Below are 288,358 nucleotides of genomic sequence, written 5' to 3' on the forward strand. Positions count from 1 at the left end.
CTAATTTCTATAGAAAGTTCATTAAAAATTATTCAGTGATCGTTAAACCCCTTACCGACATGACTAGGAAGGGGACGGATTTTTCCAAATGGTCTGACGCCGCTAAAGATGCATTTTCCTCTCTAAAGGAGAGGTTTACCTCGGCACCTGTTCTAATTCAACCTGATGTCTCCCAGCCTTTTATTGTCGAGGTAGATGCGTCAGAGGTGGGAGTGGGAGCTGTATTGTCTCAGGGTCCGTCTCCTGGCAAATGCATCCTTGCGCTTTCTTACTCAAAAAATTATCTTCTGCGGAGACGAATATGATATTGGAAATAGGGAACTGTTGGCGATTAAACTGGCGCTTGAAGAGTGGCGTCACTTCTTAGAGGGAGCAATCCACCCCGTCACGGTGATTACGGATCACAAGAACCTTCTGTACCTAGAATCGCTAAGCGTCTCACCCTAGACAAGCTAGGTGGTCGCTATTCTTTACCAGATTTAACTTTGTAATCACCTATCGTCCTGGGGCAAAAAATACCAAGGCAGACGCATTATCTCGTAGTTTCCCTGGAGGGGGTAATGTTTGTGATCCGGTACCTATTTACAAAGAGGAGTGGTTGTCTCTGCTGTACACTCTGTTCTAGAGGGAAAGGTGTTAGAGGCTCAGGGGGACGCCCCGGCCTCTTGCCCCTCAGAGAAATTGTTTGTACCGGTAAACCTGCGTCTTGAATTATTAAAAGAACATCATAATTCGGCACTTGCTGGACACCGGGTAGTAAAGCAACCTTGGGCTTTTATCTCGTCGTTTTTGGTGGCAAGGTTGCGTCAGGATGTAATGGATTTCGTGTCTACTTGTTCTACTTGTGCACGCGCGAAAGTCTCTCATACACGTCCAGCAGGGTACTTTATTGCCACCTTTTCATCCCCAATAGGCATGGACACATCTGTCAATGGATTTCATCACTGACTTACCGTTGTCGCCGGTAAAACAGTTATCCTTGGTAGTAGTAGAAGGTTTAGCAAAATGGTACACTTTATTGCGCTACCCGCACTTCCTAATGCTAAAACTCTCGCTCAGGTAGTTTACAGTGAAATCGTGAAGCTTCACGGGGTCCTTCGATGTGGTTTCGGACTCGGGGAACCCCCAGTTATTTCTAAGTTTTGGAAAGCTTTTTGTTCCCGTTTGGGGGTTCACTTGTCTTTTCCTCAGCTTCTCCATCCTCAGTCGAATGGACAGACTGAGCGTACCAACCAAACTAGAAACAATATTTAAGGTGTTTTGTGTCTGAAAACCAAGGTTGTGGTCTCATATTTACGTTAGCTGAGTTTGCATAAATAATCATTATCAGGAGTCCACTGGCCAAGTCACCATTCCTTGGTGCATCGGTTTTCATCCCCAATTTTGTACTTTCAAAGAGGGGGGTCTTCTGGGGTTCCCGAAGAGGAAAGGTTTTCTTCATCTCTTTCATCGGTATGGCAGAAGGTGCAAGTTAACTTGAAAAAGATGAGTGGTAAATACTAAATGCATGGCCGATAAGAAACGGTCGCAGGTCCGCGACCTAGGAGTGAATGACTATGTGTGGTTGTCTACTAGGAATATTAAGTTGAAGGTTCACTTCTTGGAAACTGGCTCCCTAGGTTCTTTGGTCCCTATAAAATAGTAGCGTCATTAAACCTGTGGCTTTTCGCCTGGAGCTACCTCAGACTTTTAAGATCCATACGTCTTCCATAAATCGTTACTCAAGAAGTATGTTCCACCTCTAGAACCATCGCCGCTGCACCTCCTCCTGTCAATTGTAGACTGGTAATCTGGAGTTTCAAATCGCCAGAATTGTTGATTCTCGTCGGGTACGCCGCTCTCTTCAGTATCTGGTGCATTGGAGGGGTTCACGGTCCGAGGAAAGGATGTGGGTTCCAGCGTCCGAGGTTAAAGCCAACAGGTTAATTCAGACTTTCCATGCCTCTCATCCGGAGAGACCTGGTTCTGAGTGTCCGGAGGCCCCTCGTGAAAGGGGGGGTACTGTCACGAGGGTATCAAGAGCCACGTCTGACTCCGTTATACCCGGGGTCAGGAAGTCGCAGCGGGTGGCTGCGCGCTCTATATCTAAAGATCACGGTGTTTCTTAGTGATTGTTTTCTGTGTTTGCCTTGCTATTCTTTTTGTCTCTCTCAGGGATCCGTAGCTTCTCCTCCTCAGCTGTTTCTTGTCTGCCACTCTCTACCTCCTTATATTCTCCCCTCACACTTCTCTAGTTGCCAGTTATAGAGCTTCCTGCCTGGACATCTATACTGACCCACTGGAGTGGTTAATCCTGGTTGTCGTTCCTGAGTGCTACCCTCCGGATCCCTGTTGGGCTTATTGTTGTCTCCTGTTGTCGGCCATCTGGGAATATATGTGTTGAGTCTGTGTTGTCTGTCCTCCCCTTGGTGTTTTCCCTTAGAGTTAGTGGTGCGGACTAGTGTTCCCATCGCCCTGTTCACTACCTAGGGCTCAGCTCAGGGAAAGCCAGGGCTTTAGGCACGTGATCGGCGTACGGGTGAGGAACCCGTCTAGGGACGTCAGGGCAGCCAGGTGCCAGCCGCCATGTGAGTCAGGGGTCACCATCTTCCCTCTCACTTGGGCAGGGCCTTCCTTGTTCCCTCCCTCTGTGTCACGTATGTGATAGCCACGCCGACCGTGTTAATACCTTAGCACTTGTGGGCATAGGTGTCCACTGTTTGGTTAAAACTTTAACTTTAACTAGCCTAGTGGTAGACTTTGGTGATGGGTGCCTGGGCCATAGTCCCTCACTTTAGCAGTGTCTTTAATGCAGTTTTCAGATGTTCACTCTTCTGTCTTGTCTCTTAGCTATTTTCATGAGGCTAACTTGAGTTGGTCTCTCTGGATTCACTCTACACTGTGCTTTCTTTCCCTTCAGTAGCTCAACAGCAACTCCCCCTCCTGACAGGAAGCAGGACCATCTCACTCCTACCAAGAGGGGAGGAACAGGGGGATTAGACCTTGTTCCTGCCAGCATACCTTTTACTGGTACTTACGGCCCAAAAATAACATATACAATTAAACATCAATTGCAGATACCCCAGGTCTAGAGTACTGCATATACAGGTGAAACTCGAAAATTAGGAATATCGTACAAAGTTCATTTATTTCAAGTAATGCAACTTAAAAGGTGAAACCTCAACATATGTGATAGACTCATTACATGCAAGCGAGATATTTCAAGACTCTTATTTGTTATAATTTGGATGATTAGGGCTTACAGTTTATGAAACCCCAAAGTCACAATTTGAGGTACCCTTTGCTCAGGGGATATGGATTAATTAGCTGACTAGAGTGTGAACTTTGAGCCCTCAGAATATTGAACCCTTTTCACAAAATTCTAATCTTAAACTTCATTAATACAATTCCTTTTAATTTGCATTACTGAAATAAATGGACTTTTGCACGATATTCTAATTTTTCGAGTTTCACCTGTATACAAGAAAACAGTACAATGGCTCACTGACATAGCTGCCATGAAACCTTGGGGTTTTGCAGTTTTAATCCCACCAGATTTCAGAAGGTTTGCAGATTCTCTTCAGGCCTGCTTGGACTTCCTCTGGGTTCTCTGGTCTTGTTGAAAAAATTTAAAAATATTTTTTTCCATGACAATAGACTAATCATGTGTCTTACAACTCTTGCAGCAGAGGATGGGAGCAGTGGCAGATGAGGGTAGTCTTTCAAAGTGGCTAACTCCTCTCCGTTTAGTGCTCCCTAGGCTATGCATGCAGTGTAAGGAAGGCACACCCTCTCTTCTCTCAGGGCACACCCTGGTGTTTGGGCTCCTGTCTGGTATTAAGTGGGATTCCCTTGATGTTAGTTGGATTGGTGAACGGGAGCTAGGCCGATACAAGGGCCAGTGAAAGGATGGTGTAGTCAATGACCAGACCCATTTGATTGCAATAATCAAAGTATCTCTTTACTGAATACATAATGGGAGTAGTAGTTCATATAGTAGCAATAGGTACAGTTCTGAGTATATGACAAAGTAGGCATATCTCAATAGTTGTGTATAGGCAGTAGCAATGATGGTAGTAATCCTCCCTGAGTCTCAGTCTAAATTTACTTTGGAATTCCATTAACTCTTTCTGCAGTTCCTAGTTGCAGAGTGTATATTTTAGATCTGGATGGCCAGTCCGTTTCAAAGAGTGGTGGGCTCCAAAGCAATAGACTCTTTCCACAAGCAGTAAAGTCTTATTGCCGTAAACATGAGGTACCTTTCTGTCTGAATCCTGCACAACCTAATGGTTTTAGACCTTCTATGAATGTCTGTTCTTTTTGCCTCAGAAGTAGCCTCTCAGTTATTTTGTTCTCTGGCAGCTTTTCAATCTCAGGAAAGGTGTTTCCTGAAAGAGGCTTCTCTTTTGGCTTACTTTGCAGGAGCTCACACATGCAGGTCTCACCTCTTGATTTGCTCAGCTAAGACTTATACAAGGGGATGCTGAGAAGTTCCTGGCTTTGCGCCCTTCCAGTTGCAATTAAAAAATGAATGCGGTACCATTGAAAGCTTGATATCTTGTTATGTAGCTATGCAAATATCAGATGTTTACGATCGTTATAACAATTTTTTAATTTCAGGTAGAACCTGGGATGGCAGAGGCACAAGGAAGTTTCATGTCTGTGAAGCTACAGGCCGTCATGAAGTTTTAATTTCTCCAGGGAAAGTAAAGGACATTCACACTGAGATGTCACAAACACTAGAGGAGAAGTGTCCTTCCTGCAGCACTGTCAAAACCTGGGTTTCTCGTTTCAAGACTGGGCATTTCACCATTAAAGATGAACCCCACAGTGGGTACTTCACAGCCTCAACAGACCCGGCAACAAGCGATGCTGTCCATAACCTGATTCTTGAGGACCGGCGAATATCTGCCAAAAAGATAGCCCAGATACTGCACATCTTCCGTGAGCATATTGGTTTCATTACTACTAATGTCCTAGACATGAGCAAGCTTTCAGCGAAGTGGGTGCCGAAATGTTTGAACAGTGAACAGAAGGAGGCACGAGTTGAGGCATCCACCAGAGCTGGGTTTGTTGAGGTTGTGGGGTGTACAGTGCTGTAGGAAGGACACTTCTCCCCTAGTGTCTGTGACATCTCAGTGTGAATGTCCTTTGCAGACTTTCCCTGGAGAAACAAAAACTTTATGACGGCCCATAACTCCACAGACGTGAAACTTCCTTGTTCTTCTGCCATCTCAGGTTCTACCTGAAATTAAAAATAGTTATAGCAATCGTAAACATCTAATAAGCTTTCATATGGTACCAAATTCATTTTTCAATTCCAAGTGGAAGGGGGCAAAGCCAGGAACCTCATACTAGCCCAGAGGCTAGCATAACCTCATACTAGCCCAGAGGCAGGATCAGCCCATCACCCTGGAATGTAGGACAAGACTGACAGAGTTAACTGATGTCCATACACAACCATTCAGATACACCGTGCGTAAAGAAATAATTGCTTTTAACATTAAATGAACATTTTACTCTTGAAAAACAACCTTTAGCAGTGATCTGCTGGGTTACTGCAGATGTATTACTTCTTAGGTAGATTATCTCTGATACGATGACGTACCATGGCACTGTTTGGTGGTACTGAGAGTGCTTACTCTATGTTTTGCCTTTGATGCTCTATGCATATTCTCTGTGCAATGTTGCTTAATATGAAAGTGCTTTATAGGTAATGGAAATAAATCTATTCCAATGTACTCCTTTGCAATTCTGAGTAACTCAGAATTAAACAATTATTGTTGATTTATTGCCCAACTCCCTTGTGACTAATGACCATCCATCTTTGTTGACCTACAAGTCCAAGTCTGGTGACCTTAAATTTCACAATAGTTGCCATGCTCAGGTGGTTTTGCACTTACCTGTTGTATGTTCTCAGCATTGACAAAAAGCTGCAGTTAAAGTGTAACTGTCATTTCTTATACTGAAACAGCTTCCAACTTACCTCTAAGCTTACTACTCTGGCCCTTGCCTTACTAAATTTTCCCTCCTTGTCTGTTTCCCTGCCTATCTGACTTGATGCCAGTACTAACATCTATGGTTTTTTAATGATGAATAATTGAATGTAAAGGAGTTTTCCCATGATTGATGAAAAACAATAAATTCAGACATTATTTGTATATCACTTTTTTTTTAGTAAGTTAGAAATAATCCTGTACCTCTCAAAAGGTCACTTAAATTCCTCTGCTAGGTTTATTTACAGCTTTAGCTCTCTCCCGATTAAAGCTCAGGGGAGCTTCTCTTTCTCAATGGTTGCTTCCTTTCTCAGGAGGTGTCTCTTTATTTCTGCTGCAGCTCTCAATCTGCAGCTGTCACAGTTTCTAATAGATAGAGATGGCTGATGGTAATTGAAGGATGGAACTGAGCATGTTCGTCCCACTTCAGCGATGTTACGAGTTGGACAGAAAAATAATGAAAAGAACAAACAGCAGGTGAGTTATACGATATATTTTATTGTTTAAGTTTAATTCACACGAGTATTCAGACCCTTTTTCTGGATTGAAACATGTAGACTTTTTGTGGGACAACCACTTTAACCCCTTGCCCACTGTTGCTGTATATGTATGACAGAAAATCAGGTCTGTAATCTGTAGACGACTGGGTGATTTTCTGTTTTTTCACTCCCCCATTCCAGAGTCATAACTTTTACATTTTTTCATTCACGTGGCCTTATCATGGCATATTTGTGCAGGGCAAGTTGTACTCTCTCATGGCACCATTTACGGTTGCGTACAATGTAGTGGGAAATCGGGAAGAAAAATCCAGATGGGGTGGATTTGGAAAAAAAATAAGCAATTTTGCCACTTTTTTTCCCACTGCTTTTGCTATGTGGTAAAATTGACCTGTTACCTTAATTCTCCAGCTCAGTATGATTAAATGTTATCACACTTTTTATAATTATTTCCATATTCTGGACCCCTATAACTTTTTTGTAGTAAGCGTATGAGCTATATTAGGGCTCATTTTTGTGGGGCGATCTCTTCATTTCAGTGATATCATTTGAAGTGTGTGACTTTTTGATCACTTTTTATATAAAAAAAAAATTTCTGTTGCACTATTTGCCATATGGGATTAATATTGTTCTATTTTAATAGTATTGGCATTTTTGGATGCTGTGATGCCCATGATGTTTATTGTTTTTATTGGTTAAGTATTTTTATATTTTTTAAAACATTTTGGGGTGACTATAACTGGCAATCATTAGATTTCTCATTGTGTTCATTGGTGGCTATATAGCCATCATTGAACACTTCATTTTCAATAATAACAATACAGTGCTGCCACCTAGTGGCCTGTATTGGTATATTCCGCTAATAGCTGCTGAAGGCCTCGGGTTATTAGAACAGTGTAACAGGTTCCCCAATCTCAGTGGGGGAACGCTGTTACGTGAGAGGTAAAATGTATGCGATCAGCCTTATGTGATGCAGGTCTCTGCTGTTTGAAACAGCAGAAACCCGGCGGCTATCGTGGCCATTGAACACATGAGCGGTTGTAATGTTTAAAAAGACACAACTTCCACAGTACATGTGTGGCAGAGGTCACAAACGGGTTAAACATAGCGACCACATGGACAATTGACCACGGCACCTGAAACAGATTTTCCCCGGGAGTGCTGCATTTCTGGGCTTCCACAGCTTCTCCCGTGTGGAGAGCAGGGAAGCTGTTACTGCTATATAAAAGCCTTGGTCTCTTTGAAAAAAAAAATAGGCTTTTATAGCTGTAGTTCCTTTGGAGACCTTCATGTGATAGGCTCCATACGAACAGGAAATCTGCATGCATTGCAATGGTAATGCCCAAAAATGAAAACATCATAGGTGTGATGATGGTGGTGTATTAATATAGTAAACAATAGCAGCACAGCGCCATGATGTTTCGCACAACACAACACACGCCCATCTAAATTTAGCTGCAATTTCAGGGACAGGGATGTTCACTTGCCCCTTGGGAGTTTTAATCTGTTTCTAATCTACAAATTTTCTGTTAGAAATAACTGAAATGGCACCAGACTGGCAGCCATTTCAGTAAGAGTTTTGTTACCTAGGCAACCTGTCAGAGTCTGTGTGAGCTGGATGCAGGAAGCCATTTTGAAGTTCAGTTGAGAGAGAGCAGCAGAAGAGAGAGCTGTGTGGTAACAGCTCTGACAGGATACCAAATGTGTGCAGGACTCTCGACATAACCTAAGAGCCTAGATAATACTCATGTATGAAAGGTATTTTTTCAATGTTAACCACTTCCCGCAACTGTAACGCCGAAAGGCGTCATTGCGGGCGGCTCCCCCAGGCTACGCTAACGCCAATAGGCGTCATCTCGCGTGAGCCGAGATTTCCTGTGGAACGCGCGCACACAGGCTGCGCGCGCTCACAGACGGAAGGTAAGAGAGTTGATCTCCAGCCTGCCAGCGGCGATCGTTCGCTGGCAGCTGGAGATGTGTTTTTTTTAACCCCTAACAGGTATATTAGACGCTGTTTTGATAACAGCGTCTAATATACCTGCTACTGGTCCTCTGGTGGTCCCCTTTGTTTGGATCGACCACCAGAGGGACACAGGTAGCTCAGTAAAGTAGCACCAAGCACCACTACACTACAACTACACCCCCCCCCCGTCACTTATAACCCCTTATTAGCCTTGATCACCCCTGATCACCCCATATAGACTCCCTGATCACCCCCCTGTCATTGATCACCCCCCTGTCATTGATCACCCCCCTGTAAAGCTCCATTCAGACGTCCGCATGATTTTTACGGATGCACTGATAGATGGATCGGATCCGCAAAACGCATCCGGACGTCTGAATGAAGCTTTACAGGGGGGTAATCAATGACAGGGGCATGATCAATGACTGTGGTGATCACCCCATATAGACTCCCTGATCACCCCCCTGTAAAGCTCCATTCAGATGTCCGCATGATTTTTACGGATGCACTGATAGATGGATCGGATCCGCAAAACGCATCCGGACGTCTGAATGAAGCCTTACAGGGGCATGATCAATGATTGTGGTGATCACCCATATAGACTCCCTGATCACCCCCCTGTCATGATCACCCCCCTGTAAAGCTCCATTCAGATGTCCGCATGATTTTTACGGATGCACTGATAGATGGATCGGATCCGCAAACGCATACGGACGTCTGAATGAAGCCTTACAGGGGCATGATCAATGACTGTGGTGATCACCCCCCTGTCATTGATTACCCCCTGTAAAGCTCCATTCAGATGTCCGCATGATTTTTACGGATGCACTGATAGATGGATCGGATCCGCAAAACGCATCCGGACGTCTGAATGAAGCCTTACAGGGGCATGATCAATGACTGTGGTGATCACCCCCCCTGTCATTGATTACCCCCCTGTAAAGCTCCATTCAGATGTCCGCATGATTTTTACGGATGCACTGATAGATGGATCGGATCCGCAAAACGCATCCGGACGTCTGAATGAGCCTTACAGGGGCATGATCAATGACTGTGGTTATCACCCCATATAGACTCCCTGATCACCCCCCTGTCATTGATTACACCCCTGTCATTGATCACCCCCCTGTAAAGCTCCATTCAGATGTCCGCATGATTTTTACGGATCCACTGATAGATGGATCGGATCCGCAAAACGCATCCGGACGTCTGAATGAAGCCTTACAGGGGCGTGATCAATGACTGTGGTGATCACCCCATATAGACTCCCTGATCACCCCCCTGTCATTGATTACCCCCCTGTCATTGATTACCCCCCTGTAAAGCTCCATTCAGACGTCCGCATGATTTTTACGGATCCACTGATAGATGGATCGGATCCGCAAAACGCATCCGGACGTCTGAATGAAGCCTTACAGGGGCATGATCAATGACTGTGGTGATCACCCCATATAGACTCCCTGATCACCCCCCTGTCATTGATTACCCCCCTGTAAAGCTCCATTCAGATGTCCGCATGATTTTTACGGATGCACTGATAGATGGATCGGATCCGCAAAACGCATACGGACGTCTGAATGAAGCCTTACACGGGCGTGATCAATGACTGTGGTTATCACCCCATATAGACTCTCTGATCACCCCCCTGTCATTGATCACCCCCTGTCATTGATCACCCCCCTGTCATTGATCACCCCCCCTGTCATTGATCACCCCTCTGTAAGGCTCCATTCAGACATTTTTTTGGCCCAAGTTAGCGGAATATGAGACTTTGTTTTCTTACAAAGTCTCATATTCCACTAACTTGTGTCAAAAATAAAATCTCACATGAAACTCACCATACCCCTCACGAAACCAAATGCGTAAATTTTTTTAGACAATTTATATTCCAGACTTCTTCTCACGCTTTAGGGCCCTAGAATGCCAGGGCAGTATAAATACCCCACATGTGACCCCATTTCGGAAAGAAGACACCCCCAGGTATTTTCCGTGAGGGGCATATTGAGTCCATGAAAGATTGAAATTTTTGTCCCAAGTTAGCGGAACGGGGAGACTTTGTGAGAAAAAATTAAAAATATCAATTTTCCGCTAACTTGTGCCAAAAAAAAAAAAATTCTATGAACTCGCCAGTCCCCTCATGAATACCTTGGGGTGTCTTCTTTCCAAAATGGGGTCACATGTGGGGTATTTATACTGCCCTGGCATTCTAGGGCCCCAAAGCGTGAGAAGAAGCCTGGTATCCAAATGTCTCAAAATGCCCTCCTAAAAGGAATTTGGGCACCTTTGCGCATCTAGGCTGCAATAAAGTGTCACACATCTGGTATCGCCGTATTCAGGAGAAGTTGGGGAATGTGTTTTGGGGTGTCATTTTACATATACCCTACTGGGTGAGATAAATATCTTGGTCAAATGCCAACTTTGTATAAAAAAATGGTAAAAGTTGTCTTATGCCAAGATATTTCTCTCACCCAGCAAGGGTATATGTAAAATGACACCCCAAAACACATTCCCCAACTTCTCCTGAATACGGCGATACCACATGTGTGACACTTTTTTGCAGCCTAGGTGGGCAAAGGGGCCCATATTCCAAAGAGCACCTTTAGGATTTCACAGGTCATTTACTACTTACCACACATTAGGGGCCCCTGGAAAATGCCAGGGCAGTATAACTACCCCACAAGTGACCCCATTTTGGAAAGAAGACACCCAAGGTATTCCGTGAGGGGCATGGCAAGTTCCTAGAATTTTTTATTTTTTGTCCACAAGTTAGTGGAAAATGCTGATTTTTTTTTTTTTTTTTTTCATACAAAGTCTCATATTCCACTAACTTGTGACAAAAAATAAAAAACTTCCATTGAACTCACTATGCCCATCAGCGAATACCTTGGGGTCTCTTCTTTCCAAAATGGGGTCACTTGTGGGGTAGTTATACTGGCTCCTGGCATTCTAGGGGCCCAAATGTGTGGTAAGGAGTTTGAAATCAAATTCTGTAAAAAATGACCTGTGAAATCGAAAGGTGCTCTTTGGAATATGGGCCCCTTTGCCCACCTAGGCTGCAAAAAAGTGTCACACATCTGGTATCCCCATACTCAGGAGAAGGTGGGGAATGTGTTTTGGGGTGTCATTTTACATATACCCATGCTGGGTGAGATAAATATCTTATATTTTTTTATACAAAGTTGGCATTTGACCAAGATATTTATCTCACCCAGCATGGGTATATGTAAAATGACACCCCAAAACACATTCCTCAACTTCTCCTGAGTACGTAGATACCAGATGTGTGACACTTTTTTTGCAGCCTAGGTGGGCAAAGGGGCCCACATTCCAAAAGCACCTTTCGGATTTCACTGGTCATTTTATTACAGAATTTGATTTCAAACTCCTTACCACACATTTGGGCCCCTAGATGCCAGGGCAGTATAACTACCCCACAAGTGACCCCATTTTGAAAGAAGAGACCCCAAGGTATTTCGTGATGGGCATAGTGAGTTCATAGAACTTTTTATTTTTTGTCACAAGTTAGTGGAATATGAGACTTTGTAGGAAAAAAAATAAAATAAAAAAAAATCATCATTTCGCCTAACTTGTGAGCAAAAAATAAAAAGTTCTATTGAACTCACTATGCCCATCAGCGAATACCTTCGGGTGTGTACTTTCCGAAATGGGGTCATTTGTGGGGTGTTTGTACTGTCTGGGCATTGTAGAACCTCAGGAAACATGACAGGGCTCAGTAAAGTCAGAGCTGCTTCAAAAAGCGGGAAATTCACATTTTTGTACCATAGTTTGTAAACGCTATAACTTTTACCCAAACCATTTTTTTTTTTTACCCAAACATTTTTTTTTTATCAAAGACATGTAGAACTATAAACTTAGAGCAAAATTTCTATATGGATCTCGTTTTTTTTGCAAAATTTTACAACTGAAAGTGAAAAATGTCATTTTTTTGCAAAAAAATCGTTAAATTTCGATTAATAACAAAAAAAGTAAAAATGTCAGCAGCAATGAAATACCACCAAATGAAAGCTCTATTAGTGAGAAGAAAAGGAGGTAAAATTCATTTGGGTGGTAAGTTGCATGACCGAGCAATAAACGGTGAAAGTAGTGTAGTGCCGATTTGTAAAAAAGGGCCTGGTCTTTAGGGGGGTATAAACCTGTGGTCCTTAAGTGGTTAAACCCCTTTTGTTTACATTTCATGCCCTATGTCTTGTTTACTATTTTTACTGTAAATCTTTGAAAACACATCATGTTTTGACTGACTTTGTTCCATTAACCGCTTAAGGATGCAGGGCGTATCAGTACGCCCTATTTCCCGAGTCCTTAAGGACTCAGGGCGTACCGGTACGTCCTAACTTGAAATCGGCATTCCGTCGCCCCAGGGGTTAATCGGAACGGGATTTCGGCTGAAATCATTCAGCCGGCATCCCGTAACAATGCAGAGGGGGGGTCATTTGACCCCCCCGCATCGACGATCGCAGAAAACCGCAGGTCAATTCAGACCTGCGGTTTTCTGCGTTTCCGGTCCATTCGGGTGTCCTGTGACCCGATGAACCGGAAAAAGACTGTGATCGGTGGCGTAATTATACACCACCTATCGCAGTCCGAGGATTTGAAGAGGCGGTGCTGGCCCTGGTGCTGATGCCTGCTGTCCAGGGTGCTGATTGGTGCAGGGGAGAGAGGCGCGAGATTCAAACTTCCTGCGCTCCTCTCTCCCCTCCTCTTGCTGTCCAGCACCCTGACCGTGCAGCACCGTCCAGAACCAGCTCCTGTGTCCCCCTAATCGGCATCCATCACCCTCCTGCACCCATCGCCACTCAGGTAGGTTAGGGTCAGTGAGGGAGAGGCACCGTTAGGCAGGGAAAGAAGAGAAAAGTTAGTTAGGAAAAAAAAATATATATATTTTTTATTTCCAAACTTTCTTTGATCCATCCATCAGACCCCAGATCCCCCCTGCCACTTGCCCCCCCCCCCCACCAGACCCCCCCAACAGTTCGTCGCTCAAAACCCAGGCTCATTTTTGGCTAGACCCGGTGGCTGGACGCCGGTCAGTGCAGCCGAGATGAGGACATTTGGGGCCTCGTGCTGCATATGGGTCTAGTCCAAAAACCCAGTGTCAGGCAATACTGGAGTGGGTACGTCCTATACCAGACCCCACTGTACAGTATGGTCATGACACGTCCCCGGTTTGAGGCCATCCGGAAATGTCTGCATTATTCCGATAATGCAGCATGTCCACCCCAAGGTGATCCTGCTTATGGCCGGCTGTATAAGATACGGCGGGTCATCGATCACTTTGGGGCCACATTTCAGCAGGCCTACGTACCTGGAAGGGAGGTCGCGGTTGATGAGTCTCTCGTTGCGTTCAAGGGGAGACTCAGTTTCCGCCAATATATTCCCACAAAGCGGGCGAGGTATGGCGTGAAGCTATACAAAATTTGTGAGAGTACCTCAGGGTACACTTACAAATTTTGTGTGTACGAGGGGCGAGATTCCCGGATTCAACCCCCAGAATGTCCCCCCACTCTGGGTGTTACCGGGAAACTCGTGTGGGACCTTATGTACCCACTGCTGGATAACGGTTACCACTTGTACGTGGACAACTTTTATACCAGCATTCTCTTGTTCAGGTCCCTTGCCGCCAGATCCACGTTCGCTTGTGGGACCGTGCGGAAAGATCAACGCGGCCTCCCTGCCTACCCCCTCCAGGTACCTATCCCCAGGGGTGAGACCCGTGCACTTACCAGTGGAAACCTGTTGCTGGTCAGGTATAAGGACAAGAGGGATGTCCTTATGCTGTCCACAATCCACGGTAACAGCACCACCCCTGTCCCTGTGCGAGGTACCGCGGCAACGGTCCTCAAGCCCGATTGTATCGTCGACTACAATCGGTATATGGGAGGAGTTGATCTCTCTGATCAAGTCCTCGCGCCATATAACGCCATGCGCAAAACCCGGGCATGGTACAAAAAAGTTGCGGTCTACTTGGTGCAGGTTGCCATGTACAACTCTTTTGTACTATCCCGAAGCGCTGGCAGCACAGGGATATTCCTCCAATTCTATGAGGCAGTCCTCAAGGACCTGATCTTTTCGGACCGGGAAAGAGCAGGCCGGAGTACCTCGGGAATTGGAGGCGCCCGGATCGTCCCTGGCCAACACTTTCCAGGTGTGGTCCCCCATACTGGAAAGAAGGGACGAACCCAAAAAAAGTGCAGAGTGTGTCGCAGGAGGGGGATACGGAAGGACACCACCACTCAGTGCGACACTTGCCCCGATCATCCGGGCCTCTGCGTTATCGATTGCTTCAGGGAGTATCACACTTCCATGGAGTACAAAATTTTTATAATCCCCAACAGTCCACTAGAGAACATAAAAAACTATAGCTCTCAGACTTTGGAGACACGGAAACATTTTTTTTTTCCCCAAAAAATATTAGTTTTAGTGCAGGCATCCTCAAACTGCGGCCCTCCAGATGTTGTAAAACTATAACTCCCAGCATGCCCAGACAACCTACAGCCATCAGCAGGGCATGGTGGGAATTGTAGTTTTACAACATCTGGAGGGCCGCAGTTTTTAGGATGCCTGCTTAGTGCCTCCAAAGTCTGAGAACCATACATATTGGGCATCGTCGCGTGCGTAAAAGTCGTCGCTATAAAAATAACTTTTGCCCAAACGGTGTTAAAAATATAAAATAAAAACGGTGCCAAAACACCCATTTTTGGGCAAAATTTCCATTTGAATCCTTTTTGCCGGTAATAATGCAAGGGTTAACAGCCAAACAAAACTCAATATTTATGGCCCTGATTCTGTAGTTTGCAGAAACACCCCATATGTGGTCGTAAATGGCTATATAGCCGCACGGCAGGGTATAGAACGAAGGGAACTCCATATTGTTTCTAGAAGGCAGATTTTGATGGACAGTTTTTTTTTTTGACACCATGTCCCATTAGAATCCCCCCCTGATGTAGCCTAGACTAGAAACTCCAAAAAAGTGACCCCATCTAAGAAACTACACCCCTCAAGGTATTCAAAAGTTACTTTACAAACTATGTTAACCCTTTAGGTGTTCCACAAAACTAAATAGCGAATGTAGAAACAATTTTAGAATTTTTTTTTTGTTACATTGGCTCAAAAAAGAGTAATATAGAGCAACCAAAAATCACATTTACCCCTAAAATAGTCCCAAAACAACAACCACCTTATTCCGTAGTTTCCTAGATGGGGTCACTTTTGTAGAGTTTCTACTCTAGGGGTGCATCAGGGGGCTTGAAAAGGTACATGGTGTAAATAAACCAGTCCAGCAAAATCTGCACTCCAAAAACCATATGACGTTCCCCTTCTTCTATGTCCTGCCGTTTAGCCAAATAGTAGTTTACGACCACATATGGGGAGTTTCTGCAAACTACAGAATCGGGGCAACCCATTTTGAGTTTTGTTTGGCAGTTAACCCTTGTTTTACTCCTGGAAAAAATTGATTATATTGGAAAATTTTCCAAAAAATAGAAATTTCAAAATTGTTTCTCCATCTGCCATTAACTCTTGTGGAACACCTAAAGGGTTAACAAAGTTTGTAAACCCAGTTTTGAATACCTTGAGGGGTGTACTTTCTTAGATGGAGGCACTTTTTTGAAATTTCTATTCTAGGGGTGCAACAGGAGGCTTCAAATGGGACATGGTATAGACAAAACCAGTCCTGCAAAATCTGCCTTCCAAAACCCATATGGTGTTCCCCTCCTTCTATGTGCTCCCGTTTGGCCAAACAGTAGTTTACGACCACATATGGGGTGTTTCTGCAAACTACATAATCGGGGCAACCCATTTTTAGTTTTGTTTGGCAGTTAACCCTTGTTTTACTCCTGGAAAAAATTTATTATATTGGAAGATTTTCCAAAAAATAGAAATTTCAAAATTGTTTCTCCATCTGCCATTAACTCTTGTGGAAGACCTAAAGGGTTAATAAAGTTTAAGAAAACAGTTTTGAATACCTTGAGGGGTGTAGTTTCTATAATGGGGTCATTTTTGGGAGGTTTCTATTATGTAAGCCTCACAATATGACTTCAAACCTTAACTGGTCCATAAAAAGTGGGATTTTGAAGATTTCTGAAAATATCAAAATTTGCTTCTAAACTTCTAAGCCTTGTAACATCCCCAAAAAATAAAATATCATTCCCAAAATGCTACAAACATGAAGTAGACATATGGGGAATGTAAAGTCATCACAATTTTTGGGGGTATTACTATGTATTACAGAGGTAGAGAAACTAAAACTTTGAAATTTGCTAATTTTTCAAAATTTTCGGTAAAAAATTTATTTTTTTATGCAAAAAAATTTACTTTTTTGACCAAATTTTAGCAGTGTCATGAAGTACAATATGTGACGAAAAACAATCTCAGAACGGCCTGGGTAAGTCAAAGTGTTTTAAAGTTATGAGCACTTAAAGTGACACTGGTCAGATTTGCAAAAAATGGCCAAGTCCTTAAGGTGAAATAGGGCTGAGTCCTTAAGGGGTTAAAAAGATCTATTTATTTTTAATTGTCTGTTTCCTTTCGCTCTGAAATATTAACAGCTTGAGAATCCAAGTTCCTTCAGGAGAGAATTGGTATATTCCAGTGTTATGGTATAGATTTAATTGTATGATGATTGTACATGTATGGGGACTGTCCAATCAGATGTGGGTCATCTGAGAGAAGATTATTGTGTCCAGGAAAATACAAATAGGTCTTTTGGTATAGCACCCAAGTGTTACAGTGCAATAGGTCATAGGCGATCGATAAGATATCGATCGGCAGGGATCAAGTTGATGCTTAATTGACGGTAGATTGGCAATTACAGCATCAAAATCCCTTATCCTCAGGTTTAGTGTGGTTCTCTTTACGAACCTGGTGGCAGCAAATTTAGGGAGTGGGGAGTTAATGCTTTGATTAATTCTCGGCACCCATATATTGTCATGGCCGTGTTACGCGGACAGGCTCTTTCCGGCAGGCGCCTGTGTTACCAGTAGCCGCGGTTCGTGACAATAGGCATCACCAAAATGCCTACACTATCAAAATCTAAACATATTTATCCTGTACAGTGAACATTGTAATGAAAAAAATTTTTTTTTTTTTTTGTTCGCTTCACCTAACCAAATTTTTTTTTATAAAAAGTGAATTGAAAAGTTATGTATACTCCATGGTATTAATAAAAACTACGGATTGCCCTGCAAAAAACCCCCAAAAAAACCTCACACAGCTCTGTAGATGTAACATAAGTTATGGGAGTCAGAAAATAAAGATGAAAAGAATTTTTTTTTTTTCCAAAACAAGTGCAAAAGAATATCTATATAAATGTGGTATTGTTGTAATCATACTGACCTGGAGAATGAAGTTAAGAGGTCAGTTTTATTTCTCTAATTACCCCCTATTTGGGATTTTTTTAAGCTTCCCACTACATTGTATGCAATACTAAATGGTCTAAAATAAATAAGTGGTGTGGGGGGTTTGCTCTAGTAGACGCAGTATAGAGGCAAGGAACCCGGTTGTAAATCAAACTTCAGTGTTTTATTCAATAACAAATTAATGTTCACCTGGAATCCTAGGTGTCGGTTCCCACCTGGCCAGGGGCGTACACAAAAATCATTGGGCCCCATAGCAAGAATCAGAATTGGGCCCCCTAACTCCGCCCATTACCCACCCCTGGCCCTGGCTCCTACGCTGCCACACCCATTTGCTAATAAGTAAAGAAATACAATGTATAAATAACCTTTTAAAACTGTTACGGATAAATCATATTTTTTTTTTATAGAGGGAACTGCATTCCTCCGCCTTCACTCACAGGTGCCGCGATCAGCATTGATCGTGGCACCTGGGGGCTTAAATGATGGGGGCTGTGCACTGTCCAGAGACATTTACATCCTATGTGACTGATATCAGCCGCTCCTCTTATAACGCCCCAGTGCTGATATAACTTCCAGAGACATTACATCCTATGTGACTGATATCAGCCGCTCCTCTTATAACACTCCAGTGCTGATATAACCTCCAGAGACATTACATGATATGTGACTGATATCAGCCGCTCCTCTTATAACGCTCCAACGCTGATATAACTTCCAGAGACATTACATCCTATGTGACTGATATCAGCCGCTCCTCTTATAACGCTCCAGCACTGATATAACCTCCAGAGACATTTACATCCTATGTGACTGATATCAGCCGCTCCTCTTATAACGCTCCAGTGCTGATATAACTTCCAGAGACATTACATCCTATGTGACTGATATCAGCCGCTCCTCTTATAACGCTCCAGTGCTGATATAACCTCCAAAAACAATACATCATACATAGGGGGATGAGGGCTGGTAAAATTTGAAATGCCACTGGCCACTGATGTGGGGGGGGGAGTCACTGGGAGACATAACTTCTTGCTCTGCATGAAGTATAGGTGAGATAGTCAGTGGGCAGAGGTCTGTGAGGGGGTGGAACAACAGGGACACAAGATGTGCAGGAGCAGCAGTTTCTGGACTCTAGCTCCCCTCCCACAGTAACTTACCCCATTACTGCTGTGTAGGAGGACCAGTGAGGGACTGGACTTTATACTGGAGGCACAGTCACACAGGAGGTCAGAAGGGTCAGGGTCTCCATTATCTCCTGCTGCTGCCTCGGCTCCTCTGGCTCTGCCCCCTCCTCACACATGAAGGAATATCGCACTGCAGAGAGGAGAGGGGGGGCTGTCTGCTCATGTCAGGCTGGTGAAGTTTACTTTGGAGAAAGGAACAAGCCTTGCAAGGTACTGTGCTGTCCCTTTCACCAAAGTAAAACTAAATGCAGTCCAGCAGCAGAGAAGAGAGGGTGGTGGTAGCTGGGAGCCAGCCCTTGCTTTCATGCACTCCGGGCCCCCCTCCCACAGGCCCCATAGCAGCTGCGTGGTCTGCTTATATTTGCAGTACACCACTGCACCCAGCTGATCAGCAAAACATAACAGTCTTGGTGCTTGTTCACACACAGCAAAAAAACTAAACAATGTTCACCTGGAATTCTAGGTGTCAGTTCACACCCGGCTGAATTTTCAGCCACAGAAAAGTTCACTGGCAGGCAGCCTGCATGCCTGTTTGAAACCTTCAGCCTAGAGGACTCCACAGCTTCACTGTCAGATAGAGGTAGATCCACGCCACCTGATAGTGCTGACTGCTTTATAAGCCTGCAAGACCCAGCCTGGAAGGTGGGGAGTAGTCACCCACCCAGCACTTTTGACTACTCCCAATAAAAGCCGCTCGGATCAGCTTTACAGCCATATGGAATGAGCAGGACACTGGGTCAGTGGGTCAGCTATGCAGTGGGTCAGGATATATGTGTAGTAGTACGTGACGCCAATTGCAGCTTGCGCAGGTACTGTAGCAGGGCCCTTTAAGATGGTATAGCTCACGTACCAGGTGAGGAATGCCAGAGGGGGATAATGTCTCTGTATAGCAGATATGGTAGTGTCAACGGTGTCTCCTACCTTGGTACGGCTGGACTCCTGAATCCTGGCTCACTTGCAATAAATTTGAGTGTGGTCAGTGGGAGTAATTGAGGAATAATTGAGATCCAGACAGGTAATAGGATCCAACTTGTCTTTACTTAGTGGTTGGCAGCTTTGATCCATACAGTTACATCAATAGTCTGGGGTCCCAGCAGGTATTGGCAATATGTGGCAGGAATTTATATATTTTCTGCTTCTTATACATATGCCTAGTAGATTTGGCAGGTATCTATCTTCTGCTCTGTCTGTAGTCTGCTTAGTTTCGGCCTGACTAGCTGAGGAGGTACTTAGCTTCTCTTGGTCTTTGGATCTGTACTCACAGGACTGCTCGCAGGGTATGATGTCTTCTTCCTGGAGATCTTTAGTTCTGTAGATGGCTGCTTTCTTGTCAACCAGCTGAGTTAGATGACTGGGCCTCAGCCAAGGCTTGGATCCTAGGTTGGGATCCCTGTTTCTGGGAGCTCCTACCAGCACAGCCTTCCCCAAGGAGGGGGCTGGTACACACTAACTAGAACTTTCCTTCCTCCCCATGAGGCAGGATGTGGGAACATTCCACTCCTCCTCAAAGAGGGGGGAGCTAGGTTGGAATGAACTATTCCAAACTAGCAATACTAAACTGGCTAAGATCCTGTTACATACTGCTGCCACCTGCTGGTGCACATTGAAATTACAGAAAATATATAATACAGACCTGGAAATACATATCATGGCAATGCACAGTTAGATTACACTAGATGGAAATACACATATACACCTGACATTATTGTAGCAGGGATACAGAAGTTTAGTGACATACTTCAGGATGTTACACATACTAAACAGCTGAAGTGTCCGACTGCAATCTGCAATAAGGACACTTGAGAAAAACCGTCTCTTACCTCACCGAGGCCAGGAACCTCGGTGACACATACCGACCATCAATAACGGTCCCTTGTTACTTCCTACAGTGGCTACACCACATTTTGCTACAGCATAAATTTTCCAAGCTCTCTGACTAAACTCCAGTACCAAGGAGCAAAAAATAGTAAATATCTAAATTATTAGAGCTAGCGCTCAAGGCTAAAATAATTAGATAAGAAGAATCTGATAATTATATTTTAATAAAATACAAACACCAGGGTAATAAATAAAAACAATATAATACATCCTAACTGCAATTCATAAGCATAAGACAATGGACTTTCTGTACTAACTGGGCTTGTGAATAAGGCCTCATGCACACGACCGTTGTGTGTTTTGCGGTCCACAAATCACGGATCCGCAAAACACGGATGGCGTCCGTGTGCGTTCCGCAATTTGCGGAACGGCACGGACAGTCTTTAATATAACTGCCTATTCTTGTCCACAAAGTGCGGACAAGAATAGGATAGGCTATATTTTTTTGCGGACCACGGGACGGAGCAACGGATGCGGACAGCAAACAGAGTGCTGTTCGCATCTTTTGCGGCCGCATTGAAGTGAATGGGTCCGCATCCGAGCCGCCAAAACTGCGGCTCGGATGTAGACCAAAACAACGGCCGTGTGCATGAGGCCTAAGTGGAGTTTAAAGAACCAGAGTTTAAGACAAGGAGCAAGAAACTTTGATAAATTTTCCTTGTGGCACGGGTCTAAATCTAAATTCATATTTACTGTTTTCTTTCTTTACTGTTCATCCCCATTTAAACATGTGTTCCATGGACCATGGGCTCATGCACACAAACGTATTTTCTTTTCGTTACTCCCTGTGCATTCCGTTTCCGTATGTCCGTATTTCCATTCCGCAAAAATTAAAACATGTCCTAATATTGTCCGCATTACGGACAAGGATAGTACAGTTCTATGAAGCGCCAGCTGTTCCGTAAAATACAGGATGCACACGGACGTCATCCGTATTTTTGTCGGATCCGTTTTTTGCAAGAGGTCTAAAGCACATCTTTAATGGTTTTGCCTTGTGCCCTGAACGAGCCCAGTAACCTCTTTTTTTAAGTATGTGAGTGCGCTTTGTGTTACCGTGTGTCTGCTATTCGTGTGGCTAGTGCCTCTGTGAGCCAGCTTTCGAGTTCGGTGCTGTGTTTTCTATGTATGAAATACGGTAGTTTCGGAGGTGATTGTAACTAAGAGCCTGTCAGCATATACGGTAATACTGCCCATGGTACGAGTAGCATGAATTTCTTGACAGATTCCCTTTAATTTACATTTTTTGCATTGTCTAAATACCGAATTTTTGCACTTGAGGTGTTTCTTACTTTATCTTAGCTATTGTCTATGAACACTGCAGGCTAACCTATTCTAGACCGAGCATTGTGTTAATGATTTCATTTATGCAAACTTTCACATCACAATTAAAAAAGGCCATGTTTTCATGGACCGTGGCTTATAAATATGTATCAACATGGGGAAGTAAAAGGAGAGCAGACTGGTATAATGCAATGTATCTATAGAATCTCTGTTAAGTAAGAACTGGCTTCGGAATTTGATGCAGACTGAAGCAAACAGAATAATAGAGTTCGACATGCATCAGGGAGCCTGCATTCAGCTCATCCAAAGTGCTATTCTACTCGCTCTGCAGAACAGAAAACTCTTCCGCCTTGCATGTTTTTATATATATATATTTATTGTACTAAAGTCTATGTATTGCTGATATGAACTTGTAAAATGATTGATGACACCAACATTTTACCAACAGATTTATTCATGAGAGGAACTGAATGTGCATTTCAAAAAGTACAACTCAAAGCTAAATTGAAGTATCATTTCATTTACATAAGCAATAATAAAAAAAAAGCAAGTTCGAATCTCTAAAATAGTGATGTTCCCAGAAACTCATGGAATATGAAAAGGAACAAGAAAATACAAAAGAAACGGATATAAAAAGGAATGTTAGAATCAAATGAAAGGGAAACAAAGTTGCAGTAATAGCATGTGAGGTAACTTGGAAAGCATGAGGAATTTTAAGTGCACGTGTCACTTTCCAAAGCACCACGACATTGTGAAATCTAAACATAGAAATACACACTTCAATGAAATAGCCATTTACCTATGGAAAAAAATCCAGAGAATCATTGTCTAACTCCACAAGGGTTGAATATGGCATTACTAATAAAATAATATTCACAAAACAGCAAATTACAGCCGAGCTTGTCAAGAACCATTAATGCTGCTCAATGGGGGGAATGTAATAATATTCAATTGTGAGGATAACATTTTGCCAAGCATTGTTATTAGTTCTGAAACATGTCACTGGTGGCTGTTAAAAGAACAAGACGCTTATACCATTCAAATACAGGAAATAAAATGCTGTAGGTTCTATTAGGCTATTGCACTGTTAGGAAAATATTTACTTTATTTATTTACTTTACACACTTATATGGCATCGCTATATTCCGCAGCACTTTACAGACATTAGCCTCAATGGGTCTCACAATCTAAGTTCCCTATTAGTATCTCTTTAGAGTGTGGGAGGAAACCAAAATATCTGGAGGAAACCCACGCAAACACGGGGAGAACATACAAACTCCATGCAGATGTTGTTCTTGGTCAGATTTGAACCTAGGACCCTGTTGCAAATATTGATATTAATTTGGGTCCAGCTCTTCCCCCTCCCTGGTGAGTCCTGTGTAGTGTTGAGCGTAAATATTTGAATAGCGAATATTAATCGCGAATATCGCAACTTTGCTAATTCGCGAATATTTCGAATATAGTGCTATATATTCGCTATATCGAATATTCGTCATTTTTTTACATCTGAAAACATGATTCCTCCCTGTTTATTTCTTGTGGGTCAATGAGTCATTGGCCCACAAGCAACTTAAGCAGGAAGGAATCATGTTTTCATATGGAAAAAAAATGACGATTATTCTAAAAAACTAATGTATAGCAATATAGTGAATATATTCGTTATTTAGAATATTCACATTTTTTTTCCCAATCTGTACAGTTGTTTCGCATACTCCTCCCCGACAAGCGTCCCCGTCACCATGGGAACACCTGTGGGTTAGAGAATACCATCGGATCTGAGTTTTCCCTGAGATCGTGAAAACTCAGATCCGATGGTATTTTCTAACCCACAAGCGTTCCCATGGTGACGGGGACGCTTGTCTGGGAGAAGTATGCCAAAGTGGAATAACAGTACACATTGAAAAAAAAGACGAATATTCTAAATAACGAATATATTCGCTATATTGCTATAACTTCGTTTTTTTGAATATCTGTCATATTCGCTATAGTGCTATAACTTTGTTTTTTAGAATATTCGTCATATTCTAAGACAAGAATATATATCAATATAGTGAATATTCGTAAAATACACATATAGACTTCAATTTAGCTAATATAGTGCTATAGTATTTTTTTTTATAGTGTAAATTTTTTCCAAATCTGAAGTTCAGAAGAGACAAAACAAATTAGACTATAAAAAAAAGATTATAGCACTATATTAGCTAACTTGCAGTCTATATCTATATTTTGCGAATATTCACTATATTGCTATAACTTTGTTTTTTAGAATATTCGTCATATTCTAAAATAAGAATATGTAGCAATATTGCGAGTATTCGTAAAATGCAAATATCAGCCAATACCCATAGCCAACCAACAGGAAAGTTGTTTTATACAGTTAAAAAAAAGAAAAAAAAGAGCAATACGCGAATAATGAAATTGCATATTATTTGCAATAAATTTAATAATGCTGAATATTCGATATCGACGAAAATAAGACGAATATTCAATAGAAGATTCGCAAAATATTGCAAAATCGAATATGGCACCTCCCGCTCATCACTAGTCCTGTGTATTTGTTTGTGTATGCACATCTGTGTCTGGTCATCTAGGGCCTTTGAAGTTGTCTTCTAGCTAGTCATACCTCAGCAAGGCCAGATAACACAGGGCTGGCATCATAAAACTCAAGAATCTAGCTATACTCAGATCCTCCACAGTGACATCCGAGGATGAGGGGATCAATATAGAAACAGAACGTTCATAAGTTATGGAAAACCAGGACTGGGTGGCATTTCTTGGGGCTCACAGAAGTAGTGAAGATTTGTCCTGGTTTTCTGCTTGCCCAGTGTAAGGTTTCTGGTTTATTTACTTTTATTTTAGAAACTGTTGTGCATTGTATTTCTGTATGTATTTTGTTAAAATTTTTTTGGAAAAAAAAAATAAATAAAAAAAAAAATATATATATATATATAAGCATTGTGACTCTTTTCATCATATTAAGTTCTGTCTTGTGTTCTTGAACAAATCTACATGCTAAGCTCAAAGCATATAAGGTTACCTATTTAGATAACAGTTTGGAAGAAATTGTAATATTTAGGCATCCTGTAAGAGTGTGAGCTCTTGAAACAAACCTTAGTGGTGGCAGTGTTGAGGTATTACTGGGGAATAGTAATAATTATATAAATCAGTTGTTTTTGTATTGGCTGCCCAGCCAAACCCACACATCACGTGAACTCCAGTGAGGGTGATTGTGACAAATTGGTGGCAAGCGGTGGGATATTTTCATTCAAGAACGTAAGTGGATAAAGTCTATGATTTTCGGTAGGAGGGCTACAGAGTAATCCACCAACAACAGAATTCAGTTGTTATAATATTTTTAAATATACAGTGCAAACAGTTTCCCACGCTACCCTATTCTCATTTTTCGTTTCCAATTTTTTTATTTTTGCATGACATGTATGAGGATGGCCGCCTCAGCATATAATCATTATACAAAGGACGTACTTGCTGCACAATGTGAGGAAAGAGGAATCTCAATCATTGGCAAGAACAAGGAGCAGCTAATTGAAGCCCTTTTGCAGGAAGATCAGGACCAAGAAAGAATTGTGTGCCAGGTTAGTCACAGTCCAGTTTCAGAGACTGGTCTGGCTGTGGAAGTTGCATCAGGAGCTAGGCAATTATCTGAGGATTCTAACAGCTAATGTACGGAGAGTGCTATAGATACTTTTCTTGTCCCTGTGGATCTGGATACAAAGCAGAAGTTTAGGCTACTTTAACACTAGTGTTTTTGCTGAATCCAGCAGGGCTCAGCACAAAATGCTTCCGTTACTGATAATGCAATCATCTGGATCCGTTCTAAACTCCATTGAAAGTCAATGGGGGACGGATTAATTTTCTATTGTGTCCGATTGTGTCAGAGTTAAACCGATCCGTCCCCATTGACTTGCATTGTGGATCATGACGGATCCGTTTTGCTCTGCATCTCATAAAGGAAAGAAAACCACAGCTTGCTGTGGTTTGCTCTCTGGTATGGGAACACAACCAAATGGAAAGGAATGCTTTTTGGAGCATTCCATTCTGTTCAGTTACATTTTGTCCCTATCTCCTATGACGGATCTCAATACCGGAAAATAGAAATCCTAGTGTGAAAGAAGCCTTATACAACAATACCAGGAGACAGAAGCTGCAGAACACCAAGCTGAGCGAGAAGATTGCAATGCTAAAAGGATGTATCGGCTGGAGCTTGCTAAACACACAACCAGAGACCTTTAGTGTGCTGCTCCTAGTCACCTCTATGTGCATCAGCAACCAACGAGAGGAGGAGCATACACAGCTATATTTACCTCCTTAATCAGGGTCGCCTGTTAGATGGGTGGGACAAAAGTGCACATGAATGCTACTCCCAGAATAGAAGCGCATTCACACCTGAAGGTGCCACTCCTTCAAGACAAATCAAAAAAATTTAGCAGGATGTTTTGTATCTTTTTTCTGTGATTTTTTTGATTTGTCTTGAAGGAGTGGAGCCTTCAGGTCTGAATGCGCTTCTATCCTAATAGTAACATTCATGTGCACTTTTGCCCCACCTATATAACAGGCGACCTTGAATAAGGAGGTATATGTAGCGGTGTGTGCGTCTCCTCTCATTGGTTTCCGATGCACACAGAGGTAACTAGGAGCAGAACACAATATGTGCAGGGTCTGCTCTCCTCAATATAGATGCCCAACTGCATAGGTAGGTTTAGCGTAGGACCTGCCTGACCTGAGACCACCATGGCGCTGGGTAGGTGGGCACAGATGTGTTTTTTTTTTTTTTATATTGACAATTTTTATTGTTTCGTATTTATCATAGCAAGGTACAAGCTTGAAGACAAATTGTAACAACAATGCAAGTGACATAAAAGAAGGCAGCAAAGACATTCGAAAAATTGTCACAGGTTCAAGTAACTGGCGGGCGATAAGGCCCAACATTGACAGGTATTAGCTATTATTAGGCATAGGTAAGATTCTGGTTAAACAAAATGTCGGGGATATTAGAGCTTATTTCCTGATAAGAAAGGAAGGGACCGCTCGGGGTCACCAGGGTTTACTAACAGAATATGAACAGGTGATCCTCTTCAAATGGGTACATATTGGTATAGGTTGTTATACAAATCCTCTATATTTTTTCCATGGTGACCATGTTTTCAGAAAAGAAGGTCTAGAATGTGATTCCCAATGGGAGATTTCCTTCAGCCTATATATCTGATCTACTTTATTGATCCAATAATCAATACAGGGGATGTCAGAAGACAGCCAGTGCGTTGGTAGGAGTAGTCTAGCAGCTGCCAGTAGGAGTGAGAAGAGGGATGATTTGTGTGGTCCTATACTATCCATCTCCAGGGATATCAGAGGTAGCTCAGGTGAACAGGGGAGAGATGTCTGACATATCTGGTTGCAAAGCTGAAGTATCTTGTGCCACCAAGGCTTAATTAGGTCACAAGACCACCAGATGTGCATGAACGTACCTTTCGATACGTGACATCTCCAGCAAACATCAGAGGCTGTTGAGCTGTACAAACATGTTTTATCTGGGGTCTTGTACCAACGCATAAGAATTTTGTAGCTATTCTCTTGTATGCGTATACACCTGGATAACTTGTGAGGAGAAATTAAAAGTTTGGTGACCTCTTGGGGTGACAGACTACGTTGTAAGTCTCTTTCCCAAAGGCCCACAATTGCAGGTTTAGGGAGGGAGGAGGGAGACTTCAGGTGTTTATATATTTTAGAAATAGTTTTGGATGGATATACCTTACTGCCCAGCATTACCTCAAACCAGCTGGATTCCCTTGTTTGGGAGACATTTTTTGCCCATAGAAGAGCCTCTGTCTTGAGGAAGTGCTGTAGGATAGGGTTGTGAATCTGTGTATCTAGTAACGTGCATATTTCAGAGTCAGAGTGAACACAACCCTCCTTATCAAGTAGTTGTGAGGTGGCAATCTCTGAAGATCTTAAGGTAACTGGGCAGCTCTCTCTTAGTTCCTTAGGCGCCAAATCAATGATGTCTTTAATAAGCAAAAGGGGGGAAGGAAGTGTAGGACCTTTAGGGCTGGATGCGAACCACCTCCAAACCTTTAGGGTGTTGCGAGTGAGAGGATTGGTTATCAAGCCAAGTGGTGGAAGCGGCTTATTAGCAAGTATAAGAGCCCGAATAGGGGATGGGAGTAATGCATTCTCTAATTTGGGCCAGAATTTGTGAGCCGGTTCTCTGATCAAATCTATAGCTCTGGAGAGTTGGATTGCATTCATATAGGTCTCAGGGTCGGGGAGACCAATACCACCTGTTGCTCTAGACTTGGTTGGCGTGTCAAAGGAGATGCGGGGGCTTTTGCCTTGCCAAATAAACTTGCGAATAGTTTTATTCAGAGAGGCAAAATATGATTTAGGTATTTCAATAGGGAGAACTTGCATCAGGTAGGTGAGTTTCGCATGATCAGGGACATAAAAATGTTCTTTCTACCAAACCACAAGAGATATTTAGAGTCTAGGGAGTCCATCTGGGCCTGCATAGATGCTAAGAGGGGATTGTAATTTAGTCGGAATAGGTCAGGTAGATGGGGGGATATTTTGACCCCTAAATAGGTTAATTGTTGGGTTTGCCAATTAAATGGGGAATTTGCTTGAAGAGAGGAGATGCTAGCAGAAGAGAGGCCTATATGAAGCACCTGGGACTTGGAGGGGTTAATCTTAAAATTTGAAAGGGAACCAAAAAGACTAAGTGTTGATAGGATCTTGGGCATGGATTAATGTGGGTTGGTGGTGATGATTAATAAGTCATCAGCAAATGCTGCTAACTTAAATTCCTGTGCTCCAACTTTCAGACCTCCAATATCACCACTTTGTCTAAGGGCTTGCAGGAGGGATTCCATCACTAGTACGAATAAAAGGGGTGAAAGGGGGCACCCTTGTCTCGTCCCATTTCTAATGGAAAAACAGGAGGATAGTAATCCATTGACCGACACGGACGCCGAGGAGCACGTGTACATTGCAAATACTGCGTTGATATATGGTTCTGGGAATTGAAATTTTGACAGAGTCAATCTGATATATGTCCAATCCACCCTGTCAAATGCTTTCTCGGCGTCCGTGCCAATCAGGACCAAGGGAGTGTGTTTATGAGAGGCATAGTACAAGGAGTCTAATATTTTTGTGGTATTATCCTTCCCCTCTCTCCCTTTTACGAAACCTACCTGGTCCGGATGGATTAGTTCAGATAAGAAGCTCTGTAACCTAGTAGCTAACATCTTGGCTATAAGTTTAAGGTCTACATTAAGTAGGGAAATTGGGCGATAGTTGGAGCACAATGTGGGGTCTTTAACTTCTTTGGGTATTATTGTTATAGTGTCTTTAGTCATATCGGGTAAAAGTGGGAGGTTGGACATAGCCAAATTACAGACAGGAAGCAGATAGGGTAGGAGTGTGTTTTTGAAGGTTAAGAAGTAAGATATGGGGAGACCGTCTGGACCAGGGCATTTACCTCTGGGGGTAGATTTAATGGCAGCTTCTAGTTCCGGGACAGTGAAAGGTTTGGCTAAGGACACCCGTTGTATTAAAGTTAAGGCTGGGAGGTCAAGTGTGTCTAGAAAGGAGTTAATGTTGGTTTCTCTACACAAAGAAGGATTAGGAAGGTCAGGGACTGGAAGGTTGTAGAGAGAATTATAAAATAACCTGAATTGATCAGCTATATCCTCAGCCTTGAACAGTAGGGTACCCTGATGAGACCTAAGAGATTGAACATAGCGGGAGTTTCTTCTCTGCTTAATGCGATTCATCACGTATTTAGAGGCTTTATTGCCGTGGGCAAAAATTTTCTGCTGAACAGACAAGAAAAACTTGGCTGAGCGTTCATTTAAAAAAAAAAATTAATTGAGCTCTGAGGGAAGAAAGTTCCGCTAGTTGTAGATCCTTCAGGGATTGTTTATGAGCATTCTCTGCCAAGTGGATTTTTGACAGCAAATCACTGAGTTTTTTCTCTGATTCTCTCTTCAGAAAGGAGCAGAGACCAATCAACCTGCCTCTAATGTATGCTTTATGAGCGTCCCAGAGGACTTGGGGGGATATCTCAGAGGTATTATTTATTAGAAAATATTCCTCAAGGTAAGAGGATATGAGAGCAGTATGTTTTGCGTTGTTTAGTAGGGATTCGTTAAACCTCCAGTTGGTTTGTCTATTAGTTTTTTGGTCTTAACGTATTTCACAGTAAATCGGGGCATGGTCGGACAGGGTAATATTTCCAATTCTTGGGAATGAGCAGAATTGCAGTTTTTCTTTCGGGATTAAAATATAATCAATTCTACTGTATGAATTATTAGCAGGGGAATAGAAGGAGTAGTCAATTGTTTCAGGATTGTGGCAGCGCCAAATATCTAAAACTCCCAGGTTATGTAATTTCGTATGCAACAATCTGAGAGTTTTCGCCGAGGCTGGGGATTTTTTGGAAGAGGTGTCTATTGAGGGTTTCAAAGCTATATTGAAGTCACCTGCCACAGTCAGAAAACCTTCCCTATGTTTCTCTATCAGAGAAAGGACTGGGGTGAGCCAGCCGTTTTGATCTACATTTGGGGCGTATATATTTGCAAAAGTAAACATGGATTGTCCCACTTGGCCAATGAGGATTAAGTATCGACCCTCCGGGTCTTGAACGTGAGATTTATATTGAAAAGGAAGCCCCCTACAAAAACCAATGCTGACTCCCCTCGAGGCCGCACCCCCAGCACCACAATGGTACCAGCTAGGAAATTTAGAGTGAGAAAGGTTGGGGTAATTCCCATGTTTGAAGTGCGTCTCCTGCAAGAAGACCACTGAGCATTTCTCTCTGTGCAAGAGAGAGAAAATCTGGGATCTCTTAGAAGGGGATCTCAGTCCCTTAACATTGTATGAAGCTAATTTAAAATCTGTCATGTCTCTTCAGAGAGAGGGGAAGTTGCAAAGGGTCTAAGTGGTGTAGTAAAGGAAATCTGACCAACCAGCAGCAAGGAGTCGGGGGAATCCCAATTTGCGCGCTCTGAATCTGTGAGGACATCTGTTTACCCATTTGAGAGAGTATTAAAGTAATCTCAGAATACCTGTCAAAATAATAACAATATGGAACATAAAATAAAACAGTGAATAATGACAAAAGATGAGTAAATATCATCCAAACGAGGTAAGTCATATCAATTGTGCCTTTCTGATTAGGCAGCATGTAGGGGGGGAAAGGGTATAATCAGTGCTTTAAGTGGGCCAAAAGAGGTGCCGGTACTCTATTAGGCGCCGGTGCTCCCCCCCCCCAATACTGAATTAATGTGTGTGTGTGTGTGATGAGGGGGGGGTCTGATGTGCAGGGGGGTACTGGTTCAGAGAGGAACGAATGTGCGGTGGTGGGGGGGGGGGTCCTGGTACATAGAGGAACTAATATATATATGTGTGTGATGGGGGGGTCTGATGTGCAGGGGGCCCCTGCACATCAGACCCCCCCATCACACACATATATATTAGTTCCTCTATGTACCAGTACAGTACCCCCCCCACCACCGCACATTCGTTCCTCTCTGAACCAGTACCCCCCTGCACATCAGACCCCCCCTCATCACACACACACACACATTAATTCCTCTCTGTACCAGTACCCCCCTGCCAGGGGGGTACTGGTACAGAGAGGAATTAATGTGTGTGTGTGTGTGATGAGGGGGGGGTCTGATGTGCAGGGGGGTACTGGTTCAGAGAGGAACGAATGTGCGGTGGTGGCGGGGGGGGGGGGTACTGGTACATAGAGGAACTAATATATATGTGTGTGATGGGGGGTCTGATGTGCAGAGGGGTACTGGTACAGAGAGGCACTAATGTGTGGTGGTGGTGGGGGGGGGGTACTGGTAAAGAGAGGAACTAATGTGTGTGATGAGGGGGGGGGTCTGATGTGCAGGGGGGTACTGGTACAGAGAGGAACGAATGTGCGGTGGTGGGGGGGGGGTCCTGGTACATAGAGGAACTAATATATATGTGTGTGATGGGGGGGTCTGATGTGCAGGGGCCCCCTACACATCAGACCCACCCATCAGACACATATATATTAGTTCCTCTATGTACCAGTACCCCCCCCCCCCACCGCACATTCGTTCCTCTCTGTACCAGTACCCCCCTGCACATCAGACCCCCCCCCCCCCCTCATCACACATTAATTCCTCTCTGTACCAGTACCCCCCTGCCAGGGGGGGGGGGGGGTACTGGTACAGAGAGGAACTAATGTGTGTGGGGGGAGGGGGGGTGCCTGTCACTCACCAGTACTCTTCAGAAGTTGGATTCCAAAGCAAAGTCGATGTTCTTTGCTGCACCGTCCGACTCCTGACTCCAAGGAGAACCAGTCACTGGTCGCCGCACTGATCGCTCCACACAGGCGCGCGGGAAGGAGTTGACGTCACCTAACGTGAGGTCAACTCCCTGCCTGCGCCAGCCTGAGCCGTACTCTGCAACGACCCGCCCCCCTCCACTAGCTGCCCAGCCAACGACATTAGGGAGGAGATACTGCCAGCTCTCCGCTGCGCTCCGGTACCGGAAACCCACGTACTGGGCGCACGGAGAGGTGCTGGTACTCTCCAGGGCAATTTTTGGAAGTGGCGGTACTGAGTACCGCCGCGTTCCGGCCCACTTCAAGCACTGGGTATAATACCCAGAAGCATTACCCTCTGTAATGCCACTTATACTGGAAAATTTAGACTCAGGTAGTATTAGTGGAAGAATCAGGGAGTCTGCAAGGTTATAAAGGGAACCCTTATAATTTTTGTCCTGCGTGAAACAAGCAAGGGACAATTGAAGGGGGGGAAGGGCCAGTTTACACCAATTGGTGGAGAGGATAGTGCGGAGTGTTAAAAGATATAGGTGAGCGAGATTAGGTGTCTCACACGGCCTCATAGGTATGGGAGGGTACATTTATACGTGAGGTAGCTTGATGTTGGTAATTAGCAACGTGACTGGCCTAACCTTAAAACAGATGGGAAACTCAGGGGAGAGATCCCTACTGTCTCGACGTCTAATACTGGGCAGAGAGCAAAGCATGACTTGAGGAAATGAAAAACGTAAGCCGGGCTCTCTACTCAGTATATAGGAAGTCGCCACATAGTAAGCAGTGTAACAGTAACTTAGAATTAGTACGTCCCATACGATGCTGTTGATAGTCCACCTAATCTAGAAGAGGAGAAAGCATAACAGACTACTTATCCACCATGGTCAGACGTTTGGGGGTGGAGAAGGAGTTCTCCCTTCTGCTTCTTTGGGGCTTTGGGGTACTTAGAGGTTCCCAAGGGGTCACCGTAGGGAGGTTAGGTAAGGAGCTCAAGTTCTGGACCATGTCCCAGTTCTCAATGGGCAGTGGGGAAAGCAGAATGAGGTCATAAGCTTTATCCAGATCTGCAAAAGATGAAATGTGGATACGTTGACCATCATGCAGGAAAGATAAGCCAAATGGGAATGTCCACCTGTAAATAATTCTGTGCTGTCGCAGCCATTCGGTGAGAGGTCTCAGGGCTTTACGCTTTTTAAGAGTTGACTGCGCCAAGTCCTGGAAAATGGCGATATTGTTTTCCTCCCAATCCACGGTATTAGAATTTCTGGCGTTTGCCAGTATGGCTTCTTTTACAGGGAAGTGCAGGAATTTGCAAATTACGTCCCTGGGGGGCTCATTTGCTTGCGGTTTAGGTCTAAGAGCTCTATGGGCCCGTTCAATCAGGACCTCATGCGCAGAGTCAGGGCCTAGAATTTTCAGGCATATCTGGATTACTGTTTCTGGGATGTCCATGGCTGAGACAGTTTCAGGAATGCCTCTAAAACGCAAATTATTGCGCCTGCTCCTGTTCTCTTGGTCCTCCATGGCAGTGTATAGAGAGTTATCATGGCATTGAGCAAGAGACAGGCTAGATGACACTGGTGCTGCAGGGTCGCGGCCTGGGTTTCCTCTAAAACCTCCACCCTCCGGCCTATGTGTTTAACATCCTCTTTTATTGAGGAGATGTCCAGGCTAAGGGGGCCCAGGGCTTCTGCAAGAGCCTCCTTTAGGAAAGCTCTGGATATGGGCAAACAGTCCGTCTCACTGGGATCATCCCCTACCTTGTCACCGCCGGTTGCTGCTGATAGCTTGTGTGCTGAGCGTGGTGTGCCAGGCGCCATCTTGGATTCTCGGCTCACTGCCACAGGAGCTGCTTTTTTAATAAATCTCTCCATCTCCCCAGCTTGACTTTGGGAGCGATTGTTACCCAGTTGTTCTGTGGGCTTCTGGCCCCCGATTTTGACCATTTTAGAGACCAGTAGGCTTATAATAAGGTGCTGTGAGGGTTATGCAGGCAGGAGAGCAGCTCTTCACACGTCCATCCGGCTCAAGCGCAGGCTCCGCCCCCCGGCACAGATGTGTTTTGATCTAATGGTTTTATCATTAGAGTGAGGACTTAATCCATGTATTATGTATTATGTTTGCATCTATTTCTTTAGTGCATTATTTTACATGACTTTATAAATTTAGCTACAGTATGCACATCCATTTATTTACTATCATATCGTGCAGGATGTTTTGTATATTTTTTTCCAGGATTTTTCCACCTAAACCCCATTAAATGACCGCTGGGCCATTTTTTACATTGCCTCATTTGCTAAAAGTTTTTCCTTTAAAGGGTAGAGTCCTGACCAAGTTTTCACGTCTAGTAGAAGGGGGGATGATCCCAACTAGGCCCCCTCTTGCCCTGGGCCCCATAGCAGTCCCTTAAAATAATAAAAGTCAAATTAAAACCATATAAAACGGCATAAAAGACCATCAGCAACAGTCATGCGTCACTCCATATCCCTATTGTTAAAGTGCATGTTGGCATAATAAGGTCCACTACAATATTAATACAGTCAATGGTTATAAGGATATAGATGAAGTATGGCGATATTACGTTACACCATATATGTTAAATCAAATATACAGCTGGGTCCACCCAGTGATATTCAGCGGTATTGTTCGACATATTCCATGTAGGTTACTCAAATTATGGTTAATATCAATGTCCTTATGTGGATTTTGACACAAATTAATTAGTTGTTCAGAACTCCCTATTTTACCAGCTCACATTATGTATTTTTACATATATTTAGCGCTTTCATTGGAGTCCGTTTTAAATGTGCACAAAATTCTTTGCAGGTGTAATGTCTATGATTGGCGTTCTTCCTTTACAGAAAAATCACTGGTTATTGGTATTTGGTAAGTGTTAAAGAGAATAAGATAAATTGTTACATTACCAATCTTTATATGTGCCAGAGGAAGCTCAATATTCGGAGCGTAGGTAGACCGCAGCCCCTTTGATGTCTGTATTGGTTGCTCTGGCCTCTGTGTCCCACGTGGAAAAAGTATGTAAAAAGACATAATTTGAGCAGGTAAAATAAGGAGTTCTGAACAACCAATTTATTTGTGTCAAGATCCACATAAGGACATTTATTTTAACCATAATTTGAGTAACCTAAATGGAACATACACCAAAACATTCAGATACAACTGTTAGAATGACACCAGACAAGAATGTGGAAAGGAATGACATGAGTAATAATAAGTATCACATACCAACTACCAATATATATGAGGCACTATCAACACCCCTTTTTTAGACCAGACCCCACCACATCACAGACCAAGAACAAGACACATACACTGACAATCCCCAGAAAGGAGATATATACGAGGACACAACCACAATCACACGAATACAACTTGAGACAGAGGTATCACAACCACAAGGACAAGACAGAGGACAATTGGACGCCAGACCACAGATACAAGCATCCTCGTCAGGAAAAATCACACAACACAATGACGTCCAACAACGCATGACCACATATAAAAAGACACGAAGGGGAGGACGCACAAGGAAGGGATACTCTCAGACAATACAGAGCACGACCATAGAAGAAAACACTATAGTTAATCTTAGGAAAACACCACTTACTCCAGCACAGATTAGTCTTCTGAACAAAGGATAAAAATTTTCACCCACAAACAAGTTAAATTCACTATGTATACTGGTGTAGAGAAATTTGTGAGGAAAATATGTTTAAAAAAATATTACATGAAGAACCCAATATTGTTAGAAAATAAAAATCTACCATATATGAACATACAGATTTAAAAGTAAAATGTAAACAATATTCCAAACAGGAGATAGGGCATGAAAAAGCCACATTTTGACGTAACACCGAATTGGATATAAGGAAATAGAAAATAAGTCAATGTTTGATAACTTGACGAAACAGGAGAGGGAGGCTATCAAGCAGCTACAATCTCAGCACAATATTATTAGCAAGCCAGCAGACAAGAGGGGGGAAATTGTGATATTAAAGTCTGACCAATATGATGGGGATTGTTGACGGCAACTATTCGACCCATGTACATATACAAGATTAAAAAATGACCCCTCTCTAAAATACCAGAGTGAGCTGGTGAAATACTGCGATACGAGACGCGATAGGGGAATTCTTCTCAAACGTGAATACAAATACATAACTCGATCACCAAAGCGATTACATGTTTTCTACTATATCCCTAAAATGGAAAGGCATTATACTGAACCACCAGGGAGGCCTATAATATCTGGCATAGGCTCAATATCCTCAAATTTGTCAGAATAGATAGATTGATTATTACAACCCACAGTTAAACAGATTCTTTCTTATATAAAAGATTCTACAGATATAATAATCACTCTGGAGAAATTAGAAGTCCAAGATAATTGGATACTCGGCACTATGGATGTTAACTCACTGTATATAATTATCGATTGCAATCAAGGAATACAAGCTTTGAATAGACAATTACAACTTAATAGCTCATTAAAACAGGAACAGATTAACTTCATCTTAGAGGGTGTTAGATATATTCTAATGCATAATTATTTTACATATGAGTCAGAATTTTACCTACAAGATAGAGGCACGGCCATGGGTACCAGATTCACCCCCAGCTATGCCAATTTATTTTTGGCTCAGTGGGAGGCAGACACCATCAACCCACTGCTGGGGACGAGTCTGGTACTATGGCGCCGTTATATAGATGATATATTTATCTGGCAAAATACAGAAGACCTCCTGAATGTTATTTTATTACAGATCAATAACAATAAAAGAAACTTGAAGTTCACCACTAATGTAAGCAAGTTAGAGATATAATTCTTAGATTTAACGGTCAAAAATACTGAACATAGTTGTCATCTTCCAAGGTGGTTATTCCTACGAGTCAATTTAGATGACTTAAACGTAATTGTACATTTTGAAAACAAAGCTAATCAATTAAGACAACAGTTTTCAAATAAGCAATATCCAGACAAAGTAATAGAAACATCATTGAATAAAGTAAGAAATATGAATAGGGAGACTTTTTTTATGACCAATAAAAAGGAAACGAATGAAGACGAAAATTTACGTATGATACTACCTTTTAATTCACAACACTGGACAGTTGAAACAATTAGCAGAAAACACTGGCATCAACTATTGAGAGACAAAATAGTGGGGTCTATACTACCCACTACCCCCTTAATTACATACACCAAAGCACCCAACTTAGGTCTAAAAGTTGCTCCATCAATTAAAAATAGGAGAATAGATACGAAGACAAATTGGCTATTTACAAAAGGTTTTCACCGTTGTTGAAGATACAACTGTAAAATAACTCAATTCCCTAAAAAACGGTACAAGTACATTCAACCCCAAACTCATTTTGCCATAGTATTAAAGATAGCTTAACCTGCGATATGACAGATGTGATATATATCCTAGAGTGTCCATATCAAAAACAATACGTAGGGAGAACCAAGAGAACATTAAAACAGAGGGTGTCGGAACACATAACACATATTAAAAATGGATTTGAGAACCACTCTGTTTCACAACACTTGAAAACATACCATACTAAAGATCCGTCTAAACTTACCTTTATAGCCTTGGAGAAAATTAGGAGATCATGGAGAGGAGGTAATTACGTTGCCAACATGTCCAGAGCTGAGTCGCAATATTTTTTTTGAGATTGACACAATAATTGCCGCTGGCCTGAATGCTGAGATAGAGCTGTTTGGTTTCCTGTAGTGTTGGGGTGGATGCTGATCGGGGACAGGACATCGAGGTCCAGCTGTCTACCAGCACCTCAATCTCTCCTCCCTGACTAGCTCCCGCCCCTATGTTCTTCTTTCCTCGTTCAACTTATCGCCTATGAAGATTTGAAAATTTGAAGAATAGAACAAATGACACATGTGCAGTCTATAGAAATGAAAGAAAGGGTTAAATAAAACATATGCACAACCACAAAATAAAATATGGGTAATGTAAATAGGATATAATTAGTGACATATATCTATATTCTACACAGTGTAGGGATACAATGACAGGATACCTTCCATATTGTCTCTTCATATGAAATAGAAGAGTAGACATCTATTAAATCAATTAATATATCTGAAGATGGTTAATTATTGCTATTTAAGCCAAATTACCACTGTTAGCAATTTGTATCTAAGATAATATGAGGGTAATATATTTATTTATGGAATTTGGATATTTATTATAACTTGCAATCAAATATACATGTTAAAACGGAAAAAAAAAAACAGAAACACAACTTTATACAGATTATCTATGAATAAGTTGGCAGATGACATACACATAAGTCTTTAATTTGAGCAATATGTGTCCCTCTACAAGGAGAAATTATAAGAGGAGATGAGGATATCTGTAACTTGGACCAGATCAATTCCATATATTGGTATTGATTTTGATAAACTGACAAGCACTTCCTTCTTGATTGATGAACTACCTTTAAAAGGATCCATTACAGCATATATAGTAACATAGTAACATAGTGTATATGGCCGAAAAAAGACATTTGTCCATCCAGTTCAGCCTGTTATCCTGCAAGTTGATCCAGAGGAAGGCAAAAAAAAAAACTGTGAGGTAGAAGCCAACTTTCCCCACTTAAGGGGGGAAAAATTCCTTCCCGACTCCAATCAGGCAATCAGAATAACTCCCTGGATCAACGACCCCTCTCTAGTAGCTATAGCCTGTAATATTATTACACTCCAGAAATACATCCAGGCACCTCTTGAATTCCTTTATTGTACTCACCATCACCACCTCCTCAGGCAGAGAGTTCCATAGTCTCACTGCTCTTACCGTAAAGAATCCTCTTCTATGTTTGTGTACAAACCTTCTTTCCTCCAGACGCAGAGGATGTCCCCTCGTCACAGTTACAGTCCTGCGGATAAATAGATGATGGGATAGATCTCTGTACTGACCCCTGATATATTTATACATAGCAATTAGATCTCCCCTCAGTCGTCTTTTTTCTAAAGTGAATAACCCTAATTTTGATAATCTTTCAGGGTACTATAGTTTCCCCATTCCAGTTATTACTTTAGTTGCCCTCCTCTGGACCTTCTCCAGCTCTGCTATGTCTGCCTTGTTCACAGGAGCCCAGAACTGTACACAGTACTCCATGTGTGGTTTGACTAGTGATTTGTAAAGTGGTAGGACTATGTTCTCATCACGGGCATCTATGCCCCTTTTGATGCAACCCATTATCTTATTTGCAGCAGCTGCCTGACACTGGTTTTTACTGCTTAGTTTGCTGTTTATTAAAACTGTCTACCACTGATGAAGGAGCACAAGGCTCCGAAACACATCTGGTCTTGAGAGGCAGACAGTACATGCAAGATTGGTACCATTAAAACACGCTGGACTTAATGTAATTACATTTACCCATTGCGAATAGGAGCGCTCTGGTACTCTAAGCGACTGGCAACAGAGAGCTGAAAGGGCCGGCATCCCGAGAACACGTGGGACGCCGAGGCCAGCACAAACAATACAGACATCAAAGGGGCTGCGGTCTACCTACCCTCCGAATATAGAGCTTCCTCTGACACATATAAAGATTGGTAATGTAACAATTTATCTTATTTTATTTAACACTTACCAAATACCAATAACCAGTGATTGTTCTGTAGAGGAAGAACGACGATCATAGACATTATACCTGCAAAGAATTGGACTCCAAAGAAAGCACTAAATATATGTAAAAAGACATAATTTGAGCTGGTAAAATTAGGAGTTCTGAACAACCAATTCATATGTGTCAAGATCCACATAAGGACATTGATATTAACCATAATTTGAGTAACCTACATGGAATACGCCGAATAACACCGCTTAATATCACTGGGTGGACCCAGCTGTATATTTGATTTAACATATATGGTGTAACGTAATATTGCCATACTTCATCTATATCCTTATAAGCACTGACAGTATTAATACAAAAAGGATATGGAGTGACGCATTCCGCTTTTTAGAATTAACTATATATAGCTTGCCTGGGGAGGAGAAGGAGTCAGACCCTTTACTGGACTTAGCCTCTTCGGCTAGAAAAGGGGGTCCTTAGAAGATGCCTACATTAGTAAAGACTTGTCTGAAGAACAAGTGCTTTTTTCCAACATGTGCACTAAAATGTTGTAAAGTGCAGTTTTACTGGATTGATATGAAAAGAACCTGAAAAGATTCAGGTTTGTCTGCCATCTGAAAAAGTTCAGACTGAACCCAGTTTGATATGAACTGGTTTGCTCATCTTTACAATACACCTATGTCTCTGCCACCTGCTGCTAGTATCCCTGACTCTTCCCTCCTTGTTTATAATAGTACATTATGATGTCTTATTAGACAGAGCAACCAGTCAATCCACTGTGGTGATGTCGATGGCAATATGGCAACAGGAAGGATTTTGAGTGATACTTCACATACTTGAAAGTGTTCTTAAAACCTTCAGTATTGGTGAGATCTGGGAGGTGAAAGCTGCAGGCTGTAGATGCCCCTAGGAAATTTTCCCTTTTGCCTTTCCCAGAATATGACCATAAGTCTGGGTGCACATATTATTTGTTAGTTGTCTCCGGAGATTATATATTTGTTTGGGCACTTTAATGCACAGGTCCTGCTCCATAGACTAATAGCACAGGACAGAAAAACCTACCATGCAGCTTTTTTTGTCTGGAGCTATTTGACATCTGGCAACACAACTGATGTGCTGGATTATTATTAGTTCTGGTTTCCTTTTCCCTATGACGTTTCTGTACCATGTCGGAGGGAACCTGAGCCAAATCGCTGGATATACAGTACAGAACAAAAGTTTGGACACACCTTCTCATTCAAAGAGTTTTCTTTATTTTCATGACTATGAAAATTGTAGATTCACTCTGAAGGCATCAAAACTATGAATTAACACATGTGTAATTATATACATAACAAACAAATGTGAAACAACTGAAAATGTGTCATATTCTAGGTTCTTCAAAGTAGCCACCTTTTGCTTTGATTACTGCTTTGCACACTCATGGCATTCTCTTGATGAGCTTCAAGAGGTAGTCCCCTGAAATGGTTTTCACTTCACAGGTGTGCCCTGTCAGGTTTAATAAGTGGGATTTCTTGCCTTATAAATGGGGTTGGGACCATCAGTTGCGTTGAGGAGAAGTCAGGTGGATACACAGCTGATAGTCCTACTGAATAGACTGTTAGAATTTGTATTATGGCAAGAAAAAAGCAGCTAAGTAAAGAAAAACGAGTGCCCATCATTACTTTAAAAAATGAAGGTCAGTCAGTCAGCCGAAAAATTGGGAAAACTTTGAAAGTAAGGGCTATTTGACCATGAAGGAGAGTGATGGGGTGCTGCGCCAGATAACCTGGCCTCCACAGTCACCGGACCTGAACCCAATCGAGATGGTTTGGGGTGAGCTGGACTGCAGAGTGAAGGCAAAAGGGCCAACAAGTGCTAAGCATCTCTGGGAACTCCTTCAAGACTGTTGGAAGACCATTTCAGGGGACTACCTCTTGAAGCTCATCAAGAGAATGCCAAGAGTGTGCAAAGCAGTAATCAAAGCAAAAGGTGGCTACTTTGAAGAACCTAGAATATGACATATTTTCAGTTGTTTCACACTTGTTTGTTATGTATATAATTCCACATGTGTTAATTCATAGTTTTGATGCCTTCATAGTCATGAAAATAAAGAAAACTCTTTGAATGAGAAGGTGTGTCCAACTTTTGGTCTGTACTGTATGTGATGGGGCGCTAATAATCAGCACAGTCCAAGTTCACTGGATAGGTGATAATTCTTATGTACTTGTTTTTTTTCTATAGCCCTTACTGAGTTCTATGCAGTGGCAGCATGTATGCATGATCCCCACTTCATACAAACTGTTCCTCACTGCTCATCTTGAAATTACTGGGGTTCCCCATACTAGCGTTCAGCTGGGGTACCAGCAGTTGGATCCTCAATTATTTAACACATATCGGTTTAATTCAAAGTGTGTCATATGTATAACATACGACACACATAAGTCCATCACGTTCATGGCGGAGCCGGCATTAATATGGCTTTAGTGCGCCCACTGGCACGCCGTCTATTTGACAACAAGGCCCAGCCCCAGGGTGGAGAGAACCCCCGCAGGCCAATGGGTAAGGAAGGAGGCGGGCATTGTCCAGATACTGCTCTCCTTACATACATGGTCCCACACAATACAGGGAAATCCCCAAGAGGACGTGATGATGTCAAAGGTAAACAATGGACTCCAAGCGGTTGAAAAACCTATATAGGGAGAATCAGCACACAGTAAATTAAGGTGTTGAATGAACACAATCAGGCAACAGGGTGTAGGCGGGGGGGGGGGGGGGGGGGGGGTTCTGGACACAACAGTGGATATAAACCAAAGTTCCTCAAGTGAATAAACATTAATGGGGTTATTTATCAGACTGGTGTAAAGTAGAACTGGCTTAGTTGCCCATAGTACCCATATTCCACCTTTCATTTTTGACAGCTCCTTTGGAAAATGAAAGGTGGAATCTGATTGGTTGCTATGGGCAACTAAGCCAGTTCTACTTTACACCAGTTTGACAAACGACCCCATAAGTCCTCTTTCAGCCAAAGAGAGACAATGTAAAAATCACATATTGCAATGGTGGAGGGAAGGTGGATTAAACTTCCCCCATAAGTAATAATCTGCTATATGCTATGTGCTGTCCATAAAACATGGAGCAACCAAAAAATGAAACAAAAAACAAATCTGATCATTAAAGAGATAGTCTCACTTTAACAAATATCATTTATTGTGTAGACAAAATTAATACAATGCACTAATGTATTGTGATTGTCCATATTGACTCCTTTGTAGGAAAAAGTGCCGGCCTCTCTAGTGGCTGGGACCGTGGGAGTGCGCATAGGCCAGCACTTTTTCCTATGGCTTGCAAGCATGACCACCGCTTCTGGATTGCAGGGTGGTTGTAAGTATGGAAACAAGCAGTATATAATGTGATGAAAAAATGAATCAAGCCAGCAAAGAAAGCAATATGGGCAATCACAATACATTAGTAAGTGCCTTGTATTAACCTTTTCTACATGATAAAGGTCCAGGGCCATCTTTAATATTGATTGGACCCTGGGCAAGAATTTACTTGGGCCCCCTCCCCCGAAGCAATATTTTTTTTGCCATATAACCAAAAATATCTTGAAAGAAATCAAAGTTAATGTTTTTAAAAAAGTAACGTTTATTTTAAATTCAACCTTTGCTCAGGGGGCCCTCATGGTGTGGTGTGGACTGGTCATTTTTACTTAGGAATATAGCTTAACCGTTTATGTGCAAAAGAGAAAAAACGAAGTCACTAAGTCAGCTCCAATCAGATATCTGCACATAGACCAAGACTCTTGGTCTATGTGCAGATATCTGATTGGAGCTGACTTCTTATTTTCTCTTTTGCACATAAATGGTTAAACTATATTCCTTAGTAAAAATGACCAGTCCACACCACACCACGAGGGCCCCCCTGAGCAAAGATTAGTAAATGTGGTCGGGTGGCCCCAGGCCACAGTTCAGCAGCAGACAGAGAGAACCCAACCCCTTATGTATCCTGGGGCCGTCTCTATAATAATCCCCCACTAATTTATGAATGGGGTTAATTAATAATTCGGTGACTTGTCTAAATTTCTAATCTAAAATAAAGTCAATGTAAAGGTCACTTGCTGGTTAGACAACCCCTTTCAGACCCTCAGTGTGTGTCATGCCCAACTTGAAGATCCATTGAGTCTCCATCTAGAGGGCCAATCTCTCAAAGTTGCCTCCACATGAAGAATGTTTCACTAATTCAATACCCTGGAAGAAAAGAAGCCTGACATGGGAATGGCGTTCCTTGCCATGGTGCACAATGGAGGTGTCATTATCATTGCGGATATCACTTAGATGTTCACCAATGAATTGGCAAAATTCACAGACGGTTTTGCCAATGTATTAAGGACCAAACGCATATGTGATTAAATATATCAAACCCGTGGTCTTACAATTGATGAAGGAGCATAGGTAAATAACCTTTCATGACACAGAACACATGTATGTCTTCTCCATCCAAATATGGTTGCATGCCACATTTATAATTGCCAACCGTGGCATTGGTCAGTCAAGTGTAGGGAGCAGAAGCCTGAAATAGACTGTGGGACAGTCTATCTTTCAAATTCCATCCACGTTGGTAAGTTATCAATGGAGATTGTCCCATCAAGTGTCCAATCTCTGGACCAGGCTGCAATATGCTGCAGTGTTGGGACAGTATAATATGTCCCTGAATTCCCATACGCGGCATTGTAGGTGTCCACAATCCGTGCAACGTAATTCTCAACAATTTTAGGCCCTGGATTAATGAGGCTGTCCAGGTTGATACTGAACGAGAGCTGGTGCGCATGTTTAAGGAAGCACTCACACAAAAAATGTTTTACTCTTACCTGTTAGGATTAGAACAAAGTGAATGGGACAGTTTGTAATTACATCTGCTTCCGCTAGACCTTTCCTAAGGGCCACAGGATGTCAACTGTCCAATCTAAGCAAATTGTTGGTGGAATTGAGTTTTAGAAAAATATTGATGACACTTCTACCATCCGCCTCTTTTTGAATCATGAGGTCCAAGAATGTGATCTGGTTTTCATGAGTCTTTAAGAGATGAGCGAATCGAAGTTGACAAAGTTGAATTTGATCCGAATTTCAGGAAAAATTGGATTTGTCCCGAAATCACATTTCCTTGCGCTTCGTGGTAACTGTGACACATACTGCACCTCGCGGCCCTGCCTGACGTCAACTACGTCAAGCTCACGAGATATGGTTTAGTCACTGGTTTCAAAGACATGACGTTACGCCATCCCTGGGAGCACGTCAGGTCAGCTTCATACAGTTTACACATATGCCTCCTGCCCACGCAGGCACAGAGAGGCAGGGGGGTGAGAGACGGTGGTCTACGCGGCCTTTGGCGTAGCTCCACACTCGCTCACAACCATGACAAGCTGAGAGAGCCTTTTCACTGCTCCAGTGAAACAGAGCTTTCTCAACCTGGTAGACTGCCACCAGTTCCTCGATTGATATTAGTGATGAGCGACAGTGGCAAAATTTGCATTCGCGATATATCACAAATAATTTGTAGAATATTCGTGATATATTCGTGAATTTGAATATTGGTTATATTCGACTTCCCGATTTTTACCCAAAAATCGGGAATATAATGATCGAGTGAGTGCACAAATTTTTATTTTTCGTAATACAAACAACACAGTTTGTATGGTAAGAGTAGATATTACTGATTGGTGCACTAAGTATTCTTGTTACTTCACAGCACTATGTGTGTAGCATGTATGCATGGACAACAGATAAATATCTCTCACATGCACATAGCACATCCATTTTCCTGCCACTCAATATACCACACACTATATACCATACACACACAATATATATGGTATATAGTGTGTGGTATAGGAAGGGGCCAGGAAAGGACCCCGAAACGCGTTTGGTTTCTGTACACCTCAAACATCAGCTGATGAATACCTATGAGACCCCAACATCCCTATAACTGGATTTTTAACTTTGTCGGAACTACCACTTCTGCCAATCTGGAGGGAACACCTTGTTAACCATTAACCAGGTCAAGACTTGCAAACACCGGTGAATATTGCCAGGAGTCCCTTTATGTCGGGAACCGCATGAACATTTGAATCACCCCAAGCAAGCGTCTGGAACCAGGTACCGCCGGATCTGATAAAGTGAGCGACGTGGGACGCCACGGTTATACTCACATCAGACGGCAAAATTAACAGGTGTAATACATCGACTGCATACTTATCTGGTCTCTCTGATTGAACTGAGCTTGAATAAGTGAACAAATTCCTTTCGAATATAGACATATCTATTCCTTCTGATTATTGAATACTTCATCTGGCACATTTCTCATTGAATTCAATAGTGATCTATCGAATATTTATTGAATATTTATCGAATATCTATCGAATATTTCAACTATGTATATTTTTATCCATCGATAATATTTGCCCTTTTACATCTTTTTACATATACATTATAAACTTTTCTGTTTCTATTTTATTGCATATATATTAGGTGTATTTATAGACTTTGTCCTTCTACATTTGAACCTATAGCCCTATTATTATCATATTTATTATATATCTTTTTTATCTTATTTAGGTGACACATTAATATTGTATTTTAGATTTTATTGATTTAGAATTAATATAGGGCTATTAACCATTAAATATTATTGCCACTACTTGTTTTTAGTCTCTATTTGGTCCAGCTGGTGAGTGCTCAGTCTTCCTATATTTTCTACATTTATTCCTATTTATGACTGGGTGAGTCATTCCAGACTTAGCAGCACCCATTCCACAACTACATACAGAGTGAGCCACCATATCCTTATCACAATATATAGATTATATTTTATGTCCATGAGCTTTCTTTGCCTGAATGTAAGTATTTGCTGGTTCTTTTAGAATTACCCAGGGTGCACCACGGGAAGGCGAACCAGCAGTACACCCCATACCGTACTGTCAATTAACTAGACAGGTACATCTCTGCTTAGCTGGCCAATATGCTGGTGTGGACTATGACAGGACCCAACATAACACCATCCAATAACCCCTTATCTAATTTCTGAACTGTTGCTTGGTTTCCCTAAACATGAATAACCCAACCACAATACCCTATAGGGCACCTTCCTAACAAATCCCATGTTACCTCATCCTACCTTGTAACTTAGGCTAGTTTTACTTATGTGTAACACTCGTTTTGGCATGTTGTTTAACACCAAAATGAGGCAAATACACCATGTAGATAATCATAATCCCATGCAGATCCCTCCATATAGGAATTTCTTGATCTTTACCTTTGTTATGATTTATGAGTTGTTTGTCTAAATTCTTAACATTCTATGATTACAGGGGTTCCCGTTCCATCGGTCAGACACCGAAGACTCCAAAAGGATCTTAACGTGGTGGAGGTCTCCACGGATGAGGAGGAGCCGGAGGAGCAGGCGGAGGAAGAGCAGCCCGGACCCTCCAATAATGTAGCGGCCCCTTCCCAACCTGATGTGGGCGAAATCTCGGAGGTAGAGGCAGAGCAGCCAGGACCCTCCAATAATGTATCGGTCCCTCCCCCACCTGATGTGGGTGAAATGTTGGAGGTAGAGTCTGAGCAGCCCGGACCCTCCCAGCCACAGGATTCCCTTCCCCCACCTCCAGAAGAGGAGGAGGATGTCTACACCCCCCACCAGGAGGGTAAATATGTGCACACATCAATATAATTTGGTATACATAACATATTCATAAACATCCCACAATCCCCCCACCACCCTGCATCTCCGGAGCTGCAATGCACATGTGTAAGGAATCCGAACAATAGCAGCCCTTAGTTAACATGTCTGCCTGTTTAGCTGAGCAGCCTTTGCACCCCAGTTCCCAAGCGATTATGCCTGGGGGCCGGGTGTTTGTTGGTCTGTAATAGTACGTCCCTGTGCGTCAAGTCACAGCCCGCTGCGGCGTACTATTATGGGCCGGTCGTGAATTGTTTAAAAGTGCCACCAATGAGGGGACAACAGAAACTACATTACTAGAAAACAACAAAACTGCAACTAAGGTCTCATGCACACAGATGCAGCGTGACCACCTTAAAAACATGAAGGAAGTGGACAAGCTGCTAATGAGGGTTAACAGGAAGGATAAGCACCAGAATAAAATGCACCTTCAAGGGATGAAGGAAATAGGGGAGTGTAAAGGGGGAATATTAATTACCAATATTTATGCAAATATCAATAATTAATATTCATAAATAGGAGGATCCGTTACCGATGACTCTGCCAATTTATACCTTTAAATTAATAACACACTATTCCTTTGCTTCATACTACCCACTAAACTAGCTGCAAGCGCCAAACTGAGCTAGCTACCGCTAATAATCACACGTTACACAGTAGGTATAATACAAATAATACAAGATATTTATTATCACCTACAGTACACAATACACAATACGGCACTAGAATTACAGCACTAAATACACTGTTCAATCCCAAGTTCCACCCACAAACTAACTAATACACACACACATACACACAATAGCAGCCCACCCCACCTGGCTCTAAACAATCCCTATGAACGAATGGTTAACGGTGGCGCTGCAAGGGTAAATGCAGGCCACAGACACAGGGTTACAGGGGTACAGCAGGGGTTAACACAGAATAGGGAGCATGGATGCTCCTGCAGGGTTAGGGTAGGGGATAGGTGGTCAAAGGGGTAAAAGTGGGAATATGGGCAGGTAGGAATTATAGGGAAATATGGGCAGGTAATATGAGGGTTAAATATGGGTAAGTAATATGAAGGTTAAATATGGGTAAGTTGGTGGGATAGTGGTCGTTGGTGGGATAGTGGTAGGGGAATAGTTGGTGGGATAGGGTATGGATAGGGCATCAATACTCAGCCCTCAAGGGGTTAATTGCTCGTTGTCCAGGGGATGCTTGTCGTTCTGGGGATGATTCAACTCCCCCAGTGAGCGCTGCCTGCGCTCTCCGTCCTCTGCTGGGGGGTAGGGTGTCTTCTTCCTCAGTGCAGGGCCTGCCGGACATTTATATCCGGCGGCCCGCACTGCCGCACCGTCCACACGGTAGCACGGGCGCGCGCCACCGTCAGGGACACGTGGGCCGGCGCAGTGAGATGACGTCACTGCACCAGCCCGTGCGTCCCTGCACGAGCGCATCGGGGCCGCGCCACTTGTTTGACAGGCGGGAGAAGCCTTTGATCTCCCGCCTGTAGCACTTTGCATTCTGGGCAGCGCTATAGTAATCGCGCTGCCGGAATGTGCTGGAGATAATTAAAACAAAGGACTCAGATTCGGTTGAATCTGAGTTCTTTGTAGCCATCAGGATGACCGGACCCTTGTCCGGTCATTCTGATGCAATCAACCAGATTGCATCAGTGTGAATGCTTGGGGCACATTCACACTGATGTACCTGATTTCAGGTCAATTTGGGGACATATAAAGGGGCCTATGGAGGGGAATATACGATTTTTATGGGGAGCATATACTAACTATAAGGGGATACATATAAGGGGGCACATATATATATAAAAGGGACATATAAGGGGGCACATATTCCCCACAGGGGCCACAATGAGCCCCTGTGGAATACTAAGGGCAGATGTGCGCAGATGTTGGGCACATCTGCACACATCATCCTATCATGTGCCCATTATGTATGCATATATAATATACATGCAGGCACGTGTTCACATACATATACATATATATATATATGCATATATCTCAACCCTTCCTCAACAGGGAGCTACTTGCCAAACTTAAAACTTAAAAAGTTGCCGTAGATGCCTTTTCTTTAATTATGTTAATAAATAGTTTTTGAAGTGTTATAACGCATGCTTTAATTTTTTTTTATAATGTTATGTTATGTTATAATGTAATTTTAACTAATAACTTAGTTGTAAGGCCCCTTTAGTCCAGGGTCAAACTCATCTGGATCAGGACAGACAGCAGTAGGTAAATGGTAACACTGTCGTATAAGGCCGACACATAACTCAGCAGTTACGTATATGATTTACCGCATTTCTGATTAAATGAAATTTATCACATCGCACAAACTGGAGTTTATTGACATAACTCAGCAGTGTCATGACGTACAGAAGCAGGTATTTGTAACGGTGAAGTATAAAGCCCACACATAATTCCTCAGGGTCAGGACAGACAGCAGCAGAAGGTAGATGATAACGGTCGAGTATAAGGCCTACACATAGCTCGGCATAACTCAGCAGGACAGGCAAGCAGCATCAGGTTCTAAGTGTGCACTGTGCAGCAGTAATGTGTTCCCAGCATGTTGTAACAGTGTGCAGCAGGAATGCGTTAACATGCCCCAAAAAAAGCACTATTTTACATAGTAATTTTTTTTTTTACATTATTTTTACTTATTGAAACCACACAAAAAATTTGTACTAAATTAACTAGACACGCTGCCTGCATCAGTCTGCTATCAGTTTCCATATCGAGCACATCGAGTCTGTGGAAGAACTCTACGGTAGGGCAGACAGCCACACCGTGTGCTGATTCCTCCAAGCCAGAGGACAGTAGGAGTGGTGGTGTTTTACAGCGGCTCTCTCATCCTCCTTTTGTCTGTGAGGAGGAATGGGTACCGCCGCTCTCCCCACCCATACACGATCAGCACCACACACACTGTGCTCCGGCCAACGGCAGGACCCATCTGTCCTGTGCCCATCTGAGCACAGAAGGCATTAATGAGCCAGCTTGCCTCGGCCAGGGTGTGGAAGTGTCCCCTGCTCAGCCGCCGAGATTTTCACCTTCCCATCCGTGAAGACTCAGTCGCGGTCCCAGGATGCTCGCGAGGTCTTCGGCGGCTGCCTCCAGTGCGCAGCCCAGATCATCGATCGCAGGTCAGGTTGCAGAATAAGCATTTAGATCTGAGGGCAGACTGCACAATGAAGGGGCACCTACACTGTTATTCTGCAGAGCGAAGTTTGGAGTCTGTTCTGAAGGCACCATGTGTTCTGGAGTTACATAGAACTGCCGGTAAAATGCCCCCACATAACGAATGTAGCTGTGCTTCATTTTGGTTGACTTGAAATCTAATAATTTTTTTTTACAAAGCACACATCATTGTGATCTGTACTGTGTAAAAAAAAAATATATATATATTCAATGAATTTTTACAGTACACACGCGGACACTGATCCCTCCCTCCTGAATTGGTCATTATGGTTGATCTGTGGTTGATCTTCATTGTGCAACTGGGGGAGGAGGAAGTCTTGACCTTGCTCAGCCAATCACTGTCCACAACGCTAAACAGCTTTAGTCAGTGATTAGCTGAACCAGCATTTCCAGCCTTTTTCCTTGTTTCAAGCCAGGCCATGACTGTAGAGCATTATGGAGCAGCAGAATATGAGTATGGCAGCGAAGGAAGGAACTATGAGGTGAATAACACTTATATCTTATTTTTATATATACAGTCATACCCTATTTTTTGCCCTATAAGAGTTTTAGCTTGTGGGCAAATTTGTAGAAGATAGTATATTCTACATATTCGCCCCCAAGCTAAAAGTAGGGATGGATCAGTGTCCGGCGCTAAATTACTATATATTAGTTTTTTAGAATATTCGTAATATTCTATAAAAAATAATATATACCAATATAGCGAATATTCTAAAAAACTAATATAGATCAAAATAGCTAATATAGTGCTATATTTGTTTTTTAGAATAGTCGTCATTTTATTTCCATCTGAACATAAATAATTCATCCCAGCTTCTTGCTTGTGGGCCAATGAGTCATTGGCCCACAAGCAAGAAGCAGGAAGGAATCATGTTCATATGGAAAAAAATGACGAATATTAATCATTACGAATATACAGCAGTATATTCTAAATATTCGCAAATTCTCGAAGTGCCAATATTCGAGATTAAAATTTGTAATTTGAATATTCCCGCTCAACACTATTTGCTATAAGCCCGGTCCGCTAATGGGATTATATAGGGTGAGAAACCAACCCGCAGTAGCGTATAACTATGCCGAAACACAGACGTGGGAATTCGTGGACCGAGATACAAGGACAGCACAAGATTTAATTATATATTTAATTGCCGTAAGGGCGCACTAGACAATACACGATACACACAGAGAATATATACAGTGGATGTCCAAATACAGGTGGTATTAAACAATAGAGTTAAACAGAGCAACGGTCAGTTACCAGATGGATGAGTCGTCCTTTGGGTTATGATGAGTTCTGGGTTGCTGTAATGCTTGGCTGTAGTCACATGGGGCAGTGATGTCAGCAGTTTGTCCACGGTCCCTCCAAACACATTACTCGATGTGACTCCCTTTAGAGAAAGACGCCGGCCTCTAGCCTGCATGGACCTTTTCACCTGTATTCGGTCGCTCCCCTCCATCCCTTTGGGAGGAGTTCCCCCTCCCTTCGGGAGGAGTTCCCCCTCCCTTCGTTGTCCTGGCAGCCAAAAGCACAAAACCCGTTAGGGCCCATAGCTCCAGACCAGAAGGTCACAGGGAGATGGTTCTGGGACCAATGGATCCGCCTGGGTTCCAGCTACAGGTGGAGACCAAACATGGTGCCGTTATTAGGTTTCTGCTGGGAGATCTCTGTATCTCCCCTTCCTGGAATCCTACCACCAAACTATGACCAGGGGCATGTCCATCTGGGTCCCTGTGTCACAGTTATATAACTGGTTTATGCCTGTGATGGACGGGCAATTCATAATTCCTTATGAACCCCCAGGTTCTGTGATGTCTGATGGATTTCAGTGATCTGGTTAATAGCTGCGACCCCCTACAGGGGTTTTCCTGTAGGATGAGTTGGCCTCTGTGCTGGCTGAGTGAGGTGTGAATTTGTACACATGTGGCCTGCTTGAAGCCAGAACCCCTGCATAGTTCACCCCCTCTGCTATCTGACAGTAAATGGCTGGAATTAGATCATAATTCCACATTCCTCACAGTAACGAATCTCATTTTTTCTAAAATGGCTGCTGCACATGTTACAAAGTGAAAGTAAGAAGCCCGGGAACGAGGGAGCACCGACAAAGCCAATCAGCAGATAGCCAGCCCCTATGATGTCACAGCCCTATAAAAAGCCTCCTCATGCCCGATCTCCTCCATTTTACAGTGAACTTAGTGCAGGGAGAGATGTTACAGACACTAGGGACAGTGTTGAGGAAAGCCTTTATTCCAAAAAACAAACGATTGAGCTGTTCAGGGAAAGATTATTCATAATGTAGGGAAAGGATAGGGATGCATTATTCTCACTGTAAGGAAAGAGCAGGGACCAATAGGGGAGTGTAAAGCCTGGGTAATAGGAGCTATTCTATTACACCTTGCTGCACTAATTGGGGTTACTAAAAGTAATCTATTACTACAGATTGTAGGTTGTTTTAAACAGTAATTGCAGTAATCCTACCATCTGGTATTGGGTTGAAAGTGCTGTCTGATACAACCAGTTTTGGGGTGTATTAGTTGATATCTAACTACTTGCATTCATCTTTGCTTCTGTACTGAAAGTGCGGTCTGATACAACCAGTTTTGGGGTGTATTTATTTTAAATATATAAAAGTATGTCCATTCATCCTTGCATTTGGGGTGAATTTGCAGCCTGATGCAAACAGTTTAGGGGTGTGTTTATTTCATATAAAAAAGTAATTCCATTCATCCTTGCTTTTGGGGTGAATTTGCGGCTTGATACTGTTTTGGGGTGTGCTTATTTCATGTATAAAAAAACTTCCATTCACTATTGCTTCTGCACTGAAAGTGCTGTCTGATACAACCAGTTTTGGGGTGCATTTAGTTGATGTATAAGTACATCCATATCTCCTTCATTCTGGGATGAATTTGTGTTCTGATACAAACAGTTTTGGGGTGTATTTAGTGTATATATAAGTACTGGCGGTATGGCATGCTGCATGGGTGAAGAAAGCACGCTCCTCGGGCTTAAGAAAAAATAAAAAAAATACTAGAGGTGATCATACCATAAATGCCAAGAACAGATAACCCGAAAAGGGTTAGCCGCCGAGGCTGCCATTTGCTGAAGCAGAACACTTCTCTACACACTTTTAGGGTGGTCAAATTCTTTTACGTTTAATTTGATGCCTCAGTCAGTAGTTGGGGAGTTGGTGTGAAATAGTGGCCTTATACTACACAGTCTAGGGTGAGTTCACACTTCAGTTCTATCATCAGTTATTACTATAATTTTTTAAGAGCCAAAACTCGGAGATAAGGTGTAATGGAAAGATCTGCACCTGTTCTGTGTTTTTGACCCAAACCTGGTTTGACACTATACATTTTATGGTGTTCAAATTATTTTACACTTAAAGAGGACCTTTCATTACAATAAAAAATTGAAACTAAGTATGCTGACATGGAGAACGGTGCCCAGGGATCTCGCTGCACTTACTATTATACCTGGGCGCCACTCTGTTCTCCGGTATAGGCTCCGGTATCTTCAGATTTTCGGCTCAACTGGGAGGAGCCTGCTCTTGTTCTCCTGGGCGTCTCCTTCTCCCAGGCTGGAGTGCTGGCCAATCGCAGCACTCAGCTCATAGCCTGAGAGTTTTTTTTCTCCCATGCTATGAGCTGAGTGCTGCGATTGGTCAGCACTCCAGCCTGGGAGAAGGAGACGCCCAGGAGAACAAGAGCAGGCTCCTCCCAGTTGAGCCGAAAATCTGAAGATACCGGAGCCTATATCGGGAGAACGGAGCAGCGCCCAGGGATAATAGTAAGTGCAGGGAGATCCCTGGGCGCCGCTCTCCATGTCAGCATACTTAGTTTAGATTTTTTATTGTAATGGTCCTCTTTAATTCGATGCATCAATCAGTAGTTGCGGAGTTGGTGTGAAATTACTGGCTGCTACTATTGCTCTTTTACCCTTGCAGTTAATGTTACAGTACAGTATGGCTGACAGATGAGGAGAAGAGAACCACTGCTTCCTCCGGTAAGCTGGCAAGTAGCGATAATGATAGTCACATGGGAGCTGGTGTTGCGGGTGGTCAGGCACATGGCCCTGTGACTGGTGAGGATGACATCAGTGACGTGCAGACAGTGGTGGACGATGACGTGGCCGATCGCATTTGGGGGCTGGGTAAGGAGGGGGTTTCATCATTATCATCAGGAGAAGTGGGTGGCAGCTTGCAAGTGAGGCAATGGCTGAGCCATCAGGGTGGTAGCGTGGCAGTGAGTCAGCAGGATGGCAGCAGTGGGAGGTCGGGAGCCAAACGTGCCCAGGGAAGACCGCCTACCTTTCTGGAAATAAGTAGCGGTGCATGGGTTCACGGAGGCAGCGGGAGCAGACACTCAACACGGAGAGGTGGGGGGTAAATGCCATACTCGGCAGTGTGGAAATTTTTCATCAAGCTGCCAGGGAACGATCAGCATGGCCCACTCAATGACTGGGCCATTGTGTTGGAGACTCATGCGATTCCTAATGTGATTCCCACCCTCACCACTCTGTGACTGGGCCACTGTGTTGACGACTCTTGTGATTCATCATGCAATTCCCACCCTCACCACTCTGTGACTGGGCCACTGTGTTGATGACTCATGCGATTCTTACCCTCATCACTCTGTTACTGTGTTGACTCCTCATGAGATTACCAACCTCACCACTCTGGGACTGAGCCACTGTGTTGACTCTTCATGCCGTTGCCACATCACCCCTGTAACGATGAGTTCAAAGTTATTAAGTCAGTTTTGACCCCGTAACTGACCAAATAAGTGAAGTGTGAAGTGATTCTAAGAGTGACACCTGTCATCTCCGTATCATACTGACTCACAGTACTGTTTCAATAACACAGCAGACTCCCTATGCATGTTTCTGCAATGCACAGTGTTCTGCACTACTATGCAGGCTCTCAGCAGCCAAATAGCTGTTTTTTAACAAGATTAGTCATGAATAATTTCGGATCAAATCAAATCTTTTTGGGAAATTCAGCAAACCGTCAAATCTAATTTTTGAGAAATTCACTCATCTCTAATCCTTACCCCCTCCCAAAATATGGTAACATCATCAATGAAACGCAACCAAAGTTTAATGGGTGAGGCCAGTGAGTTAATTTCCTCTCGAAAATCTCTTTCCCACCAGCACAGGCAGAGGTTGTCACAAGATGGGGAGCATGGAATTCCCATTGACACCCTCTGAGTTGGTGGAAAATCTGACAAAAACAAAAATATTATACTTGAGAATAAAGCTCAGATGGGACAGCATAAATCAATTATGGGTCAAAATATTCACCTCTATGTTGTAAAAATAATTAAATCTTTCACACCCTTTATCATGTGGAATGGAGTTATACAACGCTTCCACACCCAAACTAGCGAGAAGTGTGTCTTCCTCCATGTACAGGCCATCAAGACACTTCCATGGAGCCTCAATGTTATCTGTGAGGCTGCCCGACCCAGATGCGATCGGTCATCCCTTCAACTGATCTAACAGCTTATGAACTTTTGGCAGGCTGTAAAAGCATGGCAATTGTGGATGCAAGAGGAGAAGAAAGTCATATTATTTTAACTGATTAACCCATGCTTGAGTGCATTATCAAGAATGCATCTTAGTTCCCTCTGATGGAAGGAGGTGGGATTAGTAGACAGGGTACTATAACATGCTTTATTCCCCAGAATGCGACTACACATCTACACATACTGCACTTGGTCCATGATGACAATATTTCCTGCCTCTCTGTTCCTTATCAGAGGGTTTAATTGCTCAATCACCACCCTCAGGAAGGTGTCAACGGGAGTTTTGTCTCTTAGGGTGGGAACATATCCACAGAGAGGAAAACGGTCCTGTCTCTCTCCTTCCTTTAAAAGTTCAACAAGGTTCCTTACATCAGGGAGATCCTCTGGATTAATCCCTAATTAAGCGCATTGCCTTTTGTCATATGTCAGAAAGAATGTTTTCTATTTGACCTTTCACACAAGATATGCAGGCCTATAACCCATTCAAACAAATTAAATGTATTATTATAATCTAGATTATACATTTCTACTAAATCTATTACATTTCTTCTAAATCTGGTGTCAGGTACCAGCAGGATAGCACTAGAATTTATCTGTTAATTGGATGCGGTGTCCCACCTATGTGTAAATCTAAATTAAAGTTTTGGGTTGGCACTAAAGAGAGTCCCTTTTTGAGAATATTGGTTTCAGCAGTGCTCAATGGCCTCTGTGACAGAGTTATGATCTGCAAGTCGTAACTGTGTGAATTTTCCTTGTGGGAACTCACTGCTGGTCTCACCTGTCTGGGAGTTAATACTCTGAGATCGGTTGCATGCCTTTGCTCTAGTTTCTGTACATTTGTTTGCGCTGCTGCTCCGGATGACAAATGATCATTAATGTAGAAATGCGTTGAGCATTAACTGACAGGTAGCTATTACAGAGCAATTATTAGCATTGATAGAAAGGCAGAATTTTACTGAGCTCTGATTATAGGCAGTAACAGGCCGCAGTCAACAGAGCGTACACTAGCACTGATAGACTGGTAGTTATCCCAGAGCTCCACTGCAGGATAATGGGGTTCAGTGGTGGAGAGTACCAGGTCTAGAGGTTTACTCTAACTGGGTTTCTTATTCCGAATGGGTAATGCCTGTATTGCAATTTCAGGGTCATAAATACTTATTCATACCACTGACGCCTGTTCTATAACCATTGCTGTCAGCAGTCGCCAATAACACACCCCAATAGCTATGGTACTTGACAGGTCTGGTTGAGTGCAGTTATATAGGACATTATGCAGACTCAGAGCATTTTTAGGGACAGTCACAGGCATTATAATTATTTCACATTTTGTACATGTGAACCCCTGTCCTGTTTTAGGAGAGGAATGTGCCCCTGGGGTATCATCCATTGCCTTCACTCTCAGAATTGACATATCAATCACAGGGAGAGTTCCATGGATAGGGGTCCCCTACGGTTCCTAGTCAGATCTTTTCGGGGTTTCTGTCTAATTGCCATTGGGCTTCATTCCACATTTTATTTTATTTTTAACATTTGAGTTGTTTCAATAGAAGTTTTTTTGTTTTCAACTTGAAAACAAAAATGTTTCTATAGATAGTGACTGATTAAGCATCATGTACATGCTTAGAAACATTTAATGTTTAAATCCCTGCATCCAGAATGACCACCCTGTTTAAGTAATTTTTTACTATCGACCGACAATGTGCTATTTTCTATATGAGATGAGACTCATGTCTTGGTTTTCTTGATTGAGTTTGACATTATCCTCAAATTACTCTGAGATACATTATCGAGTTCATAGTCTGTCGCTTCCTGCCAGCTGATATTCCACTCATCACATCAGGACACTTCTGCATAACATTTATTCCTGTGCCAACACACAGTATCATATGACTGGCATGGTCACTGCTTCTGACATCATCATGCCTATCTTCAGAAAGGTTCTGTAGTTACGTTGTTTAGATCATAAACTTGTTTCTCATTTTGAGTCTGAATGCTCCATGTACACGTAACCTTATGTGCAACTACTATTTAAAATTTGCCCACCTACATGTGGAGTTGTGTGCAACTTAAATCAACAATATAGGATAATTATTTTAGCGTATGAGGCATTTTTACGTCTTTAGTGAATGTGATCATTAGGGGCAGAGGATGTGGCAGTGGTTCAGTTTACATTCTGTGTCTGAAGCTGCTCTTAGGCTACTTTCACACTTGAGTTTTTGCCTGATCCGGCAGGGATCAGCAAAAATGCTTCCGTTTTTTATAACACAATCGGCTGCATCCTTTATAAACAGATCCGGTTGTATAATCTTTAAAATAGCAATGATGGATCCGGGATTAAAACCATTGCAAGTCAATAGATGCTGGATCCGTTTTCCATTGTGTCCGCTTGCAGCGGTTTACTGGTTGGCATGGGAACGCAACCAAATGGAACGGAATGCATTCTGGTTAAGTTTTGTCCCCATTGACAACGAATGAGGACAAAATGGAAGTGTTTTACTCCAGTATTGAGATCCTCTTCCGGATCTCAACACCAGAAATGTAAAACGCAAATGTGAAAGTAGCCTAAGAAGCTCATTCATAGCTGAAACAATACATATATAATATATAGTACAACGTGGAAATATGTCTATTAGATGGCTACAAAGCTTTTAAAGCTTTTCTGCCCCAATGTAAAATCTTCTATTCTCCTCATGTTTCTGGATAGTCCGTAAAATTAGGAGCCTTTTTTCTAGTGTCCGTAAAAAAGAATTAGTTGTGTCCTCAATTTTTTATTTTTTTAGAGGCTGGTGGTACTTGAGCAGGTCACTTTGATTGTAATTCTCAGTATTTTAAAGCTCACAGTAGGGGCTCATGCAAACAATCGTATGTATTATGCGGTCCCCAAAACATGGATCTGCAAAAAATATGGATGACATCTGTGTACATCCTGTATTTAGCGGAATGGAACAGCTGGCCCTTAATAGAACAGTCCTATCTATTGTATGTAATGCGGACAATAATAGGACATTGTCACGGGGTTCCGAAGGTGCACTCGGTCCCCCATTGCCCGCAGAACTGTTGCTTAGCTTTTGGAATGAGGTTCTGTGTTTGACCTCATTCCCAGGGCGGCTTTACTAGCTGGGCGGCTCCTTGCTCCTAAGTCTGCCTTGAGCGCCGAGCTGATCACTCGGTGCTCGACTGGTTGGTCTGTCGGTCATGTGACGCTGGCCACGTCACATGACCCTCACTCCCCACTATAAATACAGGCAGCCTGCTGGCTACAGGTTGCCTGTTCATTTCTAGGTTCCTGGTATTTGTTGGACTGCTGAATACTTACCTGATCCTGTTCCTTGACCATCCTTTTGCCTGATCCTCCTGTACTGCGCATCCGTCCTGGTATTGTGACCTCGGCTCCCACCTGACTACTCTCTTAGGACTCCTCTTGTACTTCTCTGCTCTCCTGGTATTTATGACCCCGGCTTCTCCTGACAATTCTCTGCTTGCTCCATTTGTACTTTGCAGCTTTCCTGGTATTGACTCGGTCCGTTCACGTCCTGTTGTTTGTCTGTCTGTCATCCCTGCACTTACTCCAAGTTAGGGATTGCCGTCCAGTTGTCCCCTGTCATTAGGACTCGCGAGGCAAGTAGGCAGGGCCAGGGGTAAGGGTGGAGCGCAGTGGTCACTTCCCTCCCCCCTGTGTGTGTGTGTATGCGACCGTTACAGATTAACAGGCCCAATAACCACTGTATTATGAATCCTCTGGTGACCCTGACTGACTATGTCTCTAATCTGACGCAGATGGTGCAGGAGTTAGGGGAAAAACTCAGCTCTTTTGAGTTAGGGCAAGGCTCTTCCACTCCTCAGGCCTCCAGTCCGCATTTTGAGCCCCAGATTAAGCTCCCAGAAACCTTTTCTGGAGACCGGAAGAAGTTTCTCTCTTTTAAGGAGAGTTGCAAACTTTACTTCCGTTTGCGCCCCGTGTCCTCTGGCCCCGAGAGTCAACGCGTGGGCATTATCATTTCCCGATTACAGGGTGATCCCCAGGACTGGGCGTTCTCTTTACCTGCTGGCGCCAGTTGTTTATATTCTGTGGAGGGGTTCTTTCAGGCCCTAGGTACCCTCTATGATGAACCAGACAGGGCTCTAGTAGCCGAGACGGCTCTAAAGGCACTGGTTCAGGGCAATTTACCAGCGGAGGATTATTGCACCCAATTCAGAAGGTGGTGTGTCCCCTCAGGATGGAACGAACCAGCCCTGAAGAGTCAGTTCAGGTCAGGTCTGTCTGATAAATTAAAGGATCTTCTGGTCAGTTATCAACTTCCAGAGACCTTAGAGGAGATGATGACCTTTGTTGTCCGACTAGACCGACGGGTTAGAGAGAGACGACAGGAACAACAGTTCTCTTCCCAGATGGTGGTCCAGCCAGAGGCCTATCCCAGAGACAATGCTGAGGTCTCCACCGAGGAACCCATGCAGGTTGGCATGACCCGAGGGAATCTTCGCCGCAGACGCGGAGAATGCTTTTACTGTGGAGATTCTGACCATTGGATCAACCAGTGTCCTAAGAAGGTCCTCTCTGTCAAGTCTCCTAAGGCAAGGCAACCTAAAGACCAGGTACACCCTGAATTTTCTAAATGTAAGCTTTCGGTACCCATTACTATTTCTCTGGGAGTAGATAAATGGGCGGGTAAGGCCTTTATTGATTCTGGCTCAGCGGCTAGCTTTATTGACTCTGAGTATGCTGTTAGATTGGGTATTCCTATGTTTGCCTTACCAACTCCTATCCATGTCATGGCTATTGATGCTACTCCTCTTATTGGTGGTACGGTGAGCTTATGTACCTTGGAGATTTCTCTAACCGTGGGTGTGTGCCACTCAGAGAGATGTTCGCTTCTAGTCCTGGAGAACCTACCTGCTGAGGTGGTACTAGGGTTGCCTTGGCTCAGACTACATAACCCCACTATAGATTGGTCCAATGGGGAGTTGGTGAGATGGGGGCCTAAGTGTGACTCGTGCCTGTCCGTGGTACAGGCTGGGGTCTCAGTAAAGTCTGATACTTTACCCTCTGTTGTTAGAGAATATTCTGATGTATTCTCATCACCAACCCCAGAGGTTCTACCCCCCCATAGACCTTATGATTGTACCATAGAGCTAGTAGAGGGGGCCAAGTTTCCTAAAGGACAAATTTATAATCTTTCTATGCCCGAACGCAAGGCCATGGAAGATTATATTAAGGAGAGCCTTGGTAAAGGGCATATTAGACCTTCTGTCTCTCCTATGGGGGCGGGGTTTTTCTTCGTTAAGAAAAAAGATGGTGGTCTTAGGCCATGTATCGATTACCGGAGATTAAATAAAATCACTGTCCAGAATAGATACTCCCTCCCATTGATTCCGGATTTATTTAACCAGGTCCTGGGGGCAACCTGGTTTTCCAAAATTGACCTGAAAGGGGCATACAATCTAATCCGAATCAAGGAGGGAGACGAATGGAAGACGGCGTTCAATACGCCGGTAGGACACTTTGAATATCAGGTGATGCCTTTTGGACTCAGCAATGCTCCAGCTGTGTTCCAAAACTTCATGAATGACATTCTTAGGGAATTCTTAGGTAAATTTGTTATTGTCTATCTTGACGACATTTTGATATTCTCTCCTGACTTCGAATCCCATGTGTCTCATGTTAGACAAGTATTAGAGGTGTTGAGGGAGAATCAGCTATCCGCTAAACAAGAGAAATGTGTCTTTGGTGTGCAGGAGATTCTGTTTCTAGGGCATGTTCTGACTCCTCACGCCTTCAAGATGGATCCTGGTAAGGTACTAGCAATTAAGGAATGGGTAAGACCTTCATCCTTAAAAGCCTTACAACGGTTCTTAGGTTTCGCCAATTACTATCGTAAATTTATTATGAATTTTTCCGTAAATGCTAAACCGTTGACCGACCTTACTAAGAAAGGGGCGGATTTGGAGAATTGGTCTACTGAGGCCATTTCTTCATTTGAAAAATTAAAAAAGGCATTCAGTAGCGCTCCCATTCTGATACAGCCTGATCAGGAGAAACCTTTTATTGTGGAGGTGGATGCGTCCGAGGACGGCGCAGGAGCAGTCCTTTCACAAGGTCCTGCCAGCCTCACTAATCTGAGACCATGTGCCTTCTTCTCCAGGAAATTCTCTCCCACGGAGAGAAACTACGACATAGGGAATAGGGAGCTGCTGGCCATTAAATGGGCATTTGAGGAGTGGATGCATTTCCTGGAGGGGGCAAGGCATTGTGTAACTGTTGTCACTGACCATAAAAACCTTATGTTTCTCGAGTCTGCTAAGAGGTTGAATCCCCGTCAAGCCAGATGGGCTCTGTTTTTTACTCGTTTTGATTTTTACATCACGTTCAGGCCGGGAAGTAAAAATGTGAAGGCGGACGCATTATCTCGGAGCTTCCAGGCTTTTCAACCTACTGAGGTACCACCTGAATCCATCCTACCAGCAAAAATCTTCTTAGCAGCTCTTACCCAGGATATCTCGGCTCGCATTAGGTCGGAACAACATCTGGCACCGGTATCCACCCCAACAGATAAGTTGTTTGTTTCCGTACAATTTCGTCTCCAGCTGTTGGGTGAGTGTCACGATTCTGCCTTTTGTGGACATCCGGGTGTTGAGGGCACTAAGGATCTGGTTTCTAGATCTTATTGGTGGCCCACTCTAACTAGGGATGTCAAGTCCTATGTGTCAGCCTGTGAGGTTTGTGCCAGGTCCAAGACACCTAGGACTCGCCCTGCTGGTAACCTACGACCCCTACCCATTCCCAGTAGACCCTGGTCCCATATCTCGATGGACTTTATAACTGACCTACCGCTGGCGGAGGGTAAGACTGTAGTGTGGGTAGTGGTGGATAGGTTTAGCAAGATGGTCCATTTCATTCCCCTGTCTAAACTCCCGAATGCCAAAACCCTGGCGTCTATTTTTGTGAAAGAAATTGTTCGATTGCATGGTATCCCGGAAAATATTGTTTCGGACAGGGGTGTGCAGTTTGTGTCCAAATTCTGGAGGGCCTTCTGTCAAAGATGTAAAATTTCGTTGTCTTTTTCTTCCGCCTACCATCCTGAGAGTAATGGGCAGACTGAACGCCTTAATCAGTCTGTGGAACAATTCCTGAGGTTGTATGTTGCTGATGACCAGCAATTATGGGTCAAATTCCTTCCGTTGGCTGAATTTGCTCTGAATAACCGTGTCAATTCTTCTGCTGGGGTCTCCCCTTTCTTTTGTAACCATGGTTTTCATCCCCGTTTTCATTCTGGGTCGTCCGTCTCCTCCTCTAACCCTGAAGCTGATAAACTCTCCTCCGAACTGTGCACAGTTTGGGCCCGGGTTCAATCGAACCTAGAAAAGGCTCAATGTTCTAAAAAACTCAAGGCCGATAGGAGACGTTCAAGGGGGGTAAACTTTCAGGTTGGGGATAAAGTATGGTTGTCCTCCAAGAATCTATCTCTCAAGGTAACTTCTAAAAAATTTGCTCCTCGTTTTATTGGACCATATAAGATCACGGAAGTGATTAACCCGGTATCTTTTAGGTTGGAGCTGCCTGAGTCATTCCACATTCATAATGTGTTCCATAAATCTCTGCTTAAAAAATATTTTGAACCGGTAGTACCATCAAAAGCCTCGCCTCCGCCAGTTCTTGTTAATGATGCTGTCGAGTATGTGGTGTCTAAAATAGTGGATGTCAGGAAGGTGCGTAATTCCTTGCAGTACCTGATTCACTGGAAGGGGTATGGACCTGAAGAGAGATCTTGGGTACCTGCCAGGGAGGTTCATGCTCCTAGACTTGTTCGTAAATTTCATTTAGAACACCCTGAAAAGCCATCGCCTGAAGTCTTGGGTCCGGTGGCCCCTCGTAAAAGGGGGGGTACTGTCACGGGGTTCCGAAGGTGCACTCGGTCCCCCATTGCACGCAGAACTGTTGCTTAGCTTTTGGAATGAGGTTCTGTGTTTGACCTCATTCCCAGGGCGGCTTTACTAGCTGGGTGGCTCCTTGCTCCTAAGTCTGCCTTGAGCGCCGAGCTGATCACTCGGTGCTCGACTGGTTGGTCTGTCGGTCATGTGACGCTGGCCACGTCACATGACCCTCACTCCCCACTATAAATACAGGCAGCCTGCTGGCTACAGGTTGCCTGTTCATTTCTAGGTTCCTGGTATTTGTTGGACTGCTGAATACTTACCTGATCCTGTTCCTTGACCATCCTTTTGCCTGATCCTCCTGTACTGCGCATCCGTCCTGGTATTGTGACCTCGGCTCCCACCTGACTACTCTCTTAGGACTCCTCTTGTACTTCTCTGCTCTCCTGGTATTTATGACCCCGGCTTCTCCTGACAATTCTCTGCTTGCTCCATTTGTACTTTGCAGCTTTCCTGGTATTGACTCGGTCCGTTCACGTCCTGTTGTTTGTCTGTCTGTCATCCCTGCACTTACTCCAAGTTAGGGATTGCCGTCCAGTTGTCCCCTGTCATTAGGACTCGCGAGGCAAGTAGGCAGGGCCAGGGGTAAGGGTGGAGCGCAGTGGTCACTTCCCTCCCCCCTGTGTGTGTGTACGCGACCGTTACAGACATGTTCTATTTTTATTTTTTTGCGGAACAGACTTACAGAAATGGAATGCACACAGAGTAACTTCCGGGATTTTTTGCGGACCCATTGAAATGAATAGTTCCGCATATGGTCCGCAAAAAACCCCGAACAGACACAGAAAGAAAATACGTTTCTGTGCATGAGCCCTAAATTCTGGTAATGTGTTCAGTATTAATATCTGATCTATAGACATATATTACTTATATTCTTTATGGTTCATTATAGTTTTTCAATTTGACCGTAATAAATGGTGGATGTCTGATTTTTTTGTATAAATTGTCCAGAAAAAACATAAAAATTTAGGTTAGCAACGCTGATAGTACCATGTGCCCAGGAGAGTAACTATAGGGAAAGCAGGGGAAACAGCTTCTATAGGGCCCAAGCTCAGAAGGGGTCCACCCAGGAGAAGGACTAAAAGATTGTATTGTCAGGACCCCCTCAACAGTATTATACAATGACATTATATATATAGTGACATGACCATGCCTGGTCTGAAAGAGTAATCTTGAATAGGCACAGGAGTGAGGATTGCACTGGAGGAGGGGGTTGCAAAAGGGTTGTGAAGAAGTTGCTAGGGGGCATTCAAAAATTTGATGTGGGGACCAGTCAGTTCTGGTTACACCACTGCGTGTGCCATTTATAAATCTTCATGAGACTTTTGCCCCCGTGGAATTGAATTAGAAAACCATGGGCATCTGAAGTACTTACATTGTTTAAACATGTTGACATACAATGTATACGTAAACATATACTTATATTTCTTTTTAAATTCTTTAATAAATAGAATATGATCAGTAAATAATTACACCAATTGCTGGAACCTGTAAAATTTTCTCTTTAACTCACCTCACCTGACATGTCTGCTTTAGTAACTACTTGCATTTCCCATGTAGTAACATTATTTTCTGGATCATCTATTCTTATGACTCTATGTTGTGTTGTCCCTTTATTATTCCTGCTAGAAGTTATGAATTCATTAGCAGCAGTTTGCAATGAAGGTTCAACTGGCTGTTACCAGTTTGAGGTGTGACCTTGCACAGTCTGGCAGTATCCCTCAGTGTTGGCTGTATCAGACTGTACAGGGCATATCCTCAACTGTTAACACCCACCAGGGTCTTCACTGTAAACTGCTTGCAGTTCATTCATAAACATTAGAATGACAAAACATAGTCATGAGAATAGATGCTCCAGAATTGTTTTTTCACAGGGAATGCAAATACCTACTAAAACAGACATGCCAAGAATAGTGACAGGTCCTCTTTAAGTTAAAGGGGTTTTCTGAGATTTTTTTTACTGATGACCTATCCTTTAGATAGTTCATCATTATCTTATCGGTGGGGATCTGACACCCGGGACCCCTGCAGATCAGCTGTTTGAGAAGGCAGTGGCTCTTCTGTGAGCACTGTGGCCTTCTCTCAGCTTTTCCTAGGCTGAGTGACATCACGTTCATTGATCACGTGGCCTAGGAGTATCTCAGTCCCATTCAAGTGAAATGGGTTGAGTGCAATACCAAGCACAACCACTATACAATGTACGGTGCTGTGTTTGGTAAGCTGCGCTCAAAGGTGTGCCACTGCCTTCTCAAAACAACTGATCGCAGGTTGAACTGAGTGTCGGACCCTCACTAATCAGATACTGATGACCTATCCAGAGGATAGATCATCAGTAAAAAAAAATCTCGGAAGACCCTTTTAACCTTTTGCACTGTATATGACGTCATTGTCTGTAGCTAGGCATGGAACAAACAGTAATGTTTTTTGCACAATATTCACTCACTTTTTTTCAGTTTCTTTTCAACTATATATATTTTATAGCTGCAACAGGCAAACCCTCCATACCTCATCTCTCATCCCGAAATGTGTTCTCATTCAGGTAGAGTTTAAGTGACTGTCAAATCCCCCGCTTGGTATGGCTCTATCACCTATGGTTCCTGGCTCTGTTATCAGTCCCAATTGTTTCCACGTTCAAGTTTGGAAACATGCCACAAGTCTGGGGCCCCATCTTCCAGGAACATCAATGCCTCCCCCATGATGGCCCTATTAATATATTACATTTTGTCATATTTTGTCATGAGGCTCTATACTTACAGTATTCTGTGAAAAACATAGTAAAGAAAGAACTTTCTATTAATTTACTCCAATGATGACAGTCTTTGCCAGAATGAAAGAAAAATCAATCTACTAATGAAAGGTTGATAATTAGCCAAATAAATTCAGACAAGGTGATGATGGCTATTAATGGATTGATACTCCATTTAAAATAGAACGGCGTGCATTTTTCATATCGCAAAACCTCTTCTAAGAACTACTGTATGCATCACCTTACATGTATTAGTAATATATGCAAATACATTCCACAGCTAAATTAATACATGTTTAGCACCTACTAAAAATATTCATTAATAGCATGGACGGCTAAAAGGGAATTGAAGATGGCAGATATAAAGAAATGTACAAAACATAAATTTCTTCTGTGAACTGCTGAAAGGACGGAGATACAGAAGAGATGAAATGTAAAAGATTAAAAACAACAGTAAATAAAAGTTTCTTTAATGGCTACAAAACATGAAAGCCTGTTCCTGGTTTACATTGAATAATTGTTACCATATGTCAGTGTGCTTGGTTCGTAAACTTCACACAAAAGCTCTAAGGTCTTGTGCACACCGCAAAGACATTTGCTCAGTGGTAGTATGAAGACATATGGGGTCCCTGTGGATAACTCATTTTCTCCTTGTGCCATTGTATGGTGGGTCCTACAATGCTGCATTGCAAAGTTATTCTCCCCTCATATCGATAGTTTTTTTAATGCTCCCCGTTCTCATTGGTGGCAGTGGAAGCTCAGGGGGAAGAGACAGGTACGGAGAGGGAGACGAGAATACTTACCCTCCGATCCTCCCTGCATCCAAGGTATCCTTTTAATCAGCTTCATCAACCCTACCAGGCTATATGCCTTGATGTATAGGGTTGACCCTAGGAACAGAGACATTTTAAGTTTGACACGTGTGCTATAGATAAACCTCCATGACATCCCTCCATATTAAATTGGTATGGTATTGCAGGACCTAATAGATGACTTATTATGCCTCTATAAAACTGGTAGATAGAGTAGAGCAGCATACATTGTATGCATGAGGTCTTATGAGAATAACACAGTTCTTTTATCAAGGGAAGAGATAAAATGGATTTATAGATGGGTTGATGTTACTTAAATCAACCCAATGTGTCTATTTGGATTTGAAACCTTTAGATCTTACCTTAGCCATCAGGTGAGCATAAAGAATACGTAGGAGACCTAGTAACTTATTGCCAAAATGCCATTTCTCAATAATACAATAAAGGAATTCAAATGTGAGTCAAAAGCTTTAAGCATAGTTTTACATACTTTTCCATCCCAGTTTGATTTTATGACCAAGTCTAAGCATTTGATCTAGGAAGTGTATGCCTTGTGCAAAGCTGTCTTCCTCTGAGCGAATATGTTCTGCTACAAAATCATTGCAGATAGCTAAGGTTTTGGTGAATAGTTTTATATGTGTATTAATTAAGGATATTGGTCTGTAGGTGAGATGAGCAAATCAGTTCGTAATGAACTGGGTTCATTACAAACCTCCCAAAATTTTATCCGGCAGACAAACCCAAAGTTTTTCAGGTTTGCTTTGGACGAATCCAGTAAAATGGTGCACAAAATGATCCTAGGGACAGTGTACAGTCAAAATCAAGCTTCTATTCTAGTGTTAGAGACAGTGAAGGGAAAGACTAGAAAGAAGAAGAGTTGTGTAGAACAGGAAAAATCAAAAAAAGCTGCTAGCCAGGGACTGAGAAGTGAGGAGCTGAAGCTTGGTGTGCCTGGCAGAGGCTTCTAGATGCAATTACTGCATTATAACACAGCTGCAGCTGCTGCAGAGCCCCAAACTCAGCTACCTGCAAGAACCTTTTTTTTTTTTTTTTTGCCATTTTAACAGAAATACTGTATTTTTTTGTGTGGGAAAGAAGCTCAAAACTGTACAACACATCCATAGAATAGATAACATTTGAAATCTCAGTGAAAACACCTGAAATATAAACAAAATCTGTGTCAGGGGATTAGTAGTAGTAGTAGTAGTTGTAGTAGTAGTAGTAGTAGTAGTAGTAGTAGTAGTAGTAGTAGTAGTAGTAGTAGTAGTAGTAGTAGTTGTAGTAGTAGTAGTAGTAGTAGTACTAGTAGTAGGCGGCAGTTGTCCCTGGCTTCGGAAAGGCGCAACATTATCATTGAGGAGAAAGATGATGAGATGGTGGATTGGATAGCTCACTCCTTCTCTCAGTCGCAGCAGGATGATATGGATGTGACTTCTGATTCTGACACTGTGCCGTGGAGCCAGAGGTCACAGTGTCTACACCGCCTCAGCAGGGAGCATGTGTTGTTTTGAGGTCAGGCAATGGCAGCTCATCCGAGACACTTGTCGGCTGCTGAAGCCCTTTGAAGAGACCAAAAGTTTGTGAGCAGGGACAACTGCGGCATGAACGATTTTATAACCCTCATATATATCTTAGAACAGATGCTCACCCTCATGCCACAGGGAGAAACATGCTTGGGGACCCACAAGGAGAAACTCCCATGGTGGAGGAGGAGGACGAGGCGCTCCTACTGAAGAAGAGGAGGATTAGGGGGTGGAGAAGCAAGAGGATGACGATGGCATTGGCTCCTCGGGCATACAGGCCAGAATAGCAACCTGTATGCTTGGTTGCTTATGCAGTGACAGGTGAATAATTGCGATCATGCAGTCTGATGATTACTGGAGAGCCATGATTTTAGACCCACAATATCAAAGCAAAATGGGGGAATGTTTTCCTCCCTGCAAAATGGAGAACAAATTACATTATTACTGGAAAACACTGTGTACACAGATTGCCACAGCTTTCGGTGAGCAGATGCCTGCCGCCAGTGTGTCTGAAAGGGAGGCCACTCTCCACTCTCTGCAAAGTCAACCACCTCCTGCCACCCAAGCAGCATAAGCCACAGCAGCAGTTGCAGCCATTTCAGTCTCTTCAACATGATGGAGCACATTTTTTCATGTGCCCCGCCAGGCTGAGGCAAATCAGCAAGTGGAGACTTCCAACCTCAAACCACAGGTTCAGGCATATCTACACTCTGGCCTGTCTCCGGCACATACCCAGTTCCCTGACCCCATGGATTTCTGTCCAGGCAGACTGGAACAGTGGCCCGAACTAGCACAGCCTCCAGTGTCATCTCAAAGAGGTTTTTTTTTTAGCACTGTAGGGGGCATGGTGATACTGAAACTGACCAAGTTGTCCCCCACCAGTGTCCATAACATCACTTTTATCAAATGAACCAAGACTGGATTTGGGAGGATTTTCACACTTCTCCGGCTGAAGCCCATGAATAGATATGCCCTTGCTGACAGTGCCACATTTTGCCACTGTTGCTGTCTGCCTGCCTGCCTTCCTGCCAATCATCATTTTCCTATTGGCGGCTACTGCATCCACCATGCCACTGTCGCCATCATGTCAATGCTGCTGCCTGCCTACCATCATGTTCCATGAAGCTGCTGCTGCCTGTGTCATGATGCTGCCTGCTGGTCAACATGTACCATATGGCTGCTGCTGCCACCACTGCCTCAGCTGCCACTCCTCTCTGCTAATACCCTACTTCCACCACTATTAAGGTAACTCATCTGCCACTACTAACACTACTACTACTACTACCATTACTACTACTACCCATAGACAGCCAATCTACTGCCTTGTATATTCCATGCTATGCTGTTTTTGCTTCCTCCACTAATACCCTACCCATTCCACAACCACATTGTGCTGCTGCTGCTCCCAATTAAAAGGGAGAATTTCTCAAAGTTCATTCACAATGAGCCACTTCTTTTATCAACACTTGCGCGTGTCATATGGGCAGGCATTTTGACCCTGTCAAGGCATAATTTTAGACACTTGGTCCCCCAACAATCCACATTTGTTTTTTCCATAACTCTGTGTGTGTTTAAACACCATCTGCCCCGATAAGGGACAATCTTTGGAAGCTTTGGAATATGAAAAAGCATGAGACGTGTTAACACCGTCAAATGTGTGTTTACGCATAGCTATTGACGCTGCAATTTAGGACAAGTCCCAAACTAGGGGACTACACTTTCCTTTCCCTTCTGTAAAAATATACACTTTCCTATCCTTTCTCTATTATTCTCTCCATGCAATCTTTGCTTTACACAATGCCACTGCTTTCCCAGCTTCTTCCCCTTCTCACATAATCTGACCATTATTCACATGCTTCAACCTTCAACTGATGTGCTGCTTCTACTCTTCCTTTGGAACTCTTTCCATCTTTCCAGATTTAAACAACCATCTTTTAGCAAACCTGCTCATCAAAAAATTCTTAATGCCCCTCCTTCACACTGTCTCTTTAAGTTATTCCCTGGAGAGGCACAGGGGCACAGTAAGGAGGCGAAGCAATTGTCCCATAATCATCAGAATTCAAAGTTATCATGTCTAAGCTTCCATAGCTCTCAGATGAATCGTCAGGTTAAGTATTCATAGTTTGCATTGAGATATATATCTATCTATCTATATATATATATATATATATATATATATATATATATATATTCCTGTCCTGTAGCTTCTCCATGATTCACATTCAGTATACAGGTTGTAATTACAGTTGGGTTTTGATGATAACATCTTCTTCCTGACCTTACTGCCAATTTAATCAGAAATAACAAATTTAGATTTGCCACAATTATCTCAATCCTTTTGCAAAGATAACATCAACCACCAACCCATCATTTTATTTAACTAAACCAGTTAACTGGGTTTACCCAATATAGCAAATCAGTCAAGTCGGTGGGCAATTCTTCATTAGAATTAGTAGCTCTATAAATCTCCCTTAACTTCTTTTTTAGCATGTTCCATATCAGCAGCCACCCAAACCATACCATCCTCATCATGGCATGTGCATCAAACATTTATTATTCTTTGTTTCTCTTTCCCAACAAGATCTATTTCGGTACCAGCTGTAATGGAACACCTTTTTTTTTTCTCAGACTCAAGCCTCAGGGATGATTAGCTAAGGTGCAGACTCCTGAGTGGTGAGGTGGTAGCCATCCATATGCATCTGTTTCACATACTATATATACATTATGGTGTAAATGACATTTCCTGATTGTTTGATGTTCCTTTTAAGTTGGTTGCTACTCTTTCAGTATACTATAAACCAGCCAGCTATTAAATCTGTTTAAGACACTGTTAGTGAAATTGGGACACAATTTACAACATAATGGACATAATGGGGTAAAAAGGGTGATGCTCAAACTCTACTCAATGATTCAATCCTGATTAAACAATATCCACGTGAGTCCAGACCACCTTTCCTGACCCTCTGGCAGTGTGGATGGGGTGTGGATTATTTGCTAATTCTGTAGTCTCTCTTATTATTCTGCAAATATCGTATGTTAAAAGCATTAAGTATATTATCAATGTACAGTCGTGGCCAAAAGTTTTGAGAATTACATAAATATTGGAAATTGGAAAAGTTGCTGCTTAAGTTTTTATAATAGCAATTTGCATATACTCCAGAATGTTATGAAGAGTGATCAGATGAATTGCATAGTCCTTCTTTGCCATTAAAATTAACTTAATCCCAAAAAAAACTTTCCACTGCATTTCATTGCTGTCATTAAAGGACCTGCTGAGATCATTTCGTCTTGTTAACTCAGGTGAGAATGTTGACGAGCACAAGGCTGGAGATCATTATGTCAGGCTGATTGGGTTAAAATGGCAGACTTGACATGTTAAAAGGAGGGTGATGCTTGAAATCATTGTTCTTCCATTGTTAACCATGGTGACCTGCAAACAAACGCGTGCAGCCATCATTGCGTTGCATAAAAATGGCTTCACGGGCAAGGATATTGTGGCTACTAAGATTGCACCTCAATTAACAATTTATAGGATCATCAAGAACTTCAAGGAAAGAGGTTCAATTCTTGTTAAGAAGGCATTAGGGCGTCCAAGAAAGTCCAGCAAGCGCCAGGATTGTCTCCTAAAGAGGATTCAGCTGCGGGATCAGAGTGCCACCAGTGCAGAGCTTGCTCAGGAATGGCAGCAGGCAGGTGTGATCACATCTGCACGCACAGTGAGGCGAAGACTTTTGGAAGATGGCCTGGTGTCAAGAAGGGCAGCAAAGAAGCCACTTCTCTCCAAAAAAACATCAGGGACAGATTGATCTTCTGCAGAAAGTATGGTGAATGGACTGCTGAGGACTGGGGCAAAGTCATATTCTCCAATGAAGCCTCTTTCCGATTGTTTGGGGCATCTGGAAAAAGGCTTGTCCGGAGAAGAAAAGGTGAGCGCTACCATCAGTCCTGTGTCATGCCAACAGTAAAGCATCCTGAGACCATTCATGTGTGGGGTTGCTTCTCATCCAAGGGAGTGGGCTCACTCATAATTTTGCCCCAAAACACAGCCATGAATAAAGAATGGTACCAAAACACCATCCAACAGCAACTTCTTCCAACAATCCAACAACAGTTTGGTGAAGAACAATGCATTTTTCAGCACGATGGAGCACCGTGCCATAAGGCAAAAGTGATAACTAAGTGGCTCGGGGACCAAAACGTTGACATTTTGGGTCCATGGCCTGGAAACTCCCCAGATCTTAATCCCATTGAGAACTTGTGGTCAATCCTCAAGAGGCGGGTGGACAAACAAAAACCCACTAATTCTGACAAACTCCAAGAAGTGATTATGAAAGAATGGGTTGCTATCAGTCAGGAATTGGCCCAGAAGTTGATTGAGAGCATGCCCAGTCGAATTGCAGAGGTCCTGAAAAAGAAGGGCCAACACTGCAAATACTGACTCTTTGCATAAATGTCATGTAATTGTCGATAAAAGCCTTTGAAACGTATGAAGTGCGTGTAATTATATTTCACTACATCACAGAAACAACTGAAACAAAGATCTAAAAGCAGCTTAGCAGCAAACTTTGTGAAAACTAATATTTGTGTCATTCTCAAAACTTTTGGCCACGACTGTATATATGTTTGGCTTCACCAATGTTCGAATGGTTAACACAGCACTCAGTAGGGACCATCAAATCTGGTATCCAGACTTTTTCTTATATGAACTAGGTACTAGTCTTTGAGTCCAGATCTGGAAGGGAATCACAGACATGTTTATGTTCAATAGTCAGCTAACTTGTAAGGGCTCCCATATAAGTTCAATCTTTCCACCACTTTAGGAATGATGAGGAGTGTAAAAAGGCTTGTTCTACACCCAGTATTTATCTATTTACTACCTCAGCCAGTATTTTATTTTTACTCTTGCTTTTACTACAGGCCAGGTATTCCCTAAAAATAGATCAACATAGACAAGGACATATTCATACTGCCCCACCTTTGGAAACCTAATATAGTCCATCTGGACAAACCTGGTGGCAGCGTTGCTAGACCATGGGATTCCCACTGCATTCTCTCTCGACACATACATGTCACGGTGCGGTGTGGGGTAAAATTCCACACCAAACACCGATAGGCAGCGGAATATAAACGAGGCCTGAAAACTGGGGGAAGGGAGCTGGTCACCTCCTAGAGCAACCCAAATGCAAGTCCTGTCTAACTATATGTATGAACAGTCCTCGATGGTAGGGAAGTTCATACACTGGAACCTAGGGCCCTAACTCACCCTGTAGAACCCTGGTAATAGTGTCAGAAGAATGAACCAGAATCTCCCTCAGGCCTAGAATCAAAGTAAAGAGGAAGACAAATCTTACTGTCATGTTCTAGCGCGGGTCCACCTGATCCCTAGAACATCCAACAAGTGTTCAGTGATGTTCAAGTAGGAGTCCACCTGACCCCTAGAACATCCTACAATGAAAGTATAACACCAAAACACACAGAGATGACAGTGAGTAGCAAACTGGAACGGCAGGTAAGAAACCAGTGGCAAGAACTACCACTGAACCAAGAGCACCGATATACTAGGCCACTTACCTGCCGTGACTCCTGGAAGAGACACCAGCAGTCCAAACAACGACTGGAACCCATGCATATGTACTGGAACCCAAACACCATACAGGACACAGTACAAACACAGAACCCAGCACATCAGTAACTGCCTGGACCCCCATGCGGAGAGGATGCATGGTGGCCTCAGGCAGAGCTGCACACTGACTCGTTTTTCCCCCTCCGGGGAAACCAAGAGCCCACTCACCAAAGGCGCAGACAAGGGAAATGTCTAGCATCCATGCAGGACTATACACACAAGAAACATAGCAGACATGAAACAACAACTAGACATATAACACCAACCCATAACATAAACCATACCACACATAGAAACAGAGTAGGAAGGGAAGGTGACATCAATGTCTCACTAGGTGACCCTCAAGAACTTGGCAGATGGAACACCCAGGACAGGAGCATAGCTCCAGCACCAAGCAAAGGCTGGTGGACAACTAACTCTCTTGGCCCTCAGCAACAGGATAAATAGCACCTAGTGACCACACCCAGTAAACTACACGTTGCCCAAGGCAAACATGTCACAGAAAACAACACTGAGACCGTGACACAGCCGTGACAATACATCAACCCATGTGCTGAATTCATCATCAACAGGCAGAGTGCACATGAAAAGACATAATTTTACTTACCCTCCAGAGATTGTCTTCACTTATTGCTTTTTACTTTGGAGGTCTTCTGGCCCTGGGTTGGCCGAGTCATGTAAACCTTAAGTTGGCTTCAGGTAATGGCTGGAGGTCTGCGGTTATAGCAGTTTAATCTACCAACCTGTTGTCTCTTTCCTCTGGATAGCATCAGGGCATTAAACAACTCTCACACACACTCTTCATGGGTTTCCCATGGATCCAACAAAACCTCTGCTCCTCTGCTCCCCCAGATTGGACCATAATCATGGAAGATACCAAAGGCGCACCTGAAATCTATATGAATATTAGTTATCTTACCCACAACCATCTTACAAGCCTCAGTGAGAGTCTTTAGCTCTATCTCCTGCACTGATATTACAGAAGGGAGTGGTTCTTGCTTGACAACATCAGTTTGGGTACTGAGAGCAAATCCTGTGCTGTGTGATCTGGGCTTGTGATGTCAGGAACCGTCTATACCATCTGTAAAAGAAACCGAAATATTTTATAAAGTTATCAATTAGATCTGAATGTACTTGCTCCGTAGTTTGTATGACATCTAAACAATCGTGAACCTTTATGTAGTTTGGTAACCCAACCTCCTATCAAAATGCAGAAAATCTTCTGTAGACTCAAAGTGCTCTATCCCCTCTAGATCTTTGTGTCCATGGCCCATGTGACTGTCATAAAGCAATTCTCTCAATGCTTTTCAAATGCTGTTAAGTACTTTCTCAAGCAAGTCAGCCGCCCCATCATGTTCAGAATATAAAACAAAACAATCAGAAAATCTGAAAATAAAAACAGGTAAGATCAGATCTATTATCTAGTTTTCACTGGCAGATAAAATCTTTGGTGACACAGTTACTTCAGCCATTTCATTTTTGAATTAACCACATACTATTTGATGATTTGGTTTGCAGACCTCTATATAAACACAATTGTCTGAATACAATATTAAAAACTTTTTTTTTAAAACAAACCAATCTTATTGTTCTCACTTGGCAATATTTTACCTTACACGCATATGCAACTTCTTGAAATTAAATAATCCAATTTCATTTTTTTTCCCTTTCACCAACTCTAGTGACATATGATGCTATCCGTGTTTGGCGAGGAACAAAAGAGGCTGTCATTGTATAATATATGCTTCTCTTCTAAGTCTCAAAATCTATGTCATTGTCACCACACCCTCGCAAAATGTAACTTCTCCTTTCTCATCAGTTCTAACTAGATGTCTTAGCATGCAACATATAACATATAACAATACAATCACAAGACAAGACAAGCACCCATCACACATTTTTCACACACAAACAAATATGCACTGGAGCTCCAATAAAAAAAAAAAAAAAGTTTATGCATGACTCCAAATTGTATTTTGTGCAGATCTGTTGCATATGTTGGGGTCTCTATCTTCACTCCTGAAAAAAAAGATTATTTACAATCCCCACCAAGAATTTGGGAAGAGAACAGGCCTTCTTGACGTCCATTAAATTGGCTGTAAAATAAAATTCACTAAACCTTTAGTTTGCAAAAATGAAAAATAATGTGCACACAAAACCAAATGTAGCAATGAGCTCATCTTTTACCAATTTTAGCTCAATTCCAAAGTTTTACATTTAAATCCCATCATTACCAACATGCTGCATGTATCAAAAACTTTAACTTTTAACTTTAAGTACTTACATTCTTCTTCATAAAGGAAACATAGTCAGCACATATTACATACATTCCTCATTTACAACACACATCTATAACCTCAGAGACAGAAGACAAGCATGTTCATTTATATCATCAAAAGTCTAAAAACGTCACTTTATCACTGTCTATAACTTTAGTTTCAAAGTATTTTATTGGTAATACCATCATGAATATCAAAAAAGCATACAAACAATGGCATTGACGTAACAGTATCGAGAAATCCAAATAAGATGTAAAAGTACCATAGCATCTATCCAAGACACGATACATTACTTATTATAGGAAAGACAATAAAACAATAAAAAAGGAAATGGGTTAAATAAAAGTAGGGATAAATTAAAATAAAATAAAATAATAGAGCTCGAACCTATGAAGATCATACCTAGGAATCAAGATATACCATTTTGGTGCCAAAGCATATAAAGGCCTACATACTGCTCAGAGTACAGAGACAAACAAGACATGTGCCCTGAGTTTTGTAATCAGTATTGAGCCAGGTTATACTGTAGTGTCATTGAATGCGGTGAGGACATCCAGGGATCCCACAGCTTCTCGAAGGCCTCGTATGTGTCTTGGCGAATGGCGTTTAATCTTTCATAAAGAAAAATTTTGTTACACTGTCTATAACTTTAAAGGTGTTTGTGGTAAAAAAAAAATCACAGAATGCACTGATAAATCACCAATGGCAGCAGTACACACTGGCACATCTACTTTTGAACACTGGGGTATATGTGAGACAGGAATCTATCTAAATACTGCATTACAGCTCACAGTATCTGCAGTATGTTCTTGGGGGAGATAGCATTAACTACATCTGCCAAAACAATATCTGGAACACGGACTACTGCAACTCTACATTAACAAATAATGTGAATATACTTTCCTTTTTTAATCTGATGGGGGGGGGGGGGGCAAGGTCTATAAACCTTCTATCCAATAAACCTTCCATCTGGGGGGGGGGGTAGCTTCTATCGTTGCACTAAAGCAGAAGGTGTTGGGGGATGCATCACTTACATACAGAATAAGCAACTTTAAAACACAATTTTTTGGTAAATCGATGACTTGAGACACTGGGGACCCCGCAAGACTGCAATGCTGGTGGCCCCATGTTTAGTACTGTATGTGCTTATAAAAACCCTGGATGCTGTTGGGATCAGTCTCATCGAGCAGCAGTCTATTCTTCCTCTTTTTTTCAAACTCATAATAATAAACGCTTTCCTTTCCCTTCTGTAAAAATATACACTTTCCTATCCTTACTTCAGCTTTCTTCATCATTCTCTCCATGCAATCTTTGCTTTTCGCACTGCCACTGCTTTCCCAGCCTCTTCTCCTAATCACGTACTCTGACTATTATTCACATGCTTCAACCTTCAACTGATGTGCTGCTTCTACTCTTCCTGTGGAACTCTTTCCAGATTTAAACAACCATCTTTTAGCATATCTGCTCAACTAAAAATTCTCAGTGCCCCTCCTCTACACTGTCTCTGATATCCACTGCAGTCACCTCACTCCTTGAGGGGTGCCCCTTGACTGCCTGGTTCCCATTGAAGAAGAGTGGATCCGTCCCTTCTTCCACCGCATGCGAAACCCGATTATTCGCGTCCTGCTGTTTGCTTGCACTACCAAGTTTACACTAACTAGCCCCAGCTGCTTGCACTACGAAGCGTACACCGACTGGGCACAAACCTTCCCACACTACGAAGTATACACAGGTTGAGCTCCTTGGGTACTGACCGGCCAACCTAAATAATCAAACAGCCAGCCAGACAGGTTGCTGGTGAAACGATTCTCTGCCGGGCAGAGCTCAACGAGCCAATTTTATTAGATGTACATTGTGGATATAGCCACCCCCTTAAGCCAATAATTTTAATATGTACAATCACAAGAATTTATTAAAACAACTAATCAGAAATATGACAGGCATTACTCATGTATATCATGGACCTGGGTCATCTATCTGCAAAAGTCCCCCTGTCTGTATATATCACATTCTGCCAAGCAGTTCCTTACTTGTGATGCCAACTTCCTTTAACAAATCAAGTGACTATATGGTGACTCATATTTCTCAATCATAGGTTTTAGGCATAAAATTCAGAAAATTGAGATTTGACAATTTAAGTACAATTAGCACCATTCATGTTCATTAACCACTTAATTTATTTCACACTATGTATGTCAGTGTCACTCATACATCATTTACTATTGCTGTCATTGCATTGAAGAGCTTAGAGGAGTGGGAGAAAAATAAAAAAATCATACAAAATGATTTTTTTTTCTAAACATAGGAGACTAGATGGTGTTATATACCAAGTTCCAGGGCTATTGGAGCCAATTTGTTTCAGCCTGAATCAACTCAGGTCCAAACTAAACTTTTTTTAAATTCAGCGAATCAAAACTGAACCGAATCTTGATAGGAACTCTCATCTTTATTCTGTAGTTATGGCAGTTGTTATGGTCCTTGCTAGAGTTTGATAATGTTTTACAAATGCCACAGAGAGCTTCTGAGGCAATGGACACTGTCTTAAAGGGGTTGTCCGGGATCAAACTTATTTTTTTTAAAACATCTTACTCCCTTTTTTTATTTTTATTAATTATCTTTATTATTATATCAAAACAGATTACAGTAAGCAAAAAATTTGAGCACACACTCCGCATATTTAATATTTTTTTTTACCCTTATCCCTGTTAATAAAGGAAAAGTACATATCTGAGGAATTAGCAGTAGCAGCCTCCAGCAGTGAACAACTCATCCAGGAAGAAGTATAAACCGCAAAGTGAGGCAGTATGAGAGGGAATATAAAGGGAGACAATTAGTGTAAATAGGTGACAGCTGGGAGAAGGAAAGGAGATGACAAAGTGAAACCAAAACAAAGAACCTCATGCAAGATGTAGAGAAGAACGTCTAACAGACCTTCTCACAGAACTGGCGGTGACATCATGGTTAGCTAAGAATTTAGCAAACAATAAACCTTTACAAGGCGAATTGTGAAGAGTTGAGTGAATTTTATCCAGACATAAATAAAAATTTCACCCTTAGAATCAATGTGTCCTCCACATAGGGAATGAGATATTTTGGGGCCATAGAGGTAGCAAAATGTGTTTCTTTTAAAAGTATTATGTATATACACTCACCTAAAGAATTATTAGGAACACCTGTTCTATTTCTCATTAATGCAATTATCTAGTCAACCAATCACATGGCAGTTGCTTCAATGCATTTAGGGGTGTTATCCTGGTCAAGACAATCTCCTGAACTCCAAACTGAATGTCAGAATGGGAAAGAAAGGTGATTTAAGCAATTTTGAGCGTGGCATGGTTGTTGGTGCCAGATGGGCCGGTCTGAGTATTTCACAATCTGCTCAGTTACAGGGATTTTCACGCACAACCATTTCTAGGGTTTACAAAGAATGGTGTGAAAAGGGAAAAACATCCAGTATGCGGCAGTCCTGTGGGCAAAAATGCCTTGTGGATGCTAGAGGTCAGAGAAGAATGGGCCGACTGATTCAAGCTGATAGAAGAGCAACGTTGACTGAAATAACCACTTGTTACAACCGAGGTATGCAGCAAAGCATTTGTGAAGCCACAACACGCACAACCTTGAGGCGGATGGGCTACAACAGCAGAAGACCCCAACGGGTACCACTCATCTCCACTACAAATAGGAAAAAGGCTACAATTTGCACAAGCTCCCCAAAATTGGACTGTTGAAGACTGGAAAAATGTTGCCTGGTCTGATGAGTCTCGATTTCTGTTGAGACATTCAAATGGTAGAGTCCGAATTTGGCGTAAACAAAATGCGAACATGTATCCACCATGCCTTGTTACCACTGTGCAGGGTGGTGGTGTAATGGTGTGGGGGATGTTTTCTGGGCACACTTTAGGCCCCTTAGTGCCAATTGGGCATTGTTTAAATGCCACGGGCTACCTGAGCATTGTTTCTGACCATGTCCATCCCTTCATGACCACCATGTACCCATCCTCTGATGGCTACTTCCAGCAGGATATTGCACCATGTCACAAAGCTCGAATCATTTCAAATTGGTTTCTTGAACATGACAATGAGTTCACTGTACTAAAATGGCCCCCACAGTCACCAGATCTCAACCCAATAGAGCATCTTTGGGATGTGGTGGAACGGGAGCTTTGTGCCCTGGATGTGCATCCCTCAAATCTCCATCAACTGCAAGATGCTATCCTATCAATATGGGCCAACATTTCTAAAGAATGCTATCAGCACCTTGTGGAATCAATGCCACGTAGAATTAAGGCAGTTCTGAAGGCAAAAGGGAGTCCAACACCGTATTAGTATGGTGTTCCTAATAACTCTTTAGGTGAGTGTATGTGATGAGTGGTAAATAGTGATGAGAAAATTTCCAGAAATTCGATTCAGATTTTCTTTGGTTGAATTGGTTGGCCATTCAATTTTGGGTCTGAATAAATACAACCTGAATCAAAAGAATTGTACTGAAAAAAGTTTTCTAAATCTTTACAAATGGATCTGTTTGTGGTAACTTGTGAATTTCAAACCCCATGCAAAAAAAAATAAAAAATAAATGCAAATGAAACCATCATTATACAATGTGTGGGGATTCGCTCTGGTAGTTAGGACTAGCGGATGCAGTATAGAGGCAAAATACACAGTTCTTGAATTAAACAGCGGTGTTTATTCACACATTGGTGTATAACAAAATGCAGATAAGGTGTATCACAAAACGCAGGTGGCTTGTTGTTTGTTCACACACAAGGAAAGTCCATAAACAATAAAAGTCACCTTTTCTCCTGGGTGTTAATTTACACCCAGTTAGCAGTTCAGCCTCATCAAGTCCATAGGCGGCCTGTTCGCCTTTAGAGGGGCCCGGCTCGGCCCGGCTCAAACCTCAAATCCCAACACAGCCCTCAGTTCACAGCACACAGACTCCTGAGCTCCACTGTCAGAGGGAGGTAAATCCACCACACCTGGCAGTGCTGGATGGTTTTTATGCCTAGCAAAACCCGGCCTGGAACATGGGAGTAGTCACCAACCGAACACTTTGACTACTCCCAATAAGAGCCATCCCGGATCAGCTATGACAGCCATGCTAAATCTCAAGGTGTCAATTAGCAATAGCTGCTGCTAACACGTAAAATACCGGCTCTTACTTCACCGAGGCCAGGAACCTCAGTGACACATACCTTCCATCCACGATGATTCCAGGTACCTTCTTACAAATGCTAAACATTTTCAGTTGACTTTTACAATGTGTAGTCACAATGAACAGAACATAACATACATAAAATGAATGGAATAATTTTGACTGTCAATATACAAAATAAGTATTTAATAACAGTCAGTAGATAAAACAGTTACCTATTGTTATTTACATAGAATAGAGTAGAAAAGAGTTTATTCTGAACAAATAACATAATATTTTTATGATTTTTTTTTTTCATTGCTAATCTTCTATGTTGTAGCTGTCCATAAAATTGAGCATGCAGTACAATTGACCTCAGGACACGTGAGTCAGAAGTAAGATCATTATTTTTTTTTTCAGGTTGGTGGCATTATCGTAAAGCATCATATTTCAATTTGCATATAGATATAATGTGCATAACAAGTTGAGCAACTTTGCACATAAATTAAAGGGCATCTGTCAGCAGTTTTGTACCTATGAAACTGGCTGACCTGTTGCATGTGCGCTTGGCAGCTGAAGGCATCTATGTTCCCATCTTCATGTCTACATTGCTGAGAAAAAAAGTTTTAATATATGCAAATAAGCCACTAGGAGCAATGGGGCATTGCCATAACACCTAGAGGCTCTGCTCTTTTTGCAACTGCTGCACCCTCTTGACTCTGATTGACAGGGCCAGAAAAGTGTGATGACATTATACTATATACTGCCTGGCCCTATCAATCAAAGTGGAGAATGGAATGTGAATATGGGACCAATACAGATGCCAGTTCACATGAAACAGGTCAGCCAGTTTCATAGGCACAAATCTGCTGACAGATGCCCTTTAATATACCTATCTTGGTTTGATCTTAAGATCATACGTTTTATAGCTCATTCCTATTCACAGCTTCAGGGCTTGCTTGTTGACTTTAAATCTGGTAAGTATTGTTTTTTCATTATGTCCTGTATGATAATCTGATCTGTAAGTAAAACAACTTCTCTCAGCATGCTTTGCAGCAGATTGTAATGTAACAGTTTAGCTCAGCTATGAGAGACGTGCCTGTGTACAAACTATTGACAATATGCAATCACAACCAGTAGAATTGTGAATATAATTTGGGCCATTACCTGGTATCAGTACAACTAAAGGAATCAAATATATTTACAAAGTTACTGGTTACATAGAGTATATCTTCAGTATAGAATTTATATATGTTCTTTCATATGTGCTACCTTTTATCAACCTACTGTAAGTCAGCCTCTTTGTTCCCTACATATGATTTAGCACTATTTCTTCTATTGGACCTTACCCTGTGTTCTATTTGGCAGCAGATATTACATGTGATAGCATTCTTGTGATACACAAGAAAAAGTGTTTTTCTGCATTTCAACCCATTTGTAACAACTGCTTTTCGTTATATTGAGATACGAAACATGATTATATATACAGTATATGTTTATTTTCTTTCAGATTGTTTTTGTATGTGTTATGTGAATGGTACATAAATATTTAGATCCAAAAAAATAATCACATTGATCACTACATGCGGTGTCATGGCAAATGTCCAGAACTAAACGTGGTTGTGAAGATTATTATTATTATTATTATATGCCTGGTATAAATAGTATGTGTGCGGAATATTGTAGTCCAGGCAAAACCTCTCAAGGTTTCTGGGAAAGATATGTAAATTAGCTTTCCTAAACCTGATGTGATCTGATGCTGGCAGATGCAAGATGTGGTAATTTTCATACAGTGGCATGCTAAGGAAGGGGAGGGGCGGCAGTCCACACCGGGAGCCAATTCTCAGGGGGGTGCAAGAGCCTAGAAGTAAAGAGCGCTTCCATCAATACAGATGGAAGCGCCCATTGCTGGAGTGCTGGGGGCTGCGATACTGTTACTCAGCTTCCCGTGCTCCATCTCTCCCGGACTGAATGGTGAAGCAGGAAGACTTCTCCCTGCTCCTCCATTCAGCCTGGCCTGTGTGGAAGGAGCCTGCAGCCCAGGCATCTGCCTGTGCTCCTCTCACACAGTGCTGCAGAGCAAAGCTGGGTGTGAGCTTCAGTAACGGGACAAGGTGAGTAGTTGCTGTGTTTTTGTTTTGCAATTTTTTTTAACACAGAGGGGGCACAGAGGGCTTTACTACTGTGAAGAGGGAACATTAGGCATTTCTTCTATGGACAGGGCATAGAGGGCATTACTACTACAAAGGGAACACATAGTGCATTACTACTACAAAGGGGCACAGAGGGCATTACTACTATTAAGGGTGCACAATAGGCATTACTACTGTAGATGGGGCACAATGGGCATTACTACTGTGGAGGTAGCACAATGGGCATTACTACTGTGGAGGGGCACAATAGACATTATTTCTATGAATGGGACACAATCTGCATTATTACTGCAAGGGGACATAATGGGCATTATTACCGCGAAGGGGGCACAATGGGCATTACTACTGTGAAGGGGCACAATGGGCATTACTACTCGGAAGGGGGCACAATGGGCATTACTACAATAAAGGGGACACAATGGGAATTACTATTATGAAGGAAGCACAATGGACATTATTACTATGAAGGGGGCACAGAGTGAATTACTACTATAAAGGGGCACAATGGACATTAATACTATGAAGGGAGCACAATGGGCATTACTATTATGAAGGGGGCACAATGGGCATTATTACCATGAAGGGGGGGACACAGGGAATTACTACTATGAAGGGGGCACAGAGGGCATTACTACTATGAAGTGGGCACAATGGGCATTACTACTATGAACGGGGCACAATAGGCATTACTACTATGAAAGGGGCACAGAGGAGGCATTACAACGGTGAGGGGAGCGCAAACAGTTTATTACTACTGTGAAAGGGGCACAGAGAGGGCAAAACTACTGTGAGAGGGGCACAATGAAGAGATAAGTACTTTAATGGGGCCCAATGTGGGCATAACTACTGTGAAATATGTACACAGAGTATAATTAATGTGAGGGGGCACGGTGTGGGCATGATTACAGTGAGTGGGAACAATATGGGCATAACTACTGTGAGGGGGCACATATCTGGACAAAACTACTGTGAGGTACAATTTTTTTTAAAGTATTGTGGGGAGTGCCAGATAAAGGACCCGCCCCGGTTGCCAAACACTCTAGGCACGCCACTGTTTTCATATATTTTCCCCAGAAACCTAGAAAGAGCGTTAAATAGAACCTCAATCAAGTCCTCTCAGGCAGCCAAGCAAATTTACTTTACTCAGCTCTGTTAAAGGGTAGTTACCAGGAAAGCGCTGGGTTTCTGTTAAGAAACACTCTGTTTCTTTTCTTTTAGAATGGAGACTAGCTTGTGTGTTTTGTTTCCAGAGAAGCACTAAGCAAGGACACAAGCACAGCAATAGATAAAAATAAAAATAAATCTCATTATGAAAAAGTACTGATTGAACAGTTTGAGGCTATCGCTTGGGGACATCTTTTGAAAAAACACTTATTAAACAGTTTGAGTCTCCTAACAACAGGGAAAATTCTTATAATGAAGAGTACTGATTGAACAGTTTGAGGCTATTAACAGGGAAAAATCGTATTAAGATAAAGCACTGATTAAACAGTTTGAGGCTACCACCAGGGGGAAGTCTTATTATTACCAGCGCAATGAAGAGAGGGGCACAATCCTTTCTTCACCTCGAGGCACATTTTGTTGTTGGTTTGGAGAGTCCTTGCCTAGTGACTGTTGGGGTGCCCTTGATGTTGGTTCATTTTGGGGTTCCATTGAGATGTGGTGCCATACAATCCTGTGGCAATGCAGGCAGTGTTAAAATGAAATAATAAGGCCAGGTTTAGGTAAAAACAAGTCCACTGAACTTTACTGAAGCAAGAATAAGCACTATCTTGCACACTATAGGAAGGTGCCGGCCTCTATGGTGGCCAAGACTGTGGTAGTGCTCATAGACCAGCACTTTTTCCTATAGTGTGCAAGCACGGCCACTGTTGCTGGGAGCTTGAAACTCATATTCTCACTAGTACAGTGAAGTCCAAAACTAATATTTATATGTAACCTTTACTGGCTTTCTGTCCATGCAGTGTCCATTTGTAATGGCCCTCAATCTTCTGCAATATCTTTTCTCCTCCTCAGAGTATGGCTCTTGTTCAAATCTCACAGAGATGGAGCATCTCATTCTGCTTAAAATGAAATGGCCTTTATTAAATTAACCATGTACATATTAACTTAAACCTTCATAACCATGAATACTGAAACCAACGACTCAAGACTCAATAACCATTTCATACTGATACTGTAAATAATAAATAAAAATGATACAAAACCTGATCACAGCCATAAGCTCGAGCTCAATTCTACAACTTCAAAAAATAAGGCAAATACCACAGCTTAAAATAAAAAGGCTGCGACTAAAACATAGTAAAGCAAGTAAACAAATAATCTAAAAGATGAACAAAAAAGGGGGAAAGGGTGTTGAAGACATCCAGATGACCGCAGGAGTGATGAGGCAAGTCCAGCGCTGCTGAGCCACATTATATCCCCAAAACTTTACCCACGAACCAAAACCATTAACCAATAACCAAATTATTAAAATGTATTAGGGTTAAAACCAGATGGGCTGAACATGGATGGATGAATCAAACATCGGATTATTACCATATGGGACAGGAGTCTGAAAATTAGCTGCCATATAATATGGTGGCCAAACAAGGGCTGATGATGGTATGAGGTTTGTCTGGTTAGTTGGGGGCACAATCTACTATTATACCCACTTCTCCAACCCAAGTGCTCTCCTGCCCTACAGGTGGGAACCCTTCTTCTGCCATCTGCTTTTCTTCCTTTTCTACATCATCTAATATCTAAGTGAATATGTCATAAGGACCATCCAGCTCCAGCTCTCTCTGCATCTTGCTGACTTTTCTAGGACATGGAGACCAAGAAGGATGATTTGGAAGAAGTAAGGCCAGCAAAAGATCAGGTGGGCATCATTAAGACCTGGCCCTCTTAAGGGTTGCAGACTAGATTGTATAGGCTGGCATGCTGGCAGTGGAATAATAAAGGCTTTCATTTTGTTGGTATTAATAATTACATATTATTATTTATTTAAAAGCCCCATTAATTCTATGGCACTGTGCCTCAAGAGGGGTTTACATAAACATAATATAAAAAAAAATACAATAAACAGAAAGATATTAACTGCTCATGTAGGAATAAGTAAATGTAGGAATAAATAAAGCTGCTCTAAAATACATTTTTCACTAACTAAACCTATTAACTAGAGATGAACGAAGTTTTGAAAAATTCAATTCGGCTGATTAGCCTGTTCGGATTTTTTTTTATTTGTTCTGAATTAATTTGTCACAAATAAATCTGGTATACCCAGTCCACTCTGCTTAATCATAGTCTTCCCACTTGGTGGCCCAATCTCAGTGTGAAGGCTTGGAAGTTAAACTGCAGGGAGAGTGCAGGGAGAGTGCAGGGAGAGTGTATCACCGTGCACATCAGTGTGCAGTGCAACAACATTCATAGCTAATCTATTCTTTTAGGCACCATCCAAAATACGGTCCAGAAAAGCATTCTTCTGTCCAGTAATAATATTAATTAATGGGTCGATCAGTTGCCATTTTTTACTTCCATTTGATGGCTCCAGCGGTTCCGTTATTTTTTTTTGTTCTGCTCCTATAACAGAGGAGAATGGAAACTGAAGTGCTGGTGTGAATCTGGCCCTAGCTGTAATTACTGTGTCGTCACTATTACAGGCAGATCTAATTTATCACCGTGTACCAGGGTTGTTAACCAGAATTTTTCTTTCTTTCTGGCCAATTTATCTCAAAACTAGAGTTGAGCGAACACCTGGATGTTCGGGTTCGAGAAGTTCGGCCGAACTTCCCGTAAATGTTTCGGGTTCGGGATCCGAACCCGAAACGAACTTCGTCCCGAACCCGAACCCCATTGAAGTCAATGGGGACCCGAACTTTTGGGCACTAAAAAGGCTGTAAAACAGCCCAGGAAAGAGCTAGAGGGCTGCAAAAGGCAGCAACATGTAGGTAAATCCCCTGCAAACAAATGTGGATAGGAAAATGAATTAAAATTAAAATTAAAAAAATAAAAATGAACCAATATCAATTGGACAGAGGTCCCATAGCAGAGAATCTGGCTTCACGTCAGCAGAGAATCAGTCTCTTCATGCCATAGCAAAGAATCTGGCTTCATGTCAGCAGAGAATCAGTCTCTTCATGCCATAGCAGAGAATCTGGCTTCATGTCAGCGCAGAATCAGTCTTCATGTCATAGCAGAGAATCAGGCTTCACGTCACCCACCACTGGAACAGGCCACTGTCACACATTTAGGCCCCGGCACCCAGACAGAGGAGAGCGGTCCCGTAACAGAGAATCTGGCCTTATGTCAGCGCAGAATCTGTCTTCATGTCATAGCAGAGAATCAGGCTTCACGTCACCCACCACTGGAACAGGCTACTGTCACACATTTAGGCCCAGGCACCCAGGCAGAGGAGAGAGGTCCCGTAACAGAGAATCTGGCCTTATGTCAGCGCAGAATCTGTATTCATGTCATAGCAGAGAATCAGGCTTCACGTCACCCACCACTGGAACAGGCCACTGTCACACATTTAGGCCCCGGCACCCAGACAGAGGAGAGCGGTCCCGTAACAGAGAATCTGGCCTTATGTCAGCGCAGAATCTGTATTCATGTCATAGCAGAGAATCAGGCTTCACGTCACCCACCACTGGAACAGGCCACTGTCACACATTTAGGCCCCGGCACCCAGACAGAGGAGAGCGGTCCCGTAACAGAGAATCTGGCTTTATGTCAGCGCAGAATCTGTATTCATGTCATAGCAGAGAATCAGGCTTCACGTCAGCCACCACTGGAACAGGCCACTGTCACACATTTAGGCCCCGGCACCCAGGCAGAGGAGAGCGGTCCCGTAACAGAGAATCTGGCCTTATGTCAGCGCAGAATCTGTCTTCATGTCATAGCAGAGAATCAGGCTTCACGTCACCCACCACTGGAACAGGCCACTGTCACACATTTAGGCCCAGGCACCCAGTCAGAGGAGAGAGGTCCCGTAACAGAGGATCTGGCCTTATGTCAGCGCAGAATCTGTCTTCATGTCATAGCAGAGAATCAGGCTTCACGTCACCCACCACTGGAACAGGCCACTGTCACACATTTAGGCCCAGGCACCCAGGCAGAGGAGAGCGGTCCCGTAACAGAGAATCTGGCCTTATGTCAGCGCAGAATCTGTCTTCATGTCATAGCAGAGAATCAGGCTTCACGTCACCCACCACTGGAACAGGCCACTGTCACACATTTAGGCCCAGGCACCCAGGCAGAGGAGAGAGGTCCCGTAACAGAGAATCTGGCCTTATGTCAGCGCAGAATCTGTCTTCATGTCATAGCAGAGAATCAGGCTTCACGTCACCCACCACTGGAACAGGCCACTGTCACACATTTAGGCCCCGGCACCCAGACAGAGGAGAGCGGTCCCGTAACAGAGAATCTGGCCTTATGTCAGCGCAGAATCTGTATTCATGTCATATCAGAGAATCAGGCTTCACGTCACCCACCACTGGAACAGGCCACTGTCACACATTTAGGCCCAGGCACCCAGGCAGACGAAGAGAGGTCCCGTAACAGAGAATCTGGCCTTATGTCAGCGCAGAATCTGTATTCATGTCATAGCAGAGAATCAGGCTTCACGTCAGCCACCACTGGAACAGGCCACTGTCACACATTTAGGCCCAGGCACCCAGGCAGAGGAGAGCGGTCCCGTAACAGAGAATCTGGCCTTATGTCAGCGCAGAATCTGTCTTCATGTCATAGCAGAGAATCAGGCTTCACGTCACCCACCACTGGAACAGGCCACTGTCACACATTTAGGCCCAGGCACCCAGGCCGAGGAGAGAGGTCCCGTAACAGAGAATCTGGCCTTATGTCAGCGCAGAATCTGTCTTCATGTCATAGCAGAGAATCAGGCTTCACGACACCCACCACTGGAACAGGCCACTGTCACACATTTAGGCCCAGGCACCCAGGCAGAGGAGAGCGGTCCCGTAACAGAGAATCTGGCCTTATGTCAGCGCAGAATCTGTATTCATGTCATAGCAGAGAATCAGGCTTCACGTCACCCACCACTGGAACAGGCCACTGTCACACATTTAGGCCCAGGCACCCAGGCAGACGAAGAGAGGTCCCGTAACAGAGAATCTGGCCTTATGTCAGCGCAGAATCTGTATTCATGTCATAGCAGAGAATCAGGCTTCACGTCACCCACCACTGGAACAGGCCACTGTCACACATTTAGGCCCCGGCACCCAGACAGAGGAGAGCGGTCGCGTAACAGAGAATCTGGCCTTATGTCAGCGCAGAATCTGTATTCATGTCATAGCAGAGAATCAGGCTTCACGTCACCCACCACTGGAACAGGCCACTGTCACACATTTAGGCCCCGGCAAGCAGACAGAGGAGAGGTTCATTCAACTTTGGGTTGCCCCGCAATATAATGGTAAAATGAAATTAAAAATAGTATTGAATGAGGAAGTGCCCTGGAGTAGAAGAATATATTGTTAAGGGGAGGTAGTTAATATCTAATCTGCACAAGGGATGGACAGGTCCTGTGGGATCCATGCCTGGTTCATTTTTATGAACGTCAGCTTGACCACATTGGCTGTAGACAGGCGGCTGCGTTTGTCTGTAATGACGCCCCCTGCCGTGCTGAATACACGTTCAGACAAAACGCTGGCCGCCGGGCAGGCCAGCACCTCCAAGGCATAAAAGGCTAGCTCTGGCCACGTGGACAATTTGGAGACCCAGAAGTTGAATGGGGCCGAACCATCAGTCAGTACGTGGAGGGGTGTGCACAGGTACTGTTCCACCATGTTAGTGAAATGTTGCCTCCTGCTAACATCAGGTATCAGGTGGTGGTGCACTTAGCTGTGGCGTGTTGACAAAACTTTTCCACATCTCTGCCATGCTAACCCTGCCCTCAGAGGAGCTGGGCGTGACACAGCTGCGTTGGCGACCTCTTGCTCCTCCTCTGCCTTCGCCTTGGGCTTCCACTGGTTCCCCTGTGACATTTGGGAATGCTCTCAGTAGCGCGTCTACCAACCTGCGCTTGTACTCGCGCATCTTCCTATCACGCTCCAGTGTAGGAAGTAAGGTGGGCACATTGTCTTTGTACCGGGGATCCAGCAGGGTGGCAACCCAGTAGTCCGCACACGTTAAAATGTGGGCAACTCTGCTGTCGTTGCGCAGGCACTGCAGCATGTAGTCGCTCATGTGTGCCAGGCTGCCCAGAGGTAAGGACAAGCTGTCCTCTGTGGGAGGCGTATCGTCATCGTCCTGTGTTTCCCCCCAGCCACGCACCAGTGATGGGCCCGAGCTGCTTTGGGTGCCACCCCGCTGTGAACATGCTTCATCCTCATCCTCCTCCACCTCCTCCTCATCCTCGTCCTCCTCGTCCTACAGTAGTGGGCCCTGTCTGGCCACATTTGTACCTGGCCTCTGGTGTTGCAAAAAACCTCCCTCTGAGTCACTTCGAAGAGACTGGCCTGAAAGTGCTAAAAATGACCCCTCTTCCTCCTCTTCCTCCTGGGCCACCTCCTCTTCCATCATCGCCCTAAGTGTTTTCTCAAGGAGACATAGAAGTGGTATTGTAACGCTGATAACGGCGTCATCGCCACTGGCCATGTTGGTGGAGTACTCGAAACAGCGCAACAGGGCACACAGGTCTCGCATGGAGGCCCAGTCATTGGTGGTGAAGTGGGTCTGATCCGCAGTGCGACTGGCCCGTGCGTGCTGCAGCTGAAACTCCACTATGGCCTGCTGCTGCACGCACAGTCTGTCCAGCATATGCAAGGTGGAGTTCCACCTGGTGGGCACGTCGCATATGAGGCGGTGAGCGGGAAGGCCGAAGTTACGCTGTAGCGCAGACAGGCGAGCAGCGGCAGGGTGTGAACGCCGGAAGCGCGAACAGACGGCCCGCACTTTATGCAGCAGCTCTGACATGTCGGGGTAGTTGCGAATGAACTTCTGCACCACCAAATTCAGCACATGCGCCAGGCAAGGGATGTGCGTCAAACCGGCTAGTCCCAGAGCTGCAACGAGATTTCGCCCATTATCGCACACCACCAGGCCGGGCTTGAGGCTCACTGGCAGCAACCACTCGTCGGTCTGTTGTTCTATACCCCGCCACAACTCCTGTGCGGTGTGGGGCCTGTCCCCCAAACATATGAGTTTCAGAATGGCCTGCTGACGTTAACCCCGTGCTGTGCTGAAGTTGGTGGTGAAGGTGTGTGGCTGACTGGATGAGCAGGTGGAAGAAGAGGAGGAGAAAGCTGAGTAGGAGGAGGAGGAGACAGGAGGCAAAGAATGTTGCCCTGCGATCCTTGGCGGCGGAAGGACGTGCGCCAAATAGCTCTCCGCCTGGGGCCCAGCCGCCACTACATTTACCCAGTGTGCAGTTAGGGAGATATAGCGTCCCTGGCCGTGCTTACTGGTCCACGTATCTGTGGTTAGGTGGACCTTGCCACAGATGGCGTTGCGCAGTGCACACTTGATTTTATCGGACACTTTTTTGTGCAGGGAAGGCACGGCTCTCTTGGAGAAGTAGTGGCGGCTGGGAACAACATTCTGTGGGACAGCAAGTGACATGAGCTGTTTGAAGCTGTGTGTGTCCACCAGCCTAAATGACAGCATTTCATAGGCCAGTAGTTTAGAAATGCTGGCATTCAGGGCCAGGGATCGAGGGTGGCTAGGTGAGAATTTACGCTTTCTCTCAAATGTTTGTGAGATGGAGAGCTGAACGCTGCCGTGTGACATAGTTGAGATGCTTGGTGACGCAGGTGGTGGTGTTGGTGGTACATCCCATGTTTGCTGGGCGGCAGGTGCCAACGTTCCTCCAGAGGCGGAGGAAGAGGCCGAGGCGGCGGCAGCAGCAGCAGAAGAGGCCGAGGCGGCAGCAGCAGAAGAGGTAGCAGGGGGAGCCTGAGTGACTTCCTTGTTTTTAAGGTGTTTACTCCACTGCAGTTCATGCTTTGCATGCAGGTGCCTGGTCATGCAGGTTGTGCTAAGGTTCAGAACGTTAATGCCTCGCTTCAGGCTCTGATGGCACAGCGTGCAAACCACTCGGGTCTTGTCGTCAGCACATTGTTTGAAGAAGTGCCATGCCAGGGAACTCCTTGAAGCTGCCTTTGGGGTGCTCGGTCCCAGATGGCGGCGGTCAGTAGCAGGCGGAGTCTCTTGGCGGCGGGTGTTCTGATTTTGCCCACTGCTCCCTCTTTTGCTACGCTGTTGGCTCGGTCTCACCACTGCCTCTTCCTCCGAACTGTGAAAGTCAGTGGCACGACCTTCATTCCATGTGGGGTCTAGGACCTCATCGTCCCCTGCATCGTCTTCCACCCAGTCTTGATCCCTGACCTCCTGTTCAGTCTGCACACTGCAGAAAGACGCAGCAGTTGGCACCTGTGTTTCGTCATCATCAGAGACGTGCTGAGGTGGTATTCCCATGTCCTCATCATCAGGAAAAATAAGTGGTTGTGCGTTAGTGCATTCTATCTCTTCCACCCCTTGGGAAGGGCTAGGTGGATGCCCTTGGGAAACCCTGGCAGCAGAGTCTTCAAACAGCATAAGAGACTGCTGCATAACTTGAGGCTCAGACAGTTTCCCTGATATGCATGGGGGTGATGTGACAGACCGATGGGCTTGGTTTTCATGCGCCATCTGTGCGCTTTCTGCAGAAGACTGGGTGGGAGATAATGTGAACGTGCTGGATCCACTGTCGGCCACCCAATTGACTAATGCCTGTACCTGCTCAGGCCTTACCATCCTTAGAACGGCATTGGGCCCCACCAAATATCGCTGTAAATTCTGCTGGCTACTGGGACCTGAGGTAGTTGGTTCACTAGGATGTGTGGCTGTGGCAGAACGGCCACGTCCTCTCCCAGCACCAGAAGGTCCACTAACACCACCACGACCATGTCCACGTCCGCGTCCCTTATTAGATGTTTTCCTCATTGTTCCCGTTCACCACAATTTTGAGAATGGCAAATTTGGGAATGCTTTTTCAACCCAGAACAAAAAGTGTGCTTTTACGGTCACTACAAATAACTTGACCAGCTAAAACTGTGCAGATTTGGTTGAATAGAGATGTGAGACCTGTTTTTTTTTTGCGCTGTGTGACAGTTATAGGTTTAATCACAGAATGACACTTCTATCAGCACGCTAGCGTGTGTCTTAGGTTTTTCTGAATGACACTATCAATAACTTCAATGTAAGATTTTCTTTTTGGGATAGATTTCAAGTAGGCCTCAAATACCACAAACTAGTTATTTTCAGAATGGCAAATTTGGGAATGCTTTTTCAACCCAGAACAAAAAGTCTGCTTTTACGGTCACTACAAATAACTTGACCAGCTAAAACTGTGCAGATTTAGTTGAATAGAGATGTGAGGCCTGTTTTTTTTTTGCGCTGTGTGACAGTTATAGGTTTAATCACAGAATGACACTTCTATCAGCACGCTAGCGTGTGTCTTAGGTTTTTCTGAATGACACTATCAATAACTTCAATATAAGATTTTCTTTTTGGGATAGATTTCAAGTAGGCCTCAAATACCACAAACTAGTTATTTTCAGAATGGCAAATTTGGGAATGCTTTTTCAACCCAGAACAAAAAGTCTGCTTTTACGGTCACTACAAATAACTTGACCAGCTAAAACTGTGCAAAAAATAACCAGACTGTTGATGGTTAAATGCACTTCGGTGACACAGGCTCAGCCTGCAGCTGATGTAGGATATAGCACAAAATAACCACACTATCGATGGTTAAATACACTTGGTGATAGCTCGTGCTGGCGCACCACAAGTCACAAAATGGCCGCCAATCATCACAGAAAAAAAGTGATCTGAAAACGCTCTGGGCAGCCTCAAAAAAGTGAGCAAGTCAATAATAGCACTTCAATGATCCACAGCTGCAGATCGATCACAGAATGAAGTCTTTTGGAGGAGTTAATCTGCCTAATCTCGCCCTAACGTCGCAGCTGCAACCTCTCCCTATACTGATCATAGCAGAGTGACGTGCGGCGCTACGTGACTCCAGCTTAAATAGAGGCTGGGTCACATGGTGCACTGGCCAATCACAGCCATGCCAATAGTAGGCATGGCTGTGATGGCCTCTTGGGCCAAGTAGTATCACGCTTGTTGATTGGCTGCTTTGCAGCCTTTCAAAAAGCGCCAAGAAAGTTCGGGTTCGCTCATCCCTACTCAAAACAGCTAACATTTTTTACAGACAAAGTGGAAAACCAAAATGACTGATAAAGATTATTTATAAGTAATACATGTCTATATCTCAATATACTGAGTAAGAACACCTCATTACCAGCATTTCATGTGAGCTGTAAAATAACTACAACCAAAATAATCTAGTCAAGTACCCCCAGCCTAAAATGAAAAATAACGGACATATCTATCTTTTTTTCATGGGCACAGGAAAAAAATGTGTCTATTTTTACAAACTGTCCAGAACTTTCTGGATGGTTGGCAACTCTGCTATTTCAATAATTGTGCAGTGCACCAAGATTCAAGTAGTCAGCAGCAGTGGCAATAACAGTGTGCACCAAGATTCATAGCTAATCCCTTCTGTTAAACAGAAAGAAATGCATAAAGCACCCTTCGGTAAAGCAAAAAAAAAAAAAAAGGTGCATGCCCCTGCAGGAGCTGTGTCTAAATGACTACTGATGAGTGGCATAGGCAATATTCGTTTTCGTGATATTTTGCGAATTTTTCGCATAATATTCGCAATAAATTATCAAATTCTAGAATTCGTGATCTCGTCATTATTTTTGCGACATTTCTGGCGCAATACATGCAACTTCACAGGGCTTCACATAACTACCAAAATGTTCGCCAATGCGACTTAGAATTGCAAAATGGTGACAAGACTTTGCAGTCTTGTCGCCATTTGCCCCTAGACCCTCCACTGTTCTGCCTCTTTAAGAAGAAGAAGCTTTCATCCAGCAGACACACGCTGCAGATCTCTGCTGGATGAAGATCCGCCCTCACACTACACGGCATAGAGGGTGGCCGTGACTTGGGTTCCCGCGTCTTGGGCTCCTGTCTACAAGGATTCTGTTTCCTGCTTGCCAGTTTAATTTACATAGGTATTGCACTAAGACAAACTGTCTTTTTAGTATACCCTCCCTTTGGCCCCATCAGCTAACTTTATGGCTGTCACCTCCAGCGCTTGACTGCTATTCCCCCATGTTTTTATATCCTTATCTCAGCTGTCTCTGAGTCCTATGGACGCAGAGACAGCTGATAGTAATGGTGAAGCATGGAAGCAGTCTGCTTCCCTTTCCACCAGTTACCACAACCAGCGATCCCCAGCAGCAGCGCAATGTAGAGTCAGACATCGCGCTGCTGGCCTGTGTAGCAGGAAGGGTATGGCTGGGAATCAGCTGTGAGCTCGTCCTCCTACACAGAAGCCCCATGTGTAACTGTACACCGCGCTGCTGCTGGAGCTGGGATCGTGAGGAACTAGGTGAGTATTTTTAGTTATTTTTTTTAACTTCCTTTGAGAGGACACATGACTGCATAAATAGTATATAGGGGGCACCTGGCTGCAGAAATAGTATAGTAACCTACAGGTTTGAATCAAAGGAAAGAACTTATGTACTTCTATCAGTGACCAAATCAAATATAATCTGTGGACAGTGATGAATTACAGCTAAGTTCAACACCATTGTATATTTGTGGACCAAGTTGTATTTATCTTAATTTCAATTTTGTAAATGTGATGTATGTCTTTATTCACATTGTGCATTTTTTTGTTTGTTTGTTTTAAATATGGTGATGGTGAGTACAATAAATGAATTCAAGAGGGGCCTGGATGTATTTCTGGAGTGTAATAATATTACAGGATATAGCTACTAGAGAGGGGTCGTTGAACCAGGGAGATATTCTGATTGCCTGATTGGAGTCGGGAAGGAATTTTTTCCCCCTTAAATGGGGAAAATTGGCTTCTATCTCACCGTTTTTTTTTTTTGCCTTCCTCTGGATCAACTTGCAGGATGACAGGCTGAACTGGATGGACAAATGTCTTTTTTCAGCCTTATATACTATGTTACTATGTTACTTATATGTTGCTCTATTCAGAGCAATAATATGGGTCATGGGTGTGTTTTGGCAACAAATGTGAATATGTGTTTTTCTAACAGGTGGTTTGATGGAGGAGGGATGATTTTGATCGTACCGTCTCCACCCCCCTACTTCCTGGGTGGGGTTGGGGTTATTGGTGGGACTTTAAATCATCTCCCTATTCCAACATAAATCTGAGTTACGATTAAGGACATTGTGTTCGAAAGGCGTAAACTACCGCACGTTGTAAGGATTTGTCTGTATATGGATATATGTTACTTTAATAAAGAGGAATATCTAACTGAAAAAAACTACTGGGCCGGAAACCTTTCTTTCTGATATATAGGGGGGCACCTGGCTGCAGAAATAGTATATGGTGGGGCACCTGGCTGCAGAAATAGTATATAGGGGGCACCTGGCTGCATAAATAGTATATAGGGGGCACATGGCTGCATAAATAGTATATAGGGGGCACATGGCTGCATAAATAGCATATAGGGGAACCTGGCTGCATAAATATTATATAAGTGGCACCTGGTTGCATAAATAGTATATAGGGGGCACCTGGCTGCAGAAATAGTATATAGGGGGGGGGCACCTGGCTGCAGAAAAAGTATATAGGGGGCACCTGGCTGCATAAATAGTATATAGGGGGCACATGGCTGCATAAATAGCATATAGGGGAACCTGGCTGCATAAATAGTATATAAGTGGCACCTGGTTGCATAAATAGTATATAGGGGGCACCTGGCTGCATAAATAGTATATAGGGGCACCTGGCTGCATAACTAGTATATAGGAGCACCTGGCTGAATAACTATTATATATAGGGGGCATAAAAACATATAGGGTGGCACCTGGCTGCATAACTATTTTCGCCGTCTCCATAGAAAATGAATGTAGGGCAGCTGTGCATGCGCAGTGTGCCCTCCTTCACCTTCAGGGCTCGGTTCTCGATATGCCCCTAGCGATATGCCCCCATTGTCTGCAATGAGACAACCCCTTTAAGTGATTGGCCTTTTAAGGATTGCAGTGGGGATACTTTATTTTAACCCATTCTGTGTCACATATAGAACAATACTGGTTTGAAACCCCCTTAAAAAATTAACTCCTTAAAGGGTTTGTATACACTAATTTCTGAGAATGGCAGGACCTTTGTTGGTGATCCTACTTACCTGATTCCCAGTGCTGGGTCATGGCTCCTTTGCTCCCCAGCCCCCATTTCTTGTCTTGAGTTCCTTCATTGAAATGTCCTGTTTGATGCCGTTACAGCCAATAACTGATCACTGATTCCCTTGCATTATGTTAAATGGTCTTGTGATGTAAGGGAAGCAGGTCTCCACTGTGGCCAGTGATTGGCTACAGCGGCATTAAGATAAAAGTTTTCATGGAGAAACCCAAGACAAGCAGCGGAGGCCTGGAAGCGAATGAGCCAAGGCCCAGCACCTAGGGATCAAGGAAGCATGATCAGCAACGTGAATCTGACTAGTCTGATAGGTCATAGAAATTAGTGCACAACGCCTTTAACTGTGTGGGCTGTAGCCTAGGAAACCTCATGCTCCTAAGCATCCCAGTTTTTTTTTCTATTTTATTGGAACACTACAGTAGCCATGTGGGTGAATGTAGGTGGGGACTTTAATGGAGGAACAGTGAGGGGGTGTAATGAAGGACGGTGAGCCTCAAGATTGAAGGGGTTAGAAGAGAGGAGAGACAAATGGTCAACTACACAAGGTAAGACATGTCTTTTTAAAAAAAAAATATACCGTAATTATATGTATTTTAAATTTAGCGACTAAAAATTTTATTTGGCTCCTAAATTTTTCAGGTTAGGAATCAATGGCTCCTTGATATTTTTTTTTTTAGTCTGGAGCACTCCTTCACATTTTATCAGGTCTGAGATATCTAGATATTACTGATTGGTGCACTAAGTTTTGTTGTGACATCACAGCACTATGTCTGTAGCATGTATGTATGGACAGCAGAGAAACAGTAATTACTATCACACTACCTAACACCCTGCACTGGAACCTATCAGCTACACTATATCGCTATCTAACCTACAGTGACTATCTCTCACTAAATATCTATATTATATACAGGTGAAACTCGAAAAATTTTAATATCGTGCAAAAGTCCATTTATTTCAGTAATGCAAATTAAAAGGAATTGCATTAATGCAGCTTAAAATTATAATTTAATGAAAAGGTTCAATATTCTAGGCTCAAAGTGTCACACTCTAGTCAGCTCATTAATCCATACCTCCTGAGCAAAGGGTACCTCAAAATTGTCCTTTTGGGGTTTCATAAGCTGTAAAACAGTCATCCAAATTATAACAAATAAAGGCTTGAAATATCTTGCTTTGCATGTAATGAGTCTATCTCATATGTTAGTTTCACCTTTTAAGTTGCATTACTGAAATAAATGAACTTTCCACGATATTCACATTTTTCGAGTTTCACCTGTATATGAGCTAACTAACTAAAATAATAAAAACATTACTCAACTCATCCACTTGATCACGCAGCTGGGATCCTCTTCTTTGTTCTTCTTGAAGGACCTGCAAAAGGACCTTTGCTGACGTCATCGCACTCACCACGTGGTGAGTGCAATGAAATCAATGAAGGTCCTTTTGCAGGTCCTTCAAGAACAAAGAAAAGGATCCCGGCTGCGTGATCAAGTGGATGAGGTGAGTAATGTTTTTATAATTTTTTAACCCTCAATTGACATTGGACTATGCATTCTGTATTAAAGAATGCTATTATTTTCCATCATAACCATGTTATAATGGAAAATAATGAAGTAAATGGGGTACTGGGTCGCTCATCCCTCGTCTCTTTAGCAACCATGCGTGAAAATGGCACCGCATCTGCACTTGCTTGCGGATGCAATGCGATTTTCAAGCAGCCGCATTAATTTCTATGGGGCCTGCGTTGCGTGAAAAACACAGAATAAAGAACATGCTGCGATTTTCACTCAACGCACAAGTGATGCGTGAAAAACATCGCTCATGTATACAGCACCATTGAAATGAATGGGTCAGGATTCAGTGCGGGTGCAATGCGTTTACCTCACGCATTGCACCCGCGCAGAATAGTCGCTCGTGTGAAAGGGGCCTTACGGTGTCTGCAGTGTGGCACTGTATCCCCAAAAATGAATTTCAGAAGTAATGCTGCATAGCGACAATTGCACCCCCCAAAATAAACAGCATTCCTGAAAAGGAATAGTGGAAAGTACCCCTTATTCCCCCTTAATAAGTAACAGTAATGCCTCATTATGTCCTCCTAATCGGTGGTAAAAAAAAAAAAAAAACTTCACCTCATCCATTTGTTCTCAGAGAGGTCCTGGTGGCCATCTTGACTGAAGAAACCGCAAAAAAACTTGCGCAGTGACATGATGATGTCACCCGTCACCGCACATGAGATTTCACGTGTTTTCTTAAAAAAAGATGGTGGCAATGGCCTCTCCGTGAGCAAATGGATGAGGTGTGTATTTTTATTTATTTATTTACCGCCATTTCAGGAAAAAATTGATTTGTTACCATGAAGCACAAGGAAATTTGGCGTCATGGCAAATCGCTGCCCACTGCACCCCCACTAGCTATGCTTCTCATTGGGGGAGACATTTTCTTGGCAATCTGTCAGTTATAGCCTGAAACAGCTTCCCACTGTTTACAATGCATTGCATACCACTGCAAAGAAAATGTAAAATATATACATCAAACTTCATCAAACTTTATCAAAGTATAAATAGACTTCTTGTTAGGCTACATGCACACGAACGTTGTTTTTTTCCGTGCCCGTCCAGTTTTTTTTTGCGGATAAGATGCGGACCCGTTCACTTCAATGGGTCAGCAAAAAAATGTGGACAGCACAGCGTGTGCTATTCGCATCCGTTTGTCCGTTCTGTTGCCCCGCAAAAAAAATAAAACATGTCCATTCTAGGCATTGTTACAATGGATCCGCAAAGAAAAAAACTGGATGGCATACGGATCGCGTGCATGTAGCCTTAAAATAATGTTTTTGGCAAGGCTTCTGATTGCACGGGCTTGGTTCTAAGTTAATGCTCCAAGTATGAATACATGGGTAAATCTAGTTAATAAGTTTAAAAGGTATGAAAACATTTTATATAAACAAAGAAATTCTCAAGATAAATGGGTTAGGCTATGGGGATGGAATTCTTAATCTTCCTTGCCTCAACTTTCTTACTATATTTGTGGTCAAGGCTACGGCCGAGCTCGTGCCTGAACGTGCCGAACCTGACAGAGGAAAACCACCATGCCTACCTGATATGGCTGGAGAGGTGCCCTTAGCCATGCCGCGGGTAAGCCTAAAAGGGGGCATACCCTGATGATAATAAAGAGAAAAGGGGAGGGTGGGTGGGGCACCAGAAACGCACGCAAATGGGGAGAGGGCATGCCTCCTTTTAAGGGAGCCTACGCCCCTCCCACAAATGCAGGCTGACATGTCAGCCTTAACCTACTTGTGGTCAAGGCTACGGCCGAGCTCGTGCCTGAACGTGCCGAACCTGACAGAGGAAAACCACCATGCCTACCTGATATGGCTGGAGAGGTGCCCTTAGCCATGCCGCGGGTAAGCCTAAAAGGGGGCAAAAAGACAAACAGGTAGAGAGGGAAATCTTTATTGGCAGTGAACCGAATTACAAAACCAACTTGTGGAAAGCCTGGGATATCTCGACCTGGGGGTTAGGTATGTATCGTGTGAAGCAGGAGGAGCGCCAGCGACCCATTTTGCGGATGATGTGGCCGGGGACGTTGTGTTGTGAAGCTGCGGATGCAGCTCCAATGCGGAATGAGTGCCCTGAAATGGCCTTGGGGTCGAAACCCCAACCCGTAGCCAGAGTGCGGACGTGTGAGATGAATTGCGAAGCGGTGAGGGCTGTGGCCTGGAACGGGAGCAATGGTTGGTCAGGGGCGGAGTCCCCCAGAGCCGACAGCAGAGGCTTGAATACCTGGACCGGGCACCATGCGTTGGCAGAAGGGAAGAAATCCACCTCCACTGGTGGACCTACCTGCGAGGTTTTGGAAGTAAGGAGGTGCAGGGAGAAATGGTCGTGGTGCCAGACTGGTCGTGCTGCCCTTGGACCTAGCTGAAGTGCGGATGACTTCGCCAGGTCTTAAGAACCCATAGAAACTAAGGTACATGGCAGCCTTGATGACTATGCTGGGAAGGAGCCCAAAAGGAAGACTATCTAGGGAGGTTGAAAGTTTCCTAAATAGTTTCCCCGATACGGGCTGCCTGCTCGGGGTGGCTGTGATACTACTTTTCTGAACCCCCCTAAGGGTTGCCCTGACTGCTTGGGATAGAAAAACTGACCTGCTTTCGGGGTCTTCCAACATGGAAAAATGTTGGACTCCGGCCAAATACACTTTAATGGTGCTGAAGGACAGCTTGAGATCGAAATGACAGAAGGCTATGAAAGCTGTGATGTACGTGGTTTTGTTGGTGTCACGACTTGGGTGTAGGCCCCTGAACCTGTTGAAGGTGTTCCAGGCGGTCCTGTAGTTCCTGGCAGTGTTGTGAGACAAAGACTTCTGCATCAATGTTTTTGCTGAATTAATGAAAAGGTTTAATCCAACACTAGCAATTGGTACATCGGAGGAGGAAGCCCCACACGGTCTGCCGCTGGCATGACCTGGAAGAAAGTTTCGTAATTAAAACGAGATAGGGCATCTGCGGCCACATTGTGAACCCCCTGGATGTGCTTGCCTGTTACGTGGAAATTGTGCACCAGCGAGAGCCAGACCAGCCTGCGGACAAATGACATGATCTGGAGTGACTGAGACCTGCCCTTGGTGATGATGTCCACCACTGTTTGATTGTCAGTGATGAACGCCACCGAAGAGTTGGCCCACTGGCTGCCCCAGACCTGGGCAGCTGCCACAACTGGGTAGAATTCCAGCAAAGGGGATGACTGCAAGGCGCCTCTGGCTGTTGATACCTCGGGTGGCCAAGGGCCCGCGAACCATTGGTTCCCACAGATCGCCGCGAACCCCCCGGAGGCGGCGGCGTCCGAGAAAATCAAGGTGGACTCTGGCCCTAGCCGAGGAACAAACAACGAGACTCCGTTCCAAGAGGCCAGGAAGTTCTCCCCTATGGACAAGTCGGCCATGGCTTGTGCGTCTAAGGTGACGAGGCTGTCCTGCTCTGGGGCTGAGGGGAGCAATTGGAGAAGCCTGGACATGAAGGCCCTGCCCTGGGGCATGACTTTGGTGGCAAAGTTGAGCATGCCTAAAAGGGACTGCAGCTCGACCTTGGTGCAGGTCCTGCAGCCCGCCGCAGTTGAAATGGCTGCCTTGATCTTTGCCAATTTCTCGGCTGGAAGCCTGGCCTCCATCTTCCCTGTATCTAGCGTTATGCCTAGGAAGGTGATTACCGTGGCGGGTCCTTCGGTTTTTGCAGCTGCCACCGGAACATTAAGTCGGCCGAACATGTGCAGCAGAGCCTGGAGTTTGCAAGGCTGGCGGTCTGGGCTTTCAATGATGAGAAAATCATCCAAGTAGTGGATGGTCATAGGGCAATCACAGTGGTTGACCAGGATCCAATGCAATGCCTGAGCGAACTGGTCGAACAGCCAGGGACTGCTCTTGGACCCGAACGTCAGGCGATTGGCAAAGAAGTACTGATCTTGCCACTTGATGCCGTTGAACCCCCAGAGCCGTGGATGAATAGGCAGCAGCTTGAAGGCGTCGGCGATATCTGCCTTTGCCAACCACGCCCCCCGACCTACCTGGAGGATCAGCTGTATGGCTTCGTCTATGGTGGCGTAGCTCATGGAGAACTCCTCAGAAGGCACTAAGGAGTTAAGACTGGGTACACTGGAGCCGTGAGGCGCCGACAAGTCATAGATTAAACGTGCTTTATTTGTGAACTGCTTGGTCACAATACCAATAGGGTTGATCCTCCAGAGGTCGAATGGAATGAAGGGGAAGGGGCCGATGAGAAACCCCTTCTCCAACTCTGATTTGATCAGAGTCCCCACCGGCTCAGGGTCCCTGCTCGCTGACAGTAGATTGGGCCCTTCCCAGGAAGTTTGTGGGAGAGCTACTAGCCCCGTGTGGAACCCGGTGGTGAACCCGGAGACCAGGAACTGCACCCAATGCGGCCTATGGTGCTCGCGCAAAAGGGACTCTAACAAGACCACGTTGACCCCGCTTAGTCAGGATGGCCTTGTTCTTTGAGGACACGCCGTCTGCGGGTGAGCCCTGAAACAGCCTGTGCAGACGTGGAGAGCCCTGCACTTGTTGTAATAACAAGCCTCCTGATTAAAATTATTGCAAACCTGGCTGTTGCCCAGGAAAACTATTGGCCGGCCTAACTTATCCGTGGTAGCGCCAGGTCGTGGGAGGGGCCCGGAGCTACTACGGAGGGATCTGCCCTGGGATGTGGAGGGACCTGAGTTGGGGCACCAGTCCGATGAGTGAGTAATGGACTGGCATGACGTACATGCCGGTGCCCTGAGGCACGCGAAATGTCGGCAAAAGAGCTCCATGTCCATTACCACCCAGTTCGTGAGGTGCTGGAATTGGACCAGCGAGGCGGCGGCTTTAGCTGAGAACGAACGATGGTAATCGTAAAAAGCCTGCCCACCGTACTTGTGGCCCAACTCCGTGACCCTGTATAAGTAAGTGTCCAACTCTTCCCGCCTCTCAGGGTGGACGGAGCAGATGACATCTCTGTATAAGCTAAACGCCAGGACAACTCCATGGGGGTTAGCTTCCTGTTGAGGCGGGGGTCCCTCGCTTTGAGGACGATGGACATGTCGCCGCAAGCAATGGTCTTGCTCTCCACTGTGTCATGGGTTGCTATCAAAATAGACGCCAGGTTGACGTCCTTGCCCTCTAAAATGTCCTTTTTGATGTTGCTGGGGATGAAATGGGCCGGAGCTACCTCGGGTGCGCAAAGAACCCTACCTGGGGGAACCAACCCTGCCACGGGGGCCACCGGCAATGGAGAGGCGACCCGCTCGGATGACAGTCCCTGGTGAGACTCAACTTCCAGGAGTCTGGACTGCACGTCTGAGACTGAGGAGGCAATAGTGTTCATCATAGCGTGTAGTTGTGTCAGAGACACTTGCATAGTGGACATGGAGACTTGCTCCAAGTCCTGGGCTGCTGGCTCCACCGTGAGTAGCCTGAATAGTTCGGCTTTCCGGGCGGAAGCGGGGTGTTGGATCCCTCTTCTGTTAAGCTCCGCAATTAACTTGGCGATCGTCCAACTCCTCAGTGATGAGGAGCAGGGCCGCTCGGATGCGGGTGTCTGCGGGATGGACAGAGCTTCCTCGATATTGGAAATCTGCGACATATCGTGGCTGTGAGGTGATAAACAAAAAATTAACATCTGAGCTGGAGACCCCAAGTGACAGAACGACGACACCCGAGCCGTGAATGGTGATGAAGAGCGAACTTGGGGCGGGCGAGTGCCTAGAGCTATGAAGGGGGTACTACTGTGGAAGACCTTACCAACCTGAAAGTGAAAACAAGACGTAAGCGCTACGAGGACGTGGCCATTGACAGAGGAGTAAACACATGGAAAAAACACCAAACCTGGGGTCGTACCGTAGAAAATAATATCGATCGAACCTGAAAAAACAATGATAGCGACAAAGAATAGTGATTAACCGCATGAACCTGACCTGTAACCGGTAATGGAAAACGTAAAAACCGGCAGCGTGACGGGGAATAAAAACATGGGAGAAACGTAAGCCTGACGACGTGACAGGCAACAGACGGGGTACAGTAGATACGTAAGCCTGAAGCGTAACAGGCAACAATTGGAAAAACGTAAGCCTGAATCGTGACAGGCAGCAGGACATATATTGAAACGTGAACCGGAGAGGAACCGGCAAGAGAAAAAAGGAAAAACGTAAGCCCGCAGACGTGGCGGGCAACAGACATGAAATAACGGAAAATGTGAGCCAGGAAAGTGACTGACGCTAGACAGAGAAAAACGTAAGCCTGGAACGTAACAGGCAGTAGACATATTATAACAGAAACGTGAGCCAGAAACGTAACTGGCGACAGAAAGAACACAACAAGTGAGCCTGCAAACGGAAAAACAGACAGCAAACATGAGAATAAGCCCCTTTTTTTTTTTTTATTGTTCCTGACCCCGGCTCTGACGAAACTGAAACGTGAGCCTGAAGCGCGACCGGGAACCGGTATGGTATGAGAGAAAAACGTAAGCCCGTAGCGCCAAGGGCAATGAGATGACAAGAAATACGTAAACCTTACACAAAATAGGCCCCAAACATGGCGGAGCATGATATGACATAGAACCAATAAGTAATTACCGAACAATGTCCGTAGATGCGGCAGAGCAGAATGGCGGTGTTCGCAGCGGGTGGAATTTGTAGAGAACTTTGGCAGACGATGGATGTCAAGCACGGCAGAGTAACCAGAGTCTGCAACAATAACCAGTAGCGTGAGGGGGGCGGGGGGGGGGGGGGGGGGGGGTGGCACCTGCTACGCCATAGTACGACCCTGAACCAGGGAACTGCGTGTCCCTGTGACTGATGAGACTGTGTTTGTGGGAGCTGAGGTGCGAGGTAGCGGACCGTTGCCGTGGGGTGTGGAGGGTTGACTGGTCTGCTGTTTAGCAAGACAGGGGGGGGGGGGGCACGTGGGAGCCAGCGGAGTGCCATGACCCTGGCAAGCAGATGTGATATGTGTGAGCTGGCGAGGGCCTATGATGGGGCTTATGGTGTAGAACCAGTGTGTGTAACCTTTTTTTTTTTTTTTTTTTTAAATAACTTTATTGCTGGCGAACAGCAGCCGGCGCCGGCCAGTGGCTGCGTGTGAAAGAAGCGGCACCCCTGGGTCTAGACGGACCCGCCCGTGGGGTGAGCGCCAGGACCAGCCAGACGAGGGGGGTTGAGCTGCTGTGGCGGCCGGAGCCAGGACGGGAGCCCGACAGCAGAGGCCGGCCGGGACGCAAGATCCGTAGCCATGGCAACGGAAGCGCTGCCGGCGTCCCGCGAGATCTGCTCAGGGCGGCACCTGAGCAAGGACGAGCCGGGCGTGCGAACCGGGATGCTAGGTGAGTGGCGAGTGGAGCGGACCGGACCTGGGGGGGGGGGGATGATGGACACGCCGGAGAGGGGTGCGGCGGAGCCTGAAACTTACCCCGACAGCCGACCGGAAAGCGATGGAGGGGAACTTACCTGCACAGCAGTACAGCAGGACGGGGCGTTACGTCAGGCGGGAAAAGGCACCAGAAACGCACGCAAATGGGGAGAGGGCATGCCTCCTTTTAAGGGAGCCTACGCCCCTCCCACAAATGCAGGCTGACATGTCAGCCTTAACCTACTAGTTCCGTCTTTTTTGTTGTTGTTGTTGGAGGAGAGGGGAGATGCATCGAAAAAGGGGTGGGAGTTTTAGGAGTGAATTGGGGGGTTGAGAAAATGGAAATTAAAACTGTAATGTTTTATTTTGTATGGAAATATTATTGTTCAATAAAAAGAAAAAATGTGTCAAGAAAAAAAAAAGGGCAGCACGGTGATATGCATTGTTTTGCACTGCTGGGATCCTAGGTTCAAATCCAACAAAGGACAACATCTGCATGGCATTTGTATGTTCTCCCCGTGTTTGTGTGGGTTTTCTTCCGGGAACTCTGTTTTTCTCCTACACACCAAAGACATACTTATAGCGTCATGATGATGTCTGCAAAACGCTGTAGAATATATCAGTGTTATATAAGTGAATAAAATAAAAATAAATAATTAAAAACCTATTTTTTATTTCAGATGCATTGTATGGGTGCAGAAGTTCATGTATTTGTAATTAGCAAGTTTTCAAAAGAGGGAAAAGAACATACTGTAAGAATGCAACCATTGAAATCAATGAATTTCCACGCAGAGCCATATCAGACATAGATATTAACTTTAGGTACTGTAATACCAGGTGTCTAGAGCTGATATTATCCTCAATGAGTTAAAGACTATAGATGTCTTTGAACTTTTTTATTTATTTATTTTTTCATTCTACTTATTTTGGGCAATTATATTTTTTTCAATTGGTCTTTATTATAAATTTTCAGCCACTTTCCAAGTATAACACTGTAATTGGTGTATTTGCAAAGCAGCAAATTCTGTGTTTACATTGAATCCCATCATCTGAAGGATCATGTGAATCCCTTAGGGTACTTTCACACTAGCGTTAGTGTGATCCGGCAGGCTGTTCCGTCAGCGGAGCTGCCTGCCGGATCTGTCGATCAGTGTGACAACTGACAGCATTTGTAGACGGATCCGGGTGCGGATCCGTCTACAAATGCATTGCAAGAACGGATCCATCTCTCCGCTTGTTATGCGGATGGACTGATCTGCCTTGCAGTCTTTTTTACAGTTTTCCCGGTCTGCGCATGCGCAGACCGTAAGGACGGATCCGTCCTTCAGTTGTTTTGCAATGCCGGATCCAGCACTAATGCAAGTCAAAGGGAATTAATCCGGCATTCCGGCGACTGATCAGGCATTTTGGATGGACATAATACCTAATTGCACAGTCCCTGCTGCCCTGTGATCTGTGCACACAGCATCAGGGATGTTACTATGGCAGCCGGGGCTTCAGTAGCATCCTGGCTGCCATGGTAACCGATCGGAGCCCCAGGCGTACACTGCTGGGGCTCCGATCAGAATCTGCCACTGCCAACAATGAGGGGGAGGGGAGAGGAGACATCAGCTTCTCTAGTGGGCGTTCCTTCTCCCTGGCTGTAGCGCTGTCCAATCGCAGCGCAGGGAGAAGGAACGCCCACTAGAGAAGCTGATGTCTCCTCCCCATTGCTCCGATAGTAATTGGCATATGGAGCAGGAGAGGAGACAGTAATGGGGGCACAAATGGCGAACGGAGCGGTGCCCAGGAATAATAGTAAGTGCTGGGACATCGCTGGGCACCGCTCTGTGTAGGAAAATTCCTATCATTGGTGGCGCAGTGCACCCGCCCCTCCTCCACCCCTCTCTCCGTTCATTGGTGGCAGCGTCAGCAGCACAGGGGGGAGGGAGAGACTGCTTCCTTCTCCCCTGTGCTGCTGAGGGAACATGAGCACGCTGACAGCAGCACGCTCATGTTCTGTGATACTAGACTGCGCAGCAGCGCAGCCCAGTATCAAAAAAATGGAAATCCTGGTATTGTATCGATACCGGGACAAAAGTATTGATTGGGTATCGAAATTTCAATACCCGCAACAACCCTAGACCCCAGCCGATCTGATATTGATGACCTATCCTGAGGATAGATCATCAATAAATATAACTTGGACAACCACTTTAATGAGTTGTCAAGAGTTCAAAGAACAGGGCTACAGACTAAGCAGGCAGCTACGCAGCCAATAAAAGTGTGGGGAAGAACTGGCATGTTGGTTACTGGCATTACAGTGATTGGCTGGCTGTAGCGCGTCATCGGGTGCTATATAGCACCCGATGACAAGTGGTTCAGCTCAGTCTTAGTCAGGGCGAGCTGCAGCAGAAGGGACAGATAGTGTAGGGATAGGAATATATTTTTTTTCTTTTTTAGGCAGGGTTTAGTGTTGAAAGGTGTTAGAGACCCAAAAGTCCTTTTAAGGACTATATTTATATCTGGCTGCAATATTTATTATTAGTGCAACCTGCGTTAAATTGCGTGTAATTGTTTGGCCGCTGCTGACAATGACAAAAAATCTGCTACATCTGTTGTGTTACATTTGCGCATCCTAAATATCTGTGACATTCAGCGCAATTGTTTGGCCACTGCTGACAGTGACATTACCTGTACTACATCTCCTGTATAACGTTTGCGCATCCTAAATATCTGTGACATTCAGTGCAATTTTTTTGCTGCTGGTGACTGCGACTTTACCTGAGCTATATCTCCTGTATAAAGTTTGCGCATCCTAAATATCTGTGACATTCAATGTATTTTTTTCTTAGCCGCTGTTGACAACGACATTACCTGAGCTACATCTCCTGTATAATGTTTGTGCATCCTAAATATCTGTGACATTCAGTGTAATTTTTTCTTAGCCGCTGTTGACAGCGACATTACTTGCGCTGCATCTCCTGTATAACGTGTGTGCATCCTAAATATCTGTGACATTCACAGTTTTGTAATTTATTTGCGCATATGTAACATCCCAGAGTTATGTTACGAAACTCTTTTACCCCGCTACAACCTGTTAAGTGTATTTGTACTGTCATCTTGTGTAATTTCACATAATTCTCTCACAAATGTGCATTGGAATCCTTGTTAAATATACTTTGCTGTAATTTTCATGTTCACCAGCAGGTGATTAGCAGGGCCTTAGAGACAGTTTAGTATTTCTAGACTGGAATAGTTTATTCCAGTTTAGTCCCCCCCCCCCCCTCTTTGAGCAGAGTGGGCTCGCCCATGTCCTGCCTCATGGGTAGGAAAGGAAGTTAGAGTTAATGTGCCAGCCACCCCTGCTAGGGGAAGGCTGTGCTGGTAGGAGCTCCCAGTTATAGGGATCCCAAGCCAGGATCGTGTCTCGGCTAAGACCAAAGATCTTCATTCCCAGTCTGAGCCCTTCCGCCTCAGCTGGTGAGAAGCAAGCAGCCATCTCCAGAACTCCAGGAAAAACCATACCCTTTGAGCTAACTGTGAGTACCATCCAGAGACCAGGAGAAGCCAAATTCCTCCTCAGCTAGTCAGTCCCATACACAGCAGAAGATAGAGCAGAAGATAGTAATTCCTGCCATATTACAGAGCCACAAGCAGACGACTTATCCTGCAAGAGAGCTCCAGGCACATGATAGAAGCAGAAGACAGATTCCTGCCATACCTTGACAATACCTGCTGGGACCAAAGACACTCATTTATTGCAAGTGAGCCAGGATCCAGGAGTCCAGCAGTACCAAGGTAGGAGACACCATTGACACTATACCTACTACAACACAGAGACATTACCAAACTCTGGCATTCTGATTAGCATAGCATTGGAAATATAGTATACCTTTGTACTTTATTTTATTTGTAGAGTGCTGTTGCACTATGTGTTTGATATGTATTTTCAGCCATAGCAACGTGCACCTGCACATTGGATTGTGCTGACCCTCCCCCCCTTTTTTGGTTTTGTAGTTTGTATGGGAGTTGTGGCTGACTCCTATTGGGTCGTGCACTCCTGTAGCCTGTGTTGCTTCATGGGCTGATTTTAATTAGCATGAGTACTTAGTTGGCTCAGCATGCATGCTGGTATTTATAGTCCCTGGATTTAATGGAGGCCATTTTGGCACCATAATGAACCAAAAGGGTTCCAGCATGCATGTGGGTCCTGCACTTCTTGAATTTCAAGGTCGCTGTTATGACACCCAACAGGTGAGCTTTAGTGTTAGGACCCGTCTGATTAGAGATCACCTTGGTGTGCGGCAGACGGGCTCAAATAATTTTGTACAAAAAGTATTTGCAAAGCATCTCTAAGTTATTAGCATAGCATTGGCAATATAATATACTTTATTTGGTTTGTAGAGTGCTGCTGCACTATGTGTTTGATATGTATTTTCAGCCATAGCAACGTGCACCTGCACATTGGGATGTGCTGACCCTCCCCCCCTTTTTTTATTTTGGCATTCTGACCTGGTACGTGAGTTACAACACCTTAAATGGCCCTGAGACTGTACCCTGCGCACGCTGCAATTGGCATCACAAATAAAAACTATTAACTATTACCTACACCTGACCCACTCATTGCATATTATAGCGTCAGTGTGCATACCCCAATCCGGCTTACTGCACATAGACTTTCAAAATCTGAACTTCTGCACGTGTGACATACTTGCAAGCATGTATACCATATAATATGCTCAAGGCGAGCAGTAAGGGACAGGGAAGTGGCCGTGCTGCTGATGGTGCACACAGAGGCCGTGGCCCTAGGCACAGTGAAACTGTGCCTGCTGCCAGAGCACAAGAAACACACTCATCCACAATACCAAGCTTCATGTCCCAGTTTGCAGGGTGGCGCAGGACACCACTCTCGAAGTCACACCAGTGCGACCAAGTGGTGGGTTGGATTGCAGCATATAATGCTTCCAGTCAGTTAGGCACCACCCTGCCTTCCACAAAGTCCAACCTCAGTAGCCAAGAGTCTGGTCACCCTGATCCTCCTTCCTCCCACCTTGGAGAGTCTTGGCAAACAAGTGATCCCACACTCGTATTTTCCAAGGAGCTAATTTCATCACCATTTCTTGATTTGGGTCTCTCGCCAAGCCCGCTTGAAGAGGGACGTGAGGAGATCTTGTGCACTGATTCATAAACTCTTGAGCATCCACAGTCAGAAGAAGATGATGGTGGGAACGGCAATTAGTGTCTCAAGAGGTTGATGATGAGGATGAGACACAGTTGTCAATAACTAACTGAGGTTCTTGTTAGGTCAAGAAGTCAGAAGGATGACCAGAGTGAGGAAATAGAAGAGGAGGTGGTGAACGATGAAATCAATGACCGAACCTGCGAAGGTGGCAAGTCGAGCGAGGACAGCAGTACAGAGGGGCAGGTATCCGCAGCACCACAACAGGCTGGAAAAGGCAGTGGGATGGCAAAAGGGAGAAGGCAGCCCACACCAAACAGGCCCACAACTGTTCCCCTGGAGCACCCCCTTGGGGCAATCTCCCGCCCTGTAACTGGACCATCGCAAGCACCATCAGCTAGTGCATCCACTTATTTGTCCAAGCGCAGCATACAGATGTCCATACCCCAGACCTTTGAACGAAATCACAAATACTTAGCCACCCACCCACAGACCATAGCACTAAATGCGCACCTTTCCAAATTGCACATGTTGGCCAGGCTTTGTGATCAGCAGAGGGCAGTAGTGGAATGCCAGCTGCAACATGGTCATCACCTTTCCAGTCAGCTTCCGCTCTCCACATGCAACGAGTGGGCATTGATGTCTGACCTCTGTGAGGTTTTATGCAACTTTGAGGAATCAACAAAGATGGTGAGTGGCGATGCCGCTATTATCAGCGTAACCATCCCACTTCTGTTTCTACTGAAACGCTCTCTGCTCACAATGAAGGCAGACGTATTGCATGTGGAGGTGGAAATGGGGGAAGACAGCGCACAGGGTGATAGCCAGACCACCCTCAGTTCGTCTTCTCAGCGCAAATTGGATGATGAGGAGGAGGAGCAGAAGATGGTTGCCTCCACTACAGAGGGTAGTACCCATAGCAGGTTTATTCCATATGTTCTGCGTGGATGGGCTGAAGAGAAAGAAGAGGATGAGGAGATTGAGAGTCATCTTCCTGATGAGGACAGCGAAGTCTTGTCTGTTGGGACTCTGGCACACATGGCTGACTTTGTTAGGCTGCCTGTTCCGTGACCCTCGCGTTATATGCATTTTGGCCAACACCGATTACTGGTTGTTCACCCTTCTCGACCCCCGCTACAAAGAGAACTTCTTATCTCTCATTCCTGTGGTGGAGAGGACTAGCAAAATGGTGCAATACCAGAAGGTCCTTGTGGAAAAATTGCTCCAAAAATTTCCAGCTGACAACACTGACTGCATAGTACGTAGTTCCTTGGGCAACCGAGGAGGGGAGACGAGGGGAACACACAGCAATTCCAACAGAGGCAGGGCAACCCTCTCCAAGGCCTGGGACAGTTTCATGACACCCCACCAGCACCCTAACCCTGATACGCAGCCTAATGTCACAAGGAGGAAAAAGTTTTGGAAGATGGTGAAGGAGTACGTAGCAAACCGTGTCAGTGTCCTCAGTGATCCCTCTCTTCCTTACAACTATTTGGTATCCAAGCTGGACATGTGGCACAAACTGGCGCTCTACATTTCCTTGTAATTTTTGGCTTTATGAGTGTAGGAGTCCCACTACCTGAACAATTGTACCACAATGTGAATTAGGCCCTCCTTTATGTGATATACAGGCTGTATCGGAGTGCTTCTTGTAATTTTTAGCAGCACTTGCATTTTATATACAAGTAAATATACAGGAAAGAATGTTTCCTAACAATTTTTCCTCTAAAATCGATTTTATCTTCGGTTTGGTTCGTATTATTGTCAGTCTGTAAAAGTGGAGTACTACTCGGACAACATCGTTCCCAGCAGCGACCTGGAAGTCTAAGATGCATCCAGACATGCCCCGCATGCCAAACCATTTCAGTGGTGTTTCCATCAATTTCTAACCTTTTCCTGTGAACCAGACACCCACCCCTCTTCAGAGCAGGGGGTGCCTGGTTTAATGCTTGGGTTCCCCCATTGACTTCCATTGTGCTCTGGTGCTCTGTATAGCACCCGAGCATCCCAAAGTGTTCTACTCGAGCACCCGAGCACTGTGGTGCTCGATCAACACTAATAAAGACCAATTGAAAAAAAAAATTTGATCTCAAAATGAGTAGAATGCACTAATAAAAAAATGCCCCCAAAGATTTTTTTTTAGCTTTTAACCCCTTGAAGGCCAGCGCCGTACATGTACAGCACAATCGGACGTGACTTAACGCTTAGCACTATACATGTACGGCTATCAATGACCCCTTCTGTATGAAAACACCGATGCCGGCACATTAACCCTTGATGTGCCGCGGTCAGTGCTGACCACAACACTTGCAATGTCCTTGTGGGGATCGGAACTTCCATCGGGTCCCCTTGCTGCTGTGACCCAATGGCAAGGAAGGCAACCCGATGCCTTACTTATGCATCGTGGCTGCGTTTCGGGAGAGCCTGTAGTCTGTAATACACTTACATCCAATGTATGACAATACAGAAGTATTGTGAGGCATTGTAAAGGGGATTTGATCACCAAAAGTTGAAGTCCCAGGGTGGGACAAAAAAAAAAGTGTAAAAAAAAAAAGTTCAAAAATAAAGTTTTACAAAAAGAATTTACGTTTCAAGTAAAAAAAAAAGTGTCCTTTTCCCAAAATAAAGTAAAAAAAATGTAAAAATATAGGGAAAAAGATAAAAGTAGACATATTAGGTATCGCCGCGTCCGTATCCATTGGCTCTATAAAAATATCACATGACCTAACCCCTCAGGTGAACACCTTCAAAAACCATTTTTTGGTCACCTTACATCATTAAAAAGTGCAACAACAAGTGATCAAAAAGGTGTATGTGCCACAAAATAGACCCAATCTAACCGTCACCTCAGCCTGCAAAAAATGAGCCCCTACCTAAAACAATTGCCCAAAAAAAAAAAAAAAAAAATATGGATCTCAGACTATGGAGACACTAAAACATGATTTTTTATGTTTACATATTAGGTATCGGCACGTCTGTAACAACCTGCTCTATAAAAATACCACATGACCTAACCCCTCAGTTAAACACCGTAAAAAAGATAAAATAAAAACAGTGTTACAAATCAATTTTTTTGTCAACTTACATCACAAAAAGTGTAATAGCAAGCGATCAAAAAGTCATACGCACCCTAAAATCGTACCAATCAAGCCGTCATCTCATCCTGCAAAAATTATACCCTATCTAAGACAATCATCCAAAAAATAAAAAAAACTATGGATATCAGACTATGGAGACACTAAAACATGATTTTTTTTTTTTTTTACAAAAATGATATTGTTGTGTAAACCTTAAATAAATTTTAAAAAGTATACATATTAGGTATTGACACGTCCATAACAACCTGCTCTATAAAAATACTACATGAACTAACCCCTCAGGTGAACACTGTCAAAAAAAATGAAATAAAAACTATGCTGAAATTTTTTTTCTTGTCACCTTGCATCACTAAAAGTGCAACAACAAGCAATCAAAAAGTCATATTTCCCCCAAAATAGTACCAATCTAGCCATCACCTCATCCCGAAAAAATTTATATGCTACCTAAGACAATTTCCCAAAAAATAAAAAAATATGGCTCTCAATATAGAAACACTAAAACATGATTTTTTTTGTTTAAAAAATGCTGTTATTGTGTAAAACTTAAATAAATAAAAAAGTATACATATTAGGTATTGCCGTGTCCATAAGAACCTGCTATATAAAAATATCACATGAACTAACCCCTCAGATGAACACCGTAAAAAAAAAAAAAACGGTGTCAAAAAAGCCATTTTTTGTCACCTTGCATCACATTGGCATTTTCGCATCCGTAACAACCTGATCTATAAAATTACCACATGATCTAACCTGTGAGAGGAACATTGTAAATAGCAAAAAATAAAAACGGTGCCAAAACAGCAATTTTTTGTTACCTTGCCTCACAAAAAGTGTAATATAGAGCAACCAAAAATCACATGTACCCTAAAATAGTACCAAAAAATTGCCACCTTATCTCTTAGTTTCCAAAAGGGGGTAATTTTTCTGGAGTTTCTACTCTAGGGGTGCATCAGGGGGGCTTCAAATGGGACATGGTGTAAAAAAAACAGTCCAGCAAAATCTGCCTTCCAAAATCCATATGGCGTTCCTTTCCTTCTGCGCCCTGCCATGTGCCTGTAGAGCAGTTTACAACCACATATGGGGTGTTTCTGTAAACTACAGAATCAGGGCAATAAATATTGAGTTTTAAAAAAGTGTATTTAGTGGCTCTCTTGTTCAGACCCTCTGGATTGTGGTGCTCTATCCTAGGCGTAACCCCTCACCTGGTGTGAAAAACAGTAAGATATGTATTAAGGCATTTGCCTGGATTTGTGGGAGGGGCTGAGGTCCGCCTCCAGCCTATTTAGGGCACCCCCCTTACCTGGCTCCTGCACCGTCTGAGGTCTGAGCTTTGAGAGAGGAAGTCGCTTGTGGAGTTTCTGGAGAATTACCTGCGAGCCGCTGAATTTCTGAAAGCTTTTCGTCGCCGTCTGTTTCTGCATTTGGAGCATTGCTGTTCTTTTCCCAGCTTCACTCGGTTCACTGTGGTCGCGTTTGCCCGTTAAACTGTGAGTCATTCATACGGTACAGCCGGGGCCTCACGGTTGCCCCTGTACCGGTTCATTTCATCAAACGCGCACCAATGTCACAGATTTTTCATACAAGTCACCAGTATTCATTTCTGTCACGCCTGTTCATGCACAATTTGTTCACAACTGTACCACCATACCGGTCAACAGCTCTGCAGCAGGTGGCCAATGGTTCCTGGGTTAATCCCCCATTTCTGTTTGTTCATCTCATACACGCTGCACCAATGTCACGGCTTTCTCGCATCAATCACCGGCATCTCATTTCTCTCATGTCTATTCTGGCGTCTTCCCACAGTACCAACACTCCGGTCAGCACCCTGGTGGTTCCGGGCTCATTCCCCATTTCTGGGTTAGTTCATATCACCCCACATCATCCACATTCATGCCCCCCCCCTCCTCATGTTCATGTGCACGGCTACAGGTGCCAGCTGCGGTGCACCCGGTACACCCTCCATTCATGTCCGCCTCCACTGGGCATACCGCTGCCACAAGCATCCCCTCCCCACCGCCTCCTGCCTGTTCCGCCGCTCCTCCTGCCGCGCGGCAGATGGCGCCCGGCCGCGTCCCGGTGCCTGGTCTGCGCATGCGCGGCGATTTGTCGGCGCATGCGCGGTGTCCCGGCGGCCGTTTGCGCCGCATCTGATGCGAGGGGCCACCGTCGGGCGGTCCGGCTTGGCTGGTCGGCGGAGCTCCGGGAGCGCCGGTCACACAGCAGGCCCCTCCTGCACAGGCTGCAGGGGGGTGCTTCCAGCATGCCCCACTAAAGCACCCTGCAGTTAAACATCACCCCAGCAGCCCCACACAAAAAAAGGAAAAAAAAAAAAGGGGGGGAAGAGATATCAACTGGTTGCTAATAAAGAAAAAAAAGAAAAATAAAAAAAAGGGCGGGAAGAGATATCAACTGTTGCTAATAAAGAAAAAAAAAGGCGGGAAGAGATATCAACTGGTTGCTAATAAAGAAAAAAAAAAAAAAGAAAAAAAAAGGCGGGAAGAGATATCAACTGGTTGCTAATAAAGAAAAAAAAAAAAAAAAAAAGAGACACAAACCAATACATACCATTGATTGCAAACCGCACGTTCCCACTTGTGCATAGGCATGCGCACGCGCTGGTCTCTTTTCACACCAGGCGCAAACTGTCATTTCATTAACAACCGTCATGATCCTCCAGGTCATGCATATGTACCATATACATTTCACATTTCATCACACTATTTTATGTCTAACCCTCCCCCTTTTTCAGGCGGTCAAACTATATTGTATTTGGCACTACCGTGTATCCGGAGAATTTTTCTTACTACCAGGTACGTTCACCTGCTCATTAACAAAGTCTTCCTTACATTTCGGATGGTCCCGTTAGGGTCAGCGTGCTGGCTTAGGGGCACCATCATCCCACTAGTTACCCCCTTCTTGGCTTTGCCAGCAGTTAGTGGTCCCGCGAGGCCGACACCCCGCCTCAAACGTACAGAGGCAACCGCCCAACGCGCCACCTCGTTAGTAAGCCGCCTCGCGTGTTGCTTAGAGAGGGCCTCACCTGTCACTCCCTTCCCCTAGTCCTGTCTTACAGTCACTGAGAGGCCAACGCTCCTGCCACTACCACGAGTGGCCTTATTAACCCCTCGCGCCAAATCATAGGTAGAGCCTCTCAAGCCGCTTGGCAAATTAGCAGGGCCTCATCTGTCACCATGCAAGTGTAATTTTTTCGCCGTACGGCCTAGCTAGCTGCCAGCACGATCCCGTGTGTCCTCAAGCTAATCAACTATTCTATTTTAGTATGTCTCTGGATGGGTTAGAAAACTTCTCCCTGCCTGGCACCCCTGCTAGATCCGTCACTGCTACCCTGGGAGACGATCTAGCCAGTCCAGCATCCATCCGGTCCTGGACAATTCCGCGCATCACGGCGGAGTTGAGGAAACGGCATGTTCCCTTCCCCGCCACGGCAAGGAAAGCGGAACTGTTCCGGCTGCTGCGCGCATCAACCGATAATAGGGATGCGGGGGAAGGACCCAGCCAGTCCGGCACCGGGGACATCCATGCCATGCTGGCCTCTCTGATGACATCCATGTCGACAGTCAACGCCAGGTTGGAGAGGCTAGAATCGGTCACCACTAACCCTTTCCTTGGCAGGGTCCGCCACCGGCGGCATCACCGGCACCGGCTGGATTACCGGTGATCACGCCGTCCGTTAGCGTGGAGGACCAGGAAGTCAGCCCAGCGCATATGATACCAGAGCACTTAAAACGGGATATCCTGGAAGGTAAGGATGTAAACCTGGCCTCTCTTCTGATTGCCTCCCAGGATGTGGTCGAGAACACGACTTATGCTATGACGAGGTTTCAGTTGTGGTCAAGTCCAGGGATGCCCGGCTCAATAGGAAATTGACCATTCCGAATTCGTTTTGGCTTTCGGAATTTATAGAGAGGTCATCTGTGCGGGTCTGCCCCAACAGAAGGGAGGAATTTGACCTCTACATGCACAAACTGGTGGACCTGGGCAACAAATACGGAGGATCAGCATTTTACGACTATCACAGGTCTTTTTCGGCGAAAGTGGCGAGGGCTTTCTCCCAGTACGGAGTCCGCTCCAACTGGGCGAGGATCGACACGGTCATATTCTGTCGCCACTTCGCAGGCCTTAGGACCCCAGCCTGTCGCACTGCTCCTCCACGGCCCACACCACCAATTTCTGCCCGAACACATCGGACAGACAGGCCCTCTCACAAGCAGCTGGTCCCTCCGGGTCCCGGAAAGGTTGGGCCGGGACAAGCTGGGTCGGCCGATCAAATTTCTAGGCAAATCCATGATTTGCAATAATTTCAATGAGGGGGTCCTGTAATTACAGCGGGTGCAAGTTGTTACATATATGCACCAAATGTTTCCGGGCGCATGCCAAATCCATGTGTCCAAATAAAATGTTTGCAAAACCGTATTTAACACTATCAACATGCCAGTTTTTACTGCGTTCATGTCACAACACCCATCCAGGCATCTCTCAGATTTCCTCGTTTCGGGGTTGACAGAAGGCTTCCACACGGGCATCCTGTATATGCCAACTGGCACCCTGGAATTCCCAATCTTTTATCCGCTCTACACAACCCCACCGCCATTGACGCCCTCATAGCCCAAGAAGTAACAGAGGGCTTTGTGCTAGGTCCTTTCAAAACTCCCCCATTCGCCACATGGCGCACCAACCCCATTGGCATCGTCACTGGAAAATCTTCCCAGAAACAGAGGCTCATCATCGACCTATCGGCGCCTCACGGGTCAGGCAACCCCAGTCTCAACTCCCTCATTCCCTCGGAGGAATTCTCTCTGCAATACACCACCATAGATCACGCCATCACAGCCATCATACAAGCAGGGTGGGGGCATGGCTCAGCAAAACCGACATCACCAACGCCTTCAAATTGCTACCGATTCACCCTACACTGTGGCACCTGCACGGCATCAAGTGGTCCGGGGATTATTATTTTTTCTCGCCGGTTGACCTTCGGGTCCAAAAGTAGCCGGCCATCTTCGACATATTTGCAGAAGCATTAATGCTGGTTGCTTTGAATGTAGCAAGGTGCCCGTTGGTATTACATTACCTTGATGATTTCCTATTGGTGGAAGAAAACACTTCCCCCCCTTCCAGCCTCAGAGCCACCATCGAGCTGTTCAAGGAACTGGGGGTACCCCTCTCCACCAAGAAGACAGAGGGGCCGGACACGATCATCACCTTCCTGGGTATCCAGTTGGATTCAGCCTCAATGCAAGCCAGTTTGCCATCCGGAAGATCCAGGATATTCTCACCCACATAGACGGCTATCTTCAAACTCGGCACCTGCAAACCGCAAAGAACTACAGTCCCTGCTGGGCTCCCTGAACTTTGCCATGCGCATCATACCCCAGGGTCGCTCATTCATATCACGACTTCTGCACCTCTTCCCCTTGTTCCTACACGACTCGCACAGATTGTCCCTGGATGCCCACGCTGCGGCAGATCTGGGCATGTGGAGGAGATTTCTGTCCACCTGGAATGGCAGGAGCTTGTTTCTCCTCAGCTGTCGGACTCTTCCCCCTCTATCTGGTCAGATGCGGCATCTACCACAGGCTTTGCGGCCATATTTGGGAACGATTGGCTGTGGGGCAGCTGGCCTCCTGCTGTCCAGGGTCTGGAAGGATTGTCCACTACCTCAGCGCTGTTTGAGATCTATCCCATCGTAGCGGCTGCCGTGGCGTGGGGTCATTTATGGGCAAACATGTCGGTCCGGTGCTACTCAGACAACCAAGCAACCTGCCAGATCATCAACAAAGGTCATTCTAAATCCCTCACAATCATGAGGTTCATGCGAAGACTTACTTGGCTGGACGCCTGCAATAATTTCTTCTTGCATTGTTTCCATGTCCCGGGGTGTGCAATTCGGCAGCTGACAATTTGTCTCGCTTCAAATTTCAGGCATTTCATCAGGCTCTCCCATCAGCATCACCCACGGCCTCCAGCACCCCGTCATTTCAACAACTCATTCTGGACTAGAGGTCATCATGCGGCATAGCCAGTCTTTGTCCCACTTAGCGCTGTCAGTCAATACACATAGAACGTACAACAGAGCATTCACACTATTCAACAGGTTCCTGTTGGAACACAACACACGCACCCTTTCGTCATGACGTCTCTTTTGGGGTTGCTTCTTCTTGCCACCTCAAACTCAAAATGTCATACAACACCATCAAACTATATCTTACTGGCATTCAACATCATATGCTAATCTTGCATCCCAACAACATCAGCTTCATGGCCTCACACCAAATCAAAACAATACTCAGAGGCATTCAGAAGACGGAACCCGCACGTCCAGGCCCAGAGCTGCCCATCAACAGTCATGTCTTCAAAGCATTATCCACTTGCTGGACGCCACGCCTTTTGATACAGATACCAACGCCGTCATCAAAACTGCAATTTACTTAGCCTTCTACGGGTTCCTGAGGCCCGGTGAATTCACTACAACCTCCACGTCCCAAACCTCACCTTGTCTTCTTGTCTCCCACCTGTCGAAACACCTGGATCACTACATCCTGACCATACCTCACTCCAAGAGTAGTCAGCATTCACGCCGTCAACATCTCATATTACCCCACGCACAACAAATGGTGTCCAGGTCAGGGTTCTGGACACCTACAGTCAGCTTCACAAGTTTCTACCCTCTCAACCGCTACTTCAACTTCATGGGTCGTACTCACCACTACCACCTTCATGATCCATGTCAGGTCATTTCTCACCCAACTGGGCCTCAACGCAGCCACTACTCAGGGCACTCCTTTCTCATCGGAGCTGCATCCACGGCCTCCAGTGCCAACATCCCTACTCATGTCATCAAGAAATTGGGGGCGCTTGAAGTCATCCGCTTGCGCACGATACATTCCCAATCCAGCGCAAGAGTTGAGAGTGGCTTTCCAAAGCATGACGGGTTGAGCTATTCATGTATTTATTGGCTACAAATAAACGGGTTTATTTCCATTTTTGCCCTCTTCTTTCTTAGGCCTACCTCATCCTCGGTTCGGCACACCACAACCGACTGCATTTCTTTCCCTGCATTCCAGGGCTCTTCACTGTACTACCGTAAGCACCTAACACAATATTAAGGCATTTGCCTGGATTTGTGGGAGGGGCTGAGGTCCGCCTCCAGCCTATTTAGGGCACCCCCCTTACCTGGCTCCTGCACCGTCTGAGGTCTGAGCTTTGTCCCTCCCACCACTCCACTCATTTACAACTCATTTCTTTTATGTCTTTTCCTTGGGTGGGCCCTCTTCTTTCTTAGGCCTACCTCATCCTCGGTTTCGGCACACCACAACCGACTGCATTTCTTTCCCTGCATTCCAGGGCACTTCACTGTACTACCGTAAGCACCTAACACAAATATATATATATATATATATATATAGATGGCACACACTGTATCTGGACTGTATTGACAAAGGATTAAAATATATTTATTAAGAAAATATTTTTAAATAATCATATAGGAAGGGATGATTCTATAGATCAATACCCAACATTAGTTGATAAAAATAGTGATAGTATATCGAGATCAGACAATGGGTATTGAAGATAGATTGGATGGAGAGTGTCAAAAACTCTTAGGATAATCAATGTCTGCTCTCGATAATATCAATATCGCAAATAGATATAAAATAGCATGTAAGTGGGAGTACAATATCAAAATGATAGTGAGAGTATACTTCTTAGTTGTTAATCCTCATTTGGTGCAGGTATGGAGAAAATAAAAATGTTAAAAATTGTTAAAAATAATTGAAAATAATTGTTCTTCAGGTTGTAGCAGTGTCTCTACTTATAGTAAGGCCTCATGCGGAACGGGCGCCGCAATATAAATGCCTATTCTTGTCCGCAAAGCGGACAAGAATAGGACATGTTATATTTTTTTAGCGGGGGGCATGGAACAGAGCCACGAATGCGGACAGCACACGGAGTGCTGTCCGCATCTTTTGCGGCCCCATTGAAATGAATGGGTCCGCATCCGAGCCACCAAAACGGCGGCTTGGATGCGGACCCAAACAACGGTCGTGTGCATGAGGCCTAAAGGTGAATAATGTCCCAGATGGTTGATGGTTAAGGCTACTTTCACACTGGCGTTTTGGATTCCGTTTCAGGGCTCTCACAAGTGGTCCAAAATGTATCAGTTTTGCCCTTATGCATTCTGAATGGATAAGTATCCGTTCAGAAAGCATTAGTTTGCCTCCTTTCCGCCTCCATTCCGCTCTGGACGCGGACACCAAAACGCTGCTTGTAACGTTTTGATGTCCACCTGATGATGCGGATGTTCACTGACACAATGCAAAACGGATCCGCCCCCCATTGACTTTCAATGATGTTCAAGGCGGATCCGTTTGGCCAATGTTAAAGATAATACAAACGGATCTGTTTTGAACGGATGCATGCGGTTGTATTATCGGTGAGGATCCGTATGTGCAGAGCCATGACGGATCTGCACCAAACGCGAGTGTGAAAGTAGCCTAATAATTAAATCATATGGAGACATCAGTATCATGATTTGTAGTCAGGTCATATTAGAAACATTGTATTCATCACAAAAAGTCCTCTATGTGATTAGGTCTCCTATATCCCCGCAGCAAATCCGACTGCCGTTGCAATAAAGTCAGACCAATAGTTTACAATGGGTCTCCTCTTTGGCTCAAAGAATGTCCCTTCATAGGGTAGCGCATGCTTTTGGTGGAATGTACAGCCAGGCATCTCGCTTACACACCTCTCTCTCCGATCCTAGTTGCGAGTTTCCAGCCGCTCTGTTGGCGTCTCACGTGACTGTCCCACGTGGTTAGTCACGCTGCTACTATCCAGCCGTTGACATTATATGCTTGTGGTTCAGAGTAGATGGAGGCGGTGGGAGGAGGGAGGATGTCTTGATAGTTCGAGCTGAAATTGATTACAGCTAATATATATCCCTTTAAGGTATCAATGATTAGTCTGCTGGATCATGATCTATTTTTCTTTAGATATTGATTTAAGAAACGCTCCTTCTTCAGTGAGTACGAACAGTAACTGAGCTAAATGAATTTATATAGGCTCCTCTATTAGTGAGGAGGAGGAGGAGGAGTATCTAAGTGTTTTGATACAGGCAATTGATAATAGCTGGTCTGGATTCCAGCTCAATATGTTCGCTAGAGAACAGAGATCAAAAAAATTGAGGTCAATGAAAAAAGCATTTAGAAATAAAAACAATTTAAAAAGATGGGTGCAATAAGAGCAAAAGTAGGATTAATGATAAAATTCGCAATAGTCGCACAAAAGCACAGTTGCGTTTTCTATGCGGTTTACATGCGTTTTTTGTATAAAGAAGGAAAAAATGAAAAAAAAAAAAATTTATATTTCTATTCCTTTATAGAGTATGTCATTGGAGATCAAACATGATGTTATCTAGTATCATTTCAGTATATATTATCTTTGTGATACATATATCGCAAGATTCTTTTGCTTTCTTCATTTCAACTTGGTTTTGTGCTTAAGGGATATACACTCACCTAAAGAATTATTAGGAACACCTGTTCTATTTCTCAATAATGCGATTATCTAGTCAACCAATCACATGGCAGTTGCTTCAATGCATGTAGGGTTGTGGTCCTGGTCAAGACAATCTCCTGAACTCCAAACTGAATGTCAGAATGGGAAAGAAAGCAATTTTGAGCGTGGCATGGTTGTTGGTGCCAGACGGGCCGGTCTGAGTATTTCACAATCTGCTCAGTTACTGGAATTTTCACGCACAACCATTTCTAGGGTTTACAAAGAATGGTGTGAAAAGGGAAAAACATCCAGTATGCAGCAGTCCTGTGGGCGAAAATGCCTTGTTGATGCTAGAGGTCAGAGGAGAATGGGCCGACTGATTCAAGCTGATAGAAGAGCAACGTTGACTGAAATAACCACTCGTTACAACCGAGGTATGCAGCAAAGTATTTGTGAAGCCACAACACGCACAACCTTGAGGCGGATGGGCTACAACAGCAGAAGACCCCACAGGGTACCACTCATCTCCACTACAAATAGGAAAAAGAGGCTACAATTTGCACGAGCTCACCAAAATCGGACTGTTGAAGACTTGAAAAATGGTTTCTTGAACACGACAATGAGTTCACTGTACTAAAATGGCCCCCACAGTCACCAGATCTCAACCCAATAGAGCATCTTTGGGATGTGGTGGAGCGGCAGATTCGTGCCCTGAATGTGCATCCCTCAAATCTCCATCAACTGCAAGATGCTATCCTATCAATATGGGCCAACATTTCTAAAGAATGCTATCAGCACCTTGTTGAATCAATGCCACGTAGAATTAAGGCAGTTCTGAAGGCAAAAGGTGGTCCAACACCGTATTAGTATGGTGTTCCTAATAATTCTTTAGGTGAGTGTATGTGTGTGTGAAGGAAGGAAGTGAGAATGAGGATGGGGGATGGGTACCCTTCAGGGAGGAAAGATCGAGGTGCTGGTAAACAGCCAGACGTCGATGTTCCGTCCCCAAAAGGGCACCCACCCCTGGTCTATAGGAACCCAAAAAGTTCCATTTCAGCGTTAGAGGCCTGAAGAATAATAGTGTTGAACTTGAAAATTCTTCTGGATTCGACTTTGGACATGTTTATAATGTGGTTACCGCCTCTCCACTGTCTTTAAAATGTTTAGAGACCGTGTGTAGATCATAACCTTTCTTAATATTGGAGATATGTTTGGCTATCCTCTTTTTATTTATTTTTTTAATATTTTTATTATTTTTGGTTTTAAACATGGATAGGATCATTACATACTGTTGGTGAAGGACACGTCTGTGTGTCACACATTTCACCTTACCATGGATTTTGTGACAAATACATTACAGAGAAATAACAGAGACATAAACATGTGGATTACAGAGCTATACAACACATTTATCTACTGTATGTGGGTTGAGGTAGTCAACAAATCAACAGAGCAACAGGTACAGGATCAGTGAGGTAGTGATCTAAAGTCCCGCCAAGGTTTCCATAATAAATTGAAACTACGGTAGGATCGGTTTTCCCACGCAGACATTTCTTCGAACCTGCAAATGGAGTCAATTTTGTTAAGCCAATATTCGGTAGGGGGAAGGTCATGTGACAACCAGTGTCTGGGCAACAGTAAACGGGCTGCTGATAGTAATTTTTTGAACAACTTTAGTGTCGGAGGACCAGGTATGTGGGCTTGTAGACCCAAGAGAGCTAATTTAGGGCAGAGAGCGATGGATGTATTGCAGATTAAATTGGAATTTTTAAATATATTGGACCACCACACCGTAACTAGTGGGCATGTCCACCAAATATGGTAGAACGTCCCCTTCCCAGTATCACATCTCCAGCATATGTCAGATCCAGAAGAAGAAAAACGACAAGTTATTTCTGGAGTTCTATACCATCTGGTAAGGATTTTGTATCCATTTTCCTGAATTCTGACGCATCTGGAAGAAGAGTGAGGCTCTACAAAGAGGCGAGTTCGATCGCCCACCGTGAATGGGGAACCCAGGTCTTTCTCCCAAGAGCCTATAAAGGATGGTTTTGGCAAGTTGGCAGGGTATGTGAGTTTCCTATAGTTGAGAGAAATAAGTTTCCGGGGGGGAATTAGGCTCTCAAACCACGTTAGAGGTCTGAGCAGATCACCAAAACTAATATAGATTTGGATAGAACCGGCACTCAAAACAATTGGAATAAGCGTGGAAGTAAATTAAAATTATTTATTAAACAGTAAGCATTAGTTATGCTATATTCTGTGTACATCAGAGTAAAAATTCATAAAAATGACATAAAAAACATATAAAACATAAAAATATATATACCAAATATATATCTCCAATATAGAGGGGTCTCAAATGCTGGGCACAGCAGACTGCATCCGTGTCCCTCCCAGTTGGGTAGGGCTATTAGATCGCAGGCGTCTATGCCAAAGCAGAATATTTGAGATATACACCGTGGTACATAGCATAAAATACTATATTTGAGGGGATTCAATGGCAGGTATCCCACATAATCCTAATTGCATAAATTGCTCCAACGTGTAGGGTAGGGAATCTAAGATAGTCAGATGTGGTCTATATTTTGGACCATGAATGGATCGTCCAGCACCTGTAACAGTCTCAGATTCAAAGTCACTTGTCCAGCACGTCTGTAATCACAGTGCCTTGCTGTCTCTCATGCAGAGAATCGGTGTAGTTCCTCTGAACTAAGTGTTACTCACTGTGTCTCCGTATAGGATCACTCAATTGGATCTGCGGCGGAGTTTTCTACCGTGGCGTCCCACGCTTCAGCTTTTTCTCCGCTATGTTTGTGTTGGATCCGTTAGTAGTAGGATCCGTCTCTACTCTCGGCGAGAGACCTGTGTTGGACCTGTGTTAGCTATTTCAGCTGTTACACTTCAGTGAGTCTTACAACACTTGCAGATCTTCTATAGGTGGATGTATTCTCTCCGTCCTTTTAGTACATGGCCATGTACTGCTGAGATGATTCTTTCACAGGTAATACGCCCTGGGCGTATTACCTGTGAAAGAATCATCTCAGCAGTACATGGCCATGTACTAAAAGGACGGAGAGAATACATCCACCTATAGAAGATCTGCAAGTGTTGTAAGACTCACTGAAGTGTAACAGCTGAAATAGCTAACACAGGTCCAACACAGGTCTCTCGCGAGAGTAGAGACGGGATCCTACTACTAACCGGATCCAACACAAACATAGCGGAGAAAAAGCTGAAGCGTGGGACGCCACGGTAGAAACTCCGCCGCAGATCCAATTGAGTGATCCTATACGGAGACACAGTGAGTAACACTTAGTTCAGAGGAACTACACCGATTCTCTGCATGAGAGACAGCACAGGCACTGTGATTACAGACGTGCTGGACAAGTGACTTTGAATCTGAGACTGTTACAGGTGCTGGACGATCCATTCATGGTCCAAAATATAGACCACATCTGACTATCTTAGATTCCCTACCCTACACGTTGGAGCAATTTATGCAATTAGGATTATGTGGGATACCTGCCATTGAATCCCCTCAAATATAGTATTTTATGCTATGTACCACGGTGTATATCTCAAATATTCTGCTTTGGCATAGACGCCTGCGATCTAATAGCCCTACCCAACTGGGAGGGACACGGATGCAGTCTGCTGTGCCCAGCATTTGAGACCCCTCTATATTGGAGATATATATTTGGTATATATATTTTTATGTTTATATGTTTTTTTATGTCATTTTTATGAATTTTTACTCTGATGTACACAGAATATAGCATAACTAATGCTTACTGTTTAATAAATAATTTTAATTTACTTCCACGCTTATTCCAATTGTTTTGAGTGCCGGTTCTATCCAAATCTATATCTATCTACCAGAACTAAGGGGTGTTTTTTGAACCTGTGCACCTGTCGTGACAAATCAGAGTGAGCCACCTGCTTAGCATTTTCTGTATACCAAAACTAATATGTTTGGAGATAAAGGAACGGAGAAACGCTATAAAGAATATGGGGGGAGTAGTGATGTTGAGAAGGCTTAAGAATCATGTTGGTCTTTCACGTTGCCATCTTCCTTGAAAAGGGACCTCACCGGGGTTGTGGAGTTCCTAATCAAGAGTGGGAGGCTTTGTAGTAGTTCTTTAGGGCCAATCCCAAAAGGTCTCTCACCTGGATAATGGTGGAGGGTAAGGGGCTATCTCTTTTGAGAGTTCTTTTGGTCCGTCCTATATACTGTTTTTTTGCATGGACATGTCACGAGGGTGTCAAGAGCCACGTCTGACTCCGTTATATACCCGGGGTCAGGAAGTCGCAGCGGGTGGCTGCGCGTTCGATGTACAGACAGTGCTGTTTCGTAATGGTAGCTTTCTGGGTTTGCCTTGCAATCCTTTTTGGCTCACTCAGGGATCCGTAGCTTCTCCTCCTCACTTGTTTCTTGTCCAGCAATCCCAACCTCCTTATATTCCCATCTCCCACTTCTCTGGTTGCCAGATATAGAGCTTCTGCCTGGACTTCTATACTGACCCACTGGAGCTGAGTAGCTGAGATCCCTGGTTGTTGTTCCAGAGTGTTACCCTCCGGATCCCTGTTGGGCCTTGGTGGTCTGCTGTTGTCGCCCACCTGGGATTATATGTTTGTCTGTATTGTCTGTCCTCTCCTTGGTGTTTTCCTCTTAGTGTCAGTGGTGCGAACTAGTGATCCCACCGCCCTGTTCACTACACAGGGCTCATCTTAGGGAAAGCCAGGGTTTAGGCACGTGATCGGCGTACGGGTGAGGAACCCATCTAGGGACGTCAGGGCAGTCAGGTGCCAGCCGCAAGGTGAGTCAGGGGTCACCACCTTTCCCTCTCCCTTGGACAGGGCCTTCCCATTTCCCTCCCTTTGTGTGACGCCGGTCATTACAGGACATTCCAAAAGATACATAACGTCCGAAGAGTCACATGTTAGGTGTTCTTTAATCTGGAGAGAAAAGGTATTATGTGGTGACCTTATTATTGTAGTTTTTTTAGGGAAATTTATAGTTCTACACTCCTACACCTATAGAAACCTTTTAAAGTTAGCCAGCTTGTTTGGTTTTAAATAAGGCTTGTTTTTTATTGATGGAGCAATTTTTATGCCTAAATTTGGGGTCTAGTATATTTTATTAGTGGATTAGTAGGTAGATACAGACCTATTACTTTATCATTCATAAGGTGGTGCAATGTTTAAGGATGATTTTGTTTACTCTTTTATATTGGGTGTTAAATGGTAATTATTACGCATTTTTCCATCTTTTTTGGTATATTGAAGTTTGTTTGGCTGTTAAACCCTTGCTTGTTAGAGGGTAAAAAATATCAAAATGGAAAATCTGCCAAAAAAGTGAAATTCTGAAATGTAATCTCCATTTTCCATAAATTCATGTGGAACATCTAAAGGGTTAACAAAGTTTGTAAAATCAGTTTTGAATACCTTGAGGGGTGTAGTTTCTAAAATTAGGTCACTTTTTTAAATTTCTACTCTAGGGGGTGCATCAGGGGGTCTTAAAATGTGACATGGCAGCTTAAAATTATCCCAGTGAAATCTGCCTTCCAAAAACCACGTGGTGATCCTTTCCTTCTGCGCTCTGCCGTGTGTCTGTACAGCAGTTTACGACCACATATTGGGTGTTTCTGTAAACTACAGAATTAGGGCAATAAATATTGAGTTTTGTTTGGATGTTAACCCTTGCTTTGTTACAGGAAAAAATATGATCAAAATGGAAAATCTGCCAAAAAAGTGAAATTCTGAAATTGAATCTCCATTTTCCATTAATTATTGTGGAACAACTAAAGGGTTAAAGGATAACTGTCACATTTAGACCCTAATTTCAATTTTCATATATGTAGTTACTAATAACATGATATTCCAGAATCAGTTACTATTAGACTGACTTACCCCATATTTAATAAGATTCAGCCCTTAGCAACCAGTCTGCATAAAACTGCAATTTCACTATTCAGTTAAGATGGCCGCCACTGCCCTCACCCTGAGGCTAATCCCGCCTGCCCTCACTAGCCAGTAACAATAGTCCCCCCAAAAGTGTCAGTAACCAGAGCCCTCCCCCCTAAAGGGTTTTATCTCCTGCAGCACAAAGGGGTCTCTTACCACATGTTGCTTTCATTATACACTGAGCAGATGGCAGATCTTCCTTCCCTGGTCTGTGCTGCTTCAACTCTGCATTCTCCAGCTCTGGTGAGTGAGGGAGCGTCTGCCAGTGCAGGGACAGGGAGAAGTGCACACAGCCAGGCACTTTTATCAGCTGCTTGGGAGGACCTGGCTTTAATCATTTACTTACAGTCCCTGGCTGTCAGTAATGTGACCTTGCACGCTGCGACGGACCATGCCTAGCAACCCTATTTTAAGCACAGGTAAAAATAGGCAGTACAGGGAACAAAAATGTGGAATTAAGGGGTAATTGAATACACAGTGAAAAGTTTAAATAGGGCCACCAAGGTGATATTAATCACCACAATCCAATACTCCAAAAAAATAATAATACAACAGTTATCCTTTAACATCGATTTTAAAGGAAAAATTGTTAGGACTCCTACACGCATAAAGCCTATGCACTGAGTGAAAGGACTGCCCAAAATTACAAGGAATCGGCACTCCAATACACCCTTTATTACGCATAAAGAAGAGCATCATACACACCCTTGAAAAATTATGATTGATGGCCTGCGGGACCCTCAAAAACATTAGGAGCGAGGCCTGCTGACGAGCTGACCTCTAATAAATTTTGTGGGCGGGACCTGCTGCCGAGCTGACCATCTAAAATATGTTGTGGACAAGGGCCTGCTGCCAAGCTGACCATCTAATAAATTTGTGGGCGAGTGCCTTCTGCCGAGCTGACCATCTAATAAATTGTGGGCGAGTGCCTGCTGCCAAGCTGACCATCTAAAGAAAATTGTGGGCGAAGGCCTGGTGCTGAGCAGACCATCTAATAAATTTTGTGGTGAGTGCCTGCTGCTGCGAGCTGACCATCTAATAAATTTTGTGGGCCATGGCCTGCTGCCGAGCTGACCATCTAAAAAAAAATGTGGGCCAGTGCATGCTGCTGAGGCTGAGCATCTAATAAATTTGTGGCCGACTGCCTGCTGCCAAGCTGATCATCTAAAAAAAATTGTGGGCGAGGGCCTGCTGCCGAGCTGACCATCTAAAACATATGGTGGGCGAGGGCCTGCTGCCGAGGTGACCATCTAAAAAATTTTGTGGGCGAGGGCAGACTGCTGAGCTTTTATTTGGTGGAGTAGAGAAGTCAGGAGCAATCCAGGCCTTGTTTATTTTTATAAGAGTCAACCGGTCAGCATTTTCAGTTGACAGGCGGATGCGCTTATCTGTTATTATGTCCACAGCAGCACTAAATACACGCTCTGACAAAACGGTGGGGCAGGCCAGCACCTCAAAGGCGTAGAGCGCCAGTTCGTGCCACGTGTCCAGCTTGAACACCCAATAGTTGTGAGGCACTAGTGTTGAGCACGAATATTCGAAAAGCAAATTTTTATCTCTAATATCGCCAATTCGAGAATTTGCGAATATTTTACAATATAGTGCAATATATTCGTTATATCGAATATTCGTCATTTTTTCCATCTGAACACATGATTCCTCCGCTTCTTGCTTGTGGGCCAATGACGTCATTGGCCCACAAGCAAGAAGCAGGGATGAATCATGTGTTCAGATGGAAAAAATGACGAATATTCGATATAACAAATATACAGTATATCACTATATTCTCTATATATTGCTATATATTCGTTTTTGACCCACTCCTGTATTGAGTGCGTAATATTCGTATATAATGCTATCATTACTTTGTCGATTGCCGATTTGTGGAAGACAGGGTGGTGCTTAACTGACTGGAAGCATTATCTGCTGCAATCCAACCGACCACCTGGTCGCACTGGTCTGACTGCGAGAGTGGTATCCTGCGCTGCCCTGCAAATTGGGCCATGAATCTAGGTATTGTGGTTGAGTGTGTTTCTTGTGCTTTGGCAGCAGGCACAGTTTCATATCACAGCGCGCCCATGGCCACAGCCTCTGCGTGCGGCCATCAGCAGCACGGCCACTTCTCCCGTCGCTTGCTGCTCGCCTTGCGCATATTGAATGGTATATATGCGTGCAAGTATGTTCACACGTACAGTGTGCAGGTTTGTATGTGTATGAGCATATAAATTCACAGAATGTCACAGATATTTAGGAATGCGCACATGTTAAACAGGAGGTATAGCACAAGTAATTTCTCTGTCACCACCGGCTAATAAAAAAATTACACTGAATGAATGTTACTGATATTTAGGATGGGCAAACGTTATACAGGAGATGTGGCGCAGGTAATGTAACTGTCCGCAGCAGACACCGTCTACAGAAAAGGTACACTGGATGCCACAGATATTTTTAGGGTGTGCACACGTTACACAGGAGATGATACAGGAAATGTAGCGCAGGTAATGTCACTGCCACCAGCAGCAAAAAAATTTGACTTAATGTCACTGATATTTCGTATACGCAAACGTTATACAGGAGATGCACCGCAGGTACTGTAACTGTCCGCTGCGGACACCGTCTAAAGAAAAAGTATACTGCATGTCACAGATATTTTTAGGCTGCGCACACTTTACACAGGAGATGTAGCGCAGATAATGTTGCTGTCACCACTGAATGTCACTGATATTTCGGATGCGCTAACGTTATACAGGAGATGTAGCGCAGGTAATGTCGCTGCCACTAGCAGCAAATAAATTAGACTGAATGTCACTGATATTTCGGATATGCAAATGTTATACAGGAGATGTAGAGCAGGTAATGTAACTGTCCGCAGCGGACACTGTCTACAGAAAAAGTACACTGGATGTCACAGATATTTTTAGGCTGCGCACACGTTACACAGGAGATGATACAGGAGATGTAGAGCAGGTAATGTAACTGTCCGCAGCGGACACCATCTACAGAAAAAGTACACTAGATGTCACAGATATTTTTAGGCTGCGCACACGTTAGACAGGAGATGTAGCGCAGATAATGTCGCTGACTGCAGCGGCCAAACAATTGCAAGCTATTTAGTGCAGGTAGCGCTAAAAATATATATTGCTGCCAGATACAACTATAGTCCTCTAAAGGACTTTTGGGTCTATGACAAGTATAAAAACTAAAATATTGCTATTTCAATCCCTAAACTATCTCTCCCTTCTGCTCCCCAGCTCTCCCTGACTAATACTGAGCCACACACGTGTCATCGGGTGCTATATAGCACCCGATGACGCGTTGTGGCCAGCCAATCACTGTAATGCCAGCAGCCAACATGGCTACAGCATTACAGTGAATGGCAGTACTTACCTGCACGTTTATTGACTGCTTAGCAGCCAACAAACGTGCGGGGAGGAGACTCTAGCATCGCACTCGAGCACACGCGGTATTTAAGGGTTAAATACTACATTTTATCAACTGCAAAATATATTATTTATGGCACCCTACCTTAGAAAGATCACTCAAAATCCAAGACTCTACCGTAAATGGAATCATTACAGTCAGTCAATCAGTTTTTGAGTAATATATATTATGTATTGCCCCCCAATATTCTTTTAGTTCTATACAAGTCCAAAACATATGTAAATGATCAGTCTCAGGTGAGTCACACCATGGACAGTTAGAAGTGTTTCTCAAACCCCGTTTATTAAGCCATAGGGGTGTAACATAAATTCTGTGTCGAATATGAAATTGAATCAATATACAGTCCTGATCAAAAGTTTAAGACCACTTGAAAAATGGCAAAAAATCATATTTTACATTGTTGGATCTTAACAAGGTTCCAAGTAGAGCTTCAACATGCACCAAGAAGAAATGAGAGTGAGACAAAACATTTTTTGAGCATTCAATTAATTGAAAATAACGATTAAACTGAAACAGGCTGTTTTTCAGCTGATCCAAATTTTAGGACCACATGCCTTTAAAAGGCCAAATCTGTGCAAAGATGTGGATTCATTGTCATTTTCTGTCAGGTAGTCACACGTTATGATGGCAAAGGCAAAAAAACTCTCCCTTTTTGAACGTGGTCGGGTTGTTGAACTGCATAAGCAGGGTCTCTCACAGCGCGCCATCACTGCTGAGGTAGGACACAGTAAGACAGTCATTTGGAATTTCTTAAATCCTGAGGGTTATGGAACAAAAAAGTCAAGTGGAAGACCCCAAAAAATTTCATCAGCACTGAGCCGAAGGATCCAATTGGCTTTCCATCAAGACATTGGACGATACTCGACCCAAATTAAGGCCCTTACTGGTGCTGACTGCAGCCCCATAACCATCAGACGGCATCTGAGACTGAAGGGCTTCAAAAACAGAAAACGTCTTCAAAGACCTCATCTCTTTGAACGCCACAGAACTGCTCCAAACGAGCAGTTCTGTGGCATTCAAAGAGATGAGGTCTTTGAAGACGTTATTTGTTTTTGAAGCCCTTCAGTCTCAGATGCCGTCTGACTTTGCAAGAGAGCACCAAACATTGGGCATTCAAAGGTGGAAGAAAGTTTTATTCTCTGATGAGAAAAAATTTAACCTTGATGATCCTGATGGTTTCCAACGTTACTGGCATGACAAGCAGATCCCACCTGAGATGTTTTCTACGCGCCACAGTGGAGGGGGTGCCATAATGGTCTGAGGTGCTTTTTCCTTCAGTAGAACAATGGAGCTTCAGGAAGTGCAGGGGCGTCAAACGGCCGCTGGCTATGTCCAGATGTTGCAGAGAGCATTCCTCATGACTGAGGGCCCTCGTCTGTGTGGTAACGACTGGGTTTTTCAACAGGACAACACTACAGTACACAATGCCTGCAGGACAAGGGACTTCTTCCAGGAGAATAACATCACTCTTTTGGCCCATCCTGCGTGTTCCCCTGATCTAAATCCAATTGAGAACCTTTGGGGATGGATGGCAAGGGAAGTTTACAAAAATAGACAACAGTTCCAGACAGTAGATGGCCTTTGTGCGGCCGTCTTCACCACTTGGAGAAATGTTCCCACTCACCTCATGGAAACGCTTGCATCAAGCATGCCGAAACAAATTTTTGAAGTGATCAACAATAACGGCGGAGCTACTCATTACTGAGTTCATGTTTGGAAGTTGGATTTCTGTTTTGAGGGGGTTTAGTTTTTTTTTGGAGGTGTGGTCCTAAACTTTTGATCAGCTGAAAAACAGCCTGTTTTAGTTTATTCGTTGTTTTCATTAAATTAAATGCTCAAAAAATGTTTTGTCTCACTCCCATTTCTTCTTGTTGCATGTTGAAGCTCTACTTGGAACCTTGTTAAGATCCAGCCATGCTAAATATGATTTTTTACCATTTTTTAAGTGGTCTTAAACTTTCGATCAGGACTGTATGATTAACATTGTGAGAAACTAATCCCACATTCACCAATATTTTATCCCAATCATCCAACTGAATCATTGAGCAGTCCCTTGTCCAGGCCTTTTGCCCAGGAGAATACCCATTAGTAAATTGTGCTTTGAGTAAGTGTTTATAACATTGAGAAATCTTAACCTTCTGCTGGCTTGACTATTAAACCATGCAAATATGTGGAATTGTCTATATAAAAAAGAGATTTATCTTTTATACTAATTACTGCCTAACTTAACTGAAAATAACGAAACCAAGATAAATTAGATGTATTTTCTCTTTGTGCTAACTCCAAAATTAAAAAATATATGCCCATTCCCAGCCACCTGTGCCAAGTAACAAATATTATTCTTTTACTAATACTGATCCCCTACCAATTTGTCTAGGGCATGTAAAAAAAAGTTATACCAAAGGGTCGTACAACAGAGGGATCCCTTTATTCCCAACCAGTCTCTAATAGAACTCCAGGACTTAGTAAGTTACTTTGCAGCAATTCTATATTCCTGTTGGGGATTAATTAATTGGCTGGATTCCAATAGGGCAAATATATTATCATATGGAGAATTCTTCACCAAAGTTCTACAAAGTGGGCTCTCCTCCCATTCATTATACAGCCATAACTGTGATTCTATAAAACAGGGCTGGCCAACCTGCGGCTCTCCAGCTGTTGCAAAACTACAACTCTCAGCATGCCCACACAGCCTACAACTATCAGCCTACAGCAGGGCATGGGTGAAATTGTAGTTTTACAACACCTGGAGAGTCACAGGTTGGCCAGCCCTGCTATAAAATAACCCTTGAAACAGGGAAGGTTTAATCCTCCCCGTTCCAACGGTTTATGAAAATGCTCCAATTTAAGCCTAACTCGCTTTCTCCTCCTAAGTAGATCATTAATGATTCTCTCAGTCAATTTAAAAAATGTATCATCAATCCACACTAGGGAGTACCTGAGGATATACAGTAGTTGGGGCAAAATCACCATCTTCACCAACGACACTCTGTAGGCTCTGGATAATGGGAGTCAGAGCCATGTCTTTACCTTGGATCTCGATTTAGCTATCAATGGGATAAAATTAAGCTGTAAGAAATCGTCAATATTAGAGGAGATAGTAATCCGCAATTATCCAAGTGAATCGGAGATCCTCAAATTAGTAAGCAGCTCCTCAGCAAAAGGTTCTGATCTATCAAAAGGCAGAAGAATAGTTTTAGACCAGTTAAAGGGGTATTCCCATCTTAATGATCACTGTTAAATCTGTTAATGATTTAACAGTGATCATTTTTCTAAATATACTTTATTAACTAATTCCCACCCCTTAGAAGAAAATGAACATATACTTACCTGACTGTTGTCTTCCGTCTCCCCTCGTTACGGCCACCGCTCTTCTCCGGAATCACGGTGGCCACGCTTGCGCAGACAACTTCTTCTTTTCTCCCAGCCGCGCGCAGTCCCGAAAGCGCACCCCGAGGCCGCGCATGTGCTATGGTGATTTCTTTCTGGCCAGGGTGCATGCGCAGCGGCGTGCGAGCCGGGAGAAGACTTCAATCAAGATGTAGCCTGCCCCCTGCCGAAACCAGGAAGTGGACAGCGCGCCAGGAGCAGGTAAGTATGAAACAGCGTGATGGGAATACCCCTTTAATATAAGACCTGAAACTTCACCAAAAGAGTTAACAACTCGAATAACCCTCAAAAGTGTAGTATTAGTATGTCGTATATAAAATAGGACATCATCGGCATATAACGAAATACGATCATCTGTTCCCAATGTACCGAACCCTTTAATCCCGGGATCCTGCCTAACCCTAATAGCAAGGGTCTCAATATAAAAATCAAATAACAGTGGAGAGAGTGGACATTGTTGATGAGTACCTCTCTCTAAGGAAATACACCTTGTAAGAATCTTATTAATATTTAACAGTGCCTTGGGGGATTTGTATAAAAGCCTAACCATATTTATAAACTTAATACTAAATCCCATCTTCTCTAATACCCTCCAGAGGAATCTCCACTCCCCCATGTCAAAGGCCTTAGAAGCATCCAAGGACAGGATGGAGCGAGAGACCCCCCTGGAGGACTGAATATTAGCAAAAAGGCGATGCAAATTATAATGAGTACCCTTATTAGGAATAAACCAATTTTGGTCAGGATGTATAATAGATGTAATGACTTTAGACAACCTGGTAGTAAGAATCCTAGAGAAAAGCTTAGCATCTGTATTTAATAAAGAGAGCTGCCTATATGAACCCATATCTAAAGGATCTTTGCAGTTTTTTTTAGTATTAATACTATTACCGCCTCTGTCATGGATTCTGGAAGACTACCTTCCTTTATTGTCTCTATAAATATCTTCAGGAGACGGCAAAGAGCAACCTCCCTATACTTACGATAAAATTCATATGGGAGTCCATCAGATCCTGGAGAAGAGTTTCCTGTACAAGTTTTCAAAGCGGCCTCTAACTCTTGCAAGGAAAGGTCCGCATCAAGGGATTCTCTTTGAATATCTGTAAGGACTGGAAACGAAATCCAGATATGAATCAATCGCTTCATCTGAAACAGTATTTCTGATTTATCTCCAAAGTATTTTACAAATGCCTCTTTAATACATTCCTGATTTTGAATTATTATGTCTTCAGAGGTGAGAATACTAACTATCTCTTTTTTTGGGTTCTGATTGGAAATCACCCTGGCTAACATTTTCCCTGGGCGACCTGATTAAAAAAAATAATACTTTTGTCACCTAAAAAAAAAGCCTTTTCTGGGCCTCATCAAGAAGAAAGTCAGAAAAAGCCTGACTTGTCCTCTGTATATTTTCCCTAGTTAGTTCTGTATTTTTACTGGAAAATTCATCCATACTAGCTGCTGCTGCTTCTTGCAGAACTCTCTTTCCTAGCACAGCTATTTCTTAGGTTAGAGATGTTGCTAATAAACACCCCCCTCATAGAGACCTTAAATGCATCCCATACCCAATAGATCCTTGCTGAATTATAATTGGTATCCCAAAAAACATCTATCTCCTGTTTAATCAATTCATGGTTATCCATTATGAGGATCCAATGAGGATTTATTCTAAATGGGGGTCTAACACTATATTTATCATCCATCATGCATATCTCGATGGAGAGAGGTACATTGTTGGATAGAGACCTGGCCTCATATTTCATACACTTTATATATTTCAGATAATTTTATTTATCAAGGCCAGATCTATCCTAGACATTGACCTTTCAAATTTACTAACACAAGAATATGCTAGTTTCCCCTTCCCTATATATCCCCATATAGCCACAAAACCAGATTCCAGAGGAGACCCTTGGGGCGAACTATACGTGTCTGTCTCCATAGAAACCCTATCCTTTTCTGGGTCGATAACACAATTAAAATCCCCTGTCACAATGACAGGGCATTCAGGCAACTGGTCCATAAAAGATAGTAAACTATTGAGTACATGAAGAGAAATAGGGGGAGGAATGTAAATATGGGCCAAAATACATAATTTCCCAGATAACTTCCCATAAAGAAAAAAAATCTCCCCTGCTTATCGGTGGAGGAGGCCCAGCAAACAAAATCAATCCCTTTATGAATTAATACTGTTACTCCTCTTGAATAGCTGGTAAAATTGAAATGGTAAGTTTGCGCAGCCCATCCCCCACCAAGTCAAGGAATCTTACCCTCAGTAAAGTGGGTCTCCAGTAAACTAACAATCGCTGGAAGATGTCTCCGAACCTGATCACAAACTGCCTGTCTTTTTAATTTATCCCCTAAACCCCGGACATTCCAGATTAGGATTCTAACCAACATCAATCAAAGAAGAAAAGAAAAAAAAGAAAGAAAGGAAAAAACAGCTCCCACCTCTTCCCCTCACAATTTGGAAAACACATTGCAACCCACCCCAAAAACTACATAGCTCCCTAAAACCCCACTCTTGATCCGCCACTATATTAGGACAGGTCTCTCAACTGAGACCACCTCTCCTCAATCCCACCCGCCACAATGAAAAAGCTGAAGAAAAAAAGAATCAGATGTTATTCTGATTAAGCCATTCTACCACAAGTTCAGGAGTATCAAAAAAATAAGTCCCACTATTAAAGATAATCCGCAATTTAGCTGGATAGACAATTGAATATTTGATGTTTTTTTCACAAAGTCGTCTCTTGACCTTGATGTAAGTACGTCTCTTTTCTTGAGTGTCCTTAGAAAAGTCAGGAAAAAAGGATAGGCTATTTCCATTATATAGAATAAGGGGGTACTCCCTTGCCCTTCTCAAAATCATATCCCTGTCACGTGAAACAAGAATCTTCGCCAGAAGTGTCCGCGGGTGCCTTCCAGAAGTTGTTTACCTCCTAGACCCGATGGGCCCTTTCCACTAAAATAATGGAGAATGCTCCTTTCCAACCTCTCCAAAATTAAATTATGTATTATATGAGCAGGATTATCTCTTTCAATGCCCTCTGGCAGGCCCACAGTTTTGACACTACATCGCCAGGTCGACCATCTTAACCATGGGGATTTCCATTTTAAGAACTTTAATTTCATTCTAGGAGCTCCACATTTTTTTCTATGGTAGTTACTCTGTCCCCTATTTTGGAGACATCGTCACTTATCAGAGCCACATCGGTCTGGATTGCCCCAAGTTGATTTGAGATGTCTTTTATTAATTCTCAATTTTTTTTAGGCGCCCCCCAAGATTTTATTCAGGGGTGAGGATTCATCTTTGGACAGAACATTTAGATAATCTCTCTCCGCCACCACCTCCTGGATGTAATGATCCAATACTTTTTCCATTCTACAAAGAAAAATCGGATCCAGCTTCCTGTAAAAAAGCTTTATTTCCTTATAGTAAAATCTCCAGACATCAAATACAAAAACTTCGTCTACGCGTCTTCCATTCTAGATTAATTTTTTTTTCTACATCCAAATCATACGACCCTTTTTGTCCCGCTCTTCTAGTTACAACCTTTGGGGACTTCAGGAAATGTTCAATTTTGGCTGATTCTACCAGCTTCTGGCCTACTTTGGCAGATGTATGCTCAGTAGAACGCCTATTTTAGGTTACCATGATAAGAGGGGTATACAAAGTGAAATAACACAATAACACACCGCAGGAGAACCAAGCTAAACATAGGGCTTGTGTATAGTCATTTACTAAGAAAAGAGTTTTGAACATAAAACTGTAGATTTTTTTAAATGAAGGCTATATAGTGTATGAAATCAGATAAATATTTATGTTCGATATATTTGTGCTATACAATTGTCTCATGCAGCTACCATTGTCTCCTTTTCCAATCTGATTGGTTCATTTAGAAGTATTGGGGTCACTGATAGAGATATGTGGCGAGGATTCAACTGTATATTTTCTGTTTTATCTCAGACTCACTACAAACCTATGCTTTATGCTATACATATTTCTGTTGTATGTTGCAATCCAGGCCAACTCATGACATAATGCATGCCTATGTTTTATCAGATTTATTATAATCTGTTGCATATTTGAATATAAAAGGCAACAATCCAATTGTCTTTGTCTATTGTCTTTGTGTATAAAATAAAAATAAAAAATAATAAAGAGATTTTATGAGATGCTAAACTTATACTGGTAGATTTTAAAATATTTTTGATTTATTCTTGTTTTGAGAAAATGGATTCAAAATGTGCATCAGATCATGGGGTAATATGATACTTGATTCAGTTCATTCATGAAGCATTATGCCTAGTTTTATTATTATGTCGTTTTATTTTATATTTTACTATGCTTATATAGTTGTAGTTTTATGTACTGTTTTGGGACTAAACTCCTATGCAGTTATGAATAAGGACATAACTACCAAAGAGCCAATACATACACTACTAGTGTCCCTTGAATAAAGAGGTCAAGATCTGTTTAGTTATATTCCCTATACGGCCTCATGCACATAACCGTGTCCGTATTTTGTCCGCAAACCATATACATACTTTCTGTGTGCATTCAGCATTTTTTCTCACTCCCATAAATAGAAATAGCTATTCTGGTCCACAATAAGGACCAGAATAGGACATGTCCTATAATTGCAGATGTGAATAGCACACAAATGACATCTTTGTGCAGCCTGTTTATTTTGTCGACCCATAGAAATGAATGGGTCCCTGTGCTATCTGTAAAAAAATGTGGATTGGACACGGATGCAAAATGCGGTCGTTTGTGTGAGGCCTTTTAGGTTAATAAATAACCAAGACTTCTCTCTAGAAAAACTGTATTGGGGGAGTCAGAACCAGCCCTAAAGTCAAGTCAGGCACATTGAGGTGCAACAAATGACATGTCCTTCTGCCCTTGGTGTTAAAATATGGGACTATAATGGGAAGACCAGTTTGATATTTCTTGTGGGACCCCTCTGTTTTTTGTATGTTGCTGGCCTTATACTGTAAATTAATTAGAATAGTGAATTAAACATTTTTTTTTTATATTTTTACTATTTAAAGTATTATCATTATATGTTGTTTTACTGGTTTTAATGTTCATAACTTTCTACTTATAAAATAGTTTACATTTTTTAGTGTTACTATTTTCAATGAGTAGGTGGTGTAATAAATAAACTGCTGAAGAGTTTAAAACAGTTCATTCTGCTCTTTTTATCTCACTTAGTGTTTATCATCTGTATTATGTCACTGTAAAAAATGTACAGCTTTTTTTTTAATTCATTTTCTTTGCCAAGTTGGTGGAAACCTGGAAATCCCTGCCAGCATTCCAGATCATGTGCTTCTTTTTATCTACAGCCAACACTTCTCCAACTGACCATTCACACATGAGAAAATTGGCATAACTCTAGGGCATCTGCAATCCAGAACTTTATTGAGTTTGGCTGGTTAATTTATTCTTACAATACAAACCAGAATAACTGCTGAAAGACAACAAAAATAATGAAATATCATACTCATTTTATATAGTAGCTATTGCAGTCATATTATTGTTATCAGTATGAAATGATAAAAATATGCTTTTCTATTTTTGCCTTCTCTTCTCTTTCCTTTCATTTTTGTATGTCATTGTGGCCATGTCAGTAGCAATAGATGTATTCGGTACAAAATGGCTCTCATAGTCAATCATATAATGAAAGTGTTGTGTGGTCAGCACAAAATGGCTCTCACATGCATAAAAACGTTGGCAGTGAGAAATGAAGGCCTCTTTTACACAGGCGTCGCGTGTGAGGGCTGGACAAGATTTTGGTGAGTTGCGAGAAAATGCACGATTTTTCCGCGCAAGTGCAAAGCGTTTTAATGCATTTTGCACGCGCATGAGAAAAATCGGTATGTTTGGTACATAGAAGTTCGGGTTTGTACCAAGTTCGTCAGTGTTGTGTAGATTTTATTATTTTCCCTTATAACATGGTTATAAGGGAAAATAATAGCATTCTTAATACAGAATGCTTACAAAAATGTCCATTGAGGGGTTAAAAATAATAAATAAATTTAACTCACCCCATCCAGTTGATCGCGTAGTGGATCTCCTCTTCTTTCTACTTTCTTCAGGACCTGGCTAAAGGACCTTTGATGATGTCACTGCGCTCATCACCATGGTGATGGACCATGTGATGGACCATGTGATGAGCGCAGTGACGTCTTCAAAGGTCCTTTAGCCGGGTCCTGAAGAAAGTAGAAAGAAGAGGAGTATTGTATGTATTATGAAGGCTATTATTTTCCTTTATAACTATGTTATAAGGGAAAATAATAAAGATCAGGTCCCCATCCCGATTTTCCCTTAAAACCTTGCCTGAAAATCGCACCGCATCCACACTTGCTTGCGGATGCTTGTGATTTTCACACAGCCCCATTCACTTCTATGGGGCCTGCGTTGCATGAAAAACGCACAATATAGAGCTTGCTGCGATTTTCAAGCAACGCATAAGTGATGCGTGAAAATCACTGCTCATGTACACAGCCCCATTGAAGTGAATGGGTCCGGATTCAGTGCGGGTGCAATGCGTTCACCTCATGCATTGCACCCGCGCGGAATTCTCGCCTGTGTGAAAGGGGCCTAAAGTAGTATCTTGTTATTCTTGACCCACTCAGAAATGACAAAGACATCAAGATATACAGGTGAAACTAAAAATTTGAATATTGTGCAAAGTTCATTTATTTCAGTAATGCAACTTAAAAGGTGAAACTAACATATGATATAGACTCACTACATGCAAAGTGAGATATTTCAAGCCTTTATTTGTTATAATTTGGATGATTATGGCTTATAGATTTGGATGATTATGGCTCATAGCTTATGAAACCCGAAAGTCACAATTTTGAGGTACCCTTTGCTCAGGGGGTATAGAATAATTAGCTGACTAGAGTGTGATACTTTAAGCCTAGAATATTGAACCTTTTCACAAAATTCTAATTTTAAGCTGAATTAATGCAATTCCTTTTAATTTGCATTAGTGAAATAAATGGACTTTTGCACAATATTCGAATTTTTCGAGTTTCACCTGTATCCCACTGGTCAAGCATTTAGAAAGCTCATCTATCAACATGGAGCTAGATTTATAAGAGACCCAAAGAACCACTTAAAAGTGTACCTCAAGCATTTCTCAAGCATATTTTTATGTTTTTGACAGTTTCTTTTTAAATTATGAGGCTTATTTTTTCGTAAGAATTTGGCTTTCAGGGTACAGCCCAGTTAACCTGAAAAACTGCAGCACATGAATTGAGCTGCAGTGCGGATTTAAAATCTGCAGCATGTCAATTTATGCTGCAGATTACTGCCTTGGAATTCGACAAAATCTGCAAGAAATGTGCATGTAAATCTGTGATGGATTCTTGCAGCTCCAAATAATGTCCCTTGTTGATTTACCCTTAAAGGGGTTGCCTCTCTTCAGCAAGTGGCATATATTATGTAGAGGAAGTTAATACAAGGCATTTACTAATGTATTGTGATTGTCCATATTACTTCCTTTGCTGGCTGGATTCATTTTCCCATCACATTACATACTGCTCGTTTCCATGGTTACGACCACCCTGAAATCCAGCAGTGGTGGTCGTGTTTGTACTCTATAGGAAAAAGCACAGACCTCTCTGGTGGGACTGCACATGGGCTAGTGCTTTTTCCTATATTGTGCAACACGGTCACTGCTGATGGATTGCAGGGTGGTCTAAACCATGGAAACAATCAGTATGTAATGTGATGGGAAAATGAATCCAGCCAGCAAAGGAAGTAATATGGACAATCACAATACAGCCCACCAAATCTAACCTTCACCTCATCCCGTAATTGTAATTTTCCCCAAATAAAGTAAAAAAGAAAATTGTAGACATATTACATATTAGGTATCGCCGTGTCCGTATCGACCGGCTCTATAAACATATCACATGACCTAACCCCTCAGATGAACAACATAAAAAATAAAAACTGTGCTAAATAAACAATTTTTTTATCACCTTACATCACTAAAAGTACAACAGCAAGCGTATGCCCACCAAAATAGTACCAATCTAATCGTCACCTCATCCCGCAAAAAATGAGCCCCTACCTGAGACAAGCGCACAAAAAATAAAAAAAACTATGGCTCAGAATATGGAGACACTAAAACATCATTTTTTTTGTTTTAAAATAGCTCTTATTGTGTAAAACTTACATAAATAAAAAAATATATATACATATTAGGTATCGCCGTGTCCATATCGACCGGCTCTATAAAAATATCACATGACCTAACCCCTCAGATGAACACCGTAAAAAATAAAAACTGTGATAAATTAACAATTTTTTGTCACCTTACATCACAAAAAGTGTAATAGCAAGCGATCAAAAAGTCAGATGCACCCCAAAATAGTGCCAATCAAACAGTCATCTCATCCCGCAAAAATCATACCCTACCCAAGATAAATGCCCAAAAACTGAAAAAACAATGGATCTCAGACTATGGAAACACTAAAACATGATTTTTTTTTGTTTAAAAAATGAAATCATTGTGTAAAACTTACATAAATAAAAGTATACATATTAGGTATCGCCGCATCCGTAACAACCTGCTCTATAAAAATACCAGATGATCTAACCTGTCAGATGAATGTTGTAAATAACAAAAAAAAACTGTGCCAAAACAGCTATTTCTTGTTACCTTGCCTCACAAAAAGTGTAATATAGAGCAACCAAAAATCATATGTACCCTAAAATAGTACCAACAAAACTTCCACCCTATCCCGCAGTTTCTAAAGGGGTGCATCTGCCTTCCAAAAACCGTATGGCATTCCTTTCCTTCTGCGCCCTGCCGTGTGTCCGTACAGCAGTTTACGACCACATATGGGGTGTTTCTGTAAACTACAGAATCAGGGTCATAAATATTGAGTTTTGTTTGGCTGTTAACCCTTGCTTTGTAACTGGAAAAAGGGTTAACGACGTTTGTAAAATCAGTTTTGAATACCTTAAGGGGTGTAGTTTCTTAGATGGGGTCACTTTTATGGAGTTTCTACTCTAGGGGTGCAGAGGGGGGGGCTTCAAATGGGACATGGTGTCAAAAAAACCAGTCCAGCAAAATCTGCCTTCCAAAAACCGTATGACATTCCTTTATTTCTGCGCCCTGCCGTGTGCCCTTACAGCAGTTTATGACCACATATGGGGTGTTTCTGTAAACTACCGAATCAGGGCCATAAATATTGAGTTTTGTTTGGCTGTTAACCCTTGCTTTGTAACTGGAAAAAAATATTAAAATGGAAAATCTGCCAAAAAAGTGAAATTTTGAAATTGTATCTCTATTCTCCATTAATTCCTGTGGAACACCTAAAAGGTTAACAAAGTTTGTAAAATCAGTTTTGAATATCTTGAGGTGTGTAGTTTATAGAATGGGGTCATTTTTGGGTGGTTTCTATTATGTAAGTCTCACAAAGTGACTTCAGACCTGAACTGGTCCTGAAAAAGTTGGTTTTTGAAAATTTCTGCGAAATTTCAAGATTTACTTCTAAACTTCTAAGCCTTCTAACGTCCCCCAAAAATAAAATGTCATTCCCAAAATGATCCTAACATGAAGTAGATATATGGGGAATGTAAAGTAATAACTATTTTTGTAGGTATAACTATGCATTATAGAAGTAGAGAAATTGAAACTTGGAAATTTGCTAATTTTTCAACATTTTGAGCAAATTTGGTATTTTTTTATAAATAAAAATGATTTTTTTTTTTACTCCATTTCACCAGTGTCATAAAAGTACATAAAAACGATCTCAGAATGGCCTGGATAAGTCAAAGCGTTTTAAAGTTATCACCACTTAAAGTGACACTGGTCAGAATTGCAAAAAATGGCCTGGTCCTTAAGGTGAAATAAGGCTGTGTCCTTAAGGAGTTAAAAGGCATCTACAGCAGATTTGTTCCTATGAAACAATCTAACCTGTTGCATGTGCACTTGGCAGCTGAAGGCATATTCGTTGGTCCCATTGTTCATGTTTGCCTGCATTGCTGAGAAAAAGTTTCATAAATGAAAATGAGGCTTTAGGAGCAACAGGGGCGTTGTCATTACACCTACAGTCAGCTCTCAAGTGTCACTTCTTCAATCCAATAATGCTCAGTAGCCCAAGTAGTTTGCAAACATGGATCCTAAATTGCCATTTTTCAACTTAAGGACCAGGCCATTTTTTGCAAATCTGACATGTGTCACTTTATGTGGTGATAACTTTAAAAAGCTTTTACTTATCCAAACCCTTCTGAGATTGTTTTTTTGTCACATATTGTACATCATGACAGTGGTAAATTTGAGTCAAAATATTTCATTTTTATTTACAAAAAATAAATAATTTACCAAGAATTTGGAAAAATTCACAATTTTCAAAATTTATATTTCTCTGCTTTTAACCACCTCAGCTCCCCTAGCTTAAACCCCCTTAATGACCAGACCACTTTTTACAATTCTGCACTACACTACTTTCACGGTTTATTGCTCGGTCATACAACTTACCACCCAAATGAATTTTACCTCCTTTTCTTCTCACTAATAGAGCTTTCATTTGGTGGTATTTCTTTGCTGCTGACATTTTTACTTTTTTTGATATTAATCAAAATTTACCGAAATTTTTGCAAAAAAATGACATTTTTCACTTTCTGTTGTAAAATTTTTCAAATAAAACTACATTTCTATATACATTTTTCTCAAAATTTATTGTTCTACATGTCTTTGATAAAAAAAATATGCAATAAGTGTATATTTATTGGTTTGGGTAAAAGTTATAGCATTTACAATCTATGGTGCAAAAAAAATTATTTACGCACTTTGACTTTCTGAGCACCTGTCATGTTTCCTGAGGTTCTACAATGCCCAGACAGTAGAAACACCCCACAAATGACCCCATTTCAGAAAGTAGACACCCTAAGGTATTCGCTGATGGGCATAGGGAGTTCATGGAAGTTTTTTATTTTTTGTCACAAGTTAGCGGAAAAATCTATATATATTCTTTTTTCTTACAAAGTCTCATATTCCACTAACTTGTGACAAAAAATAAAATTTTACATGAACTCGCCATGCCCCTCACAAAATATCTTGGGGTGTATTCTTTCCAAAATGGGGTCACTTGTGGGGTATTTATACTGCCCTGGCATTTTAGGGGACCTAAAGCGTGAGAAGTAGTTTGCAGCCTAGGTGCACAAAGGGGCCCAAATTCCAATGAGTATCTTTAGGATTTCACAGGGCATTTTTTACGCATTTGGATTCCAAACTACTTCTCACGCTTTAGGGTCCCTAAAATGCCAGGGCAGTATAAATACTCCACAAGTGACCCCATTTTGGAAAGAAGACACCCCAAGGTATTCCGTGAGGGGCATGGCGAGTTCCTAAAATCATTTTTTTTTTGGCACAAGTTTGCGGAAAATGATTATTTTTTTTTATTTTTCTTACAAAGTCTCATATTCCACTAACTTGTGACAAAAAATAAAATTTCACATGAACTCTCCATGCCCCTCACGAAATACCTTGGGATGTCTTCTTTCCAAAATGGGGTCACGTGTGGGGTATTTATACTGCCCTGGCATTTTAGGGGACCTAAAGCAGTAGAAGTAGTTTGGAATCCAAATGCGTAAAAAATGCCCTGTGAAATCCTAAAGATACTCATTGGAATTTGGGCCCCTTTGCGCACCTAGGCTGCAAAAAAGTGTCACACATGTGGTATCGCTGTACTCAGGATAAGTAAGGCAATGTGTTTTGGGGTGTATTTTTACATATACCCATGCTGGGTGAGATAAATATCTCTGTAAAAGACAACTTTTCCCATTTTTTTATACAAAGTTGTCATTTTACAGAGATATTTCTCTCACCCAGCATGGGTATATGTAAAAATACACCCCAAAACACATTGCCCTACTTCTCCTGAGTACTGCGATACCACATGTGTGACACTTTTTTGCAGCCTAGGTGCGCTAAAGGGGCCGAAATTCCAATGAGTACCTTTTTAGGTGGGCATTTTTAGACATTTGGATTCCAGACTTCTTCTCACTCTTCAGGGCCCCTAAAATGCCAGGGCAGTATAAATACCCCACATGTGACCCCATTTTGGAAAGAAGACACCCCAAGGTATTCCGTGAGGGGCATGGCGAGTTCATAGAAGATTTTTTTTTTTGGCACAAGTTAGCGGAAATTGTCTCCCTTTCCCTTCCGCTAATGTGTGACAAAAAGTTCAATCTTTCATGGACTCAATATGCCCTCAGCGAATACCTTGGGGTATCTTCTTTCCAAAATGGGGTCATTTGTGGGGTGTTTGTACTGCCCTGGCATTTGAGGGTCTCCGCAATCATTATATGTATGGCCAGCATTAGGAGTTTCTGCTATTCTCCTTAGGCATCATGCACATGACCGTTGTTTGGGTCCGCATCCGGATGCGGACCCGTTCATTTCAATGGGTCTGCAAAAGATGGCATTTATATTGCCGGCGCCCGTTCCGTTCCGCAAATTGCGGAAGTCAACACGGGCGACTTCCGCTTTTTGCGTATCCGCGGTTTGCGGACTGCAAAAAACAACACGGTCGTGTGCATGAGGCCTTATATTGAGCATACGGGTAATGAGATTTTTTTTTTTTCGTTCAGCCTCTGGGCTGAAAGAAAAAATGAACGGCACAGATTTCTTCATTCGCATCGATCAATGTGGATGAAAACATGTATGCCAAAAAATGTGCAAAAAAATATAAAATAAACGATCGCTAATAAAGATCCAAAAAGCTCAAAAGTGATCTTCATAGCGCCGCAGCGATTTTACGGTGTTTTTGCAGTGATAAGAAAAAAAACATTTCTGTCACTGCGGTGGGGTGGACTGAACGCAAGTGTATGCACAGGATCAGGCCTGATCGGGCGAACACTGCGTTTTTTGTAGAGCCTAAGGTGACCCTAATGTACTGATATAGATCTGATTGCGATCAGTCTTGATCACTTACAGATACTATATAGTACTAGTGCTGATTAGCGACAGCGATGACGCTAATCAGCGACTAACCAGTGACTGCGGTGCGGTGGGCGCTAACTACCTAACAAGCGGCTAACTAACTGGTGGTGATAAGGTACCCTTAGGCCCCATTCACACGTCCGTAATTCTGTTCCGCATTTTGCGGAACGGAATTGCGGACCCATTCATTTCTATGGGGACAGACTTTGTCCCGCTCAGATCCGGAATTGCGGATCTGCACTTCCGCACTTCCGTTCCGCAAAAATATAGAACATGTCCTATTCTTGTCCGCGGACAAGAAAAGGCATTTTCTATATAGTTCTGGCAATGTGCGGATCCGCAAAATGCGGAAAGCACATTGCCGATGTCCGTGTTTTGCGGATCTGCGGATCCGTGGATCCACAGATCGGCAAAACACATACGGACGTCTGAATGGAGCCTTAGACGGGGGTGATCAATGACAGGGGGGTGATCAGGGAGTCTATATGGGGTGATCAGGGGTTAATAAGGGGTTAATAAGTGACAGGGGGGGTGTAGTGTAGTGTGGTGATTGGTGCTACTTACAGAGATGCCTGTGTCCTCTGGTGTCGATCCAAGCAAAAGGGACCACCAGAGGACCAGGTAGCAGGTATATCAGACGCTGTTAACAAAACAGCGTCTGATATACCTTTTTGGGGTTAAAAAAAAAAATCGCATCTACAGCCTGCCAGCGAATGATCGCCGCTGGCAGGCTGTAGATCAACTCGTTTACCTCCCGATCCTGTGAACGCGTAATCTCGTGTCTCACTAGATGACGCGCCGATGCGTCAAGGAGGAATAACCCGGCCGCCCGCAGGACGCATCACTGCGTTAGGCGGTCGGGAGCTGGTTAAAACAGATAGTGATACCTCCTAAAATAGTTATTACTTTACATTTCCCATTTACTTTACAAAAATTTAAAGTTTAGAATCAAATTTTGGATTTTTTTCGGAAAATTTCCAAAACCCACTTTTTAACCCCTTAAGGACTCGGCCCTATTTCACCTTCTGGACTTGGCCATTTTTTGCAAATCTGACCAGTGTCACTTTAAGTGCTGATAACTTTTAAACGCGTTGACTTATCCAGACCATTCTGAGATTGTTTATTCGTCACATATTGTACTTCATGACACTGGTAAAATGAAGTAAAAAAAAAAACATTTTTATTTATTAAAAAAATACCAAATTTACTAAAAATTGGTAAAGAATTGCAAATTTCTAAGTTTCAATTTCTCTACTTCTATAATACATAGTAATACCTCCAAAAATAGTTATTACTTTACATTCCCCATATGTCTACTTCATGTTTGGATCATTTTGGGAATGATATTTTATTTTTTGGGGATGTTACAAGGCTTAGAAGTTTAGAAGCAAATCACTTTGCGAAGTCACTTTGCAAGGCTTACATAATAGAAACCACCCAAAAATGACTCCATTCTAGAAACTACACCCCTCAAGGTATTCAAAACTGATTTACAAACTTTGTTAACCCTTTAGGAATTAGAATTAATGGAAACTAGAGATACAATTTCAAAATTTCACTTTTTTGGCAGATTTTCCATTTTAATATTTTTTTTACTTTTAAGGTTAACAGTCAAGTTATAAGAGCTTCTAAAGCACAGGCAGAAGAGAAATTAGCTCAGTCAGGGAAAAAAGGCGATAAGGCATTCTTCAGATACATAAATGAAAAAAGGAAACTAAAACAAGGAATTACCAAATTAAAAACTAAAGAAGGAAGGTATATGGAAGAAGATAAAGAACTAGCTGACTGCCTCAATGAATACTTCTGTTCAGTTTTTACAAAGGAAAATGAAGGAGAAGGACCTCAGTTGGGAAAGAAGACTAATGAATCTTTTAACGCATGTGTCTTTACAGAGGAAGAGGTTCTAAGTCAACTGTCTAAAATTAATACAAATAAGTCACAGGGGCCTGATGGGATACACCCAAAGCTATTAAAAGAGCTCAGCGGTGAACTAGCAAAACCATTAACAGATTTATTTAACCAATCACTGGCAACAGGAGTCGTCCCAGAAGATTGGAAATTAGCAAATGTTGTGCCCATTCACAAGAAAGGTAGTAGGGAGGAATCGGGCAACTATAGGCCAGTAAGCCTGACATCAATAGTGGGGAAATTAATGGAAACCATACTTAAGGAGAGGATTGTGGAACATCTAAAATCCCATGGATTGAAAGATGAAAAACAGCATAGGTTTACTTCAGGGAGATCATGTCAAACTAATCTTATTGATTTTTTTGATTGGGTGACTAAAATAATAGATGGAGGAGGTGCAGTAGACATCGCTTATCTAGACTTTAGTAAGGCTTTTGATACTGTCCCACATAGAAGGCTTATCAATAAAGTGCAGTCATTGGGCTTGGACTCCCATATTGTTGAATGGATTAGGTAGTGGCTGAGGGACAGGCAACAGAGGGTTGTAGTCAATGGAGTATATTCAGACCAAGGTCTTGTTACCAGTGGGGTACCTCAGGGATCTGTTCTGGGACCCATATTGTTTAATATCTTTGTCAGCGAAATTGCAGAAGGCCTCAATGGTAAGGTGTGTCTTTTTGCTGATGACACAAAGATTTGTAACAGGGTTAATGTTCCTGGAGGAATACACCAAATGGAAAAGGACTTAGGAAAACTAGAGGAATGGTCAAAAATCTGGCAACTAAAATTTAATGTTGATAAGTGCAAGATAATGCACCTGGGACGTAAAAACCCAAGAGCAGAATATAAAATCAGTGATACAGTCCTAACCTCAGTATCTGAGGAAAGGGATCTAGGGATGATTATTTCAGAAGACTTAAAGGTAGGCAGACAATGTCACAGAGCAGCAGGAAAGGCTAGCAGAATGCTTGGGTGTATAGCAAGAGGAATTACCAGTAGAAAGAGGGAGGTGCTCATGCCGCTCTACAGAGCACTAGTGAGACCTCATTTGGAGTATTGTGCTCAGTACTGGAGACCTTATCTCCAGAAGGATATTGATACTTTGGAGAGAGTTCAGAGAAGAGCTACTAAACTGGTACATGGATTGCAGGATAAAACTTACCAGGAAAGATTAAAGGACCTTAACATGTATAGCTTGGAAGAAAGACGAGACAGAGTGGATATGATAGAAACTTTTAAATACACAGAGGGAATCAACAAGGTAAAAGAGGAAAGAATATTTAAAAGAAGAAAAACTGCTACAAGAGGACATAGTTTTAAATTAGAGGGGCAAAAGTTTAAAAGTAATATCAGGAAGTATTACTTTACTGAGAGAGTAGTGGATGCATGGAATAGCCTTCCTGCAGAAGTGGCAGCTGCAAATACAGTGGAGGAGTTTAAGCATGCATGGGATAGGCATAAGGCCATCCTTCATATAAGATAAAGCCAGGGGCTATCCATAGTATTTAGTATATTGGGCAGACTAGATGGGCCAAATGGTTCTTATCTGCCGACACATTCTATGTTTCTATGTTTCAAACAAAACTCAATATTTATGGCCCTGATTCTGTAGTTTACAGAAACACCCCATATGTGGTTGTAAACTACTGTACGGGCACACGGCAGGGCGCTGAAGGAAAGGAATGCCATACGGTTTTTGGAAGGCAGATTTTGCTGGACTGGTTTTTTGGACACCATGTCCCATTTGAAGCCCCCCCTGATGCAACCCTAGAGTAGAAACTCCATAAAAGTGACCCATCTAAGAAACTACACCCCTCAAGGTATTCAAAACAGATTTTACAAACATCGTTAACCCTTTAGGTGTTCCACAAGAGTTATTGGCAAATGGAGATGAAATTTCAGAATTTCAATTTTTTTGCAAATTTTCCATTTTAATCCATTTTTCCCAGTAACAAAGCAAGGGTTAACAGCCAAACAAAACTCAATATTTATGGCCTTGATTCAGAAATTTACAGAAACACCCCATATGTTGTCGTAAACAGCTGTACGGGCACACGGCAGGGCGCAGAAGGAAAGGAATGCCATACGGTTTTTGGAAGGCAGATTTTGCTGGACTGTTTTTTTTGACACCATGTCCCATTTGAAGCCCCCCTGATGCACCCCTAGAGTAGAAACTCCAAAAAAGTGGCCCCATTTTAGAAACTACGGGATAGGGTGGCAGTATTGTTTGTACTAGTTTAGGGTTCATATAATTTTTGGTTGCTCTATATTACACTTTTTGTGAGGCAAGATAACAAGAAATAGCTGTTTTGGCAACATTTTTATTTTTTGTTATTTACAACATTCATCTGACAGGTTAGATTATGTGATATCAGTGCTGACCGTTGCATATGAGGGGTTAATCCACTGGCATCAGCGTTATCACCGATGCTGGTGGATGCAGCTGTTACTGACAGCTGGATCCGTGCTGCTGATCGCTGCACCGCACATAGGGGGGAGGAAAGACCGCAGGACGAGAATGCTTGTCCTGGTGCTCAAAGTACCAGCCATTTAGGACAAGCATTTTCTTCCTGGGTCCTTAATGTGTTAAAAAAACTAAAAACATACAGTAGTTATTTTATGTTACATTGGTTCTTTACGGATAGTCTGATTAGGACAATAGCGCATCCATTCTCTACTACAAGTGGAATTGGTCATCACATCCCAAGTGTAAGGTGGCAAACAATGTCCACACAAGATTTTTGCACAAAATTGGGCTATGAGCCAGACTTTCAGCTACAGGTGGTCCATTGACATCACACCATTGCTTTCAAAGGCTATCATGGTACATAGCAAGACATGGTGCAATGGAGGTCTGTTCTCACAAGGGAACATCAAACAAATTTCAGTTGGGAGCGAAGAGGCCGCTGCAGCCATCTTGATTGAAGATCCTGCACAAAATCTTGTGCGCAATGATGTATAACATCACCACGCTGGCCAGCATGATGACGTCATTACGTACCTTTTCGTGGGGGATCTTCAATCAAGATGGTTGCTGTGGCCTCTTCACGCTCAAATTGATAAGGTGAGTATTAGGCCTCCTGCACACGGCCATATGGCTTTTTCAGTGTTTTGCGGTCCGTTTTTCACGGATACGTTGTTCCGTTTTTTGTTTCCGTTGTGTTTCCATTTCTGTTCCGTTTTTCTGTTCCGTTTTTCCATATGGCCTATACAGTATACAGTAATTACATAAATAAAATTGGCTGGGCATAACATTTTCAATAGATGGTTCCGCAAAAAACGGAACGGAAACGGAAGACATACAGATGCATTTCCGGAAAAATGGAAATACGGAAACGGAATGCATACGGAGTATATTCCGTTTTTTTTTTGCGGAACCATTGAAATGATTGGTTCCATATACGGAACGTATACGGAACGCAAATAACGGCCAGTAAACGGGGGGGGGAACGGTTGTGGTCAGGAGGCCTTATTATTATTTTTAACTGATTCATTTCAGAAAACCCGCAATTTTAATCTCAGATGCTGCAATCAACAATGAACACAGCATCTGTGGGGTTCAATGATGGGGGGCCGCACAATTGCAATTCCCCGTCATTGAGCCTGCTACTTGAAGTGATTCGTCACAAAACGAATTTCTTTGTGAAATTCGGTGAAGCAACCAAATTGAAATTTTGTAAACTTCGCTCAACACTAGTAGCCGGTCCGTACTCTTACATTTAGATACACTAACAGCTCAGCATTATATTAATTTGGTCAAGTTGAATAGATGTCCTTAAAGGGGTTGTCTGCTTTTTTATATTGCTGCTCAGGATAGGTCATCAATAGAGATGAGCAAATCGAAGCTGACAAAGTGGAATTCGATCTGAGTTTCAGGAATTATTCGATTTGCACCGAATCTGAATTTACTGACGCTTTGTAGTAACGAATCACATTTTTTCCAAAAATGTCTGCTGCACGTTACGACATGGAGCAAGGAACTCTGGGAATGAGGGATCACCCACAATCCACAATGCCATGCATGCAGCCAATCAGCAGCCAGCCAGCCCTATGTTGTCACAGCCTTTAAATAACCTCAGCCATCTTGGATTCAGCCATTTTCCAGAGTACTTAGTGCAGGGAGAGACGTTAGCAGGCGCTAGGGACAGTGCTAGGAAAGACTTGAAAACGTATATATTTTGCTCAATAGAAGTTCAAGGAAAGAACATTAGAAGTAAAGACATAGGATAGGGAGGAATTAATCTACAGTATTGAAGCAGAACAGTGTTTAATAGGGGTGTTTACAGCCTGGGTAATAGGAACAATCCTATTACACTTTGCTGCACTGACTGGGGATCCAAATTGCCATTATACTGCTGCTCATTTCAGGTTTAAAATACCTCTGTAATTCCAGCAAACTGTTCTTGTTATTGGAGTCTTATTAGCCCTTGTACAGTGCAGTTATATACAGTGGATATAAAAAGTCTACACATCCCTATTAGAATGTCAGGTTTCTGTGCTGTATAAAAAAGAGACAAAGATAAATCATTTCAGAACTTTTTCGACCTTTAATGTGACCTATAAACTGTACAACTCAATTGAAAAACAAACTGAAATCTTTTAGGTAGAGGGAAGAAAAAATACAAAAATAAAATAATATGGTTGCATAAGTGTGCACACCCTTGAACTAATACTTTGTCAAAGAACCTTTTGATTTTTTTTTTACAGCACTCAATTTTTTGGGGTATGAGTCTATCAGCATGGCACATTTTGACTTGGCAAGATTCGCCCACTTTTTGCAAAAAAACTCCAAATCTGTCAGATTGCGAGGGCATCTCCTGTGCACAGCCCTCTTCAGATCACCCCACAGATTTTCAATCGGATTCAGGTCTGGGCTCTGGCCGGGCCATTCCAAAACTCTAATCTTCTTCTGGTGAAGCCATTCCTTTCTTGATTTTGATGTATGCTTTGGGGCGTTGCTTTTCCTCTTCATGTTCAGCTTACTAGCAGAAGCCTGAAGGTTTTGTGCCAATATTGACTGGTATTTGGAACTGTTCATAATTCCCTCTAGCTTAACTAAGGCCCCAGTTCCAACTGAAGAAAAACAGCCCCAAAGCATTATGCTGCCACCACCATGCTTCACTGTGGGTATGGTGTTCTCTTGGTGATGTGCAGTGTTGTTTTTGTGCCAAATGTATCTTTTGTAATTATGGCCAAAAAGTTCAACCTTGGTTTCATCAGACCATAACACCTTTTCCCACATGCTTTTGGGAGACTTCAGATCTGTTTTTGCAAAATGTAGCCTGGCTTGGATGTTTTTCTTCGTAAGTAAAGGCTTTCGTCTTGCCACTCTATCCCATTGCCCAGACATATGAAGAATACGGGATATTGTTGTCACATGTACCACACAGCCAGTACTTGCCAGATATTCCTGCAGCTCCTTTAATGTTGCTGTAGGCCTCTTGGTAGCCAAAAGCAGGAGTGGGTACAAAACACAGAAGACATACAAATATTTCATTCACGTGTCATCTCTGTTTTTGATCCACTCCTGTTGTTTTGGGCATTAGCAATACTGATGGATTACTGACCAAATGCTGAAAGAGTGAAGGCGGATGCTCAACTGACAGGATCAGTTTTTTGGGGTTTATTGTTCTGACGGATCGAGGAAGGGCAAAATAATCAGTGAAGTCAACACAAACTTACTGCTGACACCCTCTCCACTCTGTCAGGGGGGCTCTACTTGTATAAGCGTTTAATAGAACAGGTTCTGTAGACATTTATGTTGAATCAGCTGCCGATGGTGTAAAAGGAGTGTGCTTGTTTTTTAAGCTAACAATCGACCTAAAAGGCTGAGTTCATACTTGAGTTATTTGGTCAGTTTTGGCCCTGTGACTGCTCAAATACGTGAAGTGTGCAGTGTTCTAAGAGGATCCCATGTCATCTGCATGTCATACTGACTCACAGTATTATTTCACTACCAAAGCAGACTCCCTATGTGTGTTACTGCAAGGCATAGTGTTCTTCACCACTATACAGGCTCTCTACAGACAGTTTTTTAAAGCGATTTGCCGCAAATAAATTGGCAAACCGGACAAATGTAATTTTTTTTTTTTTCATTCGCTCATCTCTAGTCATCAATATTAGATTGGAGGGTGGATAAATGCTGGCATCCCCGCCAAACTATTTGAGGAGATTGCAGCACTCATATGAGCACTGCCTTCTCTTCATTGTTTCTCTGCTCATTGTCGACACCCCAGTGGTGAAGAGTGTAATTACAACTCTGCCATCCCCATTCGCTTCTATGGGACGGCTCCTTCCTATTTACTTGAACAGGAAGGAGTCGTCCAATTGAAGTGAATGGGCTGGCGTAGTTATAATTACCTGGAAATGTAGAGATATGGTCCCGCTAACAGCTGGCAACGTAATCAGTCCACTTCAACCCAAATTCTAGGTGTGTTCTCACCCACAGTTAGCTATAGGAATCAATGCCGGATCCAATGAGTGAAAGTATCTAAGTTTCTATGAATAGGACTGTTATGGTTAAAATGCGTCAGACTGCTGTGACTTTGTGTGCTTGTTAATATGAAGTTGGAATAAAGAAACTTTTACTTTCACTCGCTGTATCTGACATTGGGTAATTGAAATTACACCTGCTCGCCGCTGCAAGGTTGGTGGTGAGCTGGTAAACAGAGATGTAAAGAGAGCTATTATGGTGCGGCCATTTTTTCAAGAAGGTTCCAGAAGCCATTTTTCAACAGGAAAACACAATGCTACCATGGTCTGCAGTGTCTCTGAACTTTTCAGATTAGTGGGGGTCTGACACCTCCTGCTCTGGTCCAACAGTTTAATGTGCGCTGTGGCCTTCCGCAGCTTACCAAACATAGTGCTGTCTATTGGATAGCGGCCATGCTTGATACTGCAGCTCAGCTCCTATCACTTGAATGGGACTGAGCTGCACCTGGGCCACATGACCACTGAGCGTGATGTCGCTGGACTAGAAAGAGGCCGCAGCATTCCCCGGCGTGACGCGGCCTCTTCAGCTGATCTGCTGGGTGTTGAACTCCCTCCAATCTGATAATGATGACTACAAGGGAATTGTGTGATGTGGACAGATGTGGCAAAAAAGTTACTTTGTCCATTCACCACAAAACAAAAAAGAACAGAGTCTGTTTAAAATCACTTGCATAATGAATTTCACATACCAAGAGATTATAGACTTTCTTCACGACTTCACTGTGGTGTCAATTTATGACAGCAGTGACAAAGTAACTGGATATTAGAAGGTTGTCCATTGCACAATTTATTTTTACAAAAGTATACAAAAATCTGTAACTATTAAAAATAACTTGATACTAAAGTAAAAGATTAAGTCTTGCATAAAACCTAAAAAAATAAAAACAAAATCCAAGCACCAAAAAATTAATAAGGTATTAAACCTTGATGGTCACTGATATGTTCTACATTAGATTTCCTCCATAAAACTGAAAGGGGGTTGAAATTATTGGAATTTGGATCCTTACTTCAGTCTTCATTATCTTATATGGGTGGAATGAGGCTCTATAATAGGAAATTTGCTAAATTGGTTATTTCTACTGCGGAGAAACACATTCTTTACAATAAATTGGCAGCAAAAAACGACAAAGTATTCTCAATATTGTGAACTGATGGGTTAAGAAGCCTTCGACATACGTAATAACGAGGATGATGATGAAGATAATAATAATAATAATAACAATAATGGTTATAGCAATGATAGTGATAATAAGTTACAACTGAACCAATATATGAATTAAACTTTCTAAAACTGAAATAACCTAAATGAACATTGCTGGCCATCTGGCCATCTGGTCAATTAGGTGCAGTTCTTAACAGCACATGTTGCTGTGCAGAGCAGCTGTTTGATGATGTGTGCAGCTATGAGGCCAGTACACTGCTCTGTGTTCTGATTTGCATAACAATATGTGCTGGAACAGAATTAAGAAAAAACTGGAGAACTGTTTGAAAGAAATTTTATTTTTTTCAGTTTTATATTTTTTTTTTTTTTTTTTTTGGTGAAATAATGTTTTGAGGTTCAGGGCATTAATGGTATCATGTAATCATAGTAATAACAAAGTCCTCTTTCATAATGCCTCTATAATACATAGTGAATTGGTGGACTATTCTAAGAAACAATACTTGAAGGCTCTGTTATCAAACACTTGTGACTGCACAGCACTATCGCTGGATATGTCATCTCCTCCATTGTATTTTAGTAATATCTACCCTTATGCTTAATCACATGTAGCATACTTTCTGACTCTGGGAAAGACCAAGCATACCAGCTGTAAGAAGTCATATCAGTACATGGAGCCAGTCTCCCAGCATACATTGTTTAGATAAAAATAATTTACTGCTGCTGCTCCAGTTCTGAAGCTACCTGAGTTACAGCCTATATTTTAGTCCACAGCATTATTACTATTCTGCAGGCTTTGGAGCAGAACACTCCCAAAAGTATTTGCTTGCTTAATGTCTAAAAGATGTTAAAGGAAGAAGTTTTGATTAGCATGTATTGAAATGCATTGCAGAGGGGATCAGACCCCCAAAAGCTGAAGTCCCACAGTGAAAAAAAAGAAAAGAAAAGGAAAGTAAAAAATATTTCAAGTTAAAAAAAATGTCCCTTTCCCATAATAAACACATATAAGAGTGGGTTCTCATTAGCTTCCCTAATTCCGTTACAGAGTTATAAAGGAATATAACAGAATTTAAAGACGGAATGCAAAATGGAAGTCTTTAACCGCCTCACGTCCGCCCATAGGATATAAACGTCCTATGGGTGGACGTCTATTTCTGACAGCACGTTTTAAAACGTCCTGTCAGAAATAGCAGCTGCACGCTAATCGTGCAGCTGCTGATCGGGTTGCCCGCTGTCAGTGACAGCAGGGCAACCCTAAGACAAGGCAGGGACAGTGCCCAGGTGTCCCTGCCTTCACGATCGCTGCAGACACAGCGCTCACCGAGCGCTGTGTCTGCAGAGCAGGAAGCGCTGTGCGCTTCCTGTTCCGGCCCGGCGGTCATGTGACCGCCGTGACCGGAGTGTGCAGGAGCTGTGTGAGGTCTCTCAGAGACCTCGATCAGCCCTGCTGTGAGGCTGTACAGCGCAGGATTGCTGCTGTACAGCCTCTATAGGGGTGCATTTGTCCTGTAACTGGGGCTACTATCTCAGCCCCAGTTACAGGAGAAATCAACTGTGAAAAAAAAAAGAAAAAGTGAAGCAAATGTCCCCCAGAGGTCTTGTATGACCTTATGGGGGACGAAAAGTGTAAAAAAAAATAAAAAAAATAAAGGGTTGAAAAAATAAAATAAAATAAAGTTTCACATGTAAAAAAAAAAAAAGTTCCCAAGTTAGGAATAAAAAAAAAAAAATTAAAATAGAAAAAATAAAGTAAAATAGACATATTTAGTATTGCCGCGTCCGTAAAAACCAGCTCTATAAAAATATCACATGACCTAACCCCTCAGATGAACACCGTAAAAAATAAATTAAAAAAACTGTGTCAAAACAAGCAATTTGCATCACAAAAGGTGCAACACCAAGTGATGAAAAACGCGTATGTCCCACAAAATAGTACCAATAAAACCGTCACCTCATCCCGCAAAAAATGAGCCCCTACATAATAAAATCTCTCAAAAAATAAAAAAACTATAGCTCTTAGAACATGGAGACACTAAAACATAATTTTTTTGGTTTCAAAAATGCTATTATTGTGTTAAAGTGAAACAAATAAAAAAAAGTATACATATTAGGTATTGCCGCGTCCGTAAAAACCAGCTCTATAAAAATATCACATGACCTAACCCCTCGGGTGAACACCGTAAAAAAAAAAAAAAAAAAACTGTGTCAAAACAAGCAATTTTTGTCACCTTGCATCACAAAAGGTGCAACACCAAGTGATCAAAAACGCGTATGTCCCACAAAATGGTACCAATAAAACCGTCACCTCATCCCGCAAAAAATGAGCCCCTACATAAGAAAATCTCTCAAAAAATAAAAAAACTATAGCTCTCAGAACATGGACACATTAAAACATAATTTTTTGGTTTCAAAAATGCTATTATTGTGTAAAACTTTAATAAATGAGAAAAAGTATACATATTAGGTATCGCCACGTCCGTAACAATCTGCTCTATAAAAATGTCACTTGACTGAACCCCTAAGGTGAACGCTGTAAAAATAAATAAATAGAAACTGTGCTAAAACAACCAATTTTTTGGTCACCTTGCCCCATAAAGTGTTATATTGAATGATCAAAAAATCATATGTACCCAAAAATAGTACTAATAAAACTGGCACCTTATCCCCTTGTTTCCAAAATGGGGTCATTTCTTGGGAGTTTCTACTGTAAGGGTGCATCAGGGGGCTTCAAATGGGACATGGCATCTAAAAACCATGTGGAGTTCCTTTCCTTCTGCGCCCTGCCGTGTGCCCATACAGCAGTTTACGACCACATGTGGGGTGTTTCTGTAAACCGCAGAATCTGGGTAATAAATATTGAGTTTTGTTTGGCTGTTAACCATCGATGTGTTAGAGAAAAAAATTGATTAAAATGGAAAATCTGCCAAAAAAGTGAAATTTAAAAATTTGATCTCCATTTTCCTTTAATTCTTGTGGAACGCCTAAAGGGTTAACAAAGTTTGTAAAATCGGTTTTGAATACCTTGAGGGGTGTAGTTTCTACAATGGGGTCATTTATAGGGGTATCCACTATGTAGGCCCCACAAAGTGACTTCAGACCTGAACTGGTCCTTATAAAGTGGGTTTTGGCAATTTTCTTAAAAATTTGAAGAATTGCTTCTAAACTTCTAAGCCTTCTAACGTCCTAAAAAAATAAAATGACATTTCCAAAATGATGCCAACATAAAGTAGACATATGGGGAATGTTAAATAATAAATATTTTATGAGGTATCACTTTCTGTTTTAAAAGCAGAGAAATTGAAATTTAGAAAATTGCGATTTTTTAAAATTTTTGGGTAAATTTGGGATTTTTTCATAAATAAAGGTGAAATATTTTGACTCAAATTTATGACTATCATGAAGTACAATGTGTCACGAGAAAACAATCTCTGAATGACTTGGATAAATAAAGGCGTTCCAAAGTTATTACCACATAAAGTGAGATATGTCCGTTTTGCAAAATTTGGCCTGGTCAGGAAGGGGGCAAAGGGCCCAGATGGGAAGTGGTTAAGAGGCATTCCATTTTGGCTGTCCTAATACATTTCTATTGGCCCAAAAATAACAGTTCTGTTTTGTTCTGATATGCATGACGGAAAAAAAGTTTTGTCAACTTGTACCCCAAAATAGAACCAATGATAAAGCTCCTTTAAGAGAAAAATAAAATGTGTGGTTGTTAGAAAATGGCTGTAGTGGTCTCCAGAGGCTGATCAATAGCAACATGGCTCCCGTAAACCATTCCATCAAAATCTACCCTCCAAAAACCATATGGCGCTCCTTCTCTTTTCTAATCCCTCCCGTGTGCCCAAACAGCAATTTACTGCTACATATGGTGTGTTGCCATGTTCAGGAGAAAATGCTTAACAAAATTTCTGGTGCTTTTTCTCCTGTGACTTCAAAACTCAATTGGTCCTTAAAAAGTAAATTTTGGAAATTTCCTTCAAAATGTAAAAATTTGCTTCTAAAAATATAAGCCTTCTAATGTCCTAAGAAAATAAAATCACATTTGCAAAATGCACCGTTAAGTAAACATATAGGGCATCATTTATCAAACTGGTGTAAAGTAAAACTGGCTTAGGCTACTTTCACACTCTCGTTTTGGGCGGATCCATCATGGATCTGCAAAAACGGATCCATAACAATATTACAACCGCATGCATCCGTTCAGAACGGATCCGTATTATCTTTAACATAGCCAAGTCGGATCCGTCATGAACTCCATTGAAAGTCAATGGGAGACGGATCCGTTTTCTATTGTGCCAGAGAAAACGGATCCGTCCCCATTGACTTACATTGTGTGCCAGGACGGATCCGTTTGGCTCAGTTTCGATCAAGCGGACAGCAAAACGCTGTAGGCAGCGTTTTGGTGTCCACCTCCAGAGCGGAATAGAGACGGAACAGAGGCAAACTGATTCATTCTGAGCAGATCCTTTTCCATACAGAATGCATTAGGGCAAAACTGATCTGTTTTGGGCCGCTTGTGAGAAACAGAAAGCCAAAACATGAGTGCGAATGTAGCCTTAGTTGCCCATGGCAACCAATCAAATTCCACCTTTCATTTTGGACAGCTCCTTTGGAAAATGAAAGGTGGAATCTGATTGGTTGTTATGGGCAACTAAGCCAGTTTTACTTTACACCAGTTTGATAAATGACCCCCATAGTGAATGTTAATTAATAATTACTTTATGACGTATCACTATCCATTTTAAAAGCTGAGAAATTCAAATTTAGAAAGTGAATTGTTCCAAATTTTCTGTAAATTTGGGATTTTTTTTATAAATAAAGGTAAAACATATCAACTCAACTTTACCTTTAACATAAAGTGCATTGTCTCATTGGAAAACGGTCTCAGAATGGCTTGGATAAGTAAAAGCATTCCAAAGTTATCACCACATAAAGTAACAAATGTCAGATTTGCAAAAATAGGCTTTGTCAGGAAAGTGAAAAATGGCTGTGTCCTGAAGGGGTTAATTCTAGGAGCGCCAGGTACATTTTCACCTAGCCGCCGACCATAGGTACCCTAATGGAATTGAGGATGGCAATACAGTTGAATACAGCAGCAGGGGCACCAGTATTTTTTGTTGCACTGTGGTATTTGGTTCTGCTGAGGCAATATATGGTGCTGCTCTATGGTAATTGGTTCTGCTGAGGCAATATATGGTGCTGCTCTCTGGTATTTGGTTCTGCTGAGGCAATATATGGTGCTGCTCTATGGTAATTGGTTCTGTGGAGGCAGTATATGGTGCTGCTCTGTGGTAATTGGTTCTGCTGAGGCAATATATTGTGCTGCTCTGTGGTAATTGGTTCTGCTGAGGCAATATATTGTGCTGCTCTCTGGTATTTGGTTCTGCTGAGGCAATATATGGTGCAGCTCTGTGGTAATTGGTTCTGCTGAGGCAGTATATTGTTCTGCTCTGTGGTATTTGGTTCTGCTGAGGCAGTATATGGTGCTGCTCTGTGGTAATTGGTTCTGCTGAGGCAGTATATTGTTCTGTACTGTGGTATTTGGTTCTGCTGAGGCAGTATATTGTTCTGTACTGTGGTATTTGGTTCTGCTGAGGCAGTATATTGTTCTGTACTGTGGTATTTGGTTCTGCTGAGGCAGTATATTGTTCCGCTCTGTGGTCATTGGTTCTGCTGAGGCAGTATATTGTTCTGCTCTGTGGTATTTGGTTCTGCTGAGGCAGTATATTGTTCTGCTCTGTGGTAATTGGTTCTACTGAGGCAGTATATTGTCCTGCACTGTGGTATTTGGTTCTGCTGAGGCAGTATATGGTGCTGCTCTGTGGTAATTGGTTCTGCTGAGGCAGTATATTGTTCTGTACTGTGGTATTTGGTTCTGCTGAGGCAGTATATTGTGCTGCTCTGTGGTATTTGGTTCTGCTGAGGCAGTATATGGTGCTGCTCTGTGGTATTTGGTTCTGCTGAGGCAGTATATTGTTCTGTACTGTGGTATTTGGTTCTGCTGAGGCAGTATATTGTTCTGTACTGTGGTATTTGGTTCTGCTGAGGCAGTATATGGTGCTGCTCTGTGGTATTTGGTTCTGCTGAGGCAGTATATTGTTCTGTACTGTGGTATTTGGTTCTGCTGAGGCAGTATATTGTGCTGCTCTGTGGTAGCAGGTGCCACTTAGAAACAAACCCGAGTTCAGGAAATGTTTTTTTTACAGTATAAATCAATTTCTGAAGTTATCATGCAAAAGTCTCGCAAGACTTTGCGAAGTAATAAATTTGGCTCATCGGAGACAATACATTCTAATACTTTACGGAGAGCTCACTCCGTACAGTATTGAAACAAAGTTTTATGCGACTGGACTTTGGATGTTTCACCCGAAGTCAATTCGCTCATCCCTAGTTGTCAGCCATTCCAGCGACACCGACCTATTGTGGTAAGTACAGAGTAGGGTTGTAGTTACTGGTGTGTAAAGATGTGTGTGCCGCCTCTAGCAAGGAACTGGCACTCCTGGTGTATTCTTCTATTGCCACTAAATCTGATTACTTTTTTCTACAGAATTATTTGGATTATATTTTTGGTTTACTAACAGGCTTGTCCATCTTATTAAATAAACATGCCTAACTTTCTATAGAATTTAACCCTTTGGACAGCATGGCAAGCAGAACGTTAGCACACCCTGCTGTACATTTATGACATGGCTTGAAACTGTCACTGTTAGGCTACTTTCACACTAGCGTTCTGCTGTCCGCTCGTGAGCTCCGTTTGAAGGGGCTCACGAGCGGAGCAGAACGCTTCCGTCCAGCCCTGATGCAGTCTGAATGGATGCGGATCCGCTCAGACTGCATCAGTCTGGCGGCGTTCAGCCTCCGCTCCGCTCGCCTCCGCACGGCCAGGCGGACAGCTGAACGCTGCTTGCAGCGTTCGGGTGTCCGCCTGGCCGTGCGGAGGCGAGCGGATCCGTCCACACTTACAATGTAAGTCAATGGGGACGGATCCGCTTGAAGATGACACAATGTGGCTCAATCTTCAAGCGGATCCGTTCCCCATTGACTTTCAATGTAAAGTCTGAACGGATCCGCTCAGGCTACTTTCACACTTAGAAAATTTTCTAAGTTTTAATGCAGACGGATCCGTTCTGAACGGATGCGAACGTCTGCATTATCGGAGCGGATCCGTCTGATGAAACATCAGACGGATCCGCTCCGAACGCTAGTGTGAAAGTAGCCTTAATAGTGACAAATGACAATCCAGTGGTGGGTGCTGTCTTGAACAGCAAACCATCACTGCTAACTGCCATGAAATCAGTCGCAGTGGTCCTGTACTGGCGATCCCATTCATAGCTGAATGAACAACAGTAGGTATGTAACAGAAAAGAGGACGGTTGTATTCTGAGCCACCTAATTTCTGTGTGAGGTGATTAAAAGGTGAAGATGTGCTGTGGCCATTGTAGTTAAGAAAAATAATTTGTGCCTCCGTTCACCCCTTGATCTCTCCTGACCTCCCCGCAGGCTGCAGGGTGATCATCAGCTCCTTGATTCAGCCTTTCAGCCTGTGTCTTTGAGCTTACTAGCCATTTTGTGTGGGCTAATTAGGACCATGTGATGATCTGGGATCATGTTTGATCCCTTTATCCCTTTTCCTGTTCATTATTTCTGCATAAAAAAAAAGAAAGAAGGAAAAAAAAATAATTATATATATATATATATATATATACAGTGGGGGAAATAATTATTTGACCCCTCACTGATTTTGTAAGTTTGTCCAATGACAAAGAAATGAAAAGTCTCAGAACAGTATCATTTCAATGGTAGGTTTATTGTAACAGTGGCAGATAGCACATCAAAAGGAAAATCGAAAAAATAACTTTAAATAAAAGATAGCAACTGATTTGCATTTCATTGAGTGAAATAAGTATTTGAACCCTCTAACAAAAAAAGACTTAATACTTGGTGGAAAAACCCTTGTTTGCAAGCACAGAGGTCAAACGTTTCTTGTAATTGATGACCAAGTTTGCGCACATTTTAGGAGGAATGTTGGTCCACTCCTCTTTGCAGATCATCTCTAAATCCCTAAGGTTTCGAGGCTGTCTCTGTGCAACTCTGAGCTTGAGCTCCCTCCATAGGTTTTCGATTGGATTAAGGTCCGGAGACTGACTAGGCCACTCCATGACCTTAATGTGCTTCTTCTTGAGCCACTCCTTTGTTGCCTTTGCTGTATGTTTTGGGTCATTGTCGTGCTGGAACACCCATCCACGACCCATTTTCAGTTTCCTGGCAGAGGGAAGGAGGTTGTCGCTCAGGATTTCACGATACATGGCTCCGTCCATTTTCCCGTTTATGCGAATAAGTTGTCCTGTGCCCTTAGCAGAAAAACACCCCCAAAGCAAAATGTTTCCACCCCCATGCTTGACGGTGGGGACGGTGTTTTGGGGGTCATAGGCAGCATTTTTCTTCCTCCAAACACAGCGAGTTGAGTTAATGCCAAAGAGCTCTATTTTGGTCTCATCAGACCACAGCACCTTCTCCCAGTCACTCTCTGAATCATTCAGGTGTTCATTGGCAAACTTCAGACGGGCCTGCACATGTGCCTTCCTGAGCAGGGGGACCTTGCGAGCCCTGCAGGATTTTAATCCATTGCGGTGTAATGTGTTTCCAATGGTTTTCTTGGTGACTGTGGTCCCTGCTAATTTGAGGTCATTAACTAACTCCTCCCGTGTAGTTCTAGGATGCTTTTTCACCTTTCTCAGAACCATTGACACCCCACGAGGTGAGATCTTGCGTGGAGCCCCAGAGCGAGGTCGATTGATGGTCATTTTGTGCTCCTTCCATTTTCGAACAATCGCACCAACAGTTGTCACCTTCTCTCCCAGCTTCTTGCTAATGGTTTTGTAGCCCATTCCAGCCTTGTGCAGGTCTACAATTTTGTCTCTGACATCCTTGGACAGCTCTTTGGTCTTTCCCATGTTGGAGAGTTTGGAGTCTGCTTGATTGATTCTGTGGACAGGTGTCTTTTATACAGGTGACTAGTTAAGACAGGTGTCCTTAATGAGGGTGACTAATTGAGTAGAAGTGTCTAACCACTCTGTGGGAGCCAGAACTCTTAATGGTTGGTAGGGGTTCAAATACTTATTTCACTCAATGAAATGCAAATCAGTTGCTATCTTTTATTTAAAGTTATTTTTTCGATTTTCCTTTTGATGTGCTATCTGCCACTGTTACAATAAACCTACCATTGAAATGATACTGTTCTGAGACTTTTCATTTCTTTGTCATTGGACAAACTTACAAAATCAGTGAGGGGTCAAATAATTATTTCCCCCACTGTATATACACAGTGGGATGCGAAAGTTTGCGCAACCTTGTTAATCGTAATGATTTTCCTGTATAAATCGTTGGTTGTTACAATAAAAATGTCAGTTAAATATATCATATAGGAGACACACACAGTGATATTTGAGAAGTGAAATTAAGTTTATTGGATTTACAGAAAGTGTGCTATAATTGTTTAAACAAAATTAGGCAGGTGGATAAATTTGGGCACTGTTGTCATTTTATTGATTCCAAAACCTTTAGAACTAATTATTGGAACTCAAATTGGCTTGGTAAGCTCAGTGACCCCTGACCTACATACACAGGTGAATCCAATTATGAGAAAGAGTATTTAAGGGGGTCAATTGTAAGTTTCCCTCCTCTTTTAATTTTCTCTGAAGAGTAGCAACATGGGGGTCTCAAAACAACTCTCAAATGACCTGAAGACAAAGATTGTTCACCATCATGGTTTAGGGGAAGGATACAGAAAGTGGTCTCAGAGATTTCAGCTGTCTGTTTCCACAGTTGGGAACATATTGAGGAAATGGAAGACCACAAGCTCAGTTCAAATTAAGGCTCGAAGTGGCAGACCAAGAAAAATCTCACCTTTCGTCGCTTCTGTCTATCCGAGAACAGCCAGAGTCAACCCACAGACCAGCACCAAAGACCTACAACATCATCTTGCTGCAGATGGAGTCACTGTGCATCGTTCAACCATTCAGCGCACTTTACACAAGGAGATGCTGTATGAGAGAGTGATGCAGAGGAAGCCTTTTCTCCACCCACAGCACAAATATTGGGCTTGAGGTGGGCTAAAGCACATTTGGACAAGCCAGCTTCATTTTGGAATAAGGTGCTGAGGACTGATGAAACTAAAATTGAGTTATTTGGCCATAGCAAGGGGCGTTATGCATGGAGGAAAAAGAACACAGCATTTCAAGAAAAACACCTGCTGCCTACAGTAAAATATGGTGGTGGTTCCATCATGCTGTGGGGCTGTGTGGCCAGTGCAGGGACTGGGAATCTTGTCAAAGTTGAGGGACGCATGGATTCCACTCAGTATCAGCAGATTCTGGAGACCAATATCCAGGAATCAGTGACAAAGCTGAAGCTGCGCCGGGTCAGGATCTTTCAACAAGACAACGACCCTAAACACTGCTCAAAATCTACTAAGGCATTTATGCAGAGGAACAAGTACAACGTTCTGGAATGGCCATCTCAGTCCCCAGACCTGAATATAATTGAAAATCTGTGGTGTGACTTAAAGAGAGCTGTTCATGCTCGGAAGCCATCAAACCTGAATGAACTAAAGATGTTTTGTAAAGAGGAATGGTCCAAAATACCTTCAACCAGAATCCAGACTCTCATTGGAACATACAGGAAGCGTTTAGAGGCTGAAATTTCTGCAAAAGGAGGATCTACTAAATATTGATTTAATTTATTTTTTGTGGTGCCTAAATGTATGCACCTGCCTAATTTTGTTTAAACAATTATAGCACACTTTCTTTAAATCCAATAAACTTAATTTCACTTCTCAAATATCACTGTGTGTGTCTCCTATATGATATATTTAACTGACATTTTTTATCGTAACAATCAACGATTTATACAGGAAAATCATGACGATTAACAAGGTTGCCCAAACTTTTGCATCCCACTGTATATAGTAATAGACTTATATATACACTCACCTAAAGAATTATTAAGAACACCATACTAATACGGTGTTGGACCCCCTTTTGCCTTCAGAACTGCCTTAATTCTACGTGGCATTGATTCAACAAGGTGCTGATAGCATTCTTTAGAAATGTTGGCCCATATTGATAGGATAGCATCTTGCAGTTGATGGAGATTTGAGGGATGCACATCCAGGGCACGAAGCTGGCGTTCCACCACATCCCAAAGATGCTCTATTGGGTTGAGATCTGGTAACTGTGGGGGCTAATTTAGTACAGTGAACTCATTGTCATGTTCAAGAAACCAATTTGAAATAATTCGAGCTTTGTGACATGGTGCATTATCCTGCTGGAAGTAGCCATCAGAGGATGGATACATGTTCTCATTCTGTTTACGCCAAATTCGGACTCTACCATTTGAATGTCTCAACAGAAATCGAGACTCATCAGACCAGGCAACATTTTTACAGTCTTCAACAGTCCAATTTTGGTGAGCTCGTGCAAATTGTAGCCTCTTTTTCCTATTTGTAGTGGAGATGAGTGGTACCCGGTGGGGTCTTCTGCTGTTGTAGCCCATCCGCCTCAAGGTTGTGCGTGTTGTGGCTTCACAAATGCTTTGCTGCATACCTCAGTTGTAACGAGTGGTTATTTCAGTCAACGTTGCTCTTCTATCAGCTTGAATCAGTCGGCCCATTCTCCTCTGACCTCTAGCATCCACAAGGCATTTTTGCCCACAGGACTGCCGCATACTGGATGTTTTTCCCTTTTCACACCATTCTTTGTAAACCCTAGAAATGGTTGTGCGTGAAAATCCCAGTAACTGAGCAGATTGTGAAATACTCAGACCGGCCCGTCTGGCACCAACAACCATGCCACGCTCAAAATTGCTTAAATCACCTTTCTTTCCCATTCTGACATTTAGTTTGGAGTTCAGGAGATTGTCTTGACCAGGACCACCCCCCTAAATGCATTGAAGCAACTGCCATGTGATTGGTTGTCTAGATAATTGCATTAATGAGAAATAGAACAGGTGTTCCTAATAATTCTTTAGGTGAGTGTATATAGTAATAGGCTATTAAGCATCTACTGTTTTATTTTTTTATTTAAAGTCTTTTTTTTTGCTTTTCAAGACAATAACAGACTGACAATACAAGGCTCAGAACTAAAGTCACTCACACTAATAATGCATGGCAACAGCAAATTTTTTTTCGACGAGGGCAAAGTATTTCTCATAATATACGTCAGTAATATCTGTGTCCAGCGTTTGATAGGAGGAATCTTAGGAGGTTTCCAGTTATGACCAGCGGGTGAGAACCTGCTGTCCCACATGACCAACTCCCTCTGAGGGTGATGTCTGAGCACACCCTTCAATACCCCTTGTCACACGATACTGTCACGACTGTGACTGATCCAGACAGGTCTGGGAGGAGAAGGTCGCAGCGACTTGCTACTCGCGATAGCTTGTGAGTTTGCTCCGTGGTTCAGGGTATGTCATCTGGGTTTTGCCTTGTGAACCTTTTTGTCCTGACTGGGAGTTTGTAGGCATCCTTCTCAGGTGAGTCCTGTCTGCCACTCCCAGCTACTATATTAGTTTCACTTTCACTTGCAGTCATTGCCAGATATAGTCCTTACTTCCAGTGCTACTCTGACCTTGGAAGGAGATCGTTTGATGGTGTTGCTGTGGAGCTCTTGTCCGGCGTGGACTGTCGTGTTTGGGATCACCTTCTCTGCTCGTGACTGGATAAGTCTATCTCTGCTGTTGTTTGTTTGTTGCTGTCTTCCCCTGTTGTTTTCCTAGACATGAGTGATGGTGACTAGCGCTCCCATCGGCCTTTCCCCAGTCCAGTCTTGTTAGGGCGACTGAGGGTTTAGGCATCCTGCTCGCCGCACGGGTTCACACCCCGTCTAGGGTATCAGGGCAGACAGGTGCCAGCTTAGGGTTAGTCAAGGGTGGCCATTCTATTTCCCATCCGTAGATAAGGGTCCCCCTTCCCCTCCGTCTGGTGCGACACGACTGCTGCTGGAATAGCGGTCGTGACAGATACCTCTGACAGTGAGGAGAGACTTTGTCGTGGGGTGTACTAGGTGCTACCTCAGAGAGGAATTGAAACTCTGGACTGACCTCCAGGTGACACGATACACCCAGTGGTTGCTGGGAGGCCAGAGGCTGATCAGACAGAAGTGTAATCAGGGTATGAAGGCAGAAGTCAGGGCAGGCAGCAATCAGGCAAAATCCGTAAAACGTAATCCAAAGTCCTGAACACATAATGACAAGATACAGCAGAACACCTTAGCTCAAACAGGAAACTAGATTAGCTAGGAACCTAATTGCTCAGGCACCTTCCAGTTGAAGGAGGCTCCTTTAAATATACATTGCAGACCAGTCATAGGCTGGGGAAGATAGAGGGCATGCTGCCTCACAAAAGGAGGAGAGACACACCCGTGCTAAAAACAATACAGGACAAGCTCCGCTCAGAGCTGGAAGGAGGATTAAGCTGTACCTGTGACAGCAAGGAGGGAAGCGCCTAAACGGGGCGTGTACAACAGTTAAGCTACCTGCTGCCTACACTTGTAATCACGCCGCGCAGCAGCAGTAGTAATTAAAGGAGCCTAACGCCCATGACTACGTGTAGCGGTGGCAGTGCAGGCACAGAGCGCTGGGCTAACAACTGTATTTTATAGCGCGCACAATATTTACCTGGTGTGTCACTTTTTTTTTTGCTTAATTGGTGCATCACATTTTTTGGTGTGTCTAATTGGTGCATTGCAAAGCTAATTAACATATTATATATTTTAGAGCGCACACATTACCTAAGTAGTGGATCACTATTTTGTGCATTATTAGTGCGTCACATTATTTTATTGTGCCTAGTTGCCTTGTCACAAAGCTAGTTGGCATATACTGTATTTTATAGAGGAAGTGCCTTCCACAAGGATGAGTGGGCCTAGAGAATGCCATGTAAACATTCCCTAGACTGTAACGCTGCCACCACCAGCTTGTATTCTTTCACAATAGCTGCACAATGTTTCTCACCTGACTCACCAAGATCCATCAGTTTGATAAAGCAGAAAATATGACTCATTGGAGAAGTCAACCCCTTGCAAATCAGTGGAGATCCCATTGAAGCCTTTTCTGCATATGTAACTTCATTAGCAGAGGTGCAGTGACTGATCTGTCTGCTTTGGAGTCCCATACGCAGTAGGGTTCGCTGAATTATTGTTTTAGATAGGGATGAGCAAATCGATTTTGGATGAAACATCTGAAGTCAATTTGCATAAAACTTTGTTCTAATACTGTACAGAGCAGGAGCTCCTGCTCCGTACAGTATTAGAACAAAGTTTTATGCTAAAGTCGATTCGCTCATCCCTAGTTTTAGACACACGTCTGGTAGTCCCGTGGTTAATTTTGGCAGTGAGATGCTCCACTCTAACGTGTCGGTCCACCCCCCCCATATTTGTCACCAATGTTCACCTCTTATATCAATGGCACGTGGTGCTCTCAAGTTCCTTCACTGCTTATTCGCAATGGTGCCATTTCTCCACTACTGCCACCCTTGCTCCGAAAGCAAACAATCATCCCTTTTTGCAGCTCTGATAAAGCAACCCTTTTACTCATGACAGCAATGAGGGATATGCGCAATGACAACCTATCATACTCTTTATATACCCACCAAGCCAGCTCTCGAACGTCACTTCCTTCATTAGTTACACAAAGTGCTGCCAATGTCAAAAGTAAAAAGTGGTCATAATAATGTGACTTGACCGTATATATGAGATTAGTCAAAATGCTAAGTATTCAGGACTAGTGGAGCAGTGACATATCACACTCCAGTGCCCCCTATAGCCTTAACATGGCAACAGCAGCACCCCCGTCCAGATCCGAGGAACCACTACTGAAAACATTAAGCCGGGTTGTGGAAGTGGATCGTTTAGATCAGGTCCTGCAAGTGTACAGTGGGAAGCACAAAAAAGGACCTGTAAAAATCTTGCTAAAAATTATAAATAGCCGTCAGGGAGATCCAGCATGGCCAGACCCCCTGTCTGCTTCCTAAATGATCTGGCAGAGCACACATTAAGCGCTTTTCCCGATCAGTAAGAGCTGTGTATCTGGATCAGTGGCAGCAGGATAGCGCATGGGGAGGAAGGACCTACAGCTGTACTGAAAGGAAATGAAAACCCCAAGTACAGCTTATGGACCTTTGATGATGTCATCAATGGGAGGGTCCAGAACAGAAAAACTATACAGCCGACACTAGTGCAGGGACATGTGAGTTTTTATTAAAGATGATAAGTGTCTATGTGTGTGTGTGTGTGTGTGTGCATGTAACAGAACTGTATGGGTGTAACAGAGCTACATGGGTGTAGCAAGCTGTGTGGGTGCAGCAGAGCTATATGGATGTAGCAAAGCTGTATGTGTGTGTAGCAGAGCGGTATGTTTGTATTGTACAGCTGTCTGTGTAGCAGAGCTTTGTATGTAGAAGGCTGTTACTGTGAGAAGTTGAGCTGTAAGTGTGTATGGCAATACTGTGTGTGTATAGTAGAGCTGTGTGTGTACCAGAACTGTGTGTGTGTGTGTTGCAGACAAATAAATAAAAATAATCTAGCAGAACAAGAAGCATGGCAAGATACAACAGAGCAATGACAGGAGACACCTTTTTTGAATGGTACTTTTAATGCTGGTTGTTACAATGGTCAGCAGATAACACACTAAGACCTCTTGCACACGAGCGTGCCGTGTTTTGCGGTCCGCAAATTGCGGGTCCGCAAAACACGGATGCCGCCCATGTGCCTTCCATAATTTGCGGACGGGAACAGACGGCCCATTATAGAAATGCCTATTCTTGTCCGCAAAATGGACAAGAATAGGACATGATCTATAATTTTTGCGGGGCCACGGAACGAAGCAACGGATGCGTACAGCACACGGAGTGCCGACCGCATCTTTTGCAGGCCCATTGAAGTGAATGGGTCCGCCCCCGAGCCACAAAAAATGCGTCTCGGATGAGGAACCAAACCATGGTCGTGTGCAAGAGGCCTAAGGGTAACAGGAGCTGACCAAAACTATTCCCCCCCACCTCTACACTACACCCTAAAGTTATTGACCTTGAGCCTGCCACTTCAGTAAACCACATTCCCTTCAAAGAGGACCTAGAAAATATTTTTTCTAATTTTCTCTTGTCTTAACCTAGGATGTGTCTTATAGTCAGTACATCTTATAAAGCGAAAAATATGGTAAGTTTTTTGTCCAAACTGCACATTTTTTCATGAATTTGTTTGCCAAATTAATTGGTACTGTATGCCACAATTTTCAGTACTAAATTGGTGTGCCACAAAAATTTTACCAATTTGTATGCTGAACATTTTATGAAGTTGTAATGACCGGCGACACGCAAAGGGAGGGAAATGGGAAGGCCCTGTCCAAGGGAGAGGGAAAGGTGGTGACCCCTGACTCACCTTGAGGCTAGCACCTGACTGCCCTGACGTCCCTAGACGGGTTCCTCACCCGTACGCCGATCACGTGCCTAAACCCTGGCTTTCCCTAAGATGAGCCCTATGTAGTGAACGGGGCGGTGGGATCACTAGTCCGCACCACTGACACTAAAAGGAAAACACCAAGGAGAGGACAGACAACAAAGACAAAACATATAATCCCAGGTGGGTGACAACAGCAGACCACCAAGGCCCAACAGGGATCCGGGGGGTAATGTTCTGGAACAACAACCAGGGAACACAGCTACACAGCTCCATTGGGTCAGTATAGAAGTCCAGGCAGGAAGCTCTATATCTGGCAACCAGAGAAGTGAGAGATGGGAATATAAGGAGGCTGGGATTGCTGGACAAGAAACAGCTGAGGAGGAGAAGCTACAGATCCCTGAGTGAGCCAAAAAGGATTGCAAGGCAAACCCAGAAAGCTACCATTAAGAAACCGCACTGTCTTTAGACATAGAACGCGCAGCCACCCGCTGCGACTTCCTGACCCCGGGTATAACGGAGTCAGACGTGGCTCTTGACACGCTCGTGACAGTACCCCCCCCTTCCACGAGGGGCCTCCGGACACTCAGGACTAGGTCTCTCAGGATGAGAGGCATGAAAAACCCGAACTAACCTGTCGGCGTTTACCTCAGACGCTGGAACCCACATTCTTTCCTCGGGACCGTAACCCCTCCAATGCACCAGATATTGAAGAGAGCGGCGGACCCGACGAGAATCAACAATTTTGGATATTTGAAACTCTAGATTACCATCCACAACAACAGGAGGGGGTGGCAGCGGTGACGGTTCTAGAGGTGGAACATACTTTTTGAGTAACGACTTATGGAAGACGTTATGAATTTTAAAAGTCTGAGGTAGCTCCAGGCGAAAAGCCACGGGGTTAATGATGGCTACTATTTTGTAAGGACCAATAAACCTAGGACCCAGTTTCCAAGAGGGAACCTTTAACTTAATATTCCTAGTAGATAACCACACAGTCATTCACTCCTAGGTCCGGACCTGGCGACCGTTTTTTATCAGCCATGCATTTATATTTACCTCGCATATTTTTCAAATTAGCTTGCACTTTCTGCCATACAGATAAAAGAGAAGACGAAAACCGTTCCTCTTCGGGAACCCCAGAAGACTCCCCCTCTTTGAAAGTACAGAATTGGGGATGAAAACCATATGCACCAAGAAATGGTGACTTGCCAGTAGATTCCTGACGGCGATTATTTATGGAAAACTCGGCTAACGGTAAATATGATGACCACACCTCTTGGTTTTCAGACTCAAAACATCTTAGATATGTCTCAAGGTTTTGGTTGGTATGCTCAGTCTGTCCATTCGACTGAGGATGGAAAGCTGAGGAAAAGGACAAGTGTACCCCCAAACGGGAACAAAAAGCTTTCCAAAATTTAGAAATAAACTGGGTTCCCCGATCCGAAACAACATCGGAAGGGACCCCGTAAAGCTTCACGATTTCACTGATGAATACCTGAGCAAGAGTCTTAGCATTAGGTAGTGCGGGTAACGCAATGAAGTGTACAATTTTGCTAAACCTGTCCACTACTACCAAGATAACTGTTTTACCCGCAGACAAAGGCAAGTCAGTGATAAAATCCATTGACAGGGCCAGATATAATGTAATGACCGGCTACACGCAAAGGGAGGGAAATGGGAAGGCCCTGTCCAAGAGAGAGGGAAAGGTGGTGACCCCTGACTCACCTTGAGGCTGGCACCTGACTGCCCTGACGTCCCTAGACGGGTTCCTCACCCGTACGTCGATCACGTGCCTAAACCCTGGCTTTCCCTAAGATGAGCCCTATGTAGTGAACATAGGGCTTTCCCTAAGATGAGCCCTATGTGGGATCACTAGTCCGCACCACTGACACTAAAAGGAAAACACCAAGGAAAGGACAGACAACACAGACAAAACATATAATCCCAGGTGGGCGACAACAGCAGACCACCAAGGCCCAACAGGGATCCGGAGGGTAATGTTCTGGAACAACAACCAGGGAACACAGCTACACAGCTCCAGTGGGTCAGTATAGAAGTCCAGGCAGGAAGCTCTATATCTGGCAACCAGAGACGTGAGAGATGGGAATATAAGGAGGTTGGAATTGCTGGACAAGAAACAGCTGAGGAGGAGAAGCTACAGATCCCTGAGTGAGCCAAAAAGGATTGCAAGGCAAACCCAGAAAGCTACCATTAAGAAACCGCACTGTCTTTAGACATAGAACGCGCAGCCACCCGCTGCGACTTCCTGACCCCGGGTATAACGGAGTCAAACGTGGCTCTTGACACCCTCGTGACAGAACTACTTTGACCACCAAAAATTGTATGAAGTAAAATAAGTACCATGGGGGACATTTATTAAGTCCCTCTCAAGATGCTCCAAAGTAATGTAGAGATTGGTGCTTCATCTGGCAGGCCATGTGACAGGCTTAACTCTACGTCAGCCCTCCTTTCTGGTGTAGATTTAAAGGAGTTATCTAGTTCTAAAAATGCCCCCCACAATGCCCAGGCCCCTCCTATAGATCATACTTATCTTGATTCCTGCGCGGCACTCGCTCCATCTCCTCGTCGTGCGGATCAAAACATCCTGCTGCCCCGCTGTGATCCCCCAAAGTTTTGGCACCATATACAGTACAGACCAAAAGTTTGGACAGACATTCTCATTTAAGAGTTTTCTTTATTTTCATGACTATGAAGGCATCAAAACTATGAATTAATACATGTGGAATTATATACATAACAAACAAGTGTGAAACAACTGAAAATATGTCATATTCTAGGTTCTTCAAAGTAGCCACCTTTTGCTTTGATTACTGCTTTGCACACTCTTGGCATTCTCTTGATGAGCTTAAAGAGGTAGTCCCCTGAAATGGTCTTCCAACAGTCTTGAAAGAGTTCCCAGAGATGCTTAGCACTTGTTGGCCCTTTTGCCTTCACTCTGCGGTCCAGCTCACCCCAAACCATCTTGATTGGGTTCAGGTCCGGTGACTGTGGAGGCCAGGTCATCTGGCGCAGCACCCCATCACTCTCCTTCATGGTCAAATAGCCCTTACTTTCAAAGTTTTCCCAATTTTTCGGCTGACTGACTGACCTTCATTTCTTAAAGTAATGATGGCCACTCGTTTTTCTTTACTTAGCTGTTTTTTTCTTGCCATAATACAAATTCTAACTGTCTATTCAGTAGGACTATCAGCTGTGTATCCACCTGACTTCTCCTCAACGCAACTGATGGTCCCAACCCCATTTATAAGGCAAGAAATCCCACTTATTAAACCTGACAGGGCACACCTGTGAAGTGAAAACCATTTCAGGGGACTACCTCTTGAAGCTCATCAAGAGAATGCCAAGAGTGTGCAAAGCAGTAATCAAAGCAAAAGGTGACTACTTTGAAGAACCTAGAATATGACATATTTTCAGTTGTTTCACACTTGTTTGTTATGTATATAATTCCACATGTGTTAATTCATAGTTTTGATGCCTTCAGTGTGAATCTACAATTTTCATAGTCATGAAAATAAAGAAAACTCTTTGAATGAGAAGGTGTGTCCAAACTTTTGGTCTGTACTGTATGTTAATGCTGAGCATCGGAAAAGGGTGGAGGAGACATCAGCTTTTCTTAGTGGATGATATCCATCTCCCTGGCTGTGACACTGTCCAATGTCAGGGGACCGCTTCACAGCCAGGGGGAAGGAGAGTAAGCAACTACTATACATACTAGGAGCCGGACCGCAGGGGAAACACGTGAGGCTATGGTGGGCCGATGGGGGTAGTAGTTGTTTGTACTCACGGTTAGCAGAGCCTCCCCTGGCCAGCAGTGCAGTGGATTTGAATACAGCACTAAATCCTCCGGGGCACTCTCTATTGCAGGGAACACCAGCCAGATGGAAGTTGAGGTGCCCTTGATGGTATAGGTGTTTAAGGTGCTTTGGTGGCTGGGCCCCTGTGTTCGTGACGCCAGCACTGTAAGGTACAAATGTTGAGTGTAGTAGTAGAAATGATGATGAGTCGGTTGTAATCAAACAGTTGAACATTTACTGAATCAATTGTCTTCAGGTAGTCAATACAGATACAGTTCATTTGTTTTGGCATGAGAGATGACTCAGAAATAGGTTCAATATTATTCCTTTCATCAGGTTTAGGCAATTGTCAGTTGTGGAGTTCTCTTTAAGGCTGACACTTTAGAGGCAAGACTTCTGTAATTATTATAAGTCCAAAGTATAGCACTCTGGTACTAAATATGCTTTCTACTTATCTTGAGCTATCCAATAAGAGCGTTCTCCCTTGTGGCAGGCATAAGTCTTCTGCTACATTATTTGCAGGATGCTCTCCTTAAGGATTCAGGTTTTTAGGATTCCACTATATCCCGGAAGGCTTCTAGTGAATAAGGACCATACTGCGCACTAATTATCCATTCGTGTCCTGACACTCGAAAGTTACTCTCAGGCACTTGTGCTTGTGAATAGTGATGGACGAACATCGGCTGGGACAATTCGCGAAAGGGATCAAAATGTTCGCGAACTGCAAGTTCGCGGTGGGCCCCATTCACTTTAATGGCAGGCGAACCTGAAAAACCTTCAGGTCATTATTGCAGCCACCAAATACTTACAAGAAGTGCACAAATCATCCCACAACATGGACAGTGACATACCAGAGGGGGATCAATGGCAAAAATTCTCACCAAAATATGTATTTTAATCAGGGGCCATTTTTATGCGTCTTAAAGGGAAACTGTCAAAAATGTGGCCTGCTGGAGCCTAGAAAAATTTTATTTTAGACCACGGGAGTACAGGCCCCAAAAATTAGACATTTACCTGAGAGAAAACATCAAGTAATTATGTGACTGGAGGTATATTAGACGGTCATTGGATATCAATTTTACTTTAGGCCAATACAAGAAGATGTCAAATACATATGTTTAAAAGAACAAAAAATATAAAATTGGATTAAAAACATGGCTAACGAAATCCCCCCTCTTAAAAAAACCCCAAATGAAAATAGTTAAAATTCAATAAAATGTGGTCGTCAACAAGTGTTGATTTCCTCCGAGGTCCCAAACATTTGGCATTCACCGGACAGAAAAGAACAAATAATTATGTGGCCGGTATATTAGACAGTCAATGGATATCAATTGTACTGCAGGCCAGTGGACTACAGGCCCCAAAAATTATTCATTCACAGTACAGAGAAGCACAATTGATAATCTGGCTGGAGGTAAATTAGGCGGTCACCGTAAAACAATTTTACTGTTTGCCAGTTAGATTACACGCCCCAAAAATTAGGCATTCTCCGTACATAAATGATCAAGTGATTATGTGGCTGGAGGTATATTAGACGACCATTCAAAATCAATTTTACTGCAGGCCAGTGTAGTGCAGGCCCCAAACATTAGGCATTCACCGGACAGAAAAGAACAAGTAATTGTGTGGCTGGAGGTATATTAGACAGTCATTAGATATCAATTTTACTGCATGCCAGCACAAATAGATGTCAAATACATATGTTTAAAAGAACAAAAAATATAAAATTGGATTAAAAACATGGCTAACGAAATCCCCACTCTTGAAAAAAAAAACAAATTATAATAGTTGAAATTCAATAAAACGTGGTCGTCACAGGTGTTGAATTCCTCTGAGATCCATGCCTCATTCATTTTTAGAAATGTGAGGTAGTCCACACTGTCGTGAGCTAGGCAAGTGCGCTTATCGGTCACGATCCCCCTTGCTGTGCTGAACTTACTTTCAGACAAGACACTCGACGAGGGGAAAGCCAACAGTTCCATGGCAAATTGTGCCAGCTCTGGCCACAGGTCAAGCCTGCACACCCATTAGTCCAGGGGTTCCTCGCTTCTCAGAGTAGTCAGACACCTGTCGGTCTAGGCGTTCCCTGAGGCTGGATCCGTAGGGCGGCTGTCGATGGGTTGGCTGCAAGAATGATCTCATATCCGAAGTGACCAACACATCTTCAAACCGCCCTCTTCTTGCATGCGCTCTTGGATTGGTACTTGCAACTGTTTATCTGTGGGTGGAAATTCCTCTGCCAGGGCCCACAACAGCAGAATGCAGCATCTCTCGCAGCAATGCCTGGAAATACTGCATTCTGACAGCCCTCTGTGATGCTGGTAACATGTCCTCCATTTTGTGTTTGTACCGGGGATCTAAGTAGGATGCCACCCAGTACTGGTACTTTCCCTTTATGCTTTTTATACGGGGGTCCCTCTTCAAACACTGGAGCATGAAGGCCCCCATTTGCACTAAATTGTAAGCGGTGGAGCAGCCTGGCTCCTGCTCATCACCCAGGAGAATGTCGTCCTCGGTCTCCTCCCCCCCCCCATCCACGGACAACACCAGAGATCCCAGAAAAGTTTAAATCCTACTCTTCTTGCTCCTCATCCCCCCAGGCACCATCCTCCTCTGACTCCTCTTCAGACACCTGCTGACTAGAGATGTCCCGAATAGTTCCCGGCGAACATAGCTTGTTCGCGTTCGCCGCGGCGGGCGAACATATGCGATGTTCGGTCCGCCCCCTATACATCATAATTGAGTAAACTTTAACCCTCTACCTCACAGTCAGCAGACACATTCCAGCCAATCAGCAGCAGACCCTCCCTCCCAGACCCTCCCACCTCCTGAACAGCATCCATTTTAGATTCATTTGGAAGCTGCATTCTTAGTGAGAGGAGGGACAGTGTAGCTGCTGCTGATTTAATAGGGAAATCGATAGCTAGGCAAGTGTATTCAGTGTCCACTGCAGTCCTGAAGGACTCATCTGATCTCTGCTGTAAGGACAGCACCCCAAAAAGCCCTTTTTAGGGCTAGAACATCAGTCTGCTTTTTATTTATATTTTTTTTGTGTAATCAAATTGCAGCTGCCTGCCTGCCAGCGTGTGTGTCAGGCTCACAGCCCTGCAAGTGCATAGTGTCACCAGCGCAACTCATATCTGGTGTCACATTTGATTACATTTAAAGAAAAACAACAATTTTGACTGAATAAATAGCAGTCAGTTACACACATGTATTTGTGTGTTTAAGGCCCAGTGCAGTGCATAGTGTCACTTCAGCGCCATTCATATCTGGTGTCACATTCGATTCAATTTAAAGAAAAACAACAATTTTGGCTGAATAAATACAGTAGCAGTCAGTTACACACGTGTTTGTGTGTTTAAGGCCCAGTGCAGTGCATAGTGTCACTTCAGCGTCATTCATATCTGGTGTCACATTCGATTCCATTTAAATAAAAAAAACTATTTTGACTGAATAAATAGGAGTCAGTTACACACGTGTTTGTGTGTTTAAGGCCCAGTGCAGTGCATAGTGTCACTTCAGCGCAACTCATATCTTGTGTCACAGTAGCTTGCACGCATAGTACAACTTAACTAATCTAAAAAAAATGACAGGCAGAGGCAGGCCACCCCGCAGGGGCCGTTGTGGTCGTGGCGCTGTGATTCCCTTTGGCCCTAGAATAATGCCCAGTGTTCAGAGGCCACATACCCTGAACTTGAAAAGTTCTGATGACATAGTTGACTGGCTAACACAGGACACCCAATCTTCTACAGCTTCCGCTCGGAACCTTTATGCACCATCCTCCTCCAGCTCAGCTTTGGGCACCTCTCAAGTTACCACTCGCCCGCCTGCCGCCACCACCAACACTAGCACCACAGCCGCTTCACTTGATCTGTCAGAGGAGTTATTTACACATCAGTTGGAAGAAATGAGTGATGCGCAACCATTATTGCCAGAGGATGTAGATAACAGGGATATGTCTCAGTCAGGCAGCATTACACACATGGACGTACGGTGTGATGATGATGATGTTGTACCCGCTGCTGCTTCCTTTGCTGAGTTGTCAGATACAAGTGAAGCAGTTGATGATGACGATGTGTCCGTGGATGTCACGTGGGTGCCCGCTCGAAGAGAAAAAGAACAGGGGGAAAGTTCTGATGGGGAGACAGAGAGGAGGAGGAGACGAGTTGGAAGCAGGGGGAGGTCGTCGCAAGGAGCTAGTGGCACAGTCAGACAGCATGCATCGACACCCGGGGTCAGCCAGACAGCACGCCAATCAACGCATGCTGTTGCCTCCACCAGAATGCAGTCATTGCAGAGCTCAGCAGTGTGGTATTTTTTTTGTGTGTCTGCCTCTGACTCAATACGATTTGCAACCTGTGCCAAAAGAAACTGAGTCGTGGGAAGTCCAACACCCACCTAGGTACAACTGCTTTGCGAAGGCACATGATCGCACATCACAAACGCCTATGGGATCAACACATGAGTACAAGCAGCACACAAACTCAAAGCCGCCATCCTCCTCCGGGTCCAGCATCTTCAGCCACGTCAACCACTGCTGTCCTCCTTGCCCCCTCTCAACCATCCGCCACTCCGTCTCTCGCCTTGAGCAGTTCCTGCTCATCTGCCCACAGTCAGGTGTCTGTCAAAGACATGTTTGAGCGTAAGAAGCCAATGTCACAAAGTCACCCCCTTGCCCGGCGTCTGACAGCTGGCTTGTCTGAACTCTTAGCCCGCCAGCTTGTACCATACAAGCTGGTGGAGTCTGAGGCGTTCCAAAAATTTGTAGCTATTGGGACACCGCAGTGGAAGGTACCCGGCCGAAATTTCTTTGCACAAAAGGCAATCCCCAACCTGTACTCGATTGTGCAAAAGGAAGTAATGGCATGTCTGGCACACAGTGTTGGGGCAAGGGTCCATTTGACAACTGATACCTGGTCTGCAAAGCACGGTCAGGGCAGGTATATCACCTACACTGCGCATTGGGTAAACCTGCTGATGGCTGCCAAGCATGGAATGCGTGGCTCTGCAGAGGAGTTGATAACACCGCCATGACTTGCAGGCAGGCCTGCTGCCACCTCCTCTACTTCTCCTACTCCATCCTCTACCATAACCTCCTCGGCTGAGTCCTCTTTTGCTGCTGTGTCTTGCTCCACATCAACGGCACCCCCCCAGCTCCCCAGGGGCTATTCCGCATCCCGGATACGGCAGTGTCACGACGTCTTGGGGTTGATTTGCCTGAAAGCAGAGAGTCACACCGGACCAGCACTCCTGTCCGCCCTGAATGCACAGGTAAATCAGTGGCTGACTCCGCACCAACTGGAGATCGGCAAAGTGGTGTGTGACAACAGAAGCAATTTGTTGGCGGCATTGAATTTGGGCAAGTTGACACATGTGCCGTGCATGGCACATGTGTGTAATCTGATCGTACAACGCTTTGTGCATAAGTACCCAGGCTTACAGGACATCCTGAAGCAGGCCAGAAAGGTGTGTGGCCATTTTAGGCGTTCCTACACAGCCATGGCGCACTTTTCAGATATCCAGCGGCGAAACAACATGCCAGTGAGGCGCTTGATTTGCGACAGCCCGACACGTTGGAATTCAACACTCCTAATGTTCGATCGCCTGCTCCAACAAGAAAAAGCAGTCAACGAGTATTTGTATGACCGGGGTGCTAGGACAGCCTCTGCGGAGCTGGGAATTTTTTTGCCACGTTACTTGACGCTCATGCACAATGCCTGTAGGCTCATGCGTCCTTTTGATCAATCATACCATTTGTTTTCTTCCTGGAGCGTGCCCTGCAAAGAGTTCTGGATCAGGCCGTAGATGAGCGTGAAGAGGAAGAGGAAGGTTTGTGGTCACCATCACCACCAGAAACAGCCTTATCAGCATCGCTTGCTGGACCTGCGGCAACGCTGGAAGAGGATTGTGAGGAAGAGGAGTCAGAGGAGGAATGTGGCTTTGAGGAGGAGGAGGAAGACCAACCACAACAGGCATCCCAGGGTGCTCGCTGTCACCTATCTGGTACCCGTGGTGTTGTACGTGGCTGGGGGAAAGAACATACCTTCATTGAGATCACTGAGGACGAGGAACGGGACATGAGTAGCTCGGCATCCAACCTTGTGCAAATGGGGTCTTTCATGCTGTCATGCCTGTTGAGGGACCCTCGTATAAAAAGGCTGAAGGAGAACGACCTGTACTGGGTGTCCACGCTACTAGACCCCCGGTATAAGCAGAAAGTGCCTGAAATGTTACCGAGTTACCGCAAGTCGGAAAGGATGCAGCAGTTCCAAAATAAATTAAAAAGTATGCTTTACACAGCGTATAAGGGTGATGTCACAGCACAACGGGAATCTAACAGGGGAAGAGGTGAAAGTAATCCTCCTCCTCCCACGACCACGCCGTCAAGGACAGGACGCTTTACAGATGTGTTGTTGATGGAGGACATGCAGAGCTTTTTAAGTCCTACGCATCGCCACAGCCCTTTGGGGTCCACCCTCAGAGAACGACTCGACCGACAGGTAGCAGACTACCTCGCCTTAACTGCAGATATCGACACTCTGAGGAGCGATGAACCCCTTGAATACTAGGTGTGCAGGCTTGACCTGTGGCCTGAGCTATCCCAATTTGCGATAGAACTTCTGGCCTGCCCCGCTTCAAGTGTCCTGTCAGAAAGGACCTTCAGTGCAGCAGGAGGTATTGTCACTGAGAAGAGAAGTCAGCTAAGTCAAAAAAGTCTAGATTACCTCACCTTTATTAAGATGAATGAGGGATGGATCCCGAAGGGACTGACAGTGGGCGATACATTCGACTAAAAAAGGCCTGATGAAATGAGCTGCCTTGGGCTAAAAATGCTCCACACGCTGCTGTATTTTATCTCTGAATGCCGGATGACTTGCGTGACTTATCCGCCACCAACTAGGGTTCAAGCCGCAATGTTTTAGGGCACTTTCTGCCTGGGAAACAAACATAAATTTTTCTTGCCACTGCTACAGCAGCAGCTGCAACAATACCTAATTTTTCCGGCCTGTGTACATGCCTAATTGTTCTGGCCTCTGGTGCTGCACTGTGGCTTCAAAAACCAACCAAAAAAAAAGGCACATAGATGTGTCAATTCCCCTTCGTGATCGTTACCTTGTCGTGGTGAAGGGGCTTGCGTATCACAATGAAGAGACTACTTCTATGAGTGTGTTGGCAATGGCAATGTTGGCACACTAGATGATAAGGTCGTTGCTTCATTGTGAACAGACCAAAAGCGATCGGCTGGATAATTTTGCATAGAAAAAACATTAATTTTCTTTGTGATCATCTAAGGTGATCATTAAAGCCTACTAGGCTAACAATGGGCCCACACTGAAGAACAATTGTTTTCTGGGTCACTTAACTGTCACTGAACTACCTCAGCACGACCATAGGCTTTGAAAAACCCCCGTCACCTGCAATCTCTCAAACGTGCGCACGAGCACAGTCATCACTACACCAAGATTGACGCATAGAGGAATAAAATTTATGTCTTGAGTGTGTCAACTATTGACAACTCTTTGCGGTTGTCTAAAATCTCTTCCATACACGTCCCCTGATAGGGGACGTAACAGGGATTAAACTGATAAGAATAGAACAACATAACACACCACAACTATCTGGCGGCACATTAGATTGCACGCGCAGTGCCCCAAATTTGAAGTAGGAGGACCGACCAAGCATCTTTTTCCATCTCCCCATTCCTAAAATCGATGCCATATACACGTCTCCTGATAGGGGACGTAGCAGGGATTAAACTGATAGGAATAGAACAACATAACACACCACAACTATCTGGCGGCACATTAGATTGCACGCGCAGTGCCCCAAATTTGAAGTAGGAGGACCGACAAAGCATCTTTTTCCATCTCCCCGTTCCTAAAATCGATGCCATATACACGTCCTCTGATAGGGGACGTAACAGGGATTAAACTGATAGGAATAGTACTACTTAACACACCTTATAATAACGCAAAGAGAGGCAACGCAGAGAGAGGAGTCTGAAGAAGAGGAGTCAGAGGTGGAAGGTGGCTTTGAGGAGCTGGAAGACCAACCACAGCAGGCGTCCCAGGTGGCTTGTTGTCACCTTTCGGGGACCCTTGGTGTTGTACGTGGCTGGGTGGAGGAAGAGACCTTCAATGACATCAGTGAGGGCAAGGAATGGGACATGGCTAGGTTGGTATCCAACCTTGTGCAAATGGGGAGTTTGCGGTTGTGCAAATAGACTGTTTGCGGTGCGTTAAACGGGGAGTTTGGTCTGTCACTGTGAAGCGGGCATAACCCTTACACGACCTGATCGATACAGCATCATACCTGATGTTTTAAAGCACGTTATTCCAAACAATTTAGGAATGTTAGGTGATTTATGCCCTTTATGGATTAAAACCCGACTCAGCGTCAACTACGTCATTTTCCATGGGAGTTTTGCCATGGATCCCCCTCCGGCATGCCACAGTCCAGGTGTTAGTCCCCTTGAAACAACTTTTCCATCACTATTGTGGCCAGAAAGAGTCCCTGTGGGTTTTAAAATTCGCCTGCACATTGAAGTCAATGGCGGTTCGCCCGTTCGTGAACATTTGTGAAAATTAGCATTCACCGTTCGCAAACGGAAAATTTTATGTTCGCGACATCTCTACTGCTGACTTATCTTAGATGGAGTAGCCCCCCTGGGAATTCATTTAGCATTGTGACTTTCTCATCTTCTTGCTCCTGCTCCTCGATGGCTTGATCAATGACACGACACAATGCACACTCCAGAAAGAAGGCGTAAGGTACGATGTCACTGATGGTGCCCTGACTGCGACTGACCAGTTTGGTGATCTCATCAAATGGCCGCAGAAGTCTGCATGTGTTGAGCATGAGCAGCCACTGGCGCGGTGAAAAAAAAACAAGCTCCCTAGAACCTGTCCTGCCGTAGAGTTTGTACAGGTAGTCGTTATCGGCACATTGCTGCTGGAGCAGCCTATCAAGCATGTACAAGGTGGAGTTCCAGCATGGAGTTCCACAAGTGGTGTCGCCGCTGAACGCCAGCAAAGCGAGCCATGGTCGTGTAAGATCTTCCAAAATGGCCAGAGGTTTTCCTGGCCTGCCACAAAACATCCTGGACCGCAGGGTATTTGGCAACGAATCGCTCCACGACTAAGTTCAGGACGTTTGCCATGAACATTTCAGCGTGCTCAGCAGATTGGCACTGTTGTCGCACACCACTTTACCAACTGTCAAATTGAGTGGAGTTAGCCACTGATCGGCCTGTGACCGTAGAGCTTAAAGCAGTGCAGGACCGGTGTGGCTCTTGGCTTCCAGGCACAACAGCCACAACACATCATGGCAACGTCTCACCTGGTACGTCAAATAGGTTCTGGGGAGCTTGGGGGGTGCAGCGGAAGAGGCGGTAGCAGCGAAAAAGGAGGAGTCAGCCGAGGAGGAGACGGAGGATGGAGTAGGAGGAGGAGAAGAAGAGGCAGGCCTGCATGCAATCTGTGGCGGTAACACCAAATCCACACAGGTGCCACGGGTTACATGCTTGACTGCCATCAGAAGGTTTACCCAGTGGGCAGTAAAAGTTATGTACCTTCCCAGCCCATGTTTGTTAGTCCACATGTCTATGGTTAGATGTATCTTGGCACTGACACTGTGTGCCAGAGATACATTCACTTGCCGCTGAACATGGCCATATAGCTCTGGGAGAAATATTTCCTTCCGGGGACCTTCCATTGAGGTGTGCCAATGGCCTCAAATTTATATGGCAGTATTTGGCAGGCTAGCAATTCCGACAAGCCAGCGGTCAGCCGTTGGGCAAGATGATTATCCGGCGTCATTTTTTTATGCTTGAACATTTGGGCCACGGAAGCCTGCCTTGTGCCAGATGAATGCAACGACGGCACGGTGGAAGGTGGAGTGGAGGACAAATGGGAGGAGAAGGAGAAGAGGCAGGACGTGGAGCACCAAGAGTGTGGCTTTGTGGGTTCTGACAGAGTTGCTCCTACTGGGCTTGGTGATAGAAGGCCAGGTCCCTTCTTAAGGCAGTTGTCCCTAGGTGAGTGTTGGGCTTTCTGCAACTTAGACAGCACAGGCTGCAGATGGCAAAACTATTATCAGTAGATGACAAGTTAAAAAATGCACACGCTGCAGCGCCATGTGCCTGTTCACTGCGAGTTCTGCCTGCTTCTCCTTCTCCTCCCTATCTGCTGCTCCTTCTCTCCCTCTGAACTCCCCTCCTCTTCCTCTCTTGTGGGCACCCATGTGACGTCTATCGACACATCATCATCGTCACCTTCACCACCACTGATATTAGAGATCTTGGAATAGGCAGCAACAGTGGGGACCACCCTCATTGGGCTGATCTGGTCGTCAGACCGCTGGGTGGCGGCGGTTGCTACATCCTCTTCCTGAACTGATGCTAAGAATGGCTGCGCATAGGTAAGGTCTGTGTCACGACCGCTACCCCAGCAGCAGTCGTGTCGCACCAGACGGAGGGGAAGGGGGACCCTTATCTACGGATGGGAATAGTATGGCCACCCCTGACTAACCCTAAGCTGGCACCTGTCTGCCCTGATACCCTAGACGGGGTGTGAACCCGTGCGGCGAGCAGGATGCCTAAACCCTCAGTCACCCTAACCAGCCTAGAGTGGGGAAAGGCCGATGGGAGCACTAGTCACCATCACTCATGTCTAGGAGAACAGCAGGGGAAGACAGCAACAAACAAACTATATCAGAGATAGACTTATCCAGTCACGAGCAGAGAAGGCGATCCCAATCACGACAGTCCACGCCGGACAAGAGCTCCACAGCAACACCATCAAACGATCTCCTTCAAAGGTCAGAATAGAACTGAAAGTAAGGACTATATCTGGCAATGACTGCAAGTGAAAGTGAAACTAATATAGTAGCTGGGAGTGGCAAACAGGACTCACCTGAGAAGGATGCCTACAAACTCCCAGTCAGGACAAAAAGGTTCACAAGGCAAAACCCAGATGACATACCCTGAACCACGGAGCAAACTCACAAGCTATCGCGAGTAGCAAGTCGCTGCGACCTTCTCCTCCCAGACCTGTCTGGATCAGTCACAGTCGTGACAGTACCCCCCTTTCTACGAGGGGCCCCTGGACACTCAAGACCAGGCCTCTCCGGATGGGAGCTATGAAAAGCCCGAATGAGTCTGTCCGCTTTTATCTCTGATGCTGGAACCCACATTCTCTCTTCGGAACCATAACCTTTCCAGTGCACCAGGTACTGAAGAGAGCGGCGAACATATCGTGAATCAACAATCTTTTCTACCTGAAACTCAAGACTGCCATCAACAACCACCGGTGGAGGCGGTAGTGGCAATGGTTCAGGAGGTTCTACATATCTCTTAAGCAGAGATCTGTGGAAGACATTATGGATCCTTAGAGTCTGAGGTAGCTCCAGACGAAAAGCCACCGGGTTAATGATCTTAATTACCCTATAAGGACCAATAAATCTCGGACCTAATTTCCACGAGGGAACCTTCAACTTGATATTTCTGGTAGACAACCACACCAAGTCATTCACCCCAAGGTCCGGACCTTCAGAGCGCTTCCTATCAGCCGCACGTTTGTATCTACCACCAATTCTCTTCAAACTTTCTTGCACACTCTGCCACACTGAAGAAAGTGAAGACGTAAATCGTTCCTCCTCGGGAATCCCAGACGGCCCCCCCTCACTAAACGTACAAAACTGAGGATGGAAACCATACGCACCAAAAAATGGTGACTTATCGGTGGATTCTTGACGACGATTATTAATGGCAAACTCGGCTAACGGTAAATAAGATGACCATTCCTCCTGATTTTCGGAAACAAAGCATCTCAAATATGTCTCTAGGTTTTGATTGGTACGTTCAGTCTGACTGTTGGACTGTGGATGGAAAGATGAAGAAAACGACAGATGAACCCCTAAACGAGAACAAAAAGCTTTCCAAAATTTAGAAACAAATTGGGTACCACGATCCGAAACAATATCGGAAGGGACCCCGTGAAGCTTCACGATGTGGTCAATATAAACCTGAGCCAGGGTGTTAGCATTAGGCAATGCGGCAAGAGCAATAAAGTGCACCATTTTACTGAATCTGTCAACAACTACAAGAATAACAGTCTTCCCCGCTGATACTGGTAGATCCGTAATGAAATCCATTGACAGGTGCGTCCAAGGCCTGTTGGGGATGGCCAGAGGTAAAAGACGCCCTGCCGGACGAGTATGATCTACCTTAGAACGAGCACAGGTAGCACATGCAGACACAAAATTCAACACCTCCTGGCGCCATTTAGGCCACCAGAACCGACGAGACACTAACTCAGAGGTTGCCCTACTACCTGGGTGTCCTGCCAGTGTGGAGTTATGGTGTTCTTTTAGTATCTCCAGTCGTAAATTTTCTGGCACAAACAGTTTACCCGAGGGGCAGGAGGCCGGGGCGTCCCCCTGAGCTTCCAACACCCTCCCCTCCAAACCTGAGTGTAATGCAGAGACCACCACCCCCTTTTGCAAAATGGGCTCTGGTACCTCAACATCACCCCCTCCAGGAAAACTTCGAGACAATGCATCCGCCTTAGTATTTTTTGCCCCCGGGCGATAGGTTATTACAAAATTAAACCTAGTAAAAAATAACGACCACCGAGCCTGTCTAGGGGTGAGACGTTTAGCAGACTCCAGATATAATAAGTTTTTGTGATCAGTAATCACTGTGACGGGATGAACCGCCCCCTCCAAAAAATGACGCCACTCCTCAAAAGCCAACTTAATAGCCAAAAGTTCCCTGTTGCCAATATCATAGTTCCTTTCTGCAGTAGACCATTTCTTCGAAAAGAAAGCACACGGACGCCATTCACCAGGGGACGGGCCCTGAGATAGTACAGCTCCCACCCCCACCTCTGATGCGTCAACCTCTACAATAAAAGGAAGCGAGACATCTGGCTGTACCAGGTACGAGAATAGGGGCCGAGGTGAATCTCTCCTTCAGAGATGCAAATTGGATCCCTTTCAGGTCATGTCCGTCAGTGGTTTGACCACCAAGGAATAGTTTTTTATAAACTTTCTATAAAAATTGGCAAACCCCAGGAAGCGTTGCAATGCCTTCAGGTTCTCAGGCAGATCCCAGTCTATAATCGCCCGGACTTTCTCTGGATCCATGCGGAAACCTAAATCTGACAACACATACCCCAGAAATGGCAGTTCTTTTACGGCGAACACACATTTTTCTAACTTAGCAAACAATTTGTTGGCCCTTAATATCTGCAGCACTTGTCTCACATGGATCTTATGTGTATCCAGATCCGGGGAATAGACCAGGATGTCATCAAGATATATCACAACAAATCTCCCGATAAGGTGACTAAAAATATCGTTGACAAAATGTTGGAATACCGCAGGCGCATTAGTAAGACCAAATGGCATGACCAGATTTTCATAATGCCCTTCCGGAGTATTAAAAGCCGTCTTCCACTCATCCCCCTCTTTGATGCGAACCAGGTTATAGGCTCCTCTGAGATCCATTTTGGAGAACCATTTAGCACCAGCAACCTGATTAAAGAGGTCGGGAATGAGAGGAAGAGGATAGGGATCTCGGATAGTTATCCGGTTTAATTCCCGGAAATCCAGGCAAGGACGTAGGCCCCCATCTTTCTTTTTAACGAAAAAGAACCCTGCAGCCACAGGTGAAGAAGAGGGTCTGATGTGTCCCTTAGCCAAACTCTCCGAAATATAATCTTTCATAGCCTTCCTCTCCGGGCCGGAAAGATTGTATAACCGGGTTTTAGGTAGTTTGGCCCCAGGTAGTAGATTAATCGGGCAATCATATGGACGATGAGGTGGTAACCCCTGACAACCCTTCTCAGAGAACACATCCATAAAATCTGACAGAAAGGCATGTAAAGATGTTACAGAGAGTGTACATCTTACAGATCTCAGTCTTATTGCCCGCCTCAACGGTAGCGGACAACAAAAACTGAGACATGCGTATGGAAGAAACGAATACGCCCAGACTGTTATCCTCCGCACAATCTGGGGACTCTAGTTTTCCGGCGGCTCCTTTGTTTGTGGTCTCTTGGGTTCTGAGGGACAAACCTTTACAAATGACCCCTCCCCCCACAACGAAAACAAACCTCTGACCTACAGCGGAACTTAGGAGGATTCACCTGTCTAGTGGCGCCCCCTATTTGCATTGGTTCGACTGGATCATAACAAACCGATCCCTGCCCTATAGAGGCCTCCGTAAAATTTAATAGTCTCTCCCTGAGTCGTCTGTCGATTCTTATGGACAGAGACATAGCAGCCTCCAGAGACCCAGGGACCTCGTATACCGCCAGCGCGTCTTTTAATTTTTCAGACAACCTCTGGCAGAACTGACTCCTAAGGGCCTAGTCGTTCCATAACGTATCAGTAGCCCACCTACGGAATTCGGAACAATATAGTTCAGCAGACCGGTTCTCTTGCCGAAGTCTACGTAGCTTAGACTCAGCCAGTGAGACCCTGTCTGGGTCATCATATACGAGACCCAGGGCTTCAAAAAACTCCTCCACCGATCGTAAGGCCAGAGAGACTGATTGTAGGGAGAAAGCCCAAGCCTGCGGATCTCCTTGCAGGAGAGAAATTACAATGCCCACCCGTTGTTCCTCACCGCCGGAGGATCTAGGGCGTAACCTGAAGAACAATTTGCAAGCTTCTCTGAAGGTTACAAATTGGTCTCTCCCTCCTGAGAACCTATCAGGTAAAGCCACTTTTGGCTCAGGAGTACCTTGGTTTCCCGTAGCAACGGTGCCGCAGCACTGTTGCTTTTACTCCTACCACTTCAAGGGATAATCCCTGTAATTGTTTCGCCAAAACCGTAACCGGATCCATAGTGGAACAGAAAAATACAAAGCAAAACAGCAAGCAAAAAAAAAAAAAGAAATGTCACTTTTTTTTTTTTAAAAGGCCAGATATACTGTCACGACCGCTACCCCAGCAGCAGTCGTGTCGCACCAGATGGAGGGGAAGGGGGACCCTTATCTACGGATGGGAATAGTATGGCCACCCCTGACTAACCCTAAGCTGGCACCTGTCTGCCCTGATACCCTAGACGGGGTGTGAACCCGTGCGGCGAGCAGGATGCCTAAACCCTCAGTCACCCTAACCAGCCTAGAGTGGGGAAAGGCCGATGGGAGCACTAGTCACCATCACTCATGTCTAGGAGAACAGCAGGGGAAGACAGCAACAAACAAACTATATCAGAGATAGACTTATCCAGTCATGAGCAGAGAAGGCGATCCCAATCTCAACAGTCCACGCCGGACAAGAGCTCCACAGCAACACCATCAAACGATCTCCTTCAAAGGTCAGAATAGAACTGGAAGTAAGGACTATATCTGGCAATGACTGCAAGTGAAAGTGAAACTAATATAGTAGCTGGGAGTGGCAGACAGGACTCACCTGAGAAGGAGGCCTACAAACTCCCAGTCAGGACAAAAAGGTTCACAAGGCAAAACCCAGATGACATACACTGAACCACGGAGCAAACTCACAAGCTATCGCGAGTAGCAAGTCGCTGCGACCTTCTCCTCCCAGACCTGTCTGGATCAGTCACAGTCGTGACAGTCTGGGAATTGATGGGAAAAGTGGAGGGGCTATGGTGGAGGTGGTGGTGGTTGTGTCTTTGGGGGTGCACACAGCAGAGAGTAAGGAGGGTGCAGAAGCAGAAGGCTGAGTGAGCCACTCAACCAACTCTGGTGCGTCATTTGACGTAATCGCATTCACCTTCTCCAGCTTCCCACTTAGGCTCGGCCTGGTGCACCTGCCCGACCCCTACCACCTCCTCCAAATGGCCGGCCTCTTCCTCTGCCTGTCATTTTCAAAATGACCCTGTGACAAAGTCCCTATAGAAGAGCAGTATTTGTGGAAGCAGGTATATAGAACCCCTTAATGATTATTTGCTGGAAGCCGATATATCAAACCCCTTAATCAGTTTTTTGGGGGGCAACTGCTATATCAAAACAGTTGAAATTATTTGTACCAATAGCGTTTGTCCCTCTGTATAGCTGGGATATCTCAGCAGAACTGCACACAACTCCTGAAAATTACAAATGTACTATATGGAAATTATATTATAGGTATATCACACCCCTGCCTTAATCAGTTTTTTGGGGGGGCAACTGGTATATCGCACCAGTTGAAATTATTTGTTCACATAGCGTTTGTGATCATCTAAGGTGATCATTAAAGCCTACTAGGCCAACAATGGGCCCACACTGCAGAGCAATTGTTTTCTGGGTCACTTAACTGTCACTGAACTACCTCAGCACGACCATAGGCTCTGAAAAACCCCCATCACCTGCAATCTCCCAAACGTGCGCACGAGCACAGTCATCACTACACCAAGATTGACGCATAGAGGAATAAAATTTATGTCATGAGTGTATCAACTATTGACAACTCTTTGCGGTTGTCTAAAATCTCTTCCATACACGTCCCCTGATAGGGGACGTAACAGGGATTAAACTGATAAGAATAGAACAACATAACACACCACAACTATCTGGCGGCACATTAGATTGCACGCGCAGTGCCCCAAATTTGAAGTAGGAGGACCGACCAAGCATCTTTTTCCATCTCCCCGTTCCTAAAATCGATGCCATATACACGTCCTCTGATATGGGACGTAACAGGGATTAAACTGATAGGAATAGTACTACTTAACACACCTTATAATAACGCAAAGAGAGGCAACGCAGAGAGAGGAGTCTGAAGAAGAGGAGTCAGAGGTGGAAGGTGGCTTTGAGGAGGTGGAAGACCAACCACAGCAGGCGTCCCAGGGGGCTTGTTGTCACCTTTCGGGGACCCTTGGTGTTGTACGTGGCTGGGTGGAGGAAGAGACCTTCAATGACATCTCGGAATAGGCAGCAACAGTGGGGACCACCCTCATTGGGCTGATCTGGTCGTCAGACCGCTGGGTGGCGGCGGTTGCTACATCCTCTTCCTGAACTGATGCCAAGAATGGCTGCGCATGGGTAAGGTCTGGGAATTGATGGGAAAATAATTCCTCTGACTCGAGTGGAGGGGCTATGGTGGAGGTGGTGGTGGTTGTGTCTTTGGGGGTGCACACAGCAGAGAGTGAGGAGGGTGCAGAAGCAGAAGGCTGAGTGAGCCACTCAACCAACTCTGGTGCGTCATTTGACGTAATCGCATTCACCTTCTCCAGCTTCCCACTTAGGCTCGGCCTGGTGCACCTGCCCGACCCCTACCACCTCCTCCAAATGGCCGGCCTCTTCCTCTGCCTGTCATTTTCAAAATGACCCTGTGACAAAGTCCCTATAGAAGAGCAGTATTTGTGGAAGCAGGTATATAGAACCCCTTAATGATTATTTGCTGGAAGCCGATATATCAAACCCCTTAATCAGTTTTTTGGGGGGCAACTGCTATATCAAAACAGTTGAAATTATTTGTACCAATAGCTTTTGTCCCTCTGTATAGCTGGGATATCTCAGCAGAACTGCACACAACTCCTGAAAATTTCAAATGTACTATATGGAAATTATATTATAGGTATATCACACCCCTGCCTTAATCTTTTTTTTGGGGGGGCAACTGGTATATCGCACCAGTTGAAATTATTTGTTCAAATAGCGTTTGTCCCTCTGTATAGCTGCGGTATCACAGCAAAACCGCACACAACTCCTGCAAATTACAAATGCACTGTACGGAAAGTATATTCTAGGTATATCCCACCCTTGCCTCAATCAGTTTTTTTGGGGGCAACTAGTATATCACACCAGTTGAAATTATTTGCTCAAATAGCGTTTGTCACTCTGTGTAGCTGGGGTATCTCAGCAGAACCGCACACAACTTACAAATGTTCTATATGGAAATTATATTATAGGTATATCACACCCCTTCCTCAATCAGCTTTTTTGGGGAGCAACTGGTATATCACACCAGTTGCAATGAGTTATTCCAATAGATTTTGTCCCTCTGTATAGCTGCAGTATCTCAGCAGAACCTTACACAACTGCTGCACAATACAAATGCACTATAATATACTTTCTATGTTAGAAAGTACACTGCTCAAAAAAATAAAGGGAACACTTAAACAACACAATGTAACTCAAAGTTAATCACACTTCTGTGAAATCAAACTGTCCACTTAGGAAGCAACACTGCGTGACAATCAATTTTACATGCTGTTGTGCAAATGGGATAGACAACAGGTGGAAATTATAGGCAATTGGCAAGACACCCCCAATAAAGGAGTGGTTCTGCAGGTGGTGAACACAGACTACTTCTCAGTTCCTATGCTTCCTCGCTGATGTTTTGGTCACTTTTGAATGCTGGCAGTGCTTTCACTCTAGTGGTAGCATGAGACGGAATCTACAACCCACACAAGTGGCTCAGGTAGTGCAGATTATCCAGGATGGCACATCAATGCGAGCTGTGGCAAGAAGGTTTGCTGTGTCTGTCAGCGTAGTGTCCAGAGCATGGAGGCGCTACCAGGAGACAGGCCAGTACATCAGGAGACGTGGAGGAGGCCGTAGGAGGGCAACAACCCAGCAGCAGGACCGCTACCTCCGCCTTTGTGCAAAGAGGAACAGGAGGAGCACTGCCAGAGCCCTGCAAAATGACCTCCAGCAGGCCACAAATGTACATGTGTCTGCTCAAACGGTCAGAAACAGACTCCATGAGGGTGATATGAGGGCCTGACGTCCACAGGTGGGGGTTGTGCTTACAGCCCAACACCGTGCATGATGTTTGGCATTTGCCAGAGAACACCAAGATTGGCAAATTCGCCACTGGCGCCCTGTGCTCTTCACAGATGAAAGCAGGTTCACACTGAGCACATGTGACAGACGTGACAGAGTCTTGAAAAGCCGTGGAGAATGTTCTGCTGCCTGCAACATCCTCCAGCATGACCGGTTTGGCATTGGGTCAGTAATGGTGTGGGGTGGCATTTCTTTGGAGGGCAGCACAGCCCTCCATGTGCTCGCCAGAGGTAGCCTGACTGCCATTAGGTACCGAGATGAGATCCTCAGACCCCTTGTGAGACCATATGCTGGTGCGGTTGGCCCTGGGTTCCTCCTAATGCAAGACAATGCTAGACCTCATGTGGCTGGAGTGTGTCAGCAGTTCCTGCAAGACGAAGGCATTGATGCTATGGACTGGCCCGCCCGTTCCCCAGACCTGAATCCAATTGAGCACATCTGGGACATCATGTCTCGCTCTATCCACCAACAGACTGCACCACACACTGTCCAGGAGTTGGCAGATGCTTTAGTCCAGGTCTGGGAGGAGATCCCTCAGGAGACCGTCCGCCACCTCATCAGGAGCATGCACAGGCGTTGTAGGGAGGTCATACAGGCACGTGGAGGCCACACACACTACTGAGCCTCATTTTGACTTGTTTTAAGGACATTACATCAAAGTTGGATCAGCCTGTAGTGTGTTTTTCCACTTTAATTTTGAGTGTGACTCCAAATCCAGACCTCCATGGGTTGAAAAATTTGATTTCCATTTAAAAAAAATTGTGTGATTTTGTTGTCAGCACATTCAACTATGTAAAGAACAAAGTATTTCAGAAGAATATTTAATTAACTCAGATCTAGGATGTGTTATTTTTGTGTTCCCTTTATTTTTTTGAGCAGTGTATAATATAAGTATATCACACCCCTCAGTATGTCACACCTATCGATTTCACAGCTATACCAATCCTTGAAAGGACTTTTTTGGACCTATTAGCTAGCGTTTGGTGTCTCTATACTCTCTAATATTCTGTCCCTGCTCCATATAGCAACCTCTCCCTACACTGGCAAAAGACTGAATGTAAAATGGCGCCAGATTGGGTTTATTTATAGGGTAAGGGGTGTGTCCATGTGTTGAAACGTCTCAATTGGCTCTCCTGTCCCACCTGAAGGATGTGTCATGGGTCAAAGTTCAGCGCTATGCAAGAAAATATGGCGCGTGTGAATATCGCCATATGTTCACATGTTCGACGAATTGCGAACGAGCAAAGTTCGCCTCAAAACCGCAAGGCCATCTCTACTTGTGAAGTTCATAGGCTGTATTTAGCTCTAACCCTTTACTAGACTTGCTTAATATATAGACTTGGACTTTCTGTCCAGTGCTGAGCTGCTGTAACTACTTGGTCTGTCATCTCCAGGCTTTATCAGGTCCCGGAAGAAAGCACTTGCAGCTACATCGTGGATAAGGTCTGTTTCTCTCCTCCATACACTTGCAGTGTCCCTTTTACACACATATGTGGGCCGCTGCATACTCTCTTACATAGCCTGTTCTTGGGAGATTTACCAAATGTTATGAGAACAACTAACCTTCTCCCTGGCTGTCACGAGGTCTCGGAACCTCAAGCAGGCTCCAATAGGTATCACTGGAATATTCCAATACAAGACAGTTGGTGGCAGCACTCTATTGAAATACAGTGAATGGACTGTTCTATGATGGATATACACTCACCTAAAGAATTATTAGGAACACCATACTAATACGGTGTTGGACCCCCTTTTGCCTTCAGAACTGCCTTAATTCTACTTGGCATTGATTCAACAAGGTGCTGATAGCATTCTTTAGAAATGTTGGCCCATATTGATAGGATAGCATCTTGCAGTTGATGGAGATTTGAGGGATGCACATCCAGGGCACGAAGCTCCCGTTCCACCACATCCCAAAGATGCTCTATTGGGTTGAGATCTGGTGACTGTGGGGGCCATTTTAGTACAGTGAACTCATTGTCATGTTCAAGAAACCAATTTGAAATAATTCAAGCTTTGTGACATGGTGCATTATCCTGCTGGAAGTAGCCATCAGAGGATGGATACATGTTCTCATTCTGTTTACGCCAAATTCGGACTCTACCATTTGAATGTCTCAACAGAAATCGAGACTCATCAGACCAGGCAACATTTTTCCAGTCTTCAACAGTCCAATTTTGGTGAGCTCGTGCAAATTGTAGCCTCTTTTTCCTATTTGTAGTGGAGATGAGTGGTACCCGGTGGGGACTTCTGCTGTTGTAGCCCATCCGCCTCAAGGTTGTGCGTGTTGTGGCTTCACAAATGCTTTGCTGCATACCTCAGTTGTAACGAGTGGTTATTCCAGTCAACGTTGCTCTTCTATCAGCTTGAATCAGTCGGCCCATTCTCCTCTGACCTCTAGCATCCACAAGGCATTTTTGCCCACAGGACTGCTGCATACTGGATGTTTTTCCCTTTTCACACCATTCTTTGTAAACCCTAGAAATGGTTGTGCGTGAAAATCCCAGTAACTGAGCAGATTGTGAAATACTCAGTCCGGCCCGTCTGGCACCAACAACCATGCCACGCTCAAAATTGCTTAAATCACCTTTCTTTCCCATTCTGACATTCAGTTTGGAGTTCAGGAGATTGTCTTGACCAGGACCACATCCCTAAATGCATTGAAGCAACTGTCATGTGATTGGTTGACTCGTCAATTGCATTAATGAGAAATAGAACAGGTGTTCCTAATAATTCTTTAGGTGAGCGTATACCCATCACGGAACACAATCTAATAATAGGGTGATTTAAAAAGATGTAAAACATTTTTAAAAAAAGTTTTTGAAAATATATATTTTTTAAATAATATAAAAGTTCAAATCACCCCCTTTCCCCAAATTACAAATAATTTGCCAATTCACCATTTTTGGGTCACGTTACCTCCCCCAATTTTATTAAAATGTCACGCACACTTGTGGTATCACTGGAAAATACAGCTCACTCTTCAAAAGATGAGCCCTCATATAGCTCCATACACATAACTATAAAAATGTAATAGGGGAATATGGCAATTATTTTATTTTTTTTTCTTCAGTATTAAAGCCCAAGAAAAACAATACAAGTACGCTACCTTTGTAATTGTACTGACTTAGAGAATGAAGGTACCATGTCAATTTGACCATGTAGGGAATGCCTAAAAAAAAACAAAAACATAAAACTGTGGCAAAATTGCATTCTCTTTTCAACTACACCCCATTTGGAATTTTTTCCAGCTCGGCACTACATCATATGCAATCTTAAATAGTACCATTAGCAAGCACAACTTGTCCCGCAAAAAAAAAAAAGCCTTCATAAGGCTATGTGAATGGAAAAATAAAATGTTATGGCTCTGGGAAGGCAGGGAGTGAAAAACAAAAATGAAAAAATGTAAAATTTCAAGATACTCTAAGGCCTCTTTCACACGGGCGTTGCGGGAAAATGTGCGGGTGCGTTGCGGGAACACCCGCGATTTTTCCGCGCGAGTGCAAAACATTGTAATGCATTTTGCACTCGCGTGAGAAAAATCACGCATGTTTGGTACCCAAACCCGAACTTCTTCACAGAAGTTCGGGCTTGGGTTAGGTGTTGTGTAGATGTTATTATTTTCCCTTATAACATGGTTATAAGGTAAAATAATAGCATTCTGAATACAGAATGCTTAGTAGGTGATCAATTGAGGGTTAAAAAAAATAAATAAAAATTAACTCACCTTCTCCTCTTGTTCGCTTAGTTCCCAGTCTCTTCTTTACTTCTTTAATGATGAGCTGTGGGCTAAAGGACCTTTGGTGACGTCAGATCACATGCTCCATCACCGTGGTGATGGACCATGTGATTGGAGCATGTGATCTGACGGCACCACAGGTCCTAGCCGATAGTTCATCTTTTAAGAAGTAAAGAAGAGACCGGGAACTACGCGAACAAGAGGAGAAGGTGAGTTAATTTTTTTAAATTTTTTTTAACCCTCAATTGATCACCTACTAAGCATTCTGTATTCAGGATGCTATTATTTTCCCTTATAACCATGTTATAAGGGAAAATAATACAGTGAATAGACGGTCACCTAGCAACCATTCGTGAAAATCGCACCGCATCTGCACTTGCTTGCGGATGCTTGCGATTTTCACGCAACCCCATTCACTTCTATGGGGCCTGCGTTGCGTGAAAAACGCAGAATATAGAGCATGCTGCGATTTTCACGCAACGCACAAGTGAATGGAAATGAATGGGTCGGTATTCAGTGCGGGTGCAATGCGTTCAACTCACGCATCGCATCCGCACGGAATACTCGCCCGTGTGAAAGGGGCCTAAGGGTTAAACGTTTCTACTGCAGTTACAGTATGTATTAACATATGTAATAGAAGGCATTACAGATATCCAGATTTTTTTCTTGTTAACAGGAGAAACTCTTACTTGCATAACGTACAATGGGATTTTAGAAACACTATCCATTATGCACATGCAATAATGCTCTAGAAGTAATTTTCAGTTTATTTTCTTTGTTTTGCTCTTAACACAATATAGCTGAACGTAAATGGAAATAAATATTTCATGTGAATAGAAAACTATGAATGTATTTAGCAGTTTTGCATACGCTAGAAACATGTTTCATATTTTCGGCTTCTCCATAAAAAGAGCTTGTTCCGAATGAATCCATTCTAAAGTCTTCATATAGCATTCAGCTTCTGCTCATCTGTCAGCTAGTGTGCCTATCAGGTCATTAAAACCAGTGTGTGGGCAATGAAATCGATAATATAGATGTTTGAGTAGAAGCCTCCTTAAAAGACCTTTTTTATTGGAGTGCCATTTGGCAGACTGCATGCATTATACCAGACCTTGTAATGAATTATCCCAGCCTATATCTATCCCATACGATATAAAAATGTAGGGGGTAATTTATGAAGCTGAAATACACCTATATTAGGCATAGAAGAAGAAGAAGAAGAAGGTCTAAATGTAAGATAGCTCGGAAGCTGTCTTACATTTAGAATCAGTGGTGGATCTGCTGAAGTTATAAAGATGCCTGCGTCTCTTCATACCTCCAATGGATGCACCGCCATGCTTAGGAGTTTATTAAGACCGGCGTCTAAAATGCTGGTCTTAATAAATGTGCCCCTCAGTGTGCTGCGTCTGTTATACGCTTGCCTGCATTCATGATCTTTGTGTCTTTATTCCCCATTCGTGTATACAGTATGCAAATAGCCAGCTATTTTTCTTGTGAAAATATTCCTTCTAGAGCAAAAATCTAGAATAAAAATAAAAGAAAAAAAAACCTACATATGGCTCATTAAATGCAACACATTACACAGAAAAAAATATTTACACTACTACTATTGAAAGTATAGTTTAAATGAAAGAAATGCTAAAATTGCATCCTCTGGGGCTATGCATGCATTTTGTTAGTATGCTGAAAATGTTATATATAAATGGCATACATATTTATGCACTGCTCTTAACATTTATCATAGAGGTTGTTAGCATTTTGTAGCACATTGAAGATGTACAGGCTTGTATTCAGAGTAAGGATAAGCAAATTCATTCTAAACTAACAGGATTCTTTCCGAACTTCAAAAGAATTCATCTGTCAAACGAATGCGTAGCTTTTGCAACTTGCTTCGTAAGAATAGAGTAAAAACGGTGCCCATCACCATTCTACTGTTAATATTGCTAGGGGAAACCACTAGGGAGGAATAATATGGAGGATCCCATGATACTGGGAGGAATTAGAGATGAGGCATGCCCTTACTGGCTCAGAAGCAAAAAGATCAGTCAGGGCAGTAGGTGCGGAGTTGCCTATCCTCAACCAGCAGAAATGCCAAAGTGTGTTCAGCTTCTGACCAGGAATGAGTGTTTTTGGCAGTGCCTGCCATGAAAGCAATTACAGAGTATACAGAGTCACAAGCAACTATTATAATGTCATAGGGACACTATAGTGAAAGAATAGAAAATATAATGATCCTGATTTTGGGGAATTTAATCAGGGAAAGTTTTGATGGAGTGAGGGTCTTGTCACACTGTGCTTCAGCTGCACGCTGCTATCACATCTCGGCCTAGCAGTTCTACATAACAAAACCGATCCCTTGCAAGAAAAAAATATGCATTTTTCTATCCATGTTATTGGATGCAAGTGATATTACAGACTTGGCTAAAAAACAAAAATTTGAATTTTATTCCAAAAGTAAATTGTCAATACAAGTTTGTAGTGTGTCTGCTGAAGGGGAGGGACATTGAATTGCACCTCTGTCTTTTAAAACAAACACCACTATTGCAATTTTGTTAGTACTGTTTAATAATCTGAAACCCGTGATTTTTCATTTAAAAGAAATCCATGACTTTTCATTTAGCAGAAACCTGTGTATTTTCATTTATAGATCTCTTAACAAAATGTCTGGAGTGCACAATGAAAGACCCAGGCCTCATCATCCTAGAGTCAGAATTTTGGTAGTTACAGCAGTACCACACCAACAAGAAAATTATAAATACACAGTACACAATTGATGCAAATATATATTTTATGAATTCATTTCAAATAATATTAAAAAGTCAGTAGCAGCGGCATACATACACAAAATAACAGAACCACAGTGGGGCGTGTAACACACCAAAAAGAGATCCCATTAATGAACTAGGCGATGACCTATGCTGCACCCTTTTTATAGTCCAATTCTCCACAGATTAAATAAATAGATAAGTATCCGAAAGTGCCTAGTGGTCTGAGCCACACTGGTCGGTATATATTCATTAATTATGCATTTCCTAATGAACTATGTTTAGTATGTATTGCATTAGGCACTTTAAATGTTATTTATTGTAGGAGGCTTGAGTATTATCCCCTAATGAATTTTGTATTGTAGGCTTTGCAGTAAGCACTTTCACATACTTATCTATTTATTTAATCTTTGGGGAATTGGACTATATAAAGGGTGCAGCATAGGTCTGCGCCTAGTTCATTAATGGGATCTCTTTTTGGTGTGTTACACGCCCCACTGTGGTTCGGTTATTTTGTGTATGTATGCCGCTGCTACTGACTTTTTAATATTATCTGAGATGAATTAATAAAATATATATATTTGGATCAATTGTGTACTGTGTATTTATAATTTCCTTGTTGGTGTGGTAGATCTATTCTGACATACACAGTAGTTACTTTGTTGGAGCTATTTGTATGTCGGTGTAATAGTTACAGCAGTAGCAGCATCAGCCATCCAGCCATTAGTAGTAGTAGTAGTAGTAGTAGTAGTAGTAGTAGTAGTAGGTCACAGTAGTGCAGGTTTATTATTGAGGACAAAGTGGATTATTGAGGACAAAGTGGATTATTGAGGACAAAGTGGATGAGATTATGAACTCAATAGATCACTCCTCTTCTCAGTCACAACAGGATGATATCACGGTCACCTCTCATGTCTGCTAACATGGCTTGGAGTCGGGGTCACAGCAGAGGCATAGTTATGGTGGTGACAGGGGAAGCACCTGCTATGGACCCCAAACTCAGAAAGGAGAAGGACTAAAATATTTTATTGTCAGGGCCCCTGCAACAGTATTATACAATGACATTATATACAGTTACAGTATATACAGTGACATAACATACAGTATATATGTATATTAATTGGATGGATCGGCTGCCTGGCATGGTCTGAAAGAGCGATTTTGACTAGCTGCATGAGTGGGGGTTGCATAGGAGGAGGGTGTTGCAAAGAAGTTGGTGGGGCAATTAAAAAATTTGCTCTGGGGCCTAGTCAGTCCTAGTTATGCCACTAGATAACAGCCTTCCTCCTGATCTTCCTCCTTGCAAACCCACAGAGGTCTTTCAGTTGCATCATTTTTGTCTTCACTGCCCCCTCTTAGCGGGATGCCTGCTTGTTTTCCTAAAAAGAGGCAGCAAACCTCACTATGCACTATGAAACACGCTCAAGAGAGTCTTCTTGTGAGAACAGTTAGCATTTGGACTGCTATGAGGAGGAGGTTCATAGGGAAGTGGGGGACACCATGCATAGTGGTGTTGTTGTTGGTGATAGTAGGGACACTTGGGGAAAATACAGAGCAGGGAATGGGGAGGTGGACAAAGTACCTCACAATGACATATCACCGTCTGATAAAAGTAGTAGGGAGGGTGAGAACTATTATTGTGTGTTGGACAGGATCTAGGAGCCAGATTGGGGTGCTGAAGAGGTCACATCGGAAGAGGAGGGTGGTGGCAGCGACAACAATAAAGAGCAGAGTTAAGGTACAGCTAGAAAAAAGTAACTACAGTTCGGGTACTTTCACACTAGAGGCAGGACGGATCCGACAGGCTGTTCAACCTGTTGGTTCCGTTCTGCCGCAATTTCGCCGTGCCACCGCTCCGTCCCCATTGACTATAATGGGGACGGGGGCGGAGCTCCAACGCAGCACGGCAGTTCGCGGTGAGAGGCCGCCGGACTAAAAAGTCGGACATGGAGTACTCTTAGTCCAGCGGCCTTTCGCCATGCACTGCCGTGCTACGCCGGATCTCCGCCCCCATCCCAATTATAGTCAATGGGGATGGAGCGGCGGTCCGGCGGCATGGCGAAATAGCGTCAGGGCGGATCCGACAAGATGAACAGCCTGTCGGATCCGTCCTGCCGCTAGTGTGAAAATAGCTTTACTTATTGCCAGCACCCTAGTGGCATACATTCTGATGAAAACAGTGTGAAATTGAATCTTTTTTTCTAAAAAAAGTAGCAAACACATTTTACATTAATACCATTGTCAATTTTCAATACTAGTGTGCAGTAAGTTATTAGAAAGGAAAATACATTCAATTGTGTCTCTGTCTTTAAACTGCAGAAAAAAACACTTTTACTAGTAATGTTTAATAATCTTTGTATCAAACGCCTTTTCATTTTTAGGCTTCATAATAAAATGTCTGGTAAATGGAATAGTAGCAAATTAAAGACCAAAGCCTCATTATCTGGTATTCAGAATGTGAGTAGCAGTGCAAACAGCATTAACAGCACCACCCGTCTGGCCATTAGTAGTAGGTCACGGTTCTCCCTGGCTTCCGATCAGTGCAATATTATTATTGAGGACAAAGAGGATGAGGTTATGGACTGTATGTCTCACAACTCTTTTCAGTCGCATGAGGATGATGTAGATGTCACCTCTGAGTCTGACACCATGCCTTGGAGCCAGGGGGTAACAGCATTCCTTCTACTCCTCCTTGCATCCCCACAGAAGCATTTCAGTTGCATCCCTCTGTCTTCACTTCACCCTTCCAGTGGGATGCTTTTTTTCTTTCTTAAGAAGAGACAACAAAAAAAAAACAATGCACCATGGAAGATACTCAAGAGAGTCTTCCTGTTGATGACTTGTGCGAGAAACATCAGTATTTTGGTTGCCATGAGGCAGAGGTTCATACAGAGGCTGAGTACCTCATGTATATGTGTTAATAGTGGTGGTACTAGTGACATTTGTTGCCATGGTGTTTGAGGTAGGAGCAGTGGTAGGAATAGGGACAAATACATAGCAGGGAATTGGGAAAGGGGGCAATAAGTCTAAAATGACATATTGCAGTCTGATAGGAGAGAGGGGAGGCTGAGGTCTATGATGATAATTTTGTTGGACGGGACCTGGGAGCCAGATCGGGGTGTAGAGAAGGAGGAATCAATTCATACACAAATCAATCTTTTTGAACAATTTGATAAATCAGACGCAAAACAAATTTCAAGAAGTGGGCATATCACTACACTCGATCCTTCTCGACATCTTCTATGGAGGCAATGTTGGGAGGTCCCCATGAACATTAGATTTTTGGACAAACCTGCCATTTTCAATTGCTTTGGTTGACAATAGTTTAATGTGTATGGAGGATTTAGACCTAAAGAGAGGTAGCCAAATTTAGTGTTGTCAGGATAATAAAAAGAATATATATATATATACACGTATATATATAAAACGTTCTTTCTTTTAATCCTTGTATTTTCACCGGGAGAAGAAAGAGGAGATATTATAATATTGTAACAAATGAGAAACACTACTAATTGCTAATTTACAATTTGTTTTCAATTTGTCAACTTTATCTTCATTTAACATATACCATATATTTTTGTGTCTTATGGGGCAAATACTAGTACCGGAGGACGGGGAAGCGGTGAATGCAGAACTCCCCGGGCTCACCGCTTCCGGGTCCTCTGCCGTCGGCTATGCTGTGACTGAACACAGCAGGAGGACACTCTGTGACCTCACGCTGTGCGCGTTGGATCATAGCACAGCGCGCATCAAGAGAGAGAGAGAGCTGGATCCTGGAAGCCTGCGGCGTTCGGAGCAGAAGAGGTAAGTTGATATTTTTTTATTATTTGCTCTGTGGCATGGGGTCTGATCTGAGGCATGGAGTCTGATCTGAGACATGGGGTCTGATCTGTGGCATGGGGGTCTAATCTGAGGTCTTATTTATATTGAGGCTTTTATCTGTGGTCTCATTGAGGGTAATTCACATTGGAGTCTGAGCTTAGGTCTGATTGTGGGTCTGATTTGAGGTTTTATTGGGGTCTTATTAACATTGGAGCTCTGATCTGAGGTCTGATAGAGGGTCTTATTAACTTTGGGGGTCTGATTGGTGCTGTGAGCTGAGGTCTGATTAAAGGGGTTGGCCACTGTTAGCACTTATTAAAACTATAAAGAAAGTAGCAAGATATTACACTTATTAATATATCTTCTTAAGCAGATCTGCCTGGTTTCCTTGCTATTGACAGCTATGCCCCGTCCTGTCCTGCTCTCACAGCAGCCTGTCTCCTCCATCCCTGAAGGAGTGTGCTGCTGTCTGGGTCCTAAAGTACCCTTCTTGTATCAGAGGGGCTTTCCTTTTGTGTCTGGCACTCCTGGCTGTGCAGGGCTGGCAAGGGCTTAGCAGGGACACTTGTTAAAAGCCGAAATAAAGAAACTTATGCAGGAGGAAGGGAGACTGAGGGGAAGCTGTGATGGCTGATCTGTCTGCAGGCTCTGCCCCTTCTGTTTCCCCTGTACTGAGAGGATCCTGCCAACATGTGAGGATGTGGCAGAGCCATGGAAGCGCTGTGGATCACAAACTTTGAGCAATCCCAGTGTCTGTCCTGTTTATGGCCCCTCTGCTCTGTGTTCTTATCACAGACATGATATTACAGCCAGACCAACAGTTCAGGAGCTTTAACCCCTTGTGAGCTGTCAGTATGGCTGAGGTCAGTGATATCAGCAGCAATCACTAGTCTCACCAACTATAAATGTGTGCCCTCTCCTTCCTGCTCTCTGTATATGGTGATATGTGACCCCCATCACTGCATACAGAGATCCATGACTAACTGTACACTGTATACAGTGATCCGTGCTAACGGTAGCCCTTGAGTGCCGCCGGAAGTCTGCTCCGGGCCCATTCACTTTAATTGGGACAGGTCGGAGATGCGGCTGCAGCACGGCAAACATGCTGAGATGCGGCCGGACAAAAAACGCAGTGCGCTGGGCCTCAGTGAATGTGAATGGGCCAGGGCGGACTTCCGGCAGCCTCGTGGGCTAGTGTTAGCACGGATCCGGCAGGGGAACAGCCTGCCGGACCCTGCTAATGCTAGTGTGAAAGTAGCCTTAGTCTTGTGATGATAGACAGGATGCTCCTCTCTATATGAGCAGATCGATTTGTACAAATTTATTCATCAGAGTTCTTGTGCAACAAAGATCTATCCCCCCGCTCAACAGCCCCCCTCCTATGGCAGTCCATGCACCTAAACAGAAATCCTCAGAGCTTCCGTAGATTTAAGGCTTCATTTGAGTCAGAAAACTGGCGAAAATGAACATAAATTTGTTGGGGCAACTGGTCATGCCCCCTCCCTGACATTGTCACGCCATTTTATTTTTAAAGGCACAGTTAAAAAGTGACACATGGTTTGCAACTTTTTAACGCCACTTTTCAGAAACAAGGGAAATGATAAATGTCCCCCTCTATTTATTCTGTTCATAGCTTAAATCCAATGGTGCAACTAGAAATGACTAGGCCCTACAGCAAGTTCATGAACAGGGAACCCTCCCTCCCCCCCAATAACATATGTATGATACATTAGCATCATAATCCTGTGTGCTGCTGTGACTGGGGCGTACTTCCTATTGCTACATCTGTGCATCAGTTATTTACTAATGTATGAGGGGAGCTTGTCTCTATGGAAACAAAGGTGAGCGGGTATGTCATGTGAATACTCCTCTGAACATGCTTGCTGCAGTGCATGCTGGGATTTTTATGTTTACTTTGCCAAGCACTTACCTTCTGCAACAACAGGGTGGAACACCAGCACCAAGACTACCTGGACCCCCATACGAACCCAAAAGCATGGCGGCCCCAGGCAGAGCTGCTCACTGACTTATGGTTCCCCCTCCGGGTAACCCAGGGGCCCTCTCACCGAAGGCACAGACAGACAGGGAATGTCTAGCAACCATGCTGAACAACACACCAAACAGACCAGTTATTGAGCACAACACTAGACATAACAACACACCCTGTATATAAACCCTCACCAAACATATGCAAGGGAAGGAAGGGGAAAATACATAAGGATGACACAGGGGGACCTCGTATCTAACTAGGTGGCCCTCACGCTGGAAGGATAGAATATCCAGGGCAGAAGCATAGCTTCAGCATACACCAAGGCTGGAGAACTACTGACCCCCCTGCTCACAACACCAGATTAAGAAGAGCCATGATGCCACACCCAGAACACACCTAGCCCGGAAGTTAACCCCTCCAGCACCAGACAGGGAAAGAACCAGAATAAGGAGGAAAGCACAAACATGCTGCACCACAACGCGTTGCCCCGGCAACCAGCATGCATGGCTAACGTGTCACGGCACACAACAACAAGACCGTGACAACAGGTTAGAAAGGTGATATATAGCCAGTACATGTCACATGATATAAATACTTCATGGTTTTGGCTATTGTCTAGGGGACTTTGGATTTTTGATACTTAGGGTGGACAACCCCTTTAACATTGAGGGTCTGATTGGTGGTCTGATCTGAGGTCTAATAAAAAAAAAATCTTATTGTCCTCCTCTAAAACCTAGGTTTGTCTTCTGGGCAGGTGCATCTTTTAGGGCGAAAAATACAGTATGTTATTTCATATCTTTCATTTGTTCCTTATTGTAGCAATTATCTGCATTTCTTGCTTGTTACCTGCTTTGCTGGCCTTATCGTTCTGCCTTTCTTTAGCCTTTTCCTGTGCATACAGATGCAGATTAGATGTGTTTAGAGCGTATATGTAACAATTCTATAGAATGTATATTACTACATTGCAAGAAAAATGGATTTACATTCTCAATTGTATGTTAAAAGTGCTCTAGCACTTGAGGCTATGGCTTCTCCTGAATGTACATTATAGAGTATAATTAATCTTTAAACCACTAATTTATTCCAAATCCTGAGAACACGGCATTCATGATTTAACAGACTCTCACTTCACTCTCATCATAACCCATTTATATAAGTCTGCTCTATAATGAAATCCTATTCTAATCTATTTTACACTTCAAAAATAAGCCCTGTACTTTGGAAAGTTTCTTAGAGCAATTTTTAAAGCAAGATCAAAGCAAACTGTACATACCCTACATTTTAGATCAGCCATTGTCAATACAGCCCCCTCAATAAAAATTTGAAAAAGAAGACAACTATAAGCAAAATAGAGTATATAAAAAAATAACACCTCACTTTTTTCAAATCAGCTGTGATATTAAAGGGATTCTGTCATGAGATTTGAGGCCTATAACCTAAACATACGGCCAGGTCCCTACTAATACCCTGAATCCGAAACTGACCTTATTAAATGTGCCTGTGGCTCTATTAGCATATAAAACAGGTTTTTATAGCCTGTCACTCACGTACCAAATGTGTCCAAGGGGACGTCTCATCATTCAGGGTGCCCAGCTGCAGCCATCCCCGTCTTATGCCCAGCGCCGCCTTCCGACTAGAAATCGCCGCCCTCCCTGTCTATAGTGCCGCCTTTCTCACCTCAGCCCCGCCTCCGCAACCGTCCGGTCCATCAGGTTATGCATAGTGCGCACGCGCGGGATATGGCTGAGGAGAGCGGACGATTTCGGAAGCGGCGCTGAGGTGAGGGAGGCGGCGATGAGGTGAGGTAGGCGGCTCTATTGAAATGGAGGGAGGCGATTTCTAGTCGGAAGGCGGCGCTGGGCACCAGACGGAGATGGCTGCAGCCGGGCACCCTGCATGATGAGATGTCCCCTTGGACACATTTGGTACGTGACTGACAGGTTATAAAAACCTGTTTTATATGCTAATAGAGCCACAGACAGTTTTTATTTATTTATTTTTCTGTTCCAGTGTTCACCGCATAGATTTTTTTTATATTTTAATAGTTTCGAATTTTTGGACGTGGCAATATGTGATATGTTTATATTTTATATGTAAAATTGGGAAAGGGGGTGATTTATACTTAATATTTTGGTGTTTTATTTTATTTTATTTATTTATTTATTTAATAACTATTTCCCCCCTTAGGGGCTAGAACCTGGGATCTTTTAATTCCTTGTCCTATTCACCCTAATAGAGCTCTATTAGGGTGAATAGGATCTCACACTCTCCCTGCTGACCTGTGCTCTGTACACACAGCATCAGGGATGTTACCATGGCAGCCAGGGCTTCAGTAGCGTCCTGGCTGCCATGGTAACCGATCGGAGCCCCAGGATTACACTGCTGGGGCTCCGATCAGAAGCTGCCACTGCCATCAATGAGAAGGGGAGGGGACCCTGTGGCCACTGCCACCAATGATTTTTATACGGTGGAGGAGGGGCGGTGCACTGCACTACCAATGATAATTAACCTTTAATACAGGAGGTGGGTGCCAGCAGCAGATCAGCGGCAGTTAACTCCTCAGGTGCCACACCTGAGGGGTTAACTGCCGCTGATCGCAGCTCCCTGTCAGAGGCAGAGTGTCGGCTATGTGATTCTGCTGCCGGCACCTGCCTCCTGTATTAAAAGTTAAAGACGACCTTTCAGGGGATGTACTTTAAGTTAGCAGGCTACATAGAGTGGCGCCCAGGGATCTCCCTGCACTTACTATTAGTCCAGCGCAGAGCTCACAGCCTGGGAGGTTTTTTTTCTCCCAGTCTGTGAGCTCTGCGCTGCGATTGGACAGCTCTACAGCCTGGGAGAAGGAGACACCCAGGGAAAAAAAGGGCAGGCTCCTCCCAGTTTTACCAATAGACCGAAAATACAGATGGACACAGCGGGCTAACGGAGCGGCGCCCCGGAATGATAGTAAGTGCAGTGAGATCCCAGGCGTCTCTCTATGTAGCCTGATGGTTACTTTACAATGTTTGGACCTATGAAAGGTCCTATTTAACTTTCATTGGTGACGCAGTGCGCTCGCCCCCTCTCTCCTCATTCGTGGCGGCGACGGCACAGGGGGGAGGGAGAGAGTGACTCCTTCTCCCCTGTGCTGCTGAGGAGAACACGAAGCGCGCTCCATGCTGTGATATTAGGCTGTGCAATAGCGAAGCCTAGTATCAAAAATTGTAAAATCCTGGTATCAAGGTCGATAAAAGTATTGATTGGGTATCGAAAATTCGATACCCGCAACATCCCTAATATATATTTGTATATATAATGCTCCGCCCATAGTCAATGCCTACATTTATATAATGACTCCATACATATAATGCTCTCCCCCAATAGTATTATGTCAATGTATATATAATGCTTTCCTACCCTGTAGTATAGTGCCCCCATACATATAATGATCTGCCGCCTGTAGTGTAGTGCCCCCAAATATACATGTATAATGTCCCCATATATATTGCCCTGTAGTGCCCCCATTAGAGCAATACATATACTTTTTTTTTTTAAAGACACTCACCTGTGTGCGTTTTCCCACCTGTTGTCTGAGTTACAGCTTCCGCAGGAGGTCATAATGACATTGCTGCAACCTCATAGGTGGCACTACATCATCACGCCGCCTGTGACCCATGAGACTAGTACGTAAGAGTGTTTCTCAACAATATATATATATATATATATATATATGTGTGTTTTCTAAGGGGTACTCTTTTTCACTACAGAGAGCTCATGGTACGCTGAGCATGAGTGCGTACCGTAGTATTGTAGACAAGGTGAGGCCCCTACTTTGCCAAGTAGCGAGTACATGTCAACAGTATTGTAGTCCAGGTAATGCAACTGGTACGCTGAGTATGTGTGTGCAGTATTGTAGGCCAGGGAATGCCTCTCTCGGTTGATGGGAAAGATATTCAAATTAGCTCTTTTACACCTGTCTGATGTCGGCTGATGTTAGACATGATAATTCGCATATATTTTACCCAGAAATCCAGAGAAGCGTTGTCTAGGCTACAATAGTCTTTACATGTATCAACTGGTCTCCATAATAGAAATAGTCCCCACTCAGAGTTTCCCCCTATGGCCTTGCAACTAGAGATGTTGTTGTTATCTGGGGTGTTTGTCCTGAAAGTACTACTTGCAGATGTGAGGCTAACTTGGCTATTTTTCCTGCTTTTCTACATAAGCATGTTTAAAAGGCAGCAAGGCATCTCTGCCAATTTGCAGTATGAAAAATAATGCAGTGCTCATATTGCTGCTATGTTCTTCTTATGGTTTACCTACTTGACACAGCAGTCCCAAATGAATCACCAAAAAATTGGGTTTGACTGAATCTGGGCCGAATTCCAAACTGGTAGAATGAGTTTGCTCTTTCTTATTACATACTATTTTATATTTTCCATCTTCACCATTAAAATGTACATTGCCAGTGCCATGCTATTAACTGTATTGTATTTTATGTACCCAGCTACATCTGCTATACTGTATGTCATTATATCATTATGTATTGTACATAGTGTGGGGGTTCGCTCTGGTAGTTAGGATAAGTGGGCGCAGTACAGAGGCAAAAGACTTACATTACTCTTACCGGTAATCGTTTTTTCCCTTTAGCCTCCACAACGGCAGTAAACATGGAGATTATCCCGCCTTCTCAGGGACAGGAAAACCGCTTTGTGGACCAGCCCATATAAGGCCCCCTCCCTCTTACCTCTCCAGTTAGTAACCTAGTACTCAGAGATAAATGCAAGGAAGGTTTAATAAAGAACAAAAGTAACAAATATCAGAGCCAGTCTGCTCTAACTTATAGGATTAGAAGAAAATATATATTTCACCAATAGAATATACACATATAAGCATGAATACATATTAAATAATGTATATATATATATATTATTATTATTTTTTTTTTTTTGGGGGGGGGGGGGGAGAATTCCTCCTGCCGTTGTGGAGGCTAAAGGGAAAAAACGATTACCGGTAAGAGTAATGTAAGTCTTTTCCCTACGCCTCCACAACGGCAGTAAACATGGAGGAAATAACATAGGAGAATAGCCTAGGGTGGGAAAACTGCAGATAGGACCCTCCGCCCAAAGGCTAAATCCCTATTTGCAGAAACATCTAACTTGTAATGTCTAAAAAATGTACATGGATTGGACCATGTGGCTGCACGGCAGATGTCCTCTAAGAAGGCTGAAGCACCCTCGGCCCAGGATGTGGCTAGGGCCCTGGTAGAGTGAGCTTTGAGAAACGGTGGAGGAGGAACACCCTCTGTCTGGTAGGCTAGATAGATACAGGACTTGATCCATCTTGATATTGAAGTCTTGCTGGCAGCTTTTCCCTTCAACATGCCCAGGTATTGAATTAGAAGTTGATTAGTCTTCCTAATCTCTTTAGTGGCTTCCAGGTATTGGAGGATACATCTCCTGACGTCCAGGTTATGAAAAAGTCTCTCTTTTTCGTTCTTTGCCTGAGAACAAAAGGAGGAAAGGATAATTTCCTGTTGGCAGTGAAATTTAGAGACTACTTTCGGAAGGAATTCAGGAGCATGTTTTAGCGTGATCCTGACGTCTGAAACAGAAAGGTATGGAGGCAGGATAGAAAAGGCTTGTATTTTGCCTACTCTTCTGGCCGTAGTGATGGCTAGCAGGAATGATGTCTTAAGAGTAAGAATTCTTAAGGGTATATCTGTAATTGGCTCAAATGGAGGGTACATAAGCTTGGACAGTACCAAGTTTAAGTCCCAGGGAGGCACTAGGGATCTTAACCTAGGGCGAATCCTGATGGCCGCCTTAAAAAACCTTTTTATTATTTCCATGTTAGCCAGTTTACAGTCCATAAATACACTCAAGGCTGCTATCTGAGCTTTCAATGTACTTACTGCGAGGCCCTTATCCAACCCTGCTTGGAGAAAGTCCAGTATGAGGGACATTTGAGGTTCTCCTGATGGGTCGTATTTGTTCTCCCCGAAAAGTAGAAAGGATTTCCAGGCCCTCAGATATATTTTCGAGGTGACCGGTTTCCTACTAAGTAGTAAGGTGGAGATCACTTTCACGGAGAAGCCTTTGCTCCTGAGGATATTTCTTTCAGCCTCCAGGCCGTCAGACGGAGTTGAGAGACTTGAGGATGAGAAACCGGACCCTGAAGTAGAAGGTCTGGGCGAGGGGGGAGGATCCAGAATTCTTCTCCTGCCAGAATCTTCAGGATCGGAAACCATGATCTGCGGGGCCAAAATGGAGTGATCAGGATGATTCGTACTCTTTCTTCAAAATTTTTTGCTATGACCCGCTGTATGAGGGAGAATGGTGGGAATGCATATAACAGGATTGGTGGCCAGGGTACCGAAAGCGCATCCACTCTTAAGGGTTGATCTTCTACTGCCAGAGAGTAGAAATTCGGAACCTGTCTGTTCTTTCTCCTGGCGAACAGGTCGATCTTCGGCGTTCCCCACCTGGAACAGATCTGCCTGAATACCTGGGGGTTTAGCATCCACTCTCCTGCGTTTAGCTGGTCCCGGCTGAGGAAGTCCGCCACCTGATTCTCTTTTCCTCTCACATGGGCTGCTGAAAGAGACTGAATATTTTTTTCCGCCCAACTGAAGATTTTTCTCACCACCAGGGCTAGCGATAGGCTTCTTGTGCCGCCCTGTTTGTTCAGGTATGCCACTGTCGTAGAGTTGTCCGACAAGATCTTTACATTCCTCTGCAGGAGGGAGGGTGCAAATGTTTTCAGGGCTTCCCAAACCGCGGACAATTCTCTCTTGTTGGAGGAGGCTTTTTGCAGAACGAGACCCCACTGGCCTTGAGCTAGTTTCCCTTCCATGTGGGCTCCCCATCCTTGTTGGCTGGCGTCTGTAGTAATAACTACCTGGTCTGATGGTCTCCAGGGTACTCCTTTCAAAAGGTTTTTCCGATCTGCCCACCAATTCAAGGATGTCTTTACTGCCTGAGGGATTTTTACCTTCTTGTTTAAGGATGTCTGTTTCTTGTCCCAGGTTCTTAAGAGGAATGATTGGAGGGTCCTTGAGTGAAACTGTGCCCATTTTACTGAAGGGATAGTGGATGTCATTAGACCCAGGATGACCATTATATCTCTGAAAGAGACCGACCCTTGTTTCTGAAATCTTCTCACTGTCGTGATCAGGAAATCTTGTTTCTGCAGAGGAAGAAAAGAGATCTTTTTCTCCGAGTCTAACAGCACTCCTAGAAAGCTTATCTGGGTTGAGGGTAGGAGACAGGATTTTTCCGTATTGATTATCCACCCCAGGTTGGTAAGTGTGGTCCGGATTGTCTGGAGCTGCAGGAGTAACCGATACGATGATGGGGCTGCTATTAGGAAATCGTCTAGATACGGAAAAAATAGAATTTCCTTTAGGTGAAAGAACTTTGATACCTCTTTTATGACCTTTGTAAAAAGCCTTGGTGCTGAGCTGAGACCAAACGGAAGTACCCGGAATTGGAAGTGGCACAGCTCTCCCTTGAACCATGTCGCCAGTCTCAGGAATTTCTGATCTTCCTTTCTGATGGGTATATGGTAGTAGGCATCTGCCAAATCTAATGTTACCATGGCGCCGTTCTTTGGGATCAGGCTGATGACTGTCTTTATGGTTTCCATTTTGAACTTTTTGTATATGATGTATCCGTTTAACATCTTCAGGTTTATTATTAATCTGAACGAGCCGTTTGGTTTCTTTATCAAGAAGATCGGGGAGTAAAACCCTTTGCTCTGTTCCTGCTTTGGGACTGGGATGATGGCCCCTTTCTCCAGCAGAAGTCTCAACTGATGATCCATAGTTTGCTGGCTTATTTCCCCCAGATGAGGGTTCTCCATATATCTGTCTGGTGGGCAGGTTTTTAATTCTAGACTGTACCCGTTCTTTATTACTGACAGAACCCATGGAGAGGCCTGGATATTTACCCAGGCAGGATAGAATTGGGACAGTCTTCCTCCCACCACGCCTTTGGCGTCATTGAGAAGAGGTGTGGGCCGATTTGTCAGGGTTAAACAGGAACCCTCTGCCTTTACCCCTATTGGACTGCCAGGCTGGTCTAGTGTCCTTTCTTTTTTGGTCCGGCCTACCTCGCTTCTGGGACCGAAAGGACTGCCTTTGCTGAAAAAATTTTGATTCTGTAGGAAAGCCCTTCTTCCTATCTGAAGCTTTTTCTAGAATGTCGTCCAAGGCCGTACCAAACACCCTATCCCCCTCACATGGCAGAGTGCACAGCTTGTTTTTGGAGGCTGTGTCACCGGACCAGGTGCGTAACCATACTGCTCTTCTAGCAGAGTTAGAGAGGGCAGCAGATCTGGCTGAAAGCTTCACTATATCTGCTGATGCGTCTGCCATAAAATTAGCGGCCTGTTTTAGCATTGGTATAGAAGCTAAGATGTCTTCTTGTGGAGTGCCTGACTCTAGATTTTCCTCCAATTGTCCCAACCAAAGGCCCAGGGTTCTTGCCGTATAAGTTGCGGAGATCCCTGGTCTTAGAGTGGCCGTAGAAGATTCCCACATCTTTTTAAGGAGGCTTTCACATCTTTTGTCCATCGGATCTTTAAGAAGACCGAGGTCTTCAAATGGAAGGGCAGTTTTTTTGGATATTCTTGCTACTGGGGCATCTACTTTAGGGGTCTTATCCCAGGCCACAGAATCTTCTTCCGCGAAAGGGTATTTTCTTTTTAACCACTTAGAGGCGGATTGTTTTTTCTCAGGGTCTCTCCATTCTGAGTGTATTAATGCCCGGATGTTAGGGTGGACAGGAAAAACTCGTTTTTTCTTGTCCCCTAATCCAGCAAACAATTGGTCTTGTACTGAAAGGGGTTCTCTGGGTTCTTCCAGGTTTATTGTAGCCCTAATTGTTTTCAGTAGGGAATCCGTATCCTCAACTGAACAGAGAGGTTTACCGCCTGCTTGGTCTGAAATATCAGAATCAGACCCAGAGGAAATTTCACCTTCATCCAGGTCAGAGTCCTGCACATTAGAGACTATGGCTCCTGAGGTAGATGGTCTGGGAGACAATGTAGATAACTTAGCTTCTACAGCTGCACCCACTTCTTCTCTGATTATGATTTTCAGACCTTCTATTAAAGATGGGGTCTCCTCTGACACAACCTTGTCACAACACTTCTGGCACAAGGATTTCTTGTATGTACTAGACAGCGATTTCTTGCACATAACGCATTTTTTCTTCAAAGGTGGATCTTTTTTTTGAGGATTCTTTACCCTGAAAGACACAAAATTGGAGAGGAAAAGTTTATCCTTAGTCTCTTTAAAAAAAAAAAGGGTAAAGAACCACCACCAAGGAGACCCCCATACAGGATAAGGCAACCTGTTGTTTAGTAACGGGAGGAGGCTTACCGGGCTAGAGGGCCTGGAGGTATCTGTGGGCCGCCTGGGCGAATCGTCTGCTTGCTGAGACATCTTTCTCAGGAGAGGAGCGCAGGAGCTGCATTGGAACGCCGGCAGCCGCGCTCCTTTACTTCCTGGTTCCCAATGATGACGACATATGCTCCGCACCCCCTCGCGTCACGCGCCGGCCACTGACATCACATAGGATCCTACCGCCGGCGCGCGCGCATAGGGGAAGATGTGGGGAGCACTCCCAGGCCCAGGAACGCTCCCCCGGCTCGCAGAACAGGGCCGGTCCGCACTGGACGTGGGTCCATAGCCAAGGGTGGCCAGCAACGCTGGGCTTAAACCACAGGGAAGGAGGAACTTTAATAGAGTTCCGCGACCCTATCCCCTGCCTCAGCCCTCCGGCCAGAGCCAGGATAACAAACCGAAAAGGCTGGGCGCGTGACTGATCCATCCGGCAAGTCCTGACCTTCTGAGGGACAGGAAAACAACTGGAGAGGTAAGAGGGAGGGGGCCTTATATGGGCTGGTCCACAAAGCGGTTTTCCTGTCCCTGAGAAGGCGGGATAATCTCCATGTTTACTGCCGTTGTGGAGGCGTAGGGAAAATATAAATTCGTAATTCAAACTTCAGTGTTTATTCACACATGGTGCCAAACATCCAGGTGTTCGCTCAACTCTACTCATAGCTCTATTGGCACTATATACACTGCTCAAAAAAATAAAGGGAACACTTAAACAACACAATGTAACTCCAAGTCAATCACACTTCTGTGAAATCAAACTGTCCACTTAGGAAGCAACACTGCGTGACAATCAATTTCACATGCTGTTGTGCAAATGGGATAGACAACAGGTGGAAATTATAGGCAATTAGCAAGACACCCCCAATAAAGGAGTGGTTCTGCAGGTGGTGACCACAGATCACTTCTCAGTTCCTATGCTTCCTGGCTGATGTTTTGGTCACTTTTGAAAACTGGCGGTGCTTTCACTATAGTGGTAGCATCAGACGGAGTCTACAACCCACACAAGTGGCTCAGGTAGTGCAGCTTATCCAGGATGGCACATCAATGCGAGCTGTGGCAAGAAGGTTTGCTGTGTCTGTCAGCGTAGTGTCCAGAGCATGGAGGCGCTAGCAGGAGACAGGCCAGTACATCAGGAGACGTGGAGGAGGCCGTAGGAGGGCAACAACCCAGCAGCAGGACCGCTACCTCCGCCTTTATGCAAGAAGGAACAGGAGGAGCACTGCCAGAGTCCTGCAAAATGACCTCCAGCAGGCCACAAATGTGCATGTGTCTGCTCAAACGGTCAGAAACAGACTCCATGAGGGTGATATGAGGGCCCAACGTCCACAGGTGGGGGTTGTGCTTACAGCCCAACACCGTGCAGGACGTTTGGCATTTTCCAGAGAATACCAATATTGGCAAATTCGCCACTGGCGCCCTGTGCTCTTCACAGATGAAAGCAGGTTCACACTGAGCACATGTGACAGACGTGACAGAGTCTTGAGACGCCGTGGAGAACGTTCTGCTGCCTGCAACATCCTCCAGCATGACCGGTTTGGCATTGGGTCAGTAATGGTGTGGGGTGGCATTTCTTTGGAGGGCCGCACAGCCCTCCATGTGCTCGCCAGAGGTAGCCTGACTGCCATTAGGTACCGAGATGAGATCCTCAGACCCCTTGTGAGACCATATGCTGGTGCGGTTGGCCCTGGGTTCCTCCTAATGCAAGACAATGCTAGACCTCATGGGGCTGGAGTGTGTCAGCAGTTCCTGCAAGACGAAGGCATTGATGCTATGGACTGGCCCGCCCGTTCCCCAGACCTGAATCCAATTGAGCACATCTGGGACATCATGTCTCGCTCTATCCACCAACGTCACATTGCACCACAGACTGTCCAGGAGTTGGCAGATGCTTTAGTCCAGGTCTGGGAGGAGATCCCTCAGGAGACCATCCGCCACTTCATCAGGAGCATGCACAGGCATTGTAGGGAGGTCATACAGGCACGTGGAGGCCACACACACTACTGAGCCTCATTTTGACATGTTTCAAGGACATTACATCAAAGTTGGATCAGCCTGTAGTGTGTTTTTCCACTTTAATTTTGAGGGTGACTCCAAATCCAGACCTCCATGGGTTGAAAAATTTGATTTCCATTTTTTAATTTTTGTGTGATTTTGTTGTCAGCACATTCAATTATGTAAAGAACAAAGTATTTCAGAAGAATATTTAATTAATTCAGATCTAGGATGTGTTATTTTTGTGTTCCCTTTATTTTTTTGAGCAGTGTATATATATATACAGTGAGGAACAGAAGTATTTAAATACCCTGCAATTTTGTAAGTTCTCCCACTTAGAAATCATGGAGGGGTCTGAAATTCACATTGTAGGTGCATTCAGACAGAATAAAAAAAAATAATCAGGAAATCAGATTGTATGATTTTTAAAGAATTTATTTGTCTTGCACTGCTAAACATAAGTATTTGAACACCTGAGAAAATCAGTGTTAATATTTGGTACAGAAGCCTTTGTTTGCAATTACAGAGTTCAAATGTTTCCTGTAGTTCTTGACCAGGTTTGCACACACTGCAACAGGGATTTTGTCCCATTCCTCCACACAGATCTCCTCTACATCTGTCAAGTTTCAGGGCTGTCGCTGAGCAACACAGAGTTTCAGCTCCCTCCAAAGATGTTCTATTGGATTTAGGTCTGGAGACTGGTTAGGCCACTCCAGAACCTTGATATGCTTCTTACATAGCCACTCCTTGGTTATCCTGGCTGTGTGCTTCGAGTCGTTGTCATGTTGGAAGACCCAGCCACGACCCATCTTCAATGCTCTGACTGAGGGAAGGAGGTTGTTGCTCAAAATCTCACAATAAATGGCCCCATTCATTCTCTCCTTAATACAGTGCAGTTGTCCTGTCCCCTTTGCAAAAAAGCACCCCCAAAGCATAATGTTACCAACCCCATGCTTCACAGTAGGGATAGTGTTCTTGGGATGCAACTTATTTTTCCTCCAAACACGACGAGTCAAGTTTATACCAAAAAGTACTTTGGTCTCATCTGACCAAATGACTTTCTCCTATTCCTCCTCTGGACAGTGACCTTTGAAACTGTGGTCCCAGCTCTCTTCATGTCATTGAACAGCTCCTCCCTGGGCTGATTCCTCACCTTTCTTATCATCAGTGATACCCCACGAGGTGAGATCTTGCATGGAGCCCCAGTCCGAGGGAGTCTGACAGTCGTTTTTAGCCTCTTCCATTTTCTAACAATTGCTCCAACAGTTGATCTATTTTCGCCAAGCTGCTTGGCAATTTCCCCGTAGCCCTTTCCAGCCTTGTGGAGGTCCACAATTTTGTCTCTGGTGTCTTTTGACAGCTCTTTGGTCTTGCCCATGGTAATAGTTGGTGTCTTTGTCTCTGGTGTCTTTAAAAGAGCTCAGACAGGTGCTATTAAGTTAGATTAATGAGTCGAGTAGAGGTGGAATTTTTAAAGGCACAGTAACAGGTCTTTGAGAGCCAGAATTCTTGCTCTTTCTCAGGTGTTCAAATACTTATGCTCAGCAGTGCAAGACAAATAAATTCTTTAAAAATCATACAATGTGATTTCCTGATTTTTTTTTTATTTTATTCTGTCTCTCAGAGTGGGAATGCACATACAAAGTGAATTTCAGACGCATCCATGATTTCTAAGTGGGAGAACTTGCAAAATCGCAGGGTGTTCAAAATACTTCTGTTCCTCACAGTATATATATATATATATATATATATATATATATAGTTTAATTACATTTTCACATTTAACAGTGTAAAAAAAAAAAAATATAATTCCAACAGTGTGAAAACTGAAAATACATAAATGAATGATTGAGGCTTAATTTCAACTTAACGCACACTGGTAGATTGCTGCCACACCGTGGGTATTGCTGCAGTAATCATGTGTATATATACTGCTAAGTTAAATTAAAAACACCCTCCCAAAAAAAATTATAATAAATTGAGACTGCATGTAAATTGAAAATACGTAATTTGACGATTTAATCACGATGCTCAATTTCAACTTAACACGCACAGGTAGATTGCTGCCACACCATCGGTATTGCTGCAGTAATCACATATATATGTGTCACAATCAAGTGAGTTTGAACCCACTGTGCCATGTGACCAACCTCCTCGAAGGGTGTTGTCTAAGTGAACCCCTCGTTTTTCGCAGTACTCCTGATTGTGGTGATAGACTTTCCTGACAGGAACACCATGTTGCTACCTCTTCAGAAGGATTGGCACATGAAGCAGCTTGTCCAGGCAGACCAGGGGGTACCAGTGCAAGTCAAAGTAGGCAAGTATTAAACAGGTAGCAGAGTCCAGAAACGCAAGCATGGGTCAGGTATACAGAAACACAAGCACAGATAACAGCAACCTTTGCAGGACACAAGGACCTTAGACACTCAGGCACCTGGGAAGGGGGCTGGACCACTAAAACAGGTGCAGTACGGCTGGTATTGGTCACACAGGTCACATGTGCAAAACCCTTACATCACAGGAAGTGATGCGTGCCGACCCTTATCGAGGTGCTACAGGAAACAGACTAGAAGGCTTGCTATATCCACTGCAGAAAGGAAACTGTGGAGTGGACCCAGTGGAACGCATGTGACCCGCAAGCTCCTGGCCATTGGAGGAACGACTCATATTGACGTAACGGTTATAGTTACATCTCAGGGGTTACTAATACAGCATAATCATTGCCTCTATATATAACAATAATCCATATTAGGCCCACAATTGATGATATTAAATAAAGCCAACTAGCCGAAACGTACTAGAGTCCAAATTACCATACATATTAGTATATGAGGGAATAACAATAACAACAATTATTATACAGTTTATCTGGGAAATTATCTTAAAGTGACAGTACATATAATAACATGATTATTGTATCTAATTAGGACATCACAAATGTATTAAAAAATTAATTATTACAAAAAGAGGGGCAGTGCTCACCCGAGAACGGAGCCTGAGACTGCGGTGGTGAGTAGGCGAACACCGGCGATCCACAACTGCTGTTACAATATGCTGCTTAATTAAATTGAAAGCACCCCCACAAAAAAAATTAAAATTGTGACCGTGTGTAAACTGAAAATACTTAAAGGATAACTGTCACATTTAGACCCTAATTTCAATTTTCATATATGTAGTTACTAATAACATGATATTCCAGAATCAGTTACTATTAGACTGACTTACCCCATATTTAATAAGATTCAGCCCTTAGCAACCAGTCTGCATAAAACTGCAATTTCACTATTCAGTTAAGATGGCCGCCACTGCCCTCACCCTGAGGCTAATCCCGCCTGCCCTCACTAGCCAGTAACAATAGCCCCCCAAAAGTGTCAGTAACCAGAGCCCTCCCCCTAAAGAGTTAATCTCCTGCAGCACAAAGGGGTCCTCTTATGTTCCTTTCTTTTATACACTGAGCAGATGGCAGATCGCCCTTCCCTGGTCTGCGCTGCTTCAACCCTGCATTCTTCAGCTCTGCTGAGTGAGGGAGCGTCTGCCAAGCGCAGGGACAGGGAGAAGTGCACACAGCCCAGGCACTGTTATCAGCTGCTGGGGAGGACCTGGCTTTAATCATTTACTTACAGTCATAGGCGTGCGCACGGGGTGTGCCGGGTGTGCCTGGGCACACCCTAATCATCAACTCCGTGCTGCACTGCCATCTGCCAACTCCTGATGCGATCCTTCACATAGGCTTCAGGCTAAGGGTCTGAAGCCTATGAGACAGTAGAGCGCTAGAATGGATTTGCTCTAGGGAGGTATGATGTCGGGAAAGAGGCGGAGTCTCGTTATACAGGGGGCGGGGCCTCAAGATATGCAGGAAATTCAACAGAGCATGTTGGAGAGAGGAGCAGAAGCTACAGGTCAGTATGTGGAGGAGAAGATTGACTGTTATGTGTACTGGGGGGGGGCGGGGTTTGCTGGGGCTGAAGGGAGGAGGAATAATCCTTATACTGGAGACTGTATGTTAGAGGGGTCTGAAGAGAGGGGGTGAAGTGATATTATTTACTGGGGACTGTATGCTGGAGGGGCTAAAGGCAGATAGTGATGAATTTTACATGGGACTGTATGCTGGAGGGGCTGAAGGCAGGAGGGGTGATATTATTTTACATGGGACTGTATGCTGGAAGGGCTGAAGGCCGGGGGAGTTTTGTATTTTACATGGGACTGTATGTTGGAGGGGCTGAAGGCAGGGCGTGATGTATTTTACATGGGACTGTATGCTGAAGGGGCTCAAGGCAGGCAGCGAAAAGAGGAAGGGTGATATTATTTACATGGGACTGTATGTTGGAGGGGCTGAAGGCAAGGAGTGATGTATTTTACATAGGACTGTATGCTGGAGGGGCTGAAGAGCGCCATAATTATTACTATTAGGGTTCATTCACAAGTGTGCAGTGTTTTGCGGATCCGCAATACACCCGGCCGGCACCCCCATAGAACAGCTTATTTTTGTCCACAGCTGCGGATAAGAATAGGACATGTTCTATTTTTTTCCAGAGCCACGGACCGGAAGTTCAGGAGGCTGGTCCGGAAATGCGGATGCGAAGAGCACATTGTGTGCTTTCCGCATCCATTCCGTCCCCATGGAGAAGGCATGGGTCCGCACCCGTTCCGCACAATTGCGGAATGGATGCGGACACATTTTGCGAACGTGTGAATGGAGCCTAATACGGAGGGGGCCATTATAATATTAAGAATAATAACAACACAGAGGGGCCAGTATATATTATAATTATACAGAGAGCATTATATTTATTGGCACTACGGGTGGAGGGGGGGTCTGTTATCTGAGGATGAGAGTAAAGTGAGAAATCTAAACATTTTTCTGTGAAACTAAGCAGAGACGAGAAGCGGCTGAAAGAAGCTGTCATGGAGGTCTTCTTTCCGAATGAAGACGTTGAGGAAGGTCTACATCACAGGAGACGTCACTGGATGTAACAGGTGTGTGCTGCTGTACTCTACTGTACAGGGAGTGCAGAATTATTAGGCAAGTTGTATTTTTGAGGATTAATTTTATTATTGAACAACAACCATGTTCTCAATGAACCCAAAAAACTCATTAATATCAAAGCTGAATATTTTTGGAAGTAATTTTTAGTTTGTTTTTAGTTTTAGCTATTTTAGGGGGATATCTGTGTGTGCAGGTGACTATTACTGTGCATAATTATTAGGCAACTTAACAAAAAACAAATATATACCCATTTCAATTATTTATTTTTACCAGTGAAACCAATATAACATCTCAACATTCCCAAATATACATTTCTGACATTCAAAAACAAAACAAAAACAAATCAGTGACCAATATAGCCACCTTTCTTTGCAAGGACACTCAAAAGCCTGCCATCCATGGATTCTGTCAGTGTTTTGATCTGTTCACCATCAACATTGCGTGCAGCAGCAACCACAGCCTCCCAGACACTGTTCAGAGAGGTGTACTGTTTTCCCTCCTTGTAAATCTCACATTTGATGATGGACCACAGGTTCTCAATGGGGTTCAGATCAGGTGAACAAGGAGGCCATGTCATTAGATTTTCTTCTTTTATACCCTTTCTTGCCAGCCACACTGTGGAGTACTTGGACGCGTGTGATGGAGCATTGTCCTGCATGAAAATCATGTTTTTCTTGAAGGATGCAGACTTCTTCCTGTACCACTGCTTGAAGAAGGTGTCTTCCAGAAACTGTCAGTAGGACTGGGAGTTGAGCTTGACTCCATCCTCAACCCGAAAAGGCCCCACAAGCTCATCTTTGATGATACCAGCCCAAACCAGTACTCCACCTCCACCTTGCTGGCGTCTGAGTCGGACTGGAGCTCTCTGCCCTTTACCAATCCAGCCACGGGCCCATCCATCTGGCCCATCAAGACTCACTCTCATTTCATCAGTCCATAAAACCTTAGAAAAATCAGTCTTGAGATATTTCTTGGCCCAGTCTTGACGTTTCAGCTTGTGTGTCTTGTTCAGTGGTGGTCGTCTTTCAGCCTTTCTTACCTTGGCCATGTCTCTGAGTATTGCACACCTTGTGCTTTTGGGCACTCCAGTGATGTTGCAGCTCTGAAATATGGCCAAACTGGTGGCAAGTGGCATCTTGGCAGCTGCACGCTTGACTTTTCTCAGTTCATGGGCAGTTATTTTGCGCCTTGGTTTTTCCACACGCTTCTTGCGACCCTGTTGACTATTTTGAATGAAACGCTTGATTGTTCGATGATCACGCTTCAGAAGCTTTGCAATTTTAAGAGTGCTGCATCCCTCTGCAAGATATCTCACTATTTTTGACTTTTCTGAGCCTGTCAAGTCCTTCTTTTGACCCATTTTGCCAAAGGAAAGGAAGTTGCCTAATAATTATGCACACCTGATATAGGGTGTTGATGTCATTAGACCACACCCCTTCTCATTACAGAGATGCACATCACCTAATATGCTTAATTAGTAGTAGGCTTTCGAGCCTATACAGCTTGGAGTAAGACAACATGCATAAAGAGGATGATGTGGTCAAAATACTCATTTGCATAATAATTCTGCACGCAGTGTATAGTGTGCACCATTATATGTAATGTCCATCCACATATCTGTTTGGGGGGGGGGGCTATAGGATTTAGCCCACACTGCCGCAGTCCGGTCCCAGACTTCAGGTCACACTGTGCGTGTTCTGAATTCTGGGGCCTCACACCCATCTACTACATTATCTGTACTCAGAGAGTTACCACTGTGTTATCTGTGGTATTACATAGGACTGCAGGTGACATCTACTACAGTATCTGTACTCAGTTATCACTGTGTTATCTGTGGTGTTACATAGGACTGCAGGTGACATGTACTGCATTATTTGTAAAAAGATTGGGGGGAGAAATACTTGGCTTGCCCCGGGTGCTGACAACCCACGCTACACCACTGGAACTCTGCCCTGTATGTTCCCTGCTGCTTGCTACCCCTCCTCAATTACACCCCTGTATAATGTACCCTGATACCCCTCAGTTATATGATACTGTATAACTGAGGGGTACCAGGGTAAATTACAGGGGGTAATATAACTGAAGGATCAGGGTAAATTATACAGGGGGTAAAACTAAGGGGTATTAGGGTACATTATTATACAGGGGTAATATAACTGAGGAGGGCTATCTCAGGGGACATGATGAAGGGGTAATATAACATATAATATAAGTTATATTACCCCTGTATAATGTCCCTGATAGCCCTCCTCAGTTATATTACTCCTGTATAATTTACCCTGATAGCCCTTAGTTATATTACCCCTGTATAATAATGTACCCTGATACCCCTTAGTGTATTTGTGTGTGTGTGTGTGTGCATGTGTGTATGTGTGTATATATATATATATATATACACACACACACACACACACACACACACGCGCGCGCGGCGTGTGTTTGTGCTTTAGGGTGCACACCTATGCTTACAGTCCCTGGCTGTCAGTAATGTGACCCTGCACGCTGCGTGCTCTGTCTATCAACAGATACACAGACCATGCCTAGCAACCCTATTTTAAGCACAGGTAAAAGTAGGCAGTACAGGGAACAAAAATGTGGAATTAATGGGTAATTGCATACACAGTGAAAAGTTGAAATAGGGCCACTAAGGTGATATTAATCACCACAATCTAATACTCCAAAAAAAAATAAAATATATATATATATATATATATATGGCAGTTATCCTTTAAGTGGACAATTGAAGCGTGAGGCTCAATTTCAACTTAACACACAAAGGAAAATTGCTGCCACACCGTGGGTATTGCTGCAGTAATCACATATATGATATAGCATATATACAGTCAGGTCCATAAATATTGGGACATCGACACAATTCTAACATTTTTGGCTCTATACACCACCACAATGGATTTAAAATCAAACGAACAAGATGTGCTTTAACTGCAGACTGTCAGCTTTAATTTGAGGGTATTTACATCAAAATCAGGTGAACGGTGTAGGAATTACAACAGTTTGCATATGTGCCTCCCACTTGTTAAGGAACCAAAAGTAATGGGACAATTGGCTTCTCTGCTGTTCCATGGCCAGGTGTGTGATATTCCCTCATTATCCCAATTACAATGAGCAGATAAAAGGTCCAGCGTTCATTTCAAGTGTTCTATTCAGAGTTATATTTGCATTTGGAATCTGTTGCTGTCAACTCTCAAGATGAGATCCAAAGAGCTGTCACTATCAGTAAAGCAAGCAATCATTAGGCTGAAAAAAAAAAAAAAAAAACATCAGAGAGATAGCAAAAATATTTTGTGTAGCCAAAACAACTGTTTGGAACATTCTTAAAAAGAAGGAACGCACAGGTGGTGGATGACCGAAGAATTCTTTCCCTGGTGAAGAAAACACCCTTCACAACAGTTGGCCAGATCAGGAACACTCTCCAGGAGGTAGGTGTATGTGTGTCAAAGTCAACAATTAAGAGAAGACTTCACCAGCGTGAATACAGAGGGTTCACCACAAGATGTAAACCATTGGTGAGACTCAAAAACAGGAAGGCCAGATTAGAGTTTGCCAAACGACATCTAAAAAAACCTTCGCAGTTCTGGAACAACATCCTATGGACAGATGAGACCAAGATCAACTTGTACCAGAGTGATGGGAAGAGAAGAGTATGGAGAAGGAAAGGAACTGTTCATGATCCTAAGCATACCACCTCATCAGTGAAGCATGGTGGTGGTGGTGTCATGGCGTGGGCATGTATGGCTGCCAATGGAACTGGTTCTCTTGTATTTATTGATGATGTGACTGCTGACAAAAGCAGCAGGATGAATTCTGAAGTGTTTCGGGCAATATTATCTGCTCATATTCAGCCAAATGCTTCAGAACTCATTGGACGGCGCTTCACAGTGCAGATGGACAATGACCCAAAGCATACTGCAAAAGCAACCAAAGAGTTTTTTAAGGGAAAGAAGTGGAATGTTATGCAATGGCCAAGTCAATCACCTGACCTGAATCCGATTGAGCATGCATTTCACTTGCTGAAGACAAAACGGAAGGGAAAAGGCCCCAAGAACAAGCAGGAACTGAAGACAGTTGCAGTAGAGGCCTGGCAGAGCATCACCAGGGATGAAACCCAGCGTCTGGTGATGTCTATGCGTTCCAGACTTCAGGCTGTAATTGACTGCAAAGGATTTGCAACCAAGTATTAAAAAGTGAAAGTTTGATTTATGATTATTATTCTGTCCCATTACTTTTGGCCCCTTAACAAGTGGGAGGCACATATGCAAACTGTTGTAATTCCTACACTGTTCACCTGATTTGGATATAAATACCCTCAAATTAAAGCTGACAGTCTGCAGGTAAAGCACATCTTGTTAGTTTCATTTCAAATCCATAGTGGTGGTGTTAAGAGCCAAAAATGTTAGAATTGTGTCGATGTCCCAATATTTATGGACCTGACTGTACATAGTACAGCTGATTATGTGTTATTAGTTAGATTGTGTTTGTCTATAATATAATACTTAGATACACACATCATCAACTGATATTGGAAGTTCCATGATTGTTTGATTGCTTCTTTCATTATAGAATATTATTGAGTAAAAAAAAAAAAATGATAATAAGAATATATTATATAACACAACTGCCATTCAGTTTAAACTGTACTCTTGCTATGAATATTGAGATTAGAATACCATTCCGTATCTTTATTCCCTTATGTGGTGTGAATGACCTGTGTCCTGGCATTTTGCAATCTGTTTCAGTTGTCGAGGATGATATTCCCTTCCCATCTTGCCACTGTTACTTTCATCAATTTGTTATGGCTATCTGTAGAATGTTGTACACACAGCATTGTAGAAAGCTTCAAGTATCTTGAAAGTATAAAGTTAGCTGTTGAAAATGTAACAAAAAGCTCTGAAGTGTCAGATAAATTCTGTAACCTCTTGTGACCAGTTCCACAAAGATATGATGATAACTGTCATATCAAATACAAGTGAGAGGTTTCTAGAGAACGAGTGAATAAAGACTGAACCTCGACTTCACTGCAGTTCTGTTTACAGCTATGTGAGGATACATATCAGGATGAATAATAAACCCTGATTATAGCTTTACATTACAAAGAAAATAAAAAAAACTCATTAAATTATGAACAAGCTAGTATTGAAGGGTCAAACATGTGTACTCATCCCAAAATAAAATAATATAAAATACACCATCACTTAATTTCCTATTCAGAGGAATAATTGAAATTGATTACATTTTTGCAGTCTTCTACTTTTGGTGACATTTGAAACTTTAAAGGAAGTCTTCTGCATAGTGATCTCACATGGCAAATCAATCAAGAAGGAAAGGGAGGGTCTGGAAGAGGATCCAGGAAGAGCAAGGGTGCACAGAATAACTTGGATTCGCCCTTCGTGCACTTAGCTGCTCATTTGTATATCAATTAAAAGTACTTTTTCTGTAGAATGTAGTGGTGTAACTAGAAATCACTAGGTCCTGCAGTAGGGTTGAGCGAACCCAAACTGTAGGATTTTTGGACCCCGGACCCGAACCCGAACATTTCAGTAAAAGTTCGAGTTCGGTGTTCGGCGATTTAATGGCGCTTTTTGAAAGGCTGCAGGGCAGCCAATCAACAAGCGTTTAAACTCGCGTGCCCTTAGAAGCCATCACAGCCATGCCTACTAATGGCATGGCTGTGATTGGCCAGTGCAGCTTGTGACCCAGCCTCTATATAAGCTTGAGTCACGTAGCGCCGCACGTCACTCTGCTCTGATCAGTGTAGGGAGAGGATGCTGCTGCTGCTGTGAGGGAGAGAATAGGAAAGAATTTATATGATATCAGAACTTGTTGTTAACTTTGCCATCTACAGCGATTTTTTTGAGGTCTTCGACCCCACATGGAATCAAGGTCATGCGAGTGACCTCTGTAGTTCGGAGTAATAGGCGGTGGTCGCACAGAGCCACCAGCACAGCAAAAGAGAGAGCAGGGTGCAAAAGCGTCCCCTAGACAATATGCCTGCTACTGCCCACCGCACCAAGGGACCGATCACGCCAAAGCCAGCTCCAAGGAGTTCAGTGGCATGGCAGTTCTTCAGACAATGTGCTGACGACAAGACACAAGTGGTTGGCACGTTGTGCAATCAGAGCCTGAAGTGAGGCATAAACGTTCTCAACCTGAGCACAACCTGCATGACCAGGCATTTAAGTGCAAAGCACGAGCTGCAGTGGAGTATGTCACGAACGTATCTGTACGAAGACGTATACCGCATGTGACAAGGGGTGGTTAACTTCCGGTTAACCCTTTATAGATTCGATATACTGCCACCATGTGCTTTAAAGGCACACAAACCGACTACCAGTCACTCACCCTCACGCAAAGCAGGGAATGATCCAGCTACCGCTTGCTGACCGATCGCAATCATTCAGCCAAGCAACAATCAAAATGACCTTTCTCACACAAAATGTTAACGTTACTCTCTTCAGAGACAGGATTCGTTAATTCCTTTGCTTTGAACACGGAAGACTTAGCAAATAAGATTTTTCAATCTTTTAATAAAAGGTGAAAGGAAAAACAGTGCATATATACATTTACAAAAAAATTTACTATTCTAGATAATAATTTAAGGTAATAGTAATTCACGACAGTTAAAATAAAAGGGATAATGGATGAAAAGTATACTTAAGTTCCTCTGTTTCAGTCCTTGAAGCCAGTGGCGTACCTACCATATAGGCAGACCACGCAGCTGCTATGGGGCCCATGAGGAAAAGGGGGGCCCACAGTGGAGGAGAATCCCCGCCCCGTCTATCTTCCTAACTGTCTCCCGTCTGCTAGCCCCGCATCCCGCCTGATAGCTCCACCTCCAGTAATGAAGTAAGTGACGACTTGTAGGTGAGGAGTTGGGACAGTGCAGAGGTGTGTGTGTGTGGAGGGGGGGGGGGGGGGGTCACTCAGCTTTCCCAGGCTATTCCTCTGCACATATGTCATTCAGAACAGGAGGAAAGCTGGTAGTCACTACATTATGTAATGTGACTCAGCTTTCCTGACGTCCTGCATGGCACAAGTGCAGAGGCATGAGAAGATATGAGGATAGGTGGGGGTTGTGTTACTCAGCTTTCTCAGACTATTCTCATGTCTCTCCACATGTTCCATGCAGGATAGCAGAAAAGCTGGGTGCTATTACATCATGTAATGTCACTCAGATTTCCTGCTATCCTGCAAGGCATAAATGCAGATAAAAAGAACATGGAAAGGCAGGGGGGAGGGGTTCACCCAGCTTTCCCAGAGACTCCTGTCTCTGCACATGTGTCATGCAGGATAGAAAGTAATGTCAGTGTCTCCCAGCTGTCCTGCATGACACAGAGGATAGGGGAAGGGGGGCACTCATTTCCTCACACTTTTCTCATGTCTCTGCGCATTTGCCATGCTGGACAGCAGGAAAGTTGGGTGGTAATACATCATGTAATGCCCCAGATTCTTGTCAAAATATTCACTATAATGGGTCTGTTGGGTTCCCGCATGAGTACTGCCATTTTGTAGAGCAAAATACTGCTGCATGTGATGGGGCAGGTCGAGAAGTTGGGAAGGGTAGTGAGAGGAGCCAGGGCGTATAGTGGGAGGGACTAGGAGCGGGCATGGGGGCCCAATCTAAATTCTTGCTATGGGGATCAATGAATTCTATGTACGCCCCTACTTGAAGCCGTTGTGCAATCCGATTGGTATATTATCAGTGGACCCTGAGCACTGACATTCAGAATGAAATACAAATCCAGGTGTTAAGGCATGGCAGGGTTGCCATACAATGCCCTGACAGCATCTTATAACAGTTCTAAAACAGGAGGTGCCAGCAGTTCTGCCCACCAATGGTACGAATGCATGGGCAGGGTCGAGGAGGTTTCAGCAAGGTTTATGACCCAGCTAAGGTCCGCCCAGAATGTCCTTATTTTGGCTGAGCCCACAGTTCTGTGGAACCAGTAAATATAGCTATGACATTCATGTATTAATGACCCTTATGATTTTACGAGTCTAACAAGACCAAACTTAACTCTGCTGGGGCTTGTGGTTCTCCAGGACGGCTTAAAGCTGGCTTTTCAGCCTTCCAAGGGCACAAGAGCATACTGTTTGATATTGCCGTGATCGCACTGGTCCACGGAGGTTGAATCCGGCCTTAGCCAGTGTAGAATATGCCTATGAGAGATATATAAAATGACTATGTTTGAGTCCCTCAAAGGTTCAATAGGTCGCTTTCCCATATCTCTCTGGTCCCCTGCTGGGACTGTAGTCAGAATGTCTGGCTAATGTTATCCCAGGATCCAGTATTTTACAATGAGCCTCGGCAGGGGTGGTTTTGAAGCTTATGAGGGGGAAGTATCATTTTCAATTACTAGACCACAGCTCCAAGCTCCACAGCTTAAACAGCTTAACCGCTTAAACAGCTCCACAGCTTAAAGCAGAATAAAGGGGGCCTCTAGGCCTGTGAGTGTGTGTGTATTTAAAAAGGGGACTCTACTTGGGGTACCCTCGTCACAGAGTAGACACCTCAAAAAACAAGAAAGGTCTCTGGTTCCTCCTGCTTCCTCTTCTGCTGCAGTCTCTGCCTCTTCATCCTCCTCTGGAGTGACAGTGGCACCTGCCACCCCGCAAACAGAGGATGTGGCAGCAACGCCACCACCTCCGTCACCAAGCATCTCCACAATGTCCCATGGAAGCGTTCAGCTGTCTATCTCCTAAACACTGGAACGAAAGAGGAAGGTCCCACATCCATGGTCCTGAATGCCAGCATTTCAAAATTCCTGGCTTTTTAAATGCTGTCATTCCGTCTGGTGGACATGGACCGTTTTAAGAATCTGATGGCGGTGGCTGTCCCACAGTATGTTGTGCCCAGCCGCCACTACTTTTCCAGGCGAGCCATCCCTTCCCTGCACAACCAAGTGGGGGACAAAATCAGGTGTGCAACGCCATCTGTGGCAAGGTCCACCTAACTACGGATACGTGGACCAGCAAGCACGGTCAGGGACGTTATATCTCCTTAACAGCACACTGGGTAAAAGCAGTGGCGACTGGGCCTGAGGCGAATAGCAGTTTGGCTTTGCATCCTGTTGCTTCCTCCTCCTACTCCGCTTCCTCATCCTCTATCGCCTCCTCATCCGGTCAGCGTAACACCTTCACCACTAACTTCAGCACAGCCAGGGGTAAGGGACAGCAGGCAGTTTTGAAGTGTATCTGTTTGGGGGACAAACCCCACAGCGCGCAGGAGCTGTGGACAGGCATGGAACAACAGACCGATGAGAGGTTGGTGCCAGTGAGCCTCAAGCCCGGCCTGGTGGTGTGCGATAATGGGCGAAATCTCGTAGCAGCTCTAGGCCTAGCCGGTTTGACGCAGATCCCTTGCCTGGCGCATTCACTGAATTTATTTTAATAACTTGTCCCACATTTCTGCCCAAACACATTTCAGCCATTGACCTCCCTTGGATGTGGTATCCCTTTCTCAGGCTCCCTCTCTGGCATGATACCCTGATTCCCCGTTACCCATGATCACCATGGTAGGCGCATAAAAGAACATCGAAAGTTGATAGGGAAGATATCCAATTGGATCATGGACGTCACGGAGACGTGCGATCAGGCAGAAGTTATCTAGTGTCAGCAAAGTGGCAGCAGGGCCTCTCCTGTATAACGTTTCCCTGATCCAAAATACCGCAGTGAAATTCCCTGTAATTTTTTATTACTCATTCCAATAACAGGGCATCTTAAGAGTCCTGTATTGTTATTTATTGTCACTACCTCCCTAAGTCATGAGTGGGTAATTGCCGTGCGCCCCCCTCCTTTCATTCGATTCTTCCGCTTTAATAACTTGTCCCACATTTCCGCCCGATCACATTTCAGCCATTGACCTCCCTTGAATGTGGTATCCCTTTCTCAGGCTCCCTCTCCGGCCTGGACCACTGATTCCCTGTTACCCGTGATCACCATGGTAGGCGCATAAAAGAACATCGAAAGTTGATAGGAAAGATATCCAATTGGATCGTGGATGTCAAGGGGACCTGCGACATGGTGGAGCAGTATGTGTGCATATGCCTACATGTACTGACTGATGGGTCTGCACCCTTCAACTTGTGGGTCTCCAAATTGGGCACATGGCCTGAGCTTGCCCTTTTCACCTTGGAGGTGCTGGCCTGCCCTGCAGCCAGTGTATTATCTGAACGCTTGTTTAGCACGGTAGGAGGGGGTTATCACAGACAAGCACAGCCACCTGTCCACAACCAATGTGGACAAGCTCACATTCATTAAAATGAACCCCTGTTCTGCATTGCTGACAGGGGCTTAAATCTCTCAAAATCCTCTGTTCTATTGCTGGGTGACAAGAACCCCCTTTTGACGTAAAATGAACCCCTACTGTGCCTGGGTGACAGGGGCCTAAATCTCTCAAAATCATCTGTTTTATTGGTGGGTGACATGAACCCCATTTTGCAGTGAATGAACCCCTGCTCTGCATTGCTGACAGGGAACTAAATTTAGTGAAAACATCTGTTACTGATCGGAAGATACGTGACTACAAGCGCACGCTGATGATAGCATTCCCACCTGACAGCGGGGGCACAGTGGAAGCACAAGGCGAAGGCAGAGGAGGAGGAAGAAGTCGCCAACGCAGCTGGGGCACCGCCAGCACCTGAGGCAGGGTTAGCATGGCCCAAATGTGGAAAAGCTTTGTCAGCCTTGGAGGTGCTGACCTGCCCTGCAGCCAGTGTATACAGGGAGTGCAGAATTATTAGGCAAATGGGTATTTTGACTACATCATCCTCTTTATGCATGTTGTCTTACTCCAAGCTGTATAGGCTCGAAAGCCTACTACCAATATAGCATATTAGGTGATGTGCATCTCTGTAATGAGAAGGGGTGTGGTCTAATGACATCAACACCCTATATCAGGTGTGCATAATTATTAGGCAACTTCCTTTCCTTTGGCAAAATGGGTCAAAAGAAGGACTTGACAGGCTCAGAAAAGTCAAAAATAGTGAGATATCTTGCAGAGGGATGCAGCACTCTTAAAATTGCAAAGCTTCTGAAGCGTGATCATCGAACAATCAAGCGTTTCATTCAAAATAGTCAACAGGGTCGCAAGAAGCGTGTGGAAAAACCAAGGCGCAAAATAACTGCACATGAACTGAGAAAAGTCAAGCGTGCAGCTGCCAAGATGCCACTTGCCACCAGTTTGGCCATATTTCAGAGCTGCAACATCACTGGAGTGCCCAAAAGCACAAGGTGTGCAATACTCAGAGACATGGCCAAGGTAAGAAAGGCTGAAAGACGACCACCACTGAACAAGACACACAAGCTGAAACGTCAAGACTGGGCCAAGAAATATCTCAAGACTGATTTTTCTAAGGTTTTATGGACTGATGAAATGAGAGTGAGTCTTGATGGGCCAGATGGATGGGCCCGTGGCTGGATTGGTAAAGGGCAGAGAGCTCCAGTCCGACTCAGACGCCAGCAAGGTGGAGGTGGAGTACTGGTTTGGGCTGGTATCATCAAAGATGAGCTTGTGGGGCCTTTTCGGGTTGAGGATGGAGTCAAGCTCAACTCCCAGTCCTACTGCCAGTTTCTGGAAGACACCTTCTTCAAGCAGTGGTACAGGAAGAAGTCTGCATCCTTCAAGAAAAACATGATTTTCATGCAGGACAATGCTCCATCACACGCGTCCAAGTACTCCACAGCGTGGCTGGCAAGAAAGGGTATAAAAGAAGAAAATCTAATGACATGGCCTCCTTGTTCACCTGATCTGAACCCCATTGAGAACCTGTGGTCCATCATCAAATGTGAGATTTACAAGGAGGGAAAACAGTACACCTCTCTGAACAGTGTCTGGGAGGCTGTGGTTGCTGCTGCACGCAATGTTGATGGTGAACAGATCAAAACACTGACAGAATCCATGGATGGCAGGCTTTTGAGTGTCCTTGCAAAGAAAGGTGGCTATATTGGTCACTGATTTGTTTTTGTTTTGTTTTTGAATGTCAGAAATGCATATTTGTGAATGTTGAGATGTTATATTGGTTTCACTGGTAAAAATAAATAATTGAAATGGGTATATATTTGTTTTTTGTTAAGTTGCCTAATAATTATGAAAAGTAATAGTCACCTGCACACACAGATATCCCCCTAAAATAGCTAAAACTAAAAACAAACTACTTCCAAAAATATTCAGCTTTGATATTAATGAGTTTTTTGGGTTCATTGAGAACATGGTTGTTGTTCAATAATAAAATTAATCCTCAAAAATACAACTTGCCTAATAATTCTGCACTCCCTGTAGTGTGAACGTGTGTTTAGCACGGCAGAGAGCATTATCACAGGCCGCAGCCAATGTGGACAAGATTACGTTTATTAAAATGAACCAGGCATGCATCCCACAGGACTTGTCCGTACCTTGTGCAGAATATACATTTATACCAGCCTCAACCATCCATTCTTGTACTCAAGTGCACTTATTCTTAGCTTTATTTTGTTATATGTCCCAATATTTTGGGGGATACCCCAATTTAAAAATAAAAAATAACACAAATCAGTGTTGGCTACCTATTCCTCCTTCACCGCCGCTTCCACCTACACCGCCACATCAACCTACACCGCCACATACACCCATCCACCACCTCCTCAACCTCCTACTCCTAGATCCAGATTGTTATTTTAAATTTTTCAGTATTTGATGTTACTTTAAGTCATTTCCCTATCCACATTTGTTTGCAGAACAGTTGCCATGCTCTTAAGCACATTTTGATGCCTTTTGCAGCCCTCTAGCCCTTTCCAGGATTATTTTAGAGCCATTTTAGTGCCCAAAAGTTTGGGTCCCCATTGACTTCAATGGGGTTCAGGTTCGGGGTCAAGTTCGGGTCCCGAACCCGAACTTTTTTTTCAAGTTCGGCCGAACCTGCCGAACCCGAACATCCAGGTGTCCGCTCAACTCTAGTTGTGATAAATGTCTCAGTGCTAGACACCCTATGCCTGGGACCTCCACCAATTATGAGAACACAGGTCCCATATTTAAATGGAGCATCAGTTGTGCATATGTACTGCTGCTAATTCAAAGTCTATGGGACTGAGGGAGATAGCTGAGTGGAGTGCTCAGCTATCAGTTACATAGATATTGAATGCAGTGGTAGCACACATGTTCGACCAGCGCTGCACATGGTTAGTTTTGATTCTGGGAAAACCCTTTTAACGTCTTTGTCTCATTCGCTTTAGTATATTGTCTAAGCACAATGTAAAAGCTTTTACATTCTTCACAGTTTTTTCATTGTTATAAAACTTAATTATAACATGTAAGGGCTTTATGGTCTTAACCAAGCCATTTTGCTTAACCACCTGGAGTGATTAACAGTCACAAAGTTACTAAGTGTGTTTCATTAAAATTCTTATTGAATTAATCAAGGGCAATTTGTTACAATTAAATATCATACATCATCAAGCTTCTTGACAGGCATTTTTTTAATATTCAACCCAAATTAGGGATTTCTAAATGATTTAGAAAAAAATGATGAACAAAGTGTAATACAGTATGTGCATACACAAAAACAATGCATTAGAACTTGTATTTCCTATGTCCTCTTGAAACTGATATTATGATTCCAAAAATCTAGGTTAAAGCGGTTCTCTGCATTCACAATTATTTTTTTTCTTGCCCAGAATGCATAAAACACTGCATATTTTGTCCCATATACAAGCCTGTTATTCATGTCAGCACTTTATTTCCCCAGTTCTCAGCATTACTATTTCCTACCTGCAGAACTTCCTGTTTCCATCAGCTTCCTGCGGGGTTTTCTATCCAAACCCAGCATGCTTCACTCATCCCCCTGCACACATACTGATGGGGGGATAAAGTGCTCTATGCAGTGTTAGGGGCTGTTCATGTCTTGTTTTTCTCATTACATTTAACATACATGTTGGATGTACATGAAAAAAAAAGTACAGCATATAAACATGCAATTTTATGGTTACTTTCTGGGTCCTTTAAAAGTATACACTTAACGGACATGCATAAGCTTCATTTTGTGTGCGTCCTTTTTGAAATAAAAAAGTATTTTTTGTTAACCTTTCTTGTTTTAAATAAAGATTTGAAGATTTGAAAGCAAGCAACATCTGAAAAAAATTGGATTAGAGATTGAAACACTGTGGGAGAGATTTATCAAACTGGTGTAAGTGTTAAAAGGAGCTCTGAAAAATGAAAGGAGGATTTTGATTGGCTGCTATAAGCAACTAAGCCAGTTTTCATTTACACCAGTTTTGATAAATCTACCCTAATGTCTAACATTTCCATCTGTCTATCCTTGATTACTACTGCAGAACATAATGGGGGTCATTTATTAGACTCAAATATACCTATATTAGGGCTAGCCAGCACAGCTGAATGTAATGAAACTTTTCACTTATCAATCTATTCTGTCAGGGGTGTAACTATAGGGGAAGCAGGGGAAGTTGCTGCTTTGGGGCCTCAGCTCAGAATGGACCCACCCGAAGGAAGATTTTATTGTCAGGGTCCCCTCAACAGTGACATTTATACAGTAACACTATAGGAAGCTGATGGTGCAGCTGTCAGGCCTGGTCTAAGAGAGCGATCTTCACCAGCCACTGGAGTGTGGGCTGCACTGGAGGAGAGGGTTGCAAAGAAGTTACTGGGTAAAGGCGAATTCAAAAATTTTCTGCAGGGTAGAGTTGAGCGAACACCTGGATGTTCGGGTTCGCCGGGTTCGGAGTTCGGGACCCGAAATTGACCCCAAACCCAAACCCCATTGAAGTCAATAGGGACCCAAACTTTGTATCACTAAAATGGCTCTAAAAAAGTCATGGAAAGGGCTAGAGGGCTGCAAAAGGCAGCAAAATGTGCTTAAGAGCATGGCAAGTGCTCTGCAAACAAATGTGGATAGGGGAATGACTTCAAATAACATAAAATACATAAAAATAAAAAAATATTAATCTTGATCTAGGAGGAGGAGGTCCATATGGAGTAGGAGGTTGAGGAGGCGGTGGATGTGGCGGTGTAGGTAGAAGCGGTGGTGGAGGAGGAGGAGGTAGCCAACACTGTTTTTTTGTTTTGTTTTTTATTTAATTTATTTTTTTGTTTAAATTTGGGTAGGTATAAACATTGGGAAATATAAAAAATAAAACAAAGAGAAAGTGCGCTGGAGTACAACAATGGCTGGGTGAGGCCGGTATGCATGTCTATTCTGCACAAGATACAGACAAGTCCTGTGGGATCCCTGCCTGGTTTATTTTAATGAACGTGAGCTTGTCCACGTTGGCTGTGGATAGGCGGCTGCGTCTGTCTGTAATGACGCCTCCTGCCGTGCTAAATACACGGTCAGAGAGTACACTGGCTGCAGGGCAGGCCAGCACCTCCAAGGCATACAGGGCAAGCTCTGGCCATGTGGACAATTTGGAGACCCAGAAGTTGAATGGGGCAGAACCATCAGTCAGTATGTGTAGGCGTGTGCACAGGTACTGTTCCACCATGTTGTTCAAATGCTGCCTCCTGCTAACACGCTTCATATCAGCAGTTGGGGCCGGTTCTTGCGGCGAGGTGACAAAGCTTTTCCACATGTCGGCCATGCTAACCCTGCCTTCTGAGGTGCTGGCACTGACACAGCTGCGTTGGCGACCTCTTCCTCCTCCCCTGCCTTCTCCTTGTGCTTCCACTTGTCCCTCGGCGTCAGTCGGGAATGCTCTCAGGAGCGCGTCTACCAGCGTGCGCCTGTAGTCGCGCATCTTCCGATCACGATCCAGTGAGAGAATTAAGGACGGCACATTGTCTTTGTAACGGGGATCCAGCAGGGTGGCCACCCAGTAGTCAGCACACGTTAAAATGTGGACAACTCTGCAGTCGTTGCGCAGGCACTGCAGCATGTAGTCGCTCATGTGTGCCTGGCTGCCCAGAGGTAAGGACAAGCTGTCCTCTGTGGGAGGCGTATCGTCTACGTCCTCCGTATCCCCCCAGCCACGTACTAGTGATGGGCCCAAGCTGCGTTGGATGCCACCCCGCTGTGAACATGCTTCATCCCCATCCTCCTCCTCCTCCTCATCCTCCTCGTCCTCCAGTAGTGGGCCCTGGCTGGCCAAATTTGTACCTGGCCTCTGCTGTTGCAAAAACCCTCTTTCTGAGCTACTTTCTGGCCTGAAAGTGTTAGAGATGACCTCTCTTCCTCCTCCTCATCCTGGGCCACATCCTCTTCCATCATCGCCCTAAGTGTTTTCTCAAGGAGACATAGAAGTGGTATTGTAATGCTGATAACGGCTTCATCGCCACTGGCAATGTTGGTGGAGTACTCGAAACAGCGCAACAGGGCACACAGGTCTCGCATGGAGGCCCAGTCATTGGTGGTGAAGTGGTGCTGTTCTGCAGTGCGACTCACCCGTGCGTGCTGCAGCTGAAACTCCACTATGGCCTGCTGCTGCTTGCACAGTCTCTCCAGCATGTGCAAGGTGGAGTTCCACCTGGTGGGCACGTCGCATATGTGGCGGTGGGCGGGAAGGCCGAAGTTACGCTGCAGCGCTGACAGGCGAGCAGCAGTAGGGTGAGAACACCGAAAGCGCGCACAGACGGCCCGCACTTTATGCAGCAGCTCTGACATGTCGGGGTAGTTGTGAATGAATTTCTGCACCACCAAATTCAGCACATGCGCCAGGCAAGGGATGTGCGTCAAACCGGCTAGTCCCAGAGCTGCAACGATATTTCGCCCATTATTGCACACCACCAGGCCGGGCTTGAGGCCCACTGGCAGCAACCACTCGTCGGTCTGATGTTCTATACCCCGCCACAACTCCTGCGCAGTGTGGGGCCTGTCCCCCAAACACATCAGTTTCAGAACGACCTGCTGACGTTTACCCCTGGCTGTGCTGAAGTTGGTGGTGAAGGTCTGTCGCTGACCGGATGAGGAGGTAGAAGAAGAGGAGGAGGAAGCCGAGTAGGAAGAGGAGGCAACAGGAGGCAAAGAATGATGCCCTGCGATCCTTGGCGGCGGAAAGACGTGCGCCAAACAGCTCTCCGCCTGGGGCCCAGCCGCCACAACATTTACCCAGTGTGCAGTTAGAAAGATATAGCTTCCCTGGCCGTGCTTACTGGTCCACGTATCTGTGGTTAGGTAGACCTTGCCACAGATGGCGTTGTGCAGTGCACACTTGATTTTATCCGATATTTGGTTATGCAGGGAGGGCACGGCTCTCCTGGAGAAGTAGTGGCGGCTGGGAACGACGTACTGTGGGACAGCAAGCCGCATGAGCTGTTAGAAGCTGTCCGTCTTCACCAGCCTGAATGACAGCATTTCAAAGGCCAGCAGTTTAGAAATGCTGGCATTCAGGGCCAGGGATTGAGGGTGGCTAGGTGGGAATTTACGCTTTCTCTCAAAGGTTTGTGAGATGGAGAGCTGAACGCTTCCGTGTGACATGGTGGAGATGCTTGGTGACGGAGGTGGTGTTGTTGGTGGCACATCCTCTGTTTGCCGGGCGGCAGGTGCCAACGTTCCTCCAGAGGCGGAGGAAGAGGCCGAGGCAGCAGCAGAAGAGGGAGCAGGAGGGGCCTGAACCCTTTCTTGGTTTGAAGGTGCTTACTCCACTGCAGCCCGTGTCTCGCATGTAGATGCCTGGTCATGCAGGTTGTGCTAAGGTTCAGAATGTTAATGCCTCGCTTCAGGCTCTGATGGCACAGCGTGCAAACCACTCGGGTCTTGTCGTCAGCACATTGTGTGAAGAAGTGCCATGCCAGGGAACTCCTTAAAGCTGCCTTTGGTGGCCAGTAGCAGGCGAACTGTTTTGGCGACGGCTGCTCTGCTTTTGTACCCTGCTCCCGCTTTTTCTATGCTGTTGGCTTGGTCTCACCACTGCCTCTTCCTCCGAACTCTGAAAGTCAGTGGCACGACCTTCATTCCATGTGGGGTCTAGGACCTCATCGTCCCCTGCATCGTCTTCCACCCAGTCTTCCTCCCTGACCTCCTTTTCGGTCTTCACACTGCAGAAAGACGCAGCTGTTGGCACTAGTGTTGATCACGAATATTCGAATTGCGAATTTTAATCGCGAATATCAGCACTTCTAGAATTCGCGAATATTTAGAATATCACTAAATATATTCGTAATCGCGAATATTCAATTTTTTTTTTAAATACCAGTTCATGCGAATTTTTATGTGAATATTTTATGCGAATTTTATGCGAATTTTCGCAATCAAGAAAATAATGCCTGGAAATCATGAATTTGCGAATTCTCTAATATTTGGCGAGGAGGCAGAGCTGGACATTGTCGCAGGACCAACAACGTGAGAAGGTGAAGGCGGAAGCAGCGTCACCTGGCCAAGTTTCTGTTTTGGCTGGGCAGGAACCACATTTACCCAGTAGGCCATAAAGGACATATATTGTCCTTGACCTTAGTTACAGCTCCACACGTCGGCGCTGCCGTGCACTTTGGCAGACACCAACAGGCTCAGGAATTGGCCCACCTTCTGTTCTACATATTTATGCAGAGCTGGTACTGCCTTTTTGGCAAAGAAATAACGGCTTGAGACTCTCCACCTCGGCTCTGCACAAGCCATCAGTTCTCTGAAAGGTGCAGAGTCCACCACTTGGAAAGGGAAGGATTGCAGTATGAGCCACTTGGCCAGAAGCACGTTCAGCTTCTATGCCGTTGGATGAGTGCTCGCATACTGTTGTCTCTTGGCAATCGGTTCGATGATCGATTGCTGATGGAATGACTGATGAGGACTAGGAGGGGAGCAGGAGCATCAGGACCAGCAAATTATGGGAAGGACAGACAGCTTCCTTTGGCTGAGGTGGTGGAGCCTTGACTGCCTGAAATCAGCTGCGTGTCACTGGGTGATGCATTGGTTGCTACAGCAGGCTAGACCACCACATTGGAGCCAAGGTTCTCAAAGGCCACGCTATGGTGATGCTGCAAATGTTGACAGAGGGCCATGGTGCCAACATTGCCACGCTTCACCTTCTGCCCACAGATACGACAAATGGCCATGTTCACCTCCTCCGATGGCTTAACAAAAAACTGCCACACTGCTGAGTAGGTGATTTTACCCCCAACACTCCGTACTGACTGACTGCTACCGCCACTGCCTCCGTGAACCCCTACACCACTACTTTCTGACCAGGTAGGCTCATGTAAAGCGGGTGGTCTACCCCAGGCATGTTTGGCTCCCGACCTCCCACTGCTGCCACCCTGCTCCGCCGCTGCCTCATGGGCAAGCTGCCACCCTCTTCTCCCAATGATGATGAAGCTCCTAATTCCCTCAGCTCCCAAGTGTGATCAGCTGCATCATCATCGAGTACAGTCTGCACGTCACTGATGTCCTCAATGGTCTCTAGGTCAGGAGCCTGACCGCTCGCAAAGACCAGCTCCCACGCCCTTACTATTTTCCACTTATACACATCACAAAAGGCTGTAGAACAAATACCTGCACCACTGAATGGCAAATATATATATTTTTTGCACAAATGCACACCTAAAAGGGCTTCGGAACATATAACTGCACCACTGAACGTCAAAAATATATTTTTTTGCCACTAATACACACCAAAAAGGGCTGTAATTTTCTCACTTCACCAGACAACGGAAAATACTTTTTTTTGTGCCACTAATACATGGCAAAAAGGGCTTTAGAACATGTATCTGCAACGCTGAACGGCAAATAAGCCCTTACTTTTTTCCACTTATACATGCCCCAAAAAGAGCTTTAGAACATATAACTGCACCGCAGAACGGCAAATAATATATATTTTTTTGCCACTAATACATTCCAAAAAGGGCTTTAAAGGGTCCATTCACACGTCCGCAAAACGGGTCCGCATCCCTTCCGCAATTTTGCGGAACGGGTGCAGACCCATTTATTTTAAATGGGGCCGGAATGTGCTGTACGCATCCGCATTTGTGGATCCGCACTTCCGCATCTGTGCTTTCTTTTCCGCAAAAAAATAGAACATATCCTATTCTTGTCCGCAATTGTGGACAAGATTAGGCATTTTCAATTATAGTGCCGGCGATGTGCGGCCCACAAATTGCGGAATGCACATTGCCAATGTCTGTGTTTTGCGGATCCGCAGAACACTTACGGACGTGTGAATGGACCCTAAAACTCATAACTGCACCGCTGAATGACAAATAGACCCTTTACTTTTTTCCACTTAAACACGCCACAAAAAGGCTTTAGAACATATAACAGCACTGCAGAACGGAAAATAATATATATTTTTTTTGCCACTAATAGGGTTGAGCGAACCCAAACTGTAAAGTTCGGGTTCGTACCGAACTTTAGGATTTTTTGGCCCCGGACCCGAACCCAAAACCCAGTAAAAGTTCGGGTTTGGGTTCGGTGTTCGGCGATTTCTCACCGCTTTTTGAAAGGCTGCAGAGCAGCCAATCAACAAGCGTTTAACTGTCTGACCTTAGAAGCCATCACAGCCATGCCTACTAATGGCATGGCTGTGATTGGCCAGTGCAGCATGTGACCCAGCCTCTATATAAGCTGGAGTCTCGTAGCGCTGCACGTCACTCTGCTGTTACTAGTGTAGGGAGAGGATGCTGCTGGTGATTTCAGAGAGAGAATAGGACAGAATCTGTGATTAGAACTCGAATCTAACTTAGCGATCTACATACAGTTAGTTGTGTGGGTGCAGGGTACAATCTTTTTACCCTGCTAGTGACAGAAAAAAATTACTTTTATCCGTCTGTTAGTTAGGTGGGCGGCGACGGCCATTTATGCAAGCTCAGTGCACCAGCACTGCATCTGAGCTTTTGTGACATTCAAATACGAGCTTGAAATACTGCACTAATAATCTGGTTTTAAAAAAAACACCCTTTTTTGGCAATATACAACATCTGGTGCATTTGCAGGATTAGTCAGTGTGCAACTTAAGCTAGAAATACAGCCATAATTTTCTGGGTTTTTACAAACACCCTTTTTTTTGCAAAATCCACTATTTTACAGATCTGCACGTGTGAAATTCAAGCGTAATATACAGCTTTCATATTCTGTTACTAAAAAAACTCACTTTTTTTGGCAATATACAACATCTGGATTAGTCAGTGTGCAATTTAAGCTAGAAATACAGCCATAATTTTGTGGGTTTTTAAAAATACCCTTTTTGTGCAAAATACACTATTTTATAGCCCTAGCTGCATCTGCACATGTGAAATTCAATCGCTTTATACAGCTTTCATTTTCTGTTATAAAAAACAACCTTTTTTTTCAAAATACTTAATATTGCAGCCCTTGCTGCATCTGTGATTGTTAAAAACAAGTTTATTTTTTTAAAAATAATTTTCTGTCTTTAAAAAAACACCAATTTTGGGCATTATCCAACATCTGGATTATTCAGTGTGCAATTTAAGCTAGAAATACAGCCATAAATTTCTGGGTTTTTAAAAACACACTTTTTGGGCAAAATACACAATTTTACAGCCCTTGCAGCATCAGCACGTGTGAAATTCAAGGGTTATATACTGCTGTCATATTCAGTTATTAAACAAACACCCGTTTTGGGCAAGAAATAATATTTTGCAGCCTTTACAGCATATTTACTGTGCATTTTGTGCACAATACTTAAATTACGGCCTAGCCTGGATCAGTTGGTGTGAGATACACACTTTAGATACTGTGGTTATATTCAGTTATTTGAAATACAGCCATTTTGGGCAAACAAATTTTATTGCGGCCTAGTCTGGATTAGTCGGTGTGAGATACACCCTTTACATACTGTGGCTATATTCTTCTAATAATAAAACACCTTTTTTGGACAAAATTTCTGCCCTTGCTTGCGTCAGCACGTGTGAAATTCAAGGCTTATTTACTGATGTCATATTCAGTTATTAAAAAATTACCCATTTTGGGCAAAAAAGTTTATTTTGCAACCTTTGCTGCATATGTCATTGTGAGATACAAGAAGGGTTAAATGGAATTAGCTGTATGATCTGTATGAGGGACAGGAGGTTGGGTGACATCATATTAAAGGGTGACTATATTTACATTTACCTCCTGTCTGTATAAGGAAATGTTCCTAGTCAGCATTAGTATAATGAGAGCTGCAGCTGTTCTTGTATGTATGCATGAATGTATATAAGGGTCTGTATGGCAAGGAATAAATAGAACTGTTTCTGACATCATACTGCATGTGTCATTGAGAAATAAGTTCTCCAGGCGCCTGTCTTCGGGGACAAAGGAAGGAATCAAGGTGCATTGATAAGGAAACTACACTTTCAATTCACACTTTAGATACTGTGGTTATATTCAGTTATTTGAAAAACAGCCATTTTGTGCATAAAATTTAATTGCAGCCTACTCTGTATCAGGACGTGTGAGATACATCCTTTAGATCCTGTGGTTCTATTCAGTTATTTGAAAACAGCCATTTTGGGCAAACAAATTTAATTGCGGCCTAGTCTGGATCAGTACGTGTGAGATACACCCTTTAGATACTGTGGTTCTATTTAGTTATTTGAAATACAGCCATTTTGGGCAAACAAATTTAATTGCGGCCTAGTCTGGATTAGTCGGTGTGAGATACACCCTTTACATACTGTGGCTATATTCTTCTATTAATAAAACACCCTTTTTGGACAAAATACAACATTTTTTCTGCCCTTACTGCGTCAGCACGTGTGAAATTCAAGGCTTATTTACTGCTGTCATATTCAGTTATTAAAAAAATACGGTACCCATTTTGGGCAAAAAAGTTTATTTTGCAGCCTTTGCTGCATATGTCATTAGATACTGTGGTTATATTCAGTTATTTGAAAAACAGCCATTTTGTGCACAAAACTTTTTTTGTGGCCTACTCTGTATCAGGACGCATGAGATACACCCTTTAGATACTGTGGTTCTATTCAGTTATTTGAAAAACAGCCATTTTGGGCAAACAAATATAATTGCGGCCTTGTCTGGATCAGGACGTGTGAAATACACCCTTTAGATACTGTGGTACTATTCAGTTATTTGAAGTACAGCCATTTTGGGCAAACAAATTTAATTGCAGCCTAGTCTGGATCAGTCGGTGTGAGATACACCATTTACATACTGTGGTTATATTCTTTTATTAATAAAACACCCTTTTTTGGGCAAAATACACAATTTTTCAGCCCTTGCTGCATCAGCACGTGTAAAATTCAAGGGTTATATACTGCTGTCATATTCAGTTATTAAACAAACACCCGTTTTGGGCAAAAAAGTTTATTTTGCAGCCTTTGCTGCATATGTCATTGTGAGATACACACTTTAGATACTGTGGTTATATTCAGTTATTTGAAAAACAGCCATTTTGTGCACAAAACTTTAATTGCGGCCTACTCTGTATCAGGACATGTGAGATACACCCTTTAGATCCTGTGGTTCTATTCAGTTATTTTAAAACAGCCATTTTGGGCAAACAAATTTAATTGCGGCCTAGTCTGGATCAGTACGTGGGAGATACACCCTTTAGATACTGTGGTTCTATTTAGTTATTTGAAAAACACCCATTTTGGTCAAAAATCTTTAATTGCGGCTTAGTCTAGATCAGGGCGTGTGAGATACACCCTTTACATACAGTGGTTACATTCAGTTATTTGCAAAACAGCTATTTTGGTCATAAAACTTTAATTGCAGCCTAGTCTGTGTGAGATACACCCTTTGCATACTGTGGTTCCATTCAGTTATTAAACAAACACCCATTTTGGGCCAAAAACTTCATTTTCCAGCCTTTGCTGCATATGTCATTGTGAGATACACCCTTTAGATACTGTGGTTCTATACAGATATTTGCAAAACAGCCTTTTTGGTCAAAAAACTTTAATTGCGGCCTAGTCTGGATTGGGGTGTGTGAGATACACACTTTACATACAGTGGTTAAATTCAGTTATTTGAAAAACACTCATTTCGGTCAAAAATCTTTAATTGCGGCCTAGTCTGTGTGAGATACACACTTTACATACTGTGGTTCTATTCAGTTATTAAACAAACACCAATTTTAGGCAAAAACATTTAATTGCGGCCTAGTCTGCATCTGTAAGTGTGAGATACAACCTTTACATACTGTCGTTCTATTCTGCTATTAATTAAACACCCATTTAGGGCAAGATCCTAAATTTTAGAAATATGAGAAGAGCGTCAAATAAGGGACGTGGCCCAGGTCGTGGTGCTGCTGGTGGAGCTCCTGTTGCAGGGAAAGGATGTGGTCGATCTGTGCCAGCTACACGCACAAGTGAAACCCCTTCCTCAGGTACGAGCAGGCGACAGAACCTGCAGCGGTATTTGGTCGGGCCTAATGCGGCTCTACGAATGGTGTGGCCAGAAAAGTATATAGGCCATAGTAGATTCGGTTGCTGACAGTGCCTCCAGTTCCTTCACATTGTCTCACACCCAGAGACCTGCTGTAAGATCAGAGTTGGCACCTGCAGCCGATGTCCATCAGTCTTTCACCTCACCCCCTTGCAAAGCAGCCAAGCAGTCTGAGCCCCAAGTCATGCAGCAGTCTCTTCTGCTTTTTAATGACTCTGTAAGCAGCCTTTCCCAGGGCCATCCACCTATCCCTGCCCCAGAAGTGGAAGAGATTGAGTGCACCGATGCCCAACCATTTATGTTTCAAGATGAGAACATGGGAGGACCTTCGCAGCACGTCTCGGATGATGACGAAGCACAGGTGCCAACTGCTGGGGCTTTCGAAAGTGTGCAGACTGACAAGGAGGGAAGGGGTGAAGATTGGGTGGAAGATGATGTGGAGGACGATGAGGTCCTCGACCCCACATGGAATCAAGGTCATGCGAGTGAGCTATGTAGTTCGGAGGAAGAGGCAGTGGTCGCACAGAGCCACCAGCACAGCAGAAGAGGGAGCAGGGTGCAAAAGTGGAGCGGCCGTCCCCTAGACAGTACGCCTGCTACTGCGCCCCGCAGCAAGGGACCGAGCAAACCAAAGCCAGCTCCAAGGAGTTCCCTGGCGTGGCAGTTCTTCAGACAATGTGCTGACGACAAGACACGAGTGGTTTGCACGCTGTGCAATCAGAGCCTAAACCGAAGCATAAACGTTCTCAACCTGAGCACAACCTGCATGAACAGGCATCTAAGTGCAAAGCACGAGCTGCAGTGGAGTAGACACCTCAAAAACTAAGAAAGGTCTCTGGCTCCTCCTGCTTCCTCTTCTGCTGCAATCTCCGCCTCTTCATTTACCTCTAGAGTGACAGTGCCACCTGCCACCCAGCAAACAGAGGATCTGCCAGCAACACCACCACCTGGGTCACCAAGCATCTCCACAATGTACTACTGAAGCGTTCAGCTCTCCATCTCCCAAACACTGGAGCGGAAGAGGAAGTACCCCCCTACTCACCGCCTCATATGCGACGTGCCCACAAGTTGGAACTCCACCTTGCACATGCAGGCCAGACTGTGCGAGCAGCAGCAGTCGAAAGTAAAGTTTCAGCTGCAGCACGCACGGGAGAGTCGCTCTGCAGAACAGCACCACTTGACCACCAATGAGGGCCTACATGCGAGACCTGTGTGCCTTTTTGTGGTGTTTTGAGTACTCCACCAACATGGCCAGTGCCGATGATGCTGTTCTCAGCGTTACTATCCCACTTCTATGCCTCCTTTAAAAAACGCTTCAGGCGATGATGGAAGTGGATGTGTCACAGGAGGGGGAGGAGGGAGAGGGATCATTTCCAAGGGTTTCAGGCCAGTCATTCACAAGTGGCTCCGTGGGTTCCTGCACCCACCAACGGCAGGTACACAATTGTCCAGCAAGGGCACAGTTCTGGAAGATGATGAGGTGGAGGATGAGGAGGAGGAGATGCAGGAGGAGGAACCGTATTTACAGCAGGCTGGCACCCAAACCAGCTCATGGCCATCACTGGTGCGTGGCTGGGGGAAAACAGAGGACACAGATGATACACCTCCCACAGAGGACAGCTTGTCGTTGCCTCTGAGCAGGCTGGCACACATGAGCGATTACATGCTGCAGTGTCTCCACAACGACCGCCAAGTTGGCCACATTCTAAGGCCTCATGCACACAACGTTTTTTTTTTGCGGTCCGCAAAAACGGGTTCCGTAGTTCCGTGATCCATGTCTGTTTTTTCTTCCGTGGGTCTTCCTTGATTTTTGGAGGATCCACGGACATGAAGGAAAAAGTCATTTTGGTGTCCGCCTGGCCGTGCGGAGCCAAATGGATCTGTCCTGACTTACAATGCAAGTCAATGGGGACGGATCCGTTTGACGTTGACACAATATGGTGCAATTGCAAACGGATCCGTCCCCCATTGACTTTCAATGTAAAGTCAGGAGTCCTTATTATACCATCGGATTGGAGTTTTCTCCAATCCGATGGTATATTTTAACTTGAAGCATCCCCATCACCATAGGAACGCCTCTATGTTAAAATATACCATCGGACTTGAGTTATATTGTGAAAACTCAGATCCGACAGTATATTCTAACGCAGAGGCGTTCCCATAGTGATGGGGACGCTTCAAATTAGAATATACTAAGAACTGTGTACATGACTGCCCCCTGCTGCCTGGCAGCACCCGATCTCTTACAGGGGGCTGTGATCTGCACAATTAACCCCTTAGGTGCCGCACCTGAGGGGTTAATTGTGCGTATCATAGCCCCCTGTAAGAGATCAGGTGCTGCCAGGCAGGAGGAGGCACACCCCCCTCCCTCCCCAGTTTTAAATTCATTGGTGGCCAGTGCAGCACCCCCTCCCTCCCTCCCCTGTATTACATTCATTGGTGGCCAGTGCGGCCGCCCCTCCCTCCCCTATATTAAATTCATTGGTGGCCAGTGCGGCCCCCCTCCCTCCCCTGTATTACATTCATTGGTGGCCAGTGCGGCCCCCCCTCCCTCCCCTGTATTACATTCATTGGTGGACAGTGCGGCTCCCCCTCCCTCCCTCCCCTGTATTAAATTCATTGGTGGCCAGTGCGGCCCCCCCTCCCTCCCTCCCCTGTATTACATTCATTGGTGGACAGTGCGGCCCCCCCTCCCTCTCCTGTATTACATTCATTGGTGGACAGTGTGGCCCGCTCTCCCTCCCTCCCCTTTATTACATTCATTGGTGGCCAGTGCGGCCTCCCCTCTCCCCCCCTCCTTATTAAAATCGCCCCCCCATCATTGGTGGCAGCGGAGAGTTCCGATCGGAGTCCCAGTTTAATCGCTAAGGCTCCGATTGGTAACCATGGCAACCAGGACGCTACTGCAGTCCTGGCTGCCATGGTTACTTAGCAATTTTAGAAGCATTATACTTACCTTCGCTGTCTGTGGCCGGCCGGGCACTCCTCCTACTGGTAAGTGAAAGGTCTGTGCGGCGCATTGCTTATAGCACAGACCTTTCACTTACCAGTAGGAGGAGTGCCCGGCCGGCCACAGACAGCGAAGGTAAGTATAATGCTTCTAAAATTGCTAAGTAACCATGGCAGCCGGGACTTCAGTAGCGTCCTGGTTGCCATGGTTACCGATCGGAGTCCCAGCAATTAAACTGGGACTCCGATCGGTACTCTCCGCTGCCACTAATGATGGGGGGGATTTTAATTAGGAGGGGGGGAGAGGGGAGGCCGCACTGGCCACCAATGAATTTAATACAGGGGAGGGAGGGGGGGCTGCACTGGCCACCAATGAATGTAATACTGGGGAGGGAAGGAGGGGGGGCCGCACTGGCCACCAATGAATTTAAAACTGGGGAGGGAAGGGGGTGTGCCCCCTCCTGCCTGGCAGCACCTGATCTCTTACAGGGGGCTATGATATGCACAATTAACCCCTCAGGTGCGGAACCTGAGGGTTAATTGTGCATATCACAGCCCCCTGTAAGAGATCGGGTGCTGCCAGGCAGCAGGGGGCAGTCATGTACACAGTTCTTAGTATATTCTAACTTGAAGCGTCCCCATCACTCTGGGAACGCCTCTGTGTTAGAATATACTGTCGGATCTGAGTTTTCACGAAGTGAAAACTCAGATCTGAAAAAGCTTTTATGCAGACGAATCTGCGGATCCGTCTGTGTGAAAGTAGCCTACGGACACGGATCACAGACGCGGATGACAATCTTGTGTGCATCCGTGTTTTTTCACGGACCCATTGACTTGAATGGGTCCGTGAACCGTTGTCCGTCAAAAAAATAGGACAGGTCATATTTTTTTGATGGACAGGAAACACGGATCACGGACGCGGATGAACAACGGTGCATTTTCCGAGTTTTCAACAGACCCATTGAAAGTCAATGGGTCCACAGAAAATCACGGAAAACGGAACAACGGACACGGATGCACACAATGGTCGTGTGCATGAGGCCTAACTTGTGCTGATTACTGGGTGGCCACGCTCCTGGATCCCCGTTACAAGGACAACGTACCTTCCTTAATTCCGTCACTGGAGCGTGATCGTAAGATGCACGAGTACAACCGCACGCTGGTAGACACACTGCTTGTGGCATTCTAACCTGACAGCGGGGGCACAGTGGAAGCACAAGGCGAAGGCAGAGGAGGAAGAAGAGGTCGCCAACGCAGCTGGGCACCGCCAGCACCTCAGAAGGCAGGATTAGCATGGCCTAAATGTGGAAAAGCTTTGTCAGCACGCCACAACAACCAGCACCACCAGCTGATATGGAACGTCTTAGCAGGAGGCAGCATTTCAGCAACATGGTGGAGCAGTATGTGTGCACACGCCTACACGTACTGACTGATGGTTCTGCCCCCTTCAACTTCTGCGTCTCCAAATTGGGCACATGGCCTAAGCTTGCCCTTTACGCCTTGGAGGTGCTAGCCTGCCCTGCAGCCAGTGTTTTGTCTGAACTTGTGTTTAGCACGGCAGGGGGCGTTATTACAGACAAGTGCAACCTCCTGTCCACAGCCAATGTGGACAAGCTTACGTTCATTAAAATGAAACAGGCATGGATACCACAGGAATTGTCCGTACCTTGTGCAGAATAGACATCTATACCGGCCTAACACAGCCATTGTTATACTCCAGTTCAATTGCTCATTGGTGTATTTTTGATATTTTACACTCTTTTGGGGTGTACCCTTAATAAAAATAAATAAAAAATTAAGACCAAAAACCAGTGTTGGCTACCTCCTCCTCCTCCACCACCGCTTCCACCTACACCGCTACGTCCACCGCCTCATCAACCTCCTACTCCATATGGACCTCCACCTCATAGATCAAGATTATTATTTTTAATTTTTACGTATTTTATTTTATTTTAATTCACTTCACTAATTTGTCTGATAAATTGTTGGGTTACATATCCCACATTTTTGGCTGTGATATACCCCTGCTCTACCTAGAAGACAGGGAAACAAATTTCTTTAATTTGTCTGTTACATTGTTGGGTGAAATTCACAAATTCTGGGCTCAGATATACCCCTGCTCTACCTAGTAGAAATGGGAATACATTTAACTAATTTGTCTGTTACATTGTCGGGTGAAATTCACCAATTTTTGGCTGTGATATACCCCTGCTCTACCTAGTAGACAGGGAAATACATTTCACTAATTTGTCTGGTACATTGTCCGATGAAATTCACCAATTTGTGGCTGTGATATACCCCTGCTCTACCTGGTAGACAGGGAAATACATTTCACTAATTTGTCTGTTACATTGTCGGGTGAAATTCACCAATTTTTGGCTGTGATATACCCCTGCTCTACCTAGTAGAGGGAGAAATACATTTCACAAATTTGTCTGTTACATTGTCGGGTGAAATTCCCAAATTTTTGGCTGTGATATACCCCTGCTCTACCTAGTAGACAGGGAAATACATTTCACTAATTTGTCTGGTACATTCTCAGGTGAATTTCACCAATTTTTGGCTGTGATATACCCCTGCTCTACATAGTGGAAAGGGAAATACATTTCACAAATTTGTCTGGTACATTGTCAGATGAAATTCAGCAATTTTTGGCTGTTATATACCCCTGCTCTACCTAGTGGACAGGGAAATATATTTCACTAATTTGTCTGTTACATTGTCGGGTGAAATTCCCAAATTTTTTGGCTGTGATATACCCCTGCTCTACATAGTGGAAAGAGAAATACATTTTACTAATTTGTCTATTACATAGTTGGGTGACAGTCACCAATTTTGGGCTGTAAAATACCCCTGGTCTACCTAGTGGACAAGGAAATACATTTTACTAATTCGTCTGTTACATTGTTGAGTGACAAATTCTCATCTTTTGAGCTAGAAAGTACATTTGCGGCCTACACTGCATTTAGGACAGTACGAATGGTGAGGCCAGAACAAGTACAGACTATAGTAGATTTGGGGGCTGACAGTACCTACAGTTCCTTTGCATTGTCTCTCACCCAGTCCCCTGCTGAAAGATCAGAGTTGGCACCTACAGCCCATGGCCATCTGTATTTCAACTCACCCCCTTGCAAATCAGGCAAGCAGTCTGAGCCCCAAGTCATGCAGCAGTCTGTTATGCTTTTTGATGACTCTGCTGGCAGGGTTTCCGTGGGCCATCCACATAGCCCTGCACCAGAAGTGGAAGAGATTGAGTGCACTTATGCCCAACCACTTATGTTTCAGAATGAGGACATTGGAAGACCACCGCAGCACGTCTCTGATGATGACAAAACACAGGTGCCAACTACTGCGGCTTTCTGCAGTCTGCAGGCCGATAAGAAGGGCAAGGGTAAAGAGTGGGTGGAAGATGATGTGGAGGATGATGAGATACAAGACCCCACATGGAATTAAAGTCATGCGAGTGACCTGTCTAGTTTGGAGGAAGAGGCGGTGGTTGCACAGAAGCACCAGCACAGCAAAAGAGAGAGCAGGATGCAAAAGCGTCTGTTACATTCTTGGGTGACATTTTACAATTTTTGCTGTGAATAATCCCCTGCTCTGCATAAGTGACAGGGACCTAAATTTTAAAAAATCGTCTGTTAGATTGTCAGGTGACAATTTACCAATTTTGCCGTATACAAACCCCTGCTCTGCATAGGTGACAGGGACCTAATTTTTGTAAAATCGTCTGTTCAATTGGTGGGTGACATGAACACAGTTTTGCCGTGAATAAACCCCTACTCTGCATAGTTGATAGGGACCGAAATTTTTTAAAATCGTTGGTTCCATTGGTGGGTGACATTAACCCATTTTTGCCGATGAAAAACCCCTGCTCTGCATAGGTGACAGGTACTTAAATTTCTAAAATTCGTCTTTAATTGACGCGCCCCCTCTTTTCATTCAATCCTTCCGCTTTAATAACTTGTCCCACATTTCCGCTCGATCACATTTCAGCTATTGACCTCCCTTGGTATCCCTTTCTCACACTCCCTCTCCGGCGTGAAACCCTGATTCGCCATTAACATGGTAGGCGTAGAAAATAACATCGAAAGTTGATAGAGAAGATATCCAATTGGATCATGGACATCACGGGGACGTGCAACATGGTTGAGCAGTATGTGTGCACACGCCTACACGTACTGACTGATGGGTCTGCCCGCTTCAACATCTGGGTCTCCAAATTGGGCACATGGCCTGAGCTTGCCCTTTACGCCTTGAAGGTGCTGGCCTGCCCTGCAGCCAGTGTATTGTCTGAACGTGTGTTTAGCTCGGCTGGAGGGTGTTATCACAGGTTATATTTCCCAATGTTTTGGGGTCTACCAAAAAAAAAATACTGTGTTGGCTACCAACTCCTCCTCCACCGCCGCTTCCACCCACACCGCCACATACACCGCCTCCTCAACCTTCTACTCTATATGGACCTCCTCCTCCTAGATAAAGATTATAATTTTTTACGCATTTTATGTTATTTTAAGTCATTTCCCTATCCACATTTGTTTGCAGAGCACTTGCCATGCTCTTAACCACATGTTGCTGCCATTTGCAGTCCTCTAGCCCTTTCTATGACTTTTTTAGAGCCATTTTAGTGCTCCAAAGTTCGGGTCCCCATTGACTTCAATGGGGTTCAGGTTCAAGTCCGGGTCAATTTCAGGTCCCGAACTCAAACTTTTTTGTGAAGTTCGGCCGAACCCATCAAGCCAGAACATCCAGGTGTCTGCTCAACTCTAGAGGTTACTGATGAATAAAAAAATATCGATAATATTTGAAATTACATATACATATCACTATATTCTAAATTCGCAGATTCTCGAAGTGCCGATATCAGTGATTAATATTTGCGATTCGAATGTTCGCGCTGAACACTAGTGTTATATACCAATTTTCAGGGCAATTGGAGCAAATTTGGTTTGGTCAAAATCGATTCAGGTCCAAACCGAATGTTTTAAAAAAATTTGTGAACGTGAACCACACCAAATCTTGAGTAGTTCGCTCATCTCTAATGCAAAAATGTCCAACATACTTAAAACACATAAGAAAATGCTTCTTCACTGGATATGTTGCAACAGTATGGAATCTGGTTTTGAAAAAGTTAATAATTAGCCAAGATTATATGACTCAATGTCTTCAATTTGGCAGATTTATGCTGAGGTATTAACTGGAAACTGTGTCAGAATAGTATATAAATATATGAGCTGCCATAGAAAATCACTCTTTTATAATGCCACTAGACCAGTGATGCAGCAGGTGAATGACTTATGATTCATTTTTTAAAATCTTTTTCATTTGTATCTAACACATACATCTTGTACTTTCCCTGTGTTCTTCATTTGGGATGCAATACGAGAATGCTTTGTTCTTACACGAAGTTTAACGCCTTAGTAAAATGAATTACACAATATGCAAATCATATCTTCTCTTTATTTCTTCTCATTTGGGTGCATTAAAGTGAGTATTTTTTTTTTCAATGCTTCCTGTTAGAAATATTCTGTTTTGACTATTTGTGAGGTGTGAATGTTAGATCCATTTGATGTTCATACGCTCATTCTCCATGTATTGCTATCATGAAAGTCACTAAAGACCTTACATGTATAAATATGTATTGTTATAATACTATGATCACTTTTTCAGAGTGAGAGTGCCATTTATATTTAATATGCCGTCTACCATAGTTATCACTCAGAGTACATTTTTAACAAGATAAGAGTTGGGGAAAAAAATAGCGTAAGTGATAGATAGTAGTGTTGAGCGAGCATGCTGTTCAGCTCGAGCATCGCTATGCTCAGCACATGGCAGTACTTGGCCGAGTACTGCATGTGCTCGAGCGCCATGCTCGAGTTTGCTCGCTGCACGTTTGGCGGGTTGCTATGCAGCCATTAAACATGCAGGTAAGTACTGCCCTCACTGAAATGCATTACAGTGATTAGCTGGCCGGAACAAGTAATCGGGTGCTATATAGCACCCGATGACGCATGTTCGGCTCATTTGTAGTCAGGGAGAGCTGCGCATAGGAAGGGACAGATAGTGTAGGGAGTGTGATCGCAAGAAAACGTGAAGAAAAACATTTCAAAGAGCCAAAACTCCTTTTAAGGACTATTGTGTGTGGTGGCAGCAATATAATATTTTCCATCATTTTCAATACTGTTTCTATAGAGGGTGTCTGCAGTGACTTGTGACATCTGTGCAATACCTTCTGTGTGTCAGGGCCAGAGATAGGGAAAATATAAGTGCAAACTAGTATATTTTTTCCATCATTTTCAATACTTTTTCTATAGAGGGTGTCTGCAGTGACTTGTGACATATGTGCAATGCCTTTAGTGTGTCAGGGCCAGAGATAGGAAAAATATAAGTGAAAACTAGTAAATTTTTTCCATTGTTTTCAATACTTTTTCTCTAGAGGGTGTCTGCAGTGACTTGTGACATCTGTGCAATACCTTCTGTGTGTCAGGGCCAGAGATAGGAAAAATATAAGTGAAAACTAGTACATTTTTTCCATCATTTTCAATTCTTTTTTTTATAGAGGGTGTCTGCAGTGATTTGTGACATCTTTTGCAATACCTTATGTGTGTCAGGGCCAGAGATAGGAAAAATATAAGTGAAAACTAGCATATTTTTACCATCATTTTCAATACTTTTTCTATGGAGGATGTCTGCAGTGACTTGTTACATCTGTGCAATACCTTCTGTGTGTCAGGGACAGAGATAGGAAAAATATAAGTGAAATCTATCTTCCTTTTTCCATACTTTTACGTACTTTTTCCATATACTGTGTTTGCTGTGAACTGTGACATCCGTGCCACATCTTGTGTGTCAAGTGTGCATATAACATTTAATATGAAAAAGGCGAGTATTAAGGGACGGGGAAGTGGCCGTGATGCTGATGGTCCACGCAGAGACCGTGGCCCTGGGCTTGTTGAAACTGTGCCTGCTGCCAGAGCACAAGAAAAACAATCATCCAGATATATAGCTTCATGTCCCAGTTTGCAGGGCATTGCAGGACAAATCTTTTGAAGTTAGACCAGTGTGACCAGGTAGTCGGTTGGATTGCAGCAGATAATGCTTCCAGTCAGTGAAGCACCACCCTGTCTTCCACCAAGTCCACTCTCAGTAGCCAAGAGTCTGGTCAACAGAATCCTCACCCTGATCCTCCTTCTTCCCACCATGGAGAGTCTGGCCAAACAAGTGATCCCACACTCGGAAATTCGGAGGAGCTCTTTTTATCGCCATTACTTGATTTGGCCCTCTCGCCAAGCACGCTTGAAGAGGGACATGAGATCTTGTGCCCTGATTCCCAACCTCTTGAGCATCCACAGTCACAATAACATGACGGTGAGGAACTGCAATTCGTGTTTAATGAGGTGGATGATGATGAGACACAGTTTCCAATAAGTCAACCGCAATTACTGTCTCAAGACGTTGATGAAAAGGATGAGACACAGTTGTCAGTCACTGACGTTGTGGTTAGGTCAACATATCAAGAGGATGATCAGAGTGAGGAAGTGGAAGAGGAGGTGGTGGACGATGAGGTCACTGACCCAACTTGGGAAGGTGGAAAGCCAAGCGAGGACAGCAGTACAGAGGGAGAGGGATCTGCAGCACCGCAACAGGCTGGAAGAGGCAGTGGGATGGCAAAAGGGAGAAGGCGGGCCACACCAAAAAGGCCCGCAACTGTTCCAAGGAGCACGCCCTTGCGTAAATCTCCCTTGCCAAGGGGTAGGTGTTCCTCAGTATGGCGCTTTTTTGAGGAAAGTGCGGACGGCAAAATAATAGTAGTTTGCAACCTGTTCCACACCAAAATGAGCCGGGGTGTGAGCACTAGCAACCTCACCACCACCAGCATGATCCACCACATGGCATCTAAGCACCGTAATAAGTGGGACGAACGCCTGGGTCCACAATCTGTGTCTGCGTGTCACACCACTGCCTCCTCTTCCCCTATGGTACATGCTGGCCAATCGCCTGATGAAATCACAGGCGAGGATGCCTCCTGCTCTGCTCCTGGACCTTCGCAAGCACCATCAGCGACCACATCCACTTCCCTGTCCCAGCACAGCGTCCAAATGTCATTTCTCCAGGCGTTTGAATGCAAGCGCAAATACCCAGCCACCCACCCACAAGCCATAGCACTAAATGTGCACCTTTCAAAATTACTGGCCCTGGAAAGATTGTCATTTAGGCTTGTGGACACTGAGGCCTTCCGCAGCCTGATGTTGGCGGCTGTCCCGCGGCACTCTGTCCGCAGCCGCCCCTATTTTTCAAGGTGTTGCAGAGGATAAGAGACCAGACGAAGCTGTGACTCTCGCCACTCAACCTACAACCAAGCATGGTTATGTGTGATAATGGCCGTAACTTGGTGGCGGCTTTGGAGCTCGGCAAGCTCACACATATCCCATGCCTAGCCCACGTCTTAAACTTAGTGGTTCAGCAGTTTCTCAAAACCTACCCCAATTTTCCTGAGCTAATGGTGAAGGTGTGCCGTGTGTGCACATTTCCACAAGTCATCGACATCTTCAGCCGGTCTGTCAACGCTGCAGCAGCGCTTTAACTTGCCAGCTCACCGGCTGTTCTGCGACGTGAGCACATGCTGGAACTCGACGTTCCACATGTTGGCCAGGCTTTGTAAGCAGCAGAGGGCAGTAGCTGAATACCAGCTGCAACATGGTCATCGCCTTTTTAAGTCAGCTTCCGCTTATCAGAAGCGAGGAGTGGTAATGGATGTCTGACCTCTTTGAGGAATCAACACAGATGGTGAGAGGCGATAACGCTATTATCAGCGTAAACATCCCACTTCTGTGTCTACTCAAACGTTCGCTGCTCACAATTAAGGACAATGCTTTGCATGTGGAAGAGGTGTAAATAGGGGAAGAAGACATTACACAGGGTGATAGCCAGACCACCCTCTGTCTGTCTTCTCAGCGCAAATTGGACGATGAAGAGGAGGAGGTGGAGGAGCAGGAGATGGTTGCCTCCGCTACAGAGGGTAGTACCCATGGAAGTTTAATTTCATCTGTTCAGCGTGGGTGGGCAGAAGAGGAGGAAGAGGATGAGGAGATGGACAGTCATCCTACTGATGACGACAGCGAAGTCTTGCCTGTTTGTACTCATGGCTGACTTCATGTTAGGCTGCCTTTCGCGTGACCCACGCATTATACGCATTTTAGACAACACAGATTACACAGATCACCCCTGCTACAAATAGAACTTCTCATCTCTCATTCCTCTGGTGGAGAAGACATGCAAAATGGTGCTATACCAGAAGGTCCTTGTTGAAAAATTGCTCCAAAGTTGTTAGAGCAGACATCCAAATGGATCGTCGCCATCACAGGGACGTGCAATCACCCATAGGTTATCTACAGTCACCAATGCGGCAAAAGGCCCTCGCCCCTAATGTTTTAGATGGTCAGATCAGCAGGCCCTTGCTCCAAATGTTTTTGAGGGTCACCAGCAGGCCATCAATCATAATTTTTCAAGGTTGTGTATGATGTCCTCATTTATGTGTAACAAAGGGTGTTTTATAGTGCCGGTTCCTTGTATTTTTTGGCAGCCCTTTCACTTAGTGCATATGCTTTATGAATGTAGGAGTTCCACTACCTGAACTATTGTACCACAATGTGAATGAGGCCCTCCATTATGTGATATACAAGTTATATCGGAGTACCTCTTCCTTGTAATTTTTGGCAGCACTTGCACTTTATATGCAAGTAAATATACAGGAAAGAATGTTTCTTACCAATTTTTCCTCTAAAATATATATATTTTTTTTTTCGGTTTTGTGCATATTATTGTCAGTCTGTAAAAGTGGCGTACTACTCGGACAACATGGTTCCCATCAGCGACCTGGGAGTCCAAGATGCATAGAGACGTCCTCCCCATGCTGTTCCCAAACCATTTCGGTGGTGTTTCCATCAATTTTTGAGCAGGGGGTGCCTGGTTTAATGCTCGGGTTTTCCTATTGACTTCCATTATACTTGGGTGCTCGGTAGAGCACCCGAGCATCCCGATGTGTTCGGCCAGAGCACCCGAGTACTTTGGTGCTCGATCAACACTAATAGATAGCAGCCCTATGTTGTCTTATGTGGTATCACTGATATCAGAGATTATTGTAACTTTTCCAATTCTAAATAATAGGTCAAATTTATCATTTAAATATGCCACTTTTGTGGAGTTAAAAAGTTGCAAACTGCACATTGAAAACTGCGTCTTTTTTAATGGCACTTTTGCAAAATGTTTTGTGAAAGTGCCATTACTCCACCAGCCTGGCGTAGAAGAGCACTGTAATCTACTCCAGGCAGGCGCACGGACTGCTGGGTCCTACGCCTAATTTATGGTGAGGCCTATGTATTTAATAAAATCTGCTATCACTGCTCTACTATATGCATCACAGCTGTAGATTGCATTATCTAATTGGCATCACACAGAGGACCTGCAAACTCCACTGTTATAACATAATACTGTAGCTACAGCACTACTAAGTCATTATCCCTCTAGATGTCATAGTGAGTATTGACAACTCTATTCAATTAGACAAGAGGAAGGGGCTTCTTCTGTTACCTAAAATGGGCTCCCTGGCAACATGATGTTGGGATGAAAAGGCATTCTCCCTCTGAAGTGTAAGTCCTATTTAACATCAACAGAGCCAACAAAATACACCTGATTAGTACCATCCATATGGTGCTCAGCCATGTGGCACCTTTTGAAAGTCCAACCATGTTCCTTTTTACAAATCACCGGCAAATAGTCAACATATATTTGCCTCATCAACAGTGCAAGCAAATGTATCGCTTTTAATAATGTAGCAACAGTGCCTGATAAAAGTCTGCATGTAGAATATGCATCACTTGTAAGAAGGTCAGTTCATACAGGATTTATTGGCCCTTGTGGTCTTGGGGGCCTCACAGAAGGATATGAAATGACAAACACAGACTCAACAAGTTCAGCAGAAACTGGTGTTCGCTCATGACTGAGAGAACTACAGGTGCCATATTTTATAGTTTTTTACACAAAGGGCACTAATGGTTACACACAACAATAGTTGCAAGTCTCATCACTTGCTATTTCCACCTCTGGGTATAGGCACTATGCTTTGTGGTTACACTAACATGAATTAATCTGATAACTCTCATCTAATTTGTAGCAATGGCAACCACTTGTCAGGACTCACGATACTCATGGTCCTCACAGTTCTCTGACTGGCTGTCGTAGAGGCCAATTCTTTGCAAAAAGTCTTTTTTTCACTCTCTTAGTATAATTGCTCCACTATACAATGTGTTGGTACAGCTTTACCTTCTTCAGTTCACAGGGGAACATGTTGGCTGGTCTCACACAGGTCACTCCTCCAGGGCGTCTTTCTCAATTGCCCACTCTGGCCAGTTATCAGAAACTAGTCTCAGGTTCTTCTTCACGTATGTTACTCATCTGGCTACTCAGGCTGGGAACTGGTTGAAGTGCAGCCACAAATGTCTGGGCTGTGCCAACATATATAGTGGCCCATAGCAATTCCAGAGTCAGTTTTGGCATCTTGAGTGGAGTACTTCTCAGCGTGTCAAACTTCTGTCAGAAGATACACCTCCTTAAATAATCTTACTTTTCACTATGGGGCTTGTGTGGGGACAATCACCTGTGCTCCCACATGTGACCAGAACTCTGCCAGTGTTCTGTACCAAACACCTTAATGCTACAATATACACATAATATATCACATGTGTTACTATGTCTAAATGACAGAAGTTGGTAGAGTAGTATCCCTAAATGACTTAGAAATGCACAAGAGTGGGTTACCTCTTTAATCATGTAGCTTCTATAATATACACTGATGTTAATATGGCCTTGCACACATAACATTCTTTAAAATCCTCACTCATTTATTCATACTACAGATGCAGTATTTTCTGTGAAAAATTGTTTCTTTCTGACGCTGGTCATGTGGATGTTGCAGTAGTGTGTAATATTAATAAAAATCTTGTCAGTTTTAATATATCCTCATATATTGAATAAATTGATAGCTGCTAGTACAGTAATGAGTAATGAGATTCCTTTACAGTTATGAGCTCTTCACTTTAATATCAGCAAGCCTGCACAAAATGAATGTTAATATGAGTGGGCCATACGGCATGATGAGTTCCAGTCCTGCAAAGTAAATATATGTATGTTAGTTTTCTATTACTTCGCATTGATTGAAAGTAAAAGATTGCAAAAGGTTTCTTCCCAGCTTATGGATACTATTTATTATAAAAATATCATTTTTTGCATTTTTCCAAAAGTTTGGTAAGAAGTTTTGAAACAGGTCCATTTTGTAGGAACTGTAAAAATAGAATGTGTAGTATTGATAGCCTAAATTAGAATGAAAACAGTGCCAGAAATAAACACTTTAAAGGCTGAGTTAATTCTGGCTTTTCTCAGATCACACAGTTGTGGCAGGAGTACAGCTATATAGTGCAGTCTTCCTTCTGCTGGTTGATCTTGAGGGCACAGTAACAGTAATGGCCTTCATATAATTAAAAAAAAGTCAAGGTGCGTAAAAGCTTTCATTATCCAAATAAATTTTTAGTTTGTTTTAATGAATCGAAGTCCAACATAACTTCCACTTATATATAACACAAGACCTCAAAGAATCAAGAGGCTTTATAAATGCCACATGAGGCATAATTGTTGGATGCTGTGAAAAAATGACAACTTTCAAGTTGATGGCTGAAAAAGTAGTCCTTAGTAGAAATGTTTTTTGGTCCAATTCTAGGTTTCCAACTACAAAACATGTCTTGGTGAACTTCTTTACATCTGTTATATTTAATGCACATTGCTTTATTGATTTTCATTCCTTTAAATGATATGCTGAGTATGGTCAACCTTAATTCAATAGAAAACCACCTTCCTCTTCACAACTCAGCAGTATCCAAGCCTTTCATTGACCTCCAACTAATGTGTGTTCCAGTTATTATTCGCCATTTATTAAAAACACATATCAGTAGTAAGGTAGAGCTCTTAGGCATTGCACTTGATCTTATTAATAAAGCTACTTAGCCAGGGATAAATCAGATTAAGGCTTAATCTAAAATTAGCTGAGTTTACAATGGGACTTTTTGTGAACGAGATAGACTTTAATATCTTCATGTTGCATATGTAGGAATCTATCATCACTGCAGGTTTTGCAGATTAAGATTATCTGTTATTACTGTACAGATGTAGCAGGGTTAACACACATGCTTTATGAGACATGTTATCTAAACTAAATGCAACTAAATGCGTTAAGCAATTGCTTTTCAATGGCTTTTGTTTCAAGTTAATGCGATGAGTTAAGAAATTTGAGTTGGGAGTGCGTGTGTTACCCCTGATGTCACATGGCTAGCACTCCTTTTTCTGAGATTTCTGAGTTTGGTTATCTAAACTAAGCAAACACCTTCAATTGCTTTTCAATGGCTTTTGTCTCAAGATAATGAAATGAGTTAAGAAATTTGAGTTAGCAGCGGGAGTGCTAACCATGGTACATCTGTATAAACGATTAACTTCAAATCTACTTTAAACAATGATTTAAGATATACAGATAGTATTCTACGAATCCCTTGCTATGCATTACCTGATGCACCACAAGTGGTACTTTGGGCTCGAATTGTTGTTATATAACTATTTTAGTCTCATAATTAAATCCTCCAATAGTTTGTTTCTGAAAATTATAATTATATTTCTACATGTAGTAACCCTTCTCAAAATATAAGAGTGCTGAGATCCTAGGAAGGCAAGCAGAGGGTCCAAATCTACTGTTGGGTCACACAGATCTCAAATAGATCCCTTATTCTTAAATTTAGCTATGAGGATTGAGGATGCTTCAGTCCACTATCTTGAACTGTGATGTTCTTAATTATAGGTCGAGTCTTTACCATAGTCCAGGAGGTACCTTTGTTTTGTTTCTATTACCTTCTCAATTGATACTTTTTATAATCCAATTAATTAGTTATTTCTTTAACCCCTTAAGGACTCAGCCCTATTTCACCTTAAGGACTTGGCCATTTTTTGCAAATCTGACCAGTGTTACTTTAAGTGGTGATAACTTTAAAACGCTTTGACTTATCCAGGCCATTCTGAGATAGTTTTTTCGTCACATATTGTACTTCATGACACTGGTAAAATGAAGTTAAAAAAATTATTTTTTTTGCATAAAAAAATACCTAATTTACCAAAAATTTTGAAAAATTTGAAATTTTCAAAGTTTCAGTTTCTCTACTTCTGTAATACATAGTAATACCCCCAAAAATTGTGATGACTTTACATTCCCCATATGTCTACTTCATGTTTGAATTATTTTGGGAATGATATTTTATTTTTAGGGGATGTTACAAGGCTTAGAAGTTTAGAAGCAAATCTTGAAATTTTTCAGAAATTTACAAAAACCCAATTTTTAGGGACCACTACAGCTCTGAAGTCACTTTGCGAGGCTTGCATAATAGAAACCACCCAAAAATGACCCCATTCTATAAACTACACCCCTCAAGGTATTCAAAACTGATTTTACAAACTTCGTTAACCCTTTAGGTGTTGCACAAGAGTTATTGGCAAATGGGGATGAAATTAGAGAATTTCATTTTTTTGCCTAATTTTCCATTTTAACCCATTTTTTCCACTAACAAAGCAAGGGTTAACAGCCAAACAAGACTGTATCTTTATTTCCCTGACTCTGCCGTTTACAGAAACACCCCATATATGGCCGTAAACTACTGTACGGCCACACAGGGGGGTGCAGAGTGAAAGGTGCGCCGTTTGGTTTTTGGAAGGCAGATTTTGCTGGACTGGTTTATTTACACCATGTCCCATTTGAAGCCCCCCTGATGCACCCCTAGAGGAGAAACTCCATGAAAGTGACCCCATCTAAGAAACTACACCCCTCAAGGTATTCAAAACTGATTTTACAAACTTTGTTAACCCTTTAGGTGTTGCACAAGATTTAATGGAAAATAGAGATACAATTTCAAAATTTCACATTTTTGGCAGATTTTCCATTTTAATATTTTTTTTCAAGTAACAAAGCAAGGGTTAACAGACAAACAAAACTCAATATTTATTGCCCGGATTCTGTAGTTTACAGAAACACCCAATATGTGGTCGTAAACTGCTGTACGGGCACACGGCAGGGCGCAGAAGGAAAGGAATGCCATATGGTTTTTGGAAGGCAGATTTTGCTGGACTGTTTTTTTTGACACCATGTCCCATTTTAAGCCCCCCTGATGCACCCCTAGAGTAGAAACTCCAAATAAGTGACCCCATTTTAGAAACTACGGGATAGGGTGGCAGTTTTGTTGGTACTAGTTTAGGGTACATATGATTTTTGGTTGCTCTATATTACACTTTTTGTGCGGCAAGGTAACAAGAAATAGCTTTTTTGGCACCGTTTTTTTTTTTTTGTTATTTACAAAATTCATCTGAAAGGTTAGATCATGTGGTAATATTATAGAGCAGGTTGTCACGGACGCGGCGATACCTAATATGTATACAATTTTTTTTTATTTATGTAAGTTTTACACAATGATTTCATTTTTAAAACAAAAAAAGTTTTAGTGTCTCCATAGCCTAAGAGCCATAGTTTTTTCAGTTGTTGGGCGATTATCTTAAGTAGGGTCTAATTTTTATGCGGGATGAGATGGCTGTTTTATTGGAACTATTTTGGGGTGCATATGACTTTTTGATTGCTTGCTATTACACTTTTTGTGACGTAAGATGACAAAAAATGGCTTTTTTTACATCGTTTTTATTTTTATTTTTTTACGGTGGTCATCTGAGGGGTTAACTCATGTAATATTTTTATATAGTCGGTCGAAACGGACGCGGAGATACCTAATATGTATACTTTTTTTTTGTTTATGTAAGCTTTACACAATGATTTAATTTTTGAAACAAAAAAAATCATGTTTTAGTGTCTCCATAGTCTGAGAGCCAAAGTTTTTTCAGTTTTTTGGCGATTATCTTGGGTAGAGTATGATTTTTGCGGGATGAGATGACGGTTTAATTGTTACAATTTTGGTGTACATGCAACTTTTTTTATCACTTTTATTACCTTTTTTGGGAAGTAAGGTGGGCAAAATTTAAATTTCATCATAGTTTTTTATTTTTTATTTTTATGGCGTTCACCGTTCGGGTAAAGTAACATAACCGTTTTATAGATCAGGTCGTTACGGACGCGGCGATACCAAACATGTGTAGGGAATTTTCATTTTTTCATTTTTAATCAGTGATAAATGTGTTTTTTGATTTTTACATTTTTTTCACTTTTTTTCACTTTTTTTTGACCCAGACCCACTTAGTTCTTGAAGATCCAGTGGGTCTGATTTCTGTATAATACAGTACAGTACTCTATATAGTGTTTTGTACTGTATTTTACTTACACTTTGTCTGAACAGATCTCTGCCTTTAGCACAGATCTGTTCAGCACCATGGACAGCAGGATGCCTGAGACGGCGTCCTGTTGCCATGGGAACCTACCCCGTCTTCTCAGGGGTTGTCAGAACTTCGCAGACGGGGAAGGGTAAGGACGGGGCTCTCTGGGGGCTGTCTGGGGGCCCTCTCCCTCTCCATCGGGGGGCTGCAAAGGCACAGCACCCCCCCCCGATGGGAGAGGGAGGGAGCTCCCTCTTATTGTTAACTTTTTCCATACAGCGGTCCGTACAGACCGCGGTATAGAAAGGGTTAAACGGCTGACATCGCATCACCGATGTCAGCCGTTTATACCAGGGTGTCAGCAATGTGCTGAAACCCTGGTATATCACTGTACACCAACGATTATTCAAGGGGAGGCGGGCGGGGGATCGCGATCCCGCCTGCCGCACCGCCCGCTTCCCGCACCACCCGCAACACCCCCCCTGCACCACCCGCCGCCATAAAACCATTCAGGGGTGCAGGGGGGTGAAAAAACATGTATATGCAGCATTTTGAAGTTTGATCCCCGCGGTCAGGGACCGCGGGGATCAGAATCAGCCAAAAGCGCAGCAAACCGCAGGTCTGAATTGACCTGCGGTTTGCTGCGATCGCCGATACGGGGGGGTCATATGACCCCCCCGCGTTGTGACAGGATGCCGGCTGAATGATTTCAGCCGGCATCCTGTGCAGATTAACCCCAGCAGCGCCACAATCTTATTTTAAACTCATGACGTACCGGTACGTCATGGGTCCTTAAGGACTCGGCAAACATGCCGTACTGGTACGTCCTAAGTCCTTAAGGGGTTAAAAAATGAGCACACAGGACATTTTATTATGTTAGAGATCATTCAACTTCTATATTTCTACATTTTATCTCATCAATGTTGACGACCCCTTGCTTAAACCATTAAAAATGTAAAATGGTAAATTTTCCATTTTGGCATTTTAATTTTCTAGTGACTGTAATACAGATGAGCAAAAAAAGTTGAAAATTTGTATTGACAGTGTTACTGTTATGGAGCAATATTTTCCTAATTTAAAAAGCATCTGTCAGCAGATTTGTAGCTATGAAACTGGCTGACCTGTTATACGTGCGCTTGGCAGCTCAAGGCATATGCGTTGGTCCCATGTTCATATGTGCCTGCATTGCTAAGAAAATGCATATTTTAATATATGCAAATGAGCCTTTAGGAGCAGCAGAGGCGTTGCCATTACATCTAGAGATTCTTCTTTCTCTGCAACTGCCGCACCCTGTGCACTTTGATTGACAAGACCAGTCATGATGATGTTTTCACTTCCTGGCCCTTTCAATCAAGGTGAAGAGTGCGCGGCACATGCAGAGACAGCGGAGTCTCTAGGTGTAATAGCAAAACTCCAGTTGCTCCTAGAGGCTCATTTGGATATATTAAAAAATAATTTTTCTTAGCAATGCGGGCACATATGAACATGGGACTTCAGCTGCCAAGCACACATGCAACAGGTCCGTCAGTTTCATAGGCACAAGTCTGCTAACAGATGCCCTTTAAAACAATGTCAGTTGTGATTGGCTTGTATCTGTCACATATGGCTCAGTACTACAAAAAAGTATTAAACGCATAATTAATTATTTAGGGATATAACTAAAAAAGCCATAGCAAATTTTTAATGGGCCACAACCACCACATGGCATAAATAATGGGGGAGATTTATCAAACTGGTGTAAAGTAGAACTAGCTTAGTTGCCCATAGCAACCAATCAGATTCCACCTTTCATTTTTGACAGCTGCTTTGGAAAATGAAAGGTGGAAACTGATTGGTCGCCATGGGTAACTAAGCCAGTTCTACTTTACACCAGTTTGATAAATCTCCCCCAATGTGTTATTCTTTGGGTCGGTACAATTACAGTACAGACCAAAAGTTTGGACACACCTTCTCATTCAAAGAGTTTTCTTTATTTTCATGACTATGAAGGCATCAAAACTATGAATTAACACATGTGGAATTATATACATAACAAACAAGTGAGAAACAACTGAAAATATGTCATATTCTAGGTTCTTCAAAGTAGCCACCTTTTGCTTTGATTACTGCTTTGCACACTCTTGGCAATCTCTTGATGAGCCTCAAGAGGTAGTCCCCTGAAATGGTCTTCCAACAGTCTTGAAGGAGTTCCCAGAGATGCTTAGCACTTGTTGGCCCTTTTGCCTTCACTCTGCGGTCCAGCTGACCCCAAACCATCTCGATTGGGTTCAGGTCCGGTGACTGTGGAGGCCAGGTCATCTGGCGCAGCACCCCATCACTCTCCTTCATGGTCAAATAGCCCTTACTTTCAAAGTTTTCCCAATTTTTCGGCTGACTGACTGACCTTCATTTCTTAAAGTAATGATGGCCACTCGTTTTTCTTTACTTAGCTGCTTTTTTCTTGCCATAATACAAATTCTAACAGTTTATTCAGTAGGACTATAAGCTGTGTATCCACCTGACTTCTCCTCAACGCAACTGATGGTCCCAACCCCATTTATAAGGCAAGAAATCCCACTTATTAAACCTGACAGGGCACACCTGTGAAGTGAAAACCATTTCAGGGGACTACCTCTTGAAGCTCATCAAGAGAATGCCAAGAGCGTGCAAAGCAGTGCACAAAGCAAAAGGTGGCTACTTTGAAGAACCTAGAATATGACACATTTTCAGTTGTTTCACACTTGTTTGTTATGTATATAATTCCACATATGTTAAAGGGTTTCTGTCACCCCGCAAAACTCATTTTTTTTTTTTTTGGATATTTAGATTCCTCATAGTGCGATATAGGAGAATATAATGCTCTTACTTACTTTCATGCGGCCGATTCTTTATAAAACGAAGTTTTATAATATGTAAATGAGGGCTCTACCAGCAAGTAGGGCGTCTACTTGCTGGTAGCTGCTGCAGAAATCCGTCCCCTCGCCGTGTTGATTGACAGGGCCAGCCATGATCTCCTCCTCCGGCTGGCCCTGTCAGTAATTCAAAAATCGCGCGCCTCGCGTCATTCGGCGCAGGCGCTCTGAGATGAGGAGGCTCGTATCCTCAGCACTCCCTCAGTGCGCCTGCGCCAATGACATCACCGAAAGAGAAGACGTCATCGGCGCAGGTGCACTGAGGGAGTGCTGAGGAGACGAGCCTCCTCATCTCAGAGCGCCTGCGCCGAATGACGCGAGGCGCGCGATTTTTGAATTACTGACAGGGCCAGCCGGAGGAGGAGATCACGGCTGGCCCTGTCAATCAACACGGCGAGGGGGCGGATTTCTGCAGCAGCTACCAGCAAGTAGACGCCCTACTTGCTGGTAGAGCCCTCATTTACATATTATAAAACTTCGTTTTATAAAGAATCGGCCGCATGAAAGTAAGTAAGAGCATTATATTCTCCTATATCGCACTATGAGGAATCTAACTATCCAAAAAAAAAAAAAAAGAGTTTTGCGGGGTGACAGAAACCCTTTAATTCATAGTTTTGATGCCTTCAGTGTGAATCTACAATTTTCATAGTCATGAAAATAAAGAAAACTCTTTCAATGAGAAGGTGTGTCCAAACTTTTGGTCTGTACTGTACATTGATACCAAATATGGGTATTTTTTTGCAGTTTAGTACTTTTGTGGTTTAAAAGCACATTTGATGGAAAAAAAGGATGGAATTGGGACAGTGTAACTTAAACTTTATTGATGTCTGTGGTGTGAATGTTTGGTGCAACTTATTTTATGCCGTAACCTAGATGCTGGTAGACATCAAAATCATGATGTCAGTAATCAGCCTAATTAGGCACAGAAGGATTGATTTGATAGGAACGCACTCATATTTTACTCCTTTTCTGGAAAAAAAGATCCTCATATGATGTGACAATCAAAGAGCAAGTATACTCTGTGATTGATGGGGAGGGGAGGGATAACATGAACAGGAGTTACACAGGGAGAGGAGGATCTATAGCTGTCTTATAGTAACATCTAATATATAAAGCTGAGTGTATGTCTGTGTGTGTGTCCGCTAAAGGAATCCGTACTGTCGCATTTATAATCACAAAATTTGGTACACAGGTACATCAGGTGTCCGGTAAGGTTTTAGACCAGGTTTCAGCTCTCTAGGATGTACCGTTCCTGAGATATTCCCAAAAAATGCATTAGCCAATAGAAGCTTGGTCAAATGACCCTTATCAGCCAATAGAAGCTCGCAGGTCCTCTAGCCTCCACATACACAGTTTTACTCCAGGTTTTCATGACAACCCAGCCATTTTTCTTCACTGCTGTAGGAGAGCTTTAAAGGAAATCTGTCACAAGGATAATTGCTATTGAAGTAAAGCCATGGCCTAAGATCACTTAGTACCTTATTTCAAGATGTGCCTTTGTTCCAGCAATAGATGTTTTTATCCTCTGAAAATCCAGTTTATTTGGTATGCAAATGAGCCAGTAAGGTGCCCAGAGGGGCGTCACTTTTGCAGGAAGGAGCCCAGACACGCCCATGCTACAATGTGTCCACCCTCAAAAGACTTAACCCCCCTAGTCCCACTAAGCCACGCCCCTGATCTGTTTAGGCCACACACCCTCCCACTCCTGAGCCGATGGGGATTAAAAAAATGCAGGTAAAAATCAACTTCTGTCAGCTGCAGGGGTGTGAGGCAGGGTGACTTTCTCCCTGCAGCTTACGCTCAGACAGCACAGTGCTGCTATCTTAGAGTGAGCTGTTGAAAAGAAAATGCCCCTATCTGGTTATGCCACACCCCCTCTCACTCCTCAGCCAACTGAGATTGAAGAAATAAAGTTAAAAATCAGCTTCTAGGTCCCACGAAGCCACGCCCAGATCAGCTTAGGCCACGCCTTATCCCACTCCTGAGCCGACCGGGATTGAAAAAATGAAGGTAAAAATGTACTTCTGGCTGCTGCAGGAGTGGGAGGGAGGGTGACTTTTTCCCTGCAGCTCACACTCAGACAGTACAGTGCTGCTGTCTGAGAGTAAGCTGTTCAAAAGGACACGCCCCTGAATCAGGCCATGACCCCTCCCACTCCTCAGCCAACTGAGATTGAAAAAATGAAGTTAAAAATCAACTTCTAGGTCGCTATAAGCCAAGCCCCGATCTGGTTAGGCCACACCTCCTCCACTCAGCCAACAGGGATTGAAATAATGAAGGTAAAAATCTGCTTCTGTCAGCTGCAGAGGTGGGAGGGAGGGTGACTTTCTCCCTGCAGCTCACACTCTGACAGTACTGTGCTGCTGTCTTAGAGTGAGCTGTTCAACAGGACACACCCACTATCCAGTAAAGGCCATTGTTAAGGGAGCGGGCCCCTGTGGAGGTCACTGTCAAGGGGGTGGTATGCTGTGAAAGTTACTGTTAAAAGGGAAGGCTGCTGTAAAGGACAAAGTTAAAGGGGTGGGCTGCTGTGGAGGTCCAATTTTAAGGGACGGGGCACTGTGGGGGAGTCAGTGTTAAGGGGTGGGGGGCTGTGGAGGTCACTGTATTGGGGGAGGGTGTGCTGTAGATGTCACTGTTATAGTGGATAGTGTTGATATCTTTTAACGACACACACAAACATTAAATGAAATAGATCAAATATACCCAAGTGAAGCCGGGTCCTTCAGCTAGTAGTTTATAATGCTGAAAGAAAACATCTGTCCATCTAGTTCGGTCTGTTATCCTGCAAGTTGATCCTGCATATGCATAACCTTACATTTATCAGTGTTGCCTCATCTGCAACTTCTCTGCCCAAGCCTCCAATCTATCCAGATCCCTCTGTAGTAGTATACTGTCCTCTTCCATGTTAATTACTTTACATGGTTTAGTGTCATATGCAAAAATTGATATTTGGGGCCCTACAGCAGCTGTTATGGCTGCTCCAGTAGTAATTCCACCCCTGTCATTAATTATCTTTTTTGATGTTCTATGCTAGTAGGGACCAGTTATGTACTATAAATGCTGGCAGCTGAAGAGCTGTTTTAGTAGAATTTGGTGGATCTAGTAAAATCTATCTATGTAGCCTAATGAAAAGCAGTGATTTGTCTATGAAATAGTTTTTAGTATAAAGGTGTAGAGTCGTTTGACAAGAGTCATTTTGACACCAGCTGACCTTTAACATGTTTTTTCTATTACTGTAATATGTTTTTGTTGTGCTAATGTGTTGTTAGTCAAAATAAAGGTGGCTACATCTGTACTTTGCACTAATTACTGGTACTGCTGGTGGTGAGTATTAACTGTTACTATCTTACTTGGTATTGTTTGAAAAAAAAGAATATACAGTCCTCAAAGATTATAAGGAATGTGGCATCAGTGTTAGGCTACTTTCACACTGGCGTTTTGGCTTTCCATTTGTGAGATCCGTTCAGGGGTCTCGCGAGCGGTCCAAAACGGATCAGTTTGGCCCTAATGCATTCTGAATGGAAAAGGATCCGCTCAAAATGCATCAGTTTGCCTCCGTTCCGTCTCCATTCCGCTTTGGAGGCAGACAGCACAATTTAAGTCAATGGGGATGGATCTGTTTTCTATGACACAATCTGGCACAATAGAAAACGGATCCGTCCTCCATTGACTTTCAATGGTGTTCAAGACGGATCCGTCTTGGCTATGGTAAAGATAATACAAACGGATCCGTTCTGAACGTATGCAGACGTTTGTATTATCTGAACGGATCCGTTCTGAACGGATGCAGATGTTTGTATTATCTGAACGGATCCGTCTGTGCAGATCCATGACGGATCCGCACCAAACGAGAGTGTGAAAGTAGCCTTAGCAGACTAAAGTGAAATGCACAGCATGGTGTTGCATTTACTAAGTACAGAATAGCATTATGCTAGCCTGCACTGAATAATCAACTATGTGTAACATAGCAACATAGTACATAAGGCCGAAAAAAGACATTTGTCCATCCAGTTCGGCCTGTTATCCTGCAAGTTGATCCAGAGGAAGGCAAAAAAAACCTGTGAGGTAAAAGCCAATTTTCCCCACTTTAGGGGAATAAAAAATTCCTTCCCGACTCCAATCAGGCAATCAGAATAACTCCCTGGATCAACGACCCCTCTCTAGTAACTATAGCCTGTAATATTATTACGCTCCAGAAATACATCCAGGCCCCTCTTGAATTCCTTTATTGTACTCACCATCACCACCTCCTCAGGCAGAGAGTTCCATAGTCTCACTGCTCTTACCATAAAGAATCCTTTTCTATGTTTGTGTACAAACCTTCTTTCCTCCAGACGCAGAGGATGTCCCCTCGTCACAGTTACAGTCCTGGGGATAAATAGATGATGGGAGAGATCTCTGTTCTGACCCCTGATATATTTATACATAGTAATCAGTCGTCTTTTTTCTAACGTGAATAACCCTAATTTTGATAATCTTTCAGGGTACTGTAGTTGCCCCATTCCAGTTATTACTTTAGTTGCCCTCCTCTGGACCCTCTCCAGCTCTGCTATGTCTGCCTTGTTCACAGGAGCCCAGAACTGTACACAGTACTCCATGTGTGGTCTGACTAATGATTTGTAAAGTGGTAGGACTATGTTCTCATCACGGGCATCTATGCCCCTTTTGATGCAACTAGAGTTAAGCGAACACCTGGATGTTCGGGTTCGAGAAGTTCGGCCGAACTTCCCGGAAATGTTCGGGTTCGGGATCCGAACCCGATCCGAACTTCGTCCCGAACCCGAACCCCATTGAAGTCAATGGGGACCCGAACTTTTGGGCACTAAAAAGGCTGTAAAACAGCCCAGGAAAGAGCTAGAGGGCTGCAAAAGGCAGCAACATGTAGGTAAATCCCCTGCAAACAAATGTGGATAGGGAAATGAATTAAAAAAAAATTAAAAAAATAAAAATGAACCAATATCAATTGGACAGAGGTCCCATAGCAGAGAATCTGGCTTCACGTCACCCACCACTGGAACAGGCCACTGTCACACATTTAGGCCCAGGCACCCAGGCAGAGGAGAGAGGTCCCGTAACAGAGAATCTGGCCTTATGTCAGCGCAGAATCTGTCTTCATGTCATAGCAGAGAATCAGGCTTCACGTCACCCACCACTGGAACAGGCCACTGTCACACAATTAGGCCCAGGCATCCAGGCAGAGGAGAGTGGTCCCGTAACAGAGAATCTGGCCTTATGTCAGCACAGAATCTGTCTTCATGTCATAGCAGAGAATCAGGCTTCACGTCACCCACCACTGGAACAGGCCACTGTCACACATTTAGGCCCAGGCACCCAGGCAGAGGACAGAGGTCCCGTAACAGAGAATCTGGCCTTATGTCAGCGCAGAATCTGTATTCATGTCATAGCAGAGAATCAGGCTTCACGTCACCCACCACTGGAACAGGCCACTGTCACACATTTAGGCCCAGGCACCCAGGCAGAGGACAGAGGTCCCGTAACAGAGAATCTGGCCTTATGTCAGCGCAGAATCTGTATTCATGTCATAGCAGAGAATCAGGCTTCACGTCACCCACCACTGGAACAGGCCACTGTCACACATTTAGGCCCAGGCACCCAGGCAGAGGAGAGAGGTCCCGTAACAGAGAATCTGGCCTTATGTCAGCGCAGAATCTGTATTCATGTCATAGCAGAGAATCAGGCTTCACGTCACCCACCACTGGAACAGGCCACTGTCACACATTTAGGCCCCGGCACCCAGACAGAGGAGAGGTTCATTCAACTTTGGGTTGCCCCGCAATATAATGGTAAAATGAAATTAAAAATAGTATTGAATGAGGAAGTGCCCTGGAGTAGAAGAATATATTGTTAAGGGGAGGTAGTTAATATCTAATCTGCACAAGGGATGGACAGGTCCTGTGGGATCCATGCCTGGTTCATTTCTATGAACGTCAGCTTGTCCACATTGGCTGTAGACAGGCGGCTGCGTTTGTCTGTAATGACGCCCCCTGCCGTGCTGAATACACGTTCAGACAAAACGCTGGCCGCCGGGCAGGCCAGCACCTCCAAGGCATAAAAGGCTAGCTCTGGCCACGTGGACAATTTGGAGACCCAGAAGTTGAATGGGGCCGAACCATCAGTCAGTACGTGGAGGGGTGTGCACAGGTACTGTTCCACCATGTTAGTGAAATGTTGCCTCCTGCTAACACGTTCCGTATCAGGTGGTGGTGCAGTTAGCTGTGGCGTGGTGACAAAACTTTCCACATCTCTGCCATGCTAACCCTGCCCTCAGAGGAGCTGGCCGTGACACAGCTGCGTTGGCGACCTCTTGCTCCTCAAGTAGGCCTCAAATACCAGAAACTAGTTATTTTGAGAATGGCAAATTTGGGAATGGTTTTTCAACCCAGAAAAAAAAGTGTGCTTTTACGGTCACTACAAATAACTTTACCAGCTAAAACATTACAGATTTGGTTAAATAGAGATGTGAGGCCTGTTTTTTTTTTGCGCTGTGTGAAAGGTATAGGTTTAATCACAGAATCAGACTTCTATCTGCACGCTAGCATGTGTCTTAGGTTTTTCTGAATGACACTATCAGTACCTTCAATGTAAGATATTCTTTTTGGGATAGATTTCAAGTAGGCCTCAAATACCAGAAACTAGTTATTTTGAGAATGGCAAATTTGGGAATGGTTTTTCAACCCAGAAAAAAGTGTGCTTTTACGGTCACTACAAATAACTTGACCTGCTAAAACAGTACAGATTTGGTTGAATAGAAATGTCAGGTCTATTTTTTAGGCTCTAGGTGACAGGCTCAACTTGCCCCTGATGTAATATATGGCCAAAAAATAACCACACTATTGATGGTTAAATGCACTTGGGTGACACAGGCTCAGCCTGCACCAGATGTAGTATATGGCCAAAAAATAATCAGACTGTCGATGGTTAAATGCACTTCGGTGACACAGGCTCAGCCTGCAGCTGATGTAGTATATGGCCAAAAAATAACCAGACTGTTGATGGTTAAATGCACTTCGGTGACACAGGCTCAGCCTGCAGCTGATGTAGGATATAGCACAAAATAACCACACTATCGATGGTTAAATACACTTGGTGATAGCTTGTGCTGGCGCACCACAAGTCACAAAATGGCCGCCGATCACCCCAGAAAAAAAGTGATCTAAAAACGCGCTTCGCAGACTCAAAAAAGTGAGCAAGTCAATAATAGCACTTCAATGATCCACAGCTGCAGATCGATCACAGAATGAAGTCTTTTGGAGGAGTTAATCTGCCTAATCTCGCCCTAACGTCGCAGCTGCAACCTCTCCCTATACTGATCATAGCAGAGTGACGTGCGGCGCTACGTGACTCCAGCTTAAATAGAGGCTGGGTCACATGCTGCACTGGCCAATCACAGCCATGCCAATAGTAGGCATGGCTGTGATGGCCTCTTGGGGCAAGTAGTATGACGCTTGTTGATTGGCTGCTTTGCAGCCTTTCAAAAAGCGCCAAAAAAAAAGCCGAACACCGAACCCGAACCCGGACTTTTACGAAAATGTTCGGGTTCGGGTCCGTGTCACGGACACCCCAAAATTCGGTACGAACCCGAACTATACAGTTCGGGTTCGCTCATCCCTAGATGCAACCCATTATCTTATTGGCCTTGGCAGCAGCTGCCTGACACTGTTTTTTGCAGCTTAGTTTGCTGTTTATTAAAATTCCTAGATCCTTTTCCATGTCAGTGTTACCGAGTGTTTTATCATTTAGTATGTACGGGTGACTTGCATTATTTCTTCCCATGTGCATAACTTTACATTTGTCAGTGTTAAACCTCATCTGCCACTTATCTGCCCAAGCCTCCAGTCTATCCAGATCCCTCTGTAGTAGTATACTGTCCTCTTCAGTGTTACTTTACACAGTTTAGTGTTATCTGCGAAAATTTATATTTTACTATGCAAGCCTTCTACAAGATCATTAATAAATATATTGAAGAGAATAGGGCCCAATACTGACCCCTGAGGTACCCCACTAGTGACAGTGACCCAATCTGAGTGTGTACCGTTAATAACCACCCTCTGTTTACTACCCACATACAGACTTTTCTCCCAGTCCGAGCATTCTCATTTTATATACTAACCTTTTATGTGGTACAGTGTCAAATGCTTTGGAGAAGTCCAGATATACGACATCCATTGATTCGCCGCTGTCAAGTCTAGAACTTACCTCCTCATAGAAACTGATTAAATTAGTTTGACATGACCGATCCCTCACGAAGCCATGCTGATATGGCGTTATTTGCTTATTTCCGTTGAGATGCTCTAACAAAGCATCTCTCAGAAAACCTTCAAGCAGTTTACCCTCAACAGATGTTAAACTTACCGACCTATAGTTTCCAGGCTCTGTTTTTGGACCCTTTTTTAATATTGGCACCACATTTGCTATGCGCCAATCCTGTGGGACATTCCCTGTCAGTATAGAGTCTGCAAATATCAAAAATAAAGGTCTGGGTATGACATTACTTAATTCCCTTAGGCCTCTTTCACACGGGCGTGTCCGGATTAGGTCCAGATGCGTCCCGGTGCATTGCGGCAAACCCGCGCGAGTAGGAACGCAATTGCAGTCAGTTTTAACTGCGATTGCGCTCCGATGTTCAGTTTTTATCGCGCGGGTGCAATGTGTTTTGCACGCGCGTGATAAAAAACTGACTGTGGTACCCAGCCCGGCTTCTCTTCTGTCTTCATCTGTGAGCAATAGGACCTTTAAATGACGTCACTGCGTTCATCACATGGTCCATCATGAGTGTAGTGACGTCATCAAAGGTCCTATTGCTCACAGCACAGATGAAGACAGAAGAGATGCGCGAACAAGTGGATTAAGGTGAGTTATTTTTTTTATTTTATTTTTTTTAACCCCTTCAGCCCTATTGTACTATGCATTCTGTATTCAGAATGCTATTATTTTCCCTTATAACCATGTTTTTGACGATCCTTTCTAAACAGACTGTAACCATGTACATTAACTGCCCAGTCATAGATATCATCCAGCCATGTCTCAGTTATTCCCACTATGTCATAGTCCTCCTCACACATCACTAATTCCAGTTCCCCAGTTTTATTAGTCAGGCTTCTGGCATTAATATACATACATTTGAGAGGTTTATGTATATTTTTTACCCTACACCTTTCCTTCTGAACTGTTCTAGTCCCTCCTTCCATTCCTCCCCCAGTCCCAGTACCTTGCCCCCGATCTCTATCTGCACTATCTTCCCCTCCTATAATGAAATTTCCCTCCCCCAGTCCCTAGTTTTAACACTCCTCCAACCTTCTAGCCATCTTCTTCCCCAACACAGCTGCCCCTTCACCATTGAGGAGCAGCCCGTCCCTACGATAGAGCCTGTAGCCAATAGAGAAGTCGGCCCAGTTCTCCAGGAACCCAAACCCCTCCTTCCTACACTAGTTCTTGAGCCACTTATTAATCTCCCTAATCTCCTGCTGCCTTTCTTGTGTTGCCCGTGGTACAGGTAGTATTTCGGAAAATACTACCTTTGAGGTCCTTGCCCTAAGCTTTTGACCTAAATCCCTGAAATCATTTTTAAGGACTCTCCACCTACCCCTAACTTTGTCATTGGTTCCGATGTGGACCATGACCGCTGGATCTTCTCCAGCCCCTCCCAGTAATCTGTCAACCCGATCCGCAATGTGTCGAACTCTAGCGCCAGGAAGACAGCACACTGTTCGACGATCACGGTCTTTGTGACAGATTTCCCTATCTGTTCCCCAGATAATAGCCAGGGAAGCCGAACAAAGCCTTGATTTTTAGTATATCACACATAGAAAGTGACTCCTTGGATCCATTTTACATAGTTTATAACATCGCTATTCGCTCTTGGGGATTAAAGTGATAATTGATGGTGTACAAATATTACACATCACTTTCCATTAGGGCACATACTACACAGAAGGACAGCATACGTGATGTACTGACAGTGAAATATGAGACCATATTCAGTTTCTTGAGCATTTTGTACAAGCAGTTTAGTGCTGATTATAGCAATTGCTTTCTTATTCGTGCTGTAATCACATTAACAGCTGCAGAGTTTGACTATTTTATATTACCTGTTCATTTAAATATCATTGGGACTGACAACAGACATGCCTGATTTATTTTCTGAAAACTTTAAAGCTATGTGTTTTTATGACATGGACAAACAGCTGCTGAAACCTGCTTGTGATAATCAAAAGACATACTGCAAAAATGATAGTGGGGTGGGTCTACTCTAATACACAACTCCAGGATCAGACTACACAAGGGTATGCTTGTTGTCTGTTACTAGAGTTGAGCGAAGCTGAATTTCCTCATGCTTAGTGATAGCTAATCGGGTAACCTGAAATAGTGTAAAAAAATAAAATAAAAAAAATCACACTTGCCCCCTCTATTTGCTCCCGATGGGCTGGCCACAGCCATCTTGTTTGAAGACCTCAGCTGTAATCCCGTGCGTGGTGGCGAGATTTTGCGCCAGATCTTCTAGCAAGATGACGGAGGTCGGCCCGTCTCGAGCAAATGGAGGCAGTTAGTTTGATTTCATTTTCTTTTAATTTTACACTGTATTTACTCTCATACAATCATGTATGAACGCGGCATCTGAGGGGTAAAATGATAAGATGCAGTGCTACCGCAGCTCCCTGTCATTGCCCCCATTACTTCACAAAGCAAATTTTTTTGTAAAACTAGGTGAAGCAGCTGAATTTAATTTTCCAAAACTTCGCTCATCTCTATCTGTTACCATAGACACAAATATACAGAACTACCCAGAGGAAACCCTCAAAAACCCATGCATAACTTGCAAGCTACATGCAGTTTTTGCTCTGGATGGGATGCTAATCCTGGACATCAAGGCAGTAAAACAATAGTGCTATTCACTGAACCACCATACTGCTCAGGCGCTGCAGAAAAAAAGGTAGGATATTTTTAATAAATAAGTTTTGCGCCTACTTTTTACATCTACTTGGCTCTTACTGCAAAGAAAGTGGTATATGGATTCATAGAAAGACTGCTTGCTTATAGAGTTGAGAAACAAGGGGCACAACTCTCAGATGATTACTTGTCAGCTTATTTTAGAGATTGGTGGGGGTTTCAGCACCCAAACCCCTATCTATGAAAAAGTCTGACATGTCCATGCGACACCACAGGAGTTTGTTAAAATGACACCTTTACAGCGAATGTGTCACCACTTTTAAACATATTTAACATGGGTCGCATATGATTAACAACGCAAGTAGTGTTGAGTGAATCGAAGTCCACAATTTCAGAGACAATTTGATTTGCTGCGTCAAATTTCCTCATGTTTCATGGTAGCAAATCGATTTTCCCTGAAATAATGTAAAAAAAAAAATCCTAGTTGCCTCATTCATTTGCTCATGGTAGGCTGGCCTCCACCATCTTAAATTATGATCTCGTATGAAATCCCATGCACGGTGACATATGACGTCACCACGCCAGCCGATGTGATCACATTATTACGAGCCACGCAAAATTTTGTGCCAGATTTTCAATCAAGATGGCTGCAGCATTGCTCGTCGCGAGCAAATGGATGAGGCAAGTATGATTATTTATTTAACAAAAATTGAAAGTGAGGGCGAGCACTCAACACCTGTAGCCAATTAGTAGTGCATACAATTTTATTAAATCACCATATAATAATATGACATATAAATGGACCATATAAACTAAAATGCAATATAAAATGCCACTTTAAAGAAAAGGTTAAATAGTAGCAGTCTCTTGTGTTCAAGGCTACTATAGAATGTAACTAATGCGTTTCACCGCTGCGTTTCACTGTCCCATGCGCATATTACAATAGTCAATGAGTTTGGCTGACTCGTGTGCGCTGCTCCAATATCAGCCAAACAATAGTGCAGGTAGATTTAACAGTGTCCGCTACCACATATGGACTCGGCTTGGTGTCCTCAACTGCCAATGGTCAAATGGCCGAGCACATTTAGTTAATAAGCCTCACCGCATAAGGTTTGAACCAGTAGTGTTCCTACCTTCCTCTGGTTTCGAGGACGTTAATCCAGACGTGTGCGGTGGGTCAGCTGCGAGCGACTGCTCCGGCGTCCAGCTCGTGGTGTCTGTGATCAGCTGTTTCCTGATCTCGCGGGACCTCGGAAGTAGTATGTGCCTGGACTGCACAGCAATACTAAGAGTTTCTGTACTTAGCGTCTCAGGAATCCAGCTTCTTCCGATAGTTATGTTGTTCGCATGGCCATGCGTCGATTGCGGAGATGCTTCTGTTGCAGGTGTGCGGCCCAGACGCGTTTCGGGAACTCCTTCCCTTCGTCAGTGGGAAGGGAAGGAGAAGACGAAGGGAAGGAGTTCCCGAAAAGCCTGAACACAAGAGACTGCTACTATTTAACCTTTTCTTTAAAGTGGCATTTTATATTGCATTTTAGTTTATATGGTCCATTTATATGTCATATTATTATATGGTGATTTAATAAAATTTTATGCACTACTAATTGGCTACAGGTGTTGAGTGCTCGCCCTCACTTTCAATTTTTGTTATATTTATCACTAGAGGAGGGGTGATCCTCTACACTGGGCTAGTAGCACCACATCCAGAACCCCATCTGAGGTGAGCCACCAATCTTGAGTCCACATGATTATTTATTTATTAATTTTTTTACACCCCATTATTGCTATCAGAGGCCACAATCATGTATGAACGCGGCATCTGAGGCGTACAATGACGGGGAGCGGTGTAATCGCCGTTCCCTGTCATTGCACCCACTACTTACAAAGAAATGCACTTCTTGACAAAGTAATCACAAAGTGAATTTTTTTGTAAAATTCGGCGAAACAGCTGAATCCAATTTTTTAATACTTTGCTCAACTCTAATCAGTGAAAAGACCCTGTATTTTACCCATGTTTTTCATTTAATCAGTGTTCCAAATGTGCTATTTTTCTAGTCTGTACATATGATCTACTTTTATCACCTGTCCTATTCTAATAGCGTGGGAGAGGAGCTAGTTAGTAATAGGATAGGAGAATTCTGGGCACCAAGTAAATGCATTCACTGGCAAATATTTGGAGGGAAAATGTACTTTATAACTTCAATTTGATAGGGCAAACTCAGATTGAAAATCTTATTAATGATTGTCCACACTTTTCTCCAGAAGACATCCACA

The sequence above is a fragment of the Bufo bufo genome, chromosome 2 (genome assembly GCF_905171765.1).
Source record: "Bufo bufo chromosome 2, aBufBuf1.1, whole genome shotgun sequence".
Lineage (NCBI taxonomy): Eukaryota > Metazoa > Chordata > Amphibia > Anura > Bufonidae > Bufo > Bufo bufo.